The following is a 257,676-nucleotide window of genomic DNA, read 5'->3' as shown; positions in this document are numbered from 1 at the left end:
TTGGATTCCATGGCACCAAAATAACAATACCTATCTACTCCCTAGAAATCTCACTGTCCCGCCTATAAAGCATTTGCGGACCCCTGTGCTATGTCTCTTATGTCCCCTACTGGCTCCTATTCACTTCACGCTGGCCATGAGATTGGGCTGTGGGGACTAATATCTCTAGCAAAATCCCTTCTTTAGAAAGTCAGATGCTAAGCAACTGCATTTGGGCATTTTAATGGTAGTTTTTTCTTCTTTTGCCCTAGCCAAACAAGGAATGAGTTTCGCAGCACCTTTCCCATTCATTCAGCAGACATGTAGTGAGTCCTGCTATACACCAGGCACTAGGAAAACGGGTCACATGTGTCTTCCCCCAGCACCTCTGTGCCCCCACAAAGAGCATACAGTCTTGCAGAGTGGACAGGAGCTGTAGATAGGCTTGTAAGTAAGTGCACCTGGGTGTCAGAAGTGCTGCTGTAACTGTATGCTTTCACATTAGCATGTTTAGGGGAAAACAGCAACTAGCGTCGAATATGAAGTACTGCTAGCCAGCACCTGTCAATATGTCAAACATAACTGCTTTATGCCAATTAATTCATTTAATCCATACATCCACCCTATAATGTACCTTGCATTATCCTCCCCATTTCAAAATAGGCACACTGGTGTTACAGTAGGTTATTTGGCCAAGGTCACAGAACTGCTGAGTAGTAGTCAGGATGTCCATCCAGGGAGCCTGGCTCAAAAGGCCATGGACCTAGCCCCTGCTGCATGAGAAAAAGCAAGTATTTGTGTTTATGTATCACAAATTCTGTAATACCTCTAGCATGACCTAGTACAGGTCAACAGCTACAATTCACAAGAAAGGGGTAGTTACATTTTAAACTGTTGAACCAAAAAGCAGCTCCACTCCTTCCTTTGGATGCAGTAATCTTAGGTGTGAGGCAATGTGAAATAACCCCCAGCTCCTGATGCAGCAGCTTTGATAGAGACAAAATTTTGTCTGGTGTATCCTAGGCACCTTAAACTATTTCACATATGTCTTGGTTGAGAAAGGCTCGCTGAAGAAAGCCCTTGTTTCTAACAAACTGCAGGATTTGAAGAGGTGAGATATAGCAACATGCTCATCAAGCCCAGTTATCATAGTATTAAATATGTGATAAGAATATTGAGACTAAACACTATAAGCTTCTCACTTGCTGTGTGGGAGCCCCTGTGGCAGGGGAGGGGCCACCTGGTCCTGCAGACCCATGTAGACCTAAACGTATTGGTCAACTACTTTGCTCCTCCATGCATGCTCTCGGGAGCTAACTCCATTTTGGGGAGAAACAGAACAGAGAAGTTTTGCACCAAGTAAATGACCTTCAGAAGCAGAAACAATTAAACCTTACACTGCCTTCCCATTTGCCAACCTGTTGTCTTGCCAATGGGTTTCAGCCCCCAGCAAGTTCGCTGTGGATTCGGTGTGACCAAAGAAATGACAGTAGAATGTTTCTTCGGGGTTAAAGGATTTATTACCCGGCTTGTTCTCCCGGCGGCAGGTCGAGCCCTAATGTCTCTGCTTCCACCCAGAGCCCCTCTATATAGCGCAATAATAGCTTCTTGCCTAAAGGTGTGGAAGCAGCAGCCTAGCAACAGGCCAGTTACATCATCCGGTGGTTTAAGTTCAGTGAGGATCCTGGCCATAGGAACCCGAACTTCCCCACACCTTTGCCTGCAAGAACACAACCACAAGCAGCCAAATGCAAATCACAACTCCCTGTATGGGACTCAGTAATCTGAGGGAGGAAAAGCCAGACCACCGGAATCATAGCTCTTACTGAAGTAAAATGAATTCAGGAAACAAGAGAACTTTAAAAAATAAGAATTCTTACAGAAAAAGAAGCCCTAATTACTCCCAAGAATCATGAGGAAAAGAAAGCTGCTATATATTCCATTGTTACATGTATCTGTAATGTGAAAATAAAGAATCAAACCACTAAAACCAGAATTATAGTTGTTCATACGCAGTTTTCACCAGGTGCCTCTGCGTTGCACGATTGTGTAACACCAGGTAAGTGTGAAACACCATCCAGCTGAGCATAATGACCCGTGGACAAGTAATACAAAACACCTCTGGCCATTTTACCCAGGTGCATCTCCTGCTCCACTTTCTTAGTAAATCAGTTTTAAGTGTCCTGCCGATAAGTAGGCAAAGGAAAAAGGAAAAGCCTTAAGTATCCTGAAGTTTCTAAACGAGAGAAAATGTGATGCTGCAACAGCCAGGCAGCCGACAATAATCACGTTGCTGAGCACAGGAAATGACACTGAAAACAAAAGAAACCAGACCTTAATCTTAACCTCCCAGTAATCACCTGCTTTCCGGGGACCTGAAAACCTGCCAGGCACCCGTTTGCCGCAGGTGGGAAGTGCCTGCAGACCTCCTGCAGCAGCAGGAGAGCGCTTTGTCATCTGATCTCATCTGCAGCCCTGTAGACAGCTTCCTCGTGAGAAGGGACACTTAAGAAAACAATAAAAGTTGGATTTCTTTTAAGCCAGTTTAGAGGAATGAAAAACAAGACAGTAAGCCGCAGCCATCCACTCTAGTATCCCATTTCATTTGAAAAACAATAATCTTCCCTCCACCTATTCATAGTTCAAAGCCACAACTCTTCAGTATTAAAACCTCCACCAAGCAAACTTCATGTCCTGTCAAAATAACATTCTATACCACTATAATGATTTTTTAGGAACCTAGGATGTTTAAAGTGTGGTCGTTTTCTTAAAGGCACAATGTTTGAGTTTCTGCCCGAACTCTGTTTTCCCATAAGCCCTGTTATTTTTGGAGTGCAAAATTTCATCACGCAAAGGTTATGTTTTTAGGAATGTATACACCACATTATAGGACAGACAGCTATACTCACTGTAAATGCTGGCTTCTTCCAGGGTCCTAAGAGGTCACACTTCTCCAACCACAGCAGAAGGGGCCACATGGGAGATATTGTACAGAAATCTGGTGCCATCTGCTTGTCATGGCTGGGTCAGAGTAAGGAACACTTCCCTGCTCGGCCTCCTGAACGGGCATAGCAGCAGTGTTCAACAGCCTGCCCTCAGCTCCAGGTGTGGGTGCGCTATCTCTCCGATGCAATCAGGACCTAGCAGGTGGGCCAAGGTAAAGCTAGGTTCTAAAGCAGGTCTTTAAAGCCATCCTTTGCCCAGAATGCAATCCTTTCCTTTCCTGTTCTCTTCCAACTATACATTTATAAAGTGAATAGAGAACTATGATAGTTAAGATTGATAAATAACATCTCTTGGTTTAAGACAAACTGGGCCATGTCTGGCCCAGAGGCTAGGATTGTAATGAATCAATGCTACCATCATTAAACGTGCTTCAAAGAATTTTGTTTTACTTGTAAGGTTTAACCTAGATTAAGGAGGTTAAAAAAAAAATGCATGCAAATTGCGGTTATCAGATTCCTACTATAGTTCCTTTCTGTCTTTTATGGCTAATTCCCTCCTACCCGGATACAGACACTATCACTATGCCTGTGCCGCATCTTTTTTCTATGCTGCATGATTTGTTTTCCAACCTTCTCCTGAAGAAGGGGGTTAGTCCCACATTCAGCCAAGAACAACATTAAATGTCCAGGACTGTCCTGGCTGAAAACTGTCCATGGAACAGGTAGCAAGTTCTGAGTTTGCAAAGCCCAAAAGCCCCAGGGGGAGTTCTGCTACCAATCTCTGCAAGGCTAAGTTTGAATTGGATAGAACCCTATTTAAGAAGGTATAATCCTTCCAAAACAGACATTAAGACTCCATTTCAACTTAAATACAGACTCTTGCAGAGAAATGGCATTTCTCTCTTTCTCTGCCCAAAAAATCTGAAATAGGAGAGTTGAGTAGTTTTGCATCACTACTGTTCGGGGCTTCGCTGTAGAAGAATGGAAATCACAGATCAGCTACTGGTAAAACAGTCACTCCCCCTGAGAGCCAACTTTTGTTAGGCTGGTTGCCAGGAAGGTTTAGGATACATTTTCCACATGAAGACAGTGTAAACAGGACCTCTGAAGGAGACACAAATTTGTATCATTGCCATTTGGTCCATGAGAAACTGTTTGATTTCAAACAAATCTTTATTTCAAGGCTTAACTTTGCTTTTACCACCCTCACTTTTCAATTCCAAAGTTAATACCTATTAAAGCTTGCCAACAGTGGCTGCTAGAAGACGGTACTGTTTCTAGTGGAACACCTGTGCTTTCTAGATGGATGCTGTGAAGTTCCAGCTTGGCAACCGATATTAAATCACTTAGAATCAACAAGTTGAAATTATGATGCCTTCTGGCATCTTCTTTAGCAATCACAAAACTAAAAAGGGTCTTGATATTTAGAGGAATTTGTGAGTATAAAACATCTGTCATTGACTTTTTTACAAAGTCCAAGTAAAACATTTTTATAACTTGCTAGAAAACCATTACCAGTTATTATTATGCACTATTACCAGCATGGTGTATATGCAGTCAGTAAATCATGGAGAAATGTGAATATGTGTATTCTTCAGAAAAAATGATCTGGAAATCTAAACTTGGAAGTGGTGATTCATCTGCCAACTCTCCAGTCTATATTAATGAAGGATCAGCTGCTAGTTTTCATTCAGTTATTCAGCCAGTATTTATGTTCCAGACACTATTGAGGGGTTTGAGATATATATGTGAATAAAAGTTTCCTGCTATTGTAGTGTGATATTGTGATTAGAAAGAAATATTTTATTTGGTCTTCCTTTCTTTTCTGGCACAGAGCTCCTAAAACTCTTGGAATTTTCTAAGTGATGAGACCTGTGCAGTATCTTTTATGTTAATAAAGTTTGCAGGCTGGTTGCCTAGAGAACTGGCCCTGAGATTGGAAAGTTGGAACTTTAAGTACCTACCCACCTGACCTCCAGGGAGGGAAAGGGACTGGAGGTCAAATAGAATCACCAATATTTAAATGATCATGCCTATGCAAATGAAGCCTCCATAAAAACCCCAAATGTTAAGGTTTGGAGAGCTTCCAAGTTGGTGAACCAAAACACATCCATGGGCTGACATGCTGGGCCCCAAACTCCATGGGGACAGAAGCTCCTGCATTTGGGACTTTGTCCTATATATCTCTTCATCTGGCTGTCGATTTATATCCTTTAAAGATCCTTTGTAATAAACTGGTAATCTAGTAAACTGGTTTCCTGAGCTTTGTGAGCCACTCAGTGAATTAATTAAACCCAGAGGGGGTCATGGGAACCTCTAACTTATAGCCAGTCAGAAGCACAACTGACTATGCAGTCTTGTGGGATTGAGCCCTAACCTGTAGAATCTGACACTATGTCCAGGTTAATAGTATCAGAATTGAGTTAAATCTGTGTACACCCAGTCAGTGTCTGCAGAGAAATGAGTTAAGTGTTTGGTGTGTTAAAGAAAAAACACACCCTCTAAAGGATGTCAGCAGCATACAGAGTCTACATTCTAATAAAGGAAAACAAACTTATTGAATATGTTTTATTAGTAGGTGGTGTGAGATCTCTCGGCTATAACACACCCCAAAACAATAATTTTATTTTCTCATACGTGTAAGTGTTCAGCTGGCCTCAGTTGGGCTTGCCCAAGCTTGGGTCCCAGTCTATTCCAAGGACAGCTGGAGATGTGGAATAAAAGCTGTCCTTGGGCAAGTGGCTACCTGAAGCACGTTCTCATGGTGAATGGCAAAAACACAAGAGAGCAAGCTGAAGTATCAAAGCAAATTTCAAACCTCTACTGTGCTATGTGCCGTGAACATCCTATAGGTCAATGTGAGGCGGTCAAGGGCCTGGAAAGTATTCTGCCACCATGGAGGTGATGGAAACAGACAGGGAGGAGTGGATGTTTGTTATATTTGTGTTTTTAACATAACCACCCAAAGTGCAATGGGGCGAAGAGGTTGGAGTCTATGTTTTTAAGGTAGAGCCAGTAGAATTTTTGACAGACTAAATAGAGTAGGAAAGAAGAAATGATCTACTTCCGTTCTTTAACCAACACTTTGGCACTCACCTGGCTTCCCTCACCCCAGTATGCAAAGACAGTAAAATAAGGAAGAAAAGCAAACAAATTTGTTGAGTCTTCCTAAGGAAGTAAAACATCTTTTTCATGACCCCACTTTTCTTACCTTATGTGCCCCCGTTTCTTTGATCCTTTTTGCAGCAAGACTCGTCCAGAGTGGAATATACTTGCTATCTCCTTATTAATTTATTGTTTATGTCATTCCCGCTAGAATACAAACTGAATGAGACAGAGATTTTTGTGTGTCATGCTTGGTTGTGTATTCCAAGTGCCTAAAACATGCCGAGGATATATATAGTCGATGCTCCATAAACACATCTCAGTAGTTCAAATGTACGTAAGCTGGGCCTCTGCAACAGTCTCTTAACATCTCTCCACTCACATTTCTTCCTTCTTGTTCCAGATCCCTTCTGCTTACCTATGAGTTTAGCCAGAATATGGTAGACCATTCTGAGAGTTCAGACTCAACTCTGCTGGCAGTGTGTTCCCAAATGTATGCAAGATACTCCTACTCAAGAGTCCTGTCATGCAAAAACAGCCCCTGAGGTTATAAGTTAACATGGAGAGAAAGGCTCAACCAATGGAAGACAAGAGTCAGAGGAGGAAGCTCCAGCCCCCAACCTCAGGGACAATTCTGAGAAGCATTTTCTCATTTCTCAAAGGTCTTGGATGGATTGAATCCCCAAGGCCTACATCAGTGACCCTAATTATACACCTCTGTGTCGGCTTTTCCTTGTTCCTGGAACTCATTTGCTCTGCTGTTTTCTTGGATCACCTCCCAAATAAACTACCAGCACTGAAATCCTTATTTCACGTTCTACATCGAAAAGAATGCAAGCCAGCACATACTGAAGTCCATCCCCACGCTGAAGCCCAGGAGAGACTTCCACATGGCTAAGCTGCTCAGTGTTAGGTGACTTCGATCACTCCCATCCTTTGAAAACCCTCTTTAGCCACACAGGTATATAACCAGTTCCTTCGGAAAACAGCTGGTAGATACAGACTGGTAGCTATTTCAGAAGAAAAGTAAATTTCCCCAGAGCTGTAGAATGTGCACAGACTTACTGCTCCCTGCACAGCCAGCTTTTAAACTGTGGCCGTTTCTAACTTTTCAAGTCGCTAGAGTTGTGGCTCTCTCCTATTTTGATAAAACATGCTCACACTTGAAAGTGGAACCAGAGATAGAGACCATTGGTGGCACGCCAAGAATGTGAGCAAACAGCTGGTTGGCAACAGATCAGGTAGCTGGGCTTTGGCTTGAGGTGTCCAAATCTGATAAATGGACTGTTGGTAAAAGGAGCTCTATTGTCCCCCCTGTTTTGAGAGAAATCTTCTGCATCCGTGGATGTTTTGTTGCCCTTGTCTAGGTTGGATTAATACTTAGTCTATAAGCACAGACCTGATCATCTACATTTGCCCTCTTACAGCACTAAATTATATTTTCTACCTTTATCTTGCATCTACCTACCACTTCATCATTTTATTAAAAAAAAATAAGGGAGAAATGTGGGATTCACATATAAATCAAGTATAAAAATCAAATGAATAATCATATCTGACTTGTTTATAGTTCATGATGCATGATCAAAACCGAAAGTTTCTGTGATGACTGCCCTTGCACTGTTCATCATGTAAGAACTTATTTACTATGTAAGAACTTGTTCATTATGCTTCAGAAGATTGGAGACTGTTGAGAGTTAGGCTTGGGGTTGATTAATGATTGTGCATTGAGTCCCCTATACAGAATTTTATTGTTGTTAACAACCATTTGATCAATAAATATGAGAGATGCCCTCTCAAAAAAAAAAAAAAGGAGCTCTATTGTGAAGTTCAATCCTTCCAGCCTCCAAATTTGCCAATTCACAGGCATGATACAAGTATATACATGAGAAAGGGCAGATAAAATGAAAACACATGAATTTTCTAATAACCAAATTCTCTTTAAGACATCTATTCAACAACTGAGCACATTAAAATAATAATGATTTCTTAGGGCAAAAACTGAGCTGGTTAATGATTCTGCAACATGATTTTAGAGCACAACAGGGATACAATTTTTACCAGGACTCACTGTATTTGGACCAGATAACAGGACAGTGAGAAATGGAGATAAGGGCTTCAGAAATCACACTTTTTTTTTTGACTTAAACAGTTAGTTTTGTTTTGTTACCATACAACATTCATTCTAGAGCTGAAAAAGCTTTTTTTGGTTTTTACTTCCCTGGATTTCATTAAACTTCTTTTAAGTTAGGTTAATAAAGCTGAATTTCACTGCACTGGTCATAGATAATTTTTTAATCAGTAAGATAAAATGCAATTAAAGAAACACAAAATATGGTTACTCATGCCAGCATGTATTTTTTTATTACCTAGCAAGATACAGAGAAAAATACAAATCATAACTAATCTTTATGCATTTAGAAATGCCACCAGAACGAGCAAATTATTCCACCACTCCTGGTAATGCATTTAGCCTACTGTTTATTCTGCTTCTAAAATTATCTTTGCCTACCACCTTTCTAAACATTAATGACTCTTTTTCTTCACTTATTCCAAGCTATTAATCATGATGATGGTATTAAAAAGGTAACAGATTATTTTGTATATGGTATAGAACTTTATTCCAAAATCTTTTTTGATTTTCCTGTAAAGTGTTAGACTTCTGAAGCACATGCTTGTTGCACATCTTTGAAACAATATAGAAATGCTAAACATTAACTTTTAAGTGAAATTAATACTTTCCTTTAAAAAGTGAAAGTTCCCCACAGGAGGTAACCGAGGCCAAGTGTCTGTAATTTATTCATCTTCATTTTTCAATATGGAAAGGTGAACAGAATAAATATTGTCCATATTGTTCTACAACTTGCTTTTTTCCATTTAACAATAGACTTGAATATCTTATGTCAGCCGCATTTCTAATTATTCAGTCTGATTTTAAAAAGTGTATTGCAAGCATATTCACATATTAATTTTTGCTAATGATAGAGTTTTTCTAAAGAGCACAGAATAACCAGGACTTGGTAACAAAGGACTTTTCTGAATTCTGCGTCTGTCTAGCACAAATGAACCCTTTACATCAGTGTTTCCAGTGTCCCATCAAATCAGAATGAAAAGTTATGATTTTTTTTAGACCAAATATTTTGGTTCATACCTTGGTAACCTCCCTTCTGCAACTGGACAGCCTTTCTTGTTGGGGACAGGCCCCAAGGGATTAAATCCTGCCCAGCTCTTACAGCTTAAATGAGTCATCCAAAATCATTCTACCCTTAAGATCCTATCTGCTATGAGTACTGCATTTACTCTGGGAAAAGCAGGAAAATCTTAAAACCAACATGCCATTGTAAAAACATTCTCTCTCTGTCTTCAAATTCCTACCTCACTTAGTGAAATTACCAATCTCCAAAACTTGAAACCCTGAAGTCACTCGTATCTCCTGCCTGCTCTGCCCCATCCCATCAGTTACCAAATATCATATTCTGCCTGCAGTACTTCGTCCCCAGTTCTCAAAGCTGTCTCCTTCTCTCATATCCCACTGCAGTGCTGCGGGCCAGGCCCTCATCCTCTGGACCATTGCAAAGGGCAGCCTGGTACATACAGGTCAGAAGCCATGAGCTCGGGGAGCAAACCAGAGTAGAATCCCTTCTTTGCCTCTTTGTATGTGTGTGTCTGGCCAGTGGGTCTCAGCCCCAGACAAGTTCACTATGGATTCAACAGACCAAAGAAATGACAGTAGAATGGTCTTGGGGCGAAAGGGTTATATCCAACTTTATTCCCACAGTGGTAGGTCAATCACTAGAATCCCGTCCATTTGGTTGCATGCAGCGAGCTGGTTTCTGCCTCTGGGCCTCTTTACACCGCAGCCGTCTCAGTCTCTGTCCTCCACGCTACCACCACTCCAGCCTCTGCTCTGCTCTCCTGCAGCCTTGCAGCCATGCCACTGTGTCACCCAGAGAACTGGGCAGAGCTCTTATATAGAGTCAATAGCAATGTATTGCCCACAGGTGTGTAGTGAGCTAGCCAACCAGGGCCAGGTAAGAATACTGGCCACAGGAACCTTCATTTTATCCACAGTGTGTAAACTTGGATATGTACTTACCTTATATGTTTGAGCTTTTGTAAAAAGGGAATACTTACCTTAGTTTATGAAAATCCACTTAATATAAAGTATCCAGAACAGTAGGCAGCAAAGCACATGGGAGGTCTTCATGAAGTATCTTCTTACTTCCCTGATCTTTCCCCACAGCAGTCTACCTTGTACACTGTATCAAAATTGTGCTTTTAAATAATAAGTCTAATTGGGTCACTCATTGGCTTAAAGATACCCAGTACTTCTTATTGCCTTTAGGCAGAAATCTGAACAGTTTAGCCTGGGCTAGATGTTTCACAATCTGGTCTAAATCACCTTACTTGCTTCCACTCAGAGCAGGAAGTTAGGAAGCTCCTAGACCATTGCATTTGTCTAATCTTTTCTAGCACAGTATATGGCTGAACCCACAGCAGATACTAATTAAAAATTTGATGGCTAGATACATGCACAGAGACAGGGACAAATCCATAAACACATGAATAAATAAATTTATAGGAAGACAATATTTTTAAATACCTCTTCCTCAGATTCTGAAATTGTTTAAAGATCTGAATTTACAAGCATCCATAGAAGCTGATCATTCTTTCACAGGCATTATTCCCATCTCCAAATGTTCTGGCTTCTATCGAGAGAAAACTCTTTCCTCTGTAGACAGAGTATATGACTTGACTTCAATTGTAAATGAAACTGTGCTAGGATGGAATGAATCTATAAGCATTTACTGAGCAGCTGTCAAGTGCTAAGCTCACTGCAGTCCAAGACCTTTTAGAGAATGCACACAGTAATATGGGACACGGAGGTTAAAGAACTAGCTAGAAAAGGGGACTGTTGTGTCATAGTTGTTAAGGTTATCCAGGTGGTCACATTGGGGTTCAGGTAAATCTTCACACAGGAAGAGGAGCCTGGCTGAGTTCTGAACGTTGAGAATGTGAATGTAAGTAGATCATTTAAACTATGGTCAGGTAGAAAAGAAGGGCCTTCAAGTAAGAAGAAAAAGCATGCCAATGACAGAGAAGTAAGGAAGAGCATGCACCAAGGGTGTTCACTGTGGCTGCGGTAGTCTGGAGAACATTCGGATGAAAGATACATTTCAAAATAAATTAGGAAAAACCAGGTTGCAGAATTTGTGGAAACAAAAATGAAAGAGGGATAAGAGAATGCAGGGAACTCTCCAGGTGATCTTTCTTCCCTGTGGCCTTTAGCTACTACCTATTTGCATATGACTCTTAAATTTATACTTGCAGCCATGATTACTCTCCCAGGTTCCAACTCAACAGCTTCACACCTCACACCCAGTTATCTCCTTACCTGAACTCAACCTCCTTGCCCCAAATCTGTAATTCCCAGAGGGTTATATGTATCTTCATCCACCTGGTAGCTTATGCCAGACACCTGAGCTCTCGTAGATACATTCCTCTCATTTCTATTTCTAGTTAATTGACAGGTCCTGTCAATTCCACCAGCTTAATTCAGTCCTCTACCGTCTTTCATTAGACCATGCCAAGGCATTGCTAATGTTTTCTCATCCACTATGAACCCCTCCAACCCATTCTCCACCTGTGCAACAGAATGATCTCAAAATAGTGTTTCTCAAACTGTAGCCCAATTCCTTGGTTAAAAAAAAAAGAAAGAATTCCCAATCTGGGGGACTGAACAGAATCCTTGGGGGGGTTCCTCAGAGCCCAGGAATCTGTATTTGAATAAGCCCATCTCCACTCTCTTTTTGCCATCAACCTTTAAGAACCACCCGTATGTCAGGCAGAGTAGCCTAGAGGTTAACAGTGGACATACCCTGAGTCTGAATGCACAGGTTTGACTTCTAGCTGTGTATCCTGGGGCAAATAACTTCTCTGTACTCCTGTCTCACACGGGACGACCAAGATAATAGTGAACTAAAACATGAGTCAAAACATAAGTAGTGGCTTTTACTGTTTCTCACCAATGTTTCTGGTTCTCTTTCACTTCCTAGCACATGGGAAGATTGTATTTCACCATTTACATGAAGTTAAAAGTGCTCACACAACTCCCTTAGACCAATAAAATGCAAGTGGAAGTAATGTGTCACTTCTGAAGAAAGCCAGAGGAGATGATTCCCCATGTTCTCTCTTCTCTTCTCATGGCAATGACGGAATTACATGTTAATATGGAAGTATCCGGGGCAGAAGCAGCTGGAAAAATGATCCAAGACTTGGAGGACAGCTACCCATGCTCTCTTGTGTGAACAAGAAATACATGTATATTGGTCTAAGCTCTTGAGATGTTAGGAAGTTTTGTTACCACAGCAGAGCCTAGCCCAACCTAACTGGTACAAATGTAAGGCCCTTCGAGGAGGTCTGGCCAATAGTAACTGCTCAATGGCAGCTTCAGAAGAGACGATCAGCAACATGGCTCAGTAGAAGAGCAGTTCTCCCTCCACTGTCTTAAAACATGTCCTGATCATGTCACTCCTCTGCTGAAACCCCTCAATTGTTTCTCAAGGAATTTACAATTAAATCCAAATCACTAAGCTGGTGCACATAGTCTACATTGCTTTGGGGGCTCCAGCCTTAACTTACTCACTCTTTGATTTAGTCTCTTGTCACACTGGCCTTCTTTTAGTTCCTTGAAAATGACAAGCACCTTCCTGAAAAAGGGCCTTTGTATCTGATAAGATTCTGTACTTCCGTTTTCTTCCCATGCCTTTTCTCATCTTCATGTCTCAACTTAAACGTCAGGACCTCCGAGAGGCCTTCTCTGTCCCCCTGTTGGAAGCAGATCCTCCTTTATACTCTCTTCATATTCCTGTGTCAGCACTTGTCCTGTGTCTTTCATACTATTCATCACAATTTGAAATGAATTTTGCTTATTTGTTCGCCCATTTCCATCTTTCTCCAGCACTAAACAAGTTCTACGAGGACAAGCCCACATCTCTCTTGTTCATGGTTTCATCCTCAGACTAAAACAACTCCTGGCACACAGTGTGATTAGGAATGGAAAGATGGGGTGGGGCCGAGGAGGCAGAAAAGAAGGTGAGAGGGAGAGTTTGTCCTGGAATTAAACTGAGGCCCTTCTGAATAGAAAATACCACCTAAAATTCCCAAAGGAAATTGAGAGTTTCTAACAAAAGTGATGGAAATTCTGAAGACTAATGTCTTTTTTATGAAATGATGTTTATTATTTTCAGAAATGGTGCAAACTATAAGTTATGTGTGTTCCTGCCAAAATAGGTAAGTCAATAAAAATGCAATTCAAAATCAGCTTTTATTACAAGGTAATGTACTGTAAACACAAAAGTCCAGAATCTGAGTTACACCTTTTATTTTCACTCAATAAAAATCTGATATACTGGGTCCAAGTATATCAGATGACACATTCCAAACTAATGGAACTTCCCTGTAGCTTAAATAAACAAATTTAAATCACTGAGTAAAAATAAAAGACAAGTGTATTTGCACATCTCAAGAATGAAATGAATGGATTAGAACCTCCAGTGGTTTATACTTCACCATTTACAACAAACTAAGCATCTTCTGAATGACACAGTGTTGGACTGTGCATTTCCAAGGTCCAAACACTAAAACACACAGAATATCCTTCTCTCTACTCACTGTTGAAAGACTAAGAAATCTGAGATACAAAGGAATGAGGCAACCAATACCTCACCCCAGTCATTTAAGGAGGAGTTCTCTCAGGTGATCCTGGGTCAGGCCAGCCTGGGCAACCTCATGCAAGCTTTCCTCCTCATCAGTCCTGCTTTCTGCACGTGGAATCAAATGCTGTAACTAAAAGGGAACCACTCTTGGTTATTTGCTCACTGTCTTCTTTCATTTACTGAAAAGTCACCAAAAGACTCTCTCTGTCTGGATCCCCAAAGGCTCACAGGTAGACCCTACTTGTTTGAATCCTTTGGCTGGAAAGGTCTTAAACCAGATCTGTGTGCTGAGGGCAACCAAAGAAGGTCAGAAGACCTTCCTGATCCAGGAATAATCTAGCTTCTAGTTACAAATGACCGCATCTCTACTTTTAAATCTTAGTGGTTAGTAAGGAGAAACTACAGGAAAAGGAGCATACATGATTAAGCGGATGATTCTCTTTCATCTCTGTTTTCAATAAGCAAAGAGTAGAACCCAAATCTTTCTCACATATCTAGACTTTTCCTTTGTGAGCAAAAGACAAATCATAGTTTCGGGGCTGTAGTCTATTAGATTCAACCTCATTTTCTCTCTGCCTTCTAGATTTTTTCAGGTTTTCTTAATACCAGAAGATAGATGGGCTCCTCAGTCCACCATTGGTAAACATTTACTTAGCATTGGTCTTACATTTTCACTGCCATTCTTCTCTGGTGGGTTATAAATGTGTGACAAAATTCTACCAGTGTCTTATGCCCAAGTCAAGTGCTTCTTCTGTTAAGCTTCCTACTACACTTCGAATGAATGAATGAATGAAAGTTGAGTGCCTGTCTAAAGGACACCATGTTGTTTTTCTGGTTGAAACACAACTAAGACAACAAAAGTTTAATGTGATACTAAGAAATGCAGTAGAAAGAATGCACATACATTGTTTTAAAATTTTATTTGCTCACAAGAGAGAATGAAAACAGGTTTGCAAAAACTTATCTGCATGTACAAAGTAATCCATGTAGATAAGGAGGGCAAGCCTTGGAATACTTGGACTTCTGGATAAATCATTCATCAAAATTGGATCTCTTTGCATGAGAACTGGTGGAAAGTTGTTCTTTTATAATGAAAAACAACTGAAAAAGTAAGTCTATTTCTAAAATCACCAACCTAAGAAAGGTTATATTCTAACACATATTCTTTGATACCAGTGAAACCAGTTACCAAGTGATCTCAGAGTTGAACAGATTAATTAAGCAAGAGGTAGTTTCTCCATTAATATCCCTTTTTCTTTTCAGCAAGGCTATAAGGAAAAGGGATACATTGCATAATCTTTGAATCTCTGAATTCCTCTTCTGCTAGGATCCCATTTCCCTTGAATACAATCATATCTGTCTTGTTTCCTTTCAGGACTTGAGATCATCTAACAGAAAAGATTACATAGGTCAGATTTTTTTGCCAGTTTTCCTTTGATCACTCTTCTCTGGAAAAACAAATAATCTGGTGGGCCATTAAAATGACAATGAGAAATCAATCCTATGGTGGCACAGATTAAGGGGCTTTTTTAAAAAATATAATTTCTTGTTAATAATAACAATAATAACAATATCCAAGCAAAAGATTTAGGCTGATGAAACAAGCCCCCAAAAGGTAGCATACAAACCACATAGTGACATTCTTCTTGACTGAGCCTCCCTAAGAGTTCTTATAGGTGGTCTCCAAATGTCTTCTGAGGCTATTAGATCCCAGAGCCCCACAGCTCCATGGCTTCTAGCTCGTCTTGCACAGGGGTGAATTCTGGCTGATCAGGATGGGGAGCTAGAGAGGAAGAGTGGGGTGGGGACTTGATGGGACCCAGGAACCATAGGTTGATATTCTTCCTTCATATGGGTCCATAGAGACTTAGATTTGGTCATTAAACTACAGAGATATCCTGCTTGGGTAAAAAGCAGTTAGCAACCTTTACCCACCATGCGGCTTGCACCTTCCCCGTGAGGTTTCAGGGGTTAGTAAAAGAAGGAAGGGACAGATACATTGCAGAAATTGTTAGAAAACTAGAATCACAGCCAATTGCTTATATATTATGTGTTTTATTTACAAAAGGAACCCTGAAAACTCAGCAACATTATTAAAGAAAAATAAATGTTTAAAACTGATCTCATGTTATTAGTCCATCACCAGCAATAGTAGGGAAGTGAAGGGATCAGAGGAAGAATAGAGAGTAGGGTGATCAGGGAGAAAGATGCCATCAATCTTGTGTGGCGACAGGAAAGGAATGATTACTGAGCCTTCACATAGGGAAGATTGGGATGAATTATTGGCACATCATCATATACCTATATCCAGACTGACATGGAGCAGTCAGTTTGTACTACAACTGACATGTGTGATTTGGTTAAGTCCTGGTATTATCCTTGCATGTATCTGGAGCAAGGAGGGTGAGAGATGTGGCAGTGGGTAGGTGGGGAAGCAAGTGAGGCAGGGAAGCAGAGTGCCCGTTGTTAGGGGCAGGGGCTGGGGGAGGGGTGGTAACAGGACAGTTCTGTATCTGCAGCCAATTGCCCAGGCCAATATAAGCAGAGTGGAGGGGCTCCACTTCAGTGCTGGTAATCATTGTAAGGGATCACATCTTAATAAGAGACAGGGAGATTTAGGAGAACAGGGAGGGAAGAGATGAACAGAGAAAAACACATCAGCAAAACTTTGACCAGTTCCTCTGGCAAATAAGGTTAAATTTCCCCTAAGGCAGAAAATTGTAATTCTTTGACTAATAAGTTCACTGCCCCAAAGCAGCCTCTCAACTTCTCTGTTGATGCTTCCAAGACTCACTATGTCAGAAAACGTCCATTGCCCAACACGCCCGCATGCAGACCGCAGATGTTTTTAGGAAGCGTAATCTCTTTAGAATCTCAGTCCAGTGGTTAGTAATGAGGCAAGGATAGCTTGGCCACTTTTGTTCCTTCTTAAAACAATCTTTGGTCACTTAAAATGCATGTGGTGGGCAGGATTACACCCAGAAGAATCTAGGGGGCCCTCCTAATTACCGGGAAGTTCTGAGTCTGAGGTTTCCCAAAGCAAGAGTGCAAATTACAGGGCATCCTGGCCACACCACAGAAGTAACATCGAATGAGGGGCCCAAACGAATGTTCAAATATGTCCCTCAGTGACCAAAGGTCATTGGCCAAAGGTCACCATTTGGAAACAGAGAGACTTAGACATATTGTTATTTTCAATTTCCTCTTACGGTTCTTAAAGGGGTAGCCTCTACAGTAATTTGCACTTCATAGAAGATGTCTCTGGATAATTTAAGCTAGTGAGGTGCTCAAGTTCCACTTCCTTCCCACAATCAGCCACGTTTCACAGCACCCTCACCATTATGGTACTAACCACGGCAGAATATCGCTCAAAACCCAAGAGAGACTGGCACTTACCTCCAACGCCGTAGGCAGAACACGAAGAGGGGTCGCAATATCCAGGCTGGCCAGAAGGACCTTGTGGTCCAGGGACCCCCAGGTGACCTGGTGGACCCCTTGGTCCGGGGGATCCCGGAGGCCCAGGGCTTCCTGGCCGACTCTCCCCTGAAGGTCCTAAGAAGCACCCACAAATGAAAACAGTTGGTTTCCTTCTGCATCAGAGTGAGTTCTGAGACTACTGAGAAGTAAATTAACTTTCAAAAGAAGCCACCTCACACATCTTAGGCAATAGCATCATCTGCCTCTCTCTGTATCCATTGAGTTCTTACTCCTAAACTGGATTCCCCAAGTAGAGAATCACATTGTAATCAGACATACTCCTGGAGGTCAATGCTTTTAATTAGCTCAGGAAACAAGAAAGCAAAAGGTATTCTTTTTTATCACCTCTTAGATATTAAAGGAAAGGCGCATATCACTCTCAACCTTGTTTTCTTTATGGGGCTTCCATTTCCCAGTGCAGTTCCTGATGAATCCAATATATGGACGTGCACATGCACACAAGTACACACTCACACACAAACACACACACAGTCAATCTCAACCTCATGACCTGTACTGGCTTATGGCCCCAGATAGTTGAAATAAATTAGTCTGAGTCTGAAAGAAATGACTCTACAGAAGAAAAAGGAAAAGTCTGAAATTGGACCCAAAATATTAATCCAAACTGTCTTGATGCTAACTTATAGCAACTGAGAGCTTAGATGGAGTGCAAATGGGAGGGGGATTAAAATATTCTTGAATTTAAGAAGTTTGTCAGGCTGGGTTATGTTGGGTTTATGCTCATTTGTTCCACTGTTTCCAACAGGGTTTAAAAGGTATTCTTCAAACAGGAATGAAATTCTTCAAGTAGATCCTAAATGAAAATTAGGAACAAGTATCACTTTCTGTCTGAAAAGTGTTGTGGCTCTCAGATACATTCAGTTCCATTCAGTCAACAGGAGTATTTATACTCAGAGTGAATCTTCTGCATTAGGAATCTCTCCTAGAGAAATTATTTTCCAAAATGACTAGGTTGGAGAGAAAAATCTGTAAACACTTGATTCAATGCAGCTAAGACAGGGATTGTAAATACCCAATAGGATTGCAAATTTATAATTCTGAGAGACCACTCTGAAAGCAGAGCAATATACACAGAACTCAAAACTTACACAAAATTCATTCAGTAAGACTATCATGGTGGCAGAAACTGGGTGCTCATCAAATATCCATGTGTTCCCCTAGATTTGGAGCAGTTCAGTGGGAACTGAGAAACTAGTTCCAGCCAGTGAAACATGAGCTGAATTGACATATGTCATTCTCCATTTAGGAAGATGAAAGCTGATGTGCCTTCCTTATCTTTCTCCTGGAGGCTTTTTCCCAGATGGATGAAAGCAACCTTAATCATATCAAACTTTGGGTGAGTGTGAAATAAACCTTCAATGTGTCAATCCACTAAGCATTTGAGATTGACTTGTTACTGCAGCACAGCCTAGCCTAGCCTAACCTAACTCATGCAACCAATAAAGATCCCAGAATGTGCTATAACTTTTGGGGCTTGTATATTGGGAGGATCATTACAAACAAACTGGCCTTTCAATAAAGTAAATGAGAAATACAGCTATTCTAGTTAGGTACGAATGTAGTATGGCCATTTTCCTCACCTGTGATGTCAGTGATTATTATAAACATTTGGGATTTCTGTCTTGCAATTTCCTGTTAGGTAGGAAGATTTACCTGCTGGCCCTGGGGGGCCTCTTGGGCCTTGGGTTCCAGTGCCTGGATTTCCTTTTTCTCCCTTGATACCAGTTAGACCTGTTTTAAAAAAGAAAAGAAAACAAAAAGTTCTCATTGAAATGAAATCTGGGTAGTTCTATTTTTCTGGGTTTCAAAACCTCTGATGAGGATAATGATGCAGGTAGGTTTGGGGTTATGGTTACCACGGGACTTTTAAATTAGATTCAGACACTGGTGACTTATGGACAATCCCATAGGAGGCTAGTTGTGCATCTGAGCATGTTGTCTGTATTTGCAGTACCACCAGTTATCTCCTCCTTCCTAACGAAGTGGTTCAGCCTACCAGGTACCGGCCTGTGTCTTTGCACACACCAGGCCTTTCGACGTATGCAGTTGGCACTCTACAAGTAACACAATAGAAATCACAAGTGAACATGCCTAATATTTTCCTTTTGGTCCACCCTGTAATGTATCTGCAAAAGGCATGAATTATAATTAGGCAGCAAAGTTCTGAAGAGCGTGAGTTTCCATTAAAAACTTGGAAGCTTCAAGAAAGCCTGTGTTTGATTTGGCTGATTCAGCCCCATAAAAATCTAAACCTATTCATGTTTCTTTTCCACTGAGCAGACATTTTATTCCAAATAATTTACAGTGCTATTAATAAACTATACATACATTTCACAGGCAAAAAACAAAGAAACATATACTCTGACACCTCACTGTCCAAATGGGTTCTATTATAAGGTCCCTGGACAGGTGAGAGCACACTATGTTGAGGTCCAACCAATCCAGGAGAGGGTTGCATCAGACTAGGATCTGGGTTACCCTGGCTCACATCACAGAAGGTCTCTGGTGTCTGTTATTCATGTGCGACAATGCTTTGAAGTAGCAGAATGCGGAACTGCATCTGTTTGTAATTATGTTTACAGAAAAATTATGTGTGAATTGGCAAAGCCTAGAAGGGAACATAAACAAATGACAATAACCAATTTGATAGGTGGCAGGCATGCAAGTGATTTAAAATGCTTAAAATTACAAATAGTTTTTTCCCTTATTTAGATGCAATGTGATGCATACTCATTATGGACAAGTTAGGAGACATGACAAGCAAGGACTCCAGCCCTTGAAAATAATCACTTTGAACATCTTGGTTTATAACTTCCAAAAAGAAAGGTAGGTATTCCTGTAGTATTTGGTTTGGAAATAGCTGGCAAAAAAAAAAGGACTGTTGAAAAACTGACAGTTTTTTCTACATTGCACACACAGTGTTGAAACTTTGGTGTCTGCTGTGCTCCTGTGACCACCTCTTGGGGTCAAGGTATGCCTGGAATCTTTAAAAAGCCCTTCATCCTTGCTAGTGGTGGCTACTCCACCCACTGCTATACTTCCCCAACATCCCTGCCTGTTGTACATGGCCTTGATAGTGGTTTTTGAGCTCACAGAAGTCCAGTATGGTGGTGGAGGGGGAGCCAGAGCACTCATCACTGAGCAAGTGGCCTCCTGTTGCAGGCCTGATTCTTCTCTTAGGAACTGATAAAATGAGAGTGATTTCTCAAAAGTAAAAATACAGTCGAATCCAAGTTGAAATAGCACACGAATTCCTAGATTAATCAATATTTCATGCTTGATGGCTAATCAAGTTGTTCAGACAGAAAACCACCCTGGTACATTTACTGTGTATTACCCAATTAGCTACTAGTTTAGCTAGTTGTTTAGTAGTTAATTGAGTGAGTACTTGTTAGTTGGTAGATGTTCCCTCACTTTCAAATGAGTATGCCCTAATGGGAATTTAGCAGAAACTGCCTATTCTTTTGTTAGAAGTGGAGTTAATTTCCCCATAGGGAACCACTGATTCTTTCAGAATGAGAACACAATAAAATACACTAATGACTAAGGCCAAGCTGTTCATGATTAACTGTGTGATAACTCAGAAGCCTCCCATGTCCTTGTGGTAACTCAGGGTCCAAAGTTAATAACATGGCTTCTCAATGGTTCTCCACAAGAAATCAAAGGAATCAGGCTGAATCGGACATTCAGAGAAGTATTCTCAAGCAGAAGCCCTGGATAAGAGTTTGATGACTTATCCTTTGCTTATTCATAAAGAAAACAAAAAGTGGGGCAGATTGGAGAATAGAAAGTCTGGTTAAGTTTCTAGTTATATAGAGAAAAACAAGTGGCATTTGATATTATCTTTAACACAAGTCAAGGTAAGAGAAGAAAAGCCTCACAGAAATATTCCAGCCCCTCAACATACCTTTAAAAAAAGAAAGACAAATTCTAAAGGTATATTTACATATGTACAGAGAATTTTAGATTATATTATCCTTGAAGTGAAGATATGTTCCAACTACATGTAGGCTAATATATTAATATTCATCCATGTGTTCACTTAGGGGTCTGAGAATGAAGAATATTCACACCCATGACACCTTTTTTGGAGTGAAAATATGCTAAAAATCAATATTTAAGTACCTAAGAGGAGGATTAAAATTAAAAGCTAAGCTTAGAGACCTCAGATCTCTAAAAGTAGATGTGCATATACTCTTGCTAAGCCTGGTAGACTCTGATTAAGAGGAAGGAAATTAAGTTTTGTAAAACGTCAGCCTGTGACTGTCCATGAGATGTCAGAGGGTAGGGGAGTCTGGGCATAGATATTCTTTAAAGATAAAATGCAATCGTCACCCATAATAAACTTTTCTCTTGTAAATCTCTTCTGTGACACATGGTGGGGTCACATGATGCTGAGATCTAGTCATCAGAGCTAGGTGCCAGCATCCTTTCCACAAAGGCATAGGGAGGATATTCCCTCTTTCTGAACACCCTTCTCACACCAGGTGTTTCCATAAATAGTCCTCAAACTTGAAGCCCTAACTCAAAGCTTCTATACAACCACAACAGGCAGAGGCACAATGACTTCAAGAGGGCAAGGATCATCTGTCTTTTTATTGGTGGCTATATCCCAACACTGCTGTGGCACCTTCACATAGTACTTAACTAACAAATATTTTTGGAGTGAACAATGAATGAGTGAATGAATGAATGAAGTCTTTGCCTCCATACTGTCTGGGCCTCCTTTGGCACTTATCCCATTACATTGCTTGGTCTCGTGTTCCTCTAGCCTGGAGCCACAAGCCTGTTGACTGCAGAGATCTTGTCTTATTTATCGCTCTAGTGTCGGAGCCAAGCAGTCTTGCACATAGTAGGTGGCCCAATAATCCTGGAAGACCAACTGAATGACTGAATGTCTACACCAACATGCAGCTGTTAAAAGCAAGCATAACCTTTAAAGGATCAACAAACAAAATTCCCTAGGCTGAAGCTTCGCTTTTACTTTCACATGCCTGGCTTATGTGAACACTGCTTTTTCTAACAAGTTCCTTGTGTGATTATGTCAACTACTAGTGTCTCTTAAGAGATGGATACAACTGACTCCAATTAAGCTTAGTTTTCTGCCATTTTAAAAATATGAGCAGAGCTGATATGAACATCTAACTTACTAAAAATATGATTTAGCTAAAATTAAAATACCCTTAGTTTTCTGAGGAGTTACCAAAAATACTTAGGATAATCAAAGAGATTATTATTATTCATGCTTTCTTTCCTTTTTTTTAGATTAATAGTCTTTTTTTAAAGAGCAGTTTTAGGTTCACAGCTCTATTTTGAATAGAAAGTACAGAGACTTCCTACATGTACATGGCCTCACCATCACTAATATCCCACTCTACAGAGGTACCTCTGTCATATTTATTATTTCTTAAGAATCCCATTATAGAAACCATTTCAGGACTATCCAATTCTTCCTTACCACTAACCTAACATTGACCTTCTAATATTTTCTTTTACTGGTCTACAAAGGCAGAGATCTGTTTTAGTTCATTATATTCCTAGAACCAGGCACATATTAGACATTCAGGAAATATCTATTGAGCAAATGGATGAAAGAGTGAGGTGCTAAGTCTGATTGCAGCCTTTGACAAACCAAAAATGTGGCTAGTTAATCAGCTATGCCTATAAACTGGCTCACTAGGTTTTAAATGCTAAGCACTTTATATGTATAAACTCATTCGGTCTTCACAAGACCTGAGAGGGTGGGCACTGTTATCAACCCTAAAATAAGGTTGTGGTACAGAGATATTAGTCCTTAACTAGTAAGTAACAGAGCCAGGATTTCAGCCCAGACCAGATGCTGGCAAAGCCTATACATTTAACCACTGCACTTCCTGCCTCTCCACCCCGAGCTGGACCTGTAGGCTGCACTTCTTGTCTTGTTCACTTGTAGGTTTCCTGAACTGCCTGCTACATCAGTCTGCACATTTCCTCTGGCCCCACACTCAGGAATTAGCCTGCAGTTATCACATTTCCTCAGCTTACTTCTCTTGGTTTGCACACTCGCCCTCTGCTCTGGGCAAGACCCGGAGTTGAATCTTGGACGATTATCTGCTCACACTGATGACATATCCAGGGTCTGGCACTTGGCTGTCTGGTTCCTATTTCCTTTGGCCTGTTGTCCTCTGAGTAGGGAGATTTTACTCATTTCTATGCCCTCTGCCATACCAAGCTCTCCAGGCTGGAGACTTATGCTGCTCCGTGGAGCACAGTCACTCCTTCCTGCTCCTAGACAGTCTGAGCAACTCCCAGAATTTATGTCCAGGCAGACATGCAAGGCCTGGGAAATGCTTTCATTGTAATTGTACCAAAAAGTCACAGAAATTGTGAGACAAGGCTTCAGCTGTGTTATTATATTGTCTGTTGCCTGGGAAATGCCGGCGATGAATTGCAAGTAGTCTGTTTTTCATTCAGTGTATATTTGGATGCCTATGAGTGCAAGGTACTGGACCAGGCACCTAGCTACAAGTACCTAGAACCTAATCCACAAAGCCCACAAGTACCAAGTACCTGATCTACGACAGCAGATTACCTGGACTCAATTAAACAAGTGTTTTACGCACTTTTCCAGGCTCTGCTAAATATACATGTTTGGCCTACAGGATTACTACCAGCATGAGGAGCTCCATGTTTTGTGCTAAGGTGACCAAGATGGAAAAATACATGGTTGTTTTAAATGTAAGCAAACTTTGCAAACCAATCCTAAGGGTCTGTCTTCCTATTGCCTTTTTCATGAAATACCTGGCCATCTACCAAGCCTCTGTAATTCAGGGCTCAACCAGGGAAAGAAATAATACTCTACATCATTCAGGTAGAGATAATTTAACCTAGGGCTTAGTTCCTTGGGTGACAGAAAGACTGAAGCCAAATAAAGATGATGAGCCCATAAATTAGCAACAGAAGGAAGTCACCCTCACCCCTAAGACTGCAGGGACAGTGGGAAGAAATGGTATGACTGGAGCCCAGAGTCTGGGGCCATCTGGTAGCATCCAGAACCAGTGAGACAGGCCTTTTGACCAGAATCTAAATCAGACACACACAGGGCACTGAATGGGAGGAAGGAAGTGCAGCCGGGAGTGCGGAGGTACAGCAGGCAGGGTGGAAGGTGTAAAGGGAAAAAGGAGAGAGAACAGATGATGAGGCTCACAGCACATCAATACACAGCAACCTGTGTAGGTGTTTGCACGTTGACTATTCACAACTGCAGGAGCATGACAAAAAGGAACAGGGATTAAACTGGGCCCCAGGAATCCTGGCTTTTTGTCCTCCTAGTGTTGCCACAGATACTATGAACTTGCAGGTACATACTAAGATGTCAGACCAAATGCCAATCTATCACATTCAGCTCCACAATCTTGATTGCTCCCCTTTAAGTGTCATTATATTGTTTTCAGCATTGACTGAAAGGCAAATTATAAATAATTAAAAGTTGGCAGAAAAATGAGTCAATTTCTGTGGCTTAAGAAAATGAACATTTCAAGTTAAGCATGAATGTTCAAGAGGTTGATGGTATTTAAATTAGAGCTTGGTCTGGTCCTCATTCCTTGCAGAAACAAAGTGATATGATGCTCTCCACTCTTGGAAAAGCAGAGACTTACATCAGAGTGCTGGGATAAGGCCAGCCTCGGCAGAATTTAAAACAAGTGTGCCCTCATTACAAGCATGAAGAATCGACTATTAAGATAACTACACCTTATATCTATGAGTCCATCATGTTTTTCCAAACTAGCAAAGAAACCCTGGAGAGCCAAATTACTTTGCTATGTTCACATGGTAATTTAATGTCAAAGCTAAATCTAGAACCAATGAAAATGGAAAGGATTAATTAATATATCTTTTTTAGGTATGTTTTCACCCACTATAAAAATACATTTCAGTTTATTTATTTATTACATTTATTAATTAATGCCATGTCAAAAAGAATTAACCAATCATAGCTAATATAAATAACTTTAGTGTTGCCATATAAATTAGTATATGTTATATTTGCATTTGACTTGTTTATGTTCAAGGCCAGAAATTTAGAAAATGGCAAAGTACATTTCTTCATTTAAAAGGAAAAGAATCTTTCTCTCTCCACACACACACACACACCCCACAGGCAATTTAAGCGGAGGGTCCTTTGATTTTTTTTTGATCAGAGACATCTAAATTAGACACACTTAAATTTGGACACTGAAATGTCCAATTCATTTGCTATTTTTTTATGCATTTCCTATCCAATATAAATAAAGCTCCTATTTAAAAATCTTATCCTGCTTTTTTGGCTAAATTTATATGATGACAACTCGAAGAAAATGCTGACAGTGCCAACTTGGCAGTAATTGGCTATTAACAGGATGTCTTGAATTGGAGCCCTAGAACCACATGGGCTTCCGTTTCTATCATGGCCCTGGGGTGAAGGAAGAATAGTAGCCGAAAAGCTAGACAAATGGAAATCAACGCCATAAATTATTTATGATTCATGAAATAACTATTACATTTCAGGTATTATGAGAAATAAAAGGAAAGTGGGCACTAAATTTGGTCTTTGGGGAGTATGTAGCCTCCTTGGTGAGACAGGATCAACAACCAAAGTGAAATCATTAAAAGGAAATTCGAGAAAGTAGAGTCTCCTTGGGTGCTCAATGCTCTATGGCCCACACACTAATGAAGTAGGGATCAGCCAACTATTCCCTTATCAAATATTTGTTCAGGTTCCTTGTGGGCAGATACAGAGATGAAAGGTTCAGCCCAGTTCAAGGAACTCACATCACAGTCCAGGGGGAAGACAAACAAGTACATACATAATGATCAGAATATAATGGGCAGCTGCCGTGATGGATGTATGGTCTAGGGGACAGGCTGCACAAATGAGGAAGATCTTTGTCTATTTGGGTTGGAATAAAGTAGGGAGCAACAACTAATACACTGAAAAAATAAACCACGGTGTGGAGGGGAGGTCTGGCAGACACAGCTCTTGGGTCAAGTTGTGATGTTTGAGTGAGATAAATGAGCCAGAGGAAGAAACAGGGTTCCGGGGAATGGGAAAAGCATGTGAAGCTCCATGAAAGGGTTTAAGAACAAGACACAACAGGGATCAGCACTGAGTATGGTAGGAAAGGAAAACAATTTATATACGTCGATTTAAAAATACTTTATTTTCCAACTTCAAAAACCACTCAGGGCTTTTATCCTCAAAGAATGAACAACGAATCTGGGTTGCAAACAGAGAGGGGTAACTGCCCTAATATCAAGTTCTTAAATAAACATGTGAAATTTTCTCTTGATTGGAGATGACATTCCAACATGATTATTATTTTTTTACCCTCAATACTAATATTGGAATCCCTAGGACTCTTAGCATCCAAAACATCTGATCCCACAGAGTAAATGTAAAGTGCCAATGACATTTAAAGAGACTAGTGAGTTCCAACAGGTAAAGTTTGGAATGATACCCCCCTGTCATCTCCACTTTTTCTTCCCAGGCACTGGCATAGAGAAAGAAACTGCCTGGAAAGGGATAGTCAGTTTTGTAAGGTTTCTCTGGAGAAGGCCCTAGTAGGAAAAATAAATATAATGGAAAACCAAGAGATCTGTTAACCAAGGAACATGTGCCTGAAAAAGTAGAAGGCAATTTACATTTATTTGCACAATGTCAGTGATGTATTTGCTGTGTTAGTAGATATTCATGGTGAACACAATGGAGACAAATTCAGAAAGACATAAGTAATTGATAAAGCTCAACTATATCGGCTTGAATTTATAGCTGCTGTATTCTTAGTAATTCTTAAATATAGGTACATTCTGACTTCATTATGTTTCCAGTGCAGTCATGCTGAGAATTTGCATATTGGAATAAATTATTTAACTATAAATTACTTTCTTTTAACTCTATTACACTGAGGGCACTCTAGTTTTTTTTTCAATTATGTGTAAAGTTAGACTGTATTTATCATCTATGAATTTCATTTTAGAACAGTAAAGATATGTTGTAAGTTATTTGTTATAAAAAGGAGACAATATGTTTACTAAAGTTGAGAATCATGTCTTTAATGGTTTCAAGCCCTTTCCCACCTCAGGACATTTGCACATGCTATTACTGTCTCTTGTCTAAAATGCTCTCCTCTTAATGATATGTGAAACTCTTAAATTTTCAGGTCTCAGCTAAAACATCAGTGACTCAACAGACCAAGTCAGAGTCCCATCTGCTATGCTCACATAGCATCCCACATTTTTTCATTCTGCTTCTAACAACTGAAATTAAACAATTCGTGGGTTTTTTAAATTTAATATCTTGGCACATGAAAGGCAGGAAACATATGCCTTATTTACCACTATGTCACTAATGTCCAACACCATACCTGACATGTAGTAGATGCTCAGTAAGTGCTGGTTAAATGAATTATGAAGGCCCAGAGCAATGAAGCTGTGAGATTAAGCAGCCAGGATTATATAGCTACTAAATTCAAACCTAGGATTGTAAACCATGTGCAACTGATGCCCCAAACCACATTCTTTTCATCCCATCATGTTGCTTCCAGCTAAAGCATCATCACATACACTGAAGTGAAAATGGTTCCTCTTCTAAAATATCAGAAGCAAAACAAGTTTGAATTGCCTTGTTCCAGGTTTTCCCCCTATTTGGCTTCAGGGTGAGATACTATAATAGAAGTATAGTTTCTCTATAGAAATAGAAGTATAATTTCTCTATAGGAATACCTATGCGTACCCAAAATTGCCATATTTGGTAATATCCCCATGTGGACTCTTACATAGCCTGGGCACATTCTAAACTCCTAGAAGAACTGTCAAGGGCCAAAATGAGTAACACGGAAAATGTTTTTATCGCATTTATATTTACCCAACAGATCACCAGCTTCACCTCAAAGCTGGTCGATTGCCGGGTCACGATGCCCAAGGCTGTCCAAACACATCGAACAGAGTGCACAAGAAACTCACGAAGAGTACAGCCACAGCCCGCTAAGACATTCTGGTCAGTCAGCAGTCACATGTTTCGAATTGTGGTTATTAGGCGCCATAATGAAACAGGGCTCACCAGACCCTGCAGTGCTGGCCTCTCCCCTGTGAAACCCTGCTGAGCAATGACTTCAAAGGTGGCAACAGGGCAGAGTGGAGTGAGCACAGGTACTCTGGAATCCCACAGGTCAGAATTTGAATTCTGGTCTTATAATTCAGCTGGGTGACCTTGGACAATTGACAATCCAGCTGAGCCTCAGTCTCCTCACCTAAACATGGGGCTAATACTGATCTCATATAATTTTTATCAGCATTAATAATGTGCTAAGCAACTGAAAGTCTATTAAGTAGTTGCTTAATAAATGCCAGCACCCTTTCTTATCAAAGGCCACTGTGAGTGATGTTTCCTCTAAATTCTGACAGCATTTACCTTCTACATATCTTGCTTAGCATTTACCACCTCCCGACTCATACATTCAGTAATGTCTCCTTCCTTATCCTAACCATGTCTCCTATTTCATCCAAATGAAAGGGTGTGTATATAGGACTGAGCACAATATTGGCAGATGGCTTTGGTGCCCTAATATCTGAAAACCATAAATAATATTATCTCACACACTGCGAAGCCAAAACCCTTACGTAAACTCTTACATTAAATAAATATTTGCTAATTTATTGTACAAAACAACCCAGATATGAATTCCATCTGTTATGGATATAGAATCTAAACATGAAACTCTCTAGTTAGAGGATCCCTGGGAGCCAATATATTTTGGAGAATCATGGAAACTGAAGGAGTTGCACAAATTCTAAAATCAGGAATATTTTCCAGTTTTTTTCAAGTAAATAAAGAAACTTAATTGTGTGAGCTGGATACCACCAAACTTACTGTTTTTTCTTTAAATTTTTTATTAAGGTATTATTGATATACACTTTTATGAAGGTTTCACATGAAAAAACAATGTGGTTACTACATTTACCCATATTATCAAGTCCCCACCCATCCCCCAATGCAGTCACTGTCAACAAACTTACTGTTGAGTGGGTTAATATATGATTCAAGATGTCAGTGTGGATAATAAACATTTAGTCAATGGAATAAGGAAATAGATGAGTCATCTGGGCCTGACACGCAGACATTGGAGTTAGAAATGCAGCTCTTATCAAGGGGACCTTATTAGAATTACATGTGGCTATGACTGGAGAGTAAGTTATGGTCAGAACAGTTAGGACTCAGGGAACAAAAGAGGAGCTTCAAAGCTGATTCATCCCCTTTTCTGAATTTTGGAAGCCAGGATATAGAGCCATTTACCTGAAGACAGGGCAGGACATAATGGGGAGAGGAAACAAATTCCTAGCCCATGAGGGAGCAGCTTTGCTTTGACGTAACAGTGCAGCGTAAGTGACAAAAAAAAAAGCAGGTGAGAAATTGGGCTGCATAATATTTTGCTTCTGTGATGCAAATGGAACCTCTTCAATTCTGGGTGCCAATACTTAGACAAGTCTAAGTTGGAGTTCAAGCTTTAGATGAACAAAGTAAGCTACAGGACCCCTTCGAATCATTAAATTTGAAGAATTTTTTGTATATATTACAACCTATCTGAGGAGATAATTAAAAGACTGCTCCACATTGAGTCCCCTATACAGAATTTTATTGTTGTTAACAACCATTTGATCAATAAATAGGAGAGATGCCCTCACAAAAAAAAAAAAAAAAAAAAAGTACAGACTTCCAATTGTAAAATAAATAAGTAACCGGGATGTAATGTATAGCATAAGGAATATAGTCAAAATATTGTAACAACTTGGTATGGCGATAGCTGGTACCTAGAATTATCATGTATATAAATGTTCAATCACTGTGTTGTACACCTGAAACTAATGTAATACTGTGTGTCAACTACCCTTCAATAAAAAATAATTATCTAAAAAAAAAAAAGACTGCTCCACACAAACTTATAAAAACGACTTCGTGTAAACTAAAGGAGACAAATGAGAGAGAGGTAGTGGTAGAGAGGTAGATTTTCAGATGGAACAAAAATAGTCTTGTTAGGTAATGACAGTCGTGAACAGCCAGCCACACACTTCACATTGCTAACATGGAGGAGAGATGTGAAACTTCCCTTCTGTTCTTTAAAAATACATATTTTGGGGCTATTTCATTGATGATGATAGGGTTAATCAAAGATCCTGTACAAGAACAATTATTTCAAACTGAGGTCATGAAATCTAAGTTTGCTCCTCAGCCTTTAACAAAAGAAGAAAAGAGTTCAAGGTAGTAGGGGTAAGTAGTATTTCTTTTTGCCTCAGTGATATAAGTTTGTATGCATACACATGCGTGTGCACACTGCATCATGATGTAAAATGTATTTCTTACTGTGTATCATGTTTATGAAGGTTTGAAAACCTTTTGAAAAATTATAACAGAGACATCAGATGCAGTGCTTGTGACAAAATTTAGCCAAAGTCAATGGAGTCATGAATTTTTTTATGAAAACTCATGTGAGACTCGCTGGAAACCTCTGCAGAAAATGAAGTTCATTTAAGTGCTAAGCCAGAGAGCTCAACAGCCATATTTCTTTTAATCGTGCTTTTGTAGTTTGTCATTTGTCTAAATACAGTGCCTAGAAGGAACTTATTTTTACTCATTACAATAGGGTGTCCTTTCAAAATTATATTATAGAGCATAGTGATAATCTTATTTTATACAGCAAACTCTCCCACTCCATGATCTCTGCTTTTTACTTCTAGTCCTGATATTAACTGACTGAGCCTCTTTGATCCTCAATATTTTTATGATTCCTTCTGTATAAATGGTCAGGAGAAAAGATGGCTGAGCTTTGTTCAGTTTTAAAATTATGTTGTTTTTTCTTAGTGCAAAGGCAGACATTTTTCTCTCTCAATCTTCTTTGGGTATTTGGACCAAAAGTTCAAAACATCATTCTTTCTTGCAGCAAAAAATCCCAACTACAGCTGGATTGAAATATTTTCCTGGGAATGAAAAGTCTCTGGGTAATTGGCCTACAAACACCACCCTTAACCCAAAACCACACTCCTTAAATGGTGATCAACAAAAGTCATCTTCCATCATGCTCAAGGGCACTTCTTACTTTTTGTCTTACTGTCGTCCTCCAGTATTTGTGAAATATAGGATTTTGCTAGTCTACTATACTCTTTAGGAATATATACATCTCCATGTATGTAAGCAAATTCATATTTCAAGGGTTGTCTGGATCACTGTTTGAAAACTGCATGATTTTCCTCTGGTCTAAGCATTCAAGTGCTCTCACAGCAGGAAAGACTCAATCTGGCAAGAGTAAGGACAGGACTTCCAGAAAGAACAAAGACAACATGTGACTTGCTGAGAGTGACTCAACCACTGGCTCTGAGCTCCCTGAGTCACAGTCAATCCATTGCCAACACCATCAGAGGGTGCCCTGCTGACAGAGGGGGCCACTTCCTGGCTGCCAGGTCTTTTGTGTGCTGTGAGGAAATTTTGCCCTTCCCTCCATCTGTTGATTTAGTTCCCTGGCACAGGATAAACTTCAGAAAGGAAAATCAGAACTGGGTCCCAACCAAAGCAACAACTATCTAGTGAGGACCTATTATGTGCAAAGCAATTCAGCCCCAATTCCTGCTCTAGGCAATCTAGCTGTTCCCTAACATCTGACGGGTGCTAAACTGGGTGGGTAAGAGTCAGTGCACCAGGTGTTCCGTGGGATGGAGACATTTGTGGGCTGAAACAAAAGTTAAGCTGAGCCTTGAACTAAGAGTAAGAAGCACATCAGACAGGGAAAGCGAAGGGCATTTCTGAAGGGGGAAGAACAGTGTGCATGAAAGTGCAGAGGCAGAAATGCACAAGGCCTGTGGGCATGGATCAAGAAGGAACATGAAATACTATCTTGGCAATCTGCATTTTATGTCTCAAATTTTATAAAAGGAGTATATCCTACCCATCTCACAAGTAACATGATTCACAGAGCAGACAGGTAATAGCTTTTCCCCAGATCTACATCCTATGAAATTGCATCTTAGAAAACATTTTTATCAGTTGTCTGTTTTCTCATCACTTTCTTTGTGGTTAATATGTAATTTCTATTTCCCATATCTCTTCGGTCTGCTTCTGGAGTGAGAGATCTTGGTCAATTATAGAACTGGGTGAAATTCAAAGAGTCTTAATATTATATTACACAATACTGCTCAGACCTGTGGAAAGTAAAAATAAAGGCTAAATAGGATCTCTATTTTAAAGAAAATTTACTAAGAAAGACAAAACATTGGCACATGGAATTATTAAATAAAATGCTGCCTCATATTATAGGAAAATGAGCCACAAACAGTATTTGAATTTGAAGTTGATAGCTGACATGGTCTACCTAGGCATATGTGAATCCTATGTTGATATTACTCATGACTCACCTCAGGGCTGCCACTGACTGTTGCCCAGTATGGGCACTGTACAAAGAAAAAAACCAAAGACTGCAATATAAATGAGTTATAAGAAATATATATTTGGTCATTCAAATGATCAAAATTATTTCTCAAATATTATTGGTCTTCATCCACAGTTCCTGAAAATGCTTCAGAGCCATGAAGATTAAATGGGTGTCTTAATGAGAGACTTTTGGACCTACCCAAGTGTGGGGGCTAGAGGTTAAATCCAGCAAATGGCCAATGATTTAATCAGTCATAACTGCACTGAAGCCCTTGCAAAACCCCATGAGATGAGCACTATGCTCTCTGTTTTGCACCCTGCTTCCCTGTTGGAAAAAGCTTCCACAGTTGGGGAACCAAAATGCTTCCAGGTGCCACCAAGCCAGGCCCCAAACTCCATGAGGATAGAAGCTCCTTAATTTGGGACCTTGTCCTATGTAGCTCTTCATCTGGCTATTAGCTTGTATCCTTTATGGTATCTGTATTAAACTGGTAAACATAAATGAATCCTGAGTTCTGTGGGCTGCTCTAGCAAATGAGTCAAACCTAAGGGGGAGGTTATGGGAACCTCCAATCTGTAGCCTATTGGTCAGAGGCACAGGTAACTGCCTAGGGCATGAGACGGGCAGGGCACCTGGAGAGGCGGGATAGAGGGCAATCTTGTAGGATGGAGGCCTTAACTTGGGGGATCTGGTAATGTCTCCAGGCAGATAGTGTTAGAATTCAGTTGAGTTCTCAGACACCCTGCTCATACACTCACTCCCATGTACACACACATTAGAATCAGGTCCAGGAACCCAAACAGGAAAGATGTAGGAAGTGAGCTCTCTGCTTACCATGACATATGTGTGATGGCACATCTGACTAGAGGGGGGCATCATTTTCTAATTCTTCCACTGCGAAGGGGTACCTCTTCTTAATTCATTTTTCTCTCATTAGCTCAAAAGCCTCTTAAAGGTGAGTTGGGGTTTCTGATCCTCCTTTTTCATAAAAGCAGATATGGCTCTTGATAGACACTGTGGAGATTACTCAATTTCCTCAATCTTGATAAATAAACAAGAAGCCGAAGACTATAATTTAGGTCCATTATTCGGGACTTCATCATCATATAAGCACCACTGTTACCATCTGTCTGCATCACTACACTCTTCTCCGAGAGGTTCAAAGAGAGGAGGGGTCTAGCTTACCTCGTTCTCCTGGGGTCCCTGGCACGCCTGCATTTCCTGGGAAGCCCGGGGAGCCTGGGGGTCCTTGTTCACCAGGGGTGCCAGGGGAGCCCGGCCTCCCAGGCTCCCCAGGAGGCCCTTGGATGGTCCGGATTGATGTGGAGTGGCTGGGAATCTGGTTGAGGATGGCTGTGTATCTGGCCATGTGACCTGAGACATGAAGGACAAACAGCATCCAATGAACTGTCACACCCAGAAAGGGAGGGCTGGAAGGTGACTTGTCTAGGCTCTGAACAATTCTGCCAGTCACCCACATGGAGGAAAGCATACCCCGCCGAAATACGATGATTCCCAACAAAAATTTTACGTTTTACTTTAGATGACATTAACAATTGGATTATATTCAAGTCGAGGCTCATGTATTCGGAATTCCACAGCTAACATTAGCATCTTAGAAAACATTATTGAGCAGAAGTCATAAATTTTATCTTCACCCCCAACATTTATCTGACCCCTAATCCCTCACTCAGCTGCCCTTTATCTCCAGCAATTTCCCTTCAAGTCGTTTGTCTTTTTTCCAACCCACAAAGCCTACTCCACCCTCTTGCTCACAAATCCCCAGGCAAGTGTTCTGTTTCAATTCATCTCTTCATTGCCAGGCCTTTTTGCAGGAACCTCTCTTTGGGTCCCAGATGCAGAAACTCCCACTAGCTTTATTTTTTTAAAAAATCTGGCTCTCTCTCACATAATCCCTTAACTCTGTTTTGTCTAGAAGATTGCATTTTAATAAGATGAAGTATAGATTGATGGAGTACTTGATACCATAATGTCTAATTTTCCAACATCATCAGGAATAAGATTTTCCCCCATAAATAAATTTCCAATATGACTGTGATTTATCCCTTTTCAAACATTCAAACTTATATAAGGAATATCAACCATTTTTAAGGGCATTATTTCTAAAATATATTCAATGCATTCTTAGGTATAGGACCATGTCTATAACTAGGACTGGCTTCCCCATGACTCAGGGGCCATCAGCAGGCACATCCATGATGGTCTGGTGGGGGGAGAGGGGGTCACACATTTCCACATCTGCTTTCTCAGCCTCTTCCTCTAACATGGGGACTGTGCTTTCATCACTTTGGCCTCACACTTTTTCACATATAACCTTTCCTAGCATAACTCTTCTGATCAGCTCTGGATTAAAAATGAGATAACTGAGCATTTGAGGAATGATAACACTAACTGAATCAAGTTCTGAAGGGAAGCCTGAGGAATGAAATAGGGGCCCAGAGAAACCTGAAGTTGTGTGCAGGAAGATGGCTGAGGTGCCAGAAATACAGCCCTGGGTAGGTTAGGTCTTGCTCGTAAAGCTGCATGCAATCTCCTCGATTTCTCTCTCTCACAACTGCATTAACAGACAGAGCCTCCTTTCTTTACAGATTTATTTTAGCTTTCTTTATAACCCCTGCTGGCTTCCATTTCCTAGATGTCATTCACAAGAATCTGAGGATTCCTGAGTGGAAAAACTCAATTTGGAATTCTCAATGTTTAGAGTATGTTTTGAATAATCATATATTTACATTGGATTTTTATTCCGGTGGAATAAGATAGCAACTGCTGTGAAATCTTCCACATGTCTGGCCAGTGAGTCACATCAGGATTTAACCTCTAGATTTCCTTGAAACAATTTTATACTTCATACTTGAAATGAGAAAATTACAAAATGATCTAAGGTACAAGTTAGTTTTGAACATATTCTAATTAATTTTCAACTCCCCTCTCCTAGTTTGCTGTTTTTAAAGATCCTCTGTTGGCATTAAACTGGAACAGTTTCACTTAACTCGTAAATTCTCTCTCACACACACACACAAATTTAGTTTGGGCAATAAAATATCAAATTAAATAAAGTTAAAATATAGGGAGCATTACTATTGTATCTGAAGATAGTAGTTTTATACTCAGTTTGCCCTGAGAATTTTGTCTTAATGAAAACTCTACCACGAGACTGTGCAGACCTTGCATCATGCCTTCCCCAGAGTGAGATCTGGGTTTATCTACTACAGATGGAAATTTGGACGTAGCTAATAGGGACTCCTTGGACCTTGGATACTTACAGGACTCCCAAACTCCCCTGGTTAAAAAATATAACACTTCAAAGCTGTTAGGTAGCCACGCAGGGAAGGTGCTATCTGGGTGGGAGGCTTCAGAGCAGAGCTAGGCCAGAGATGACTGGGTGTGGGAAGAATATTTCTTCTATGCATGGCCTTAGATCTTCCTGGAAATGAACAAATTTCTGGCAAAGAGAAAGAGGGTCCACACAAGTAACCTCTGGGAAGATTACTGAGACAAAATACAGAGCCGGTGGGTAGCGGGGTATATACAAAATGGGTGGATATATAAGTGAATAAAGACACAGCAGCAATTTAAATACTATGTTTTGGGAAAGCTTGAGTTTAAATGAAGAAGTGGGACAGGTGTCATATTAAGTGTGTTCTAGTGTAATTTTTGACATGAAGCCTGAATATCATGACAAATGTCACATGAAGCCTGTCCCTGTGTATATGTGTGCTTGTATTCTGGCATAAAGAATAAAGGGAAGGACCTTGGGCTAACCACAATAAAGGATAAAAAAGGAGATATTGATTTAAATTTAGTGAGTTAACAGAAATCAACACTATGAACCAGTTTTTGCCAAGTCGCTTCTGATGCCTTTGTCTGGCAGCTTTCGAGTGCTGAGTAGCCATATCAAGTGCTGAGAGATGAGGAAGGAGTAAAAGGTTTGATCTGGGCAGTCATAACTCTGTAGGAGTAAAAGGAGAGCTCCGGGACAGATGACACAGAGGCCCCTGGTGCCTGTGCCAGCAATGTAGAATTCCAGGGTCATCTGTAACAATCTCTTAGATGGGTTAGTAATGCTTATGTGTCTGCATGGAGACAGAGCTTTAGAGGTGTTTTTCTAAGCCGTTACATTTATGGGAAAGGCAAATTCCAATCTGGACAAGTAATAGAAAACAACCATAATTATAATGCACTTACTCTGGATGAGCTGTTCACACACCTGACGTGCCACTGATCTCACCATGGACTGAGACTGCAGGTCACCCTGGGTGAGAAAAAGGCATACTTCTGACTCTCAGTCACAAGCCCGGCACAGGGCAGGACTTCCAGTTTGCAGATATGACTTGACCCTTTGCTCCCACTTGGGCTCTTGGGCTCCTAACAACAGGTAGGATTGACACCAGGGTGACATAAGAGAAGGAGTAAGCAATTTGACACTCATGGTGCAAGATTCCTGAGAGCTTTTATTAAACTTAGAATGCTCAAGTAAGTATTTCTGGTCCTAGACTGTAAAAAATTTAATAGTTTTGAAACAAACCCATATACATTTAATGCCTCCTTTATAGTTCTTTAGAGCTTATAAAATGTAGCACTTTCTCAGGCAGTGGCTTAGTTGATACTAATAACAACTCAGAGGAAAGATGTTAAACCCATTTAATAGATGAATAGAGTTAAACACATTGCCCAAGTTTTTTACAGAGGTAATAGGATGAGCCCAAAGCCACAGTTGTTTCTATTTACAGCCAACAGCAAATCCTATTAGCAGCTGCACAATTTTTCAAAGGGGAGAAGTTCCCTAGAATAAACTGATTTAAGTTTTGCTGCCAGTTCTTTGATTCTATACTGGCCATTGTCTTCCTGGGTGCAAACATTGGCCCATAAGGAAAATTACAATCCCCATTCTGCTACTTGGCATTTGTATAGAGCTTTGTATTTTCTGAAGCCTTTTCACCTCTATTGCATAATTTTGTCATCAAATTCATTTTGTAAGTTAGATGAGTTTGATCCTCTTCATTTTATCCATAAAGAAATGGGCCTAAAGTCATGTACCTGAATGGTAGCGGATATTCAACTAGAAACCAGCATTCCTGACTTCCTGCCCACAGGGTGTTTTCCACTTGAAAATGTGCTCACAGTCAAATGAGTTGAGGAAAGGGAAGAGAAAAGGAATAGTATAAGAGCAATGAATAATCATAGTAAGTGACCCTCCTTTAGCAGGCTTATGCAATGAAAGATGTGCAACCAGCTAGCTGCCTCTGGTCGCCAGAGCCAGGGGGTACTTACTCGTTCTCCCCGCTCTCCCTTTGCTCCAGGGATACCCTGCAAAAATTTTAAATTGTCAAGTTACTTGGAACACTGCACTCACCTGAGCACCTTACTTTATTAAGACTTCCTTAGCTGTAGTAATTCTTCAGTAAAAATAGATACACAACAACAGGAATAAACAAACAGCAGCATGTAATCCCACCAAACAGAAGTGGTGCCTTTAAACATTTTACTCCTCCAGCCTTTTAATACACAGGCACAGGATGTTTCAATACAAAATTGGGATCATGCAGCGATACTTCTGTACAATATACAGTTTCACTGAATAAGTCATTTACATCTTCCCACACTAAACACCACTCTGAACTGTACTGATGCTTCATAATTTATTTCACAAATCTCTACTCAATAGCTAAATTGCTTCAACTTTTTTAAAGAATATCTTTCAAAGGAAGGAAAAGATTTTCCAAACTAAGAGTTCAAGTAAGAGATGAGACTTGTGAAATCTGCTTTCTGTTCAGCATAATATCATGTGATTCTTTCTCCCTGATAACAGTAGGTCATATTAACATGAATTCTCATCTGAATTATTATTTTGTTTCATGGCTTAGCTACTCTTTGACCCATAAACTTTACTATTACTGCAAAAATTCTTAATGAAAAAACAATGGAATTTTCAGTGTATTTTCAATGAAATTATGTTAGTAACCAAAACGTGTGTCTTCAGAAGGATTTCATCTTTTTATTTCAAATCTGAAGCAATATGAGAGATTTCACGAATAGCACTTTTATAGTCTGTACTAAAAGGAGAGTGAATGGCATTTATAGATGGAATCTGTGGACTGTTCCCCATTTTTATACTACAATCTTAACAGGTCCCAAATCAAACTCAATATCTTCACTAAGATCTCTATGCATTTAACAGCCACCCAAGTTTAAAATTCTGGTTTCATCTCATGGTAGGCAGGTAAACTAACTTTCTGGAAAAATGAAATGCCCTGACTTGTGGTGTTTGCTGCTTCTGGAGGTGTGACTGCTTCTACCATAGCTGATTTCAAGCTACAAATATGCTGTAACTGAAGATTGGTAAAGAGAAGCAAATAACCTACTCTCTAAGCAGGTATAAGCCAGCCTGAGCTCAGCACTGGTTCTACCTTTTCTCTTCCCTTCCCTTGCCTCTCAAATGCCTATTCAACACACACACACACACACACACACACACACACACACACACACACACACACACACTTTTTTGCCTTGCACCAGGACAATTGCAACTTCCTTCTAATTAACTTCCCTAACTAAAGACCTCCCTCCAGTTCAGCCTCCACACAACCAGTAGTCTCACCTTCCTTAGACACCGCCAGCATCCAAATTAGAAAGCTATTGAATGAGGGTTGCTCTTTCTGTTCAAAATCACTCAGCGATTCTTAGACTTCCATGCAACAAAGTCAAAGTCCTTGAATTCAACATCTTGTCATCAAAGTTCAAGCCCCCTGTCTCCTACTCCACAAAATTACAATTTCTCATTCCCACAGATCTGATCTACAGTGTATGAAAACATTTGAAATGTGAGAAGAGTATTAAACATAAATTAGCAACAGTAGGAATATTCTAACACAATAGTGAGTTCAAATATTGGTTATTTAACACTAAATATTGGTTATTTTTTATAATGATTTATTTTTTATTTTTATTTATTTATTTTGTTATCATTAATCTACAATTACATGAAGATTATGTTTACTAGGCTCCCCCCTTCACCAAGTTCCCCCCACAATCCCCATTACAGTCACTGTCCATCAGCGTAGTAAGATGCTATAGAATCACCACTTGTCTTCTCTGTGTTGTACAGCCCTCCCCATGTCCCCCCACACACATTATACATGCTAATCATAAGGCCCCCTTTCTTTTTCCCCACCCTTATCCCTCCCTTCCCACCCATCCTCCCCAGTCCCTTTCCCTTTGGTAACTGTTAGTCCATTCTTGGGTTCTGTGATTCTGCTGCTGTTTTGTTCCTTCAGTTTTTCTTTGTTCTTATACTTCACATATGAATGAAATCATTTGGTACTTGTCTTTCTCCACCTAGCTTATTTCACTGAGCATAATACCCTCTAGCTCCATCCATGTTGTTGCAAATGGTAGGATTTGTTTTCTTCTTATGGCTGAATAATATTCCATTGTGTATATGTACCACATCTTTATCCATAAATTTTTATTGTTTATTTCACTACAAGTTGATTCATGGATTTCTCTTGTCTGTATGGATAGCAAGATATCTAAAACTGGGGACCATAACTTACACTATTTTACATTTCCAAAATCACCCTGTTTCTTGCATAAAAGAGTCACTTAAACATTTAACTAAATCCAATATTTAACTGAAACATTTATTATAAATCTAGGACTGTTGTCTATTTCCTCCACTTTGAGTTCCCTTTTGTTTCATTAATAAAATGAAAAGAAAATATTAACTAACTTTAACTAAAAGTTACTTTTGTTTTTGAAAAGTAAAGGGTGGATTTACCCTTTACTTAAGTAAATCTACCTTTAATATACTGTAAGATTATTTTTCAAAATTACAAATGAGGTCAATAATCAATAAAGCCCAAGAAAACTTGATTTAAAAAAATATATGCACAATCTTACACATAAATGGTAGAATCGTAATGTTGGATATATGGGTGTTCACTCTATATTCTTTCAATTTTGTGTATATTTGAAATGTTTCATACTAATATTTTGGGAAAAGATATATGTCAGGGATCTGCAAGCCACTTAAACCCCCTGAGTTTCTTTGTAAGATGAGGCCATTCAATTAAATGGTCTCTGGGGTACCTTGCAATGCTGACATACTAGCATCTCATAATGTAGTCATTATTTGGAATGAGGTAGCACAAGGGACAGAAATTGATTTTAAAGAAGAAATGCCAAAGCTGAGCTTGCAAAGAAGGAATCTCAACCTCTACAAATAACATAGATCCTCTCTATTTGTGTCTCTCTCTCACCATGTTAGTCCCAGAAGGCAGTCTGAGTCTGGCTTGTGAATTTATGAAGCTCCAGTTCCTAGGAATATGCTTGGGACCTAGCAGGTGCTCAAAAATACACATTAACTGAATGAATGAATGGCTGAATTTCACTTCAAGTTTGGGTGATAAGCCAATATGTGCTTCATTTTAACTGCCTTGATTGAAAAAAAGAAAGAAAAATATTTAAGACTTACTCAGGCACTGGGCTCTGAATCATTAGAAAAATAGTTGATTCTGTTAAAAAGTATCCAACTTAAAAACTTTTTTGCATAAGTTAAGATTTACAAGGCATCCTTCCCCCCTAGTTCTTTTGGGAAATAAATGTACTGGCCATGTTCTCTTCCCTCACATCTTAGAATCCACAGATGGCTAAGTCCTTAAAGAAACAGTAAAGGACTCTGGTAGGTTTAACTGGAGAAAAAAGCTACTTACATTACCATGAAATAAATTTTAATGGAACCAGCTTTTCAAGCATTAGATGCAAAACAAAACCAAAAATCAGCAAACAAAAAGAACTCAATATTCCACATTTTAAATATATTAAGAAACTATTTGTGAATATAAGTAGTTTAATACTTAGACTGTTTTTACCATGTCCCAAGCACTGTTCTCAGTGTACTAATGCATTTAATCCCTATAATAGCCCTAAAAAATTCACTCATTTAATCTTTATAAAATTCCTATGGGAGACTTATTTATCTTTTATAACAATTCTGTGAGATATTATTCCCTTTTTACATGTAAGGAAAGTGATGCATTGAGAAGTTAAATAAGTTGCCCAAGGTCACACAATAAGAAAACAGAAAAGCTAGGACCAGAACCCAGGCAGCTGGTTCTGGAATCCATGCACTTCCCAGGAAAGAAACAGTGCTCAACAGATTTTCTAGCCAATATCTTCTGTTTCAGTGAAATAATTTAAAAAAGCAAACACACATCCCCCAAACCCAACTCTAGTAATTCAGAACTAGGTTTTAACTGGAGTCATTCCCTAAAACCCATTTTATCTCGAATATTTTTACTTCTGAACCAGTATACTATTGGCCATTGTCATCACTAGTATCATGTATTAAAATGGCTTGCTTGGAATATTTGAAGTTTAGAAAATGAAATTACATTGCAAACATGAGTGATAAGGTAAGAGGATAGTATCATCGGCTGACACTTTGTGGTGTACAGGGCTGGATGTGTTAAATTGGGCCTGAAATTCCTCAAACTCAGACTCATGAACTCATGATCCTTGGTCTTACGTAGCTACAGAACACAACGAGGCAGTCTCCATGAAAGATCCACTCATTGAAAGATCTGTCTGGCAAGAGGTTATTTTTTATTCCAACTTCTCTGACATCTTTCCTCTGATTTTTGCAAGATAAAACAAACAAAATAAAAATTCCTGAGCAAGTGAAGGCCCATAACACCACCGAAGTATGCTTTAAGGGAAAACACACATGCACATTTTCCTTTAATTTCAGGAACATCTGAAATGTAAAGAAAAGGAAATACAGTAGCTATATTCATAGATTCATAGAATTTTAGTGCTGACGGGAAGAGGAATGATCTGGTGGTCCGAGTCCCACATACTAGAGATGCCCAGTAAGCAAAATCAGAACATCCTAGCTTGGCTCCAAAGGTCTTCTATGGTGTGACCGCCGATCTATGAGAAGAATTTTCTAATCTAGAGGGTATTATGCTCTGTGAAATAAGCCAGGTGGAGAAAGACAAATGCCAAATGACTTCACTCACTTGTGGGAATGTAACAACAAAGTAAAACTGAAGGAACAGAACAGCAGCAGACTCACAGACTCCAAGAAGGGACTAGGGGTTACCAAAGGGTGGGGAGGGAGGGAGAAGGGGATTAAGGGGCATTATGATTAGCACACACAATATAAGTAGGTCATGGGGAAGGCAGTTCAGCACAGAGAAGACAAGTAGTGACTCTATAGCATCTTACTATGCTGATGGACAGTGACCGAAATAGAGGGGGTGAGGACGTGATAATATGGGTGAATGTTGAAACCACAGTGTTGTTTGTGTGACACTATCATGAGATTGTATATCGATGATACTTTAATAAACAATAAAAGAATTTTCTAATACTCCTCTGAACATGAACCTAACTAAAATGCAAATATACTTTCATTATTTCTTTTAACAAATACTTATTAACTGTCTTGGATAATCCTGAGCTGGGATCTAGGAATAAAACATGAGTATACTAGATCTCCGCCCTTACGGAACTATAATCTTAGTCGAGAGCTGGACAGTAACAGTTGAAATGAACTATCTGAGCCTGAGGAGGTGAGGCTGGTCCCACACAAGAAGTGCAGTTTTAAAGACAGAATAGCCAGGAGCTCACTCGGTGGAGAAAGGAGAAGGTAATCCAGACAAATGGTAGAACATCCCCAAAGGCAAAAAGGGTGAAAAGCATAGCACATATTTGGGGGACTTTAAATAATTTCAGGTGACTCAACTCCAAGCAAACTCTAAACAAGTTGGAGAAGAAATTAAGGGCCCACTGAGAAGAGTCACGTGCGCCTGGCTGAATATCTGGGACTCATCTGGTGACAGAGATCCAGGGAGAAGATTCAGGCCAGGGAATGACACATCCGAGTGGTACTAGAAAGATCTTCTGGCAGCTGGGGAACAGTTCAGAGCAGGGCTAGAGCAGAGGCAAAGGGGTCAATTAGAACCTCTTGTGATAATCCTGTTGAGAAATAGAGCTGGGCAGGGGCAAAGAAGCTAGAGAAAGAGCTGAAAAATATTAAAATCTACAGAAAATAGGGGTGCCCTGCGTTTGCTCTGTTTTACTATAATCCCTATCTAAGCATGCCATCTTCCGGTCTTTACGGGTGGAAAGCTGCCCTCTTCCCAGATCCCAGTGAACTGCTGTCCCCTTCAGGAGCCACTTCCCCCACCTGCTCAGCTCAGGGGGTATTGCCTTCTCTGTCTCTCTCTCTCTTTCTCAATAGAACTTACACTGTGAGTTCCTTCTATTTCCCTTAAGGCATTTCTCACTTTCTGCCTTTTATTATGCCTACTTGAATTAAAAAAAAAAACCATCATTCTCTCAGCTCTCCCATAAATGTGGAGAAATACATTGGTTATCTTTGGTACCCCCTTGGAACCCCTCTCTGCCATGTGTATTGTATATACGGTGGCTACCTAGTGAATATTTTAAACGAATGAAGTAGGAAACTGACATCCTGAGAGGCTAGATAAATTGCTTAAGTGATGTGGCTCACGCCGCTACTTCAGGTAAGGGCCACGGTGAAACCCAGGAACCCTGGCTTCTGACGCAGTGCTCTTGAAATGACGTGGCACTGGTCCTATCTGCCTACGCTGATTTCAAATTAAACTCATGGCCCCTTCTTTCATGTTTTTGGAAGATAGCTTCATCACTATCTGTCCCCCTACAGGGAAGGCACTCTATTTTAGCCTATGGTTAACCCCAGGTAGGAATTATGACCAGAGCAGCAGCCAGGCACCACATTTCGCCCTGAGAAGTCAGCAGCCGAAGGCAGAGTGCATGAAAGCAAGTGTTCCTGGCACCAACTGATAGGAAACATGCTGCTATTTTCAGCGGGGCAGTCTGCCTTTCTTGGTCTCTTTCCCTCCTGCCTTCTTAGACAGATATTCATGGGAAATCAATCAAGGCCGTTCCACAATGACGCGGAGACTGCTTTACTCGCCATGCTAGTCTGGCAGCTGGCAGATACCTGGCTGCTCCCATCCCAGCGCACAAGGAAAAGTCTGCGCAGGGCAGTTCAGAGAACAATAAGCTTTTGGGAGGATACGCAAAGCCTACGGCGTCACTGGCATCTACCCCCCTCCCCACCCCCAGTGCCTCTACACCAAATGGCTTCTGTCTCTGACAAAAATGTCAGTGGCACAGGGGCCCCTCGTGCCACCAGAAAAGACCCTTTTCTGTTGATTTACAACAATGAAAGACAATTTATTTAACAAGTATTTCGTTTCTGGGGGAAAGGTGGTTGGTGTCCCAGTACGCCTGTACTTAGAGTCTCTCCTAGAGCCATGCATGGGGAGGCAGGGTGGGGTTCTGCTCACCAACGCATCCCATGCCTCACTCTACCCTTACACACCCCGTTTTCCTTTTCCATGGCACCCCGTGCCTTCTTTTCATTCCCATCCCATTCTACTTGGACCAGGATCAACTCAGCTGGGGTTAAGGGGAACTAGTTCTAGAAGATGTCAGTAAGAGTGCGAAGAACAAGATCACCTCAAGCACAAATACACTCGTTTATTGTCTAAACAAATAAAGCAGCATTTTAGTTTTTTTCTCATTTCACTTCAGGATGCCTCAAAGCTTTTGATGTCCTAAAATCTCTCATGACTTCCTGAGAAACAGATTTAGCATACACTGTCTCTGGATGCTTCTTTAAACAGAACCCTTTGCTCTCTGAGCCCTGCTGACTTGTTCTGGAACTCTTGTTCCCAGGAGCACATTTTGGGAAGCAGACAGAAGCCTGGTAGCAGAGAGAATGTTCTGGAATCTCTTTTCTGGTGAGGATAGTCTAGAATCAAATGAATAAATAAATTCGCAGTTAAAGGATGGTGGTCACAGGACTATGTATGCATGTGTGTGTTTTCATGCGTTCACACATGAGTGTGTCAGTGTAAGTTTCCACATGCATGACCATACTTGGTAATATCATTTTGGACTAAAAAAAAAAAAGTGAAGATAAAGCAATCAAATATTCTTCTATGACCCCTAATCAGCTTGATTTGAACAATGACAATTTATTTGGAATACATGTACGGCTTTGTAAAGTGACTGATAAGGAGAATATTTATTTGGGTGTGCAAATTAGGAAGTGTTTGCTAAAATCTGGAAGAATTTTAATACGCTGCGTGTGCTTGTGTACCTGCATATGTGTAACATGAATCAAGGCCTAGAAAAGGGCCCAAGAGGATGAAATAATTTTATTGAAGTGATTTTCAAGGATAAAGAGTAACATGGCCATCTGGATAGCTAAAGGGAGAGAGGTGGCTTTCTGCATGAAAACCAAAGGTTCCACTATGTTTTATTTACTGTGGTAGGTGGGAAAGGTCCCCTGAAAAGGTCCATGCCCTTCCCCAGGACCTGGGAATATATTACCTTATGTGGCAAAAGGGACTTTGCAAATATAACTTAATTAAGGGTCTTGCGGTTATGTAGGGAGATTATCTAGGATTATCCAGGTGGCCTGCATGTAACCACATAGATCGTTCCAGGTGAAGAACCTCTCTAGTCTGTGTTCAGAGGGAGATGTGGCCATGGAAGAATGGCCAGCAGGTTGCAGAGTTGCTGGCTCAGCAGAGGGAAGTTGGCCATGAGCCAGGGAATGTGGGATGTCTTTAGAAGCTCGAAAAAACAAGGAAATAAATTCTCCTCTGGACTCTACCCAAAGGAAATGTCAACACTTTGATTTTAATCCAGTTAGATCACGTCAGACTTCTACCCTACAGAGACTGAGATGAAATAGAATTCATTAACTTCTCCTATCCTTCTTCTTCAGAATTTTTCCCATAAATTCTTAGCATGTTTGCAGTAGGATGTACATGTTCACATCTCACACCACAGGCATGGTGTATCACAGATGATGTCAGAATGCTGACTAATACCTGCACCCAGGAGGAACTACTTGCAAGTCACAGAAGACATCAAATGCAGCTTTAGAGGCCATGCAATGCAACCGCCTCATTTTGCAGATGAGGAGACATGCTCATTTGTTTCTCCCTGATCCTGCCTCAACCTGCTCCCATTGATCACATTTAAGCACCAACCAAAAAAATGAGAAGCACAAAAATGGGAGGTAATTAGTTCCATTCATTGTGCTTTCATTTATACCACTGTTGACGTGTGTGTGTGTGTGTGTGTGTGTGTGTGTGTGTGTGTGTGTGTTTTAATGGAAAATTCTTTCTTTCTTGTAGAACTTAGAAAAGAAAAATCTACTCTCATTCTCACTAATCTTTGAATTTCTCAAGGCTTGTATTTTTTGCTCAGGAGACAGGCCTAATTAACACATAGTTATTGTACCCAACCCCTGTAAAGATGGCACTGACTCTTTTTAGAATTACAAACAATGGAAATATATATGAACAGAAGCATAGCTGATTATTTCCTGTCACGTGCATCTGTCTTTAGCCATGACATATACACAGTCTGGTCTTAGTCTTTTATTCCAGGAGCTTCTCCAGTTTCCGTTATAAATTACCAGAGTCCAACACTGAATCAACATTTTGGACCCAGTTTAAACACATAAGTAAGTCAGAGGGATGACGGGGCAACCATCCTGACTGGCTGTTGCCACATACTCACAGGTGGTCCCAGGGCACCTTGGGGCCCCATGCTTCCTGTTATCCCCGGGACTCCAGGGGCTCCGGGAATACCCTGAGAGAGAGAGGCAGGAACATGGAGCAAAGGTGAGTACTCACACATTCTCATTGAAGACAGCCAGCTCTCAAGGAGTGAACACATACAAAGATACTTCCCACCCCCACAAAAAATAAGACTTTAGAATTCATTGCTCATTTGGTTCCCAACTACCAAAAAAGGAGGGAAGATAATTTTTTTGAGAGTCACTACAACATTAGTCACATGTGGTTCTTTCATATGCAGGCCTTACCTGGGTCTAGTAAATACGAAATCAATGCAGGTGATCTTATGAGAAGGTGGCTCAGATAAAATGACCAAGTTACATGGATATGTTATTTTTAGAGCATTTTAGGGAGAGCTCTGTACCAAGAAATGAGCTCTCACCTTATAGCAAAGACAGCTGCTGAGGTGAAAATTCTGGCATAAGAAAATCTCCCAAAAGAAATGAAAGGCTTTAAAACAGAGTATAGCCCAATAGTTTCAGGAAATACTTACAAGTGGCCCAGGTGGTCCTGGAGGGCCAGAGGATCCGTCCTTCCCAGGAAAGCCCTGGGGGAAAGAAACACAGTGTCAGTAGGCAGTTGCTGAACAGGGCTTTCAGAATAGATGCACCTCCCTCCTTGTAATTTTGGGGAGGCAAATCCTGCTGCTAGCTCTGGACTTCCAAGGATCACTGCTCTTAAACCCTTCATGGCAATGGTTCTTGCCAAGGCTTTTGTGTCTGTTGGCTCTAGGAAATTGTCCAGGGCAAGAATTTTAGGTGTAAGAAATGCCACTTACAAACTTAAACAGGAACTTGTTTTCAGAAAGTGTGTTTATTTAACTAAGCAGAACAGTGAGATGGAAGATCAGTTCTTGGTAATTAATCAGACAAAAAGACAAAAAAGATGAATTAGTGTCTTTCATGACTAAGAGAGCTGTGGTAGGGACTCCCTACCATGGGAATCTGTACTATAAATTAGGAGTATTGCATTTGTAACTAACTTTTCAGGAGCAGCCTGGAGGGGAATACGGGGGGAATTCCTGCTGCAATGATACCATTTGACTGCTGGCGGGTGTGCTGAATGCATCATCATGGGCTTCCAAACGGGTACTTGTTTGTTTCCCATTTCCCATTAAAGCAGAAAGCAAATGATGTTCTTTATAAAAATCTTCCTAAATTACTGAATGTGTGTATGAGTGGGTTCTTTTTATGTGAATATTAGAAAATAACAGCTGCAGTGACTTAGTTTTAAATAGTTATAGTTCTTAATTGTGGATGTGATCTTTCCAATGCAGTTAAAAATACAGAAGAGGATCTTCAATCCAAAATTCATAACAGGTTCACAACATTTCATTCAAAACACCTTCTACTACATGGAGAATAGACTTCACCTTGAGATTTGACTCTCATAATCCATTCTCATCTCAAACCGATGCCAACCAACCTCTCCCCACTTCCTTGGTGCCTCTTCCAATTCCCTTTTGGGCATTTGTGCCACTTTTCCAGCTGTGCTGTCGTTTCTTCCCATTTATTTTGCTCAAGAAAGTCCATTGTTGTAGGGGTCCCCATCCACATTTACATTATGTCTCCCTAGCTCGAGGTATCAAATGAAAGAGAGTATAAGGATGAGGCTAGACGAAAGGCAGTGCTGTGTGAGTCGGGACAAAAAGTATGAAGGGCCATGAAAAGGGAGTGGGTAAGTGTGTAGGAAAAGCACTGGTCAGCAAGGGCCTTACAAGCAAGTCTGAACACCAGATAAGGCAGAGGAATCAACTGCTCACCAATGTTCATGGTTTTCCCTTTCTGTTTAGGTGCATTGCAAGGCTACATTTCACAGCCTTCAGTTCCAGCAGTTATGTTGGAGCCACAGGGCTGGGTTCTGGCCAATGGAGAGTGTTCTGGCTCATGAAAATTTCCCTTGGGTAATCCTCCACTTTCTTTTCCTCTTCTCTAGCAATTTTAGTGGCCAAATGTTGAAGATGAATGTGTCTCAGAATGAAATGACCCTGAGATCCTGAATGACTCTATGGAGCAAACACTAGACCTCCACACTTATCTACCTTTCCTGTTGGCAGCATTGGACTGTGAACAAACAATAGATTTTATTGCATTGCATCGCATCGCATTGCATTAAACTGCTGAGATTTTAGGGTGGTTTGTTATAGCAGTTATCCTATACTAATACACAAGCTGATGTTTTGTTTTTGTTTCTTTTCCAAGGTCTGTTCTTTCCCTTCAGTTATTCAAACAAAAAATATTAAGTCAGAAAGCTGCTAGTGATAGGCCCTGAGACAGATTAAGTTACACACACACACACACACACACACACTCACACACACCATTACCTGGATTTACTAACTAAACAATAAAAATTAATACTGATGTAGGTTGAAAGAAATTATTTTACATGGAGTTTATAGCACATCTAGGAAGATGGCATTAAAAAATCAGATTATGTGAGAGAGAACAGGCCTTCAAATCCTCCAACCAAATCCTTCATAAGTGAGAAAATTGAGACCAAGAGAGGTTAGGAAAACTTTTGTTTAAAAAAAAAAAAAGTTAAAGATAATCTATTATTTCCTAGGTGAAATTCCCACTTGGGAAAAATGGACTGGACATGTATTCAATAATTTTAAAAGACATTTTATAAAGGACATTCATTTTCAAAGGCAAAGCATTATTTCCTGGAGTGTCCAGATGGATCCCAGGCATCTTTTTAGCCCAGTGAGAACCATTTCACCATCTGCTCTCTAGAAGTTTAAGATAAAGATATTTTTAAGCAACTAGTGTAATAATTGGTCACAGCAGCAATAGGAATCTGATACAGACATTTCTCCAAATAAGAGATGGTCCATGGGAAAAAAAAATAAAAATAAAAAGGACATTTTTTGCTTCCTGCCTTAAAGCTCTTCCAGCACTGGGTGTGAAGCACACATGCACCCATGTGTAAGCACACACGGAGCACCTGCCATCTAAACTGTAGCTTGGTAGCAGGAAGCCTTCCCTGACTTTTTCCAGGCTTGGGAGGGTGAAGAAAAATCTCAAAAGCAAGCAGGAGCAACTTTATTCATGGTGTGAGGAAGCCATGGCATATTTTCTTAAAAGAAAACCATGCTGTTCTAAGGAAGATTCGCAGGAAATAACACATTTGCACCTCTCTCCTGTCATACAGAAGGAACTTGAAAAGTCACGCTCTGGCAGTGCTGCCCTGCGTGTGGCACAATAAGGACATCCTTGTGGGTAGTTTTGAGTTCACTTGTTTATAGACTCCACATGTGTATCATCTGGGAGGAAAGTCAATGAAATGTTCTAAATTTGGCAGAGGGGCTAGTGCTTCAGCATCTTCAAAAGAGAGCCAGAGGTAAGACGCTTGTCCGCTCTGCTCTCCTGCCTACGGAGCTCCTCAGACGCTGAGATCTCTCCCTTTCTTCTTTGCTTCCTTTCTTTCTTTTTTGGGGGCAGGAATTATTTGTATTCATTGTTTCATTCCCAATACCTTCCTACTACATTGTGGGCACAAAATAGGTACCAATTAAGTGGTTGAAATTGAATAACATTGAGGCTCCTGAAAGAAACGTTCTGACTATCATGTTGAATAAACATTAATCTCAGGTATAATTAGCCTGATAACGTGTAGGGCAGGGGGAAGTGTCAGGGCATCCCTCCTTGCTCTTGAACCCGCCACAAGCAGGAAGGAAAGGCATTAGAGTCATCTCCTCTCAGAAGCTGCAACTTCATTTCAGTGACTATCTCAGGGGTGGTTGCCCAGAAGTAGACCCTCATGTTGCGCCATTGATTTATATAGACAGAGGGAATGTCCTTAGGAGGAGCCTGTCAGGTAGTGAAAAAGGCAGAAGAGGGCAGGGGAAGGGGTTAGATGATAACTGAATTTAGTTGGTGTTTGGCCATGGGGAGCCCTGGAGTGTGAGTTACGGAGAGTTGACCCAAGGTAAGGTTTTATACACTCATACCAGTTAGTTAGTCACTGCTCAGGACCAAGGTGACATTTTCAAGGGCAACTCTCTGTAAAAGGGGCAATTTGGAGTTGTTAGCAGTCAACACCCATAGCAGGTCGGGAGGTGGAGTACTTCTCCCAGGTAGAGGGGATCTGACCACGGCACCCACAGTGTCCACTCCAGTGATTTTACTCTAGCACTTTCCTTCATGGATTGTCATGAACAATTGAGCATTTTTAGGTATAAGAGTTCAAGACTAAAGGCATTCTTATGGCTTCCACGAGTTCCCAGTTTGCCTCATTCCATACTGGCTGTCCACTGTTATAACTAAAAGGATGTACAGCTTAATATCACTTCAGAAACATAATCCAAGACCTTTCACCCCAAATTTCTTCCTAACCCTAGGAAGTTAAAAACCTCATATTTTCATCATTTAATAGCTTTATTTTTTAACTTTTGAATCACACTAATAAATTTATCTTCAAACATTTTTTCCTTGTAAGTCTCACATTTGTCACATTATTGAAAAGTATTTGCAGAACTACCGTGTGCTGGGCATTCTGTTCGGTTCAGGCAGATCATGATGAGCAAGACAGTCTCTTCCGACGAGTTTACAGTGTTAAGAAAAGTCAATAACTGAAAGAAATGGCAATGTGCAATGATGCTGAACGAGGGTGTTCCATGAGACCATGTATGAAGAGCACCTACTCCAGGTGTGGGAAGAGAGGGAGGGCTTCAAAGGAGAGGTGGTGTTTAAAGCAATGGACGCGGCACGGCTGGGCCCGCTGCATCAGTCCTCCTGCTCAGGCGTGCTGCAGCACCCACGTAACGGCCTGTTCTTGCAAGCCAGTTAGCTCCTAGGCGGGGCCCAGGTTCCTTTTCTTACCTCTTCATCTCAGAGTGAGGAGAAATGGCAGCAGCTTTTTACATAAAAGCAATAAACTTAGTGAAAAGAACAATTTTGTAAAATGTCTGCATTTTACAAAGCAAAATAACTGGTGAATTCTAGCTTTGTGATTCAGCTTAACTTCCATCCAGTTCACTGAATGGTCTGCAACCTTCACCAGTTAAAATGTGTTTGCACAATATTTCTGTATCTATAAACTTTCTGTTTCACATCAGGGAGCGGGTCTGAGAAGATGTGTGTTTGTGGGTTATGTACCCTCATAAAAAGCAGCAACCCTTAATTAAGCAATGAAGAATGAATTTAGGGAAGAGAAGATTAAATGATAAACATAACGTGGGAATTCATATAAGCTGACAAACACATGTCTTAAAGTGCATGAAATCAGCCGCCCACAAACACGGATACTTTATGTTGCTACAGGCAGTTTTCTTTTTTTGAGATTTCTACCTCAAAATATTAATATGTCCCCACAACCCACATGAAAAATAATTCTTGCTATAAAAACTTGAAAGAATTTTCATAATTTGTTTTTGAAAACATTTGGCTTTGCTCAACTTACTAAGTTATTGTTGGCTATGATTCATCAGCAAAAGGAAATCTATCCTGAAATTTGCTTTCAAAAATCACTGATACTTGAACAAAGGCTAAATTTAACTATGGCTGAAATTGGCAAAGTATACTGTTTTAGAGAGGTTTAATTAAACATGTATTAATTTCCATTTTGCAGTTTTCTTTTCCATACTCTAGAGAAAATATTAATGCTTTTTGCAGGTGGTAAGCATTTTCTGTAGCTCTTTAAAAGCTCGTAGTTTCTAGGTACTGTGTCTGGCCTCTAAAGGATGAAACCAACATGCCCACAGACTGCTATAATTGAAATGAAAGTCAGAGCTAGAATATTTATGTTTATGTACTTACAAGAAATAGCACCCAAAACTAGTGACTCAATCATGATATTCACCACCCATGCCTTCTCTGAAGCCTGAACGGTGGGCCACAGATCCTGACCTTAAGATTCTGGAACACGGCCAAATGCTATGATCCTTTGACCGACGCTACACTCTGAGGTACAGTGGGAATCTGTAAGCAGGTGGCATCTGAGGAGTTTTGTTGAAAAGGACCAAACTCAAACAGTAAGGCCTAGCGCAAACACCTGAAGAAACTTCTGCTGTACAATTTCAACTCTGTGGCATGGTTCTGGACTGCCATGAGCACCAGCCAACGGACCAGGGTGGCAGGCAGCCATCAGAAATAAGGCTGCTGCCTGCAGGAAAGGATTAAGACCAACCACCAGACTGAGAGGCCAAGCAGCAAAAAACCACAGACTCTGTAAAACAGGCCCAGGCTAGAGATCCCTAAGGTTAATCCTTATGTGTGAGTGAAATCACGTTGAGTCACACTGGGGAGTTTTCTGTCACATACACATCATACAGTATGTATGTGTGTGGATATACATATATATACATAATACACTAATTTAATATGCACATATATGTATATATATTACATATATAATTTAAATGTATATGTGTGTGTGTGTGTGTATTTAGTAACCCACAGTGAGGACTTTAGTGACTGAAACAGCAGCAATATTCTACCCAAGAAATTACTTTGGCATACAACAGGTCTAACACAATATACTGTGATTCCAAAACCTAGCTGATTATCAGAGTCATTAAGCTTTTTAAAACCCAACATTCCTAAGTCATGCCCAAGATCTTTCTGTATCTGAATCTCTGAGATTGAAACCCAAGAATCTCTGTATTTAAAACACAAAGCAAAATGCAAAACAACCAATCACGTCAGTTGTGGAACTGCTGGTTTACAAATACAAACATGTCTGTCCTGACCCTGAAGGACAGCATTAGAACCAGAGCACAAGGCAGATATTATTCGTACCCTGTGCCCCAAGAGAAATACCTGTAAAGCCAGTAATAACATTAAACTAAAACTAAACTAATTCGTTAAATAACTTTCTCTCCTCAGATGTGCCAAGAGGTGCCACAATCCAAGTAAAGGCGAAAAGTAATCAGAGAAACATATTCCTACGTGTGAACTATCAATTTCTATTTCACCAAGAAAGTAACCCAAACTGGGTTCCTATCATGCGAAAATGCTGGGCGAGTTATCTTCAGTGAGGGAATCCTGCTTTTTTAAATATCTTTTGTAGGAGACTTTCCCACATTAACAAAATCCCACAGTGACCTTTCTTAACATAATTGTGTGGCAAGGGAGAGAACAGTGTGGCAGCCACAGACATGGGTGATAACCCTGCCTCACCACTTACTTTAAGGGCTGAGCGGCATTGTTTAAGTACTCCCAATTTCTAAGCTTAGATTCTTTGTCTGTAAAATGCAGTAACAGTGCCCAGCACTCATGGTTGTTCTGAGGATTAGAGAATATAACACTTCTTTAAAGCACCTACGCTTGGCCAATAATTAATGAGAGTGATTGATGCTGTTTTCATTCAAATCAACTGCCAAGTCTCAACCACACATATTATCATCTCTGTGCTTGACTGTGAGAATGTTTTCCTGGCTTTTATAAAAACCCATTTTGACACACAAAAAAGACACTCAAATCATTCTCTCCATTAGCTTTCTGATGGTTTTTATATTTCCTCTTTTGAAGGAGGAAGATTCTCAAGAGAGTAATTATCATGAATCTAAGTATTTAACAAAATACTCCTTAGATGACTCTCTCATCACTACTTAACATTTAGGAATTATATCCAGAAAGTTGACTCAAGTTCAATTTTTCGAGTATATTTTAAGCCCAACTCACTTTCATGAAATGGAACATTCATCAGAAATATGGCCTTTGTATACATCAGATCCACAGAAAAAGACAGCAATTTTCAAGTATCCTTTCAATGTGAAATTCAAGAAAAGTAAACAATAAACCACTTGCTTTTCCTTAGACTTTTTTTTTTTATAGTTCTTTAAAATCTTGTTAGGCATCTTAGTATATCAAGTAGAAGTATTATAAAATATTATGCTGTCCCGACTTTTTAGGTTTTCATTGAAACTAGTAGATACTAATATTGGCTATAAAACTTAATTTTATATAGAAATTCTTTGTATTAATTAATTCCCACAATAATTCTGTGGAGTGAAATATTCTCTTTTTTCCTCTTCATAGATGAGGAAAGTGAAGCTAGGAAATACTAAGTAACTGGCTCCATGTCATATGGTTAGGGTTCAAACTCAGGTCTGGCGAGCAGTTGAAGGCTACCCTGCTTCTCATAACCTCACAAGTTAAGCAGAATTCATATGCAGAAGTTTTGTTTTGTTTGTTAAACAGTATTTCATCTGTTATGGATGAAAACGGAAGGCTGTGGTTATGACAAGGAGACTCAGGGAGCCGTAACCTGGGTGAAGGGAAGCATTCCAAATTAAGTTTACTTGGAATTTAAAAAAGAATACCCTCTACAATTAGCATGTATAGTGCGTGGGGGACACGGGGAGTGCTGCACAACACAGAGAAGACAAGTAGTGATTTTACAGCATCTTACTACACAGATGGACAGTGACTGTGAAGGGGTATGTAGCGGGGGGGGGACTTGGTGAAGGGGGGAACCTAGTAAACATAATGTTCTTTCTGTAATTGTAGATTAATGATACCAAAATAAAAAATAAAATAAAATAAACAAAAAAAACCGAATACCCTCTGTACAATGGAGGAATTACTATCTATTAGATGCCACAAAATGTACATCTCCTTGTTATTTTTATTTCTTGGCTCTCTGACTCTTTATATAACCATATTAAGAATTGGAAAAGAAAAATAATTTTCAAAGTCTCTATTTGGAGTGCTTGACAGACAGCTGGTCGTCTTGGCCATAAGTGAGCCTCAGAACTAGAGAAAAGTTGTTTTTTCTCTTCTTTCTCTTTTCTTTCTTTCTCTCACTTCTTACATTTATCATCCACGTCTTGCCTGTTCTTCCTAAGTTTCTCTAAGGACCACCTGGGTGTCTAGGAAGGGGGTTGAGGGATCCACCCTATATCAGAGGAGCTTAACATCACAGAATGGGCCCTGGGGTCACAGACACCAAGGAAAGAAAAGGAAAGAGGCAAGAGGGAGGTGGCAAGATTTACAGCGGAAAAGAAAGACAAGACCAGGATGCTGTTGGCTGGAAAGACTCAGAATGAAAACTGGATGCTTGAATGCATTCAGCTGCTAAATCTGAACCAGCACTGCTGCTTTTTTTTTTTTTAATTTTCTTCATTTTAATTTTTTGATGATTTTTACCCAGCTTGATGGAGGTATAGCTGACATAACATATAAGTTTAAGGTGTACAAAGTGTTGATTTGACACACATATATTGCAAAATGATTACCACCATAACTTCAGCTAACACCTCCATCCTGTCACATAATTACCATTTCTTTTTTGTGGTAAGGACATTTAAGATCTACTCTGTTAGCCACTGTGGCCTTTTAAAATGTGTTCCTGCATTATGCTCTACCAGCTTCCCGGCAAGAGGCTGAGACTTATCCAGTGAACAAGGCCAACTTCTGCTGGCCTTGCTTATGGCCTCAGGCCCAGGGTTGAACAGAGCTGCGTCTAAGAGTCATAGATTCCCCTTGGGAAAAGCCAGAATAAGCTAGAAATGTTAGGAAACATGTTCCCAGTTTAAAGAGGAGATGTTTAATTACTCCTCTTTATTCTGTACTAAACTCTTCCTCCCTCCAGGCTAAATTAAGGGAACATTGACACCAGCTGCAGGAAAGAGGTGCCAACCTTTCCCTAAGCTAACAGGAAGGTGATGGCGCCAGCTGTGGGCTATGAGCTCTTAAGTGTCAATAAGAGAAGATAAGATGAGCAGTAAGGAAGAGTCCTCACTGCTTCTGTGCACCTCACTCGCTCCCTCCTGAGACTGAAGGGACAGCATCACACAGATTTCTCCCAGCTTTCTCTCCTTTGCCTAGAGCGGGCTTTACTTACTCAGGATCAGGGGCAACGAGGGCCCAGTAACAGAAAGTGATTTAAGTGTGTGGAGGGCAGAAAAGACCAGCAAGTCGGCCCCCCTGGTTCTCGGCACCAGCAAGCCTGACTCGGCAGTTTTCTGGAAGCGCTTCCCAAGCCTTTCAGCAGTAAGTCTCCTCATGCACTGAGCTTGCTGTCTGTCCCATGCCATGGTTGTTTTTGTTGTTAATATTATTTACTTATTTACTTTTTCTGATTGCAGCTTTGCCTTTTAGGAGGGCCCACACCAGACCGGGAATAACTATGAAATATTGATCCTTAATTCTCTTCAGCAGTGCCGATCCCCCTGCCTGACCACGGAGACCGGGATGACCCCGCTGCCCCGGGGAGACCTGGCCCTCAGGGAGGGCGCTCCATGTCCTCGCTCTGTCCCTACCACCACGAATGTGGGCCCGGGACCTCCTCTTCACAATCCTACTAAGTACCAAATTGTTTTAGACCCTTTACTTTCTGTAAGCCCCCGGATATTTGACTAAACAGATCAGAGCCGCCTAAATGTTTTCACCCACCTTTCCTTCCTTCTCCACTGACTCTGAGGAAGATCCTTTTTTTTTTTTCTGGCCCAAGGGAAAAGTTATGCCCTTGTTACCATCCTGTCCTTTCATGTCCTCCAGGTAGACAGCCTATGAATTGCTCCTTTAGCCATTGAAAGGCTCTCCTCTTCTAGATCCTTCCCTCCTCGAGGCAGTAATGGACAATTCTCTCCAGGCTGAGCATACTACACAGCACATAGTATGTGCTCAATTCAGTATGTGCCCAATTAATGTTTTACTAAGTAAGATATTAAGATATTGGAAAAAAAATATGCAGCCTCTCTCTCAAGCAGGGCAGCCATGTTACACAATTACAGGGGGGCACAGCTATGTGTTATTCTATCTGACCAGCACCCCCTAGAGTTGTACACTGGAAGAGTATTGCTGTCAAATACATTTTGCAGAACAACTGTCACAGGATTCACACAGTATTTTTATAACAGGACCCTACAAAGAATGAGTTTCTTCTGAAAACCAGTTTTAAAAAGTAACTCATTCCCATCCAAGAATAAGAATCAGTCACATTCTGAAAGTTTTACCTCCAAACTCAGGGAGAGAGGAAAATAAAACCCATGTACAGATAGATACCTTATCACTTTATTACAACTCTAAGAACTTTTCATCCTATGAAAGAAAACATGTTTGGAGGAATAGCAAAATATTTACAGAAAGTCTGTGCTGGTACATTGCTTTTAGAAGAAAGAATTCCAAAACCAAATGATCCAAACACTAACCCAATATGTTTGATTTGGGAGTTCTTTGCCAAGACTTGACTCCACGCATAGATAAATCAAGTAAATTCACTGGACCAAATCTTTAGAATTGCTGTTTCCAGAGCTTCAGGAATCACGAAGGAATCTAGGTGTGTAACTGAACAGGATCTTAGCCTAAGACTTTTGCCAAAACATATAAATACTTCTAGACACTCCTTTTACATGTACAAGAAACCTACATAAATCTAACTTTCAGAGAATGCCTCCTTTAGATATATTTACCTGGACACGCTTCATAGACTGAGTAATTACATGTGATGGACAGAGACTAAACTGAGATTTTAAGTAAATGAAAGTTGGGTGTACAAAAAAAAGAAAAAAGGAATGTGGGAGGAGTTTAAGTCAGGCCTCAGATCTACATTTGATAGAAAAGACAATTTCCTTATTCTCAACTGGTATAGCTATCCTGAACTACAGGCAGACCTTGTCTGAGTAGAGAACTGAGTCTTTTAGCCAATCATTTGCTAACCTTTGGGGGAAGCTTACCAAAAATAACCAGGGCCTGCCAAATGTGCTGTCCTTCACTGGATTGGCTCTAAGTGGTTAACACTTCCGATGACTCAGTCTTAAGAGAAACTGTGGAGCTGTCCACCTGTCTAAATTCATGACAGTTTAAGGAAGACCAGCCTTTCTCTCCCTTGCTGAAAATTTAATGACTTGCTATTGCCTTCCTGTTAAAGCTCACAATCCTTAGCCTGAAAAAAAGATAGACGATTTACATAAATTTGTGTTTGCCTCTCCAGCTGCATTTTTGGACAATCTTCCCACCTCTGAGTCTCTGTGCACATGTGTGTATAAATATGTGTGCACACACGTCCACGCCCCCCCCACCCCCCACACTCTGTACTCAGATATCCAGCCATACTCAACTACGGTAATAGTTGTCATGGAAATGCGCCCCTTCTCTTCATCCTCATTCCTTTGCATGTGCTGATCTCTCCGCTTGGGATAGCTTCCCTTTTCTCATGCACCTGCCTAACTTCTATCCCTCTTCTGAGACTCCTCTGGCGTAGTTATCTGTTTTTTGTAAATACCCCATCGCAGCATGTATTATAGTTTCCTATTTGGCTATATTTTCTCTCAATATCCTACAACTTTGCGAATGAGAACTTCAAACCTGGCTTAGTAAAGACATGTAAGCAAACACTAGATGTTAACTCAATCCTCTCCTAACCAATCTTATAATTCCTTTCATTGCTACCCACTCGAACAGGGCAGAATAGATAATAGACATATATTAAATAAATGGCGAATACTACAGATAGTCAAATAAAACTTTAGCTCATATGATTCTTGATTCCCTTTAGGTTTATGGCTTGAGAATTTGAAAAAAACTGGTAAATCTGCTGAACCAATCTACACAAGTCAGTGCAAACTACATATTATACAGATTATGGGAACGCTCAGAAAGAAGTGTTGCCAATTTGGGAAGGTTTGATGGAAGTTCCCACATTTTGATGAAACTAATGGACATAAAAGATGTCAGTGATAGGAAATAGACACAGGGTAAGTAGAATGTACATCGGAGGGAAAAGAAAAGGAAAAAAAATGCCCACGTGGTTTGTCTTCCTTGCACAGAAACCTGCTAGAAGCAAAGAGTGACTTGGAAAGGGATCTACTGTGCTACCAACCAACCTCAGGCCAGTCCTTACCCTCTGGCCTGGCGAGCCATCGCGTCCTGGTGAACCAACAGCTCCCGGGATACCCTAGGATGAACAAGGACCCAAATCAGTCAGATCCATTGACACCAGCTGCCCTTTCACCCAGGTTCCCTGAAATAGATCAAGGCCTCCAAACAAACCTACCAGCATAAAGGCGAGGCCTTTGTGACTCAGAATTCAGAACCCAGAACTTATTTATAGGAAAGGACTGTCACCCAGTAGGGCTCACCTGGGGAGCATCACTATGGCCCTCAGAAGAGGCTCACAGCACACAAATACACACTAATAGTCTTTACCATAGAAACCACTTAATGCCAAAATCACAGCTGACTTCAGGCTACAGCCCTTCTCCCTCACTTGGCAAAGCTGTAGAACTGAGAGCAACAGGCTAAAAAAATTTAAGTAATACCTGTGGGCCAGGAAGGCCAGTATCTCCTTTCTCTCCTTTTTCACCTGTCATTCCCTAAATAACCAAAAGTATATTGGGTTAAGTTCACATCAGTAAATTCCTATTCTTTTCTTGCTTTCTACTGACCTAACATTTTCAACATTAAATTGCTTTCACAGTAATATTCAAATACAGTGTATTTCACTCATCATATATGCTACACCACTTACGTAAGCATTCCTATGGAGCTGAAGGTTTATATATCAGAATAGTTTCAACACAGAATATACAGTCTGATATGGTTAAGCCTATACTGTAAATATGTGGAAGGGAGACTTCAATGTTGTTTATAGTTCAGATTTTTAAAGTTTACCTTTATGTAAATTTGTTTGTTTTGACTAGAAATTTTTAAGAATAGAAAAGCAAACAGAACCTGGCAGGTAGCAAGACCTTAACAAAGACTTATTAGTAGTAGTAGTAATTGTACAAATTGTCATGCTAATGTTTTTTAAAATGTGAAAATAACCCTAGAACAGAAAACTTCTAGCTAGGAAGATACAATCAGATATACAGAAAGACTGCTAAAAATGTGCTTGAAGAGATCTGTATCTTTCAAATAATAATTTTACTTAAAAGAGATTTGTTTTATTCTTTAAATCTAGATTCCTACACAAAATTAATAAAGATCAGTGAGTGAATTAAATTTGTTTTCAATGGTACACAGAACTTTTACAAAGAAATATGGATGTATAAGGTACACTGTCTGTAATCTAAAATTCATACTAAGTGCACAGCACTTTAATGCCCATTGAGATAAAATCACAAATAAATGGCTTTCTTGAATCTACATAGACAATTACTACAAACACATAATGAAAAACAAATTTGTATAACATCTGTTACTTTCTAGATTTTATCACATCCACAAATCAAACAAGAAAATAAGAAAAAGGGCAATACATGTCAACCTTTGGTTTTTTTCTATTGACAAACTGCTCATACCTACTGCTTGGGCATGTATCTGCATTGAATGAAAGATTGGCTAATGAATGAACCCCAATCATTACTTTCAATTCATTTCTTAATTCTTATTTTTAGGGTGTGGAAGGGATGGAGGCTCATAATTAAGGCACACAAGATAGAAGTTCATTCTTTGTAACCCATGGAAAAGTGATAACAATAAAATTCATCTGCATGTTTACACACAACTCACAGGCATTCCTTGGATGGACAGACCACTTGGTCCCTGGGGCCCAGGGGGACCCTGAGGTCCTGCAGGGCCTGTTTCACCCCGAGGGCCTTCTGGTCCCTAGAAGGCAAGAGAGGAAAGTCATCCCAGATATAAGTTAGACCCTCTGGTACCCAAAAGATATTTCTGCTTAGGGTACTTTAATTTCCTTGTACAACTTTTCCTAATACATGAAACCTCACAGGATAAGACACCAAGCCTCAGACGATTCACCTCCCAGGCAAAATGTCATCAGTAAATCAAAAGAGTAAACACACAGGGTTGCTTCAACTTTATCTTTGTTTTGCTTCCATAACTAAAAACACTGTGCCAATTATGTGAGTAACTAGACCCCCCACACTCCATAACAAATCCAAAAGAATGAGTGCTTTAAGGCCGCCCTCCTGCTCTGTGAAGGTTCGCAGCATCCAGCTGAACCACCTTCTCTCCACCTTCACACTGTCAAGGCCTATCTCAGGGCCACTCCTCTGCATTCATAGAAAGACATCGCACCTAGCCTCTGCTTTCTTCCTCACCTTGATCCTGCCATCACCCAATGCCTCTTCAATGTCCACTGAGTAACCTGTCCTAGGCTCAATATGATTTGATTTCCTTTTTTTTTCAGGATCAGACATTCCTTCCACTTAAGCAAATCTTACTTCTATAGTTTGGACCCAGTGCTCTAGCTAAAGCTACACTGCCTCTAATCTTAGACCCAGAAAAACTACATATTCTCATGTATTTTTCTTGTTCTGTGACTCCAGTGAAGGCTATTCATTTATCGTTAAGACTTCCAACACCTGGGTATCATCTTAAATGTGAGACTGGTGAATCCATTACTTGGGACAAGCAATACAGAAGGAAAATAGCATAAAGTGGAGGTACATAATGAGTGCAGCCTTTACATGTTAGATGCATGGTCACAATCATGCAGAAATGCCCAGTAGTCAAGGCATCAAGAGGGTCTGAGAAGGGATGGACTTTTGAAGGTGTATTTGTGGGTTAGGTTATTAAGAAGACTGATGATGATAGGGTGAAAGAGGAAAGGGATAAAGATGAGATGAAAATCAGTAGATGCGAGAGGAAGAGAAGCCTGGGAAAGAATCTGAAATGAAAAGGCCTACAAATGAGAGGGAGAGTAATGATAGAGTGGTGAAGTGGTGAAGGAGAGGCCAAAAGAGGAGGGAATGTCAAATAGAGAGGCATCCAACCATGTCAAATGCTGCAGAGAATACAAGATTATAATTAAGCCATAGCCCATGGGTTTGGTAACAAGGAGGTAATTGGTGACTTTAATAATAGCAATTTCACAGGACTCTTGGGGGAATAGAAATCCTATGTGGGTTAAGAATGATTGTTGTGTGTATAAATGGAACTATACACTATGAGCTCCTTTGTTTCTTGCTTCTTTCATGCAGCAGAGCGTTTTCGAGGTTCATCCACTCTGTTGCATGTTTCAGTTCTATGTTCCTTTTGATGGCTCAGTAGTATTCCATTGCATGGGTTTACAGAAAATTGTTCATTTATTTACTGATGGACATTTGGATTGTCCCAGTCTTTTTGCTATGGTGAACAAAGGTGCTGTGAACACTTACGTGCCAAAAAATAAAATAAAAGAATTATTTTGTAGGTGAGGATATAGAAAATGAAAGAAAACTATTCTTACAAGAAACATGGTATAAAAGGAGGGGGGGAGAGAGGTACCTATAATTTTTAAAATACAATGGAAGGGATAAGAAGGTAATTTACAGCTATTATATAATATTTATAATAGTTTATAACATCTATATTTTATTGAGGAATTAAAAATGGAGCAGAAGGGCAGAAAATTGGTGTTCTCATTTTATTCTGCAAAGTATGAGACAAAAATGACTAGAAAAGAGCAGTAACAGGGCTACTTTGAGCTTCTAAATCTTTGTTATCTCTTTGCTGGCACTGAAATTCAGAGTCACAAAATAGAAAACAATACATTTTAGGGTGCTCCATATGAAAGCTATAATTTATCTGTTCCTACACTATCCACATTGGTGGACATGTGAACATACTTTGTCCAATAAGATTTTTGCCTAAAAAAATTTGCATCTGTGATTCATCAAATCAGCATACAGTAGTAACCACATCAGTAGTGGTCCAGTGGGGATGGATTATTAGAGGAAAGGGGTAAATATTGAGATCATCAAACATCTGTGAACTCCTAATACATCTGCATGATCAGAACCATCATCCAGTGAAAACGTTAGACAAACAGTAGGATCATGCTGGGACCCCAGAGGGAGGGGAAGTCGGAGTCTACAGGAGCTCATGGGTCCTGTCCTTGGATGAAACGAAGGAAGACCCAGGGTACCCCTGCCTGAGAAGAGGCTTTCAAACCACCAGTCTTCTCTGTAGCACCATAAGGGACACAACCAAGGAAAACACATCAAGTCTATGCCTAAGGAAATGTGTCACAATCCAAGAAAACACAAAAATAAATTTAAAAAAAAGAGGTCTCTTCTGGTCTGAGTTTTAAGTTGGCTAGTATTTGATTAATTGATTATCTTCAGCCTTCTTTCACTTACTTGTCCCCCACATTCTCTCCTACCTTGCTTCACTTGTTTCCAATTTTATAGTACAAAACCTTGCAATGTTCTTTTTTCCATGAATACATGCTATGCAAATGTAATAAGTAACCATAGTGAAGCAGTAAGTCAAGCAAGTTGGATGGAGAGGAGATCACGTGGAGCAACATGGTGAAATTGAGACAGGGAGTGAAATTATAAAGCGCTTTGAATGCCATGCCAAGGAGGGTGAATTGTATTCTAAAGGCAACAGCATAGGACTACAAATTTTAAGGGTGTGCTATGATCTGGCATATCTTTAAACAAATTAATCTGGGGACAGATGTGAAGTATCACTGAAGCCACTGAAGCCAGGAGACAAGCTACAAGATTTGACAAAAGCCAGACAGAGGATGGTGAGGCCTGCACTCAATTTCTGGTTGGGCTTCTGCCATCCCTTAGGGGTTGTTCTTATAAAGTAGGAAAATGTGTGCCTTGACAGGCTCGGCATGGCTCTGTCCTCTTAGCTGGTGCCTTTGTACAGTGTAGAACCTGAACCACCAGACTTGGTGGCCTTTGGCAGTAAGAATGGAAACTATAGCTGTGTGTTTGATTATCCACAGTGGGAAGGGAGACAGGGAATCTAAAACCTGAGAAATTACCTGGGAGGACCACTGCCTGCTGGTGACTTAGTGACCCCCACCCCCCAGGATACCTCTTTGTTGTAGAGAGAGGGAAAGAAGAATGTACCAGAGAAGAACTAGTACCTTGGAGATTAACTGCTCAGAACATTGATGCTGTATTTCTGACACAGAAACTTTTCTTTTCACTAAGTTATTAAATGAATTTTTGATGAAAAGCACAAATCTTTAAGGGAAAAGGCTTAGATACAACTTCTATAAAAATATAAGGAGCTTTAGATTGCAAAGGGTACAAGGTTCTTAATCCAACATTATGTTATAGCTATTTACAGGCGAGAGAGAGAGAGAACATTACCTTTGGGCCTTGATCCCCTCGTTGGCCCTTCGGTCCTCGGAGTCCGGGACCACCCTGGCAACAGATGTTAAGTATTAGCACAAAGACAAACCTTAAAGCAGTATATTTTATCCATTTGTCTTAATAATATAGATGACATCATTCTTATTTTGTATGAAGGCCGACACACTGTGTAATGGTTTGTGTTCATCATCATCCTTCACTGGAAAATTGCCAGCCAGGCTCACCTCTCCCTGCTGATGTCATACATAGAGAAAACTTCCTATGCCAACTCCTTTCAAATTAAAAAAAGTCACAGGTTTTTGAATTTAGTATGTAAGACTGTTATTAATGGATGCAAATAATAAAATATACCATTAATCTAATATTGTGTAGGTCTTATACTACAACTTTGAGATTGAATTATTTAATTGTAAGAAAACATGAAAGTATCAATTTAACTATTTATTTCTACCATGAACAAGCTAATTAGACTAGTGTTTCTGAAACTTTATTTTCATTTCCCCTCAAGATTTTTGTCATATTAATGCACCACCTGTACTTATTTAATAGCATTTTTCTTTATATAGATCTATATGTACATACATAATAAATATGTATATATGTGTATATGTATTCTTTGCAAACATATTCTTGGCATATATGTATATAAATATATATGTGCATACATTCTGAATATTGTTTAATTGGCTATTTTATAAGCAAATACTATAGCACTACAGTAGATGGAAAAATGTATTACTAAGAATAGAAGGTTAACCTTAAAAATCTACAATAAATAATGTTATCAAATTGAGCTGGATTTTGTTCCTATTGAAGACTGTGAGTCATGGGCTTGCTCTTTGTTAAGAAGGGAGATGAGTGTTAGAGGGGTCATGTGGGTGCCAGACTGAGACTATTGCTTTCACCTGGCTGAAGGATTAAATGATTACTGGAAATAGGATAGCTTTCTCGCCATGTGATTCCAATTTAGTGCCTGCTACATCATGACTACTGAAAATGATTTTCTGTATCAGGGCAGAACCCTTGTCTCATCTGGGAAAGGACAGAATCAGGTGACCTTTAAGGTTTCTTCCAGCTTGATTTAACAGCTTAAATTCACTCCCCTCCCCAGGAGCAGTTGGTTACTTATCTTCCAGACTTTTAAAATGCTATTATAAAACTGCATTTTACATATGTGTATATGCAGCTATAGAAAAGATTACCTATAGTACTTTTGTGGCATTATTTGATGTATTTCTGGGGTTTTTTAACTTAATATGTTTTAGAGATTTTTTCCATGACATAGCATATGGGTCTAACTTATTCTTAATGAATTACATAGTTTTCTGAATGATGGATATATAATAATTTCTTTAACCATTCTCCTATTACTGGAAATACAGGGGATTTTCCCACAATTTCTTTGCTGCTTAAACCATACAACAATTAATATCCTTATACAGCCCTGAAGTACAAATTTTAATACTGAGAACAAAATGTTAATACTTAAGATGTCCACAAGTAGAATTATAACTGAAATTTGATGGATAGGTATACGTATTACCAAACCACACTCCAAAACAGCCGAACCAGTCCAATCCTCTGCCCAGAGTTTAAGGGGGGTCTCTGTTTCTCTACACCTTACCCAATACGTGATACTGAAGGCGAGCAGAATTTGTCACCCCAGGAAGTGCTTCTTTGGCATAAGGATTATTTTAGGCTGATTATTTCTAAGAAACTGCAGACACAGGAGAAGCCCTGAAAACCGAGTAAATGTTACCCTTTTGTAAGAGACATTTACACTCATAAGTGAAATCTATTTCGAAGGTGTCCCCCTCGGTGTACCAGGAAGAGAAGCACGATTTAAAATCCCTAGAAACTCTCACTGATGGAGAAGATGAATCCTCACAGCCACCTTTCCCCTGCACACAGTGCTCTGCTGGGTGCCCGCCCACTAATGACATCATCTTCTTTTGTCTTTAGGTGAAGATGGTATTTGCAGTGATTGTCTTGGCCATTTCTGGGAGTTTCTCAGTTTTCTCTGGTATCTCCCATGTGCATAGAAGTTTATACATGTTATTAAACTTTTGTTTGTTTTTATCCTGTTAATCTATCTTTTTATAAGGGGGGGAGGGGATCTCAGCCAAGAATCTAAAAGGGTAGAAGGGAAATTATATTTCCTCCTCCACAATATTGTAAATCTACATTTTCAACAAACCAATTGGTAAAAATATAACCTTACTCTTATTTTAATTTTCATTTCCTTTAAAACTACTATGATTGAGCATCTTCTCATAATGTTTGTCCATTTGGATTTTATCTCAGTACAACTACCTATTTATATATATACTTTTTTTCAGTTTTCTGTTGTGTTGTGTGTCTTTTTCTCTTTAATGTGAAGAAACTCTTCATGTATTTGGACAGCACTCCTTTAACTGTTATTTATATATATAATGCAACTATTTCCCCCATGTGACAGACACCATTGTTTAGCTACCAAAGATTCTTTCCTGACTTCCTTCTCCATTTTATTTCTCCTACTATAAAGGTTAACAGAGCCAGAAATTTCCTTGCCCAGATTCTTTTGCAACCAGGAATGGGCATGTTAAACCAGTTTGGGCCAATTTGATCAAGATGCCACAAGACTAAGGAAAGCAAATTGGAAAGCTGACACAGGCTTGGGTCCTCAAAGTCGTAGAGCAGCCACATACACCTTGGAACCACTGACCTTTCAATTTTCCATTGAGCAAACAGTGAACCTCCGAATGTCCCAGTGGTTTACACCAGCTTTTCTGTTCCTTGCAGCAAAATCCAATGCAACCCACTTAACATACCCATTCTGATGCAACTCTTTGTTTCTGCATCTTAAATGGTTGGTTTTTAATGGAAGATTTTGTTCAAATGTGACTAATTGGCTCACACATATTCATGCACCATGTCTAGAAACCAGGAACCTTTTTAACATTCAAATTTATTTTCCACCTATCCCCAGTCCTCATTACTGAGCACATGACAAGAACTCAACAATTTCTCTAGATGCAAACTTCCATCCTTGCCATAAGAAAGGGTTAGTCTAGACCAAGGGAATGTGGCTTTTACACCCATGTCTTCCTACAGCTCCTTTAAGGCTTTATTGACACATAACACCACTGTGTGTATTCTTGATTGAGAAAATAATCGTAATTATGCTAAATCATCAGACAGGGTTTATTACATATTACTGAGGATACTATATCTGAAATAGTTTATTATACTTTAAATATTTGAAAATTTCCATAGCTCTTCTCCTATTTTATGCCTTCTTTTTCTTCAAGTCAGAGCTTAGCCCTTCTCTTTCACTTCTCTGCTACTTTTTTCTCCTTACAGTTTGACTCTTAGGTCATATGTAAATATTTTATAACCTGTTCCAACAGTATTGCAAATGAAAAATCTTACCAACCCTCCAGCTAAAAAAGCTTATTAATGCTGTTTAAAATAAAATAAACATTACCATAATTAAGAACTGAATCCTTAAGTACCAGGAATGAAGAAGAAACAAAACTAGAGCAGCAGGCACGTACCCTGAGACTGCCCTGGGGGACGACAGGGGAGATGGTTGAGGTTTGCTGCAAAGCTTCTATTTCATAGCCCACACAGACAATGAAATGTGAACTTGGACTTATGCTAGGTGGGGGAAAGACGGAATAAAACATTCCTTAAAACGGAGGAACTTGAAAGGCCATACTCTGAATGAACTAGAAAAGAAAAAAAGGATCCACTAGCAGGTGGCAGACCAGGATGCTCTTTCCCCTTTAGCTATGGGGAGAAAAGGAAATGCCTCTGCTAAGAAATACCACCCAGAAGCTGATCCTCATACAGTCTAGAGACCAGAATTCACACTGTCTGTGAGGATCAAACAAACTCCATAATCAAACTTTTGAAGGTGGTTTTCAATTGGCTGTATACCCAGGAATTTAGCAGAAGCAGGCACAGATATTCTCTGGAGGAATACAGCTCAACACAGGCTCAAAATATACCCTGAGATAAAGTTCCTATTAATACAAATTCAAATATACACCAAAAAAAAAAAATCATAAAATCACAAAAAAGATCACATGATTAAAATCAGCAGAAAAACACATGGCAAAATTGAACGAACACGCTGCAGATATTAAAATCATCAGAAAAAGAATAAAGTATAATTAATGTATTTAAATAAAAAAGTTTGGATAGGGCAGAGCCAGGATGGCGGCATGAGTAGAGCAGTGGAAATCTCCTCCCAAAAACACATAGAGCTATGAAAATATACCAAAGAAAAATCTTCCTAAAATAGAGACCACAGGACACAGGACAACATCCAGACCACATCCACACGTGCAAGAACCCAGCGCCTTGCGAAGGGGGTAAGATACAAGCCCCCGCCCGGCGGGACCCGAGCGCCCCTCCGCCCGGCTCCCGGCGGGTGGAAAGAAACCGGTGCGGTTTTTTTTTGGCGAGTGCTTTTTGGAAGCCTTAAAGGGACGGGCCCCCGTTGCTACAGAGGCAGGGTGGCGGAACCGGTGAGCAGGTGCCTGGGACCGGCGCCTGAGGACAAAGAATATCCCGCGTTTCTCCCTGCGGGACCGGCGGGCGGGTGCCTGAGACCGGCGCCTGAGGACGGAGGAAATCGCGCGTTTTTCCCCTCTTTTTTTCTCTTTTTGGCGAGCGCTTTTTGGAAGCCTTAAAGGGACAGGGACCCTGGTGCTAGGGAGGCAGGGTGGCGGGACTGGTGAGCGGGTGCGTGGGACCGGCACCTGAGGACAAAGAATATCCCACGTTTTTTCCTGCGGGACCGGGGGGCGGGTGCCTGAGACCGGCACTTGAGGACAGAGGAAATCGCGCGTTTTTCCCCTTTTTTTTTCTCTTTTTGGCGAGTGCTTTTTGGAAGCCTAAAAGGGACAGGGACCCCGGTGCTAGGGAGGCAGGGCGGCGGGACTGGTGAGCGGGTGCCTGGGACCGGCGCATGAGGACAAAGAATATCGTGCGTTTTTCCCTGTGGGACCGGTGGGTGGGTGCCTGAGACCGGCACCTGAGGACGGAGGAAATCGCGCATTTTTCCCCTTTTTTTCTCTCTTTTTGGCGAGTGCTTTTTGGAAGCCTTAAAGGGACAGGGACCCCGGTACTAGGGAGGCAGGGCAGCGGGACTGGTGAGCGGGTGACTGGGACCAGTGCCTGAGGACAAAGAATATCAAGCGTTCCTTCCCTGCGGGACCGGTGGGTGGGTGCTTTTTGGAAGCCTTGAAAGGACAGGGACCCTGGTGCTAGGGAGACAGGGCAGCAGGACCAGTGAGCGGGTGCCTGGGACCGGCACTTGAGGAAAAAAAAAAAAAAATCGCGTGTTTTTTCCTTTTTTTTTTTTCCTTTCTGTTCCCTCTCTCATTGTTGCTGTTGTTGTTTTGGTTTGGAGAGTGCTTTTTGGAAGTCTTAAAGGGGCAGGACAGGTCACTTAGACCAGAGGCAGGGAATCTGGGGATCTCTGGGCACTCTAACCCCCTGGGCAGCAGGGAGCACAGAGGCCCCTTACAGAGATAAATAGCCTCCTGGCCGCTCCCCCTCCAACGGGGCTCCACCATTTTGGAGGAACAGCCACAGCCAGGCCAAGCCCACAGCAACAGCGGAGATAAACCCCAAAGCAACTGGGCAGGAAGCAGAAGCCCTGTCTGTGCACAGCTGCCCAGCACAAGCCACTAGAGGTCGCTATTCTCCCAGGAAAAGGCCACAAACCAACAAGAAGGGAAGCTCTTCCAGCGGTCACTTGTACCAGCTCTGCAAACTATCTCTATCACCATGAAAAGGCAAAACTACAGGCAGACAAAGATCACAGAGACAACACCTGAGAGGGAGACAGACCTAACTAGTCCTCCTGAAAAAGAATTCAAAATAAAAATCATGAACATGCTGACAGAGATGCAGAGAAAAATGCAAGAGCAATGGGATGAGATGCAGAGAAAAATGCAAGAGCAGTGGGATGAGATGCAGAGAAAAATGCAAGAGCAGTGGGATGAAGTCCGGAAGGAGATCACAGATGTCAGGAAGGAGATCACAGAAGTGAAACAATCCCTGGAAGGATTTATAAGCAGAATGGATAAGATGCAAGAGGCCATTGAAGGAATAGAAGCCAGAGAACAGGAACGTATAGAAGCTGACATAGAGAGAGATAAAAGGATCTCCAGGAATGAAACAACACTAAGAGAAATATGTGACCAATACAAAAGGAATAATATTCGTATTATAGGGATACCAGAAGAGGAAGAAAGAGGAAAAGGGATAGAAAGTCTCTTTGAAGAAATAATTGCTGAAAACTTCCCCAAACTGGGGGAGGAAATAATCGAACAGACCATGGAATTACACAGAACTCCCAACAGAAAGGATCCAAGGAGGACAACACCAAGACACATAGTAATTAAAATGGCAAGGATCAAGGACAAGGAAAGAGTTTTAAAGGCAGCTAGAGAGAAAAAGGTCACCTATAAAGGAAAACCCATCAGGCTAACATCAGACTTCTCGACAGAAACCCTACAGGCCAGAAGAGAATGGCATGATATACTTAATGCAATGAAACAGAAGGGCCTTGAACCAAGGATACTGTATCCAGCACGACTATCATTTAAATATGATGGCGGGATTAAACAATTCCCAGACAAGCAAAAGCTGAGGGAATTTGCTTCCCACAAACCACCTCTACAGGGCATCCTACAGGGACTGCTCTAGATGGGAGCACCCCTAAAAAGAGCACAGAACAAAACACACAACATATGAAGAATGGAGGAGGAGGAATAATAAGGGAGAGAAGAAAAGAATCTCCAGACAGTGTATATAACAGCTCAATAAGCGAGCTAAGTTAGGCAGTAAGATACTAAAGAAGCTAACCTTGAACCTTTGGTAACCACGAATCTAAAGCCTGCAATGGCAATAAGTACATATCTCTCAATAGTCACCCTAAATGTAAATGGACTTAATGCACCAATCAAAAGGCATAGAGTAATAGAATGGATAAAAAAGCAAGACCCATCTATATGCTGCTTACAAGAAACTCACCTTAAACCCAAAGATAAGCATAGACTAAAAGTCAAGGGATGGAAAAACATATTTCAGGCAAACAACAGTGAGAAGAAAGCAGGGGTTGCAGTACTAATATCAGACAAAATAGACTTCAAAACAAAGAAAGTAACAAGAGATAAAGAAGGATACTACATAATGATAAAGGGCTCAGTCCAACAAGAGGATATAACCATTCTAAATATATATATGCACCCAATACAGGAACACCAGCATATGTGAAGCAAATACTAACAGAACTAAAGAGGGAAATAGACTGCAATGCATTCATTGTAGGAGACTTCAACACACCACTCACCCCAAAGGATAGATCCACCGGGCAGAAAATAAGTAAAGACACACAGGCACTGAACAACACACTAGAACAGATGGACCTAATAGACATCTATAGAACTCTACATCCAAAAGCAACAGGATATACATTCTTCTCAAGTGCACATGGAACATTCTCCAGAATAGACCACATACTAGCTCACAAAAAGAGCCTCAGTAAATTCCAAAATATTGAAATTCTACCAACCAATTTTTCAGACCACAAAGGTATGAAAGTAGAAATAAATTCTACAAAGAAAACAAAAAGGCTCACAAACACATGGAGGCTTAACAACATGCTACTAAATAATCAATGGATCAATGAACAAATCAAAATAGAGATCAAGGAATATATAGAAACAAATGACAACAACAACACTAAGCCCCAACTTCTGTGGGATGCAGCGAAAGCAGTCTTAAGAGGAAAGTATATAGCAATCCAGGCACACTTGAAGAAGGAAGAACAATCCCAAATGAATAGTCTAACATCACAATTATTAAAACTGGAAAAAGAAGAACAAATGAGGCCTAAAGTCAGCAGAAGGAGGGACATAATAAAGATCAGAGAAGAAATAAACAAAATTGAGAAGAATAAAACAATAGCAAAAATCAACAAAACCAAGAGCTGGTTCTTTGAGAAAATAAACAAAATAGATAAGCCTCTAGCCCAACTTATTAAGAGAAAAAGAGAGTCAACACCAATCAACATAATCAGAAATGAGAATGGAAAAATCACGACAGTCTCCACAGAAATACAAAGAATTATTAAAGACTACTATGAAATCCTATATGCCAACAAGCTGGAAAACCTAGAAGAAATGGACAACTTCCTAGAAAAATACAACCTCCCAAGACTGACCAAGAAAGAAACACAAAAGTTAAACAAACCAATTACAAGCAAAGAAATTGAAACAGTAATCAAAAAACTACCCAAGAACAAAACCCCGGGGCCGGACGGATTTACCTCAGAATTTTATCAGACACACAGAGAAGACATAATACCCATTCTCCTTAAAGTGTTCCACAAAATAGAAGAAGAGGGAATACTCCCAAACTCATTCTATGAGGCCAACATCACCCTAATACCAAAACCAGGAAAAGACCCCACCAAAAAAGAAAATTACAGACCAATATCCCTGATGAATGTAGATGCAAAAATACTCAATAAAATATTAGCAAACAGAATTCAACAGTATATCAAAAGGATCATACACCATGACCAAGTGGGGTTCATCCCAGGGATGCAAGGATGGTACAACATTCGAAAATCCATCAACATCATCCACCACATCAACAAAAAGAAAGACAAAAACCACATGATCATCTCCATAGATGCTGAAAAAGCATTTGACAAAATTCAACATCCATTCATGATAAAAACTCTCAGCAAAATGGGAATAGAGGGCAAGTACCTCAACATAATAAAGGCCATATATTATAAACCCACAGCCAGCATTATACTGAACAGCGAGAAGCTGAAAGCATTTCCTCTGAGATTGGGAACCAGACAGGGATGCCCACACTCCCCACTATTATTTAACATAGTACTGGAGGTCCTAGCCACGGCAATCAGACAAAACAAAGAAATACAAGGAATCCAGATTGGTAAAGAAGAAGTTAAACTGTCACTATTTGCAGATGATATGATACTGTACATAAAAAACCCTAAAGACTCCACTCCAAAACTACTAGAACTGATATCGGAATACAGCAAAGTTGCAGGATACAAAATCAACACACAGAAATCTGTAGCTTTCCTATACACTAACAACGAATCAATAGAAAGAGAAATCAGGAAAACAATTCCATTCACCATTGCATCAAAAAGAATAAAATACCTAGGAATAAACCTAACCAAAGAAGTGAAAGACTTATACTCTGAAAACTACAAGTCACTCTTAAGAGAAATTAAAGGGGACACTAATAAATGGAAACTCATCCCATGCTCATGGCTAGGAAGAATTAATATCGTCAAAATGGCCATCCTGCCCAAAGCAATATACAGATTTGATGCAATCCCTCTCAAATTACCAGCAACATTCTTCAATGAATTGGAACAAATAATTCAAAAATTCATATGGAAACACCAAAGACCCCGAATAGCCAAAGCAATCCTGAAAAGGAAGAATAAAGTAGGGGGGATCTCACTCCCCAACTTCAAGCTCTACTACAAAGCCATAGTAATCAAGACAATTTGGTACTGGCACAAGAACAGAGCCACAGACCAGTGGAACAGATTAGAGACCCCAGAAATTAACCCAAACATATATGGTCAATTAATATTTGATAAAGGAGCCATGGACATACAATGGCAAAATGACAGTCTCTTCAACAGATGGTGCTGGCAAAACTGGACAGCTACATGTAGGAGAATGAAACTGGACCATTGTCTAACCCCATATACAAAGGTAAACTCAAAATGGATCAAAGACCTGAATGTAAGTCATGAAACCATTAAACTCTTGGAAAAAAACATAGGCAAAAACCTCTTAGACATAAACATGAGTGATCTCTTCTTCAACATATCTCCCCGGGCAAGGAAAACAACAGCAAAAATGAGCAAGTGGGACTACATTAAGCTGAAAAGCTTCTGTACAGCGAAAGACACCATCAATAGAACAAAAAGGAACCCTACAGTATGGGAGAATATATTTGAAAATGACAGATCCGATAAAGGCTTGACGTCCAGAATATATAAAGAGCTCACATGCCTCAACAAACAAAAAACAAATAACCCAATTAAAAAATGGGCAGAGGAACTGAACAGACAGTTCTCCAAAAAAGAAATACAGATGGCCAAGAGACACATGAAAAGATGCTCCACATCGCTAATTATCAGAGAAATGCAAATTAAAACTACAATGAGGTATCACCTCACACCAGTAAGGATAGCTGCCATCCAAAAGACAAAAAACAGCAAATGTTGGCGAGGCTGTGGAGAAAGGGGAACCCTCCTACACTGCTGGTGGGAATGTAAGTTAGTTCAACCATTGTGGAAAGCAGTATGGAGGTGCATCAAAATGCTCAAAACAGACCTACCATTTGACCCAGGAATTCCACTCCTACGAATTTACCCTAAGAATGCAGCAATCAAGTTTGAGAAAGACAGATGCACTCCTATGTTTATCGCAGCACTATTTACAATAGCCAAGAATTGGAAGCAACCTAAATGTCCATCGGTAGATGAATGGATAAAGAAGATGTGGTACATATACACAATGGAATACTACTCAGCCATAAGAAGTGGAAAAATCCAACCATTTGGAGCAACATGGATGGAGCTGGAGAGTATTATGCTCAGTGAAATAAGCCAAGCGGAGAAAGAGAAATACCAAATGATTTCAATCATCTGAGGAGTATAGGAACAAAGGAAAAACTGAAGCAACAAAACAGCAGTTGAAATACAGAACCCAAAAATGGACTAACAGGTACCAAAGGGAAAGGAACTGGGGAGGATGGGTGGGCAGGGAGGGATAAGGAGGGGGAAGAACAAGGGGGTATTAAGATTAGCATGCATGGGGGGGAGGGAGAAAGGGGAGGGTGGGCTGCACAACACAGAGAGGACAAGTAGTGACTCTACAACATTTTGCTAAGCTGATGGACAGTAACCGTAATGTGGTTGTTAGGGGGGACCTGATAGAGGGGAGAGCATAGTAAACATAGTATTCTTCATGTAAGTGTAGATTAAAAATTAAAAAAAAAAAAAAAAAAGAAAGAAAGAAAGAAAGAAAAGGGGGATTACTCCTTAACAGGATAAAACTATTGGTAAATCAAAGACCAATGCATGCTTTAAATATCCTTAATGTTGATCACTTAAAGGGTGTCAGATGATCAGCTATGGAGGTACTCTTTTCTGATAATATTCCTTTCTCTTAATTAAAAAAAAAAAAGCAGTTACTGTGTGCTGACCTCCAATGAGTTCTACACAGTGGTATAGAGGGCATGTCAAAGTGTGGGCAAAGGGTCTGTTTGTTTCTATGCAGAAGATCAAGGCCTAGCTTGGCTACCCAGAAAATGAACTAAGATACGATATGAGGAGGAGCTTCCGGCATCAGCACTCTCTGGAGGACTCGTGCTGGGGGATGATCATCAAAAAGCCTCCACATGGATCCGGACGATGCTGCGGTTGTGGCTGCATCCAGCCCACCGTCTCCTGGACTTGCCATAGGAATAAGGAGGGAGATGTCTAGGCTGGCATGTGCATACAGTGAGACAACGAATTTGACCGGATCTGTACTGTTGGAACTCAACCAGGAGTTGGGAGGGGTGCAAGTTGTAGCACTCCAAAATCTCATGACTATAGACTATCTATGGTTAAAAGAACATATGAGATGTGAACAGATCCCAGAAATGAGCTGCTTTAATTTGTCTGATGGTTCAAGTACAGTTGGACAATATCCATCATATCATAGATAAATTTTCACAAATGCCTAGGGTGCCTAAATGGTTTTCTTGGCTTCACTGGAGATGGATGGTAATTATAGATTTGCTTTGTTTATGTCACCGTATTCCTATTATGTTAATATGTGTGTGCAAATTAGTTAGTTTAAAACCTATACATACTTAAGGTACTATACAAGAAGATATGTCAAAGAAATAATCAATCCTCCCATGTTTCCTTCATATGCTACATCTATAGCTTTTCTTCTTCCTTCCTAATTACAACCCTTAAATAGAATTCGTGCCTCATATCGAATTTACCAAGTATCATAATTCCTCCAGGTGGTAAAGATACCTCGAGACAAGTGCTGGGCATAGAAGCCACAGGGCATAAATCTGCAAAGAAGTAAAAAGCTAACCTTTGCAAACAATATGGCTTCTCTCTCACTTACCAACTTTACATTTCCCTGTATGGCCCCGGAAGATGACTGGTTAGCCAGAGACGGTCAAGATTCCTCAAGGGAGGAACAACCTAAGACAGGCACAGTCGCAGGGGGGCCATCAGGTGAGAATTTGGGGATCAACAGAGGTGAGGCTCAGAACCTCACCCCCCCTGCTTTGAGAGAAATCTTCTGCATCCGTGGATGTCTTGCTGCCCTTGTCTAGCCTGGATTAATACTTAGTCCATAGGCACACACCTGATCATCTGATCGTCTACATTTGCCCTCTTACAGCACTAAACTATGTTTTCTACCTTTATCTTGCATCTACCTACCACTTCAGCATTTTATTAAAAATAAAAATAATAATAATAATAATAGGAGAAATGTGGGATCAACATATAAATCAAGTACAAAAATCAAACGAATATTCATATTTGACCTGATTGTTTATAGGTCATATTGCATGATCAAAACCGAAAATTTCTGTGATGACTGCCCTTGTACTGTTCACCATGTAAGAATTTATTCACTCTGTAAGAATTCGTTCACCATGTAAGAACTTGTTCGTTATGCTTCAGAAGATTGGAGACTGACGAGAATTAGGCTTGGGATGGATTAATGATTGTACATTGAGCATTGACTCCCCTATACTGAATTTTATTGTTGTTAACAACCATTTGATCAATAAATATGAGAGATGCCCTCTCAAAAAAAAAAAAAAAAAGTTTGGAAGTGTTACAAAAGGAGAAAGACTATACAGATGACTAAAAGTTTAAAAAGGAAGCAGACATAACTTCCAGATATGCCGAACATAGTAATCAAAATCAGAAACATGTTGGATAGGTTAAATAACATATTAAACATAGCTAAACACAGAGTACACCAGAATACATTATTTGAAGAAATTACACAGAAGGAAGCCTAGAGATGAAAGTAGAAAAAAAGAGAGGTTAAGAGATATGAAAGTAAAATGAAGTTACAATGGACATTTAGTTGAAGTTTCTGAAAAACATAATAAAGATGATAGGAGAGAAGCAATATTCAAAGAGAATCACTAAGAAAACTCCAAATTTAATAAGAACCATTGGCATTCAGACTCATGAAGTCCCAAATTCTCTAAAAAGCCAAACACCAAAACAGATTGTACTGAAATTTCAGATCACTAAAAACAAAGGGATCTTGAAAGCAACCAAGGAGAAAAGATTTCTCACAGAAGAATTACAAGTAATTGGTTGGACACCTGACTTTTCAATCACAACAGTGGGAGCTATAAAACTATGTAATAGCATCTACCAAGTGCTCAGAGAAAATAACTGTTAATGTACAATTGTACTTTTATTGTAACAGTTTATTAGTTAAGAAAATTGACTGCATTATTGAAGTCAATATTAAAATTTTTACGCAAGCTACGAGGTTTATCATTCTCTTATATTAAAATCTCTGCTGATAACCAGCTTTACCATGTAAGGCAGTGAGAAGCCTCAGGTGCTTCCATCCTACTGCTCTGCAATTTCCCAGGATATTGACATTACTTATCAGAGTGAACCCAGTATCACAAGCTCTCATTCTAGTCTGTTGAGAAGAGCAACAATGATTAAGGAGGGCATTTGGTTTTCATATAAACAATGCCCACAGTGACTGCATATACCATCTCTCTCACTGGCCAGAACTTAGTCATAAGGTCTTACCTTGACTATATGCTTGCATAGATGCAAAGAAATAAGTCCCTAGCCGAATGGCCATATGCTTAGCTAAAACTCAGGGGATTCTACCATTAAAAAGAAGCAGGGCAATGAAAAGGGGGAGGGGGGCAATTAGCAATCTCTGTGGCAACCATCAAAACTATCTTTTGATAACATGGGAAATAAAAGTATTTTCAGATGAACAAAAACTGAAAATTTGCTACCACACACAGGATGTATTTCAGAAAAAATAAAAATGATACCAGAAGATACTGTGAGCAAAGAAATAGCAGATATGTAGGCAAATCTTAACACATATTAATTTATAACAAGTAATAACAATAAAATGTCTAATTTGTGATGTTAACAAAAGTACCAAACTACTGGAGAGCAACAGCACATAAATTATAAAATGGAGGATGCAAGAGAAAAGAATTCCAAGAATAACATGTTGGTTGAAAGAACAGTAGAAATCTTGATTCTTTTAAGACTTGGTCAAGCTAAATATGTCTGTTAAAATTTCTAGGTTAACTATTAAAAGAACTGATATAAAGAGTATAATTTCCAAAGTAATGGAAGAGAAAAGAAAAGAATGAGGATAAAAGCAAACAGCCAAAAAGTACAAATAAAAAAATAAAACTTCAATCAACCAAGAAAGCCACATGTATCCAATGTGGGACAAATTGAGATGATGGGTATAGAAAAAATTGAGTAGAAAAAATTGAGGTGATGGGTATAGAAATATAAACCCAAATAGTTTAATTATCACAAACAATAGAATGGATCAAACTCTAAGAAGAAAGATTGAAAAGTCAAATTAGAAACAAAAACCAAGGATATGCTATTTAAAGAGACATATCTAAAATATAAAAGTATGGGAAGTTTGAAACTAAAAGGATGAAGAAAATGCATATATGAGGAAAATAATCTGAAAGAGAAATACTGACATAGCAAATCAGTAGGAAGTAAATTTTTCTAAATTTTTTGCATATTATAACACAATGTCAAGATACATAATTCACAATTATACAATCTGACAGATTGACAACTGGAGTAGAAGATTTTAAACATCTATCTCGGTCATCGAAAGATAAAGAATTAATGCAAATAAGGAAGAGTCTAACAAAAGACTTTATAATTGATTGATCAGATATTTGTATTTAGAATTGTGAACTCCACAATCAGAGAACACACATTCTTGTAATACTTGTAATTACAACACCTGTAATACTTGACAAAAGGTCACCAAGCTAATGCCAAAGATTCAATAAATGTCAAAGGACTGGTCTTATACAGATGATTTTCCATAATAAAGTACAATAAAATTAATTGATCAATAAGAACAAGGTAAAAAAATTGCACATATGATTAGAGATTTTAAAAGACACTTGTAAGTAAACCATGTCTGAAAGAAGGGATCAAAGACGATAGCTCACAGAAATATTAAATTTGACTACATTACAACTAATGTTGCCAGGTAATATGACTTTCCACAAGGAACAACAAACAAGCCACATACAAGGAAAAAATGATGAATGAAAGATAACTGTCCAGAATACATAAAACTCTTACAAATCAATGGGAAAAAAACCTGTACAACAAAACCCAGTAATGTTGGTAAACGGGTATTTGCAAAGGAAGAAATCCTTTGTAGGAATAAGTTCTGTTTAAAATAACAATGACATGGGTTTTACAGTGGACAGGGAAGCCAAGGCCATTGTGTATGGCAACATCACACAATGTTGGTAAGATGCAGGGAAACTAGACTTCTTACGCAGAGTTTGTGGACAAGGATATTGGGACAACACCTTGAAGAGCAATTTGGAGTTACTCCATGAAGTTGAAGATGCACCATCCTTATTCTCCAAGAAATCTGATTCTGATTCTAAATGTTATTACAAGAGCACTCATTCATGTTTGCAAATAGACTTACAATGGATATTCATTGTAATAATATTGCAGTAGGGAAATATTCTACAGTATAAACTCCAATAAACTGTAGTTTATATAACGGAATACCTAACATCGGGTCCAATGAATAAACTAGGCGATGTGCATTAACCTTGATACAGTTCAAAGACATGCTTTGGGTGGAAAAAAGCAAGCGGCACACAGTTGAAAATAAGTCTTTGTTCTCAATTCCCAGATTAAACTAAAGACAACTCCTTACATTTGATCTTGCATTCAATTGAAGTTTTATAATGCACAGACTACTTATACACATATGACCTGTGTTCCTCACAATACCAGTTCAAGAGGTAGGTGCTATTTGATACATGAGGAAGTGGAGCTTCTGTGGTTCAGTGACTTGCCTGGTCTTATGATTTAAATACCATCACACACATTTGCTTCTTTGGGATAAAGAGTCTTTTGTTTAAAAAAAGTCTTTGGGTTCTACATCCTGAGCTTGAAAAAATGTTCTGTATGCCAAAGATAAAGGAGAAACCACTGGGAATATTTCAGATACCTTCAGCAGTTTCTCTTCCTTTTTGTTCAGTTCAGTGGTACACAATGAACGAAAATTGTTAGTGGGGCCCACCTGGAGCGAGTTTGCACCAAGCAAGCCAACTGTCAGCATGGGCTGTGTACCACATGCAAGCTGATGGGGCCCGGCTGCCTCTGACAGCTCAATGGGCACGACTGGTCAGGCATCAGAATACTCTTCCTGCAAGATCTGAATTTCTTGACTTGCCAAGCATCATCTCCCTGTTTTTTGTTTTAGTCTCTTCTTTTTTGTCTTCTGCCTTGGTATATTTTCCATTTCCTAGCCACAGACAAGCTATATCATACTTATTTTAAAGAAACACTAATAACTCCAGTTTAGCAGGTTAGAATTAAAACAGATGACAAATGACCGATGGTGGTAAATTCAAAGACCCAGATGGTACAATTATATACATTTTATATTTTACAAAAATGTTTCCTTTCTCTCTTTCCTCCCCCACCCTCTCCCTCTCTTCTCTCCTCCCTGGCTTGCCCTCTCCTTTCTTCTTGTTCCCCCCTCTCTCTATCTCTCACTCCTTTTCTGCAGGAAGTTCCAGTCAGTAGTAGAGACCTTCATACTCAGAGGGGGTGTTTTTCCTGGTGAACTTGACGTCCTTCCTTCACATACCAATTTTGTCACAGAATGGGCAAAGGGAAGGTTTGCCAATATTACCAGTACAAGCAGAGGGCCAATGTCTAAAACAGTCACACTGAAAATAAAGCACAGGAGTTTAAAGGGAGGATACACAACAGTTTGAGAGAGAACATGGCATAGTGGTTTAGAGCATCATGTATGAGCCACGAACACCTGAAGAGCAGCTTCTCCAAACTCTGTTGTTTACACAAGTTACTGAACATCTGTGTGGTTCAGTTTGCTCACGGGATTAAGTGCGCATTTAGCACAGCGGCAAGCACATATTAGACACACAATAAGTGATAGGTATAAATATTAAAAGAACTAGAAATTATAGAATATTCAAGCCCAAACTAGACATACTTACTGGTGGGCCTGCTGGTCCCAGAGCCCCTTTATTGATTTCAGAACAGGAGCAGGAATGTGGCAGTTCTGGGCAGGTCTCCTCATCCCTCTGAGAAAAAAATTTTTTAAAAAGGCATGACTTTAACAAGACAGTCTATACCAATAGCCAAAGTGTTTCCTTTAAGTCCATCACAGCCACAGCATCACTCTAAAGCTTTGGGACAGGAGATGATTTTTTTTCCCTTGGAGAATTTTGTTGCCAGGTGACATTACGAGATAGATTATGAATATATCTGAATGAGTTACTGGAGTGTAGAGGAAGACAGAGCACCTGCTGAGAGCCAGTGAACAATTTGTGAATATCCCCTTTGGACCAGCTGCCAACATAGAAGTCTGCCTTGGAATCAGAAATTATGGAACTTCATAGGGTTCATCAGTCCCTTTGGACAGAAAGAAAAGGGGCTTCATTATTTAAGACTTTGGGGAAAAGTAAAGTTAGAGCTGGACAGAGCACAAATGATAATTAAATCATCACACTGACAATAATCTCAGTCTATGATATATTCACAACAGAAAGCCAAAAATGGTTGAGCAAAGAGCCTGTATATGCTGTTCTTTAAATGCTGGACAAAGTCAAAGCTTTCAGCCCATTACAGGAAAAACCCCTGCTAACATGTCTGGTCTGATACCTGGGAAGCCAGAGTGAAATGCAAACTCAACCTGAAAAATCCCCAGGAAGGCTGACAGCAGTCCCCTGTGACCAGACAGTCAGTAATGGTCTTGCCATTGCTGTTGACTGGGTCTCCATCCACATCTTCCTATGATGGGATTTATACAACCTCAGTGACAGAAATGCAAAGAAAAGCCTCCTGGTCCTCGGAGAAGGACTGATCACATTTTGCTTGATACAACCAGGGATTCTGAGCATTTCCCCTTGAAATTTCCAATCTGCCTTCACCTAAGCATAACATAACAGGGTCTCTGATGTAACTTCTCACCAGAGTTTACTTAGAAATTTACTTTAGTGAGAAAGAGTAAGCTATTTCCTTCTCAAATGTCCCCATGAATTTACTGCCTGCAGTAAATGATGTAATCTGGTACAAACACTTAAAAAGGCAAATCTCTTACACTTCATGAAGCCCACTCTCCAGGTTTAATTATTAAGACATGACTACTCTCCAACCAAAACAGGGTCATCCATTTCAGCTCACTGTCCCTAAAAAGTCTAAGATACAAATCTATTTTTATACGTACAGGTTAACCCTCATGAATTATATTCAGAATAATGAAAAACAGTTGGTTGTCTAGTAACATCATATGGTTATATAGATTATGACCACAATTCCAAAACTGTGTGCCAAGGTAGCCTGGTGCACCACAGCAAACTCACAGGAGCACTGTGAATGCTCTAAAAACGAAAGCACAACATCAATTATTACAGTATTCAGCACCCACTGGACTTCATAAGAACAACTAGTTAAGGTGGTTCTCAGTTTCAGCATTAGATTTTGAAACATTTTTTATGATGATGTCATGTATTTGCAAATCTGTTTATTGGCAGTTGCTACAATGGAAAGCAAGCACCATGGGGAAAATCAATGTGAAAAAAGAAGAAAGGGTGGCGATGTCCGATCAGATTCCAGTATGAGAAATTGTGCATTTCTGATAGGCATGCACATCCCATTAAGTAAGTAATTGCAGTTATTGAAGAATAAAATTAAAATATATTTTCCTTTCAATTTATGTGTATTATTTTCATAATGCTACTGAGTTGTTCGGACATAAACACTTAAGATGTCTGGAGTTCATTACTTCATAAATGGAATTGTTAAATATTGCTTTTGGCTTAGGGGTGCCATGAAAAAAATCATTGCAACACTAAAGGATTCGTGAACCAGGAACTATGGGGACATTGGGAGTCTGTGTCAAGGGCAAGCCGTGGAGTGGTGCCCTTCCTACCATGTATGTTGGGGTGTCCCGCAGATTTCAGACACGCTTTCATTTTAACTTCTTTCTACTTTGCATGATCATCACAATGACTTATCTTTGATGGGGTTTTGCAAAATAGCATTTCATTTTCAGAGACCCTTAAATAGAACTTTAGAAAATTTCAATAAAAAACAGACCAAATAATGAAAGAAGAATTCTTACCAGGCCTGGAAGCTCACAGCATTTGTCACTATCAGCCCATGACGTGGAACAAACAATATCAAACATCTGTAACTGGAACTGCAAGTTAAAAAGAAAATTGTCATTCAGTACAAGATATATAGATTCATTAGTTCATAATTATAATGATGTCACATGATATGTCATATACTAGAACACTAATACATTTATAACATAACATTATAGCAAAGGTATATAAAAAAGTCATTCCAACAATATCAAACTAGTTTTGTTCCTCACACAGTGATTTAAGATTTTTGTCCATAGTTCATCCATCCACCATTCAAACTCCATCATTTTCCCGACTTCCCCCTCCTATCTCTACCTACAGAAGCTTAGCACCTCTGTTGAAACCTTCCCTGTACACTACCCATCACAGTTACTCCCAGTGCCTCTGTAATCCTTCCACACTCCATGTCTCTTTTATAGCACATCCCCCACCACACAAGTATTTATAGTATCTCCTCCTTACAATATTAGCTCTTCAAGGGCTGGAGAACCACATACTCATTTTTATGTTCCCTATCATAATATGTACTATGGAATAGGTTTTCATGAAGGCTTACTGAATTAATTCTGACTGCACTCATTTATACATCCATTCAGCAAACATTTTCAGTGAAAAATGCAAGCCAGATATTACGTAGACCTTTAGGTTGCAAAAATGAAGAAAACCAGAATCTTGCCTTCAAAGATCTTACAGAGGGTGAAAGGCAGACACATGCATACTGTTTACAACATGATAAGCATCATGACAAATTCACATACAGTAGTATAAGGCTTCGTGCTAAGTGTATTCTTATTTAAGCCACTGATCATGCCATAAATATTTAGACACTCTTGTTCTACTCATGTATGTTGCCAATAACTCAGTGTACATTTTGAAATATACAGAAACATCATTATAGTATTCTTGAGGGCTAACACTAGCTTCATGACTCAATGATTTGTCATTATATTTCTTGCTGTATTATTTTCAAATATTAAAAGTGTCATCAATCACCGAGCCGAGAGAAGGATGAAGTTCTTTTTGTTTTAAATCTGCAACCTTACTTCAGGATGTGGTGTTTTCAGCAAGAGCTAGAAACTCTTGACACCTTATTTTCTCCTAGAGAATACTACTCATCCCTGTGAAGGGTCCCGTGGATGAAAGTGGGCATGTCCACGCAGATGGTACTACTGACATCAGTTATAAACAGCGCGGGCAGTATCAAAAAAAGAGCCTGACCTTTCTGACAGCAACGAGAAATCAGGCTTTCTCTGTCATCCTCAAGAAGAACCGGTCCTTGCTGCGAACATCATTCCCCAAGTGAATTTTGCAAAATTAATAAAATAACCCTTAAATTTTGAAAATGGACCCATGAACCGAGGCAACATAGTTTCTTGTTTCTATACACAGCTACTGTGTTATCTGAATATGTGTATGGCTCACTGCTCTTATTTTTTTCCAGATTAAAAAAAAAATTCCCAAAGAGTGTGATAGCTATGTCTATGCAGGGCAACCATACCACAAATTTATGATCATTAAAATATTGGGTTTTGGTAAGTAAAATATTTTCAAAGAATATGGCTGCTAATTTTTCACAAACAACAGTAACAAAAATATTTCAAGAAGCACAGGGGTTTGGAGGCTAAGGAGCTAGACTGCCTGCATGTAATCCTTGAATCCTTCACTCACAAGTTAAGGCATTTTGAACAAATTATTTAATGTGTTGGAGCTTTAAGTTTTCTCATCTGTAAAACTAGTACAATAGCTATTCCAACATAGCTACTCAATAGTGTGATAATAGTAGCTATAACAATAAAATGAGTTAATATAGGATAGTATTTAGAACAGTGCCTGGAATACAATTATTAAAACTACTAAATACTCATAGACAGCCCTTTCATAAGTGAATTCTTTAAGGTGCAGGAGTATATAATACAAAGGCCAAAACAGTAGACTCAAAATGAAAGTGATACAGTATTGAGAGCAGAAATATGAGAGTAGTTTGTTTCCACAATAATCATATCTGTTTAACGTTTTGGTTGAGAAAAATCTTAGCAAAAAAAAAAAAACCAAGAGCAGCGGACATTTGTTGAAAACCTCCTATGTGCCAGGCACTATCCTGAGGCCTTTCCCTCTATCATTTAATCAGATCTCCACTGGGAGGCATAATGATAGTAATGTCAACCCCATTCTGTAGATTAAGAGCAGGAACAAAAGACCCTAAGTAATTTCAGCATGTGTTGAAAGCTGAGTTTGGTGGGGATTTCAAGCACACTTCATTTTCTTGTGGCTCAGTTTGCAGTGAATGGATCTTTGGTCTAATGTTTAAAATGCAGATTTCCCCAGCCTAACTTTACAATGCCATTTGTCTGGGGGCGTTTAATGAGTCCCATTATGACAGCACTAGATAGTCAGTTAAATCTGTTAGTCATTCATCCATTAAGACATTTTCCATTTCTGAACAGAGCCCTCAGCAAAATAGCACTCCAGTGAAAGGAAAGATTTATTTCAAGCAAAGCACTTTTGCTAGACTCCGTATGTTCCAGGCTTTCTTGTAGTTTTACAAATAAACATTCAGCACTGATCACCTATAACAGTATAATGTCTACATATAAACCTTTGGCTAAACTTATCCTGCCGTATTGTGTTATTGGGATTCTTATGAGTTCATTTTATTTATTCAAGGGATTAAATGCCTACTAAGTGCCGGATGAAGCCAATACTGTCCTTTTAGGATGCCTGTAGGCTGTCTTTTCGTTTTCAAGTTAGATGAAGTCAGCAGCCTTTTTTTGTGTGTGAGTACAACAAATTTATTCATAATTGTTTTCCATTTGTAATAGTTTAGATTCCTCAGCTTTTATTTAGAGACTTCTTTTCCAAGGCCCATTTCTGAGGATTAATTAAAAAAACAAAAAACACAAAAAAAACCCTCTAACTTTTATTCCCAAAGCAATGACACACATATTTGTACAAATTATGTAGGAAAAAGCACAGAGATGGTATGTCAAAAGATCTGATATTTGAGTGCCTAAAAATGCAAGACAAGATGGTTCAAAATAAACCATACTTGAAGCAACTAATGTAAGAGACAATCCCTTTTCACTTGTTACATTTTTTCCTTTGTAAGAAACTGAACATTATTTTTAAAAAAGATCTGTGCAAAAAAAAAGAAAGCTAGAGGGAGATTCATTCCCTCCTGCTTTCACTTTTTATAAGCTCTTTTGAGGGCATACTTGGCCAATTACAAATGCTCCTTTCTCATTATTAGACATTTTGGTCTGGGTGTAGCACAAAAGGCAAGTCACTTGGGGTCAAATGTTAGCATGAAAATAAGATTAAAATATTTCTAGGCATTTGAGTCACTGTGATCTGTGAATGGGAATTAAAATGTACCCCTGGCTCAATTTTCCATTTTAAAAGTACCAGATTTTATCCTCTGATTTTTTTCCTACCATAACATAACTAAACTTACAATTTAAAGTCAAGCTGTATCTGAACTTATAAAATACTTAGAGAAGCTTCACATTGCACTAGGACACTGTAGACAGAATCACTGGGGGCCTAGGCCACCTTCTGCTTTTCATTTGGTGTTGAACTGCTATTGACTCCATCTGAAAACTAACATTTATTAAGCATTTAGCACTTGTCAGCTACTGAATGTAGTGTTTTACATGCTCACAATCAATTCATTATATTTAAGGGAAGCCATGTTGGTACTAATTAAATTAGGAGGTGACAATTAACAGTGGTTGTACTTACTGGTAGTAATTAGAATGTTTAAGAGTAGATACACTTGGCGAGGGAACATTTTGATCATATTTACATTCAAGGTCATAATTCAAATAATGGTGAGTCTTTGATCCTGTCAGTGAACAGAGAGGGCATATGCAGAGGTCAGGGGTACAGACCAGGACCCTTCTCTGCATTATGTTCCATAATAATCAATCTGACTCAGAGGAAGTGAGTTTAGAAGGAAGGCAGGTAACCTTATGCAAGACAGTCACAGTCTCATATCTCATTTTCTTCACCTTTTGAAAAGGGATCTCTCCCTAACTTCTTCAAATCTCACTTTCTGTATCTATAAAGTGGGGATAACATAAGTATCTCTTTCTAGAGTCACTGGAAGATGAGGTGAGATAATCTTGGAAAGTACACACTGCCTAGTCCATAGTAGGCATGCAACTACTTTCATTTTAAGGATTAAAAGATATATTAGTGTGAAACACATTTTCTTGTAATCTAAAACACATGTTTCTATAGGATCATTGACTAGTCTAATGTTGATTCCTATATAAAAGCTTTAACTAAGTAAATAAAATTATAAACAACTCCATAACATAACTTGTATTTGTCTTTATCATTCAAAAGAGAGCTAAAGAAATGCCAACTAGATAATCATATAAATGTGAGATTTGAAAAGGTGGAAGAAGGACATTAAGAAACATCTTATTCCAGAAGCTCAAAAATTTCTAGAATCATCCCTGACTGGCAGCATTATAATTTCATTACGTAGCAGAAGAGGTAAAAGAAATTTATTAAGAAAAAGAGGATTGTAAAGAAGAAGAGAGTTGTTAAGCTTCTTGCCACATGTCTTTTGACAGCCTGCTTATTAGTTGAGGCCCACTAGGGACTGTTGCTGCCTATAATACCTTGCATTGCTGAACAAGTTATTTTTATTACAAATGTGAGTAATTTCAATACAGTAGTTACTATATCTCTAAATTCATTAATCTCTCCTCTACTTAAGTTTGGTTTAAAAACAATATATTTTCTTTAAAGACTGAATATGTAGAGTTTTTCTGTCATCTGGCTTTTTTTGTTTTGTTTTTCTGAATAATTGCTGAATTTGCCAGGGAATGCTGACCTATAAACAACTCATTACTCTTATATGATAATCTGTCTTCCTGGAACAATCCAAAACGTGCATATTACACACTCCCTCTTGCTGGGTATGAGAGTACAGATGTATATCAAGATTATGCTAGCAATCAGTGATTTCTAAATTTAAAACCAAAAACAAAGCTTCTCTCTTGCCTTGCACTGCAACAATTAAGTAATAACCCCAAAAAGCAAATGAATTTTCAATCACATTCTTGAGGTCTAATCTAATAGTATCTATTTTGGCATAATCAAATTTTTCAATAAGTGGGCAGACTGAAAAATCTATTTAATAATCCTTTGGAGATGTGTAGATTCTAACAAAAACCACAACTTTTTCCTACCAGTCTGACAAAGAACTCTTTAATTATTGACTTCTATAAATTCCCCTTTGTCTATTACTTGTTGGACATACCACAGAGGGTGCTCTGTTTAATTGCTTTCCTTCCATGGCCAAAAGTAAAGATTTATCACCAGTAGGACTGAAACCTAGAGGCACTTTTGCTTTCAGAAATAAATTCTCTGATATTTACTTGGTCATATATTTGGAGTACAATTATTACATACAGTGTAATTTGAAATACAATTATTATAATTGTAATTATAAAACTAATTATAAAATACAGGTTATAATTGGGAGAGGGTACACCATGTATTACTGAACTTATTAATATCACACATAGAATATAACAGATGCACAACAACATTTTAAGACAAGATGTACTACAATTCAAATAGATGACATTCTATTTAATTTCTATCCAGTGTTTCTTGAGAAATTATTCTGTTCATATGAATTTATTAGGAACTGTGATGTGGAATAGAAGGGGGTGATTGTAAACATGACTATGATGGTTTCTACTTTAAATGATTTTTACTCTGGCTAGAAAGGTAGAATGTAGACATAGGAAAGAGCAAGAAAATAAGGTATGACTGCAAAGACTCAAGTCTTAATAAAGTACTAGAGGTTTAGAAAATGTAAGATGGGGAAAGTATTATTGACATTCTTCACTAACAATAGCTGCTTTTTATTGACTGCCTAAATGTCAGGGATTTTATGTGCATTATTTCTAAAAAAAATAATAAAAATAATAGTACTAATCTGTTCACCATGTAAGAATTTATTCACTATGTAAGAATTCGTTCACCATGTAAGAACTTGTTCGTTATGCTTCAGAAGATTGGAGACTGACGAGAATTAGGCTTGAGATGGATTAATGATTGTGCATTGAGCATTGACCCCCCTATACAGAATTTTATTGTTGTTAACAACCATTTGATCAATAAATATGAGATGCCCTCTCAAAAAAAAATAATAAAAATAAATAAATAAAAATAATAGTACTAAGTAATTTGTGCCCAGAATCTCATATACCTAGAATTGTTCCTCTTTCTCAGAGTCCATTCATTCATCCTTCTAAGCATGGATGCATTCATGGATCCAAGCATTTATCCATTCATTTTTATATATCCATTGATCCATACAAGATATCCATAGTTCACTAATTCTGGAGCCTTATAAATCCTGGAGTATGCTATCACAAAAGTATCTATCGTGAAACAGAAGATGGGTATTTCTCAATCAGCATGAAATACCATACCTTAAGAGGGGATAACTACTCAATATCATGTCAATATTGTTAAATGTCTCTTACCATAACTAAAAGTAAGAGAACCTTCCAGAGATTTTATATTTTCTCTTTCTAATTCATAGTTCTTCAAAGCAAAGGAGAAACAAAAGTACTTTTAAAGATACCTCAATTGAAGTGTTAAACTAATTAGCATACATTTATCAAGGTCTGAAAGCATCAGTGTCATCATATGTACACAAGATTTCATTTTTATTGTTACCCCAAAGAGAAATGCCAAGAAATAGCAAAGTGTCCCAAAGAAAATCCCTTTACCATGCTGGGACTGTTGGCCATAGTGGGTTCTACTAGAGTGGGTTCTACTAGAGTAATGAAATTAGAACTATGTTCTTTGGAGCTTCCTGAGGACCATTAGTGGGATATCTGCTACCCCATGTGCCCTCTCCTATTCAATAAGCATGGGTCTGTCTAATTTCATTGACTTGTTTGATATACTCAAAATTTTCATTTGTACAAAGTGATCTTCAGCTTAAAAACACTTTGAGAACCACCAAACTTTCTAAAGTTCCATATAGCTGGCTAGTTCTATAGTTCTTTGAAAGCACAAGATAATAAGAGTGATTCATAATTAACTTGATTATTCTGTTACACAGAAGAAAAATGTCAATTAGAATAGTTGGAATTGTTTACTAAAATGCCCTCCAGGCTAATTGGTTCTAATTATAGAATGATTCCAATTAGAGAATGTTGTTAATTAGCTGTAAATGCATAGTGTTAAAACAAAAATTTACGTCACTATCCTTTTTTGTGGGAAGTGAATGAAGGGAATGTGATTTCTTTGGCAGTAGGAAGTGTCCCAGTCTTAAATTCCATCTTGATGATGAAAAATTATCTTAGAATGATTTATTACTTAAATAACTACTAATGATTAATGGGTAAATTTCACGTTAGCAGTAACAAAAATCTAGTTTTAAAACGCTCAAATCTAACCCAAATGAGAGGCTTGTTTCAATTTCCTGTGTATACTAATCATACATATTGTATGAATTTGCTTACATAAATAAGGCTTAGAGTTTTGATTCTCATTAAAAAACCATTTATGCCACAAAGTATATGATGAATATTTGACCATCTGAATTTTAAAATGTCTTAGGCAAATAAACTAGCCTAATTCCTGGAGCATTTTCCCTATTATAATATAGCAGAAGCATACAACAAGAACTTTGAATGTATGTGTTCATTGATTTAATGAGGCTGTTATCTATTTATCCATCCATCCATCCATCCATCCATCCATCCATCCATCCATCCATCCATCCTTCCATCCATCTGTCCATCCTTTTATCAAAACTTTCCCTTGGAAAACAATTATATTTAAAAGATTTCTTTTTCTATAATAATAACAGAGCTTCCCTTCTTTATCCACTTACTGGTGCGGAGTTTCCCTTTGATCCTTTTGATCTAACCATTCTCCCTAAGACTTCTACGCCATCCGATGTGACATTAGCCGAAGCATTTATCGCCTTCTCACCCACTTGCTTGCAGTCAACCACCACTCTGGCCAAAGTCTTGCTGACAACAATGTGTAGCTGGGTAAAAATAAAGATAAGAAGTGGGAAGAACTATCAACCAAATTTAAAGAATTGTATGGACTCATGCAAAAAATTAAAATACGAAGAGAAGGAATTCTGTTACAACGCTTTTTGAGAGAGGTTCTACTTTTACCACCACCTCCATGATTCTCTCACATTCAGATACAATCTCATTTTTATTAATTGTTTTCTTTAAAATGACTTTGAAAGGATTCACTTAAAAATCTAGTCTACCTCTCAAGCAGCAGCATCTTGAAACCACAGGATTGTCGCTCCAATTATGCTTTTTCCGAATGCACATTAAAATAAACATGAAAATACAAAAATCTTAAAAATTCTGGTTGATTTACCAGCAAAAGTTATCTACAAGACTACCAGTGATTAACAACACCCTTTGATAATATTTATTTAGTTTCAGCTGAGTTAGGAGATCTAGAGTCTGAAGGGGAAGGAGGAGGATGTCTGGGGACTCCAGGCCCAGATGAAATAAAGCCTTTTGGTTTGACCTATGGCGCGGTTTTCTCAAAGTGGAATCCCTAGAATCTGGAGGTCTGTGGTAATATATTCAGGAGTCCACACATTCTTTGTGAGGATTTGTACAAATTTCTGTTATCAGGTAGGTGAGAGTCAAAAGGAAGTATATTCTAAAATGAACCACACTGTCAGCAAGTTCTGCCAAGAGAAGTCGGTGCTTATAAATGCATTTCGATTTATGATGGTGTTTGCATCATGAGTTCTTGTTTGTGGAAGATTGCTTGCTTTTGTTTAGTGAGCTACAAAAGTGGCATTAATAGGCAAATACTGATTCCGCATCAAGTGAAAGCTAAAAGATGTTACAAATAGCTACATAAAGGAAGGTATCATGGTGGTTCAAAGTGGAAAAGGGAATCCCAGTTACCGGAGTTGTGACAAAGTATCATTTCTCACGGTTTTCATCTCCCCTATAATTTTTCTTGACTACTCTGCAATAGATTCTGCCTAACCAAGAAAAGAGTCATGTCAAGGGGAACTCCACAGAGTTCCACAGAGATGCTAATGGGATGATTTTGAACCACACACTAGAAAGTCTCTACCTGTGTCTAATGTTTTTAAGATAACTTGGACTTCTGGTTGCTAATAAATCAGAAAAAAAAACATTTTGTGTAACCTTTCTTGTGCAAAAGAGTATGAATTTTGTTTTGCAATTGTTCTTATGCAGTGCTGGTATTCAAAATCCCAGAGTAGCAAAATAGCAAAATCCATCAAATGAGATGGATTTGACCACGTTCTGGGTTAGGAGACAAGCCAGCTTGAAGACTGCCATGTTACAACCCTTCCCCCAGTCTAACAGGGCAAGAGGGGCGTGGTTAGGGGGCAAGGCTTTTGCAGCACTGCCGAGTGGACTCTCAGCTGCCCTTGGGGTCCTGGTGTTGCATTCCATAACAGCCCAGAGATTCAGTCGGAGCATTCACTAAGTACAAAGAAACAGTCAGTGTTGGAAGGAGAAGCATGTCTATGCCAGTGATCACCAAGAAGAAGTGCTTCAGAGATGTGAAATCTAAGGAACAGAGTTCTGTTACAAGTGCCAGGTTAAAATAAGAACAACTAAAGTCAAGTTTTACAAACTTCTTCCTCATGGTAACATTTATGATGGCAGTGATGGGTTTATATATATATATATATATGTGTGTGTGTGTGTGTGTGTGTGTAAATATTAGTGCAATCTCTCTGCTCATTGTAACATGATGGCTGTGTTTTCATGTGCATTGGTGGCCAGGTAGACCAGCAATCCTTTCTAAATCACATATAATATAGCAAATTAACTATCATCCATTTAATAATATAGTGCCCTCTACTACATTGTTCCTTAAAGTGGGAACCTGGACCACATCTATGAATATCTCCTGGAGTACCTGCTAAAAATGCACATTTTAGGGTTCCATTCCAGAACTACCAAATCAGAATCTCTGGGCATTGTTAATAAGCCCTGCAGGTAATTCTTACTCCAGCTGAAATACAAGATCCCAACCTTTATGGCTTTTTTTTTTTTTTTTTTACGTTTCTCTGTTCCTTTGCCCATAGCAAAGAGAATAAAGAATATATGTAAACAAGACATTACTCACCTTGTGAAAGCTCCCATAGAAAATTTTCCTAATTTCAGGTCCGTCAAAAGTAGCCGTTTGAAAATCCCCACTATAGTCATAGTTGAAATATGTTAGGGTTTTTCCACCATCTAATTAAACAAAGAAAATTAAGACATTTGAGAAGGTATTACAACGGGTAAATAATTTTTCTAAAATTCAAGTCAAGGCAGAAAAGAAGGCATCCTTTGTTTTGAGCCTGTGTTAAGAACAAAGTGATGAGTAGTAGGGAAATGATCTACACTTCCTGGGTTGCCCCAGGTGTTCAGTTGGCCAGGTTAACTGACTAAACCATGTGATAATGATGAGGACTATGCATACATTCTTCCTCTGCTTCCTTGCCTTAGGTACTCTCATCCCCATCACTCTCCTGGGAGATGGGTATCTGAAGCTGGGAATAAAGGGAGAATGAAGTTATTCAAATTTTAAGAAACCAGACCTTTTGCCTTATTAACCCTCCAGTTGGAGCAACCAATTTTCCCAGGACATGCAATTTACACCACTCCAAAATAGGGACAATCCCATACGTCTTTTACAATGAACAACAATAACAAAAGACCTTCCTAATATTGAGTACTTCTTATTATAAGGACTATTTTATTACAAAAAAATTGGAATATATTTGTCAATGATTCATTCGAGGTTACAATTTAATTCTTCACTCTGTTTTCAAAAGGAAGAAGCTAGTCTGGTTTTGACAGACCAGCTTAATTGTTTTGAGAGACTTCTTTATTTTCAAGTCCTGGGTCTATATGGAGTTAGTTACTTAGACCCTTCTAATCTACAGCTTTCCTTTAGTTTATCAATGCAAAATGCTTTCACAATATCATACTTAGTTGTTGATTCCACGTACAAAAAGTTCTGTCACAAATACTAGTTCAAAATAAGCTTAAACCACTTTCCTTAGACAAATGTTTGAATTAGCACCTAACAATAGCCACCCAGCTTGACTGAAGCTCTAAACTAAAACTCAGTCACATTAACTAAAAACTTGACAATCCTCTTAAGTGATCACGTGTGGCACCTATATATGCTGCTGCCGATCTGACATTTTTTCTGGGATATGATATAGGCATTGTGATATTTTCATATATAAGAAATATATATTTGATCATTTAGATACACCAATATATATTTTTCATATATATTTGGTCTTCGTCCAGAGTTCCAAGCTCACAGCTTCTAAGACCCTTGGAACTTCCTATGATAAGAGCGAAAAAGTATGTTTTGTTATATTAATGAGTTTTGGGAAGCCCTTAGGAAACCTAAGGATGGAGAGACTCAATCATGTGATCTGAGAGCTGGAGCTGTCAGTTTCACCCCCAACCCCACCTCCCAGGAGGGGAGAGGGGCTGGAGATTGAGTCCAGTTGCCAATGGCCAGTGATTTACTCAATCATGCCTATGTAATGAAGCCTCCATAAAAATCCAAAAGGAAGGGGTCCAGACAGCTTCCAGGTTGGTGAGCTCATGGGGACTGGGGAGAGCACTGTGCCTGGCGAGGGCATGGAAGTTCTGCCACCTACCCACATGTCTTGCCCTATGCATCTTGTCCATCTAACTGTTCCTAGTTCTATCCTTTTATAATAAATCTCTAAACCAGTAAATAAAATGTTTCTCTGACTTCTGTGAGATACTCTAGCAAGTTAATCAAACCCAAGGAGGAGGTCTGGGAACCTCTGATTTACAGCCAGTCGATCAGAAACACACGTAACAGCCCAGCTTGCAACTGACACTTGAAGCAGGAAGTGGGGTGCAGTCTTGTAGGACTGAACCCTTAACCTGTGGAATCTAATGCTATCTCTGGGTAGATGGTGTCATAATTCAGCTGAAGTCTTGGACACCCTGCTGGTGTCTGAGAACTGCTTAGTGTTGTATGGGGAGCTCCCTCCCACCCCAACACACATGTTGGAACTGGGTTCCAAAAGAGCAACTTTACACCCATCATATCCATGTGCAAAAAATGACTTCTGGTCCCACCCCTCCCACTGACCCCCTACCTCCATCCCTTCCACCCCCTCCCACCTCCTTCAACCTTGCTTTTCCTATAGTCTTCACTATTTTAGTAATTTCTCTCTCTACCTTGCCCACTACTGAATCCTAGAGTTTAGTGCTGGCACATAGTAGGAACTCAATGAATTTGTTGAAAGAATGAATGGATAATTGAATGTATCAACTGTTAGATAATTCATCATTAGTATATACACATGGCTTAAGATAAATGAGTTACTCTACAATATATACAAAACAGGGAAGAAGGCATGCCACATACATTACTCACATGTATGTATAAATATTACATAAATAAATATACTTACTATCTAAAATGACTCCAACCAATGGGTCAGAATTCTTATTCAAAATCTCCCAAAAAGCAAATGGCTCCTCTGGTGTGTCTGGGAGAATCCGGAATAGAAAACTGATTGTGTAGTCTGAGGGCAATCCTTCTGGATGCAAATACCTGAAAATGGAAGGAAGGTAACATTGTATTGTATCTCTCCTCAAAAAGTTGCTTCTCTGATTATAAAAGCAAATACACTTTCATTATGTAAAATCTGGGAAAAAAAGAAGGAAATAACATTACCACTAATCCCATTCAGAGACAATCACTATTTTGGTCTGGTGCATTTCCCTCCGGTTTTTAAAGAATGTCTGTATTTGTCCAATTTACACAATTTTGCCCCTTTCTTTTCTTAGCACCATTGACTACATATTTCATATTTCCTTAAATATTTTTAAAAGTATTATATTTCATGTCTGCACAAGCTTTTTGTTTGGCTGTTCCATAATTTGTCTAAACAGTCACTTCTTGGTGAACATAAGGTCGTTTCAAAGGTTTTAGGATGATAATGTTTCTCTATAGTCCTGTTGTCAAACTTAAGATATTGTCACTTTCTACCACATGTGGTAGTTACTTTCATTCCTGTCTGTGTTCGTGCTGTGATATACATCCAGATGTGCCCTCAAGAATTAAGAGTACGTAACTCCTACGGCTGGGAGTGCTGTCTGTAGACAGCTCTCAGATACCCACTCCCTTCAGGAGCTGCCTCAGCTGAAGAAAGAGGCCTCTCCTAAGGTCATGCCAACTTTTTTTATGGCACCACTTTTCACTGGTCTTTCAGAGGATATAAGGACCAGAGTCTCTCATTCCAATAGAACATTTTTAGGACATCCTCATCAACTTCCCCACACTCTAATCTCTACACAGATCTGCTTCCTGGGGAACCCAACCTTGTACACCATCAAGCAGATCACTCACATATGTTAAAATTTTTCCCTCAAGCAACAAATATAGCCCTATACACATACAGGAACCCCAGAATAGTTACGAATTGGGTAAATTTGTGAAAATGTGGGAACTTAGCATGCATTTGAAAATGAAAGCTTGATTTGCATAGATAAAAATATTTCATTCATTCATTCACTTATATACTAATTCATTCATTCATTCACTCATTCAACAAGTATTTATTGAGTGCTAGATATTACAATAAGCATTTATGATACATCAGTGAATAAAACTGACACGGATCCTACCTTGACTTAAGTGTACAAGCACTTGAATTCTAACAGAGTGAATTATACAGCATATTAGAAGGTAGGAAGTGACATAGAAAAAAAAATTTAACCCCATAATGGGGATTGGGAATGCTAGAATGTCTTTGTCATTTTAATTAAAGTCATCAGCACTGGCTTCACTTAAAAGGCTTATTGCAAGGTTACGTTTGAGCAGGGTTCACTGAGGTTACATTTGCAGAAGAACTCAAAGGAGATAAAGACATCCAGCCAGTACAAAGACACCAAAGTGGGGTGTGCCTGGTGTCTTTGGAAAACAGACTAAAGGAGACAGGAGGTGACTCAAAGAGGTGATAAGTACACAGATAATGTGGGCCATTCAAGAGCTTTGAGTTTTACTCTGAGGGAAATGTGGAATCACTGGCAGATTTTGGAATGACTTGATGTGATCCACATTTTAAAGGAATCACTCTGACTGCTACTTGGAGAATAGACTCTAAGAAGGCAAGGGTCAGGTCACTAAGATCAGTGCTGGGACCAATTGCTGGGCTTTAGCAAGGTGGAGGGAATTGCTGCCTAGATGAGCAATTTTGGTGGAGTATGAGAGAATTTTCCCTTTGGCAATTCACATTTTTGGCTAGGCCTCCAGGAATGATTTTTCAAATACCCATTTTAATATTTATTGTTAAGATTATGTAAAAAAAACCTGCCAATAGATAGTATAGATAGTATCAGATGTTGGCTTTATCTAAAACCACATATATTCTGTAGGGCAGATATTAAAGTTCAACCAGCATTATGTGTGAATCTGATGTTTTTAAAGAGAAATCTAACATCATCAAAAATACTACTGGGAACTATTACAGCATATTTCAAGTTGACACCATTGTCACAATGAGACAATAAACAAATGACTGGCTTTAATATCTTGCAATGGAAACATACTTGGTTGGCTGGGAAACCAGGGCATCTTTATGAAGTTGGTAACAGGGGTACACATTGAAGGTACCAGGCTCCATAGAAACCCCTTCCACAGAGGAGAAATCCTTTTCAACCAAACCAAACATTTCCATCATCTTAAATCCTAAAACAAAAGCCAAAGAGATAGATAAAAAGAATAAACAGGCACTTAGGGTTTTAAGTGTCAAAATTAGTCTATTAAAGATTTATAAACAAAATCTTGACCCCAAATGGGAGTTCTTTAATAAATTTGTATTTGGAAAAATTATGGCAATGCATACCTGCAAGATCAATGCCGTCCTTGTGCACCAGTGGGCAGGCTGGAGAACAAAACAAAAACAAGCAATATAAAACCCTAATTTTGGCATTTCCCAAACATATTCTTTCCCTGTCCTGAGAACAGGAAGCTAATATAATCTTTCTGGCCGTCAGTCGTTGTGGGAATCCAAACCAGATGTGGCTACGCTTTTCTGTGGATTCCTAAAGACTGCACTGCTCTCACTTCTATTACAACCAAAGGGCCGCAGCTTCCTTCTCCTGTCAGGGGCCCATTAAAATCTAGTGGTCGCTTGAGAGCATGTATTGGGAGAAGTCTCATTTCTAATGTGTTGGCCTGCTGAGAGTCTTAATACAGTTTTGACAACTATTTGCTACAGCTGTTGAAGCAGAGTTGATTTTAAACACAGACTCTCTTCTCATTAGGAGAAGTCTTTATCATCCTACAGTCTAAACCAGTGAGCGGCAAAGTTAAACTTCCATATGCTCAAAACCACAAAGCCTCATGTCTGCATAACAAGGACCTCTGCGAGTCCGTTTGCTTTCCTTAGATCAAGACAGGACTCTTTATTTATCGGGTATTAAATATTTCGGCCTTTAAGCAACATGAGTGAGTACAAATTCCAGAGAACGAACTTGCTGATGCAGTTTCACAGACGAAAGTAATCAGCTCATCTTCAATTTTCTTAAAGGCGTCAAAGTCATCCACGAAGAAGACGTGCCGAGCGCTGGGCTTGCTGCCAATGCTAACCAGCTCCGAGTAATCCGCATCTGCCACACCGACTGCGAAAATGCTGTATCCTGTGGCAGAAGGGAAACAGACTTCTGATGGCTTTCAATTGCACAAAATATAAATAATGCAACGTGAGACACATCCAAACGTTTAAAATGTGTTTATTCAGGGAGGGCTCATGGGGAGGGAGGGGGGATAATTCATTCTTCACAGTTAATCAGAATTCTGCATGCACGTATTTCACTATATGATAATTATTCCATCATCGCCTCAAGAAAGTTTCCATTTTAAAGAAACTCAAGAAGGTCAAGGCCCCAGTTATTGCTTGAGGCCAAAGAGTTGCCATTTAGGTAACATTGTTATGTCTGTGTGTTTTTAATAATTATTTTAAGATTTATGGGATGAAGTGTAGTTGCAGCAGAAATTTTATATCACTTTTCTTTCAGATGTAGACACTGAGATAGTAGTAGTCTTGGCAGTCTGTAGTGGATCACGGTTCAGTGCTTGGCAAATAAATATTGAACTACTATTCGCCTGGAATGTCTTAAATAATATAATCTTCACAGCAGTCCTGTGAGAATCTCCGTGTACCGATGAGGAGGCTGAGGAGTTTCTGTGATCAGGTCCCCTGGCCCTTTATTGTGGCCTGTCTCATAGTATTGCACTTAACGTCTAGAATTTCTGATATAGAGCATCTGTATGTAACAGACGTATTAGAGACAATACAGCAAAATAACAGATTTGTAACCTAGAAAGTATTTTAAAATCCCACTGTCCCTCTCGTATTAAGAGGTATGTGAAAACAAACATTTAAGTCATGCTAACATAGCCTTTAAATTTGTATTCAGAAAGCAACAAGGCGAACATTATCATCGGTATCCACTGTTGTTTATCTATGTAAAACTTACCATTTGACTGCATATCCCTGGAAATTTTGTTCACATCATCTTGTGATCTTCCATCAGTTATAACCACAATGACCTTTGGGATGCCTCTCCTGTTCCCGGACTCTGCAGTAAACAAACTATCTTGGACATGCTTAATTGCTTTTCCTGAAAAAAAGGAAGACAACAGTTCCATTCCATTCCCTGGCACTTTTGTTTTGCTGAGGAGGGTAGAGTGTGAACAAAAATCTTAGATCAATGAAAAATCTTAAAAAAAAAAAATCTATATTCTTAGGCCCCCTAAAAAAGCCATTTCAGTAATTGCTAATAATGAATGACTTTGGGGCTCAGCTGGGCTTTTTTTGGTCTTACCTGTTTTTGTATTTCCTCCTTTGTATGAAATGTGTTTGATCGCATCAAGAAGAGTCTCTTTGGTTTTGTAAGCATTTAGCTTAAATTCTGTCCTGGGATCATCAGTGAACTGAACCATCGCAACCTGGAGAGAGAAGGTTTATGTGTTTTGATGTATATGGAGACTTTCTCTAGGCCAGAGAGCATGCACAGTAGCACAATTACACCTATTCTTTTAGTCTTTCAGCACAGTCCATAATTTCCAAATCTGACAACACCTTAAATAGCACTTTTTCTTTAAGTCCTTTTCAAAAAGTAGTTTATTCTCAAAATCTCTCTCTAAAGTAAGTAAGCCTTTTGCCATCTCATCTGACAGCTGGAAGGATGGCAGCTTGTACCCTGACAAAAGTCAGAGACTTGGAGCTGGATTCATTACAAGGACTTCCTTAAGAAGCAGACCTATGAATTACTGTCAGTCTTCCATTTTACAGATGAGGAAACTGAGGCACCTAAAAGCCAAGTAACTTGTACAGGATCACTGGAGTAGTCACTGGCAGAACCAAGAGGTGGAGCCAGGGATGCTCTACTCCACAATCTGCGTTCTTAACCACCGCATTTGCAAACCTTCCTGGCTTCATTGCCTATGATTTGCTTTCAGCCCTGTGGAAATTTGGGTACATTTTCAATTTATTGCTTTTGTGTGTGTTTCCGAACTATGATGGAGGCAGTAAGTACAGCATCTTCAGAGGGCTTTCTTTGATTTTGTGAGCTTTCAGCTGCTACCAGTTTATCCAGGTCTACGACAGCAGACATCGTCATTTTTAGGAAGCCTCCTCTGATTCCTCTATTCAAAACAAATTTCTCCCACCCTGAAGTCCCTCAGCACTTTATTCTTCTCTTGTGGGGCCCCTTACATTCAGATGTTCTCAGCAGTTCCTCCAATATGCGTCAAATCTGCTCATTTCAGGACATCTCATTGCCACCACCCTAGCCCAGGCCCCCATCATCTCTGTGCTGGATCATCTGAGCAGAGTCCTAACTAGTCTCTGCTTTCACTCTTCCCTTTTTAGTATTTATGCTCCACAAAGTAATCAGAATTTTTTTTTTCAAAATGTACATCTTTCCTCTTTAAAACCTTCCAGTGGATTCCCATTGCATTTATGCTGATACCCAACTCCTTCGGTGATTCATAAGACTCAAGATGATCTGGTCTTGTCCACTTCTTCCACCTCTTCTCCTACCCCCCAGATGCTCATCCTCTGTCTTCTAGTCACAAAGATCAACATCTGAAGCCTCAAAACTCTTTCTCATCTTAGGCCTTTTGCACTTGTTATTTCTGGAAATTCTACTCTCAGATCTCCTCTGCATCATTCACATCTCCGTTCAAAAGTAACTTCCTCAAAAAGGCGTCTGTTGACACATAATTTAAAATAACCTTCAGTGAATTTAAATCATATTCTGTTTCACAGCTCCATTTCTTACCTCATGAATTTGTTTGTTGCCTTTTTATATCTGTCACCCTCCTCTCCCTGCCTTTAAGAATATGAGCACTATGAAATTAGGGACATTATCTGTCATATCCACTATGACAGTAGTGCACCTGACCATAATAAATCCTTGAAAATATTTTTTGAATGAATTAATTCATTTTATGTTCATATTGATTTACAGTAATTTGTGACCATACCTCTCTCAAGATTATAATGCCCTTGAAGACAGGGAAAATATTGGGTGTATCCCTAAAGGAGATACTCTATCCTGGTATACAAAGGAAACATCTGCTGACATAGTCGTTCCAACCTCAGTTTGCTGAATTCAAGAGCTTGTAGGGACTAACTAGCATCTTCTCCAGCTCTACAGGCATCAGTAAGCTGCTTCCAAACCCTGTCTTGTTTGTCTTGTAATTTAGGGTTGGAGCCAATCATTATAGTTCTTTACCCATATCCCCTGCCAAGTAGTCATAATAATAGCTTGGAATAATGTTTAAATGCATACAGAGAATTAATGATTGATCTATTAGCCTTACTTGAGTTCCATCTGCACCGATCTTGTTCAGGGCTCCAACAGTGCTATACAGAAAGTTAATGATCTTATTGAAATTTTCATCTCCAATACTCCAGGATCCATCCACCATAAACACCAGGTCTGCCTTGGCAGTTTTACATACTGAAGACCAAGAATAAATTTTGAATCAGAGGCAAGGGGAAAACTTAGTAGTTATTAAATCAATAAAGCAGATGGTGATTTCCCTCTGGTAACTAGAGCTCTTTCCCCAAAGGACAGGTGTAAACTGTATTCCAAGCTCTTGCTTCTTGTGCTTCCTGAACATCATTCCTCTCCTATACTCAAGGTTCTTTTTCATGATTAAGAAGCTCCTATCAAACACAGAGACAGGAAAAAATCCACCAATCTCAGTCCTACAGAACAGAAATGAGAGAATAGAAAAATATGCAACTAAAGTGATTTAGAGAGAGAAGCATCAGTAAACACTCTCTAGAGCCTACTGATTAGAAGGAAGTCTATGTTATCACTCTGTGTATCCTGTCTCTGCTTACTGACTTAGTAACTTCAGAGATCCAACTTCAGAAGGAAGGCATGTGACACAATGCAAGCAGATAATCTCTACAACTTGAAATGCATTTGGGCTGAGGCCATAACAAACTTTAATTCCAGCCTTGCTCAAAAATTCTATGTCCTTCTGCCGCCCATCAACATATGTCAAGAAATGTACACTGGTGCTAACCCAGGAAACCGTTTTCAGTAGGTATTACTGAGATTAGCACTAACAAACAAGCAAAAAGCACTCCAACAGAAACCTACTTCACTGAAAGCACTTTTAATAATCCTTTTTTTGGTGTCATGTGCTCTTTCAGATGCTCTGTGCCTCTCTTCCCCTTCAAAACGTGTATCACTGTGACTGACTCTGTTTTATGATGAAACAAGCAATTTACTCTTCAATAATCTGAATATTTTCATCTTAGGCCATTTGCACACAAATACTCATGAGAAAATGTGCCCTTTTTCCTCATATATTCAAAATGACACGTTCACTTACTATTAAAGAAAAAATACATGGAAATGTATGAAGGAATTACCTCTGGGATACGAAATTGTGTTTTTACTTTTCTTCTTTGTACTCTTTTCTAGTTAACATTTGTTAAATAAATATTCAGAATTGCTTTAATAATAAAAATTTACAGGGTTCTTTGTTACATACACTCAGAACAAAGAGAGTCTAAAATGAATAATTATTCAAGTTAAGAATGCCCCACCATATGAAACCATCCTCATGAAAACTTCAGAACCAGTGTTTCTACTCTGTCGATCTTTACTCTCACAGAGCCTTCCACATCACTTAAGTCTTCCATAAGCTTTAAAAAATGTTTACGGAATAATATCATGCTCGGCTATAAAAAAAAATATTCTAACTCAGAGAGTTCTATAGTAACTGCATCAGAAATGTCAGATTAGTGAATTCATGAAGTAGGATTCTCTTTTCAGTTCCAACAGTAATAATAATCATAGCTACTGAGACCAAAAAAGGCTAGACAGGAAGATGGAAAAAGAAAGAGACTGGCATTCCAGGTAGAGTAACTAGAATTAAAAGATGCAGGACAGCAGAAGGCGTGTATGAGAAACCCTGAGTTGTACAATTTTGCTGTTAACATAACATTGTTCTGGAGCTGCCGCTACAAAGTAAGTTGATCATGGAAGAGTTTGCATGGTATGCTCAGAAGAATGGCCGCTTTCTTAGAGTTCCTCAGTGCCTCTTTGCTTCCCTGACCCTTATACTCCTCAGCCTCTGACCCCACAGAAACTTTAACCTCCTAAAAGGCAGGAACAACTGATTTTTTACTGCATCACTGCCATGTAACAGGTACTTTAAAATGCATGATGAACGGAAGAACTCTTCTAAAATAAGCTCCCCGCTATGTGTTCCATCTTTATCCTCTCCTCCCCTAAGCCAGCCTTCCCATTCCACTGATCTCATTATCAAGCATAGACTTCTGCAGGTCACCTCCCTTCATAATATTTCTTGTGGCACACTATTTCCGTAGGATAACCCCAACTTCTTATTCTGGCCTCCAAACCACTTCATAACTATCTTCACCCTTTCCTCTGTGCCATGCTCAAGCTTTCCAAACACCTTATGCCCTTAGATCACACCACGACTTGGAGCGCCATTCTTCCTCTTACCTATTTGTAAAAGACATTCTTTACCATGTAGTTCAAATTTCTCCTCCTCCTTCACAAGTGATTAACCTGCAGCAGCATTAACTCTTCTAATTTCTGGACTGCCGTATGAATCTCAATTTCCTGAGTCATATCCTTGACAGGTAATTAACTAGGCAAACACGTAGCTCTCTTGCAATACTGAGAACAGGCAGAAAACAGCTATCCTACATTATTATTGTATTCCAAGTGCCTGGCATTTGAGCTTTGTGAATGAATAGGGGAATTAATAAATATTCATTAGTGGAATGAAAAAAATTAAAGGCCACTGCTGTGTTTGGAAGTTTTTTTTAGCAAGTTACCTGACCAGCTCAGGTAAGAGGTGATGAGGAACTCTTGTGATGAAGATAGAAAGAAACAGCTGGGAGGAGGCACTTCAGAGGTAAGCTGGAAACGATTGCCCTTGTCTACAGAATTATAAACTAGATCCTCACTCACTAATTATGCAACTATTCTTCCTTGGTGAAATATTTACTACTCTGAAATTTTTTTAATGGAGTAAATATGAAGCAATTCTGTTAGAAAATCTACTTTACGTGCACAGAATCTATCATTACATGAGTATTTTTTCCTTTTTTTATTGAATATATTTGACATATAACATTGTGCAAATTTAAAGTGTACAACACGTTAACTTGATACATTTATATATTGTAATATGGTTGCTATTATAGTAATATTTAGCACCTCTTTCACATCACATGATTATACTACAATACTTTGTTATTTATATTCATTATACCATACATTAGATCTCTGTGTCTCATTTACTACTCATTACAAGTTTACATCTTATCAGGATTTGATAAGCACTTGTGTTAAAGAGAAAATATCTTTTATTAATATCTTGGGTTTTTAGTGAACAAACAAATAAAACCAATAGAAATCCTTAACCTAAAATCATGTCATGACTGAATTATTCTTTTACCTTCTTTGGCCGGTGGAATGGTTGGAGGAAAAGTAGGTGGTTGAGTAGGAGGTGATTCTGTAAAGGAGAGGTAAAAAGAGCATCAGTCAGCCACCTCGTCTGGGGTGGAGAAAGGGAGGCCATGGCATCAGGATCCTTCAGAGGCATCAACAATTTTAACAACTGTCTTCTTTGAGGATACAACGAATTCAATGACTATTATAAAACATCCACAGCCTGTGAAAACCAGCTCCATCCAACCCCTCAACTTCAGACTGAAGGCTTCAAATGCTATTTTGCCACAGTTCAGCTGACCCAGCAGAGTCAATGCAATCAAATTGTCAACTACAAAGTGGTTCTAATGGTGATTTAAGGTAGGAATCTTGCCAACCTATTTCAGATTCCTCTCTGGCTACTCTCATGCATACAGTAAACTTTGTTTCCATTCTGCCTAACTAAGAACTGACCATGAATCCTCGCTTACCAGCACGCTCCTCCTTCTGACCCAGCATCCCCAGCATGGAGGCCCCAGTGGATCTAATTCCCTCCCTATTCTGCTCAGACTGTCTCTAAAAACTTTCAGTTCTGAGGACCAAAGGGTGGGACACTGGGAGGCTACAGTGTGCCCGGGTCAGTTCAAAGTGGATGATGTAGGGTGAGAGTCCATGTGCTCTGCGGAAGTGTGGTTTGGTTAAAGGACCCAGGGATAGTTAGTTCCATCAGTGGTGGCAAAGGAAGAGCAAGTTAGGGCTCATCAGGTAAACGTCCTAAATGCCATGTTTTTACATATTCTTTCTTACATGACCCTAAAAATTTAAGAAATACTGAGAAAATTATTTCTATCATCCCAGTTGAATATGAGGGAAAATCGTTGACTCATCATAGACATTCACAGAAGGGGATGTTCAGCCTCTGCAGGCAGTAAGCTCCAAATAGCTGGAAGGATTTGAGGTCAGGCAAACTGATTCTTTGCCGGGAATGTTGTAAAAGGAATTCCTTCACTGGCAGGAAGGTTGGAAGAGATGAATTTTAAGGGCTCTTCCAATTCTAAGAGCCAATAAAATAAAACAGAGTAAAATGATTCAACATTTAAAAGAATGAGGTTAACTATATATTACTGATATGCAAAAATGTTTGATATTAATTATAACATAAAATGAAGCAAGTCACAAAATAGCATGGCATGATGCTATTTGTAAAACATAAAAATATTTCTATTATATATTACATACATAATATTAGTATGTGTATGTATATACATATATATGTGTGTGTGTATAATAAATATAGATGAACACATATGGGTATTTCTGGGAAGGAAGAATGGGAGAAGAGAGGGATTAGCGTTGTACTTTATTGTTATGGACACATATTCCTTTTATCTTTTAAGGGCAATTGTTTGAAGCTAAAACGTTTCAATAGTAAAAAAAAAAAATGAGAAATCTTAATACTAAAACTAGCATTGCAATCCTTTCTTGAAAGCACCACAAAATGCTTCTAAAGCCAGATTTCTTTCTCTTAAATTCTGTGGAAATCATCGGTCATCTTTATGCATGTTCTTTAACGTGAAAAATTGAGGCATGTCCCAAGTTCGGTCAATAAATCAGGAACCAAATCAGTGACAGCCTATGGCAGACAGAGCAATATGTTTGGGTAGAACATCTGGCCAGAGAATCCCATGAGTAAGAAGAAGAACCACAATGAGCTGGCAACACATGTTTTTATTCTTTATGTGGCAGACAGATGGTCCTTGTCCTCAAGTATGTGAGGGACTGTTACACAGAAGAGGGAGCAGTTTTGGTGCACATTGCTACAGAAGTTTGAACTAGAGCCCGGTGGGTGGAAGCTGCAGGGCAGATATCCTCAACCTAAGGAAAACATCTATATCAAACAGACCTATCCAAATTAAGTCTGGGTTGGTAGTTAACAGATGTGGGATTAAGGTTAGGGGGAATAGAGGTAGACCAGGGGCCCCAAACTCAAAAATTTTTAGAGGTCAGGCAAATAGTGGATATGAGCAAAGGACTAGCCTAAATATTAAGGAGCAGCAAACTTGAGAGCACATACATACATTGTCTAAAAGAGACAGTGGTCACATGGTTTCAGCAGATTGGCACCATGAGGACGTGTGTGTCCTGTGTTGCCATATCTTTTGAACTTTCGAAAGATACTTTAAAACATAAAAACACATGTCTGATGGTGGAATCTAAAGCCATGGCCATCAGTTTGTGACTTCCAACAAGACAGTCATGGTGATGACAAATACTTGTTCAGTAAGATACAGGTTGAAAACTTCAACAGGTTCACTCGGATCTTTACCACCACCGCAGAGGGCAAGAGAGTAGGTGTTTAACACTGATGAGCAAAAAGATGCTCAGATATGTTGAACTGCCCAAGTTCACAATGCAAACTGAGCCTGTTTGACTCGATAACTTCAGAATTACATGTTCCTCTACCCACAAAACAGAATTCTAATCAGCATTAAAGTGAAACAAATTACTGATGCCTATGAACATGATGTCAACAACATCAATGAACCTCAAAAACACATGCTAAGTGAAAGAGTCCAGGAGCAAAAGACTACATTTTCCATATTTCCCTTTGTATATGAAATGTCCAAAAAAGGCAAATGTATAAGAAAAGAAGGTAAATTGCCTGGGGCTGAGGATGGGGCAGGAGATTGACTGGGAATGGGCATGAAAGATCTTTTTGGCTGATGGAAATGTTCTAAAATTAGATTGTGGAGATGGCTGCACAACACTTTAAATGTACTAAAATTCACTGAATCATATACTTAAAATGAGTGAATTTTTTATAATATGTAAATCATACCTCAAAAATACATGTGTAATATAAAATGTTGACTATTTCAGTGTTATGAAATAAAGTCTTTGCCTTAGAAAAACATCAGATGCATCAATATATTATACTTTCACTTTCTGTTTTTGAGGGCCACACATTGATGATGGTTTCCTTTTGCATGTGTCAAATCAACTGGAAGACTCTATGTAGATAGAACTCTCTACACGGCAGATACATGACAGAGGGGCTACCAAAAAAGCCTTTCACCACCACCTTTTCACATTCCAACCCTCTAAGATTTCAAGTTTAAGTTCAAAGCCCTGAATTAGACACACAAATGTCTAGCAGAATTCACTACAATTCAAACCATTTTATCTGTGGCCATTACGTCAGGAATCCTTGATTAAAAGCCATTCCAAGAAGCTGACACCCTCCTTGCTCTTTAGAACATGTAAAAAGTGCTTTGTTTTAATTTTACACTTTGCCTTTCCCTTCAGTGCATCAGACCCGCAGCTCACATGGAAAAGGCGCCAGAGCTCTTCAGTAGGCAGTAACTCTAGGGTCAGCCAGTTGGGACACCTTGGCCCCATTCCCATCCTCACAGCTGTGGTAATATGCCATTGTCTTAATGTCAGGACCCAGGCCTTAAACTTCATTTCACACTCCACATAGCACAAATGTTCCTTATGGATACAGATCACAATATAGGTCATTGTTTCAAGCACTTTCCTATCATAGGGCCTGATAGTCCCTTGTGAAACATACAAAGGATGGAAAAAAACCATACAGATGACATCAGTGTGCCACGTGCAATGGATTTTGAGACCGGAGAAGAGGCGCAAAACTTGTACTACAGATATTCCTGGGCACCGATAACTAATGTTTTTTAAATAGAATAAGGTTTTTGAACCAAAACAGGATGCCTAAAGTACTGTTTGTCTGCAGAGAAAGAAATCAGGAGAGAACACATTTGACTTACGTGTTTTTTCCATTATGCTCACACTGGGTCCCTCAATCTCCTGATGCTTCGTGTAAACACTGATTTTATATTCTGAATCAGGCTCAAGTCCATAAAAGCAATGCCTGGTTGTCCCTCCACCCACAATGGATTCTTGCTTTTTTTTATCTATAAAAAAAAAGAAGAACATACACATACGAATTTTTTAAAACAGCCATTATTAGATGATTTGCTTCTAACACGCTTAATATGCATGGCCTAATCAGATAACTCCAGAATGACTTATACTTATTTGAGGCATTCTATTTCTAAAGAGTTAATATAGCCACCAATATTTTTATAATTAAAAATCACATTTTATATGTTCAAAAAATGAGATTTGCTACTAAAAGTCTCCTGAGATTAACCCTCAAATGAATGGACAATTATTCATGTATGTAATCATATGTATACATCTTAATAGAGGTGGGTGTATTTATTTTTTAAAAATTAGAATCCCCTTTCATTCAACATAATTCTCCAGAACACAACCTATTACAAATTGACAAAAAATACATCCTTTTAGCCCCATACAGCTTATTACCATGCAACAGGATTCTTGGAAGTGGCCTAAAGATACAGGTATAGAGTTAGAAACTGTAGGGTTCTAGGCAAGCTTTATGTTTATGGATAAAGAGGTGGGCTTCCAGGGTCCCAAAGTTTCATCCATGGCTCCAGTTGTTTTCAAAGCTTCCATAAGCATAGGCAAGAACTTGCAGGGGTACTGGGACAGCCAGGGAGTCCCCACACAGCCCAATTTCCCTCCTCTCAATCTTGATTTTTAACTGACACCCAGGATTTCTTTCAAATGCAAAGCAGACTCCAAGAAAGTTCAGAGGAAGCTCTCCAAACTCCTTGGATCCACTCTGAAGACCCTGTTTTATTCTTTTAAAATCAAAATTGAGGAAACAGGACATGATACTTAAGAGGCTTAGGGCCATACATACAACAGGACTCCGTCTCCCCACTCCTGGTTCCAGAGTTCTTTCTGTTCTATCAAGGACACATGCCATATACAGCCATTTCACCTAGCACCTTCTCTGTCATGTCTCCACCCTGGCAGAGGCACAAAGAATTTAGCAACCTGATTAACTGTTGGCTACTTTCTGCATTCCCATATCCAGGATTGCTTTGCTTTCCTGGAGGAGTTAGTGCTGGTCCTTGGGTCTGGACTCTGGGGAAGTTATATGAATGACATTTATCATTGCCTGAGGGCTTACTACAAGCTAGGTTCTGTGCTTGGAATTTCATAACAACAACAATGATAATAATAGCCAACATTTTATGAGACCTGATCTTGTGCCAGACACTATTCTAAGGATTTTATGTGTATCAACTCATTTGATCCTTACAACATTTATAATTATCCTCAATCTAAAGACAAAAAACTGAAGACCAGAAAAGTTAGTAGCTTAACAAAGTCCATAGAATTCCATAAGTAGAATTGAAATTTAAATTTTCAGAACTCTAAAAGCCAGTCTCAGAGGATGTTGCTTTAATCTCCACTAATACATCATGAAGTAAGTTAAGCATAAGGTTTTCCAAAATAAAACAATCTGAAAGCTGCTGCGTGCATATGAAATAAGCAAACATGACAGCATGCAGAGTTCAGAGGAGGACCCCTTATGGCTCAGTGCTTAGCACTCCATGGGGAATGGCTGCCTACCTTAGTGGGTTTCATTACTAAAAATTTCAAATGGGTTTCCTTTACAGGAAGAGTGCGTATTTTTTTACCACACAGATAATTGGTTAAAAGGAAGATTTACTGCTACCATGAAAAGAACAATCTTCTAGATTGATCTTTATCTGATTCCTAAGTTGCATCCATGTAGTCAAAACCTTACATAGCTTTACTTCTAGAATTTAAAAACCAGTATTTAAAACTGCATTAATTAAATACATTACACATATTATTGAGTGATTTTAACAAACTACTTCAAATGCTATTTGCAATTTATCAAATATAAACAAAATATAGAAAACATAAAAACAGACCAGTTACATTTTTAAGCACAAAATACAAGAACTAGTAAACAGTTACTTTTACCTATTTTGAAAGCATGCCACCAATTAAACTTCAATCTATATTTTAATGTATATATTGGAACAAAACATATATATACAATGTACATATATCAGGACAAATATGACATATACCATTTAAAATTTTGCCTATGGACAAATCTTGATTTTTAAAAATATAAATAAATTAAGGCCATTTGTTAAATGGAATTTGAAATTTATTTTTATAATTCTGAATATTACAGAGTTTCAAAAGTGAGCCTTATAATATAATCTTAGTAATACATTTATTCAGAATAAATTAAGGTCTACCTCAGTAATTTATTGTATATTTTGCAAAATGATGAAATAAAAAGATTGTTAAGGTGTTTGTGAGATTATATATTGCTATTCAAGGAGTTTGCTTGTAAGAAAATAAAAATGAACACTGCACTCTGCTTTGCTTATGTCCAAATTCAGTGTTTGATTCCCAGGCTCAGAAACCCATAGTAGCTCTTTCTTTTTAATACTTAACCACAACTATGGAGCCTCTTACAAGCTCTGTTGACCTGTTAACTACCTGTAATACAAACATATCCTAAATCCTTTGCATGGATCATATTTATCCATCTCCATAAAAGCTTCCTGGGACGCCCCATGAATCAAACCTTGAAATGTGCTTTTCTACTGTCTCTTCTATTTCCCGTGGACATCTGTGAACTTTACAGACCATTGATAATGCAATGTAAATGCATTTTACTGCTAAAAAAAAAATCTACAAACCATTGGAAAACTGGAACAGACATAATAAAATTAATCAATCTATATCCCAATACTAACAAAGAGTTACGTGAAAGGGCATGTATCCATGTTGCTTTTGGCACGTGATTCTGGTCTAAAGGTTTGCCTTAAAGAAATCATCTAAACCGATCAAATGATGACCAATTTCCTCAAACCCTTGTGCCAAAAGTTAATGTATTTTTTTAGGACAGGGGAAAAAATTGTGTGCATTCATTCTTATGAAGCCATACTAAATATATTCTGTAGGTTATTATCATGCTGATAATGAGGCCACCAACTTGAATCATCACAATGTCCTAGGTAGAGTAACGGAGATCCACAAGTAAAAAATATCCAGGATCCAAGACAGTCTGCTGGAATTTTAAGATACAAATGCTTCCGTTCCCAACGTCTGACAAATATCTTGACCCCCAAACATAATGTCACTACTTCAAAAAGTTTAATCTTGAGAACAGGTTTTGTTTTATATGAGTTTTTGTTTTGGATCTGGTGTCTGGTTGAGGTAGATTCTCCACTGTGCTGTGATTCTCTACTTAGGATACTGCAAAACTGACATTTCAACAACAAGATAGAAGATAAGGTGAGTATTCCTGGAAACTTTTTTTAAAGCAGGAATGAAGAAATTCACCAAGTTATGGAGATTACAGAATGACTACAGAACTTGGGCTCATGTAGTGTATAAATACATGAACTTGCCAAGTCAACTCAAAAATAGCTGGAGAGAGCAATACAACTCCAGAACTTCCACAGAACTACTGCAGGCTCCCACGGGGTTCTGAGTTAACCAAGACCAACCAAAAGTCTCTGACTTTGGTCTGTCCTACAGTTAACCAGTAAAATTGTAAGTTAAGAGCTTACAATTTAATTTGGCAAGTGGATGACTGACACAAACACGGATGTATTTCAGTCTTTCCTGAGAAAACCTTATCCTTTTGGTAATCTTTCTTTTATTTCTTCTTGGCTATAAAAAATGTCATAATATTTACATGGGTAGAGGACATCTGTTGTTTTTGCCTATCTTGCATCTATTCCCTCTTTCTTTGAATACGTTCTGCCTCACTCTCAGTCTTTATGATTTGGAAAGGGCTGAATAACTCCCCACTCCCCCCAGATACAGGGGCGGGAGGCAACCAGTTCTGACCAGTCAGTTTATTTCATGCCCTTGCACTCAATGACAGATTTAGGAGTATATGACCTAAACCAGGCCAATATGACTCAAGTTGCTGGACTTTTGTTGGAATTACTGAGAAAGAGAAGCTTTCCCTTCACTAAGACTGTCGGGTTGGAGGACATAATTCTGGATCTGATCGAGGCCAACTCCAAGAATCTGGCTGGGAACGAAGGCAGAGGAGAGCAGAGCAGAAAGATGGAGCAAGACTTATTTTTGATGACACTGTCTGAACACTTAAATCCAGATGTGCCTGAAGTCAGATACTACTGAACTTCTCAGTATATTAGCCAATAAATTGACTCTTTTGCTTAAGTCATTTTTGCCTGCATTTCTGCCATTTACAAACAAACAAATCTGAATGAGACAGCCTGACTGTTTTATTCACAAAAACCTTAGAAATTTGTAGGTATTACCTCAGGAAAAGGCCTCAAAAGAAGTAATTTAAGAGAAACTAAATCTCAGAGAAGTTGACCAGTAGTTATGGTTAGAACTGAGGTGCCTTCACTGACTTCGTCCCAGAATACAAGTTCACATACCAGACCATGGAGAGAGAATATATTTAAAAAAAAAAAAAAAAGGAAAAAATTACCCATCAAATAATCGGGATTTGTCAGAGGCATTCTGTAATAGGTCACTCTAGGATAAAACTTATCTCCTTCATATGGAGGAATTAGGTCCCATTTCTCTTTAGTATCTCTTCCTGGGTGGAAAGACTGAATGAAATGTCTTCAGTGGTAGCACATGAAGTCAATGGGAACTGGGACCAAGTTAAAGCAGTGGGGGCTCTGGGACTCATCTGCCTGTGGAAAAATGGGCATCTGACCACAAGCCCTTGCCAGGCAGTGACAGCATGAGGATCACATTTCTCTGCAAGATAAACCCAGCCTGAAACCAAGCTCATAGACACAGAGAACAGATTAGTGGCTGTCAGAGGCAGAGGGAGGGAGAAATGGGTGAAGAAGGTTGATAATGAAAAAAACAAAGGAAAGAAACTCAGTCTAATTCTTCCCCACTCTGAAGTAGAAAAAATATTCCTTTACCTAAACTGTACAAGTTAAAATATTTAAATACATTCTCTACTGCTATCCCTATACTCAATCCCTACCTCCAACCACTTCTTTTTGAGTCTGTCAGTTAGGATCTATTGCTGTCCTGTTAGTTAACAATATTCAGTCAGTCAACTGGTTGAATAAAATGTAGGCTAATTGGGCTCATAAATCTCTCAACTAAAAATGTTGATGAAAAATACACTGAGCAACACGTTGTTCATTCTTGTTTAATAGAGACTATTGAGGCTCAGTTCAAGAGGTTTTTGGCAGCTGGAAAACAATACTGAGAGGTACAAATTAACTTCAAGATAAGAAGGAAACGTGGACTCACGTTTTTCTCTAGCAAAGACCTTGGCTTCAGAAAAGAGATTTTTTGAGGTTTTGGATTACCAGATCAATGTTATCAGACACATCAATCATATCCTTTGATAAGAATCCCAGTGCTATTTTCCAAGTACGCTAAACCAAATGCACTTAATAAAACAATACTTATGGGTCTCATTAATTCCATTGATAAAGCCAGTTTCAACACATCTTCATGTCATTCTATATACTTACATTTTTTTGAAAGTCTATAAATATTCATAGGAGCCTTCATGGCAACTTCATAAATGATATAAAAGGATAAAATATTGTGGGGTACTTTGGCAGTGTGACTTTTTTACACTTAGTATTTTTTTCAAACCTTAACAAATTCCAGTAAATGTCAACCCCCTAAATTTACAATGTGACTTAGCTGTTCTTATAAAGATACAGGAAATGTAACTCTTTAAGGTTTTATAGTCTTTTCTCTATGGCAGTTGCATATTTTTCATATACTTTTGCTTAAGCATCCAATAAATCATGTTTAAAACAACCACAAAATCCAAGTGACTTATCCTGATTTTCCCTTACTGTATATTTATTTCAGACTAAAGCCACTCTCCTATGTTTAGCCAGTGTCAGGCTAAATGGATCCTTATAGGATTACACACAGGAAGTTAAGGAATTAGTGGCTCAGTATCTCTATTCAGATAATGTCTTGGCTGGGATTGTCAGGGGTTGCTTCTTGTGTTGCTCATATTCTATTCTCATATTCTCAGCATATTTCCAAATGTTAGCAAGACTCTACTAAACTGTGCTTTCTACTTTTTTGGATCATCTGCATTTTTAATGTAGTCACAGTCAGCAATATGGGTGAATAAATTAATTTTATCTAGACCCAAAAAATTAGTTCCTTCTGCTTTTTAAATGAGGAAAGCATGATCATTTTCCAGAAAGAAAATTTTTAACAATTTCATTAGCATGTTTGAAAAATTTTTAAAAATTATTTGGGTTTCTCTAGTGTCTCTTATAGCTCCCCCAGAATAACAAGATATATCTTTCCTACTGATAATACAAATTTGATTAGTTTTCATTATTTAATCTCACCTTCTGAATATTATCCATGCTGATAATATGAAAAGAGGATTGAGGCTCTCTAGAAACTCGCTTTTCAGGAATCAACCTTTTGTTGTTCTTGATATTTTTAATGAAATCATTTTTAGTGTTCCAACTATGAAACAAAGTCTCAAATTGTAGTTGTAATTAAGAATAAATACTGAAAAATCTGTTCATGATAGCATAGATACATTATACCATCTTCTGAATGAGAGTTTCTTGTTCACCAATTATCCCCAAAAGTAAGAATAATTACTAAGTAAAACATTAAAGTAAAATCTAGATCCCATGGAGTAAATACTAAAATATTAGTGCCATATAATTGTAATGCATGTTAGTCCTGGCTATTCAGTTCCTATTACCAATAGCAGCTAACATTTTTCAGGCATCTCATTTGTGCAAAGCAGTTTGCAAATGCTTTATACAAATTTATCTCAGGTTAATCCCCACAGAATGCCAAGAAATGAGAACTATGGTTAATGCCCATTAACAGATGAGAAAATGGGGGTTTGGAGATATTAAATAACTAGCTTAGTCAGTCATTCTGACTTTATATCCTGCATGATCCATAACACAATACTGCCTCCTCAAGAAGAGGGAGGAGTTACAACTAACACCAAAGAAATGCAAAGAAGTATAAGCAAATTTTATGAAAAATTATATGCCAATAAATTGGACAACCTAGAATAGACAGCTTAATTCTACCAAATATTTGAAATGAGATAATATCCATCCTTCTCAAAGTATTAAAAAAAAAATAAAAGAGGAGGGAATACTTCCAAACTCATTCTATGAGGCCAGCATCACTCTAATACTAAAACCATACATCAAAAGGATCATCCATCACAAGCAAGGGGGATTTATTCCAGGGATGCAAAGATGGTACAATATTTATAAATCAATCAACATCATACACATATTAACAAAAAGGATAAATACCACATGATCATCTCAACAGATGTTGAAAAAGCACTTGACAAAGTTCAACACCCATTAATGATAAAAACTCTCAACAAAATGGGTATAAAGGGTACATACCTCAATATAATAAAGGTCATATATGACAAACCCACAGCTAACATCACACGCAATGGCAAAAAGCTGAAAGCTGTTCCTCTAAGATCAGGAACAAGACAAAGATGTCCACTCTCACCACTTTTATTCAACATAGTACTGGAAGTCCTAGCTATGGCAATCAGACAAAAAGGCAAACAGGCAAAGAGATAAAAGGCATCCAAAATGGTAAGGAAGAAGTAAAAAGCTGTCACTATTTGCAGATGAGATGATATACACAGAGGAAACCCAAAAATCTAATAGAATTAATGACTGGATTCAGCAAGTGGCAAGGATACAAAATCAATATACAGAAATCTGTTGCATTCCTATATTCTAGCAACAATGTAGCAGAAAGGGAAATTGAGAAAACAATTACAATTACAATTCCATTAGCAAGAATAAAATACCTAGGAATAAACCTAACCAAGGAAGTGAAAGACCTGTACTTTGAAAACTGTAAGACATGATGAAAGAATTTAAGAAGACACAAATAAATGGAAATCTAACCCATGCTTATGGATAGGAAGAATTAATATTGTCAAGATGCCCATCCTGCCCAAGGCAATTTATAGATTCAGTGCAATCCCTATCAAAATACAAATGGCATTTTTCAATGAACAAGAACAAAGAAACCTATATGTTATATGGAACCAAAAAAGACCCCGAATAGCCAAAGCTATCTTGAGAAAGAAAAACAAAGCTGGAGGGGATTATGCTTCCTGACTTTAAAATTTAAGCTATACTACAAAGAAGCTATAGTAACCCAAACAGTATGGTACTGGCATAAGAACAGGCCCATATATCAGTGGAACAGAATACAGAGCCCAGATATAAACCCATGTATATATGATCAATTAACATATGACAAAGGAGCCACAAATAAAAAATGAGGAAAAGATAGTCTCTTCAATGAATGGTGTTGGGAAAACTGGATAGCCACATGCAAGAGAATGCAATTAGATTATTGTCTACCACCGTATACAAAGTAAACTGACAATGGATTAAAGACCAAAATATAAGACATGAAACCATAAAACTCTCAGAAGAAAAATAGGCAAAAATCTCTTGAAGATAAGCATGAGCAATTCCTGGACACATCTCCTGAGCAAGGGAAACAAAATCAAAACTGAGAAAGTTGTACTACATCAAACTAAAAAGCTGCTGTATAGCAAAGAATACCATTAGCAGAACAAAAAAGCATCCTACAATATGGGAGAATATATTCATAAATAATTTATCTGATAAGGGGTTATCATCTAAAATATATAAAGAATTCATAAGCCTCAACACCAGAAACTCAAATAACCCAATTAAAAAATGTGCGAAGGACCTGAATAGACATTTTCTCCAAGGAAGAAATACAGATGGCCAACAGGCACATAAAAAATGCTCCACATCGCTAATCACCAGAGAAATGCAAATCAAAACCACAGTGAGATATTTCCTCATACTAATTAGAATGGCCACTATCCAAAAAGACAAGAAATAACAAGTGCTGGCAAAGATGTGGAGAAAAGGGAACCCTCCTACAATGTTTATGGGAGGGTAAATTGGTGTAGCCTCTGTGGAAAGCAGTATGGAAGTTCCTCAAAAAACTAAAAACAGAAATATCAAACAACCCAGTAACTCCACTCCTAGAAATTTACCTGAAGAAAACAAAATCCCTGATTCAAAAAGATATATGCACCCTTATATTTACTGCCACATTATTTACAATGGCCAAGATATGGAAGCAACCAAAGTGTCCATCAGTAGATGAACAGATAAAGAAGATTTGGTACATATAAACAATGGAATATTATTCAGCCATAAAGAAAAGAAAGAAATCTTGCCATTTGCAACACTGTGGGCAGATCTAAAGGGTATTATGCTAAGTGAAATAGGCCAGGCAGAAAAAGACAAATACCATATGTTTTCACTTACATGTGGAAAACAAAACAAAATATAACAAGCAAAACAGCAATAATCTCATAGACATTGAGAAGTAACTGGTGCTTACCAGAGGGAGGGGTTGGGATGGGTGGTTGAAATAGATGAAGGGGATAAAGAGGCACAAAATCTAAATCACAACATGAATTAGTCATGGGGATGAATGCACAGCATAGAGAAATAGTCAAGAGTTCTATAACATCTTTCTCTGTTGATAGATAGCAACTACAATAGCTGGAGTGTGCATTTTTTTTTTTTAAAAAAGAAGGCTCTTGTCTAATGTCACTTGTGTGTTATCCACAGTGATATGCACAGAACCAAGTACACAAGTGCTTGACAAAATATATGTGATGGATTGCACTTACCCTGGAGAGATTCTAGAACTATCCTGTAGGCAGTAGCATGACGGTGGATCTGCCACTTAGGACACAAGCTGGTCATTTGAATCTGGTCTGCTTGAAGATTGGTCACACCCAAAAACACTATAATGAAATAGAAACGTAACTGTCACACTGCAGACAATGCCACAAATGTCCCCAAATCTGAAATTAACCTTAACACAACAGTATTCTAATTAAAGCTCCATAACCAGGGGAGGGAAATTCATCAACTCACAGTAAATTAGTGAACAAAAGATAACTACTTTATGACTTGAAAGAGCAGTTGTAGAACAGTATGCATGATATGGCCTGGCTGATATTTGTAAACAAAAAAGGAAATACATATTCACAAGAAAAAGATCACATGCAATGGATGGTGAAATTATGGGTGATTTTTAATCTTCCCTCTTTATTTATTTGTGTTTACTATATTTTCCACAATTAATATCTAAGACTTTTTTGAAAAAAAATTTAGTATAGTATGTACTTGTGAACCACTGGGAGAGAGTCATGGTTTAAATAAACGCAAAGTTGACAAAAGGGAAACAGGAGCAGTTTCAGGAAGACTGGCCTTCAAAACATAACTGAATGAGAATAAGCTAATTTTTGAAAATTTCAAAATGAAAGATTAACACAAATAAAAAATTATTAAAAAACAAATACGCTGATTCCTATTAACCTTACAACACTGTGATGTACAACAATTATTCACAGAAAGATTATTTGGGAAGCAGTAAAAATAGTGTTTCTCTAACACAATAGAGAAATAAGCATCCGTGTTTATCATTTAAATCTAAGCAGGAAAAGCAGAAATTTAATATTTACTTTCTCTAATGACCTGACTTCTTCTATCCACATAAATTTCTCCTACTTCTCCCTCTCTCTTAGCTACCTCATAAAATAAAAATAGCTTAAAATTACTTTTCAAGACAGTAAAAATAAACTTGCCTAATTACAGTTTACATCTTTTCATTGTTCCTTTTGGTTAGATAACAGAGAGAAGACCTTTTTACTAAAGCTAATTAAGCAATCCCTGTCCTCCCACAAAAAAAGGAAATTGATAGTTTTACATAACTACACTAAATTTTTTTTTTAAACTTAAATTAATACATTTGCCATTGTATGGGGTTTTATTTTGCTTGGGAGAAAGAAAACCAATAATAAGCTCACCTAATTTTTACTTTAAGGAGAAAATATAAAATAATTCAATACTCTCTCTTTTAAATATATTTGGAATACTCAACATAATTATTAAAGAAGAGAAGAGGGATGGAAAGAAGAAAGAGGAAACTGAGAAAGGAGGATAGAAAGAGACAAGAAAGAGTAAAAAGAGAGATCAACAAAGAAATCACAGACACAGAAAATGTGGCACATATAGAAAGAACAATCTAGAGAGGAAAATAAAGATAAACTAGATAAAGAGAGAAGAGATAGAGAGTAGGAAAATGCACATGGGATTCTGGTGTTCCCAAGGAAGAACTGAGGAATTGCTGTACTAGCACCACCTCAGAAACTACTTGGAGATTATGGTAGCCACCAGAACTGTATCATGGTCAAAAGCCAAGTATGAGATCAGAACCATAGGGCAATGGCTTCCTAGATCTACTGCAGACAGAAACTGTTTCTTTTGGAATTAACTTGTTTCTGTATCTAGCCTTTAAGGTCTCAAGATGAATATTCCCTACAAGAGAGTTTAGAAAGCCTCTTCTATTGAAAGGGCAGGCCCTACATAAAACACAAGTAACCAAATGTAAATGGCTTGCAGTCTGGGTTAACACATGACCCACTCCTGCTTAATTCCATCTATCAGATTATTTGATGAGGGATGAGACTGAGATGTTGGCCAAGTACATAAAGCACAATTATTACAATAATCACAGTGGTTATTCATTGAATGCTTGCCATATGGTTAACACTTTTTATACAGTATCTCTTTAATCCTCATAACTAGCCAATAAATGGTTATTATTATCTTTATTTTAGAGTTGAGACAACTTGGGCTCGGAGAAGTGGTTTACTCAAGGCCATAGCTAATAAGTAGCAGATTTAAGGCTTATACTTTTGATTATACCTCAACTCTCATTCTCAATAAGGTTGTATATCCATTGTACTTCAATTTTAAAAAAATACTGTTCTGTTTAGAGTAATTACATGGGTTTTGAAAAGTATTTAAGTAAAAAACAAAAAACTTGCAAGTCGATTTAAAGAAATACATTAAACAGATGGTGTGGAAATATAACAAATATCAGGAATATGGAACATTCATGCTGGAGTCTGGAAAAAACAGCATTGTGCCATGGGGGTCTGGGAGGGGTATATGCCAACGAGAAGTCCCGAGGGTGCATAGACAGCATGAAAACCCTTAACAGGTAGAGAAGACGTCCTTAGAGTGGTGCATTTATCTTCTACGGATGGCGTGTGTGTATGCATATGTGTGTGCGCACGCATGTTTCAGGGACAACAGGCAGAGGCTTTGAGAAAAGGCAAACTTCCCCATGGCCCAAATCTGACTGGTGTTGGCTGTGTCAGCCTACAGGCTGGTTGGAAGTTTTCACCTAATTTGAAAAACGCCAACAAAAACTTTCCAGAGGGAAATCCTATCCGCCACCACGTGTATTTGAATGCCAGGCTCTGACGTTCGCCTGCCAACCAGGACTCTGAACTCCAGTCCTGAGTAAGGAGCACCAGGGCTTTTCTTTCCATGAAACACCATCCAGAAAAGGCAATGCTGAGAAAAAGAGAGCCAACTGCCAAGCCAAGCAAAAGCAGGGCTTGAATTACAGTGAAAACAAAGCGGCAAAAGCACATGGGGGCGCCGAGACGACGGGACGTTAGCCTTACGGGTTTTCACCGCGCCGGTCAGCGCGTCGCTGAAGCCCGAGACCTGGGAGGCAAATACTTTCACGCTGTAGTCCATGCCACTGAGCAGGTTGGTGATGAGAATGGTGTTGATGTCAGCTCCCACGAAGGTCTCCAGTGTGGGGCCGGCAACTAAAGGAGAAAGAGTGTATCTCAGTTAGAGCGGAACATGGAAACACAGAAACCGTCCTGAAGTGGATTGCACTTGTTCAGCTGTTGTGCAGTTGCCCGGGATTGTACAGAAGGCCGGCGGCAGAGCTGCGCGTTGAACCTAGCTGCACCTAACTCTAAGCCTTATGCACCTCACTACATGCTGAAGCTCTTTTTAGGGATCTAGTCCTTTTCTCAAAAGCAGTTCTTCCCTGGTGCTTATTTGAAGAAGCTGGTCCACCATCCATCCATTAGTGGAGTTACTCTGTTGCCATAGGCTTTGGGGCATTTGCCAAACCGAAGAAGTCATTCTCAGTCTCCCTTTCTCACACACCCAGCTTTGTCCCTAGCAGGCATGCAAATGACGGTAGGGGCAAGTTTTATCACGGACGTTATGCCATACCTTGCTGTCTGGGGGGCCCACCCACGTTACCACATTAGTTCTGCCTACTCCTTTTAAGATTTTTAAGACCAGACTGATGACGCACTTAATCCAAGACTCTTCATCAGTAGGCTTCTTTGGGCCTTTATATTTTCACCTCTGTTTCAACCCAGTGAGTCTTATTTAACATTAAAAACATTCCTTGCCAAGTTCTTTTTATTTACCTCATGCCTCTTCCCAGATGTGCTCATTCTCTGAGAGCTTTGAGTTAGAAATAAGCTCCTAAAATACTTGTTACTTTACTCCAGAACACCCCCTTCCAATAAAATATTTGTGTATATTTCTGTATGTATGTGTTATCTCAGTAGCAGTTTTCCCAGGCCCTAAATCCTCAAGGCAAGTGACCACGCATGATTCTTTCACTTCGGCATCACTGACATTGTGGGCTGGATAGTTCTTTACTCTGGGGCAGGATGGTGGAGGCACTGTCACATGTCTGATGCTTAACAGTACCTGCCAGATGCCAATGGCAATGCTCTACCCTCTGAGCTATATAATATACATGATTTATGTAATCTATATAATCTACAGTAGAAAATATCTCTGCTAGAACTGAAACTGAAGGGATTGAAAAGATATGCCATGCAAATAGGAACGAAAAAAAGCTGGAGTTGCAATACTTACATCAGAGACAATAGGCTTCAAAACAAAGTAACCAGAAACAAAGGACATTACATGATGATAAAAGGATCAGTCCAACAAGAAGACAGAACAATTATAAATTTCTATGCACCCAACACAGGAGCACCTAAACATATAAACCAAATACAGACCTAAAAGGAGGAACTGACAGCAATACAGTACTAGTAGGTAACTTTAACACCCCACTTACATCAATGGATAGATAGGTCATCCAGACAGAAAATAAATAAGGAAACAGAAGAAAAGTAAAGAATATACCTCTTTTGGGCAGCAAAACTGCACCAATCAAGAACCACTGGCTTAAGACAAAGCTATTTCCCTCAGAAAATACTTAAAAAATGATCCAAAGAACAAATCCAGCAAGGCTGTACTACGAATTAACACATGGCTTAGGTCTAAACAAAACAAACAACAACAAAACTGGTGATGGATCCCAAGGCATCAACCTTGATCAGGCTAGTCTGTCCCCTATATATCCCAACCGCATCTTGCTATTTCATTTGCATGGTTTACCTGGAGAATTTGGAGGTGGGGTATTTTAGTTGTATGGGCCTTAATAGTGGGACAGAACAGAAAAAGCTCTACAGTGTTAGAGGCAAGAGAATCTCACAGGACAAATTGAGACTAACAAAGTTTTTGAGGGCAGAAAGTTTTTTAATGATCTGAAGAATGCTTTTTTAAATATCCCTGCCAAATCAAGAAAAAAATTGGAGAACCCCTTTCTGCTAAACAATGAAAGTACTGAAGGCCCAGATTCAGAAAACCAAGAAGACTCTCATCATATCTAGTGTTAAGTCTCCTGTTTAAACTTCATAAAAGTGCTAAGCGTCAGGAGATGACGCGCTAACAGATGGAGGCACATGGTCTCACCTCCACAGACACAGGGACCAAGGGAACCTGTTTGGGTCGTGCTCTTGTCTTCAGGATATAATGATGTGGGCAATAAGGAGAGAGGGCCTTTCTATCGGGTGGCTAAGAGGCTGATGGAAAAGCCTTTTACTATTGTAATCTTAGTTCTTTGATAAATTATATACCCCAAAATAGTTTCCAAAATGATAAGACTGAGAAGTTGATAAGTGGACTTTTTCCAACTAAACCAAGAATTAAGAAGTAGAAGAGGAATTAGAAATTAGAGATTCTGAAGGTTGAACACTTACATATGCATCAAGTCATAGCAGCCTCCTGTCCCCAGGGAGTCAGGGTTTCCTTGGGCTGGGTCCTCGTCTGGGGTGTGCACAGGTCAGGTGGACTCATAGCTTCATCATTCTGATAATATTACCCAACACTGACCATATTCGAAAAGCTTTTCCCCCACTACCCCCAAAAAGGAAAGAGACTCTTCACACTTCTTAAAACCAAAAATAAATAAAAATTTAAAAAAAAAAGAAAAAAAATTTTAAAAGGCCTTTTGATGCCTAATCATGGGTAACAATATATCTTAACAAGCATTACTTACCACTAACAGGTTTGTAGACAATCCTATAGCCCTTTACAGGGGAAGATGGGGGATCCCATGTAATGCGCACCCTGTTATACCATTCTTCTGAGGCCCGGAAGTTTTGGGGACCGGAGGGTGGCACTGAGCAGGAAAGAAAAGGAAAAGCAGGGGTTTAGTGTGGTTTCCATCTTTACAACCTACACTGCTGTTAACAAAAAACTAAGATATCTTCCCACAATGCTATATAAAGTATATACAAGTGAAAAGGCACTGTAATATGTGGTGAGAAGCCTTTGAGAGTCTGATTGTTTTAAATATAAATGCATAGAAAATTGTTCTTGAGTTGAAACACTTTATTGGAAGACCACCAGTTCATTCAATGTCACTTTGGTTCTTTTCTGTTCAGTTAATTTTAAGTGAAACTGAATTGAATAGTTTTATTAAAAATTTCTGTCTATATGCCACTCTGTTACACTATCAAAGTATGTTTGTATGGCAATATCAAATCAAGGGTGATCACGCAGTGGTATTGATGGTGATTCTAAGAGGTAAGATTCTGATCTTTTCTTTTGGCTTTCATCTTATATTGCCTATATTGTTTGAAATTTTATATTATCATTTATCAATTATTAATCAAAACATTAAAGACATTTATACGGAGGACCTTTATAAACTATAGTGCATATTCACATATTATCATTACCATTTTGTTGATAGAATTTAGTTGTGTTGACTACTGCTTAAAATAAGTAGACCATCCACTAACATTTTGAAATAATTTTACTATATGGACAAAGTTACATGTGATGGTATATCTGTAATGAGATTTAAACTCAAACTTTGTAGTAATGGTCTTTAAATAGTTTTCATTCGTGTATGTGCATCTGTGTGCTCATCATGGAACCCTTTTATAAATGATACTAATTTTTAACCTACGAAAGGTAAAAGCAGATCTTTGAGCTCAGGTCATCCTAAGTTAGATGGAACCCCTTTGCTTTCCAACCATTTTCCTTCCCTTCCTCCCCTGGCCCCACAATGGTGGAGTTACAGTAACTTTATGGAACATCAGAGTATTAAATGATCCAAAACCAACTCAGAACAGCAGAATTTACCATGTTTATTTTAAACCATTCTTGCCTGCTTCTGCTCTTTTTTAAAACAACCTGAATTTAAGGCAAATAAGGATGTATTTAAAAGCATATAAATTTTAGGTGAATACTACCTGATTTTCTTCTTTAATTGTTGTTTAAGTCTGTGGTTCTCAAAAATGTATTTAGCAGCAAAATTTCAAAATACATTCAAAATTCTTAGGCATAGATCAAAGCAAGAGCAAATCAAGATGCAAATGCACCAGTAAAGTGAAGTGAAGAGCTCAGAGCTCTACCATGGCTCTGCTCCTCGGCTTTTCTTCTCTCCTTCCATGACCCCTGAGGAAATAACTGTAGCAACTCTTAGCGTCCCCAGTACTCTGGGTGACCTTCGGCAAAACATGCAGGTTTGGTGGGAGTCTGGTAGGGGCACTCAACATGGGCACAGAGAGGAGGGAGAGATGCCAGCACTGTTACCTAAGGAGATAATACCCATTTGCTCCATGGAGCCATCAGAACTCGCAGCTGCAGCTACAGAATTTTAACAACTTGCACCCTTACTTGAAAAATCCATGCTTAGGTGCCCAGGTACAGAAATCAGCCCCTGCCACCATTCTGTACCTAGTCACACATAGCCGATTATCTTTTGTTTGTTTCACCACACTACACTGCAGCTCTTGGGGTGCATTACAGGAGATGAGTATTTTTAATTAGTCAGTCAGCTAGTATCCACAGGGAGAAAGCGTCACTCACAGGTTTTTCCAGGGGCAGAGACACTGACACCATCTCCATCGTCATAGATGGGAGTCACTGAGACTTTGTATTCTGTATTGGAAAGCAGAGACTTCAGAAGGAGATTGTTTTGATTACCAGGCACCATAACCTGAAAAGCAAAGGACCACAGTCTTAGTAAGACCTCTGAGCCTGTTCTTCTATTGAGCCTGGTGCAGGACGGTAGGCACTCAGAAATAGTCAGAAGCAAAGAGATGTGCTTGAAGCATAATAGGAAAAATAAAAGGGCATCCATGCAAAAGCATTTCTCCCTGAAATTCCCTCCTAGCAACCCTTAGTGTATAACCATATAACCACTAATCCAGAAGGTTTAAATTTCCATCTACTAGGCCGTGAGGAATAGGCTTCTCTCAACATCTTTTCAACATTTGTTAAATATCCGGAAGAGAGAATAATCATCAATTTGGAAAGCAGGTGTTTATATCTTACAAGTGTTCATTCTATAATCTAGCCTGCTTATCATTTTTTATTCGACTTAAGTATCCTCTTGAAAATTCAGCCTTCCACTCTTTACCCTTTCAGAGATAATCTCATCCCAGCATTTCAGAAGAGAATGGATGATAGCCAAAAACAAGAGAGCCACAAATTAAATCCAAGTTTTCCAGATCAAAACCCATTTCTAGTAACACTAAAAAGGTTGCATCTTTTTTATTTCTGAAAGAGGATCAAGTCTTTCTCAATCTGAAATCACCATCATTCTGTGTTTAAAGGCTGCAAAAGTTTGAAATGCAGCAGTGGCACTGACACCATATAAACATCAGTGTGACGCACCATGTGGCCCAGCAGCGCAAATTCTGGCATCCCCAGAAGAATATGTGGTCCAGAAAAGCCACATGTTCTCAATGCTAAAACCACAAAACTTTCTGCCTGTGCTTGAGTAGCTAAGATGCTGGCATATCTCTGGCCCATTTAAGGAACTCAATCATGGCTGGAAAAATGCTGGGATGTAAGAACTGACCCAAATGCTTTTTTGGGAGTCACAAGACTGGAACAGCTGGAGATGCTTTTCGATTCAAGGGCTGGATAAAATGCCAGCAGGCAAAGGGTTGTGCCTTCTACTTCTGGATGAGGAAAGGAACCAATAAATCATGGAATAAGCTCTAGGAAGCCTCGAGTTGAACCCAGAAGAAGCTGTTGCCAAGGAATTGCTAACTCTAATAGCAAATGTGTGTGTGTATGTGTGTGTGTGTAGGCATCTAAATTGGTGATTTTATATTGGATTAATATGATTTTGCTCCTCATATGAAAGGAACATTGAAATATACTACAGGGTTGTTCTGATGTGGTCCTGGAAGGGATATTTTTTTAAAAGCTCGGCTCTGTTCTCAAATGAGTTAGATAATCCTGGCCTCAGGGACATGTAAAAGAAGAGCTGTGGCTGTCCTAACTTGTGTTACCCTATCTATGTAGCTTCCTTGAGGGTGTTTCATTTAAATATAACTTCTCTGGAGCACAGACTCTGGGCATTCGTTCCAAGCTGTCTGCTTCAAAAGCCACCCAAGTTGATGTTCTTTAATTAAGGTCATCTCTCAAAATAAGAAACCCATGGCCTTGGATCCAATCAAATTTAGACTGTGCAATGCCGAGAAGTAGTGGAGATGTTTCTAGCTTGCCAGGAAGTAGTTGCTGTGGTTTATAATAACAGCCTCACTTATCTAGCAATTATTATGAGCCAGGTGTTCTTCTAAGTATTCTGATACAGTGATGCACGTAATCTTTACCACAACTCTGAGGTAAGGAGTAACATTTGCACTCATTTTACAGATGGGGAAACTGAGGCCCACACAGCTTTTGAGTAAAGGAGCCTTGTGGAAATATCTGGCCTGAGCTTTGCTTTAACCACTGCCCTCTCCTCCACATGACTGAACCGCTTGAACATTTTTATCCTAATGATATGCTTTCCCAAGAATACAATGTAAATCTCCTCTTGGGTATTCAAAGTTCCTTCTGCTTAGCCTCTGCATGTTTGCACAAAGCATGGTAAAGATGGGCTTCTTCTAAAAACAGATGCTGCAGGTCATAAAAGATGGTAGTTTTGTTTATAAAACAATTCTATAAAAGATGCTTATGGCTAAATGAGATGTAAATTCAACCAATGAACTTCATTTTTCTTTTTTCACATATGCAAGTTCATGCCTGGCTCCATTATTGCCCAAAGCTCTTCAGAGCAGCCTGGATCCCATCCAGCAAGCTGCTCCCTGAGCAGAAAGAGGATTCCCTGCATCTCACTGTGTTCCCATCTTACAAAGTTCTGTGCTAGACAGTGATTCTCATGCCATCCATGGTGAAGGATTAGGTGGTGTTGGTGACTTTTAACTTCAACCCATTGAAGATCGATACTTTTATAAAATACAATGAAACAAAATTGCCAGGGAAAAAAATGACCAATTTGACATGTTGCAGCAATGTCAAATTGTTCTAAATGTAACTGGAAGTGCAGTCTTAATATCTGAAATGATCTTGAGGGAGACTGAGCCACACCCTAAGAATCCCCACTCTAGAACATTTCTTGCAAGTCAGAATCAGGTAATGGTTATGGATTTTCACGGCTAGTCTCCAGAAAGCCTAGAATCCCGATCAGCCTTTCACAAATACAGAAGTATGAGACCTTCCTACCCTAACAACAAAATTCGGGACAATGTCATTGCCATACCCCTGTATTTCACGGCAGAATTGGATGTCAGTCTTTATGAAATACCTGACAAATAGTTTTACTTTCTATAAGTTCCAAGCTTTTTATTGGAAATATTTCATAGATTTGATTTTACTTAGAAAATATCAAATTCTTCAGTTACCTCAATTGGAAAAGTAAATTTAATTCTCCTTGTTTCACATATAATAAAGCTTGACTTTGGTGTACAATGTTATACACATATACTATACTTCAGCTTCGACAGTCTGTCATTATTTCCTCAAGTAAATTTAATCAGTTTTCATAGTTGAGAAAAATACAGAAAGATAGGAAGAAGTATTTCTCTTATCTGGACACATTTCCTGTCTCACATCTGTAATACATTTCAGCCATTTGTTTTTCCCTGACATGCATTATTTTAAGATGTTCGGTTGGTGTTGGGATTTCAAGGCCTTTGTATTTTGATACAGATCTGAGACTGCCTGTCCTACCCTGGTCTCATGATCTAAATTGAGATGCACCCACTTTCTGTCTCTAATAATAAGTAATACATTATATTTTTATAGCATGAACACTTCATAAAACACCGAGATATAAATTCTCAATCTTCAGTCGAGTCCCTGAAAACATGCCTGTAAATTAAGTGCAAATCCAATTTCTTTGGAATTCAGTAAAGGAGCTTCATACTTAAAGAACTCTATAGTACTTTCTTCTGAGGGCAACCATTCTGCACATAAACAATTGCCACCAAATTCATCAACATTTTTCATTTTGATTAAGAGTTTGTTTAACTGGGGCACATGTGTGTTTAAGACTTTTGATTCTTTTTTGTCCTACATCTAGGTGTCCAAGTGTTTCAAAATAAACAGTGTGAAATGAAAGAAAATAGTAAAGGGAAAATTACCTAGAGACAACCCAAAGTAAATATTATTATTATTTTACCTTGCATAGCTTACAAGTGCATGCATGAGATTAAATTGTTCCTCTTTCCAAATTAGTAGGCATAATTTAGCAAGAAGCTTCATGTGTTTCTTGGAAAGAGTAGAAACAAAACCAAAAAAACTCTCACTCTGGGAAGTTTTTTATGGGTCTCATTTTTAGGAACTAAATTAAATAAATATAAGGAAAATAAAATAGCCAAATTATATCTTTAGTTACCATAGTCTTTTTAATTTTAATTTTCTTTGGATTTTCCAATCATGGATCATTTGAAATGTTTAGTCTGAGTGAATTTATAATTCAACCTATTTTGTTTAAGTGTCCATTACTTTCTAAATGTATTACCAGACAAATTTCATGGAACTTCTGGCTATTCACAGTGGACATGGCTACTCTTAGTTATCACTGTGCTCTATAATGATTCCTCTATCAACCTGAAAGTACTTTCCCAAGAGAATTTGGGGATCAAGTAATTGTTTATATAAGCACATAGATAAAAATAATTTTCCATCAAAGACTTTATAAGTTACAAAGAGGAAGAAAGAATATTAATGTTATTCTTGAGCAATAATGAATTGGGGACTTTTTTCCTAGAATGTCTCAAAAATAATGCAGCAGAGGTCAAGAAAGGAGTGATGCAAGTAATGAGCTAAATAAAATATATTTCATAACTAAAAAGAAAATTTTCTTTTGGATGCAAACTGGAGTTGCCTGGTTTGATGGGAAGCATCTAGGAAATAATTTTTACATTCTTGAATACGGGACCATTAATAAAGAGGGACTATATGGTGTCAATTAAGAAAACAGGGAGAGGTGGTGATTAAGACTGTACCTAGATTTCCAATCTAGAACAAACATAGATGAAAGAGAACTCAACAGATAAAAATCTAAATCTCCTAAGGGAGACCCTCATATTGATAAAAAAAAAAATTAGAAATTACTATAAATCTTCTTAAAATGAGCTGATGTCAGCGAAAAACTATTTGTTAATAGATGGCATTTTGTTAGGAAGACTGCAACCAGATCAAAAAGACCTTTCATATGAGTATGCTTTGCTTACTTTTAATCAGATTCCCCAGGACAAAAGTTATATAGTATACACACACACACACACACACTAAATATGCACACACACAAAGTGTATAATGGACTATTTATGACCCAATTTTGGTTCTCTTACAAGTTGTTAAGGCAATGGAGGCAATATGGGAAACAAGGTTCAGAAGCTTTATCAGTTTGAAGCAGGTTGTATGTGGTGTGAGTTTTGGAGATAAAAAGGTTGTCAAGAACCTGGTAGTTCAGTTTGGATTAGAAAACATTAGTTCCTGGAGATGGTAGAGCCACCAAGAAATGAACAGTAAAGCTTGCACTGATCTCTGGAGACAGCCTCGTTAGCGCTGTTAGTCAGGAAAGTCCCCGGTTTCCGGTCAGCTCTACTTATACAGACCGTTCCTACCACTTCTTCCGCAGGGTCGCCTTGAGCAGTCAGGTAGGTCACCCTGAACTCCCGCACACTGCTGTCTGAAATGTCCCATTTTACCCGCAGGCTAGAAGGGGTTTCATCATTTACAACCAGGTTTCTGATTCCTGTCCGGAAAACTGGAATAAACACAACCAAGGAGTAAAGAATTTTTAACCCATTGTGCTCTGAAATGAATCACAGAGACCATTTATGGACATGGCAATGAGTATCACTTAATGTTTTTCTCTAATGTTGACCCACATGAAGCAAGAACAACTCAGCCATGATACCTACTGGTAGCAAACAAAAATGGTTCAAGAAATGCTTACTGGAGAATATGGCCAATAATTCTGTAACATCTTCCTAGGTTGACAGATAGTAGCTGTACTAGTAGGGGTGAGGATTTAAAATATGGGTAACTTGAACCACTGTGATGTATACTTGAAACCAATATAAGAGTCTATATCAATGATACTTGGATTTAAAAAAAGAGATACATACAAGGTGAGACCATGGATCTCTCAAAACTCTCACTCTGTGTATATATATATATATATATATAGTAAGGGGAAACAGAGGAGCTGCCTTTAGACTAGGAATCCTAAGGGGGACCCCAAAGGGGAGGGTACACATGAAAACCTCACACCAGAGCTCCACTGGAGAAACAGACATGAGGACCCAGATGTGGTCAGCCTCGGGGTGCAATCCAGCATCCAACACACATCCCATTCCTCCGTTCCCCCATTTCTGTTTTAACACTTGTCACTCAAAGCACAAATGTCCCAACCATGCCTGCCTTTATCCACTCAGCCCACATGGGTATTATTCTTTCTCTGTTATCTGCCCAAACTCCTTTCCCAAGGTGCTTGCTCCCTCACTTGCCCCATTTTTCCTTTTCCCTTCTATGCTGACTTCCTTTTATTCTGTCCATCTTCACTGACTCCCTTCTCTTCATTCATTCATTCAGCACACATTCATTGAGCTTTTCCTGCATCAGACTGTGTTAGGCCTTTGAGATATACAGTGATTAATTCTTGACAAAATAGTAAAAGTGACACAGAGGAGGCAGGAGAGTGACATCTACCAGGCAGAATTGGGGAAGGGTACCAGGCCGTGGGAACAGGAAGTGATGTCTCACCTTCAGGACCAGGAGTTCTAAGTGACAGGAGGAAATGGAGAAAGCATAAAAAATAATGGTGGAGAGCAGGAAAGGAAGCAGAATCCATTCAGGAAGGGTCTTGGATGTTATGATAAAGAGATTTAGGGAGCACAAAAAAGGTCTCAATAAAGATTAAAGAATGAATCAACTGGTGAATCAATGAATGAATGGGTAACAGAGAGCCACTGAAGGGTTTTAGTTAGGGAAATTAACAGTGACATCAAACTTGCATTTTACCTAGTTGACTCTGACAGCCAGCTGGGAGGTGTAATTATAATGGAGGGGAAAGCTAAGCCGAGAGAGAAAATAGCTGATTCAGGAAGACCAATAGTCCAGCCAGTCTCTCCAAGTTACCCACAGAAATGCAAGGAAACTGTGATATGACTAATCCTCATCAGAGAGCAATAGAAGTCACTGAGATTAAGAGGAGGGAAGAGACTCCTGGGACTTGCTATGCTAACATCTGAAAGATTAAATGAGAATCCAAAACAAAGATGGAAGAGATAAAGAGATGTAACAGTGAGGTGAGCAGGTTAGAAGACCAAGTGGCATTTAGGGGTAAGAAGAGGTTGAGAGGTTCTAAGAGGAGTGAAATTTGAACAGGCATGCCCTATTCTGAATTAATAATGTAAACTAAGTAAAACTGGGATAATAACACCTCTGTTTAAATCAAACTTTTATTATGAGTAAAGGGGCTTCTACTTGTCTTACCTGAGGTCACAGGTGTGGTAGGTGCTATGGTTGTGGCTGGTTCTGTCCAAACACCATCAACTAAAGAAGAAAATTCATCATTTCAAACTTCTGTAATGATAATCACTCTATACATTTTGTGTATAGCATTGTATAGCCTTCAGTGAGAATCTCACCTATATTACCTCACTTGCTTCTCACGACACCTTGACTATGTTTGCAAGAGCAAAGAAGTGAGTCATATGTAAGGCAAATGTTTTATCTATTCCACAGATAAGGAAACTGAAACCCAAGAAAGTTAGTTTTAAACACAAACACTAGCCTTCACATAAACATTTGAATTACTATAAATTGTGAAACCTCCCAGTTACTGTGTCATGGGGCACAAGCATGGTAATTAAAGCAAATTAAACAGTGCTGTAAGTCAAGTTGTGAAAGAGGTGCACCAAGGAGGACAATAAGGGGTGCATTTTTTTTTTTGCATCCACCCTGGGCAGTCAGGAGCATGGAGTGACTGTGTGGTGCTCCTCCCAGATCCCCTCTTCAGAGCTGACATACTCATCCACAAGCTTCTGGAATACTCACTGCCAATAGCTCAAAGCTCTGGGAACTGACTCATCTGAGGTCACAAACTGTCAGGGGATGGCCTACATCCAATGACTGAGATGCAGGCATACAAAGGCCCAGCCCCTTGGACTCCATTTGAGACAACTTGGAAGGGTCATCCCAGGTCTAGAACTCTTAATTGAATTAGCTGAGGGCTCAGTTTTAGCTTCCCCCTATGGCCTGTCCTGCCATCCTTACTTCCTTACAGATGTATCTCCCAACTAAACTCTTCAGTGAACTTTCTGGATGCACTTTTCTGTTTCAGAACCTGATTCCAGGGAACCCAATCAAAGAAACTTAATATGTGGTTAATACTTCATATTTAAAGAATGAAGGGATGAATGAATCAGTGAGTGAATTTTGTACAAGATTCTTGGAACCAAGATCAACTTGGAAAATTCCAGAAACTCTTGGACACTTTTGCCCTAGGTTTGCTTATTTATTCACTTATGAATTATCTCAGCCATCCATCCATTCATCTACAAATCCATCCATCCATCCATCCACCCATTTATAGATCCATCCATTCAACAAGTATTTATTGCACAGTTAAACTATGCCAAATACTGTACTAAGTGCTGAGGATATAATGGTGACTGAGACAGGCAGATATGATTCTCATCCTTATAGTGATAATAGCCTAGGATTGTAAGATGCTCCACATACTGGTTTCATTAAAGGAGAAGATATATGTAGAACTCTGGGGGACAAAGAGAAATTGAAGTCTCTGTAGCCCAGATGGGCAGGGAACGTGGAGCAGGGAAGAGGGTGTCAGAAGGGACAGTGGGAGCTGGTAAAGTCCATCTTGGCCAGGCCAAGACTTACGGGTGGTCCCAACAGCAGTCACCACCTCACTCTCGCTTCCATCGTCCAGCACAGCCAACAGTGAAACTTCATACTCAGTGCCGGGCTCCAGGTCTTCAATAACATATGAGTCTTGGTCTTCTCTTAGGACAACCTGAAAAGTTTTTGGTGCTTAGTAACTGGATTTAACTTGAATAACAGAGGAGAAAATTAAGAAAAAATAATACAACAGAAAAATGTTATCCCTGTGCGTAACCAAGGAACAACTAAGCATGAACTCCAAGGCTATTGAATTCAATTTTAATGTCAAATCAGAGATGTATTCAATTCCCTCAGTGAATAGACTATTAACATTACAAAAGTGGCATTTCGAAGTTTTATTAAAAGTCATTTATGAAAGTCAAAGAATCTGAAAATAGATAAAATATATAACTAAACCCTAGCAAAAATCTATTTTAATCTTAGGAAAGTCATATGGTTTGACATCTACAAAACTCTATGCCACGCAAAATATTAATTCCTACTGGGATTCTCAACCTATGTTAAAGAGAAGACCAAGTCAAATACAACAGCGGGTACTCCCTTCCTGATAAAATGCTCCAGAGTAATTTTCAGTATGTTTCAGACGACTCACTTCTTCGGTCTTCCCACCATAGACTGGAATCCACATCAACTTGTGCTGCCCTTCGTCAGCTGAAAGGGGGTGCCAGGTCACTCTAAAACTATCTGTCGTCACCTCATCAATTTCCAAGTATTGTTGGGCTGGAACTTCCTCTGTAAGCCAAGGAAGGAGATTTTGTTACGGAATTGAGAAGGCAAGAAAAGGCAAACTCAGGCAGCTCCCAGGGGGCCACAGGAAGGTTCTCTGAGGAATCTCTTGCTTCAGGAAAGCACATGGAATCAGAGAAGGCAGCATCCATCAGTCCAGAGTGGTTTTACATTTCTGCTTCTAGCATTTACCCACAGTATATATTAGGAACACCATGGATGCAGCAGATTTTCCAAGTTTCCAGTAATTTCCAGAACTCTTAGATTCTCTATTTGGCTCTTTTCATAAAGTATGAAAAATGAGTGTCATATTCATTATTTTGCAAGTATGTTGAGGAAATTAACAAAATGGTGCCCTAGAGGCCTCAGAAATGTCTCTTTTAGCTTTATTTGATTTCATGCCTAAAGTACTCCCTAGTAATAAGTTAACTCTTAGAGAAGAACTTCATCCTTTTAATCTTGTACATATGGCTATTATCAGAAGTGAAATGTAATTAATCAGGCCTTCTACTATTTCACTGCTCACACACTTCTGGCACGTACAACAGAGAGCATAACATCCAACTATACCCAAAGTGAATTGTCAGTTATTGATTTTTACTATTTGAAATCAGAGATTTTAAAACTGTTTCCCAGGACACCAGGAGAATCCCAACCTGGGACTTTGGGGGAAGACCTTGGGAGAGTTTGTGAAATTACTGAACTTCTTTCTGTGAACATTATTTCTCAGTCCAGTTTGTTTCTCATCTCTCTCCAAATTACCTTCTCATGGCCTCAGTATAGCACTTAGTTCATTTCCAAATGCAATCAATCAATGGTAGGTTCAGAAAGGTAACAACAGAATTGTTGCCACCAAGAGGCAAAAACTGCGGTAGTTATTGAGTGACTCTAGGGTTATAAAAAAAAAGGAAAATACTACATTCATGATTTATTGTTTATTTTAGAATTCAAAATGTCCCATATTGTATTAATATTTCAGGCTGCATGAAAATTCATTATTGAATCTATAGATTGATGTACTGGTTAAATAATATGAAACAGCCATTTTTATAGGTCAAAATTGTTGGGCAGCAGCAGTTAGGGAAGCTAAACTTAATATACACACATATGAATGGAAGAAAGTTCTGAAAATTTTGTATCGATAGAACAGAAGGAAGTATGAAATTAGGAAGAGAACAATGTATACTTTTATTTAACTGAGACTTTTTGAATGCAGATGGTTTTTTTCTTACTTTCCCTTGCCTTGATAGAAAATAATTATCCAGTATGCATTCTAGTCACCTTACCTTTCATTTGATAATAATATACCAAATAAACAAAAACGAAAGTGCAATTGAAGAAGCTGCTTCAGCTTCTGGTTTCTATGGAATTACTCTTGGAAACTTTTCAAACTATAATAAGGCTTACCTGTGGTAAAAATTCCAGTCAGAGGCTCTGACTGCCCTTCATCATAAATGGAGAAAATGGCAACAGTATACTCCGTGAGGGATGTCAAGCCCTTCAGAGGGAATGTGGTAACAGGATCGACTTCAACCTGCAAAACAGAGAAGTCATAATAGCTATATCAGATACTCCCTAAATACAGGAAACAGAAATCATTGTATTATTGTCTATAATTTACTTGGATGACAGCAGAGCTATAAATAGTGCAAAAAAATTATTGAATTATAAAACCAGTTGTTTATATATATATACATTTCTAATCCTACAACCTTAAATAGATTACCTATCAGTTAATTTTCAGGGCAACTTTACAACCAGTATTATCTCCATTCATTCAAGATTTAGAAAGTAAAAAAAAAGATCACAATTTACAATGCTAATATAAATAAATATGTTTCCAACCTGATCTGCCAGGAGTGGCCAGTTTTCAGCTTCACTACCTGGGCTCTGCTGACTCTGTGGCTAAGTAAAACACAATCACTCCTATAAGGGTTGCATAGGTAAGAAACCATGCAGGGAAGAATTGGAGACTATTCACACTAAAGATAATAGCAAATAACTGAAATATTCCTTTATCTTCTACAGAGAGACATATTTGGGAAAAATATGTACCAACCTCTTTAGGGCACATAAGGGATAAGGATCAAGGGCATAAAGTAAGGGAAGGATTAGAAAACGAAACAAAGAAAGGACTTTGAGGAAAGAAGATATAAAGTAAGAGATGATGAGTGCACAATCTAGAAGACAAAGCCCTAAGCAAAGTCGTCTTCAGACTAAGAGAAAGGATAGACATAGCTTTATCATTGAGAAGTTAGATCTTGGGCCACTGAAGTGCTTTTAGCACAGGGAACATTGTTGATTGTAGACCATATGTAGAACATATTGGTGACCAAGCCTCTGGGCTTCAGCCACACTGACCTTCTATCAGGTCCATGTCTTTCCCACCTCAGGGCCTTTATACATGCAATTCATTCTGTCTGGGACCCCATTTCCCTAGCTCTTTTCAAAACTAGACCTTCATCATTCATCAGGACTGTGCTTAAGTTTTATCTCCTCTTTCTCTTTCCACCTATCTCAGTAGGGTTACCTCTCAACACTGTCCCTGTTTGTTTTTCCCTACCACCAGTCATAGACTGAAACCATTTTATTTGGTATGCACTTGCTTCTTATCTCTTGCATAGAGTACAAGCTCTTTGAGGGCAGGACCTTGCTTAGCTTCTTCACCACTGTATGTTGAATTAAATATACACATTCTTTTTGCAAGAAGAGAATATATAAGTGAAAATTAAGATGTGGCACCAAAGATCATCTTTTAAATAGTTAATAAAGGTCTCATCTGAATTAAGATCCAACCCAGAAACCATATACATCTCTAAAGAATCAACTGAAGGTCAAAAATAGAGTGCCAACCCTTCAGGGAAAAGCTTCCATTTTCACACTTCTGGAACCCTGAACCACTGTGCTAGAGAGGGCCAGCCAACCACAGCCTCTGCAGCCACTCCTGATGAGGTACTAGACATGGGATGAGGTCATTCTGGAAGTTTTTGCACAGACAAGCTCCCAGATGAATGCAAGAGTCACCCCGGCTGACACGGCCTGGACCATTCACTAGCTGAATCATCCTGGGTTATTTTAAGGGTACTGGTTACATAGCTATAGTTAACTGAAAATATGTATTATCTTCTTTCAAATCTGGGCCTGGTGATATTACAGGTCATCCTTAGCATTTAATGTTTACTCTGCTCTGGGTATTTTCTGCGTGCTTTATATGCATTAGTTTACTTAATCCTGACCACAACCTTGCCGGGTAGCTAATTATTACCCCTAATTTGAAGATGAGAAAACTGAGACTCTGACAAGTAAGGAAGCTACCCAAGGGAAAATTAGCTAGTCCCTAGGACTTAAAACAAGTCTTTCAGACCTTAAATCCTATACTCGTTAAACACTATTTACAGTATGCCTTCATTATTTAAATTCACAGAAAAGACAAATCCATATTTAAAATATGAGTTCAAAACATGTTCTTCTAAACTGTATTTACATATGGCTGCCAGTTGTTCTGAATTGTATTTTGAATTGTAATAGCTAAAATTACTGAGCACTTAATACAATACGTCAGGGACTTCATATTCATTTTCTTACTTAGCTTTCTCCTCCCCAAACCCATCTGTAGGTATTTATAATAACTATTTTATAAACACATAACCTGAGACCCAAAGACCTTAACCAACTTTCCTGGAACCATAAAGCTATTAACCAGAATGTATAGGTCTTGACATCTAAGTCTAAAATCTGTTTCAAATAGGAATTTTGTGAAGATATCAAACATGGCCAAAAGCAGCTAAAATAAAATTTTCTTAGGTACATCAAGAGTCAAAAAGGGAAAACTGTGTATATACACACCCAGTTTTTCCCCCTTAATACATATGCATATATAAAGTATACATGTGTCTATATATCTTTTCAACAGATAACACATGTATGTATCTGTTATAAAATCTGTTGGATTTAGTTTATTAAAGCATTTTATTTGATACTGAACAGAACATATTTCATGCATTAATTATTGATCCTTTTATTCCATCAAATGAAAACTTTTAGGTATCATTTATTTTATTAGTTATCATTTTATGCTTTAAACTAAGCTCTGGAACTGATTTTGCTGGTGGTACCTTTGAGACGTCAGAGAAGAATTTGGGAAAATGATAACATATGGCCATGATCTCACTACATGCAACAATTTCTTAGAATAATTTTTCACATAGTCTAGCTAAAAGCTTAACTTCAGCCTAACTCTGGGGGCGCTGAAGACAAAGTCCTTGATGAGAAACAAGGGACATAGGCTTCCCTCTGGGCTCTTTTGTTGAGTCACTGCTCGTGGGAACTGGACTTGCCTCTCAGAGTTAAAAACGGTGGCCTTTCATTTATAATACCAAATAGCAGCACTTTAGTTCTCCAACATGTTTATACATTTCACAGTACATGCTATCTGAAATGGCTTCTTTCCTTAGTTTGACAAGTGAAGTTGTGGCTGCATTTCTCCTACGAGGATCACATGCGGTGCTCTCTGCAAAGCTCTCAGAGCAGTGGTTGGTTCAAGGTAAGCACTCAACATGTGTTACCTGCCATCGCCAGCAGCAGGGTCCGCATTTAAGTGCTGTTTTATTTTTCTTCGATGGTCTCCAAAAAGTTGGGGAGAGGAGTAATGCAGGAGACACACAGAGGGAGAAAGAGGAAGTGAATGAAGGAAGGAAGATGGGAGGAAGAGGAAGTACAGCAAGGAAATATAAAAGTGAGTCAGCACTTTTACATCAATATATGTTATAAAGCAGATTTCTGTTAGGACGTTTTTAAGTTCATTCCAGAAGGTGTTGGGAATTTCCTAAAAACCCAACTGTAGTATTATTTATAAATAAAAGCTTTAATTAACAGAAGTTAAAGCAAAATATGGTAGGAATATTCACCCTTAAAATCATATATTCCAATTTTAGGCTAGGTAATTTCACTGAACTAAGTAATAAGTGAACAACTGTTACTTACTCAGCAACTTCTAGTCTCAGTTGCATAGGTAAGAATTAAGAAATAAGCATGCACACACTCACACACACACACAAAACCAGTCAAAATGGAAGTGTTACAAAATATACACATTGTTTATGCATTTTACTCAAATAAAATTTCTCAGATTTTCATTCATAGTCCATTTACTCATGCTTCAAATTCAGTTTTTACTGATCACTGTTTTCTAATTTTCTAGCACCATACATATTAGAAATAGCAAATGCCAAAGGCATCCCCAAATTAAATAACATTACAAAAAAGCACATGTATATCAATGAATATATCAAAGAATTTACTCATTCTTTATAAAGGCAAGTAACATAAGATACCATTAGATACCATTTCTTATAAAATGGAGTTCATGAGACCTTTTGTGGCAATGATCTCACAATGCATACAAATATCAAATCACTACATTATATACCTGAAATTAATATATCATAAGTCAACTGTAACTCAATAAAAATTTTATTGTACAGTTGTATTTATAAATAAAACTCATATATATATATGACTATTTATTTTTGTTTTATGAAAAATTATTACCAAAGTTGGATGCTCGGCAGTGAACAGATATTTATTGCTCTATACAGTTGTGTTACTTCGGTCATTCAATAGTCAACAGTTTTAAATTGGTAAGTTTCACATAAAAATAGAAATTCCTGGTCACAGGATCCAGGGTCACAAGATGTGGCAGCCCCCACCTAGATTTCTTTGCAGCAGCCATCTGCAGAAGTGGATCCTGGCTGCATTTCAGTTGAACATGTCTGTACTCCCCAGCACCTTAGTCCCCACCATGCCCTAGAATCCCTGTCACTGTAGCACATTGTCCACTGTCGATAATCGTTGGTCTAGAATTGTTGTCTCTCTTTCAGTAGAGAATTTTTTTCTACATCAATGTCCCAAAAATGGGAATATGAAATATACAAAATATATTCTAAGTTAGCCTCCTGTTTCAAGAAAAAACAGGTGAGTGTGTTTCTTTGCAGGTGTGACTATTTCTGCACATTTAATAGCAAGCTTCACTCCTTACATTATCTGTCTAATTTTCCTGCACAGCTGAATTTGTGACTCTTTATTTTTTTATTGAAGTATAGTTGAAATACAGTATCATATTAGTTTCAAGTCTACAACACAGTGATTCAACAGTTAATACACATTCTTAAATCCTCACCCCCACCTAGTGTGGTTACTATCTGTCAACATAGGACTATGTTACAGAACTACTGATTATATTCTCTATGCTGTACTTTCAGCCCCATGACAAATTTATATTATGATTGAGACTTTGTCCCTCTTTATCCCCTTCACCTACTTCACCCCCACAACCCTTACCCCATGGTAACCACTAGTCACTTCTCGGTGTCTATGAATCTACTGCTGTTTTTTTCACTTTGTTTTGTTTTGATTTTAGATTCCATAAATAAGTGAAAGCATATGGTGTTTGTCTTTCTCTGCCTGGCTTATTTCACTTAGTATAATACCCTCAAGGTCCTTTAAAATAAAGTAGTTTATTTGTCACTGGAAAAAAAAGACACTGATTGCTCAGTTTTTAGTTTCAATCTTTTTACTAGTCTAGACTCCTGTCTCCAAAAGCAAAGCAAAAATTAGTCCAAATGACTCCAGCTTCATCAGAATTATTTGCCCTCAGGATTCATGAAGATTTAATGGAAGATATTGAACATTATTTCTGTATTGTTAGTATATGTGCAGTTATTGTTCATTCATTACCCAATGTCCTGTGCAAGGGTACATTCTGCAAAATACTGCTTAAATTTAACTGAAGGAAAATGTCTGCCTCATTTTATGAAAATACTTTCTTTATTTGGTGAGAAACTAGAAGTGATGTAATCTAACATATTTCCCTCTTTTTCTTAGCTCATTGGACCAAGATAAGGAAAAATAAATAAAAATAACTTTGCTATTTATCCTGCTAAAAAATATTGCCAAGGAAAGAATTTCTGAAGAGCATTAATCCCTGGGTGCAAGGTACTGGTCTTCCTGGGTTTCCATAAGTTCCATCATTGGAAAGTATTTTCCTACAAAAGACTTGAATTAATTCAGTTTTTAATTTAAGCTCATCTAAGATTTTTCAGATGCCGGTTTACTCAGAAGCAGAGGGGTAAACTGGATAATACTGACACTATTTCTAGTTTACTGCTTCTATTATGATACATACTTCCCCATCCCTCCCCATGGGGCAGATTATATTTTCCGAAGATGGCTACATCAACATAAATCCCCCATCCCATATACTTCCCACCAGCAGTGGGACTGCCATTCCTCCCTATCTTGAACTGATGCAGGGACTTGTAGTATCTCCTACCAATGGAGTGTGGTAGAGGTGATGCTCTATGACTTCCTAAGGGTGACACAGCTGCCACTTAGCTCTCTATTTCTTTGGACACACGTCTGGGGACTCCTGAACCAACATGAAAAAAGCCTACCTCCTCTTAAGCTGCTATGCTGGAGGGCTCATGTGAAGAGTCTGCTTAGAGTTAGAGCCACTCCAGCTCTCAACCAATCCTGCCTTCCCAGACTAGGCACCCGACCCCTACATAAAGAAACTGTTGTGATGGCTCCAAAACCAGCCACTATGTGGCTACAATCTCACATATGACCCTAAACCAGAACTACACATCCAAGGCCCAATGCCTGATCCACAAAAGCTGTGTAAGAAAATAAATAATTAGTATTGTTTTAAGGCACTGTGTTTTGGATGATTGGTTATGCAGCTATACAAAACTAATACACAATCAACATACACAACTAATACAAAATCAACATTATGTTTCACAGCTTACCTCATTGATTTCAGTCCCATCTGCGTTGTTATATACAATTCGATAACCACTGATCTTTCTTGAAGTTGGGTCCCAGGCTAACCGAGCACTGTTAGAGCCAACATTAGAGATTCTCAGGTTTCTGGGTGGACTTAAGGGTACTTTGCAGTAAATGGAATAGAAAATAATTAAAAATTTAAACAACATACATGTAAGAAAAGCAAACAAAAAGAACAAACCAGCATCTTTGATTCCTGAGCTATTTACATTCGAGAAATTTCCCCCAGATGACTTATAACAAAGAACATTAACAAATGAAGAAGAAAAATAACATACAAGTTTTCTTATAGAGCATGAATAGTAGAAATAACCTACACATGCTTAAAAATAAATAAGATTTAGGTGAATTTTTTGTGCCTTTCTTCTCTAGTCAATGCTATTATTAAAAACTAATGTAAATAAGAAACCCAATGGATCAAAAAACCAAGACACCTGAAATGAAATCTTAGCTATTCCATTGAACTATCACATGGAACCAGCAAAGTCACTCTATTTCTCCGCTCCACAACATGAGGGTAATGTCCATCTGCCTCCTCCACTTGGGTATCTAATAGGCATTTCCAACTTTACATGTCCAAACCTGAACTACCAACTGCTGCCACCTCTCCCAGTCTTGTCTCTCAGCCTCTCCCTCCAAGCAAATGGAAAGCCCACTCTGCCCATTGCCCAGGCCAACAACCTTGGAGTCATCCAAGATACAGGTTTCTGAACATATGCGACCTTCATAGTAAGGCTCTCCATGATCACCTTCTGTAAAATAATCCTTCCATCCAATTCCACCTAGCTTTGTCCGATTTATTTATTTTTACTGCAGATTTATTGGCCTACTTTCTTACCCCATATACTATAATCTCACAGGATTAGGGGTTAATTTTGTCCCTGGTTTTATCCCCAATATAGCAAGTTCTCAATAAACATTTGTTAAATCAATGAGCAGGAGTCCTCTGGGTAAATTCCAGTGGCTTTGTGAGATGAAATAAACATTGTGCTGTAGCTTTATAAGTATTTAAAGAGATGTTGGTATTTCTGCAATTCCTCTTAATTCCATAGTTTTTGGCACTTTCTCGAAGACCCCCCTTCTGATTCAACAGACCAGAATTTGTAAATAATCCTTAAGCATTTCATGAGATTTTACAGGTGACTGTAAAAACTATTGTAAAGATGTACTATTGTTTCCTATGAGTCTGAGATGTAACACATGTTCTCTCATTAAATCCTTACACTAGATTGTAAGGACAGAGTTACAATTCTCCCCATCAAATTGACATTGAGATAACTTGGCCACGGCCACAGTAGGAGCAGAAAAGCAGTTAGAGTTTAATTAGTCAATTGGTCAATTGATTTAAAAACTTATGATATGGTGCTGATAGAGATTGAAAAGATAGATAAATAGTATCTTAGAAGATAAGTTAGTAACAACTCAGCCATAACCACAACATAAGATGCTCTTTCACCCCAAGGCCAATTCTTTTCATTAATCCAATATATATTGATTATTTGGCAATAAAGAGCCTAAAAGACTTCGTGACTCTTTTAATACTTAAGGGGCTGGAGATAAAGTGTAGGAAAGAGAAAAGCAATATAATTTAGTGTTGTGTACTCATTGTTCCAAATTTTTCTGGAGTTCAGTTAAATTTGGCAAGATGATGGAACCATGTCTAGTTTCCTTAGTGCATAAAAATTCTGGTCTCAGGAATAGGTACCCAGGACATCACTTTCTAGGACCTTTTTTATTTTAAGCCAACTACAAATGATAGGAAAGGGTCTTGCACATATATTTTAAATGTAAAGAAATGAGCACTCCGAGTGAATGACAGGTGATCCTATACCAACCACACGTTGTGAGATTATTGTTCCTTCCACAAACTAAAAAATGTTATGTAACTTGCCCATTGTCACTCAGCTAAAATCTGACTTCGACTGAGGTAACATCTTGGGTGATCTGATCCCAAAGCCCATGTTCTTGCACCTATATTCTGATCTAGCATTTGGATTGAGTCAAAGACACTGGTGGCACCATCTAAAGGATGCTGAAGTTCAATTCTAGTAGCCATGGATGACTCATAATAACAAGACTGTTGATCTCAGCAACGGTTTACATGAGTTCCATACACTCAAAATTCATCAAGCTGTACACTAAGATTTGTGCATTTTGATTGTATGTACCCTGATACAAAATTTAAAAAATAATCCAGAGGTACTAGGGGAAGAAATCAATACATTTGATTAGATATGCAAATTCTACATTTAAAAAATACCATGAGAAATATAAATGACTAAATAAATGACACATAAAACATTTTCTCTAAAAAATAATAGTAACAAGACCAGAATAAATACATTTTCTTCTCCTAAATAAAATGGACATTTTCTTAAGTTCCTTAAGCTCTTAAGAGGTGTCAACTTAAACCAGTTTTAACAATTCAGAATCCCAACATTCATTTGAGCCTTTATTACAATATTTCATCTGAATGAGTGAATGTCTCACATGTTGTTTCTTGTCCTGTAACAGGATCACTGGCCTCTTCTCCAAACATAGCATAAACTGTAACTGTGTATTCCGTATTGGGCAACAGACCACGCAGTTCAATATCTGTGTGGGTCTCTCCAATTTTCATCTGAAAAGAACATACATTATCAGATCATTGGCCAGTGTGTATTATTCATGCCGATCACAGTGGAACTGAATAAAGGTGAAAGTTCATGGAGTAAGATTTTGTCTCCTTCACAACCCCTCCGCCAAACAGGCTTCAACCATAATTTTTTCATTGTTTTATATTATGAACAGACGTTAGGGAACCATATAAAATGGAACGTACCCATGTGTGCTGCTTGAGGATAACTCTTCACATCTGGACAAGTGGCAACTGCAGCCAGAATAACAGTGTCAAATATTTGGTCCCCAGAAGAGTGTGGATGGAATTGAGTCAGAAATGCTCTCTAGAAAGAGTGCAAGCTCCAGGCCAGCTTGCTGGGGGCAGGGCCAAGTGGGCATCTTTCACCGCTTGGCTAATTCTAACCAGCCCTCTGGCTGAATGCCCACTTCAAGCCAAACTGAGCCAGACCAGTTTCGTTGCCCCATTCAACCAAGGGGCCTGGCTCACCTGGAATGCAAGTCCCTTCCATGATTCAGAAGAGATCAACCCACCTTGACACCTCATGTGACAATTTGCTTTTTGATTCTGGTCTGATTTTTTTCCTGACCTTTGGAGTCAGTCAGACTAGCCAACATTCTCAGTTGTATGACAATTGCATGACAACATGGTTTGATTTTTGCTTTGGAAGGAAAAAAAGTATCTCTATAAACAGTTTTAAGTCACACAACTGCCAGTATTATTGTCAAATTACAATTTTTAATTTTGAAATAGCTCAACATATATAATATTAATGTAGAGAAAATAATAGAATACTCCCAGATGTACCCACTACTCAAATTTTGACAAACATCACCATTTTATCATATTGGCTTCAGACCTTATTTTATAAAATACCTAAAATATTCAGATAAAACAGAAGTTCTTTCTCATTCTTTCTGTTTACCACCTTTACCCTAATGTTGATGAGAATATTACGATCCATGTTTTTATTTCTACAGACACATATAATATACACATCTGTAAATGATATACAGTGCTGTATGTTTAACAATGGACATAAATGGGGACATAACAATGTTTTTACAATTCTTTTCTCTGTAAACACTATGTTTCAAAATTCATCCATGTTGATACACAGGGACACAGCTGACATTATTTAATTCCTTTATGGTATTTTTTTGTATAAATATGTCACTCTGCAATGTTTCATTCTAATCAAGTGCTTGCATTGGAAAATTCTTGCAGGATGTTTCCCTATATTTCCAAAAAAGTGTATATATCTACAATGTGATGAAATATGTCAAATTATTCTCTAAGGCAGCTGTACCCATTTACATGTGAGTGGTTCTATTTCCCCACAGGTTCATTAATATGTCCTATTATTACACTGTAAAAACTGTTTGCTAATCTATTGTATGTGAAGTGGTATTCCTTTCTTTTTTATTTTTTATTTTCCTAGTGAAGCTGAGTATCTTTCTAGCATCATTTTTAAGTCTCCCTTCTGCTAAAATAGTTCAGATCAACATTAAATGCAAATGGGAAAAAGCTGTCTAAACCTTGAAATGAAAAGACCCCATGTTACCGATGCCCTGGTCTTGACACTGAGATTCACCATCTTTTTGGCCCTAAAGATTTCTGTCACCACAGGCAGGTTTTAGACAATTGTTAAAGAATCAAGTTCTGAACTTTCTCCTATCCACTCCGCTGCCTTACCAAGTGTCATAAGCATTTCCTCTTTATTCCCTGGGTATTTATATTACAGTCATTGTTCCCTGTAATTTAAAAATGAGGACTAAAATATATCATTGGAAAGTAAAAATTGCACCATTTAAAACAGGATAAATACAAAAAAGTCCACATCAATGGGATACATATGTCTACTTCTCAAATCAGTAAGAAAAAACATGCCTAAGTCAGTGCACATAGGGCAAGTCAGTCATTTGTGAACTACATACAGTAATTAAGTTACATCAGATTTCTCTAAAGTCATTTGGTAATACCTAGAATAAGCCTTAATAATTTGCATACCCTTCAAAAAAAGAAACTACATTTTTTGGAATTCACCCTAAGGAAATCGTCAGACAACCATGCAAAGTTGTATGTTAAGAATGGTCACAAAAGCATATTTATACAGCAAGTAAATTTAAATGCCCAATAACATGAAGTTAATTAAACATGACCTGGTATAAACCAACAATGGGATAACTATAAAGCTGTTTCAAATGAATATAATAAACAAAACGAACACAGAAGAGTACAAAACCATTCCCATTTGTTGTGTTAAAAATGCATTGAAAAGACTGCTAACTAAATGTTAACAATGGCTATCTTTAGGTGGTGAGATTATGTGATGTTTTTTCCTTTTGCTAATGTGCATTTTTAAGATTTTATCCATTAAATTTTTATGGCAGAAAAATCTATTTTAAGCAAGTCAAAGATTCTAGGCCTCTAGGAGAAGTAGGTAGTTACCTCTTTTTCATCCCCAGCCAGACCTTCTGTGAGAGGGGCATAGAGGATCAGGTATCCTGATGCTCCAGCCACTGCGTTCCATTTTGCCCTTAGACTGTTCTCAGTCACATCGTACAGTTCAAGGTCAGAAGCCATGGGTAAAGCAACTGCAAGAGATTACTATTTTACTGTTCAGCCATCTATCAGTATGCTTGCTTATTTCAAAGTATCTATGTGTTAGTGTCTCTTAAGTACATAGAGTTTACTTTTTAGATAATAGTCATCCTTAAATCTGTTCACATAGCCATGGAAGCCGCTTCTGGAAGGGTAAACATAGTGAATGTTTAAAACAGGAATGACATTTTTAAGTTTCTTATATCCCACTACAACAATGGGCACATTTCTCTGGAAGCCAGTCAAGAGCAGGGAAACTATTCTGACCATTGTTTAATGCCCATCAGAATGCAGCAGCCACTAAAATAGTCATTGGGTCACTTAATAAATGACAGCATGGATGGCTGGATGAACAAATACATGAATGAATGAATACCCATTGAAACATTCAATCAGACAAGTGATGGGACATGACTAAGTTAGTAGCAATAGAGTTGGAGAAAATGGAATAATCAAGAATTAAGACTGGCCGTATTTGAGATGTAGAAGGAAATAGATGAAGAATAAATTGCAAGTTGCTGGCTTAAATAATGCCAGTGAAAACTATGAAATGTTGTTTTCAAATATAATTCTAGGCCCTCTGTAATCTGGCCTTGTCTGCTTTTCCAACGACAATGTCAAGTTCACGGCTTTGCTTATACTCTCCCTGTCACACATACTGGCACACCTGTAACATGCCGCTGCACTATGTGTTTGCATTACCTTCTTTTCTAGACTAAAATTTCCTTAAGGGTGACGATTGTTGCTAAAATATTTCTGCAAAGCATTAGTGTTAGAACTTACCTTGCAAATTGTTGTCAGAGATAAATCCAAGTTACTATAGTGCCTGGCACACTGTTATTGGTGTTGTTTGCATTGCTATTATTCTGTCAGGGGCAGAGGTTTTAGACCAACTCTCCATAGTGCCTAGCGTGTAATAGGAACTCAATTAATGTTTGAAATAACAAAATGAGTTTGAAATAACAAAATGAGCGGGATTCTCTGAGTGTCTGGGAATATGTGTGTGTGTGTGTGTGTGTGTGTGTGTGTGTGTGTGTGTGTGTGTGTATGCTATGATCATGCTCTGGTAAGAAATTACTAGTATTTAGAAGCTTGTTTTAATTACAATGATACGAATGATGAAAATAGATGTCATATTATTTCCTTGGTATTCTACTGGGCAGGAGAACTTGATTCTATGGAGTTCCTTCTCTACATCTACCAACAAATTCAAGCCCAGTGCTTCATTCATAATAGGCATTCACTAAATATTTGTTTATTAAATGAACAAATGCATTTTGTGCCCTTCACCACCAAGGTTCCTTTCTTTAAAACATACCAGAGTTTTATAATATTTCTCCCAATATGTAGTACCTGCAAACTGCAAATATAGCATGGATCAGTACTGCACGAAGCCTGGCAACTATCTCCTATGAATTTGATTCAGGAGTCCCATCAATAGAACCTGAGCAGAATTCCATTTTCGGAAAGGCTACCCAAGCAGTGCTGTGCAAAGTGAGAAGTGGGGTATGACTCAATACATACGTGTTGTTTCAGTTCCCCGTAGGCCTTCACTGGCAGTGTGAGCATATATTGCAAAGACTGTTATCTGATATTCAGTCAAAGACATCAAGTTTTTCAACACTGTAGAAGATACACGTCCATTCACCACCACCTTTTTTTAAAGAACAATTCAAGGAATGAGAGTATGGAATATCTCACATGTAAAGTTGAAATCAAAAAGCAAAAATAACCCTAGCAAGAAAATTTCACTAGGTATTTTCTTATTTGTGCCACATCCACTTTTCCACTGTGTCAGTCAATTCTCCTTGAATTTCTACATGCTTTTATGGACTATATCCATAAGTCCCTTATTAATTCATATCTAATGGTAAGTGTGTCATTCCCAGGTTATAGCTACCTTAATGACATCCACTGAATAACTGTTGACATGTAATATTTTTCCATGGAGATTTGGGAAGCATTTAAAAGTTTCATTAGTCATGAAAGAGATAGAACTGTTGGAATAACTCTGATTTTTTTTTTAAGGCCAGATGATTTGAACCTCTATGATCTACTTCTCTAACACTTTAAAAAAATTCCACAAATCCTGTCATTATACAGACAAAAATTATGAAACATGTTGTGATCAGTCAGAGGTCAGAACAACAAAAGTTGAGCACTTCAAAATAAAGAGAGATTTCATCACATTTTAAAGTCTTCCCTGTGGGTTGCTGTATTAAAGGTACGAAATGGGAAGGATCCCATCATTTGGCAATAGGTGTTCTCTCCTCTCATGGCCAACACTTGCAAAAGGCCAGCCACAGATGCTTTACTATGGCTTGTCCATTGCAGTAATCTCCACAAATGTCCAGAAAATCCCAAACTCTGGAGTACTCCATGACCACATAATTTGGAACACAGTCTTCATTAAGGCAGAAAATTCAGACCACTCACAAAGTAGAAAGGACACTTGAATAGCAAAATGGGGCTAGAGCCAGCTAATTGACTACTGATTCCTTTTGCTTTGGAACTAATTAATTTCAAAATGAAAAAAAGTTAAAAGTTGTGTTAGAAATGGACACATGGCCAGTTCTGGAGGTTATTTGATGGAGGTTGGAGGAGAAGATGTAAACACCATAATCCAGAGAGATGGGAGAACAACATGGACATGTGGAAATGTATTAAGTCAAATAATTTTAAATGTTTGTGACAGAATTATCTCATTATATATGCATTTCTGTCTTGTTCTCACTGCTGTGGAAGACTTGAAAGAGTGAAAATAATGGTTTGAATATATCGTCTCCATATTACCTCCTCTGGTTTTCCACCCCTGGCAGGATAATACACAACTCTGTATTTTTCCACTTTTCCTGGGGCATGAGTCCAGTTAACCATAAAGCTTCTGGCAGTGACTTCAGAAGTAATCAACTCCGTAGGTGGCCCAATGGTGGTGAGGGCTAAGGCTAAATAAAAAACACATAAAATGAACTTCTTTCCAAAGTTATTTCTAATATACCTGGGAAACTCCATTAGTCAGAAATGACTACTTACTTTATGCTACCTTTAAGATTTTCCTCTCTAGGTAAATTGATTCAGTTATTCATTCCTACATGAGTTCATTGAAACATTTAATGTCTGTTAGGTACCATTCATTGTGCTAGGTTCTGAGGATACAAACTTAAATAAGACATAGTCCTTGACTGTAAGGAATTTTCTTAAATACAATGTTATAGAATAGTAAAAAGCAGAAATAAAATACAAAATTAATTGAGCACGTGTGTATGTAAGGTACTCTTCTGAGCTCTTTATAAGTATTAGTTCATTTAATTCTCAGTAGTTACTATTATTGTTCTCACTTCATAGGTGAGAAAACCAAGGCACAGTGAAGTTAAATAGCCTGCCCAAGTATCACAATTACTGCGTATCAGAGCTGAGATTGATACTTGATCTTCTTGACATAAGAGCTTGTGTTCTTAAGCATCAGAGGGAACAGCCTCTATATTAAAGACTTCAATTCAACAAATGGCTACTATCTAAAAGTAGAAAGTGAAGAAAAAGCAACTGAATGCTTAATATGGGCTAGATTATTTGTAAGTATTTTGTGTGTGTTACATGTTAAAGCAAATTTTCCTATAAAAGATTAGGGACATGTAAATCTCAAAGCCTTCAAACTTTAGGAATTCTTATTCTCTAGGGACACTTACCCAGAGGGACTTTAGTAACCACAATAATGGCGAAAAAAACATAGTTACTGAACACGAACTATGAACAGGAACAACATTACATGCTTTATCAGCAACCCCACATAGAGTCTTTGTGTGGGAAAAGCTGGGCTTTAAAGTAGTCTCATTAAGAAGCTCACAGAAATTTGTTCATGAAACTGGGCTTAGCAGCTAAAGTTCAACCCAAGAGATCTGGTCCAGAGAAAGAGGAATGATAGACAAGAGGAGGACATATATCCAAATAAAAACTTCCACTGTCTGAATATAATGAAGGCAGAAAATAAAACCAAACTCTTAAAGGAGGATCTGGTTATTACTCTCTTCTTAGATCATATCCTTTCAAGCAAGGTTATAAGCAGATGAATGGTATCATGAGGGAGAAAGGATAAAAATCCATGATGGCTGTGCTTACAGGAAGATGGAGTAGATGACCTTTTCCCTATGCTTCCTTCTTTGTACAGATAAAATTTCTGGAAGTTGTATATAGACCAGCATTAGAAGACACTGAAAGGTAGAGAGAAGTTGGTGGACAACGGACTGTGGGACTCAAGGACACAGTGGTGAGTTCCCTGAGTTTTCCTTTTGCCTCGTATATCCAGACATGGAGCCAAAAGAATCCAGAAACATACAAATACCAAGAGATACAAACAAAATAGTCCCAACAAAGCCTGCCCTCTCTAGCCAAAGGAAAGGAAAAGGCCAGCCTCAAAGATAGAAAGCATATGCAACAATTGCTCTACTCTAGATAAATACCACAGAAAAAAACTGTGGCTCCACTTCCACTTATGTCAGCAAAGGCCAAGTGGGCAGCCAAGCTGTCCACCTTTCTTAGATGTAGCAGTGTGCCCCAATGCTCACCCCACCCCATCACAAGCCAGGGTTCTGTGAGAAAAAGCCAAGTAGGAAAGAGAGATAATCATTTCTAACAGGTGGTAATGAATCCTTCCCCCTCTGTGATATCAGTGGAGAACACAAGAAAAGCCTGGACTTCCTACCCCACCTGATAGTATGGAGGCACCACTCTCATCTCTCTCTGGGGTGGTGTCAGAGGAGATCTAGTGGTGAGTCAGTACTTGAAGAAATGATGCTCAAAAATTTCCCAAATTTGATGAAAGCTGTGAACTATAGATTCAAGAAAATGAGTGTACCTGGGGTGGTGTCAGAGGAGATCTAGTGGTGAGTCAGTACTTGAAGAAATGATGCTCAAAAATTTCCCAAATTTGATGAAAGCTGTGAACTATAGATTCAAGAAAATGAGTGTACCCCAAAGAATTTTAAGCCCACAGAAATTCACATGAAGAGATACCATAGTCAAACTTTAGAAAACTCACCTCAAAGGAAAAATTTTAAAAGCAGTGGGAGAGAAATGAAACTTTACCTATAGAGAGAAAATTCTAATGACAGTTTATTTCTAATCAGAGACCATGGAGGCCAGAAGAAAATGGCACAACCTTTTTCTGGTTTGAAAGAAAAGAACTGTCAACCCAAAACTTTATACCTAGCACAAATATCTTTCAGGAATGAAGAGAAAATCAAGACATTCTCAGATATGGTAAAATTAAAAGAGAATTTCCCACCAACAGACTTATTCTAAAAGAATGACTAAAGGAATTTCTTTAAACAGAAATAAAATGATGAAAAGAAGGAATCCTGGAACTTCAGGAAGGAAGAAAAACTGGTGGAAAGCATAAAAATGTGGATAAATATAATATATTTTACTTCTCCACTTGAGTTTTCTAAATTATGCTTGATGGATGAAGAATTATAACAATTTCTGGTGTAGTTCTAAATATACAGAGAGGAAATATTTAAGACAAATATACACAGATGTGGTAAAGTTACTTGAAAAAAGACAAGGTTTCTACACTTCACGTGAGCTGGTAAAAGGTCAATACCAGCAGACTGGGATAAGTTATGTATATATAATATAATACCTAGAATAACCATTGAAAAAGTGATACAAAGATCCATCAAAAAACTATGAATAAATAAAAATGGAGTTTGAAAAATGCCTATGTAACCCACAGGAAGTTAAAGTGAAAAAAAAAATCAGAGAAAGGAGAAAAAAACAGAAAAGAAACAAATAAGTAAATATGTAAAATAGTAGACTTAAGCCCCAAAATATCAAAACTTACATTAAATGGAAATGGCATAAACATACCAATTAAAATAAAGATATTAATGGAGTGGATTAAAAAATATGACCAACTATATGGGGCCTACATAAAATCCACTTCAAATATGATATAGGTAAGTTGAAAGTACATAAATTTAAAAATTTATATCATATAAACATTAATTAAAAGGGAGTAGAAATGGCTCTGTTAATATCAGATAATGGAGACTCCAGAACAAAGAAAATTACCAGAAACAGAGAGGGACATTACATAATCATAAACGGTTAATCGACTAAGAAAACATAGCACCTTAAATGTGTAAGTACCATACAAAGAGCTGAAAAATATATGAAGTAAAAACTGATAGAACAGACAAATCCACAATTACAGATGGATTTTAATATCCCTCTTTCAAATATTGATAAAACAATTAGACAAAAAAATGAACAAGGACACAGAACTCAACAAGACCTCAACCAACAGGATCCAGCCAAAACTCACAGAGCACTGCATATGAAAACAGCAGACTACAAATCCTTTTTAAGCCCCCACAGAGCATATTCCAATATAAACCATATCCTGAGCCATGAAACAAACCTTAGCAAATTTAAAGCAATTGGAATCATACAAAGTGTGTTCTCTGATGACAATGAAGTCAAACTAGAAAGCAATAACAGAAAACTAACAGGAAAATGTCCAAATACTTGGAAACTATAAATGACACACTTCTAAATAATCATTGGGTCAAAAAGGACATGCCAAAGAAAATTAAAAAAATATTCTGAATTGAATGAAAATACAGCATACCAAAATTTGTGGGGCACTACTGAAGCAGTTCCAAGAAGGAAATTTATAGCATATACATACTTTAGAAAAGAGGAAACATCTCAGATCAATAATTTAAGTTTCCACTCAAGAATCTGGAAAACACCCCAAAACCAGCACAAGTAAAGAAAATAAGAACAGAAATCAATTAAATTAAAGGTACAAGAAAAACAGAGAAAATCATCCTATAGCCAGTTCATTGCAAAGAACTTTTTTTTTTTAAGGCAAACCTCTAGCAAGGCTGAGTAAGAAAAATAAAGGAGAAAAGAAAGAGAGAGACAAAAATGACCAATAACAGCAAGGAGACAGGGGCTGTCACTATAGACCCTGCAGATATCAAAAGAATAGTAAGGAAATACGATGAACAACTCTACACACATAAATTCTATGAACTCTATGAAATGGACTAGTTCCTTGAAAAGAAGAAGCTCTCTCCCTAATATGAGGAATAAGTCAAGGATATTCATTCTCATCACTCTTATTCAACATAGTATTAGTTTTAGCCTGTGAAATAAGGCAAGAAAAGGAAATTTAAAAGATCAAAAATAAATAAATAAAACTATACCTACTTGCAAATGATGTGATTTCCTACATAGAAAGTCCCTAAAAATCTAGAGCAAAGATCCTAAAATTAATCAGTAATTTCAAATAAGATCATAGGATACAAGATAAACAAATAAAAATATAATTGTATCAGAAATGAACATGTGGACACCAAAATTAAAAATACAACAAAATCAAAATCTCTCAAAATAAAATTAAATATTACAATGTAAATAGAAGAAAACCTGTATAAGACTTGCATCCTGAAAACTACAAAATGCTGATGAAGAAAGCAAAGAATATCATAACAAATGTAGGGCTTTCCCACATTTATGGATAAGATGAATCAACAGAGTAAAGATATCAATTCTTCCCAATTGATTTGCTCATTAGGAATTTAATACAATTTCCATCAAAATCCCAAGATTTTCTGTAGAATAAAGAATATTTTAATATTTATACTTAAGGGTGAAGGAAATAGAATAGCAAAAACAATTTTGTAAAAGAGTAAGTGAGAGAACTCAGTCTATCCAATCTTAAGACTTATTACCTAGCTACAATGAATCAAGACTTGATAATACTGGAAGAGGGTTAGACAAATAGACCAAAAGGAACAAAACAGAGAACCCAGATATAAACCTACACAGATCTGCCCATGTGATATTTGACAAAGGTGCAAAGCAATTCAATGGGAGAAATTCCTTTTCAGAAAGTAGTGCTGGGGTAATTGTACACCAATAGGCAAAAAAAAAAAAAATACCTTTGAACTAAACTTCAAATATTTTACAAATAATTAACTCAGATCACAGATATAAATGTAGAATATAAAACTTTTAGAAAAAAATGTGAAGGAATAATACCTTTGGGATCTAAGGCTAGGCAGAGTTCTTATACTTGATACTAACCATAAAATGAAAAACTGATAAATTAGATCTCATCAAAATCAAAAACTTTGGCTCTGCTGAGAAACCTTACTAAAAGAAAAACAAGCTACAAATTGAGAGAAAACATTAACAAACCACATATTCAACAAAGCATTAGAATATAAATAAAGAATTCTCAAAGCTAAACAGTTAAAACTAAACACAAAGAACAAAACCAAAAAAAAAAAAGCCATTAGAAAGTGGGCAAAAAGCATGTACATGTCACCAAAATGGATATAAAGATGCAAAATAAGCATGTATAAAGACATTCAACTTCATTGGTCATCAGGGAAATGCAAATTAAAACCACAATGAGCTATCATGACACATGTACTAGAATGGCTAAAATAAAACAACAACAACAACAAATGGTTGTGAAAATGCACTGAAACTAAATCCCTCATATGTTGTTGGTAGTAATAGAGAATGCTACAGCCACCCTCGAAAATAGTTTGGCACTTTCTTAAGTAGAACTAAACGAAACATGCAACTACAATACAATGTAGCAATTGCATTCCTGGGTATTATTTCAAGAAATGAAATGAAAACATATTCACATAAGAACCTATATAGACTGTTTACAGCAGCTTTATTTGTACCAAAAGAATGGAATCAATTCAGTTGTCTTTCAGTGTGTGAACGGTTAAACTGTACTATATCTAAACCATGGAATGTAACATAGCAATAAAAAGGAAAAAACTATTGACACATGCAAAAACTTGGATAAATCTCCAGGGAATTACCCTAAGTAAAAAAAGGACAGTCTCCAGAGGTTACACACAGCATAATTCCATTTACATAATGTTTTTAGAAGAAAAAATATTTAGAGGAGGAGGACACATTAGTAGTTGTCAGGGCATATGGGGGGAGGTTGGGGGAGGGATCTAAATGAATATGGCTATAAAAGGACAACAGCAACTATCCTAGTGGTGATGGGACATTCCATGTCTTGATTATCAATGCCAATATTCTGCCTGTGATATTGTACTGTGCTTTTATGACATGTGACCATTGAGGGAAACAGGCAAAGGGTACACTACCTCTCTCTACATTATTTTTTTACAACTTTGGGTGAATGTACAGTTATCTCAAAATCCAAAGTTTTAAACAAACAAACTTGACGGTCCACGTGCAACACCATGGAAAAAATTATTCAGTGTTAAAGTATCTCTCCCTCAAAGGGATGCCAATCCAGTCCCTTTCCTATGTGGGTAATTCATGTCTTAGGAGAATAAAGGACTCCACTGACGAAGTCAACCTGAAAAGTGTAAGAATATTCATAACTCACGACAGGCTTTTTTGCAGGGTAATGTCCCCATCCACAGAACGACCGCCCTCACCCCTTGTACCTTTGATCTCCCTGTGCTGTTCCTCCACCCTGGAGCACACCGTCCTCGTTAGGCTTTCCACAACGGTGTGCATCAGGTCAAACTCAGCGACGTTGTACGCATGGGTGCTGTCCGGTTCAGAGGCGATCTCCTGCAGTTCGTTCTCATCCGCGTTTTTCACCCCTTTCATGGAAGACAACAGGGTGGGGCGTGACTTTCATGCCAAGTTTCATAAGGCCACTACAGCGATCCTGACCTGGGTCTGTGCCGCTGCTATCTACTTAAGACTGTGCCGCTGCATCCACTACTTTAAAGAGGCCCATCTAGTATCAGATTTTGTAAACTTCAGCATCATTTTTAAATGATTCGATCTTAATTTTGTTCAGTATATCTTAACAGGAAGATGTATTGATGAAACTAACTTCCATCTGGCTTGACTATTGCAAAACAATAGTAATTAAACCAGTTTTCTGAACTACCAAAACTTCAGGTTTATATTTCTATAAAGTAAGTTACTTAAACTGAGAGTTACTGCTATAATAAAACACATATATATTATGCTTTATTATTCATTATTCTTTTATTATATTTAACAATAATATTATCATACAGCATTAAGAGAAAGCTTGGGAAAAATTTTTCACATACTCAAGTACAATTGCCTGGTCACAATAGTGACCACTGCAATTTTGCTATGCAAATAGGAAAACTGGTTCTCCCACAATATTTACTGAATTCCTTTACATCAAGTCAAACACAGGGCTGGGTGTTTGGAATACAGCAGGGAATGGAGGGGGACAAAAAATCCTTGGCCTCATGCAACTTTCTAGTCTCTGAGCAAAGGATGCTAGCAAAGCGTGCTTATTATGCCCCCGGTAACTACAGTGTTTTACTTAATACGTTAAACCAACCTTTTTGAATTTGCCACTATTGTTTCTCCCATTTTATGGACACATAAAGAGACGCACAAAGAGGTTAATTAACCTACTCAAAGAAGCACACCCAGTAAGTGCACAGCTGGGATGCCACCCAGGCAGTCCAGATCCAAAGTCAGATGCTTTCTTTGTTTAATGGAAGTATAGTTGACTAAAGTCATATGCTCTTAACCATTATGTCATACAGCCCCTAAGAAGATGGTACATTAAAATGAGTAAATATTTACCAGTGAAATTAGAAATAGAAACAGGGAGGCACAGGGTTGGGTTTTATGGCTGTGAAGGGAGATTTCTCTTCCCTAAGTTTCAGCAAATGAACATTTCTTTATAAATCCCTGTCATTGCAACCATCTGAAGGCATTCGAAGAGGTTCTATGGAAGCAAGGAAGAGAGATTACCTAGGGCAACATGAATGACTCCTTAGGTGCCATTTAATTTCTCTTCCAACCTCAACATGTGAAGTTATAAAGCATTGGTTCTCTCTGAACTATTTGCTTTAGGGGGTTTATAAGATAATACATACTACTGATTTCCAAAGAAAAAGTCCACATCACATCTGAATAAGTTCACGTAGTTTTGTTTCAAAACTCTTCTACTTGTTTTTAACAAAAACACAGAATGGGGAGTAACACATTAATTAATCCCCATTAGTTTAAGTATTCCTTCTGCAGGGATTTCCTTTGTTGGACAAAAGGATAGTGAAATAAGAAATAAGAAATAGAAATGTTTCTTGCCTGAGAACTCTACAATAGCTTCCTAAAAGCACAGCTGGGTCTGTGTCCACAACAACAAACTAAGATTGAGTTCATGCTGAAGCACTGGGCTTAATGTCAATGATGTGTTCGACGGTAATTAGTTAAAACTAACAAGCTTGGATTCACATAAGAATATTCTAGGGAAGACAGGCCCAAATCTCTCTCACCTTTCCAAACAAAATAGCTTGAGTGTTAAAAAGAGCATGGAAAAGCAAGAAAATGATCATGGTGATTTGGAAGAAATTTGTTCTGTAAGGATTTTACCTTGCTCATCTTTGTGTCCCAGCAACCACTACAGTGCCTGGCAGACAGCAAATAAGCAAGTACTTCTTCAATGAAACAACCTATAAGCCACATTTTGAATAGCAAATCTAGGAATGGGACAAAGGAATTGTTTTTGTTATGTTTTGTTTTGGGTCTATCTCTACTAAATAGAAGACCTTCCTACTGCCAAAGGAAAGGTAATCGTTTCAATCAAGAGCAAAACTGCATCATCTACATATTTTGCAGTTATTCTAAATGTGTGCCATATGTATTCTTCTCTGCAAGACTGATACCTTATAAAGGATTAGTTTCAAAGAAATAATATGCATATCTATAACTGTGTGCTTTCTTTATACAGCTGCAGGACCTTAATTCCTTGAAAATGACAAACTGGTTTCTCCCTCTACTACCAGAGAAAACAGAGCTATAAAGGGATACTAAAAAGAAAGTCCTCCCTAATGAAAGCTACCATGTAGCTAACCTTCGCATGCCACTTCATGCTTTTCACAAAACTTATGTATGGCCAGTCACCTAGAGGGTCTCACACTGTAGGATACATGAGAGTTACCATCACTTCCATTTAAATGTAAGGAAGTTAGGCTCAGATCACATGACTGGCTATGAGAGTCAGGACCAGAAAGCATTCTGGTCTCCTGGATCTTTACAAAGTGCACGTTGCATTACATATTGCATATTACATACTACATTTAAGTGGTTGTGTGTCTATGTCCTCTGTTGAAACAAGATCACTGAAAACACACACCTATGGCAAACAGTTCTACACCAGATTCACGAAGGCGTCTGGATGGTGGAATAATATCATCTTGGGACTTTCCATCTGTGATCAAAATGCCAATTTTGGATACTCCAGTCCTTGCTCCAGCTTCTGGTTTAAAGCTGTTTTCAAAAATGTAGTTCAAAGCAAGACCTGGAAAAAAGACAAGGAAAAGTAAACACAAACCAACCATCTCTAATAAAATGCCTTCCAATTCTGTAAAATATAACCACAAGAGAGTAGTTTATTGAGTTAAAAGAGTTTTTATTAGATGTGAATTTTCATCTTCATTTTTACAATGACCTTTTCCTTGACAGATCTGACAAAAAATTAAAATCCATCAAAACAGAAGTAATAAAAATAAACCAAGCACTGCATTATTTCAGAAACTAGCATTTAGAAAGAACATTGAATTCATTAGCCAATGGATGTTGACAATAGGTGTACAAGTAGATCTCAACCTTTATATTTAGGATAAAGCAAGTGACTGTCCCAAATATTATGACCATGCTTTCAATTTTGCTCATGATGGTCTAAAGAACCAAAAATTTTCTGTCTCTCTTCTTTAGGAATAGTGGAGGCAAATCCAAAATAATAATTGAACCCCTGCCTTTTGGGTCTGACGCTTTTCACCCAGAAAAAATAAGAAATGCTGCCACAGTGTTAAAAGATGTGTGTTTATTAAAATTTTGGTTGTATTGAGACCCATGAGATTATGCCTCAAATTGACAAAGTAATGATCAAGATTTCAGTGGTTTACTTAAAAGTCAATGACAGCATCTACATTGCTTAAACTGAGCTTAAACTGTGTGCCTGGGGAAGGTAAGAAAGAGCATGCACTAAGATGAAAACCTGCAATCACACTTTGTGGCTGGGAAAATTTAATCTAAATACTCCTGCATTCTTTGTTGATCGAAAATAAGCACCAGTGAGCCAAAGAGCCACAGATATTTTCCTAATAATGACTTATTGCAGAATAAGGGCAAAAGAAAATACCTTCCTTGAAAATAAGGTAGAAGTTTGTTTTCACTTAAGTGAAATGAAATGTAGCCAGAGAAGAAAACAGGTCAAAAGAGGAAGGAAAATGAAATGACAAAAGTCAAGGCAGTCACTGAAGACTGTCAGCCTCAGGGACGGTTGCATCTCCTTCTAGCCCAGCCAAGGCCTTCTGGGGACCTCATCTTCATAGAGCCAAAGGAATGAGCTGTATTTTAATTCTCAGTGCTGAATTTGAGAAAAGAACTGCCTAAGAATTTTAAATGCTACGTTGGTTAAAAAATACTACCCTAAGTTTTACAAGTGGCAGAATGAAGTAATAAATGAAGAAATAAATAAATAGCAGAATGAAGCTATTCTTCAGCAAGTTGTGTTGCTAAAAACATGGACTGAACAAATCATACCTGTTAGTGTATTTCCACCCTTGTATGGCAGATTTCGGACAGCTTCGATCACCTCATCTTTTGTGTTAAAGGCATTCAAGTGCCATTCTATTCTGGGGTCACCGCTGTACTGTGCAAGACCTGGAAAAAAGATGAGAAAGCCCACCCAGAAATGGTGGTTACTCAAAAACCTAGTAGACTGTTCAAGACACTAGAATGATGAAAGGCCTAATCTTTACCTTTTTTTTTTCTGCCTCACTATGTGCTTTCAAAGAATTCCTGACATCAATTTAAGGAATTCATTTGGACATATCTGGGTATAGGAAGAATGCATGTTTTTTCCAGCCATTTATAAGTAAGCACCCTACTAGGTACTTGGGATTTTTTTTTAAGTCTGATCATGTAGATAAAAGACCTAGATTTATTTGTTTTTATTCTCAAAGATTTTCCTTAATGATTTTCCCTACAGGCTATTTAAAAGTTAAACAATGAGACTTTATTTTTGTGGATATATTACTCAAAGATTTACAATTTTTTTTTACCTTCTCTAGAATTGGCAAAAGTATCTTGTACTATGTAATGATTTCCAATTTCTAATTTTCATAGTTCAAAATTTCACTAGATGCAGGTTTCTTTTAAATAAAAAGAAAACTTCTACCCAATAGTCTTAAAACAGCTGTAATTTTAAACCTTTTTGTTATTTGTATTGTTATTGTTATTAGGCAGGGAAGATTCTGACCTTTTAGAAAATTAAAATGTGTTCAGTAATTATTGGAATGACAGTCATAGTATAAATTAGTAGGAATAAATATTTATTGATCCAAACATGTGCTTTTGGGAATATCATTATAGTTGATTCTGTAATCCTGAAAGTCTCTTTTTAAAGAATTTTTGAAATTTCTTAAAAAGCCTCCTGGCATTTTTACATTGACAGTCGACTGCTGTCAATAACAGAAGATGTACCAATTCGTGTCTTCTGTGCGCCCACATTGAATGCTGTAACCAGGTTTTCCAAGAAAAGTCGAATCAGTCTGAAGTTGAATCTTCCAATACTCCAAGAACCATCCACCAGGATTACAATATCAGCAATAGCTGGAGTTTCACAGAAAAATTTCACTTCTGCAAAGTATAAACCAGAGAAGAGCCCATGTTACTGTTGGAATATTTAAAAGAAGGAGCCTATTTGATGCTTTTCAGATAACTTAGTGTTAAGAATACAACGAAGTTCCCATTCAAGCAACTGTTTTTGCAACCTAGTAAAAAAAATGCATTTTTACTAGGAAAAAATTGTGGTAATGGATGGCAGCAGAGCCAGTGTTCTGGAAATAGTTAGGAGAACACTGGCAGGTTCGCACCATCCTGGCAACTCAATCCTTCTGTGTATTTCAGAAAGTAGTGTCTGTGCACACTCATCCAGCTTTGGGTTTCAGCCTGCAGATTCTTTCCAGGAAAGGTCTTAGCAACACCAGTGAGGGAGAGTCAGCAGTGATGGAAGATTGCCAGGAAGCAGAGCAGCAGCTCTCCTGTCCTGATAAGTCTATGCTGGAGGAATTGATAGGAGAAGAGAAATATGGGCTTCCTGAATTCAAGGAAAAGTCAGGGCCATGAATTTAATCTAAGAAAAGTACAAAGACCTCTGCTAACGTAGAGAGGGTTTGTGGAGGAAGAAAATTGGAAAAGGGCCCAACAGTATCCCCAAATTCAAAGTCTTCTGTACACTGTGTCAACGTGACAAAAAGATTTTGTCCCTAAATATCATTTAAATAATTAATTTTTTAAATGGCTCAATTGGGCCTCAGAATAAGAATCTAAAAAAGGATGCCCAGTGGCTGGAGTGGCACCACATTCAGCTTTACCCTCAGGGAAAGTTCCAGCCCACGGTGATAGTGGGCAAGATGCAGAGGGCAAACGGCTATCTTTGCAACAAAGGAGAAGCTGATAGAGTGTAGTCTGTGCTTGACTAGGTGAAAACCACCACTTACATTCACACAGACCCAAGACTGTAAAATATTCTCAAGGTGTTTACGAACCCTTAAAAATTTCATGGTATTAGTACCTATAGAAGCATTGCTTCCTAGTGTAGTTTGTGCTTCGGAAAGGACAGCTCAGCTTTGCTGAATTGTCCTATTAGGAATGGAGATCATGAATACTACGTATGTGTGTTTCTTTGTATCCACATTAACATCTTGAAATTGCCCAGGAAATCCCTATTTCGTTTTTCAAACATTAAAATGACAAGAAAACATAGTTGAAATATAATTTATGCAATGAAAACTGAAATACAGAAGTGTCCATAAATAAACTGAATTATTTTATTTTCCTGGGAAGGAAAAATATTGAACTATCATGGTTGGGGTAGGCAGTTTAATACATGTCTCTGCATCTACCAGGCCACATTTTGCTGAAAGGATTTTGTTTTTTTCCCCAGACATAAATATGCATGGAACACCTACATCCTTTTCCCAGATTGAGGAAAAATGTATTTGCCAATAAAATACTCAGATATTTATTGTGGAAGCTAAACAGTACAGCTCAGTTCAAAGTTTGTATACTATATTTTTGAACACCAAACATCCCTTGTTTCATCAATCAGGATTACACTATCAACAATAGCTGGAGTTAATAGCCAAATACAAAGCCAGTGCCAACATGGGAGTCAGTCCTACTGTAGCACACTGATAATATTCTAAAACAGGATATCGCGAGAAGTCATGAGATAGAAATTAATTTGTTTTTTGGAAATAATCAGAGAAAACTGAAGTCTCAAGAAACTTCAGGAATCTATTTCTGTCAGCTTTTATGGGAAAACTTACTTTAAATGGAGAATAGTTTTCTTTCTCTTTCAAAACTATTGGGGATATTATTTCACTTTATTTGAAATAGTCAATTAACTTTTTTCACCTTAAACAATTAATTGTTGGGGTACATTGTAGATGGGGGTCTTAGAAAGGGAGCAATTTCTGTCTGCTTATTTAGAAGAGGACTATGAAAACTGACATTTTCTACTTTAAAATTGTTTCCAACAAAAATGTTCTGTTTAGTCAGCTCACTCAGTCATTTTGACCTAGAGATATGAATTCTATATAGCTCCAAAGTAAGGTATTAGAAGATTGATAATATTAGTGATATTAAATTTTTTAAAAGTTCTTCATCAAAAACACCTTAAGGAAAATAAAAAGACAAGTTACAACTGGGAGATACATTCAATATAAAAAACTAAAAAAGTAGAAGTATCAAGAATACATAAAAAAACCATGAATAGACACTTCAGAGAATAAGAAATACACATGGCCAATAAATAAATGAAGAGAATGTTTAACTACATTGGTGATGATAGTAAAAAAAAAATCAAGCTCATAATGCAATATAATTTGTGCTCATTCAACTGGATACAATTAATAACTTTAATAACATGTATAATTGCCCCAAAGATAATGAAATATTTAGGTATGTACTTAAAACCTGTGCAGGATCTGTGTGCTGAAAACTACACTATTGAGAGAAGAAATCAAAGAAGATATTTATAAATGGAGAGGTTTATCACGCTCATGGATTGGACTGAACATAGTAGAGATGTCAATTATCCCCACACTGACCTATAGGTTCAATATGATTTCTATTAAAATCCCAGAAAAGTTTTTTTAGGTATAGACAAGCTTATTCCAAAATTTCTATAGGAAGGCATAGACCCTAAAACAGTTAAAACGATTATGACAAAGGAAGGATGAAGTGGAAGGAATAATTTTGCATTTTTAAGACTACTATTACACAGCTACAGAAATCAGTGCAGGATATTATTTCAGAGAGAGACACAACATCAATAGAAAAGAAAAGAAAAGCCAAAAATAGACCCATACAAATACACTCAACTGTATGATTTTAAGTCACAGAATGGCTTTAGACAAGTGCACAGAATTACTTCAACAGGTGGTGCTGGAGCAATTGGACATTCATGAAAGATATAACACAAATAAATAAATAAATAAATAAATAAAACTTCACCTGAACCCCATACTTTATACCAAAATTAATTCAAAGTGGATCATCAATTTAAATGCAAAAACCACGAAACTTTTAGGGAAAAAATAGTAGTAAATTTTTGGAATGTAGGGTCAAAGAGCTCCTAAGAGTGAACATCAAAAGTGCAAACCTATAAAAAGAAAAGTTGACAAATCAAACTTAATCAAAACAAAATACTTTTGCTTTGTGAAAGATCATATGAAGAAGATGAAAAAACAAGCTATGTACTGGGAGAAAATACTTGTAAACCACATGCTCAATGAAAGATTCATATATGGAATCTATAAAGAATTCTCAAAATGCACTAGTGAGACCAAACAATTCTATTAGAAAATGGGTAAAAGACTTGAACAGATGTATCACCAAAGAGTATATACAGATGGTAAATACACACATGAAAAGATGTTCAACATCATTAGGCATCAGGAAAATGCAAATTAAAACTACAATGAGATTTTGCTGTACATATCTATCAAAATGACTGAAATGAAACAGTGATAACAAATGCTGGCAAAGGTGTGGAGAAAATGGATCACTCACACTGTGTCGTGGGAATATAAAATGGTATAAATGCTCTGAAAACAGTTTGGCAGTTTCTTTAAAAAGTATACATAAATCACCACACAACCTAGCACTTGTACTTTTGGACATGTATTCCAGAGAAATGAGAACTTGTATTCACACAAAAAATAACTGTACACAAATGTTCACAGCAGTTTTGTTCATAATAGCCAAAAACTGAAAGTAGTCCAGATGTCCTTCAACAGGCTAATGGTTAAACAAACTGTGGTATGTCCACACCATGTAATACTACTCAACAATAAAAGGGAAAAACTACTGATACACACAACTTGGATGAATCTTCAGGAAATTGTCCCAAGTGAAAAAAGTCATTCCCAGAAGGCTACCTCCTTCATGATTCCATTTATATACCATTTTATTTTAATGAAAAAAATTTAGAACTTGAGGACTGTTTGCAATTGCCAGGGGCTAAGGACCGGGGATAGGCAGGAGGTGGATAAAGTTATAAAAGGGCCACATGGGCACCTTTATGGTGACGGAACTGTTCAGCATCTTGATTATAGTTGTGGATACACAAACATTCACAGGTGATAAAACTGTACAGAACTAAATAATATTACATACACACATTAATACAAGTAAAACTGGGGATATCCAAATAAGTGGTTATACTTGATCAATATTATTATATTGGTTGTAATGTGCTATAATTTTGCAAAATGTTACTACTGAGGGCATCTTAGGGAAAGGGTACACTGATCTTTATTATTCCTTATAGCTTCTCATAAATACAATTATCTCAATAAAAATCTATTTAAAAAGCATACATAATAAAAATAATGTCTAATAAGAAGAGATGTGGACCCTTGGATCTCTTGTACATTGTTGGTAGAAGTGTAAATTGTTGTAAATTCTTTGAAGCAATGTAAATTGTAAATTCTTTGAAGCACATTTTTGGTATTTCCCTCTAAAACTGAATAAATATTCACCTATCTTGCTGCTGAGCAACTCTATTCCCAAGGAAATTTTACACATATACAATAGGAAGCAATTAGACAAGTTTCATAGTCACACTGTTAATAATAATAAGCTAGAAACAATTCAAAGAGCATCTGTGGGAGAGTGTATAGATAACCTTGGCTTACAATGAAATATTGCAGAAGAGGGAAATTAAATGAGGTATGCTGAGATGTAACTATCTAGATGAATCTTAGTAACATATTGCTAAATCACAAACATAATGTCACAGATCGAATCAGAAGGAACAATGCCCATTACATTCTACACCTTCCTAAGGTGTAAGCCTGGGAGAAACTAACAACTCTGTATCTGAAAGTTATTTACATTACATAGTAAACGTTAGGCCCTCTACACTTATCTATTGATTAGTCCTTGCAACAGCTCTCTGAGACAGGTACCACTGTTATCAGTCCCATTTGTGGCCAAAAAGTATGACATATGTGATTTGCCCAGGGTGTCACACAGCAAAGAAGTAGCAAAGTGGGATTTGAACATGGGTAATACGTCCCCAAACCTATGATGTTAACCACAGGACTATACAGACTTCAGTGAGGTACCTATGTTGTATAAAATTAGAAAGCAGGAAAAAAGTGTCTAATGTAAAGTAGCATCCCCACAGGATGTGCCCCTGCTGTGTGCACAGCTAATATGTGCCATTTGTAAGCATCTCCATTCCGTCTAGAATTTTTTCATTCCCATGCACCTACTACTTAAGTAGCCCATGTGAAAAGTGTCTCTTTAATAATATTACTGTATTACTGTTATCATGAGAAAATTTTATACTGAAAATACAAGTTCATTCAAGTAATCTGAATTAGTATAAAACAGTCTACTCTAAACCTATGTTATTAATTTGATATTATATAACCAACTTGGGTGAAATTTGCTTATTTATTTAGAACGTATTTATTTACTATATACTACATATTAAGCACTGTTCTGGGCAACCAGGAACACAATAAAGTTCCTGCCCTCTGGCTGCTTAAATTCACAGTGAGAAGAAACTAGCAAAACAACATAAGTTCAGATTTGTGAAAGTGTTCTACAAAAAAACCCAGAAGGATATAAAGAGTAGTTGTGTGTGGGGGAGGAGAATGCTACTTTACTTAGAATGATATAAAATTACCAAATTAAGTCTTCCTTTCATACCATATTATTCTTTGCATTCTAATGTCATGCAAATCAAACACCTAACTGTGGTTGTTATAGAAACATTCATAATGTATTTAGGGAGAATGGTATTTACCAATGTAGTTAATGAAAATAGAAAAGGAAGAATTGATGGCATAGGATTTTTCTGCCAGGTAAACTCCTATTCATCCTTTAAAACCCAGGTTACACTTCACCAATTCCATGATGTTTTCCAACAGTTCTCAGATGGGACTCAGTATCTGTCCTTTATTGCCTCTGCATTTGTACATGCTTTGTTGTATTTATAACACTGGATTATTATGATTTGTTTCCATTCTATCTCCCTGACTACACTTAACTCCTTTAGAGGTAAGGGATTTATGTCTTATCTTTTTACACCCTTTGTCTGGCTCAGCTCTTAGCACATAGTACATCAGTGAATGTGAACTGCATGGAATCGTACTGTTAAAGAATTCCTTTTTCCACATAATTCATATCTCTAGCAGGGCACTAGAAAAAAATGAACCATGAGGGCTCAATTAAAAGTGGTCTCTCTTCCCACACTGCTACACTACCCCCAACGGGAAAGTGGATTACAGTTATTTAGGGATCAGAGAGCTTGTAACAGGTTTGCCTGTCTTCCTTGATATTTTCCAAGTGCTAGAGGCAAAGCTGAATGAAAGGGGAGCACATAGTATTTTTACTCACATTTTCCTAATAGGCACTAAGAAATCTCATGATGATTTTGACTACAAGTGGTCTGATTCATTTAGTGGCTTTGAATTATTTTTTCTATTCCCTTAGCAAAATTTCTAGCTAGACCATTCATTAACCAAGACATCTGAAGGAAAACAGTGGTTATAGAACAATTTTTCACTTAAGTATCCCGTGAGGTTAAGTTCAGATTTCCAAACCAAGAACTGGATTCCAAGATTAGCCTCAGCCACATCTCTGAAGTTACTTTTTTTATTTTTTAAGAGTTAGAACGATTTTACATTTGCCAAGAGCTCAATGGTTCTAAAAGGGTTTTTCAATACATTGGCACATTCTTCTGCTCACAACATTCTTGTGGGGAGCCATTATTGTCCTCTTTTTTCAGAAAACGAAACTGAGGTTCGGAGAGACAAGTGAATGGCCCAGCGGTTAGTGGCAGAGCCAGGACTGGATGTCAGGTCTTCAAACCGTTTGGTCCAACATGCCTTTTCCATCACACCTTGCTACCATTACCGTGGGAGATGTCCTCACATAATTCATCATGGGTGATCACTAGCTATCGTTCTATTACCATTAACAAGTTGCCCAACGAGCAGATAGGGAGCCAGGGGCTCATTTCAGTTATGTTTGGAGTTTGCATCAGTCAGAGTAAGCACGATATTCATTTAGCCTAGTCTTGGTGGACTTCCCTGTCACAGCATCCCTGCCAGATGACTGCCCTACCGAAAACAGCACTCCCTTCTTTTGTTTTATTTTTCTTTCCAGAACTTCTGACTTCCTAGAAAGATACTATGGAGTGTGATGGTTAATTTTATGTGTCAACTTGGCAGGGCCACAGGGTGCCAGACATTTGGTCAATCATCCTGAGTGCGTGTGTGAGGGTGTTTCTGGATGAGATTAACATTTGAAGCTGTGGACTGACTAAAGCAGATTACTAATTACTAATGAAGGTGGCCTTCATCCAATTGATCAAAGACCTGAATAGAACAAAAGATGCAGTAAAAGGGAACTGCGCCTGCCTGCCTGCCTTCAGGTGAAACACTGGACTCAAACTCGAGCCGTGGCTCTTCTTGGATCTTGAGCCTGCCAGCTTTCCGACTGGAACCCACACCATTGGCTCTCTTGGGTCTCCAGCTGGGCGACTGCAGATCTTGGGACTTTTCAGCCTCCATATCAGGTGAACCAATTCCTTATAATAAATCTCTTTCTGTATATATACATCCTATTGGTTCTGTTTCTTTGGAGAACACTATTACATTTAGTTATTTACTTGTTGACTGCAGCAGTTCACATTGCTTCTTTTTTTTTACAATAATAAAAGATCTATCATTTAGTGATGGCTTTCATTAGCTGCATTGCATATGCTTTTTGCATTTAAGCCTAATATCAACCCTATAAAGTAGGCATTCTCACTCCATTGAAAAAGAGTTTACATAACTAGAAAGGTTAAATAACTTGCCCATCATCACACAGTGAGCAGGTGGAAAAGCAGAATTCAAATCCAGAACTGAATCCAAAACCTGTATCACTTAGTATTGTGCAACTCAACTCCTATCACAGAAGAGGAAAGGTGTTTGAAAGGGAGGGGGGCTAAGGAGAGAGGGAAAGAGAGGAAGGAAAGGAAGGAGGAAAGAAGGATTTGCCAAGCCTTGCCATTAAAGATAACATGAAATCCAACTCATATTCATCCCATATCCAGCCCGGGATGAATAACACCATGACAATTTGCAGGCATGTGAAGCCCAATACCTGAACCACAGCCAAAAGAACGTTTCAGCTGTCACTCAGAGCCCTGCATCGTAACAGTAACTGACAATCCTGTCAACATCCTATTCATCTCATTTCTCTTCTGCTCATGAACCGTAAGGGCCTAGGAGAAGACATGACAGCTGTCTTCAAATATTTAAGGGGCTGTCACACAGAATGGGAATTAGGAGTGTTCTGTATGCCCACAAGTGGACAGATTTTAACTCAATTCAAGAAAGAACTTTGTAACAGTCCCGCTTTCCATGGCCCACTGCCTTGGGAAATAGTGAGATCTCTACCAATGAAACAGACGCTGGTCAGCCCTCCACGGCTGGGCTGAAGAGCCTCAACCATTCTCTCAGTTGGGTGACTTGCAGAGCACCCAAACCACCTCCCAACGCTAAATTGTGTGATTCTTTCTTTCTCCTCCACCCCAGCAAATTAAACCTGAGCTGTTCATTCTGCTCTTCAAAGTTCTCCATAATTCAACTACACTTGACCTGCCCATATTTATTTCTCCATCAACCCAATACAGTCACTCTTTTTTTCCCCAATAACATTCCCATCTCTGAGAGTTTTGACACAATTTTTTTTATCCCCACCCACACCATCCCTTCTCTTCTACCTTCTCCTATCTACCACAGTGCAAGATACGAAAAACATATTTTACTTCCTTTGAATATACAAGGTCTTTTAAAAATATTTTTATACAAAGTTTCCCCTAAAATTTATTTGTACATACCTGGTTATTTCCTGATTTTCGTAAGTTAATCTTGACCCAAGAGAGGCTCTTTCGTCTGACCACCTCTATTTAAAAATCAAACTTGCTCAACTTCAGTGCCCAGTGTATTACATTCACATTTCCCTTCAGCTCTGTATACAGAGCTACATGATTGGCTGTATGTTTACTTTGGTTGTTCAAGGTGATTTTTCTGTAAAGTGCAACAACTCACCCATCCCTGTTACTCCAACTCATCAATAATAAACAGATCCTGACATTTGGCAATTTCTAAGGCTGAAACACCTGCTCAATTTGTCACCCCCAGTCAGTCCTGCAGGTATAAAATCAAGATGTTAAAAAATTCTTAGATGAGAAGGAAGGTGTCAATCAGACAAGCCCAAGCATTCCTATGGGGGACAGACTGCCCAAATCTATAGCTGTGCTCATAGTGGAAAAGTATTTGATTTAAAAAAAAATGATATGCTACAAGTTATTTTATAAACAAGGACTTACTTAAGGCAGGGAGCTATAATTTCTTACCATTGGAAAATTCACAGGTTAAGAATGATAAAATTTGCTGCAGGCCAGGAGAAAAGGTTTCAAAATCCTTTAAAAACCAATTGTCAAGTGTGTTAGGGGTTGGGGGGTCAGGAGCCCTAAGAGAAAACTGGAGTTCTCTTGCTAACAGAATCCCATCCCCTGGCTGTCAGGGAAACCTTACAATTTTATGCACAGGGATAGTGTAGTCTGCAGGTGTTTGGTTGCTATTTCCTGAATGGCTCATTCTGGCTCATCTTTTTTTTTTACTTCCTGAAAAAATGAATTATAATGCTTCATTCAAGGTAAAGACAGAAATCTACTTTCTGCTTTTTTATACAATCAGTCTTTTGGTAAAAAGTCTTTCTTAATCATCTCCAAGGAATCCTGAATCTCTCACCTTGAATCTAAAAAGAGCCAAATCCAAATATTTAACATAGTTATGATAATGAAAGACACCTGCTGCATTCTTTATGCTAATAATTTCTCTTTGAAATGAAGACATTAAAAAACAAAAGAAATGGAAAAGGCAGGGAAACTAACATTCCTTAAGCGCCTGCTCTGTCCCAGGTGTGTCATATCTGTAATAGCATTCAGTCCTCACAACCCTGAATGCTCATTTTAACTAATATGTTCATTTTTCCAGTGAGGAAACTGGGATTTAGAGAGGTTATTGTAATAGCCCCCCCTGACCTGTGGCTTCAGGTACCTGTGGTCAACCACAGTCTAGAAGCCGATGACCCTCCTTCTGACCTACCACCAGAAGGTCAATAGTAGCTTGACGCGATGTTACAGTGCCCACGTCACGCATCTCACTTCATCTTATCACACAGGCATCTCATCATGTCACATCATTACACGAAGGCTGAGTTCAGGACAGTACTGAGAGGGAGGGACCACATTCACATAACTTTTACTACAGTATACTGTTATAATTGTTCCATTTTAGTATTGTTATTAATCTATTACTGTGTCTAACTTATAAATTAAACTTTATCATAGGTATATATGTATATGACAAAACATACTATATATAGGGCATGGTTCTATCTGCAGTTTCTGGCATCCACTGAGGGTCTTGGAACATATCTTCTGCAGATAAAGGGGTCTACTGTATGCCTAAGGCTGGGTAGCTAGGCAGGAAGCATGGGAAGAGTCACTCCAAGAGGTGTTTGACCACAAAACTTGTGTGCTGTATGCTAACTTACTCAGACTCCAGGGTCCTACAAGGCGTCTAATGCCTGATGTTTGATAGACTCTGCAGTTGCTATGCTCCTATGAAATGTTATGGAATCTTGGAGGGCACAAGTGAGGAGAATTAGGGTTTCTCAACTTTTTTTTCATTATTAAATTGCTATTTTCTTCCTGAACACATGGTACTAGTTTATTGAGTACCAAACTGAACTCACTGAACTTACCAGTCTTTTCACAAATTAATTTAATTGATTAACATAATTTTTTAAAACATTGGTTTTATTTAATATGCCAGGGCACTGAAGAACAGACAGCTGTGTTAGCTAAATCTCCATCATTTACAAATGGCATTAACAGTCCAAAAATTGACTCTTATTCCTCCTTATTCCCAGTTTGTCCTTTAAGATCTTATCTTCGGCTTTGGTGCTCCGTGCTCTCACCAACATGAACCTGGGTGCAGCTAGCTTTATACTCTTCGTGTTCTATCTGGTCCCTTTTCAAGTCTCTCGTTTCTTCTCATTTTGAATATTTCTATGAGTTTAATGATGCTGTTTATTTCAGGGTCCTTATGTAATCATTCCATAATTGAAATTCATGGTTCTGAGAGCAACATGTGGCTTCTGACTCTTACTCACGGTACCTGGTTTCCAACTGTGTTTCAAAAGTTTGGATTATGAACCCTTCCTTGGCATCGCTTTATCTGTGGCACTCTTCAGAAACTGAGCTGTGCGTATGTACCTCAGTTTTCTCCTACTGCCTACAGCGACCCACATATCAAATGTGATTTTCTGTTTGCTTCCGCCAGGTGCCCTACTTTGACTAACTCTGAGCAATTTTTATAGTAATTTCTTGAATAGGAGAATCCCAGAGCACCTGAGGAGTATAAATTTGAATGCCTAATCCGAATGTGGTAGAGTCCCATGTGAATTCTCAAGGACACTTTTCCCACTGAGGGAACAAACTTAAGGAGAAGGGCCACCTTCAGTCCCTCTGTGCTTATGAGCAGAGGTGTTCCAGTCACCCCAGTGTCATCACTGGTACACCCCATCAGCTGCCTAGATAATAGTCACTATAACAGCAAAGAGAATAAGGAGAAAGAAGAAGAGAGTGAAGGAGAAGAAGAAAGAGGCGGAAATGAAGATGAAAAATGAGAAAAAGGAAGAGGAGAAACACATACAGAGCGCTCTGTGGGCCAGGCATCCCTCTAGCCCCTTCAATGAATGAGCCCAAGCCCACGACCTAACCCCAATGCTCAGTTTATGGCTGGACCCAGGCCCTTCCCTCTCACCTCTAAGAGCAGGAGCTAGCCATCAGGAACTTCCAAAACCGACCCATTCCTCCGTGCTTTAGCTGATCTTCTGACTCCAACCTTGTCAAAATTAAAATCCCTACTAATCCTACTCATGTTGAACTGAACTCACAGTCTTGAGTTCAGCAGATCTAAGACCCAGAATAACTAATGGAAAAGGTGGTAAAATTTCAAATAGATCTCTTAACTGTGAACCAAGAACCATAAAAGTATTAATACAAAGTGAAAAATCCCAGTATATGAAAAATATGCCTTGAGAATAATCAGGTGTCTTGGCTATGCTCAACCATAATGACTATTTGTAAGTCAGAACTGACTCTTTTCCAAGAGAAGGTACTGAACACAGGTGTTGAGTCCGGCTAGGCAACGTTAATTTCATGAGGGTGGACCTGCCTGCTATGACCACTAGTTAATTCCCAGTGCCTAACTCAGTGCTCAGCACTAGGGGGAAATCACCAAACCTCTATGTATTTGTTATTAAATCAATAATATAAAAGATTTCTCTATGATTCTATCAGTTCATGCAAACTATACATTGTACTATTAATAGTAAAACTTACATAGCACTATATTCTAGGTACTTTATACATATTAACTCACTTAATCCTCACAACTCATTTTTGAGAGTTGTCATGATTCAGGTAAGAAAAAAATCAAACGCGGGTACATGAGACATAGGAGCCTTGAAGGTTTATATTATGAGAATATATCCTTTGCAATTCTTACTAGAAATACCAAAATCAACCAGCAGTTCTCAGAAAAGCAATGAATTAGTCTATCAAGTGATTCTGTTTCAACACATTCAAAAGCAAGGGCCAGCAAACTTTTTCTGAAAAGCGCAAGACAGGAAATATTTCATTCTTTGTAGGCCATAGGATAGCCGTTGCATCTGCTCAAATCTGATATTATGGGAAAGCAGCTAGGAAAATATGTAAAGGAATGAGCATGCCTGTGTCCCAGTAGAACCTTATTTAAGAAAACAGAGGAGTGGACTTGGCTGGTGAGCTATAGTTTGCCAAGCCCTGGAAAGAACTTAAGTTCATCTCATTTTTCCCCCCAGAAAATGAGAGTACTGGGACCCTCCCCTTATCTTACTATTGTAGAAAACTTTTTAAAGATTTCATTAATAAAACAAAGAGGATCAGAGTTCTTAGTTAAGTGGGGAAGAAAGGGAAACCTATGCTACTTTTCCTATCCATCTCATCTTCTTCAATCAGGTTCTGCATTCTTGTGCAAAATACCAAAAATAACTGAAGAAGGCTGTTAAACAACAAAGCAAAGGAGAAATAGCCACTGATGCAAATGTGCCAATATTATGCTCAAAGGCAAATACCACTTTTGCTCAGGAGGGTTTTTTTGGATTATCGAAGAAACATGTACAGTAGATTGAAAACAAGTAACTATTTAACTGCCCAGCAACTTCTGTTGAAGATCCTAGTTCTTCACATTTAAACTAAAATTCTACAACATGTGAACCATGTCTGTCTGTGTCTGCATCACTATCAATGTAGATTCTTGTACCAAAAATTGCAGATTGTAGGGAAAACAAAGAGCAGCCCAGTTCAAGGGGAATCATGAGACACCTGCATCTTGGAAATAAGGGCTATGGAAGTGATGACCAAGGCTTAGGTGGGGAAGGCCTCTGGTCACCAGTGAGCCACATTAACACTCCTCCCAGCCTCCTGGAAGCCCTAACTCTGGCTTGGATTGCCACCATTGTTACAACTTACTTCCTAAGACAATATTCCCGCTCAGACACTGCCCCTGCACACACCTCATGGGAGTCCTCACCTAAAAGAGGAAGTCACTTTTTTCCTTGAAAGTTTTACTCTAGCCCAGGTCCTGATCACTGCATTAATGATAGCAAGAGATTACAGTCCAGCACATAAAATAAGATTCCATGAGTCCATACTGATATAAACAAATATATGTGGGACAAGGGACAGATCTCCCTTACAGTAGAATGCCACCTAAGAAATACAGAATGAACAACAGAGTTAGGAAAATTACCATTTGAGAAATGTTATAGTAGTAATTGACTCAAGCAACAATCATCAATGGATGTTAAAAAAAGTGGGTAAAATTTTAATGTGAAAAAAGTACATAGTCTCAAAACATCTTCTCACAAAGTACTTACATATTATAAAGGGAAATATACATCTGGTAGACTTTACATGTTTACAAGTCAAGAAGTTAAATTTTAATGGTCATACAAAAATAGGAGACAAGACCTTGGATGCATTCAGCGTGGGAAGTAGGAAGTGATACTTCTCATGTAAAGGAGGCACTCACCAAAGGCTACAACCTTAGTAAAATGATGGACTAGGGAAATACCTGCTTTCCAACAAGGGAGATGACAAAGTAAATGTTTGTATTGGCCTAAATTTTATGTGGGAGAGAAAACTGTCTCTGAATTTGTAACCATGGACAAATTCTTGAGTATCCAAGTATCCAAGACAAGAAATTAACATAAAATATTTCCAATTGGAGCAACCAAAGAGCACCTCTCTGAAGGGGCACACTCCTACTAAACCAAGCTATGAAGAATTCCCACAAATGAGCTTGCAAACCAAAGTGACATATCAAACAAGAAAACAAGTGCCAGGAACAAAAACCAGTACAAAAAAGAAAAGAATTAACCCTGAAGTGCTTTAGTTCATATAATTATTCAGTTCAGAATATAAAATAAATGTGACTGAAATATTTTTTTTAATATTAAAATAAAAAATTTCAAAGTAAAATTCCTAGCAAACTGTTAAAAGAAGCAAATGTAATTCTAGAAATAGAAGATTTGCTCACTGAAAAATAAAGACTAGAAAGCAGATTAGAAGAGGAAAAGAGATAATTACTGTATAAGTAGAAAGACAAAGGAAATTACCCAGCATGTCAATAAACAAAACAGGAAGACAATACGAAAATTAAGAGACATAAGTCATCAATCATTGAAATAAATTAACTGTGGAGAATCTAATTTGAATATAGAGAAAGCGAGGAAAGATACAGTAATAGATAATTGAGAAAAAGTGTATTTGAAGAGCTAAAGGTTGAGAATTATCCAGATTTGGCAAAAGATACAAATCTTAATTCTGGGAGCTCAAAGAAATCTATAACTAGACTCATTGTATTGACACAATAGGACACCAAAGACAAAGGACAGAAAGACAAAAAGCATTTGGAGAGAAAAGAGAAATTATAGTGAAAAAGAATAACATTTTGCCTGACAACAGACTTGTCAAAAACAGGAGCCAGAATATAGTGAAATATCTTTTAAATTATTAGAGACAACTCTCAACCTGGTACCCAGCTAATCTTTCAACATTGAGAGTGGGACAAAGATTTTTCATATGAAAAATATTGAGTTTACTGCCAAAGATTTTCTCTAAAGGAGATCAAACATATAGAGAAGGCCTGAGATACAAGAGGGAATGATGAGCAAATTTATAAACATGGGAGAATCTGGACAAATAACTGTAAAAATAATAATTTATAAATATGATGTTCAGGATGCAAAAAAGATAAGGTAAAATTAAGGTATTTGTCATGAGCTATATAAAATAAAGGTGGTAGATTACCAAAGATAAAATATTATAAAATTTTATATTGGTTGGGAAATGGTAAAGATACTGATATAGTTTTAGACTTTGGTTCTATATGCATGTTAAAATTTTAACTATAATCACACAAAAAAATGCAAAAGGAACAAATACATTCTAGTTGAGTAGAGGAGGAAAATGTATTGTTTTAAATGCAATCAATTCTAAATAAATAAGGTGAATGAGGTGGAAGGAGGAGCATAGGGAAAATGTAGAACAGTAGAAAGCACAAAATAAATGGCAAATTCCAACCTATTATAAATTTCAATGAATCTCAGTGGACTAAAGTCACCAATTAAAATACAGAGATTGTAAGAGATAATTTTAAAAATCCAAACAAAATTCTCTTTAAAAGATTAGTAACTTTGAACCTGTGGACACAAACAGGGTGAGAATTTAAGGATAAAGAATCAATATATTATGTGACTGTAAATAAAATTAAGCTGGTATTGCTACATTAAAATTAAAATAGTCTCTGAGTCAAATATTGAATTACTAAAAATAAAGAGAATCATTACAAAGTAAAAATTCACAAGGAAAATACAACAACTTTTATTTTACATGTACCCAGCCTCGAGTTTAAAGCAAAATTGTCAGATTTAACAGAGAGAACAGGACAAATCATACTTCAGAGGGAGAGACTAAAATGTTTCTCACTGACTCCATTTAAACAAGTTTCAAATTAAACAAGAAAAAAAATCCTACCACAATGCAATTGTTAGATACTAATAACAAATAAATATCTTTTTTAAAATCACCATGTTTAGAAATGAAATAATACGTATTGACAGCTCATGGCTTTCTAGTCCCACTGGCTTTCTTTTAGATCCTTTAAAGACCATGGACTCTTCCACACAGTCAGAGCACCTGCTATCCTCTCTGCATGAAATGCTCTCCCCCTTCTCCATGACCACTCTGTTTAGATACCTCCTTTTTTTCCTTCAAAGCTCAGTTCAATTACTACTTTCTCAGAAACCTTCCCTAGCCATTCTATTATAGGCCCTTATACAACTAACTCCTTGGCAGCACTTGTCATACTTGTAATTATTAGATGACATCTTATTAGATGACAAAGGAGAGGAAGGTCAATAGGTGATGATACTATGAAGGGCCTTGGTCTTGTTGAAGATTCTGGCCTCTCTCCTAAGAGCAGTGGGAAGCTGTTGAAGGGGTTTCAAGGTATGTGTAGGAGAGCATTGGGTCAGATTTGTTTTGAAAAGATTGTTCTAACTTCTGGGTAGAGAACAAATTGAGATTTTGGTAAATAATACTGAATACCAAGAAAGAAGTGGGACTTTAGCTGAGTACTGGCCACAGACATGGAAAGAAATGAACACATTCTGTCAGTATTTCAATTGAAAATAAATTCACTGGAATTGGGGGATGTGTTGAAGATGAGAGAATAAGGAGGAAGGAGGGTGGACAGCTCTTACATGTAAGGAAAAAAAGGAGTGAAGTGGGGCCGAAGGAGATTTTTATCTTTGATCCATGCTCTTTTGATGGGGCCAACAGCCAAGTGTGTGTGTGTTGCCTGTGTTATGAAAACAACTCTATCCCCAAAATAAGCAGATTAAAACAAAACAAAACAAAACAAAACAAAACAAAACAAAAAGTCTGACCTTCTGGTGGGGATGGTTTATTCCCATTTCCTTTGTCCACAATCTTGACTCTGGGTTTTGGTTCCTTTCTTTTTTCCAAATCTTTAACTGGAAGAAAAGCCGAACAACAGCAACATGTATGGTAAGCATGGTAAAAGAAAATATCCAGTGAGTTTTACTAAAACCTTCATAAGTATAGAGAGCATTAAGTAGAAATTAGCTCCATGGTAGTATCTCATTCCAAAGACTGGAATGGCTATTTTTTTTAGCCTTGTCATTGCAAAGTAACAAAACATGTAAAAATTTACTTTGGTCAAGTGCTCACATGGGCAGATGTAAATAAATAAATTTAATCCTTCATAACTGCTATAAAATCAGTAGAATTATCTCCATTCATACATGACGGGGTGAGGGGCAAGGAAACTAAGTAACTAAAACATAAACCATGAAGTGTTGGCACAGGATTCGAACTTTATCTTCAGGTCTCTGGACAAGGACTATGAGTTGGCCCCTGCTCTAGAAAGATCTTAGCCAGGAATATTCTCTTTTGGACTTGGTCTCCCTGCAATAGAAAGTGAAGAGCTCTGTAATAATTTCCTTTCAAAGTAAAAAAGAAGTTTCCCTACTAATAAATAGTAGTATTTCTTTGTCACTTTCATTATGAAATATTCAGGGACCCAGAATGCCCTTTGGTCCTTAATACATTCATACCAATCTATTCCATTAGTTTCACTTCCCACTGCTTAAAATTCTATGGCAACATCCCTGCTATTGCTTGGCACCTTAAGTTGTTTGAGTCAGTCGAGACCACTGCCAAATGGCAACGGTTTCTGCACAAATAAAATACCCCGTGAAAAGGCAGAAGTGATCCTATTGGCAAGAAAACTCACTTAGCTGTTGCATTCACTTCACAGAAATCAGCAAAATTATCAGAGGGTGGGCGAAGTAGGGGAAGCAATGATTTCCTCTGACTCATCCTTTCTGCCTTCTTATTCCATTAATTCTGCCTTTATCATCTCCTCCTCCTCCTCTTCTTTCTACTGGCTTCCATCCCTTTGCTAAAAGGGTCTGAGACGTGCCATCTGCCAAGTTGTACTGCTCTAGTTCTATGATTTCTTTCCTTAGAAACCTTCCTTGGCTTTCTTCTACCAAGCGATTAAATTCCAAGATTAAAAATCACAATAATAAATATAAGATGCCTTGATATTACTTTTCCCACTGACCTTCTAATTATCTAAATCCATTTGTAGACCTCATTCTCCGATTTTTTTATAAGCCTTGGCCACGTTAGAATGCCCACTTCTTTAAATTCTTTGTCAGTTTTTATAAAGGCCTTGTGTGGGGTTTGCTTATACTCCTCTGACCCCTCCTTTACAATCTCATTTTTTGGATTCTTTTTCTGCTTCCATTCTTGAAATGTGATCAGATATCAAACTTGCCTTGTACCTCTGTACACACCACCTATGATTTCATCACCCACAATTTCAACTCTCACCCTTCTGTGGATAATTTCCAAGTCTACATCTTCAACCCCACCCACACACAGGCCATGGCCTCAAATCGCTTCCCTGTGTATCAGAAGATGGCCTTATGAAGAATTCAAGACGCTACACTAATTGCAAATCTATATGCTCAAGATTTGTCTGGATCACCATTTTCCTGGATCCAATCATGGGAGTTTTCCAGGGAGGAGACCAAGCTTTAGCTCCATCTCACAGGGGGCAAAAATGTAACTTAAATGCAAAATGGAAGAAGAAACTATCCAAAGTCATTTTCATTTCATTCTTACAAACTGTTATTTGGGAGGAACTAATCCCTTTATCCTTACATTAAAAATAGCAGAGCTAAAAAATTATGAACCTACATGTAATTTATCCAACTAACGAGTTAGACTGTCTCACTAAGATTATTTCAGCAGAGCTAAGCAAGTTGAAAACAACAGCATTTCCTTCTAAGTGTTTTGAGTATTATACTAATAATAGGTTGGGTTTTTAAAAAAAGAGTATATCTTAACAATAAAGTAACACAGAAAGTTAACCAGGACAGGCCTCTTCCGTTTGCATTTACAATACACAAAACTTTGCCCTCCACATTTGAAGAGCCACCTCTCCAGGTCATGAGAATATAAGGTCCGTAGGAGCAGGCATTTCTCATGTTTACAGTGTCTAGAATAGGGTCTGACCATTAGGAGCCAAAAAATATACATTTGTTAAATGAAAAAAAATAATGAATGAATGAATGAACATTTCCTGAAAGGCAGATGAATCAGGACCTGTGTGAACAACTTTTAAATTTGATATAAGGAAAAGCTTTCTAATGGAATGGAGCAGATATGGATTAGGCTGCCTCAGAGCTTTCTCACCCTCCCCTGCTTTAAATGTCTCTACATGTCCCAGCTCTGTCTGTCTGCCCAATCTACTATCTGAGAACTGGCTCAAATATGAAGCCATCTCCCACCCATTCTTTTCTTAGCCTATTATTGGGACAGAGAGAGCACCTCCCTTCACAGAGTCCTGAATGTAGCTCTCTCTTTCTAATATTTACAATGCTGTATGTGTTCACAAATATGTCTGTCATGGGGCCTGGCACATAGTAGGCCAACAATAAGTGTCAACTGATTGATTATTGGAAGAGTTACATTACTCATTGTATAGGTTATGCAGAGGCTGAGTTGGCACTTCCTAGGGAAACTACAGAGGAAGTGCAGACGTCATCCATTCAGTCAGTAGGTGAGTTTTGATTGAACACCAGTTACACAATGGGTAGACAAGATGTCTGCGAAGGGTTCAGGGGACAGGGTCAGGGAAAGCCTTTGAAAACTAAACCTTAAAGTATAAATGAGAGTGTGGTGAAATAGGTGAAAAGAGGTGCAGAAGATAAGTGATAGAAGGAACTCATGAAAGATTCTACTAAATGTCTTTTAAGAGCTAAATAATCTAGGATTTAAACCTATGTACAATAAACTCAAAACTCAGAGCTGGGATAGAGTCCCTTGGCAGCACGTTAAAGCCTGTAAATACGTACTTCTGAATTGACCTTGGGCCGGCTTGCTTTCTTTGTCTTTGTTGTATGCAATAATTTGAACTGTGTAATTCTGGTCTGGCATAAGGCCTTGAATAATTGCTTTAGTTGCAGTGTTCTGGAGATTCAATTGATTGGTTTTTCCACCTATAACAAAACAGAAAGACAAACTGTTTCTAAGAAATAGATTAACTTTGTACATTAAGAAATTTTATTAAATAGCAATGAAGATTTGAAAAGATAAAGATGTTTATATATGATAGTAGCTATGTACATAACTTTATTTTAATATATTTTTCATTTATAATATACATTCATTCATATTTTCAGCTGTATCCTTTGCATTAGAAAACTTAAAAAGTTTAAATTAGGTAAAAACACATTCACAAAAATCTTTCTTCATAACATACTATTGCTTGTATATATGAGGGAAAGCCATACTACAGGATTAAAAGACAGTAATAAGCACTCAACATCAGATATATTCTTCAAGGAAAGAATTCCACTTAGAAGTAAAGGGAAAGATGTGGGCAAACTGAATATAATTATCTACAGTGGAATTTTTCCTATGGCCTCTCTAAAATGAATCAAGACATCCTTGAAGTATTAGCAATCTAATTATCTTAAACCTGAGCATAACTGGCTCAGGATGTTGAAGGAACCAATCATTCATTGCTTGGTTACTTAAAAGTTAGTTTGGTTCATGAAAAGATTTCAAACCCCTATTATCTCTCCATAAAATTAGATTGACATCTGAGGCTTTCTGGAAAATGCTGTTGATTAAATACTCAACTTTTATGCAAAATTCCAAATATACCTTTCTTCTCTAATTTCTGGCAGTGATTATTATGTTTGAGTAAGGGGAAATTAATCTAAAACATCTGCCCCTCCAGCAGTAACAGCAAAAAGGGGCTGAAATTTGCTGAATTAAACCAAACACAGATTACAATATATTTCATTCATATTCTAATACAATTAATGACATTAAGCCTGAAATTTGATGCTGCTATCATCCATGCTGCTTGCTACTAGAAGGCAGAACTAGGCCTTCATCTTGCCAAAATCCATTTATTTCAATGCATTGTGTCCAAGATGTTATATCTGGTTTCATAAATGTCTATCATTTAAAACTTATCTACTACAAAGTGCACCAAATAAATCTTTCACAATGCGTGTTTCACTAAAAGAAAATTCCATAGAAAACTCTGTATGCTAGAGCCTCTCTTTGAGAGTCATAGGGTGTACTATTTTATTAAAGGCTTTGACAATCATGCAATTAAAAAAGCTTTAAGCTCTGTTTAAAACAGCACTTCTCAAATTTATTTGACCATTAAACCATTTGGTTATGTAATAGCTATTAGCATCCCAGAGTACCATAGCACTCTTTGAGAAAGACTTGGAACATGTCTCAAAATGCTAAAATGTCTACAAACATTTTGTGTTTAGATGCACTTATTACTCTTTTTATTTACTCTATTAATTTAATGCTTGATCAAGTAGATACCAGTGTTAAGACTATCTTATTGGCTTAGGCCACTGTAGTGTAAGGACATTCAGTTACTGGGGAAACTAAACCTAGTACTTCATGAAGAAATAATTTGCCTTTATCCTCAATTTTTATTTTGTCACTGGAGGTGTTTGAGCAAGAACTTGAGGTCTATTTTTTAAGTATGCTGTAGAAAGGGGATTGAAGGATCAGACTGATATTAGATTCAGAGGCCTCTCAACTCACATCTAAGATTCTGTGGTTCCTCAATGACACCTGGTTGGGGTATTTCACAGTTTGATATTATCAGCAATTAACCAAGAAAAATTAAAATACTGATTACCTGCAGAGAAAAAAAACTTTCAAGATCAGATATGGTGAACTCTCAGAGGTGTCATGAATTGCTAACTTGTATTTTGATCATTTGAGTCATAATGATGTTCAAGAATCTCTTAAACTTGAATTTCCCATGATGGCTTATTTTAGAAAACAAACTGTATTTTAAAAAGTCAAAATTGAGCCATACTCCAAAATGAAGACTTGAGAATACAATATTACTTTCCACAAATGAGTCACTTCTGTAGGACAACAGGGGAAGAGTTGGCATCTGGTACCACTGAACCAGATGTCATTCTAAGAAACTTATGTATTTGATAATAAAAGAAGGTTCCTCCTTAGTACCCAAGCAAGAAGCCAGGTGTTTCATCTGTTTTGTTTGAGATTTTAAATCCACAACTAGTAAGATGCCCACATTTATGAACAACAGAGCATCTGTCTGCCTCATTACATGAACTGGGGAAAGATCTCTAACAGAAAGGAGTCCTTATAGCTATTTTTATTACCAATAAAGAGAAAAAAATTATAATACTGACATAAATGTGTATTATACACATGTTATTGTTAAGTATTTATTATGTACTATGCGAAAATGCATCATACATGAACAAATGAGATCTAAGAGATACACTAAAGAGCATTTTTACAACCTTCATGGGTAAGAGTTCTTGAGCACTTCCTATCTTAATGTTCTAAGTACTTCACATTTATTGATTCACTTTGTCCTCACAGCCAGTGCTTCCCGAATGTAGTATGCATAGGAATCATCTGGACATCTTTCAAGATTCAGGTGCAGATTCAGTAGGTGATGGGTGAGGCCCAATACCTGCCCTTGTTCTCATGTTGATGCTGATGCTGTGGATTCCCAGACTATTTTCAGTTCCAAGTCTCACAGCAACCCCATGAGATGAGTACTAATATTGTTTGTACACTTTACAGAAGAAGAATCAGAGCACTCAAAGACTAAATAACTTGCCTGAGTAACATAACTTATAAATCACAGAACCAGGTTTTAAACTCAGGCAATTTAGTTCAAATGATCTCTGTCTCCATGACACCCATGAGCAAGGCAATTCCTCAACATGTTCTGTTTTGTTACAGAGCTTTTATTGACTTTATTTTTATAATTGAAATATAAAATATAAGAATAAGATTCAACCAAAATTTAATTAAAAAAATATTTTACATAACAAGCATTATCTTCATGATCAATAATTTTAATTTATATTTTTCATGCTTTGTCATTTATTTCTTACAATACTTACTTAGCTCTTATAATTTTAATCTATAACTGCTGAATATTATTCAAGGTAGTTAATCATAATTTCCTTGGCTGGTTACAACTGCTGGCCAACAGATGTACCATATTTTTTAGGTATCAATAGGAGAAAACTATTCACCTTATATGAAACTGAGCTTTTTTGATAGTCTGGATACATTCTCTAAAGAGAATTATTTTGAGTCCAATAGTCACTGTTTCAACATTCAGAACATTATTTCCTAGCTTAGAGATTAAGATTTCAAGCACAAATATTAAATTAAAAAACATTTTTCAAGTGATTTTAAAGCAACAGTACTACACATTTTTAGGTACTTATGTATAAAAAGTTGCTAATACTCTAGAAAATACAGTTGATCATTTTTACCTGCAGTTGGAGTTACAAGAAGTTTGTATCCACCAAATTTCCCTCTTGGAGCCTTCCATGAAATCTGTATACTATCATGAGATAATACACTATATCTTAACCTTGTGGGTGGAGCGACTGAAAAGAAAAAACAAAAATTATTTAAAAGTTGTAATACTTAACCTTCTATTTGTTAAATTGAAAATTTAAGGTAATATAATCAAAATACACAAGCTTGTGTCATCCTCAAAATATGACCTTTATTCACCCCATTAATGAATTGAATACTTTGCAAAATAATACAAACCCAAGAGCATCTGTTTCTTGCTTGAAAGATAAGCATTTGTCAAATAGTACTGACCAGATGATAAAAATCTAAGGCTTATATTTAGAATTTAATATACTGTAGTTTAAAAATTGAAGCTAGTCTTATAAAATACTTTCATTATGTTAAAAGGATGAGTTTTTCTACTTGGAACATGTGAGCTTTTATAATCTAATTTTATGGGAGCTATTTTATGTCTCTACGTTTTTCACTTCAGTAATCCAAAAATTTTTTTGAGTAAGATCACTTTAAAAGGCTATTACGGACATGCTATAATAATAAGATCTTTATTTAAAAATAGTTGATAGCTGCCGATTAAAGATGGCAGCATGAAAGGAGAGACAAGAGGCTTCCTCCTAAAACTGAATACAATTAGAAAATATAGTTGGCGCAACTAATCCTGAGAGAGCAACAAGAAAGAGGATAGCGCTGGACTGCATACACATGGAGAAAAGAGCAGACCTCACGGAACAGGGTAACTTACCAGAGCCATGGCCCGGCAGGACCCAAGCCCTGACCTGTGACTGCTGAATACTTAGCTCTGGAGATCTGCTCTGGGAGCAAAAACCTATATTTCATGGTACTTTCATGATACTCACATGATTACTGGATTGGAAATTTAATACAGGCAGAATTCCTGGAGAGACTGAGATTCCAGCCGCTTGTGGAAAGCCGGGATCCATATCCGGCTGCTATGGGACAAAAGCTTATACCTGTGTGCCCGGCTCACTGGTTAAGGCTGTGGAGAGAGGCACAGCAGCCAGAAAGTGGGGAACAGCTCTTTCCTCCCCCTAGGCACCAATACAGCTCCCCTGCAACCCCCGACATTGCTTCAGGGGCTGAGCAGCTCCAGAATAGAGATTCTGGACACTAGAGGGCACCATATACAAATATGAAATGCCAAAGGAACCTGGTCCAGAGTAAAACTAATATAACCCTGGAGAAAGATTTAAATGACATGGACCTTACAACTCTCCCTGAAAGGGAAATAAAAATAAAAATCATCAACATGCTAATGAAGGTATAGAAAGATATCCAAGAACTCAGGAATGAATTCAGGTTGGATATCCAATTGCTGAAGAGCATGATGGAGGGTATTAAAAGCAGGTTGGATACAGTGGAGGAGACGATAAATGAAATAGAAACTAGAGAAGAGGAATACAAAAAAGCTGAGGCACAGAGAGAAAAAAGGATCTCTAAGAATGAAAGAATATTGAGAGAAATGTGTGACCAACCCAAACGGAACAATATTTGCATTATAGGGATACCAGAAGAAGAAGAGAAAGAGAAAGGGATAGAAAGTGTATTTGAGGAGGTAGTTGTGAAAACTTCCCCAGTCTGGGGAAGGAGATAGTCTCTGAGGCCATGGAGATCCACAGATCTCCCAACAAAACGGACCCAAGGAAGACAACACCAAGACATATAGTAAAAGCTGGCAAAGATCAAGGATAAGGAGAGACTATTAAAAGCAGCCAGAGAAAGAAAAAAGATCACATACAAAGGAAAGCCCATTAGCCTAACATCAGACTTCTCAGCAGAAACCTTACAGGCCAGAAGGGAGTGTCATGATGTATTTAATTCAATGAAGCAGAAGGGCCTGGAACCAAGATTACTTTATCCAGCAAGATTATCATTGAAATTTGAAGGACAGATTAAACAATTTACAGATAAGCAAAAGCTGAGAGAATTTAGCTCCCACAAACCATCTCTACAGTCTATTTTAGAGGGACTGCTATAGATGGAAGTGTTCCTAAGGTTTAATAGCTGTCACCAGAGGAAATAAAACCACAGTAAAGAAAGTAGAACAGCTAATTACTAAGCAAATGCAAAATTAAATCAAATATCCCCAAAGTCAGTTAAGGAATAGACAAAGAATACAGAATATGATACCTAATATATAAAGAAAGGAGGAGGAAGAAAAAGTAGAAAAAGAAAAGAACATTTAGATTGTGTATGTAACAGCATCTTAAGTGAGTTAACTTAGACCCTTACATTGTAAGGAAATTAACCTTGAATCTTTGGTAACCACGAATCTAAAGACTGCAAAGGCAATAAGTGCATATCTACTGATAATCACCCTAAATGTAAATGGAATGAATGTACCAATCAAAAGACATAGAGTCACTGAATGGATAAAAAAACAAGACCCATCTATATGCTGCCTGCAAGAGACTCACTTTAAAGCCAAAGACATAAACAGAATAAAAGGAAGGGATGGAAAAAGATATTTCATGCAACTAACAGAGAGAAATAAAGCAGGAGTTACAGTACTTGTATCAGACAAAATAGACTTCAAAACACAGAAAGTAACAAGAGACAAAGAAGGACATTACATAATGATAAAGGGGTCAATCCAGCAAGAAGATATAACCATTATAAATATCTATGCTCTCAATAGAGGAGCACCCACATATGTGAAACAAATACTAACAGAATTAAAAGGGGAAATAGAATGCAATGCATTCATTCTAGGAGACTTGAACACTCCACTCACTCTGAAGGACAGATCAACCAGACAGAAGATAAGTAAGGACACAGAGGCACTGAACAACACAATAGAACAGTTGGACCTAACAGACATCTACAGAAATCTACACCCAAAAGCAACAGAATACAAATTCTTCTCAAGTGCACATGGAACATTTTCAAGAATAGATCATATACTAGGCCACAAAAAGAGCCTCAGTAAATTCAAAAAGATTGAAATAGTACCAACCAGTTTCTTGGATCACAAAGGCATGAAACTGGAAATAAATTACACAAAGAAAATGAAAAATCCCACAAACACATGGAGGCTTAACAACATGCTCCTAAATAATCAATAGATCAATGACAAAATAAAAACAGAGATCAAGCAATATATGGAGACAAATGACAACAATAATTCAACACCACAAAATCTGTGGGATGCAGCCAAGGCTGTGCTAAGAGGAAAGTATATTGCAATACAGGACTACCTCAAGAAAGAAGAACAATCACATATAAGCAGTCTAAACTCACAACTAATGAAACTAGAAAAAGAACAACAAATGAGGCCCAAAGTCAGTAGAAGGAGGGACATAATAAAGATTAGAGCAGAAATAAATAAAATCGAGAATAAAACACTCTCGAGAAAAACAATTGAGAAAAAAACATTCAAGAAAGAATCAACGAAAGCAAGACCTGGTTCTTCAAGAAAATAAACAAAATAGATAAACCCCTAGCCAGACTTCTCAAAAAAAAAAGAGAGAGTCTACACACATAAACAGAATCAGAAATGAGAAAGGAAAAATCACTACGGACACCACAGAAATACAAAGAATTATTAGAGAATACAATAAAAAACTATATGCTAACAAACTGGATAACCTAGAAGAAATGGACAACTTTCTAGAAAATGCAACACTCCAAGGCTGACAGGAAGAAACAGAAAATCTGAACAGACCAATTACCAGCAACAAAATTGAACTGGTAATCAAAAACCTACCTAAGAACAAAACTCCTGGACCAGATGGCTTCACCGTTGAATTTTATCAAACATTTAGTGAAGACCTAATAACCATTCTCCTTAAAGTTTTCCAAAAAATAGAAGACGAGGGAATACTTCCAAACTCATTCTATTAGGACAGCATTAATCTAATACCAAAACCAGGCAAAGACACGACATAAAAAGAAAATTACAAACCAATATCCCTGATGAACGTAGATGCAAAAATACTCAACAAAATATTAGCAAACTGAATTAAAAAATTCATCAAAAAGATCATCCATCATAATCAAGTTGAATTTATGCCAGGGATGCAAGGATGGTACAACATTTGAAATTCTATCAACATCATCCACCACATCAACAAAAAGGACATAAACCACATGATCATCTCCATAGACGCTGAAAAAGCATTTGACAAAATTCAACATCCATTCATGATAAAAATTCTCAACAAAATGGGTATAGAGGGCAAGTACCTCACCATAATAAAGGCCATATATGACAAACCTACAGCCAACATTACACTTACCAGTGAGAAGCTGAAAGCTTTTCCTTTAAGATTGGTAACAAGACAAGGATGCCCACTCCCCCCACTTCTATTCAACATAGTACTAGAGGTCCTAGCCACAGCAATCAGACAACACAAAGAAATAAAAGGCATCCAGATTGGCAAAGAAGAAGTTAAACTGTCCCTGTTTGCAGATGACATGATATTGTATATAAAAAACCCTAAAGAATCCACTACAAAACTACTAGATCTCATATCTGAATTCAGCAAAGTTGCAGGATACAAATTTAACACAAAGAAATCTGTGGCATTCCTATACACTAACAATGAACTAGCAGAGAGAGAAATCAGGAAAACAATTCCATTCACAATTGCATCAAAAAGAATAAAATACCTAGGAATAAACCTAACCAAGGAAGTGAAAGACCTATACCCTGAAAACTATAGGACAGTCTTAAAAGAAATTAAAGAGGACACTAATAAATGGAAATTCATCCCATGCTCTTGGCTAGGAAGAATTAATATTGTCAAAATAGCCATCCTGCCTAAAGCAATCTACAGATTCAATGCAACCCCTATCAAAATACCTATAGCATTCTTCAATGAACTAGAGCAAATAGTTCTAAAATTCATATGGAACCACAAAAGACCCCGAATAGCCTAAGCAATCCTGAGAAGGAAGAGTAAACAGGGGGAATTATGCTCCCTTAATTCAAGCTCTACTACAAAGCCACAGTAATCAAGACAATTTGGTACTGGCACAAGAACAGACCCATAGACCAATGGAACAGACTAGAAAGCCCTGATATAAACCCAACCATATATGGTCAATTAATATATGATAAAGGAGCCATGGACATACAATGGGGAAATAACAGCCTCTTCAATAGCTAGTGTTGGCAAAACAGGACAGCTACATGCAAGAGAATGAAACTGAATTATTGTTTAACCCCATACACAAACGTAAACTCAAAATGGATTAAAGACTTGACTGTAAGTCAGGAAACCATAAAACTCTTAGAAGACAACATAGGCAAACATCTCCTGAATATAGCATGAGCAACTTTTTCCTGAACCCATCTCCTCGAGAAAAGGAAACAAAAGCAAAAATGAACTCATGGGACTACATCAAACTAAAAAGTGTTTGTACAGCAATGGTCATCACCTACAAAACAAAAAGGCATCCTACAGTATGGGAGAATATATTTGTAAGTGACATATCCGACAAGGGGTTAACATCCAAAATATATAAAGAATTTACACACCTCAACACCCAAAAGGCAAATAACCTGATAAACAAATAGGCAGAGGATATGAAGTGACGGTTCTCCAAAGAAGAAATTCAGATGGCCAACAGACACATGAAAAGATGCTCCACATCACTAATCATCAGGGAAATGCATATTAAAACCACAATGAGATATCACCTTACACTAGGTAAGGGTCACCACCATCCAAAAGACAAACAACAAATGTTGATGAGGATGCAGAGAAAGGGGAACCCTCCTACACTGCTGGTGGGAATGTAAGCTAATTCAACCATTGTGGAAAGCAATATGGAGGTTACTCAAAAAAACTAAAAATAGAAATATCATTTGACCCCGGAATCCCACTCCTTGGAGTATACCAAAAGAATACAACCTCTCAGATTCAAAAAGACATATCCACCACTATGTTCATCACAGCACTTTTTACAATAGCCAAGATATGGAAGCAACCTAAGTGTCCATCAGTAGATAAATGGATAAAGAAGAGGTGGTACATACTCACAATGGAATACTATTCAGCCATAAGAAAGAAAGAAATCCTACCACTTGTAACAACATGGATGGAGCTGGAGGACATTATGCTCAGTGAAATAAGCCAGGCAGAGAAAGACAAATGCCAAATGATTTCCCTCATTTGTGGAGTATAACAATGAAGCAAAACTGAAGGAACAAAATGGCGGCAGACTCAGAGACTCCAAGAATGAACTAGTGGTTACCAAAAGGAAGGAATGTGGGAGGGTGGGTGGGGAGGGAGGGAGAAGAGGATTGAGGGGTATTATGTTTAATACACATGGTGTTGGGGATCACGGGGAGAACAGTGTATCACAGAGAAGGGACATAGTGGATCTCTGGCAACTTGCTATACTGATGGACAGTGACTGCACTGGGGTATGGGTGGGGACTTGATAATATGAGTGAATGTAGTAACCACATTGTTTTTTCATGTGAAACCTTCATAAGAGTGTATATCAATCATGCCTTAATAAAAAAATTTTAAAAAATGAAGTCAGGGCTGCCTGAGATGTGTCAGCTGAACCGCACCTCTGGGGATGGTGCATGGCCTCATCACACATCTGCCCTGGGGCGATGAGTTTACCATTCCCCAGGCAGACATATTTATGGCTGGTGAGAGTACTAACTGGGAAGAAGGTAGCTCTGGCTGGATAGCAACCTTTTTAAGGCTGGGCAAATCCATTTCTATTGAGGTTACTGATACACATACTATGAAACATGGAAATCAGAGGCCATGTAAATACTTAGAATGAAGTTATTTAAAACCAATAAAAACATGTGTACTGAAAAAAAAAAAAACAGTTGATAGACTCCAGAAAAAGATGGCAGCATGAGAAGTGAGGCAGAAACTTCCTCCCAAAACCACATATAACACAAAAATATAGCAAATACAACTAATCTTCAAAGAGTGACCTGAAGACTAAAGAACAGATTGCCTACATCTGGGGAAAAGAGAAGACCTCACAGAAAAGGATGAAGTAGCAAAGCTGCAATTCAACAGGACACAAATCCTCCCCCCACCCAGCCCATAGGCAGGAGAAAGAGAAATGGAGCAGGGAGGGAGAAGTCCAGGACTGCTAAACATCCAGCCCTGGTAATCTGCTCCTGGAGCAAGAACCCACATTACATGGTGCTCTAGAGATTAGTGGGGTTGGAAAGTAAAGACAGGTGGAAAACTCAGGGAGACTGAAATTCTAGCTACTTGTAGAGAACAGGTGCCCACAACTGGCCAACTTGGGACAAAAGACAGGCAGGCACTTTGAAAGACTTCCCAACAGCAAGAGGGGCACTAAAAGGTCAAAGATTACACAGAGCTTGCTGGTCAGGAGAAAGAGAAGTTGAAAAAAAATGTCCCAGCACACTCAGCCCTGCAGCTTGGGAACTCTGAGGAGCTTCAGACACTCCATGGCCCTGGCTTGCACCACAGCCCCAAGGCCCCCCACTGCGATATGCAGCCTGCTGGTCCTTACTCCCAGCAGAAACCAATCCCACACACCTTCTGCCTCGCTGTAGTGCCAGGCAAGCCAGAGATAGCCCTGTGTATGGAAGCTGCAAGAGCATAGCACAGAGGCTTCTCCCCATGTTCTTGGCCCACTGGACCTGGCAGCGGAGGAAGGTGCTACAGCCGAGCAGGCAGAAAAGAGCTCTTTCCTCTGGGCAGGTGTAAGTTCCACTCATCTGCAACTCCCACCATCGCTACAGGTGTTCAGCAGTTCCAGAGAGTAGTGCTTCTGGGCATGACAGGGCACCACCTACACAAAGTTATTATTCTATAGGAATCATTAAAAAAATGAAATGGCAAAATAAAAATCATAAACATGCTCACAGAGCTACAGAAAAATATTCAAGACCTCATGGAGGACTTCAAGAAAGAGATAGAAATGTTAAAAAATAAACTATCTGAAATGAAACATACAATGGAGGGATTTAAAAGCAGATTGGATAAGGTAGAGGAGATGATAAATGAAAAAGAAGTTAGACAACAGGAATACAAAGAAGCTGAGGCACAGAGAGAAAAAAGGATCTCTAGGAATGAAAAAATAATAAGGGAACTATGTGACCAATCCAAATGTAACAATATTCACCTTATGGGGTGTCAGAAGAAGAGAGAGAAAAAAAGATAGAAAGTGTCTTTAATTGCTGAAAACTTCCCCAAGTTGGGGAAGGGGATAGTCTCTCAGGTCATGAAAGTGCAAAGATCTCCCAATACAAGGGAACCTATGAAGACAACACCAAGACATATACTAATTAAAATGGCAAAGATCAGAGACAAGGAGAGATTATTAAAAGCAGCCAGAGAGAGAAAAAGATCACATACAAAGCAAAGTCTATCAGGATATCAGCAAATTTCTCAGTAGAAACCATACAGGCCAAAAAAGAAGGTGACATGATATATATAATGCAATGAAACAGAAGGACTGCAACCAAGAATAGTTTACCTGGCAAGATTATCATTTAAATTTGAAGCAGGGAATAAACAATCTTCATAATAGCAAAAGTTGAGGGAATTTACCTCCACAAAATCATCACTACAGTTTATTTTAAAGGGACTGCTAGAGATGGAAGTGCTCCTAAAACTAAATAGCTGTCACAAGAGAAAATAAAACAACAATAAAGGAAGCAGACCAATTAATTACTAAGCAAATGCAAAATTAAATCAACTACCCAAAAGTCAGCGAAGGGATACACAAAGAGTACAGAATATGAGACCTTATATAGAAAGAGTGGAGGAAGACAAGTAACAAATGATTTTACTCATCTGTGGAGTATAAGAACAAAGAAAAAACTGAAGGAACAAAACAGCAGCAGACTCACAGAACCCAAGAATGGACTAGCAGTTAGCAAAGGGAAAGGGACTGGGGAGGATGGTTGGGAAGGAAGGGATAAGGGGAAAAAGGGGATATTACTATCAGCAGACATGATGTGTGGGGGGTGGCCATGGGGAAGGTGCTACAACACAGAGAACACAAATACTGATTATATAGCATCACACTATGCTGATAAACAGTGACTCTAATGGGATATGTGGTGAGGACTTGATAATGGGGGGAGTCTAGTAACCATAATGTTGCTCATGTAATTGTACATTAATGATACCAAAAGAGAAAAAATTAAAAAAAAAGAAATAGTGGAAGAGGAAGAAGAACAAGGGAGAAAGAAACGAACATTTATACTGTGTTTGACATAGTGTAATAAGAAAGTTAAGTTAGACTGTTAGATAGTAAGGAAGATGCCCATGAACCTTTGGTAACTACAAATCTAAAGCCTGCAATGGCAATAAGTACATATCTATTGATAATAATCCGAAATGTAAATAGACTGAATGCACCAATCAAATGAGTTACACAATGCATAAAACAAGACCCATGTATATGCTGTCTACAAGAGACTCATTTAAAACCAAAGACATACACAGTTAAAAAGTGAAGGGATGGATCATGGGAAGATGACAGCGTGACTAGCTCAGTGGAAATCTCCTCCCCAAAACATATACATTTATGAAAACACAATAAATACAACTATTCCTAAGGGAGACACCAGTGGATGTAGTACAACAGCCAGGATACATCTACATCTGTGAGAATTCAACATCACACAAAGAGGGTAAGATACAAGCCGTGGCCAGGCGGCACCCAAGTGCTCCCCCATCCAAGAATCCAGAAGGAAGAAAGGAGTCAAATGGGGAGGGAGTGAAAACCCAGGACTACAAAACAACGAGTTCTAGAAATCCACACCCAGAGCACACACACACAAGGTGCACAGGATGCTGGATATTAGAGAAAAGGAAAAGAAAAACCTGTGGGAAGGTCCCCACAACTGGTGACCCTGAGAAAAAATAAAAGCGAGAGCTTTCTGCAAGTCTTAAAGGGACAGGGACCCAACAGCTGCACGAAGTCGTCCCGGCACACTTAGGCAGCAGCTGGAAATCCAGGAGAACGTTAGACATCCTAAACCACGGGGCAGCAGCACAGCTCTGAAGACCCTCACGGCACTAAGCAGCCTGCCAGTCATTCTTTCAAATGGTGCGGACCCTGACATGCAGGCCCAGCAGTGGGAGAGAGGCAGCGTGCGCCAGGGATGGCAGCCCCAGAGGGGAACGGGAGCGGATGGCATGTGCGGGTGACGCCAGAGGGAACCAGGAGTGGCTCATGCGAGCCCACCGCAGGGGCAACTGAACTGCCAGGGTGCGGCCTGCGGGCGCTGGCGGCAGTGGCGCCAGAGGAGCACGATAGAGGTCCATGCACGGGAGGCCCGCGTGCACCTGCAGCAGTGCCAGAGGGAGCAGCCATGCTCCCAGCAGACACCCAAAATCCCAGCCCAACGCACAGCCGCCTGGGCCAGATCCAAAGGCTGCTGCTGGCACATGGCTGCCCAGCAGGGGCGCCACTATTGCAGTGCAGTGCACCTGGCATGCCTGCCACTCCCCACAGGACTCTGCGCTGCTCGGACAGAGACCAGGCCAAAGCAGCTTAGGGGAATAACCCGGTAGATGCTCCAGGAGTGCGGGTAACTGACACAGGCAGTGGAGAAGGGCAAGGCATACAGCAAGCAGGAAAGGACTTTCTTTTCCCAGCTGACACACCTGCAACCTGCCAACAGCCACCTCTATCATCATGAAAAGGCAAAAAAGTTTAGTCCAATCCAAAATAGTTCAGACAACACCTGAGAGAGGATCTGCAGAGACAGACCTAACCTGTCTCTCTGAAAAAGAATTCAAAATAAAAATCATAAACATGCTGACAGAGCTGAACAGGAATATACAAGACCTAAGGGATGACGACATGAGGGAGATTACAGAAGTGAAACAATCTCTGGAAGGACTTATAAGCAGAATTCATAAGATGCAAGAGACCATTGATGGAATAGAAACCAGAGAACAGGAATGCATAGAAGCTGATGCAGAGAGAGATAAAAGTATGTCCAGAAATGAAACAATATAAAGAGAACTGTGTGACCAATCTAAAAGGAACAATATCCACACTATAGAGGTACCAGAGGAAGAAGAGAAAAAGGGATAGAAAGAGCCTTTGAAGAAATAATTGCTGAGAACTTCCCCAAACTGGGGGAGGAAATAGTTGCTCAGACTACAGAGGCACACAGAACTTCCGAAAAAAGGACCCAAAAATGACAACATCAAGACACATAATAATTAAAAAGGCAAAGATCAAGGACAAGGACAGAGTATTAAAGGCAGCCAGAGAAAGAAAAAAGGTCACCTAGAAAGGAAAACCCATCAGGATATCATCAGACTTCTCAACAGAAACCTTACAGGCCAGAAGAGGATGGCATGATATATTTAATGCAATGTAACAGAAGTGCCTTGAACCAAGGATACTGTATCCAGCACGATTATCATTTAAATATGAAGGAGGGATTAAACAGTTCCCAGACAAGCAAAAGTTGAGGGAATTTGCCTCCCACAAACCACCTCTACAGGGTGTTTAAGAGGGACTGCTCTAGATGGGAACATTCCTAAAAAGAGCACAGAACAAAAGACCCAACATACAAAGCATGGAGGAGGAGGAATAAGAAGGGAGAGAAATAATCATCAGACTGTGTTTACAATAGCTCAATAAGTGAGTTAAGTTAGACAGTAAGGTAGTAAAGAAGCTAACCTTGAACCTTTGGTAACCATGACTCTAAAGCCCACAATGGCAGTAAGTACATATCTTTCAATAATCACCCTAAATGTAAATGGACTGAATGCACCAATCAAAAGACACAGAGTAATAGAATGGATAAAAAAGCAAGACCCATCTATATGCTGCTTACAAGAGACTCACCTCAAACCCAAAGACATGCACAGATTAAAAGTCAAGGGATGGAAAAAGATATTTCATGCAAACAAAAGGGAGAGAAAAGTAGGTGTTCCAAAACAAGTATCAGACAAAATAGACTTCAAAATAAAGTAAGAAGAGATAAAGAAGGACATTACATAATGACAAACAGCTCAGTCCAACAAGAGGATATAACCATTCTAAATATATATGCACCCAATACAGAAGCACAAATATATGTGAAACAAATACTAACAGAATTAAAGGAGGAAGTAGAATACAGTGCATTCATTCATGTTGGGAGACTTTAAGACACCACTCAATCCAAAAGACAGATCCACCAGACAGAAAATAAGTAAGGACACAGAGGAACTGAACAACACACTAGAACAGATGGACCTAATAGACATCTATAGAACTCTATACCCAAAAGCAACAGGATACACATTCTTCTCAAGTGCACATGGAACATTCTCCAGAATAGACCACATACTAGGCCACAAAAAGAGCCTCAGTAAATTCAAAAACATTGAAATTCTACCAACCAACTTTTCAGAGTACAAAGGTATAAAACTAGAAATAAATTATACAAAGAAAGCAAAAAGGCTCAGAAACACATGAAGGCTTAACAACATGCTCCTAAATAGTCAATGGATCAATGACCTAATTAAAATGGGGTTCCAGCAATATATGGAAACAAATGACAACAACAAAACAAAGGCCCACCTTCTGTGGGACGCAGCAAAATCAGTCTTAAGAGGAAGGTATATAGCAATCCAGGCATATGTAAAGAAGGAAGAAAAATCCGAAATGAATAGTCTAATGTCACAATTATCGAAATTGGAAAAAGAAGAACAAATGAGGCCTAAAGTCAGCAGAAGGGGGAACATAATAAAGATCAGAGGAGAAATAAATAAAATTGAGAAGAATAAAACAATAGAAAAAAAATCAAGGAAACCAAGAGCTAGTTCTTTGAGAAAATAAACAAAATAGGTAAGCCTTTAGCCAGACTTATTTAGAGAAAAAGAGAGCCAACACACATCAACAGAATCAGAAACAAGAAAGGAAAAATCACGAGCAACCCCACAGAAATACAAAGAAAACCTGTATGCTAACAAGCTGAAAAACATAGAAGAAATGGACAACTTCCTAGAAAAATACAACCTTCCAAGACTGACCCAGAAAGAAACAGAAAATCTAAACAGACCAATTACCAGCAACTTGAAGTGGTAATCAAAAAACTACCCAAGAACAAAACCCCAGGCCAGATGGATTCACCTCAGAATTTTATCAGACATACACAGAAGACATAATACCCATTCTTCTTAAAGTTTTCCAAAAAAATAGAAGAGGAGGGAATACTTCCAAACTCATTCTATGAAGCCAACATCACCCTAATACCAAAACCAGGAAAAGACCCCACCAAAAAAGAAAACTACAGACCAATATCCCTGATGAACATAGATGCAAAAATACTAAACAAAATATTAGCAAATCAAATTAAAAAATACATTAAAAGGATCATACAACATGACCAAGTGGAATTCATCCCAGGGATGCAAGGATGGTACAACATTTAAAAATCCATCAACATCATCCACCACATCAACAAAAAGGACAAAAACCACATGATCATCCCCATAGATGCTGAAAAAGCATTTGACAAAATTCAACATCCATACATGATAAAAACTCTCAACAAAATGGGCATAGAGGGGAAGTACCTCAACATAATACAGGCTATATATGATAAACCCACAGCTAACATTATACTGAATAGCGAGAGGCTGAAAGCTTTTCCTCTGAGATCAGGAACAAGACAGGGATGCCCACTCTCCCCATTGTTATTCAATATAATACAGGAGCTCCTAGCCATGGCAATTAGAGAAAACATAGAAACACAAGGAATCCAGATTGGTAAAGACGAAGTCAAACTGTCACTATTTGCAGATGACATGATATTGTACATAAAAACTTTAAATACTCCACTTCAAAACTACTAGAATATCGAATTCAGCAAAGCTGCAGGATACAAAATTAACACACAGAAATCTGTGGCTTTCCTATACACTAACAATGAACTAATAGAAAGAGAAATCAGGAAAACAATTCCATTCACAATATCATCAAAAAGAATAAAATACCTAGGAATAAACCTAACCAAGGAAGTGAAAGACCTATACCCTGAAAACTACAAGACACTCTTAAGAGAAATTAAAGAGGACACTAACAAATGGAAACTCATCCCATGCTCCTGGCTAGAAAGAATTAATATTGTCAAAATGGCCATCCTGCCCAAAGCAATATACAGATTTGATGCAATCCCTATCAAATTACCAACAGCATTCTTCAATGAACTGGAACAAATATTTCAAAAATTCATATGGAAACCCCAAAGACCCCGAATAGCCAAAGCAATCATGAGAAGGAAGAATAAAGGGGGGGGGGGAGATCTTGCTCCCCAACTTCAAGCTCTACTACAAAGCCATACTAATCAAGACAATTTGGTACTGGCACAAGAACAGAGCCACAGAACAGTGGAACAGAATAGACTCCAGATATTAACCCAAACATATATGGCCAATTAATATTTGATAAAGGAGCCATGGACATACAATGGGGAAATGAGTCTCTTCAACAGATGGTGCTGGTAAAACTAGACAGCTACACGTAAGACCATGAAACTGGATCACTGTCTAACCCCATACACAAAAGTAAATTCGAAATGGATCAAAGACCTGAATTTAAGTCACAAAACCATAAAACTCTTAGAAAAAAACATAAGCAAAAATCTCATGGACATAAACAGGAGTGACTTCTTCATGAATATATCTCCCAGGGCAAGGGAAACAAAAGCAAAAAAGAAAAAGAGGGACTATATCAAGCTAAAAAGCTTCTCAACAGCAAAGGACACCATCAATAGAACAAAAACGTATCCTACAGTATGGGAGAATATATTCATAAATAACAGATCCGATAAAGGGTTGACATCCAAAATATATAAAGAGCTCACACACCTCAACAAACAAAAAGCAAATAATCAAATTAAATAATGGGCAGAGGAGCTGAATAGACAGTTCTCTAAAGAAAAAATTCAGGTGGCCAACAGACACATGAAAAGATGCTCCACATTGCTTGTCGTCAGAGAAATGGAAATTAAAACCACAATGAGATATCACCTCACACCAGTAAGGATGGCTACCATCCGAAAGACAAACAACAACAAATGTTGGTGAGGTTGTGGAGAAAGGGGAACCCTCCTACACTGCTGGTGGGAATCTAAATTAGTTCAACCATTGTGGAAAGCAGTATGGAGGTTCCTCAGAATGCTCAAAATAGAAATACCATTTGACCCAGGAATTCCACTTCTAGGAATTTACCCTAAGAATGGAGCACTCCAGCTTGAAAAAGACAGATGCACCCCTATGTTTATTGCTGTACTATTTACAATAGCCAAGATATGGAAGCAACCTAAATGTCCATCAGTAGATGAATGGATACAGAAGATGTGGTAAATATATACAATGGAATATTACTCAGCCATAAGAAGAAAACAAATCCTGCCATTTGCAACATGGATGGAGCTAGAGGGTATTATGCTCAGTGAAATAAGCCAGGTGGAGAAAGACAAGTACCAAATGATTTCACTCATATGTGGAGTACAAGAACAAAGGAAAACTGAAGGAACTAAACAGCAGTAGAATCACAGAACCCAAGAATGGACTAATACTTACCAAAGGGAAAGGGACTGGGGAGGATGGGTGGGAAGGGAGGGATTAGGGTGGGGAAAAAGAAAGAGGGCATTACAATTAGCATGTATAGTGCATGGGGGGCACAGGGAGGGCTGTGCAACACAGAGAAGACAAGTAGTGATTTTACAGCATCTTACTACGCAGATGGACAGTGACTGTGAAGGGGTAGGTGGGGGGGACTTGGTGAAGGGGGGAGCCTATTAAACATAATGTTCTTCATGTAATTGTAGATTAATGATACCAAAATTTTAAAAAAAGTGAAGGGATGGAAAAAGATATATCATGCAAAAAGTAGGGTGAAAAAAGCAGGAGTAGCAGTACTTATACCAGGAAAAATAGATTTCAAAACAACGAAAGTAACAAGACACAAACAAGGACATTACATAATGATAAAGGGGTCAGTCCAACATGAGGATATAACCATTGTAAATATCTATTCACCCAACACAGCAGCACCTAAATACATGAAACCAATACTAACAGAATTAAAGAAGAGGAAAACAGAATGCAATGCAATCAATTTAGGAAACCAACACACCACTTACTCCACAGGACAGATCAACAAGACAGAAAATAAGTAAGGAGACAGAGGCATTGAACAGCACATTAGAACAGACAGACATCTACAGAACTCTACACGCAAAAGCAGCAGCATACAAATATTCTCAATTGCACATGGAACATTTTCCAGAATAGATCATATACTAGGCCACAAAAAAATCCTCAGTAAATTCATAAGTATTGAAATTGTGCAAACCAGCTTTTCAAACCACAAAGGTATGAAGCTAGAAGTAAATTATGCAATGAAAATAAGAAAGCCTACAAACACATGGAGGTTTAACAATATGCTCCAAAATAATCAATGGATCAATGACCAAATCAAAACAGAGATCAAGTCATATATGGAGACAAATGAAAAGAACACCTCAACACTCCAAAATCTGTGGGATGCAGTGAAGACCATTCTAAGAGGTAAGTATACTGCAATACAGGCCTACCTCAGGAAAGAACAATCCCATATGAACAATCTAAACACACAATTAATGAAATTAGAAAAAGAAGACCAAATGAGGTCCAAAGTCACTAGAAGGAGGAACATAATAAAGATAAGAGCTGAAATAAATAAATTGAGAAGAACGAAAAGTTGAAAGAGTCAATGAACAGAAGCTGGTTCTTTGAGAAAATAAACAAAATAGATAAACCCCTAGACAGACTTATAAAGAGAAAAAAGACTCCGTACACATTAACAGAATCAGAATTTACAAAGGAAAACTCACTATGGACACCACAGAAATACAACGAATTATTAGAGAATACTATGAAAATTATACACTGTCAAAATGGACAAGAAGAAATGTACAACTTTCCAGAAAAATAAAACCTTCCAAGACTAACCCAGAAAAAAAAATCTGAACACACCAACTACCAGCAATGAAATTGAATTGGTAATCAAAAAAACTACGTAAAAACAAAACTCTTGGACCAGATGGCTTCACTCCTGAATTTTATCAAACATTTAGAGAAGACCTAATAACTATTCTCCTTAAAGTTTTCTAATAGAAGAGGAGGGAATATTTCCAAACTCATTCTCTGATGCCAGTATCACTCTAATACCAAAAACAGGCAAAAACACTATGAATAAAGAAAATTAGAGACTAATATCCCTGATGAACATGGATGTAAAAATCCTCAAGAAAATATTAGCAAACCAAATTAAAAGATACATCACAAAGATCATCCATCATAATAAAGGTGGATTTATTTCAGGGATGCAAGGATGGTGCAATAATCGAAAACCCATCAACATCATCCACCACATCAACAAAAAGGACAAAAATTACACAAAAAAGCATTCATCAAAATTCAACCTTCATGATAAAAAAGTTCAGCAAAATGAGTAGAGAGGGCAAGTACCTCAACATAATAAAGGCCATATATGACAAACCCACAGCCAACATCATACTTAACAGTGAGAAGCTGAAAGTCTTTCCTTTAAGATCAGTAACAACACAAGCATGCCCACTCTCTACACTTTTATTCAACATATTTCTGGAGGTACTTGCCACGGTAATCAGAAAACACAAAGAAATAAAAGGCACCCAGATTGGTAAAGAAGAAATTAAACTGTCACTGTTTGCAGATGACATTATATTGTACATATAAAACCCTAAAGAATCCACTCCAAAACTCCTAGATCTAATATCTGAATTCAGCAAAGTTGCAGGATACAAAATTAATACACAAAAATCTGTTGCATTCCTATGTACTAATGATGAACTAGCAGAAAGAAAATGCAGGAAAACAATTCCAGTCACAACTGCATCAAAAAGAATAAAATACCTAGGAATACACCTAACAAAGAAAGAGAAAGACCTATACTCTTAAAACTACAAGACACTTAATAGAGAAATTAAAGAAAATACCAATGAATGGAAACACATCCTGTGCTCATGGATAGGAAAAATGGTAAAAATGGCCACTGTGCCTAAAGCAATCTACAGATTCAATGCAATCAATCCCTATCAGAATACCAACAGCATTCTTCAATGAACTAGAGAAAATAGTTCTGAACTTCATATGGAACCAAAAAAGACCACAAATAGCCAAAGCAACCTGAGAACAAAGATAGGGGTATTATGTTCCCTAACTTCAAGCTCTACTACAAAGCCACAGTAATCAAGACAATTTGGTAGTGGCATGAGAATAGATCCATAGACCAATGCAACAGAATAGAGAGCCCAGATATAAACCCAAGCATATATAGTCAATTAATATATAATAAAGGAGCTATGGACATTCAGTGGGGAAATGATAGCCTCTTCAACAATTAGTGTTGGCAAAACTGGGCAGCTACATGCAAGATAATGAAACTGGATTATTGTCTATCCTCATACACAGAAGTAAACTTGAAATGGATCAAAGATCTGAATGTAAGTCATGAAACCACAAAACTCTTAGAAGACAACATAGGCAAAAATCTCCTGAATAAAAACATGAGCAACTTTTTCCTGAATACATCTCCTCGAGCAAGGGAAACAAAAGCAAAAATGAACAAATGGGACTACATCAAAGTGAAAAGTTTCTGTAGAGCAAAGGACACCATCAACAGAACAAAAAGGCATCCTACAGTATGGGAGAATATATTTATAAGTGACATATCTGACCAGGGGTTAACATCTAAAATATATAAAGAACTCACATGCCTCAACACCCAAAAAAACCAATAACCCAATTAAAAAATGGGCAGAGGATATGAACAGACACTTCTCCAAAGAAGAAATTCAGATGATCAACAGGCAAATGAAAAGATGGTCCACATCACTAATCATCAGGGAAATGCAAACAAAAACTACAATGAGATATCACCTCACACCAGTTAGGATGGCCAGTATCAAAAAGACTAAGAACAACAAATGCTGGCAAGGATGTGAAGTAAGAGGAACCCTCCTACACTGCTGGTGGGAATGAAAGCTAGTTCAACCATTGTGGAAAGCAATATGGAGGTTACTCAAAAAGCTCAAAATAGAAATACTATTTGACCCAGGAATCCTACTCCTAGAAATTTATCCAAAGAATACAAGTTCTCAGATTCAAAAAGACATATATGCACCCCTGTGTTTATTGCAGCACTATTTACAATAGCCAAGATATGGAAGCAACCTAAGTGTCCATCAGTAGATGAATGGATAAAGAAGAGGTGGTACATACTCACAATGGAATACTATTCAGCCATAAGAAAGAAAGAAATCCTACCATTTGCAATAACATGGATGGAGCTGGAGGACATTATGCTCAGTGAAATAAGCCAGGCAGAGAAAGACAAATGCCAAATGATTTCCCTCATTTGTGGAGTATAACAATGAAGCAAAACTGAAGGAACAAAATGGCAGCAGACTCAGAGACTCCAAGAATGAACTAGTGGTTACCAAAGGGGAGGGGGGAGGGAGGGAGGGGGGGGGAGGGAGAAAGGGATTGAGAGGTATTACGATTGGCACACATGGTGTGGGGTGTATCATGGGGAAGACGGTGTAGCAGAGAAAAGGCAAATAGTGACCCTGTGGCATCTTATTGTACCATTGGCCAGTGACTGCAATGGGGTACGTGGGGACACGATAATGTGGGTGAATGTAGTAAGCACATTGTTTTTTGTTTGTTTTTATTTTGTTGTCATTAATCCACAATTACATGAAGAACATTATGTTTACTAGGGTCCCCCTTCACCAAGTCCCCCCCACAAACCCCATTACAGTACTGTCCATCAGCATAGTAAGATGCTGTAGAATCACTACTTGTCTTCTCTGTGTTGCACAGCCCTCTCTATGTCCCCCCCACATTATACATGCTAATCATAATACCCCCTTCTTTTTCCCCATCCTTATCCCTCACTTCCCTCCCATTCTCCCCAGTCCCTTTCCCTTTGGTAACTGTTAGTCCATTCTTAGGTTCTGTGATTCTGCTGCTGTTTTGTTCCTTCAGTCCTTCTTTGTTCCTATACTCCACATATGAATGAAATCATTTGGTGTTTGTCTTTCTCCGCCTGGCTTATTTCTCCCCTCTAGCTCATCCATGTTGTTGCAAATGGTAGGATTTGTTTTCTTCTTATGGCTGAATAATATTCCATTGTGTATATGTACCACATCTTCTTTATTCATTCATCTACTGATGGACACTTAGGTTGCTTCCATTTCTTGGCTATTGCAAATAGTGGCTTTTGGATGTAGAGTTCTATAGATGTCTATTAGGTCCATCTGTTCTGGTGTGTTGTTCAGTGCCTCTGTGTCCTTACTTATTTTCTGTCCAGTGGATCTATCCTTTGGAATGAGTGGCGTGTTGAAGTCTCCTAAAATGAATGCTTTGCATTCTCTTTCCTCCTTTAGTTCTGTTAGTATTTGTTTCACATATGTTGCTGCTCCTGTATTGGGTGCATATATATTTATAATGGTTATATCCTCTGTTGGACTGAGCCCTTTATCATTATGTAATGTCCTTCTTTATCTTTTGTTATTTTCTTTGTTTTGAGGTCTATTTTGTCTGATACTACTGCAACACTTGCTTTTTTTCTCCCTGTTGTTTGCATGAAATACCTTTTTCCATCCCTTGGCTTTTAGTCTGTGCATGTCTTTGGGTTTGAGGTGAGTCTCCTGTAAGCAGCACAGGGATGGGTCTTGCTTTTTTATCCATTCTATTACTCTGTGTCTTTTGATTGGTGCATTCAGTCCATTTATGTTTAGGGTGATTATTGAAATATATGTACTTATTGCCATTGCAAGCTTTAGATTCATGGTTACCAAAGGTTCAAGGTTAGCTTCTTTAGTATCCTACTGTCTAACTTAACTCACTTATTTAGCTATTTTAAACACTGTCTGGTGATTCTTTATTTTTCTCCCTTCTTATTCCTCCTCCTCCGTTCTTTATATGTTGGTTGTTTTATTCTGTGCTCTTTTGTGTTTCCTTTAACTGCTTTTGTGGGTAGTTGATTTTATCTTTTGCCTTTAGTTTGTATTTGATTGGTCTGCTTTCTTTGCTGTGATTTTATTTTCTCTGGTGACATCTATTTAGTCTTAGGATAGCTCCCATCTAGAGCAGTCCCTCTAAAATACCCTGTAGAGGTGGTTTGTGGGAGGCAAATTCCCTCAACTTTTGCTTGTCTGGGAATTGTTTAATCCCTCCTTCATATTTAAATGATAATCATGCTGGATACAGTATCCTTGGTTCAAGGCACTTCTGTTACATTGCATTAAATATATCATGCCATCCTCTTCTGGCCTGTAAGGTTTCTTTTGAGAAGTCTGATGATAGCCTGATGGGTTTTCCTTTGTAGGTGACCTTTTTCCTCTCTCTAGCTGCCTTTAAAACTCTGTCCTTGTCCTTGATTTTTGTCATTTTAATTATTATGTGTCTTGGTGTTGTCCTCCTTGGGTCCCTTCTGTTGGGGGTTCTGTGCACTTCCATGGTCTGATCGATTATTTCCTTCCCCACTTTGGGGAAGTTTTCAGCTATTACTTCTTCAATTACACTTTCTATCTCTTTTTCTCTCTCTTCTTCTTCTGGTACCCCTCTAATGCAGATATTGTTCCTTTTAGATTGGTCACACAGTTCTCTTAATATTGTTTCCTTCCTGGAGATCCTTTTATCTCTCTCTGCATCAGCTTCTATGCATTCCTGTTCTCTGGTTTCTATTCCGTCAATGGCCTCTTGCATCTTATCCATTCTGCTTATAAATCCTTCCAGAGATTATGTCACTTCTGTAATCTCCTTCCGGACATCATCCCTTAGCTCTTGCATATTTCTCTGCAGCTCCATCAGCATAGTTATGAGCTTTATTTTTAATTATTTTTCAGGAAGATTGGTTAGGTCTATCTCCTTCTCAGGGTTTTCCTCTGTGATCTTGGTCTGTATCAAATTCTTCTGCCTTTCCATGGCAATAGAGGTATCTGTGGGGAGCTGGAGTGTGTGTTGGCTTAGAGAAAGTCCCTTCTTGCTGGTTTGTGGCCTTCCATTCCTGGGAGAACAGCGACCCCTAGCGGCTTGTGCTGAGTAGCTGCGTGCCGAAGGGGTTTCCAGTTCTTGCCCTGCCACTGTGGAGCTCAGCGGTTGCTGTGGGCATGGCCTGCCTCAGGCTGCTGCTCCAATATGGCGGAGCCGCATCAGAGGGGGAACAGGTGGGAGGCTGTTTATCCCTGTGAGAAGCCTCCGAGCTGCGCTGCTGCCCAGGCCATTAGGGCACCCGGAGTTCCCTGGGATTCCCAGTTGCTGGGCTAAGTGTCCTGAGACGCTTCCATCCGGCGATGGGGTCCCTGTCCCTTTAAGACTTTCAAAAGGCACTTGCTTTTCTTTGTCCCAGGTGCACCAGCTGCGGGGACCCGCTCACAGGTCTTACTGACCTGTTTCCCTAGTATCCAGCACCTCACACACTGTGTGTCTGTGCTCTGGTCCGGATGGCTGGGGCTGGGTGTTCAGCAGTCCTGGGCTCTCTCTCCCTCCCGCTCCAACTCTTCTCCTCCCGCTGGGAGCTGGGAGGAGGGGCCCTCGGGACCCGCCTGGCTGGGGTTTGTATGTTACCCCCTTCACAAGGCACTGGGTTCTCACAGGTGTGGATGTGGTCTGGCTGTTGTCCTGTGTCTTCTGGTCTCTCTTTTAGGAATGGTTGTGTTTGTTGTATTTTCAAATATATATATGGTTTTGGGAGGAGATTTCTGCTGCTCTACTCATGCTGCCATCTTGGTTCTCTCTCAGCACATTGTTTTTTCATGTGCAACCTTCATAAGAGTATATATCAATAATACCTTAATAAAAAAATATTCTGTAAAATAAAAGGGATCCTGACATTTGCAGCAAGGATAGATCTAGAGGGTATTATGTTAAGTGGAGAAAGACAAATACCACATGATTTCACTTATTTGTAGAATACAAAGAGAAAGCAAAACAAAATGAACAAAACAGCAGTAGACCCATATATACTGAGAGTTTGACTACTGGTTACCATGAGGGTGGGTATGCAGTGGGTTGAGAGGGATAAAAGGGCACACAAATTCTCATTCATAATATAAATTAGTCATGGGGATGGTAGTATAGCATGGAGAATGATTCTGTAACATCTCCCTACATTGACAGACAGTAACAGCACTAGAGGGGGTAAGAATTTAATAATATGGGTAACTGTTGAACTTCTGTGTTGTATATTTGAAATCAACATAAGATTGTATATCAATGATACTTCAATAAAAAACATTTGTCCCCCAAAAAATCTGAGAAAGCAATTATAAAGGACAAAACAAAAGATAATTATATTTTCTAAACTTTGGTCTGTTCTTCATATGTAGCTGATTTATGCCTTTCAGAAAAATACACATGGTCATGAAGCATTTCAGTGTATTTAATCTTTTCTGATAGTTCACAAAATGGATAGATTTATATTACTTCTTGTGTGAGTCATTCAGACTTCAAAACATATTTCTGAAATCCTACATCAGTGTTCCAGAGTCTCAGAAGAAATACTTTAGTAAGAAGAATTTAATGATATAATATCTAATTTAGTATGCCAAAATAGAAGAGTCAATATATAACAGAGAAGTTAGCACTGATCACCCACTTTTGTACCCTGCCTTTCTTTCTCACTGTAGGAAACAGGATGTGGGGGAAACAGACATTCATCTTATTAGGTATATAACATAATATTGGGTTTAGATATTAATTTGATTCCCAGTTCTGTCATTTATTAGATAAATAACCTTGAACAAGTGATTGTTTCTTCCAAAGCTTTATGTTTAGAAAAGGTGACAGGAAATTCTTTCTACACAGGACAGATGACAATGTTAAATTGAAAAATGGATATAATGCATTATAATAGATGGTCAATAAATGTTCCCCTTCTTCCTTACTTCTTCTAATGGGTGATCTCAAAAGCTCATTTAATCCTCACAAAAATACATTGTTATCCCAGTGTTAAATATAAGGGAACCAAGAAACTAAGAGACTTGCCCCCAAGCTCACCTACCAGTGAATGACAATAGCTGACCCCAAATAAAATGCTCTGTTTCTTTAGGAAAAGATCAGTATTAAGAGGTCACCCTTCATTGTGTTAGATGGATGCATAATTTACTCCTCTACGCACAGATCCACTAGTCTGAATTCAGTAAGCTGAAGGACACGATCTTAAAAGTAGTATTCTCTTCCTAATTGCCTGTTACTAGAGAAAGCTAACCATACAAAATAAAACATTAGCTTCCCATTCTCAATTTGACATGAATGGAAGAAAGAGTTTATGTCTCCGGTTTATGGGAAAATATGGATTTATCATAAGAACAACTGTTTTGAGATAAAAGAGGAACATGGCTAAACCTAACATTTGGGTGAACAGAGAAACTATTATTATTTTGCTTAGTCTGGAACTGGGGGAGAAAATCTATTTATAGATTGGATCTTACTACTTATGGAAGAAAATTTTAAATAATTTTAAAAAGTTTAAACAGTATGTCCAACTTCTGAGCCAGATCTTGCCAGTGGGCTGGCGGACATCAGTGGCCAAGCTTATTGCAAAGTTTTGCATGAAAGCGTTCCTGGGAACCATCAAGTGGAAAAGCACAACAAGCAGGACTGAGGCTCCATTCTAGGCTGTTCCAAGAAGGTCAACCAATTCTGTGAGCACCCCAGGTAGGTTGATTTCTCAAGGAGGGCAAAGAAGTTAAGGATTCCTAGGTTAATGATTAGAAATCTTTAGAGCATTTTTCAACCCGGGCTACTGTTCTTTAGTGATCTGAATTTATAGCCTGCAACATTTTTTAAATCAATAGCTGACCCTCTGAACCTCCAGGATGAAATAAGGATAACACTGACCGTGCCCTGACACCAGGCCTCATCACACAACACAGATGATGCTCCACAACCCAAAGTGGCATTAGCTTCCACTGAACTACTCAAGGAAATACAGTGTGAAGCAAATGCAGCAATCAAATCCATCAATATTCAACTTTTTAAACAATTTACAAATGATTCGTTTGACTCCAGTCCTACTACAACTGCCAGCAAAAAGCAAGACCACCATTTTTCTTTATCAATAGGTCACATCTATTGCCTACAGAAGCATAAATACCCTCACAGTCATTAAAAGAAAACCTTGGTTAGACACAAAGCTCACATTTCCTTTAGGTTTTTGCCTTTAAGGGGAAAGTACTGAAAAGAAGAAATGCTAGTTGAGAAAGAAAGGGGCATGAGGTCACAGTTTTGAACTTCAAAGTTAATTCCTCTTTCCCAGTATGGAAGGCACTAGGACTTGTGCCAGAGCAAAGGCAGCAAGATTGAGAGAAGCACTGTAAGTGCAGCAGAGAAGTAATTGTTCTTATTTCATGGAACAAAAATTCATATATACTTAATACCAGACCCATGACTATTTTTTTCCTGCAAGGGCAAAGGAAGAGCTTCTACACATACATGTAACTTCCAATAATATTTATAAAGGCCTGAATGAACTTGACTCAACAGGTTCATTTGTGTCAGTTAAAAGCCTGAGGTTTTTAAAAAGACAAAAATCAAATTTAAAGTTCAATTTCTGGCCCACACCAAGAATCCCAGGCAAGCCAACAAACCTGTCTTTTGCATAGTGAAGTCAGGTGTCCTCAGTGGGACTGGGCCAAATATAACATTTGTGAATATATGAACTTCAGTCCCAAGGGGGATTGAGGAGGGAGACTGTGAAAGGCCCATTTATATTTTTTTAAGAGGGATGATTTTCTTTAAACGCAAAGAATTTCACTGCCATCATTCTTGTAGAAATCAAATCTCATAGGCAGAAAAGGAATGTTTATGTGATTCAATTGAACACATTTATCAGGTACCAGGGAAACTGTATTCCATAATACGACTATTTATTAAAGGGCTAATTTTCTGCCTACCCCTCCCTTCTTCCCTTCTGTCTTTCTTCCTTTCTTTCCCTCATTCTTTCTTTCACTTCACGTCAACTCAACTGAAATCTTGCTGTTTTGTCAAGTGACAAACTATGCAAATTTTACTTCTAGTGGAATATTCTCATTAATTTCTTAAAACAGACTTTCCCCTCAGGAACACTGAACTAAAGACCTTCTATTCTTCACTACCCATAATCACTTCACCTCTGCCTTTTCTATCACCCTCTGGTGTTCTTCCAAGGAACAACACTCCCTTCTCACGGCATGGGGCTAGCAGCCACTGTCAATCAGCCATCCTCCCTGGCTAAGCGGCGAGAAAATGACTCAAACCAGGTCAGGCAGACGCACCCAAGCATCTGAAACTTATGTCCAGTGATGGGAGGACGGAAAATCATTTCATGACAATGATGTGCCCTTACAAAAAAAGTTACTAGTTTCTAGAAACTATATCCAGGCTGTTCCCATGTTCCCCTCCATTTCACAGCTTAATTATTTCACTTTCACTATATAAGCTGCTTCATTACCTACCAGTAAATACACTTTTTGCTTCAACTATCTGGAGGAAGTTTCTTTGACTTGTAACCAAAAATCTGTGGCAGAGATAGAGCACTATGGGCACCAAGAGTGTTTTTCCCTTCAAAACATACTTTAGGATGCTGCATCAATGGAACAATCTATTATATTTATTAAGCAAAGGACCTTTAAACAACAGAGAAGTATTTGGCTTACTTTTCCAAGTGACCTAAAAAAACCTAAACAACAAAAAACCTTAGCTTTTTATCCTAGTTATTTTTCAGTTAAATGCACTGCCCAAATTTTTTTTAAATAGAAGAAATTAAAATTTGAGAGAAATTTACTGTGGGTTCTGCTCAAGGGGTTTAGAACCTAATAAGTTATAACTTCATGATCCATTAAAAAGATGCTGAGAACAGCAGGAAGGAAAATATTCTCAACTTCCAAACATGTTTGACTACTAATAACAGCAAATAAATATGTGTAAATGGTTTAACACAGAGGCCTTTACAAAATTTAATCTAGCCCTAATACAAACTCTCCAATTTTATATGCTTCGAGGTTCTTAAATGACAGTTACTTTACTTTTAGTGGTTCCTTCTTATAAATATCCAAGACAAACATTGCTAGAACCAAATACAGATTTGCTGTAACATTCTGGGAAAGTATTAGTGCCACCATTCTCTCAATATGCACTTTCCCCCCCACTATGGTCAACACAACATTAGGTTTTCTGTTCCAGTTCATTTAGCAACTTGTCTTGAGATGTTGGAATATAACCCAGGTATAAAAAGTTGTTTGAGCTAATGTGGGTTCACATTCTCCGGAAAGGGAAAGTTCTTCATAAAGAATTACATGGAGAGACTAAGTGGTAAAGTGTATTCTGTTGATTAGCAATTTAAGAGGGGAGAGTTAATTTCCCATGCATCTTTCAACACTGACAGTATTAGGTCTCTATTGCTGCTATAACAAATTATCACCAAGTTTATGGCTTAAAACAACAGAAATGTATTATCCTATAGTTCTGGAGGACAGAAGTCTGAAATGGGTCTCAATGGGCTAAAACTGAGGTGCTAGTAGGATTGCATTTCTATCAGGAGGCTCTAGGGTGGAATACATTGTCTTGCCTTCTTGGGATTCTAGAGGCTTCCCGATGTGGGGCCCCCTGCCATCTTCAAAGCCCCTAATAGCTGGTAAAGTCCTTCTCATATGCAGCACTCTGACATTAGTTCTTTTACTACCCTCTTCCATATTTAAGGATCCCTGTAATCAGCTCCAAATAGGACCCACTTAGATAATCCAGGATAATCTCCCTATTTTATGGTCTGCTGATCAGCCACTTTAACCCCATCAGATATCTTAATTCCCTTTTGCCATATTATATATTATATTGGTAATTTGTGGGGATTAGGATGTGAACATCTTTGCAGGCACATTATTTTGCCTACCATACTGACCATTGTTTTTATTTTGTGCATAAACATGACTCCAAAAATGTCTACCAGAATATAAGGTTTGAGAGTAATTAGTGTCAGCTAGCAAGCCAGTACACCTGTTATTAGCAAAATACTTTATTGAATATTAAACACATTCACATATTACTTCACAAACTACTGTCAAGATTGGCCAACCCACAGGAACTCACTATATGTCTGTGTTAAAAGTAAAAATATCAATCAAACAAGGCAATTCTTATTCTTTACTCTCTGTTTAAAATTAATCATGCATATAACTGGTTCCTTAAATGTCTCACATCCTTTCCTAAAAACCAAAGCCAATTGAAATCTGATGCAATTCTTACTGGATTCCCTCCAGTGTGTGCCCTCCATCTTCCTTCTTGAAAGTTTCTCCCACCTTCACTTCCAGGTCACTATACACCTCTGACCCTCTTTACAAATGCAGTTTTGACACTTTCCATCACTCCTTTTTCTCCCTCTTAACTATGACTGTCCACCAGATTTCATCCTCACTTCTCTCCATTGGACATCTCTTTTTAATTTTTAATTATTTCTAATTATTTATCTTTCTTTAAAACCTGAGCACAAAGTCTAAAGGTTACTAAGAATCTAAGCATTTCTAATGATTTCTAGCTTTGTTTTAAATGAACTGAGTTTTTGAAATCTATTTGTATTGCTGGGATCTGAACTTTTATCTTTGATTTCCACTCCTTTTCATAAAGGGACTGCAAAGATCCCTATAAGCCAACTCCCAAGACCAGTACAACTCAGACGTAATTCCCTATCCTGATCTCTCTCACCCAAGCTCTAGACCACCAACTACCTACCAGACATCTGGGAGTTCCAGAGGCACGTTAAGGTCCACATGTTTTTCTAAGTCTGAGCTCATCTTCAGCTTTAAATACTTCACCCTTTATTCTCTTACTAATCTCTTCAAAAAATCTCTTCAGCTATGACTGAGGCATTGTTCTGTATCGGAAACACAGACACTAAAGAGAGAATCACTGTCTTTAATGAACTTGGGTAAACGAACAGTTACGACACAAAGATATAAAAGCAGAAATAACACGGAAATTGGAATTAAAGGCTCCATCTACTCAGTTCTCCAACAAAAAGCTTTAGAATCATCCTGGGTATCTCCCTCTCTTTAACTCCCTCCACACTGAATCAGTAAACAAGTTCTTTCTCCTCAACTTCTGAAATGCTTTTTGGATTCATTCGCTTCTTTTTATTCCCCTACCTACTTTCCCTCAACACCTGTTTTCTGGACAACTTACTATCACCTTCTAAGGGTCTGTCTGATTTTTGTTATTTCTAGTCTATAAACACCTATGAGTCACAAATATGAGTACCAGCAATATTGCTATCAGAGAGCCTCTCTAGAAAACTGAACTGCTTAAAGTCCTCCATAATCTGGCTCCAATCTATCTTTCCATCTTTGTCTTTTGCTATACCTCCCACAGAACTTGCAGTGTGATTTATCTTCTTATACTTCTGTCTCCCTAGTGAATAACTGCTGAAGGCAAAGAGTAAAGTTTTATTCAGCTTTGTATCCTGAACCTCACACACAGTATATGCCCCACAAATGTTCATTTAAAATGGAATTTGGCTATCAATGTATATCTAGTAGACAACATACCTGAGTATATCCCAGAACAGCTAAATATGAGCAGTTACTCCATGAATGACCACCTCTGAATTGAGCTAGATTGAGGTGGCAACTCTGAAGGGCTTCATGACTTGCTTACCCTTTGTTCCTTAGGGCCTGTGTCTTGCATCCCATAGTTTAGAGGGTGAGTTATGTATGATTTCTGTTATGGCTTCTCTCTTTCATTAGTATAAAGAAGGTAAGCAGAATTGGCTATCCAACAGATCTCTGTGTGTTGCATGAAGTAGTTGGAAATAGGGTCATTAACTCCAAGCATCTTAACACTCCTTGAGCGTGCAAAGACTCAAGTTCCATCCCTTTCCAAACAAGTATATCTCACTTTAAAGAAGCAGGGTGTGGTGGTTCTTGCATTTGACTTTTCTGCAGCCTTAAATTCCAAATATTAGACATTAACATTCCTAAAACAACTTTATCACTTGTAGACTTCCTTGCTCAGCTGATGAATGACTATTTCAGCACCAACAATTAGGTTTTTCCAAGATTACAATGTTTATCTAGTAATGTAGCTTTGCACACTTACACATATTATGCATTTACTTCAGAGGTTGGCACATGTTTTTCTTAAAAGGCCAGATAATAACTATTTTAGGCTTTGTGGGCTGTAGGGTCTCTGTCACAACTATTCAGTTTCACTGTTGCAGTGTGAAAGCAGTCACAGATACATGTAATCAAATGAGCATGGGTGGATTTTCATAAAACTTTATTTACAAAAGTAAGCTAGAAATCAATAGAAATGCTTAAAATGGCATATCAGACCCATAGCAACCTTTAGACTATGTGCTCAGTTTTTAAAGAAAGGCACAAAATTAAGGACCAAGTATGAAGTGGTAGAAATATTTTGTAGGCATTCTATTTAAGCGACAAGGTATGACTGGGGTGTGTATATTTACACACACACACACACACACATACAAACATTGTAGTTCCTTATTAATCTGGTTTTCTAATATGTAAATTTGACTTTTACTGATTAAATTTGCACAGCCTTTTCAGAAGTACATCAAGAATGAGCTATTTAACACATTGCCACAAAATTACTATGCTCAGTCACTGGTGAGGTCGTAACCCTCATCCAAGTGGTGACACATTTCTACAATGCAAACAGTTGGTAAAACTGCGTAGAAGCAAACATATGACCCTACCTAGAAGCAGTTGAACCAGTGAAGCACCACTAGGTAAATAAAATAAAAAATCATTATCAGAACCAAGATGGCTAGAGTCCCAGACCCTAATGATCGTCTTAAAGTTTTCCATTACCTTGACCCTGGACAATGGTGCAAAAATAAGCAATTGCCAAAAAAACTGGAAACAGCCAGAACTGCATCTTGCACTGAAAAATCTTCATTTTATTTCCTGCTTTTCACATGGAATGCAGCAGCAGTCCTGGAAACAGAGAGTACAGGGATATATAATTAAGAAGACTGAAAATAAAGTATATGTAGTCATCTAAGAGGTGAACAAGCCAAACTAGACTAGTATTGTCAGGAAGGAATTCATCCCCTAGGGCATTAATGTGTTCCTCCAGTATTTTTCACATAAAGTTAAAAGTCCTACTATTGTCTTATAGTGTCTACAAAGTAAAGAAAGATATATAAGACCTTTCTTCTAGTAATCAGAGAATTTGAAAAGCCACTTTGTGCTAATATTAAACCACTATTCAGTTTTTACACTTCACTGGACTGATTATTCCCTAATCTTTTCACCCTTTTTACAACCTTTTTTGTCTCATATTTGTGAATCTAAAACTCTTCCAAGGTTTTCTTTTTCATTAAATGTCAGTGAAAGAAGAGCTACAAGAAAAAAGAGAGAAAAATGAAAAAGGGGAGAAGGAAAGAAGGGAAGAGAGAGGGGAGGAGGGAGAGAGGAAGCAGGATAGAAGAAGAAAGAGGGAATGTTTGGTATCATTAATACAAGAGAGGCCAACCTACACACTGTTGACCACAATCCTATTACAAAACATTACGGAGGAGAAATTCTGAGTCCTTTCCTCAGAGATAAAAGAAAGTATGCACTTTTTGCTATCTATTCCCTTACTGAAATGTGAATATTTTCTAATCACAGTAAAAGTCCTCTTACAATATATTCATTATATATTATAATGCAACATCACAATGTATTTATTATCTATCTAATACAGGTAACACTGCCGTGCACACCCTTATTCACATCTCCTTGAATACATGACTATTGATTTCCTTTGGCTACATTTCCAGTTGTGGAGCTGCTAGGTTAAAAAACAAGATGCATATTTTTTAGTACATATGTACCTAAGTCTCTACAGAAAATGATACTGACTTGCACTTCCTCCAGCATCTTATATGCATCTCATATGAGTACCAAGTAAATCACTTACATCATCACAGAAGTTGTTTTCAACATATGCTGATTTGATAGGCAAAATGTGATCCCAATATCATCTTAATTTGACTTTTTTCATAACCAGTAAAATGTAACATTTCTTGTTTGTGGGCTATTTATACTTTTTAAAAAATGTCTGTTCATATCTTTTACCTATTTTGTCATTGATGTATGAGAACTCTTTATATATTATTAATTTTACCATATATATTTTTTTCAGTTTATTTCTTGCCTTTCAATTTCATTTACTGGGTCAAGAAATTTTTTAAGTTAAGGTGTCTGACTTGAACTTTTTCTTTAGGGTTTCTGATTCAATGTCATGAGCAAAATGATCTTTTTCACCCCAAAGTATATTTCTGGTTACATTAATTTTTAGTTTCATTTGTGAAAGGAATTTTGGATTATTTTTTAATATAGAAAGGATGCTGATTTGTTTTATAATAGGCAACCATTCTAAACTCTTTTTAGCTCTATATTTTTTCAACTTAATTTGTTGAAATTTCCAGGTTGACAACTACATCATCTGCAACCAATGTGTTTTTTGTTTGTTTTTATTGTATAGGCCAGTTTTAAAACCATTGTTTTACTAGGAATGCCTCAAATATTTCGCTAATCCACTAGTAGTTGGGTTCAGGTATACTTTCTCCTTCTGTTAAAAAAAATTCTTCATGGCAAGTGGGGAGGGAGGGAGAAGGGGATTGAGGGGTATTCTGTTTAGTACACATGGTGTGGGGGATCACAGGGAGAACAGTGTAGCACAGAGAAGGCACATAGTGGATCTCTGGCATCTTGCTGCACTGATGGACAGTGACTGCATTGGGGTATGGGTGGGGACTTGATAATATGGGTAAATGTAGTAACCACATTGTTTTTTCATGTGAAACCTTCATAAGAGTGTATATCGATCATATCTTAATAAAAAATTTAAGAAAATATTCTTCACTTTTTTTCATTCCAGTATTGTTAATATACGACCTTACATTGGTTTCTAATGTTCAACACAGTGGTTCAACATTTATCTATATTATTAAAACCTCATCCCCACTAGTGTGGTTGCTACTATCAGCATAGAAAGATGTTACAGAATCACTATATTCTTCATGGTGTACTGCCATCCCTATGACCAGTTTACATTGTAACTGTGAATTATTGTGCCCCTTTACCCCCTCTCCCTTTCCCTTAATCCATCCCAACTGCTCTCCCTCAGTAACCACTGGTCACTTTTCAGTATCTGTGTTTACTGCTTTTTTGTTCCTTCAGTTTTGCTTTGTTGTTATACTCCACAAATAAGTGAAATCATATGGTATTTGTCTTTCTCCACCTGGCTTATTTCACTGAGCATAATATCCTCTAACTCCATCCATGTTGGTGCAAATGGAAATATTTCCTTTCTTTTTATGGCCGAATAATATTCTATCATGTATATGCACCACATCTTTTTTATCCATTCATCTACTGATGGACACTTAGGTTACTTCCATATCTTGGCTATTGCAAATAGTGCAGCAATAAATATAGGGATGCATATATCTTTTTGAATCAGGGATTTTTTTTTCTTTGGGTAAATTCCTGGAAGTGGGATTACTGGATCAAATGGTATTTCTAATTTAGTTTTTAGAGGAACCTCCATACTGCTTTCCACAGCAGCTGCACCAATTTACATTCCCACCAACAGTGTTGGATGGTTCCCATTTCTCCTGCCATTAGCATTCTAGTCAACATTTGTTATTTCTTGTCTTTTGAATAATGGCCATTCTGACTGGTGTGAAGTGATATCCCATTGTGGTTTTAATTTGCATTTCCCTGATGATGAGTGATGCAGAGCATCTTTTCATGTGCCTGTTGGCCATTTGTATTTCTTCTTTAGGAAATATCTGTTCAGGTTCTCAGCCCATTTTTTGGTTGGGTTATTTGTTTTTTAAGTGTTGAAGGATATGACTTCTTTATATATTTTGAATGTTAACCCCTTATCAGATGAGTCATTTATGACTATATCCTCCAGTACTGTAGGATGCCTCTTCACTTTTCACTGAGAGTATTTTTTTCACTCCAGAATAGATGGTGAATTGCATTTTTGACATTTCACCTATTGAGATGTTCATATTTTTCACCTTTGTGTCTTAGTTTAGTTAATTATTTTGATAATGTCTAATATTAATCTATCTTTGCAACACAGAAATAAATCCTACCTGTCCATGGAAATTATTGCATGTTTTAGCTTTAATATAATTATTATGGTTTTGGCTCTCAACCAAGGTATTTTTAAAAGATGACAAAGTTGTATTGTTTCTTTAAAGAAGATTCTAGTAACTTAAACTTAATAATGACACTACATTTAAGCTACTGGTTGTTTACGTTCTTGCACAACAACAAAGACAACCAAGGTTTCCTTCTCTCTAATTCCTAAGGACCTAATCAAATGCAAGCACTCTTTGTTACATGCTATTGATTTTTTAAAGTGTTTTAAACTTTAAAAGGCCTATAATTTTCTCTATTATAGATACATGTCTATGATAGCACAAAATAAAAACAAATCAACTCAAGTTACCTGTTTGCAAGATAAAAGTGAGAATGATTGATTTCAGGACTCATAAAAATTGGATATTAATTCTTCTTGAGGAACAAGTGAATACTATCTTAGTTTATGTTTATCTCCAAATGGAGGAGGGTGGGTTTAAAAATCATTAGTAGAGAGATATTTTAAGCCACATTAAATTTATCTAGTATTTTCATACTATTACCATTTCAAGAACTTTGATAGATCCAGTTAAAATCCCTATTTGTAGCTTTGAATTATAGCTATTGGAATGTAAGCTATCTCTTAGTTTACAAAGTTTGGGAAGAAACTCTAACCCTTGCATGTTTTTAAAAAACAATATTGTTTATTACATCCCAGGTATTTTTTAAAAAGTCTATCATATTACTTCTCTCAGTCCTGGCTACTGCTCTTTTGAGGGAATCTACACTGGCCCCATTCTCTGAAACAAAATATATAATCTAGTGAGGCACATATCAGCCAGGCTTTAGGTGGGAGCCAGTCCTGAGAATATTTTTCAAACAATCCTGTGTATTGAGTTCAGGAAAATCTTCAGGAGTTTGAAGAATGTAATGAGAAAATTGCATTGAGTGGGTATTGGGTCCTGTGAAAGTCCTGCTACTTTCAGATTCTGTGGATAGAAAGGGTAGGAGGATTAGTACAGGCGTCAGGTAGTAACTATAGATGCTAAAGCCTCTGGTGACCCCCTTCAAAAAGCTTCCTAATGTTAGAGTCTAGCCTCTTCCATCCTTGGGGATACCTGGGACCCAGCTTTGCCAGTGCTAAGCACACAGGGCCACGTGATTCAGCAGATCACCACTGGGTGAGGAAGTGACAAGGCCCCAGTAAAGCTGAGTCAAGGCTAAGCTCATGATTTCTTTCTTTTCTATGTAAACCCACAGTTATCCTGCATTGCTTCCTCTTACTCCCTCAAGGCCATTCATTGCTCTTGAGAGAGCATTCCTGGTGCCTCCTACTCCTTTAAGATCCAGTCCAGGACCATGTGGCTGCTCATTTTTTCATCTAGACATTGGAAATAGCAGGAGATGACTTCCTGTTGGGAATGCTGTGTTTCACAAAGGGCTTTTAGGCTTCTCTTCTACTGCAACAGTTGGAAAATGGTCATCAGCTCCTGGAATTCCAAACATGATCTTACCCATGTTTGACTAACATGGAGTGATGGACTTGGGTGCTGATGCTGGAGCCAAGAGCTCATCTAGAGTGCCACTGATGTAGACAATGGCTTCCTGCACACTTGCCATAATGAATTCCTTGATGCTCCTGCAAGAGCGCAGTCCACTGAAGAAGGCGTTGACCAGGACAGGACCACTTCAGTGGCATCCTGTCAGGCTTCAGCTCTTCTTAAGCAGCTCTGAAAGCAGTGGCCCCCTGAGAGGATCATACAACTCGCAAAGGGTGGTCCAGGAGATAGCATGGACTTGTACACCACCACAGCTTCACTTGGGGAAGCAGCCCTTTGCTACTGCTTGCTTTCCCAAAGTTCCTGTTGCATTGATACAATATTCAAGTTTGGAGATGAGAGCCTGGTCTCTGTGAGGCAAGATTTGGCCAGTGTAGTGTCTAAGGGAATCCAAGGATTTGTCCATCTTGAGTCTGCCTATACAAGCCTTCTGCACATGTTCTCATGCCTGAATTCTTACATCCTGGATGGCATTTGTGCAGCTCATTGATGCACTGGGTTACCAAAGAATCCCTTTAATATCCGCCATTCAGACATTTCCCAGAGTCTAAAGACTCCTCATGGGACCCTCTTCCCAGACTAACTTATTCTTTGTTGTATGCATTTGTTCTTGTTTTTATATAATGTCAACATTGATGAATACATAATGCCAGTTTTTTTGGGTCTATATTAATTTGGATCTCTATTAATAGCCAATATGATAGTTTTCTTTTCTTTTTTTGGCATCAAGATTATTCTAGCTTCATAAAGAAAGATTTTCATATTTTCATTGTTTTATAATAGCTCAAATATATGAGAATAACCTATTCTCTAAAGGCCTATGAATAATTTGAGTGAGAAAATCATATGGGCATATATCCCTTTTTGTATCTAATTCCTGCACAACTTATTAAATTTTTCTTGCTTTTATAGATCTACTTATGTCTTCTACTTTTTTGTTCTAGCTTAGTTATTTTCACATAAAATTATTCTTACTTTTATTTTCAAATTTATTAGCATAGAGTTGCATGATCTCAACTTAAAACATATCTTTCCTGGTTATATCTCCACTGTATTATATTAAAGTGGTATGTTCGTGACTTCTCTCTCCAGAATAGAAAAGCTTTATATATTTGTCCACTTTGCAGTATTTTTGAGGACACATTTTTTTACTTGTCACTGTTATCTTTTTGCTTTCTGATTCGTTTATTTCTGCATTTACCACTAGTCACTGCTTCCTTTGGCTTTTCTGATTTTTAAAAACATTTTGTTGTTCTTTGTGATGTGTTTTTTGACTCCTTCATCAAAGTAATATTATTCTTTATTTGATGCCATCGATTTTCCTCTGAATATGCTTTAGTAGCATCACATAAGCTTAAATTTTTTTTAAACCAAGAGTTAATTCAGTGAATGTAGCAAAGCAGAATTCTATAAATCCTCAAAGCAATATGACACAGCACTTGAACCTCTGATATTCCGGTTCTATTTCAGAGTAATATAGTATATCCATAGAAATAAATAGTTTATTTCACTCAAAAAATATTTTCTGGCAAGTACTTTTTCAATAATATCTAACAGTAATCTAGCAGGCAACTCTTTCGTGTTGCCAGTTAAAGGAAGATCAGTATGTTAAAGAATGTACTCCACTGTGCTTAGGGATCCAAAAAGCACCTTCCCCTACTAGCCTACCATATTTCCAAAATGCTAATGACTAAAGAATATTTCCTTGGATTAAGACACATACTGGAAGCTCCTTAAAACTCCTAATGGAATAGGCAATATGTTACGTGACTAATATATTAGCCTAGATTTTTTTTTTTTTAGCCTGGATTACTTTACTATAGATTAGTAAACCAACCATTTGTCAGGGGACAGAGGAAATGGAACAAATGCTGAGTAAATTTTGATGAAATAAAGGAGTTAAAGCCCTCGGGCCTATATAGAACCCTAATTATACAAAGGCAAGCAGAACAAGATGGGGTGAATTATTCAAAAGGATGTAACACTCATGCGGACAGAAGGCATGAATACAGGGGATTTGAAAAGATATGGGAGCAGGATTAAGTCCTATTAGAACAGAGACACCGATAAATCTGCCTGCCGGTCACCCAGACAGCTGTCCATGACACCCCAAAACACATCAGAATTGCTCTAAACTCAGACAAAATATTCTGAGGTTCTGTCCCCCAACATTATAACCATAGGTTTCAACCAGAACAAAGCAAAGAGAGGGAGAGGAAGGAAAGAGGCCACATCTGCCTTTCTGGCATGCACTTTAAGATCAGGGGACTTTTATCAGATATCACCTGACCATATTTTAACTTAGGAGAAAAAGGTCCTTATCCAAGCCACAATGCAATCAATAGCTTTTCTCTGTTCTTGTCAAAGCATGGCAGTATCTGTGGCTAGGTGTTTTGAAACAATAATTAACATGCCACATTGGAAGTTAATCTGCATTCCACATAATTTAAATAAATACATCAATTAATTAATTAGTGCTACCCTAGTTGGTGAACTTTTATTTTTAAACTGAGCATTATTTATATGGAAAAAAAATTGTGACCATGGCTTATCTTTAAATTCTTCTTTTTTTGTTGTTTATTTTTAAATTAGGATGAGTAATACCATATTGGGAGAAATGGAATTTTAGTTTTCCCAAGGTTTTCTGCCAAGTCTACAAATTTTGGACAGTAAAATAGGGACAAGAGAACTCCCAATTCCTATGAAAGTGCCACGAGATATTTCAACATTTACCAAAATGTCAAAGCCTAATTTGTTGAAACTCTGCCCAAAAGCCTGCCCAAAACAAATAACTCTGGTTTAGGGTTTTTTTTTTTTTTTTGGTTTAAAAACATCATGTTAGAAATGGCTACTTAGCTCTAAGTTCAGAAGGTATAAACACAATTTGGGAAAAGTTGATAATGTTTGGAACAAGTTTTCTCAAAACATCGACAATTTTGTAATCAGTAACCTAAAACTATCCCCACTGGGTCTAACTCACCCTTCTTCTACTTCATGTGTTTGTTTTATTTAATCTTATTTGTACAGTTAAGTTTAACAAGGAGCAAAGTCCCTGAGTACATCTAGTTTTATCAAAATTCCTTAAAATATTTATTCTAAAGTTTTTGTAAACCACTCCTACACACACACACTCACACATACACATTTGCATGGACTTACACACATTTATACACTCAAACCTTGGCTAATGTCCTATTCAATCAGTGTTACTTACAAAAAAGCATTAAACTTAAAGAAAAGTGTTACAAGCCAATTAGCATGCCAGGTTCTGGGAGAGTTTGTTATTTATAATATTGGAATTTTCATTCCAACAATCCCTTATGAGAAGTTCTTTCATATAACCAAAGCTCTCTACTTGGTCCTAAGGAAGATACAACACCTCATACTATATAATCCCTGCCCTCAGTGATCTCACCAATTGTTTTTAAGAAAGATCACAAGAAAATATAATGCAAAGCTAAGAGAAATAAGTATGAACTAGAATAAAGAGTTAGCACAATGAGGTGGTACAAATAGTTAGGAAAATAGTTTGACAATAACCTGCGAGGGGTCCTTGACTAACTGGTTTAACCAATCTATGACTTGGTTTCTTTATCAATAAAATTTGCAAATTAACAACTACTTTATAGGATGATTGTGCTAATTTCGATAATGTACTTAAAACATATAGCTCTTAGAAAGTTCTAACTAGTAGTATTGTTAGCAACAGGCTGAGAGAATACAAAGGAAAAGGGAGTGATAACAATCAATGAAATTGCTGCTTAGGTAGATACCAAAGGAGGAGGGAGAATCACAAAATCTTCATCTCCCCACATTAAGGCTGAGAGAATCACTTGGCAAAAAGATTTCAGCAAAAATTGAAGAGCCAGATAATGACAGAATTGCAATTATTTGCATTGGTGAACTGCTTTAAACATTTCAAAATACATTCCTATCTATTTCTATCATTTTCCAGATGACAGCTCTATATGAGTTCAAAATAATTAACCATATGAAGACATGGAAGATTTGATCTAAGGAAAAGACTTTGCAGTTCTAGTTGACAAGTTCATGCAAAGAAGGTTTGAAAGAAATGTTTAAGCATGTTTTAAGCCTGGGAATAATAAGAATCAGAGACAACTAAAGAATATCTTCAAGTATTTGAAAAGCTTTCATATGGAAGATAAAACGAAATTATTTTGTGAGCTTCTGCAAATAAATAGAACAGAATCAATGGACTGGTCCCCAGAAATGTGGATTTGGATATAAAAATTCTTTAACTATTAGAACAGTTTCTTCTCTTTTACTAGAATTCTGACACAGAAACTGGCTAGCTTTTACCCATAAGAGATGTAACAGAAGGTATTACTGAATTTGTGGTTCAGAGAACTGGACAAAATGAGCTCTAAGATGCCTTCCCCAATTCTACATTGTTTATTTTAAATGTCCACTCAAAAGAAGGAGAATTTGTCAATTGATGACCTATGTCATACAGATTTGTAGAAAAAAATGTAAAATCTAAAACAGGTGTAGTTTACAGGCACACCTTGTTTTATTCACTTTGGTTTTTTGTGTGTGTGCTTTATAGCTATATAGCTTTTTTTTGATATTGCTAATGTACAATTACTTGAACAAGATTATGGTTACTAGACTCCCCCTATTATCAAGCCCCCCACACATACCCCATTACAGTCACTGTCCATCAGTGTAGTAAGATGCTGTAGAATCATTACTTGTCTTCTCTGTAGATATATAGCATTTTTTTAACAAACTGATGGTTTGTAGCGACTCTGCATGCAAGTCTATCCAGTACCATTTTTCCAAGAGCATTTGATCACTTCACATCTCTGTGTCACATTTTGGTAATTCTCGTAATATTTCAAAGTTTTCATTATTCTTATATTTGTTATAGTGATCCATGATCAGTGATGTCACTACTGTAATTATTTGGGAGCTCCATGAACACTCAGATAAGCCAGCAAACTTGATCAATAAATGGTGTATGTGTTCTCAATGCTCCATCCACCAACTATTCCCCTCTCCTGCCCTCTCCTCAGACCTTCCTATTTCCTGAGATTCACAATATTGGAATTAGGCCAATTAATAGCCTTACACTGGCCACTAGGTGCTCAAGGAAAAGGAAGAGTCACATGTCTCTCACTTTAAATTAAAAGCTAGAAATGATTAAGCTTAGTGTGGAAGGCATGTCAAAAGCCAAGACAGGCCAAAAGCTGGGCTTCTTGCACCGAACAGTCAGCCAAGTTGACAATGTAAAATAAAAGTTCTTCAAGGAAATTAAAAATACTACTCCAGTGAACACATGAATGATAAGAAAGTAAAACAGCCTTATTGTCAATATGGAGAAAGTCTGAGTGCATAGAGGATCAAACCAGCCACAACATTGCTTAAACCAAAGCTTAAACCAGAACAAACCCTAGCTCTCTTCAATTTTATGAAGGCTGAGAGAAATAAGGAATCTGCAGAGGAAAAGTCTAAAACTAGCAGAGGTTGGTTCACAAGGTTTAAGGAAAGAAGTTGTCTCCATAGCACCAAAGTGCAGATGAAGCACAAGTGCTGATGTAGAAGCTGCAGCAAGTTACCTAGAAGATCTAGCTAAGATAATTAATGAAGGTGACAATACTAAACAAGACTTTCAATGCAGACAAAACAACCTTCTATTGTAAGTAGGTGTTACTTAAGACTTTCATAGCTAGAAAGTTCAATGCCTAGCTTCAAAGGACAACCTGACTCTCTTGTTAGAGGTGAGTGGCTAATACATCTAGTGATATTAAGCTGAAGTCAATGATCACTTACCATTATGAAAACCCTAGAACCCTTAAGAATTATGCTAAATCTACTCTGCCTGCACTCTGTAAACAGATGACAACACATCTGTTTACAACATGGCTTACTGAATATTTTAAGGCCATTGTTGAGAACTATTGCTCAGAAAAAAAGAGTCCTTGCAAATTCTCACAGACAATGTACCTGGGCAACCCCAAGAGCTCTGATGGACATGGACAACAGGATTCATGTTGTTTTCATGCCTGCTAACACAATATCCATTCAGCAGCCCAAAGGGTCATTTCAACTTTCAAGTTTTATTATGTAAGAAATACATTTCCTAAGGCTGCAGCTACCATAGTGATTCCTCTGATGAATAAGGGCAAAGTAAATTGAAAACCTTTTGGAAAGAATTCACCACTCTAGATGCCATTAAGAATATCTGTGATTTCATAGAGGCTGAACAACATGCTTCTGAATGATCAATGGATCAATGAACAAATCAAAACAGAAATCAAGCAATAAATGGGGACAAATGAAAACAAAAATTCAACAGTTCAAAATATGTGGGATGCAACAAAAGTAGTTCTAAGAGGGAAGCACATAACAACATAGGCCTACCTCAAGAAACAATAACAATCCCAAATAAACAGTCTAAACTCACAATTAAAGAAACTAGAAGCAAAGAATAAATGAAATCCAAAGTTAGTAGAAGAAGAGACATAATAAAGATCAGAGCAGAAATACACAAGACAGAGGAGAATAAAACACTAGAAAAAAATTAATGAGACCAAGAGCTGGTTCTTTGAGACAATAAACAAAATAGACAAACCCATAGCCAGACTTGTCAAGAAAAAAAAGTGCATGAATAAGCAAAATTAGAAATGAAAAAAGCAGTCACAATGGATAACACAGAAATACAAAGAATTATTAGAGACCTCTATGAAAAATTATATGCCGATAAATGGACAGCCTAGAAGAAAAGGAAAAATTCCTAGAAAAATACAGCCTTCCAAGACTGACTCAGGAAGAAACAGAAAATCTGACAGATCAATTACCAGCAATTAAATTGAATTGGTAACCAAAAAACTCCAAAAGAACAAAATTCCAGGACCAGATGGCTTCACAGCTGAATTCTACCAAACAATTAAAGAAGAGCTAATAATCATCCTCCTTAAAGTATCACAAATAGTAAGAGAGAAGGGAAAACTTCCAAACACATTCTATGAGGCCAGCATCACTCTAATACCAAAACCGGACAAAGATAACACAAAAAAAAGAGGAAATTACAGACCAATATCCCTGATGAACATAGATGCAAAAATCCTCAACAAAATATGAGAAAACCAAATTCAAAAATACATCAAAAAGATAATCCATCATGACCAAGTGGAATTTATTCCAGGGATTCAAGGATAGTATAATATTTGTAAATCAACCACATTAACAAAAAGAGGGATAAAAACCACATGATCATTTCAATAGATGCTGAAAAAGCATTTAAAATTTAACATCCATTCATGATAAATCTCTCAACAAAATGGGCATAGAGGGTACATACCTCAACATAAAAAAGGCCATATATACAACAAACCCATAACCAACATCATACTAAATGGCAAAAAGCTGAAAACTTTTCCTCTAAGATCATAAATAAGAAAATAATGTCCACTGTCACCAATTTTATTCAACAAAGTACTGGAGGTCCTAGCCATGGCAATCAGGCAACAGGCATCCAATTTGGTAAGGAAGAAGTTAAGTTGTCAATATTTTCAATGACATGTCATAAATAGAAAACCCTAAAGACTTCACCAAAAAACTATTAAAGCTAATAACTGTCCTCAGCAAAGTTGCAGGAAACAAATTAATACACAGAATCTGCTGCATTCCTGTATACTAACAACGAAAGGCAAACGGGGAAATCAGGAAAACAACTTCATTTACAATTTCATCAAAAAGAATAAAATACCTAAGAATAAACCTAACCAAGGAGGTGAAAGACCTATACACTGAAAACTATAAGACACTCATGAGAGAAATTAGAGAAGAAACAAATAAGTGGAAATCTACCCCATGCTCATGGATAGGAAGAATTAATATTGTCAAAATGACCATCCTGCCCAAAGCCATTTAAAGATTCAGTGCAATCCCTATCAAAATTCCATTTTGATATGAACTAGAACCTATCAAAAAACTGCATTTTTCAATGAACTAGAACAAATAGTTCTTCAATTCATGTGGAACCACAAAAGACCCCAAATAGTCAAAGCAATCCTAGGAAAGAAGAACAAAGCTGAGGGGATTACTCTCCTGACTTCAAACTCTACTACAAAGCCACAGTAATCAAAACAATATGTTACTGTCACAAGAACAGACCCACAGATCACAGAATCTGTGGGACAGATTCAGAGCCAGCAATTGGTTGTGGGTTTGTTGTATATATGTGACAGAATACAGAGCCCATATATGGTCAATTAATATATGATAAAGGAGCCATGAATATACAATGGGGAAAAGATAACCTCTTAACAACAGGTGCTGGGAAAAGTTGACAGCTACATGTAAGAGAAACTGGATTACTGCCTAACTTCATACACAACAGGGAAACGAAATAAAAACTGAACAAGTGGGACTACATCAAACTAAAAAGCTTCTATACAGCAAAAGACACCATCAGCAGAACAAAAAACTATCCTACAGTATGGGAGAATATATTCATAAGTGATTTACCTGATGAGGGGTTAACATCCAAAATATATAAAGAGCTCATATGCCTCAATACCACAAAAAATAAATAATCCAATCAAAAAATGGGCAGAGGACCTGAACAGACATTTCTCCAAAGAAGAAATACAAATGGCCAATAGGCACATGAAAAGATGCTCCACATCGCTAAATTATCTAGTAAATGCAGATCAAAATCACAAGGAGATTATCACCTCACACTAGTTAGAATGGTCACTATCCAAAAGACAGGAAACAACAAGTGTTGGAGTGGATGTAGAGAAATGGGAACCATCCTACACTGTTGGTGGGAATGTAAATTGGTCAGCCACTATGGAAAGCAGTATGGAGGTTCCTCAAAAAACTACAACAGAAATACAATTCAACCCAGTAATTCTACTTCTAGCAATTCACTTCAAGAAACAAAATCCCTGATTTGAAAAGATAAATGCACCCATGTTTATCTTCACATTGTTTACAATAGCCAAGATATGGAAGCAACCTATGTGTCCATCAATAGATGAATGGATAAGGGAGATGTGGTACATATACACAATGAAATACTATTCGGCCATAAAGAAAGAAATCCTGCCATTTCCAACAACATGGATGGATCTAGAGGGTATTATGCTCAATGAAATAAACCAGATGGAGAAAGATAATTACCATATGATCTCACTTATTTGTAGAATATAAAAACAAAGCAAAACAATGAAAAAAACTGCAGTAGACTCATGGACAACTGAGAAGTGACTAGTGGTTACCATGGGGGAGGTGCTGGGGTGGTTGGATGAGAAGGGTGAGGGGGATAAAGCAGTGCAAATATTCTCAATCATAATATAAATTGGTGACCAGGAGAGTACTCCAGCAGGGAGAATATAGTCAGTGACTCTGTAACATCTTCTTATGTTGACAGTTAGTAGCTGTACTAGTGGGGGGTAAGAATTAAATAATATGGGTAACTGTTGGACCACAGTGTTATATATTTGAAATAAATATAAGATTGTATATCAATGATACTTAAATAAAAAAAAGAATAAGTTGGTCACAGTGATGGTAGTACAGCATGGGGAATATAGCCAATGATTCTGTAACATCTTCCTATGTTGACAGTAACGACACTAGTTGCGGTGAGGATTTAATAACATGGGTAACTGTTGAACTACTGTGTTGTAGACTTGAAATGAATATAAGATTGCATATCAATAATACTTCAATTTGAAAAATTAACAAAAAGAAAAAGAACATGCGTAATTCATGGGAAGGGGTCAAAAAATGAACATTAACAAGAATTTGGAAACTGTTGATTCCAACCCTCATGGATGACTTTGAGGGGTTCAAGACTTCCATGGAGGAGGTCATTGCAGTTGGGGCGGAAAGAGCAAGAGAACTAGTATTAGAAGTGAGGCCTGAAGATGTGTGTGAGGAACTGCTGCCACCTCATGATAAAACATGAATGGATGAGGGTTGCTTCTTATGAATGAGCAAAGAAAGTGGTTTCTTGAGATGGAATCTATTCCTGGTGAAGATGCTGTGGAGATTTTTTAAATGACAACAAAGAATTTAGTATTAATATTATGTCAATGTAGTTGATAAAGCAGCAGCATGGTTGGAGGGGACTGACTCCAATTTTGAAAGAAGTTCTGTGGGTTAAATGCTGTCAAACAGCACCATGTGCTACAGGAAAATCACTCATGAAAGGGAGAGTTAACTGATGGGGCAAGCTTCGTGTTTTCTTTGAAGAAACTGCAACAGCCACTCCAGCCTTCAGCAACCTCCTCTCACCCCCCATCAGCAGACAGGCATTGGCAGAAGGTGAGACCGTCCACCAGCAAAAAGTTTATGACTCACTGAAAGCTCAAATGATGGTCAGCCTCTTTTTTAGTATTCTTTAACTATGATACATACATTTTTTTTTTACATAATGCTACTGCACTCTTAATTAACTACAGTGTAGTGTAAACATAACTTTTATATGCTTGGGAAACCAAAAAAGTGCATTTGACTCACTTTATTCTTACATTTGTTTTACTGTGGTGGTCTGGAATCAAACCCACAGTATCTGTGGAGTATGCCTGTATTAACCCAGTGTGCTGACATTGTTTAATATTCCTTATTTCTTCTCTTTAATGAAAATACAACCCTCTTCACATCCAGAATAATCAGAAGGGTTTTCAGGACTAGCAATGAGGTCTACTTAAAAATAAGTCCTGGAGAAAGTTGGTGGTTATTAATCTGTTAGCATCAAGACTAGTAGAAAACAACTTGAATTTAGGAATAACGCTTAGTTTTGTTACTATTAGCTTGGGGATTAGCCTTTCTGCCTCTGAGCAAATGCTCCAGTGTGCATGGCCTTATGAGTACAAATCAAGTGGAAAGCCACAATAACTAGCATAAAGCAGCAAAAGGTGGAAGAGTTCAGGAATGTCAGAGACTGGAAATTGATAAGGGGCAGGTCAGAAAAGAGTGAGCCACAATGAGGGGGAATAAAATCTGCATAAAAATTCACCTCAAATCCTGGGTATTTCAGAATGACAAAGGGTCAATTAATCAAGAGAATTTAACAATCACAAATGTGTATGCACTTTCTAATGGAGCTTCAAAATACACGAAGCAAAAACTGACAGAACTAAAGAAAGAAAGAAAGAATAAGCAAGAGATGTTAACATTTCTCTCAGGAATAACTGACTGAACAACTATACAAACTATCAGTAAGGATATAGAAAAGTGAAACACTCTTATCAACTGATATTTATTAACCATCCAACAACTAGGGAATGCCATTAATTTTTGAGTATACATGCAAAGTTTTACAAAATCAGCCACATTCTGGACCATAAAATGAGACTCAAAGATGGATTAATGATTGTACATTGAGCGTTGACCCCCCCTATACTGAATTTTATTGTTGTTAACAACCATTTGATCAATAAATATGAGAGATGCCCTCTCAAAAAAAAAAAAAAAAAAAAAAAATGAGACTCAAAGTCCAAAGCTTGAAAACTCACAGAGTATGTTTCCTGATAATAACAGAATTAAATTAGAAATCAATAATAATAAAATATCTTTACAAATTCAAGTTATTTGGAAATTAAACAACATGCCTCTAATCTATAGGCCAAAGGAGAGATCATAATGGCATGATCCATCACTTGGCTTGGTTTTTTTTCTTGATTTTTTTTTTCTTTTATGGACTGACGTAGCTCTTTGGTCAAAGAAATGGGAGGTTGTTTTTAACTAAACTGTCTATCTATTAAGCACTATAAAGGTAGCTGCTCATCTCAGCCCAGACACTCCATCCTTTATGAAGACTTGCCTGATCTTCCAACTCTGGGTCAGATGCTCCTTCTGCGGTTCCTATAGTAGTAATCTTAATATTCCATTCCCTAGCACTTAACACTGCATTGTAATTGGCTATTTGTATTTCCACCTACCAGAATGTATTATTCACCACTGTATTTTGAATGTTTAGCACAGTTTCAGTAATAGCAGGAGGCAGGACTGGGAAGTAGAGGAAGAACAGAAGCACGAAACCTGCAGTAGAATATCATTTTTAGATGTCAAGTCTAGTGTGCTCCTCTTTATAATACCAGACAGAAAGCAAACCAGTGGCCTTTGTCCAATGAAATCTCACCCGACAGACCCTAGTTACAGACACCTCCTAAGACACTTGCATGAGCTCCGCAAAGCTCAGCCTCCCTCTGGATCAATTTTCATAAGCAACCCAGGTATTTATGGGAGGAAAGAGGCTAAGCGCCTCTCCCTAAAAGTCAAAGTTAGGGACAGATGTCAGGGTCGAGCACTGATAAAAAATTACCTTGAAGAAATGGGGAGTCTAGGCTCTAAGCCCTCACTTGACTTAAATAGTCACTCAGCTCTCAAAACTTCCTATAGATTTTCCAGTCACAATCCTCTCAAAAAATAGAGAGAAAGAGAGAAGAGTGGGAAGAAGAAAGAAAAAGGGAAGGAGAAGCAGGAGACCACAGTAACCATCTTTCTCTCCTAGGTTCTGCATTAGATCCTCCTATACCTTAATACAACTCTATAGGGTGGCTGCTGTTATCCCTGTTTTCTAGATGTGAAAACTGAAGCCCAGAAAGGCCAAGAAACATGGACAGGGGCACAGACAAGCCAGTTTAGATTTCTCCCATATCTGCATGCCTTCCACCCCCTGTTTGAGCAACTAGATTATATGGCCTCAGTTAACATCTTCCATGTCCGGTCACACACACCTACCCCCTACTCCATCAAAGAACCTGTCCAGTGAGATCTGGGTTCAAATTTCATACAGACTTTTCTTAATCATGTAGCTGTCACTTGCTGGTTTTGTAACCCCAGGCAAGGTAATTTAGATCCCTGAAGCCCAGGGATCTCATCTCTAAAAGAAGAATAATATTTACTTCCGCAATTATTTGAGAGGTTTAAATGCCTTTCTGAAAGAGAGAAGGGCAGGTACCCTATAGGTACTAAAAGAAAAAAAAGAAAAATGCCAACACTTCTAACACAAACACACACGTCACCCCCACCGGGGCAGGATGAAGTTGGGTCTCACTCAGGGCTTACTGTGTATTAAAGAGTAACTGGACCCCTGCCACTTTCTAGTTACAGAAGAAGCAAGAGGAGATGGTTTTGCTGATATCCAGCCTAAGGGGCAAATCTGCCAAGGAGGAAGTTTGTTTTTGTCATTTTTTCATTTAAACTTTCCTCTTCTCCCCTCCCCTTATCTCCCTCCTCTGTGTTCCCTCAAGGACCATTTAGTGTCTTATTTACCAATGACCTTGTTCTCTACAAACTGTCATAAATCCAGATACTTTGTTAGCTCTGTGGGGCTCAAACACCTCAGCCTGCGGCAATTCAGGAAGGCCCTTGCTCTTTAAAGGAATCTTGGGTTACACCCAACAGGCCAGGAAAACAGCAGTCACTTGGCTGAGTTTGGATAATAATGACAGCAAATGTGGCTTCAGAGTCACACAATCACAAAGACTTGTCAGCTTAAAACAGGCAACAGATCTTTGCTTTACCATGGGGCACCAGGATGTACTGAAGCACCAAAGGGAACCTTTGGGGGGCTGCAGCTTGTCCAGTGCTCCTCAGATCACACCAGTTCGCTCAGCCCATTCTCAGGGCCGGCCCTGGCTCATTCTGAGAACAAGGACTGCGTGAAAGGCTCCACGAGTTCTCTGAACTCCTCAGCTGGACCGTTAGCAGCAGAATAGGAGCCAAAGGGCTCCTCCCATCAATCCTACAGCCTGGGACCCACCCAAAACTGCTCCAGGAATTCTGATGGGTTCCAACCAATTCTACCCAGGGAATTACTGAGAGGCCTCACCAGTGTGGCTCTTGTCCCTTCAAAAGGACCCCCAGGAGGTCAGGGCTTCAGTGGAGGTTCAGGTCTACCCTGGCTCAGGGCTCCCCAAGCAGCAGGAGGAGATGTCGGTGCTTAGGGAGAGAGTATCCTGTACATCATGCATAAACCTGGAAAACATTTTGCTATGTGAAGGAAGTCAGTCATGAAGGACCACACACATATTGTATGCTTCCATTTATATGAAATGTCAACAGAAAGTAGATTAGTGCTTGCCAGGGTGCGGGAGGGATGGTGGAAGGGAGGTCAGGAAGACTGGGGAATTACTGCTAATAGGCATGGAATTTCTTTGGGGAGTGAAAACAAATGTTCAAAAATTGATTGTGGTTGCACAGCTCTGCAACTACACTAAAAGCCATTGAAATGTACACTTCTGAGGTATATGAATTATATATATCTCAATAAAGCTGTTTAAAAAAAAGCTATCCAGAAGTCTTCTTAGAGTAACCAAGCCACTGGGCCCAGTTCAGAGGAAATTCATCCAAATTGTTCTTTTGGAACAACCAAAAACCCAAATGCTATTCATTCACTTATTCACTCACTCATTCTAAATTTACTAGTGAGCTCCCTGTATGCAGAACTGGGCCACCTTGTCAGAAACAGAACACCAGTTCTCACCGCGACCACACTGAGCACATTTGCTGGGTTTGAGTTGGGCCTCTCTATCGCATGCGGGGACTAGCAAGTGGCCCCCTTGGCCCTTTGTGGATGAGGAGCCCCAGATCCTTTAACAGGGGAGTTTTAGGAAAACTCATTTTCACTTCTGCTCCCCACAGAGCCACCAAAGTTTCTTCCCTATATTTCTTTGTTCCTGCCCCCTACCGCCCCCTTCAGCTACGGCCAGCATCAGCCTCTGCAAAACTTGCAGAGGGAATGGGACTCTCAGCAGCAGCTCCAGAAGCAATTTTCAGGGGGAAATCCAGGCCCCTGTGAGCGCTTTACACACGCTCCATTTGGGCACTTTTCCTAAGGATAAATCCAACGTCTGTACCTAAGAGAAAGGGTCGACTCCCGGTCAACGCTGAAGCTCACTGCCACAGGACATGCATCTTACAGCGGACCCGAGAACCCAGCTGCAAAACCGAGTGCCTGTAGACCTGGACTTGCAGGTGGCGTCCACTTCTTCGCCTAGCACTGAGGACATTCCAGTGGCCCCAGCCGGCTCCTCTTGGCCCGGCCCTAACCCTGTCTTGCCTATGAGCACTGCCCCCCAGAGCCCAGCTCGGCTGAATGCATCTCCGCCCAGGCGCTGCAGACTAAATAGCCTTGACGCCGGGAAGGGTCCAGAGGAATAAATGGGAGCAGTTGAGGGACAGAGGAGCCTCCAACTCCACAGCTTGGTGGTGCACCTCAAAGCCACAACCTCCTGGGCGCAAACCAAAGAAAAACGCACCAAGCATCAGGGTTTCTTGACGCTGAGACCTGGAAAAGTGGCTACCGCCAACACCCTCCGTCAATGCGCTGTCTGGTTCTCCTCTTTGGGACTAGCGCCTGGACCCCAGCGGTAATTTGTGGCGGTACCAAGGGGTGGCTGCGTGAGTTTTGTCCCCCATGATCTCCATGGAGTGCTCTCCTAAGTGACATTATAGTCTAAATAAAAACGGCGTGCTTTCTATTTACATACAGCCCTCCAAGACAAATCCCCAAGCCCCTTTCTAACCAGACTGTCTCCTTGACTAAGCCCCTTCTGGGAAATGCTGGAGTCGCCCGTGCCTCAAGCCAAACCCGCTTCCTCCCTCCGCGCGCTCACAGCACCCAAGCACAGGGAAAAACTCCCGGGAACAGCACAAGGCGTCCTCACTGGCTTTGCATTCCTTTCCGCAGAGCCTCCAATCTCCCTGCCAGCGACTCCCGCGAGGAGGCATCCGGGTGCACGTTCCTTTCCCATCCCAAAGGTCCAGGACCATCCTGGGCGCGCGCGTGGAGAAAGTTTATGGAATTGTATTGTATCTGCAGGTGGCTCGTCTTCTCCACGTTTCTTTTTTCATTAAGAGACTTTTCAAACCGGCCCGGAGAAGAGCAGAGAAAGATGGGAACTGACCTGTGCAGAGCAAAGTTCAGCCTAGTTTGGAGACCTCTCAGTGCCTAGGGAGGATCCGAGTTCCGCAGTGAGTTGGTTCTGGGCGGCGCGGTGGTCTCGCTCGCTTCCCGCCGTCTAATTGGCCTCTCCCTCTCCCTCTTCCTCCCCAACGCGTGCTCCTTCTACTGTTCCCTCTCCGGCTCCCACTCCCGGCCGCCCGGAGCTGCCTCCTCCTCTCCAGCGCTCTCCGCTGCTAGGCGCCCAGGATCAGATAAGAGGACTGGGAGGCCAGCCGGCGGCCAATTACAGAGCGGAAGGTGGCTGCGGGGGCGGAGGTTGGTGAGGTGGGAGGCAAGCCTAAGTCCCAAACGCCCCCCACTTTATCTCCTCCCCCTCTCCCCATCCCCGCCCCACAGGGATGCTCGCTGGAGTCCGCGCCGCAACGCCCACGGCGCCCCCGCCTCCCAACCCCAGACCTGGCCGCCGCCGCAGGTGCGCTCCAGAGCTGGATGTCGGGCGCCGGGAAAGAGCTGCTTTTGCCCCTGCACCCCTACCGAGGCTAGTATGGGGCTTAGGCACCCGGCCCCCCGGTCTCTGCGCTGTCGAGAGCTCTCCCGTACTCAAATACTCTTTGCCCACTTCTCCATTCCCAAGACCAGCCTTGCCTTCCTGCGTCAAGGAACCTACGCTGGGCGACCTGTATCCCCCAGTAAGGGGTACCCTCTTTCCATTTCTCTCCCTTCCTTTTGCGAACAATTCCGAACAAGGGCTATAAAACAACAAAGTAGCGAAGCTCAAACTTTAATGGGCAGGAGAATCATCTGGAGGTGTAGAAACGGACATGCTTGTAGGTTTCAAAGGTCAGTAGTGGCCTGTGCTGGGACTTCATAAGCAGCAGGTTCCCTTCCAATAGGTGTGGCAGAGGCCAGGGACTCTGTGTTTATCACTCTGGTGATTCTGATGCATGCAGGCCACCCTCCAAAAGGTAGTCTACCCTGAGACTTTGAAGCATACGGGGCGCTCCAGAGCCCGCGCCCCGTCTTTAGGGACAGCCCTGCGATGTCACCCTCTGGGCCCTTAGAAAGTCAACATCTTTACCCACTTCTGAACAGTGCAAACAACCCTCCCTCCCCCGGCGTTCTTTACAGTCCAGCCTGCCGTGTGTGCACAAATGTTGGGGAGGGTGGTATAGAAACTGAGAAGTTAGCAAAAACTCATTTTTATGAGAAAATACTTTCTCGTCTTGAAGGACTGAAGTGAGTATTTCACCACCAATAAAGGCTGGTGATGGGAGAGAAGAGCAAGCACAAGCGGTACTCTTACAAGCGCCAGAACGATTCTCGTGCCCAGCTGAGAACACAGCAAGAGGGGCTGTGACGTTTGAAACCTTTCAAGGGGGTCTTTCCACCCTAACCATCCCAACCTAACCATCCCAACCGCTGTTAGCCACTTCCTCTGCTTTCCCCGAACATGCGTGGTGTGTGCATCCTGAACTTCCTCACCCGCTGTGCTATTGGAGTGGAAAGGGCTCGCTCCGGCGCCCACCGCAGCCCTGAGTCCAGCGATCCCTTTCCAAACCGTCCTCACTGAACTCAATTCTCTGGGGTCAGGCAGCCCTCGCAACTATTTAGGAAACAGGCGTTTAGTACAAACGCTCCAGATGCAAATAAGGCAAGTGTGCGAGCGCCACCTGGTGTCTGCACCTGGGGTTTGGGAAAGGGCGGGAACTGGAAAGCTACTCTCCACCCTAGACTGACAGGCAGGGACAAGAACGCCTGAAATGCAGTATTTATTCCTGGAAACAACTCTCAACTTTAGATGGATCTCCTTTCTTCTTCGCCCCACTACCCGCAATGCAAGTACCTACTCCCTTCATACTGTTCCCCTTTTCACTAATAAAATCTACTTAACATCTTTCATTTTGACCAAGATGTAGATGACTAGTATAAACTTAGCTTTTCTTATAATTCCCTTAGGGCAGGAGTGGTATGTTAGCACAGTTTTAAGCAAAAGGGGAGGAAAAGTATTTATTATGAAAGTATAGAAAATTGAAAATGAAGAATTTCCTGATTTTTAAGTGCTTAATGTGTGCATATGAAATATAAAAAACCCATATACAGCAGAGAAGCATATTTGTTCAATAAAAATCTTATACAATAATGTCCATTGATTTTGTAATGGCATCAAATGTTACTTTTGAAATTTCTAACTCACCCTTCCTTCGTCTCTAACTTTTGATTTCTTGCATTTCACTTTCAATGTAAGTAAACTTCCCTTAATGTTAAATCAGAATAGCTGGTTGCAATCAGTTTTCTATTAAGTTGCAGTTGTATGTGAATTTCCAGCCCTATCAAGGGGGTGTTTATTCAACATTTATCTTAAGGTCAGCCCTCAGAGTCTGGCACAGTACTACGGACTGAATCATAGAAACAAGAGAAGACCCCATTAATGATTTACCCTCTTAATCTAAGAAAAATTGTATCTGAATGGACATGTGAATATCTGGGGCCTTTTCAAAGATAGCCAGTAATTTGAGCTTCCCACATTAACTGCCTCCATCCTGAGTTTGTGACATGACTGTGATCTTGTTTCTCTCAAAGGACTCTCGAAGGACAAACATACCCTGTCACCCCTCTCCTCTCAATCCCCTGAAATCTTGCAGGTAGACTTTGAACTAAAACTTAAATAGAAGGGACTCTGCCCCTTGCTTGTGTCACATTGGTGCCTCTCTGAGCCTAACTCCTTGTGTACAAGGGGGCCATTAATTGTATATCAGGGGACAGTCATGAGAATTGAATGACAGATGTACTTACGGACCTAATCCATAATACATAATAAATAATAAGAATAAATCCAATAATAATAAATCCAAACCAGAACTGTCCCTCTTCTGCCTATTGCATATGGCTGTACTCCCCTAAGCAGCCCCTTCCAGAAAATTCTCAGCAATGTGTCTTAACAGATGCACTATTGGCATTTGAGTAGGGCAGCACGACTGCCCCAGATGTTGTAGAACATTATTATGCCTGACTCCATTACCAAATTCCAGTAGCACCTTCCCCATCTCCACATCATTGTGAGAACCAAAAATACCATAACACGTTTCTTCATCACACTCTGTAGCAAGCCATAGTTCCAGCTTCATGAGTTATTTGCAATTCTACTCCAACCCTTCTCTAACAGCCAGCTATCATTCTCCTCAGCCCAACATCCACTCCTCCTCCTTTTGGTAACAGAGGGTACATACTCAGCCAGTAGGCAGGCACCAGCTGATAATAATGCTGGTGGGGAAAATATTGAAAAACTGCCACGCCAACTGGTAAATAGCTCCTTCCCCACAACCCCGACTGTCCTCTCCACCATCCCCTTCTGAGACCACTAGCCCAGATCTCCCTTTGATCCAGCAATGGATGAATTAAACCTTGTGCTACGGTCTCCCCCAAATTCATAGGTTAAAATCCTAACCCCAGAAGTGATGGTATTAGGAACTGGGGCCTTTGAGAGGTGCTCAACTCATGAGGATGGAACCTTCACAAATGGAATCAGTGCTCTCATAAAAGATGCCCTAAGGAGATACCTGAACCCTCCCCCCATCACAATGAGAAGTTCTGGGATGCAGAAGAGGACGCTACCAGCCCGTGCTGGCACCCTGAGCTCTGACTTTCAGCGTCCAGAAATGTGAGAAATAAACATCTGTTTTTTGTAAGCCACCCAGTCTATGGTATTTTGTTACAGCAACACAAGTGGAATGGACTAAGAACCCTACATTAGCTGAGGCCTCGTGGTCCTGCTCGAGAGTGGCTACTGATATCCCTTCCACTAGGCTCTACCTATGCCATCTTGTTCAATCATTTGAACCTCAGCCCAGAGCCCCGGAACATCTTGGGTTCCTGTCCTTCGTGAAGTTTTTGTCTCAGTTCTGCAAGTTATCCTATTTTTGCCAAACCTGATTTCTGCTACCTGAAGAACCGCAGCTGTGTCAGTCTTTATTTTACCAATCCTAAAGCTGAGATAAAGGAAATGAGAGAGCTCGTCCAGTCTTACCAAGAAGATTAATAGCAAATCAACACTAGAATCCAAATATCTCAACTCCCAGGCCAGATCTTCTCCCAGCAGAGGGCACTGACCCCTTTCAGAACAATACTAGAGATACCTCCTAGTACAGGATTTTCACTTACAAAGTCCATTCAAGGACATCACCTATTTTAATAGATCAGTTCTGCAAGGTAAGAATTTTTCCAGAGGTTAAAATCAGATTGTCTTATTCTGTCCTTTGTCCAGCTTGATCCATCCATTCCCCCACCCCAAACCCCCTTCTCCCACTCACCTTTCCTGTTCTTGAATCAGTGATTAAGACATTCCTCATCTCCTCAGCTCCATGGCCCAGATCAAAGTCAGTCCTTTAAAAGCAGCCAAGTTTTTCATGTGTGACAGCAGCCTGTCAGTGTATGCCAGCTGCATAAAAGGCTCTATTCACAGCATAATAGGGCTGGAGCAAGCCTAAGAGTTTATATATATATATATATGTGCTAACCCCTTCACTTTACAAACAAACAAAAAAACATTAAGGTCCAGTGAATTAAATCTCCTGTCCAAAACCCCCAAAAGAGTCATTGGCAGATATTACCAGATTCAGTAGCATCTGAAAATTAGCCAAGACTCTTTTCAATATTAATAATACCACAAGAAGAACCTTTTTTGAGAGTCTTTTGTATACCAAACGTTTTGGGAAACTCATACAGTCAATTTAAATTTATTAATTATAATTTTATTGAAGAAATTCAAACATGTAATTTAATATTTCAAATAATACTAAAAGCTTGTTTAAACAATATTGCCTTCCTCACAAGTAACCACTTTTAACTCTTAGCAGTTTCTGACATTGTTCAAATCTCCATATTTCTCAATAAAATGCATGTAGTGCTATGTATTCATAAATCAATTTTAAGCATCATTTATATATTTTCCATATGGTAGAAGAGGATATAGTTCTTTTAGGCTACCATCCCCTTCTTCTTCCATTTTTCCAATATGATTAGATCATACTTTTTGGATAAATCTACAATCACTGTTCCCATTCATATGCTCGGCAAATATTATTCATATAGAGGCATCATAATGTATGATTATTTTCTTTTCTACTTTTAGTATTTCTTGAGGTTAATAATTACCTTACTTTTTCATTTGCTTCATTTTCTTTTTGTTTTTTGCTAATCTTTCCAACTACTTCCAATAACATCTCAGTACAGTCTTCCATGAGGTCACTTACATCAGGAGAAGAAAAATTTTAAACATTCCTCCTCCTCCAGCTCTCAGTGGCTTGTCTCCTGAATGATGCTACTTCAGTCTAAATGGCTGCCCGTTATACCTGAAGCACAGTTAGAACGCTGGGGGTTCTATTTCTCTCCTGTGCTGGGTATCTTATTTTCAATTTAATTCCTTGTTTTGAAGGATACCCTTTAGTTGTATCCTAAGATAGGCGCAGGAAGGAGCAGGAGATACATTTTCTAGATTTTGTATGTATTTGCCTTCAAATTTCATTACTGATTGGCTATGCATAGAATTCTAGCTTAGAAATTACTTTCCTTCAAAATTTTTGAAACAATAGCTCCCTTATTTCTTGCTTCTAGCCTTGTGTTGTGATGAGGGAGCCATTCTGACTTTTGGCAAACCCAGGCAAAATTTGCCCTTCACTCCTTTGAACACTTACTGTAATTACTGTCTATTTTTGAGAAAAAATTATTACTTTGAGAGAGCTCTTCTATTGCTGTCAACTCTCGTTGATATTTAATGTTTCTTTCTTACCTGCCCAGGTAAATGTGTGCTTCCTGGGAGGCAATATAATAGAGTGACATAAAAGAACAGGGATTCTGGCAGAGGGTTCTGTCACCACTGCTAACCTTGGAAATTTACTGAACTTCTTTGTTCCTGTTTCCTAATTTATAAAATGGGGACAGTAAAAGTACCACATGGGTATATTGTGACTATTAGATGAATTAATTGATCCCATCTAATTAATCCATTACAGCTCTTAAAAGAGGGTCAGGCACTCAGTAAGTTCTCACTGTTAGCCAGTATTAACAGTGCCAGATACTACTTTGTCACCTCCACCCTTTTTATTTCATCCTTTGTGTAATGAAGTCTTAATATGTGTATGTGCACTTACAATGTACTGTTATGAAATTACACAGATAAAATATGCCAGAAATAAGCTCTGTAAATACTTGCACAAAAATGATTCCTAAATGTTCAGACATAGTGAGGAAAACATACTTTTTTGAGTAACTGGATAATATGTACTTTTTTCTTGTCTCAATCAAAGGTGCACATGGATGAGCAGTGTGAATATACAACTCTAACAAAATTTTAATAGCTTTAATATTTGCACTTCCAGAAGCACTCGGGTTAGTACAGCTCTGCAAAAGTCTATATACTCTTATGTTGTCTGGCTGCACACATCCTTTCTCCTGAGTATTATATTTGCCATTATTTAAACCTGACAGATCAATGCCATTATGAAATGCACCAGTGGGATCAGCAGCAGCCTAGTGCCTGGCTTGGAATAGGGATTCAACAAAGGCTTGTCAACTTAAATTATTTCAGCAGGAATCAGAAGAGTGATCCCAGCTGTCTGAGGAAGTCTCTCTACTTTGGTTCTTCCCATGTAGAAACTATCAATTACAAGGCTTCTTCAGAGAAGCAGATGTGGTCATATCAACTCCAAAATAGGGCCTTTCTCATAAGTGGGGTGTAGTTAAGTGTTTACTACATTGACTTGAATGAAATCAATCAGTTATGCCTCCTCTGTTCTTCTCACATGGCTACCATCATTTTTAAGTCATTCACCTAAATGCATATGTGTAGCATCTGCTGGCTAGAAAGGCAGGGGACAGAAGCCTCAGGAGACATCCACTTATTTACACAGTCATTCAATCAGTAAATACTTACTCATCACCTATGTACTTCCAGGTGATATTCTAGGTATTGGGGACACACAGTAAAGAAAAGAAGATCCTACTTCTTGGAACTGACTCATGGTGGGGGGGAGGGGAGAAGACAGAAAACACATAAACTAATAAATGTATAACAATGTCATTGGTAAGTGGTAGAAAGTCATTGGTAAGACAAGACCGTGGAAATGGACAATGTTTGCTCTTTCAGATGGCGAGGTAGAGAGGAGCCCAGGAGAGGGCATGTGAGAAGAGATGGAGGGAAGGCAGGGAGCCAGCCACAGAAGTAAATGAAGGAAGGGCAGAAAGAACCAAAAACGCAAAGTCTCTGACGGTGTAGGAGCTGCAAGGAGGCCTGTGAGACAGGAGAGAGGTGAACAAGATGGGGCAGTTGAGGGATGAGATCAGAGCAGTAGCAGGGTCCAGATCGTGAAAAACCTGTAGGCAAAGACTCATTTTACCCTATGTGAGAAGGGAAGTTCTAAACACAGAATGATATGGTTGAATTTAATCCTAGGGAGGATCACCCAAGCGTCCAGATCTGTCTTTCTCATTTGCTTCCCTGATCTGAAAACCAGAGGGTGACAAGAAGAAAAAGAGTTTTATGGCATAGCCATTTTCCTTTCAAAGCTTCCCGAAATAAACTGTCATACTTGATCCTCACCACAAACCTGTGGTTATAGAAAGTGCTCACAGTGTCATCCATTTACAAACCTAAATGGAGGTATGATGAAATTAAATAAGAAAAAGGTATCTTGGTATGCCACGGCAGATTCCTAGAAAGCACTACCTCTTCTGAATGGGTTCAACTTGCAGCATAATCAATTTGCTTCATTCTCAAACACCACAAAACACTTCCATTCAGAAACCCAGAGAAGGATCCAGGACTATCAAGGGTTACATATATTCCTTGCCTAGAGGAGGTGTCCAGCACAGGGACTCAGCCTTATACTGGGGGAGAAATGCTAACAAACCTTCAGTTCATTCCAAACCTCCTGTGAAGTGAACTTGCCAAGTCTGATCTGTCAGCACTTGTGATAATAAAGTAATTTGTGATGGCCTGTGATGAGAGAATGGAACAAGATTTCAAAATATTTTCTCACTACCCAGGAAAAAAATGCATTTTCATTTAAGAGGTTTCCAATCAATGATCAAAATAAATGTACCCATCTGATCTCTCAAATAAGTACATGTAGCATGGTTCGTTTATTCCTGAGATGCAATTTATATTCATTTGTAACAACCTAAGAACTTTTAGTAGTTTTGTTTAGTACTTAACCACATCTAGCTGAGGCACAAATTCGGTTGGCGAGGGTGTGAAATTCTGATAAACCTGAAATATGTCTCAGAAAGTAGTTCCCTTTACAATTGTGAATATAGTTTATACATTTGAACTTCACAACTAAAATAACTGTTGGTCATCACCAAGTTTGTGGGGCTATCTGAAGGAAAACAATTGACTTAGATGGCCTTACACAGTCTTCCCTTCTTTTCCAATTTTTATGATGCATGCAAGTGGAATTTTCCTGGAGTCTCAAGTGTATTCTTTTTGTTTTCCCAAATTTTTTCATTGTTTTACAGCAGCTGCTTTTACACACAGTTGGTCTTGTTGGAGTGGCATTTTCTTGCATATCTGCCCAGAAAAGGGTCTGTTATACTGTCCTCAAAGCTCATGGTCTACTGATTTTTATACTGAACTTCTGCCTATATACTTTTCTAATCAATTCTAGAAGGACCCATTAACAACATAGACTCTAAATAAATTGAAAGCTGCAAGATTCTTCATCTGGAGTTAGTTAAATGAGGTAGTGGGGGAAAAAATGAGAAATCATTCCAACCATGGACACTCATACAAAATAATAGAATCAACTGCTGGAAAGCATTTGGGAGATTACCTCCTTTATTTTCTGCTTTCAGAGAAGACATCATCTCAAACTTTTGAAAGACTCCAGTGAAAGAAGAACCACCCTTATCTGAGCAATTCCTACTGACAGACTCATTTGAGGGAAAACTAGAAGCCACAGTAGTACTGTGGAAGGTAGAAATCTACATCCAAGTGATTTTGCCCAGAAAACAGTGTGTGTGTGTGTGTGTGTGTGTGAGAGAGAGAGAGAGAGAGAGACTCTAAGTCAAAGTTGACAGGTGGTAAAATATACTCAAATGGTTTTGAAAAAAACTAACACTATTCCTGCTTAGTATTGAAATAATTCAGTTCAGATTTATATGACTTCTAAAATATTTTTTTAAATATATTTAGCCAAATAATTCATGTTCCTCATGGTATGGGTAAAATTGCAGTATTTCCAGGATCTCTCGCCTGGCTTTAGTGCATCTCTGTATCAATCGGTGTTTCCCAAGAGGTGGAGAGAAGTGGTTCATCTTCACATCAGTAGGTAAATACAAGGGTGAGCCAGGGCTTATCTGGACCAGAGAGGTGGGGTGGAGTCTCTCTTATTCTGCAGTCATGTCTGGAGAGACGCAGGATGACTGCTTATAAGAAATAAACGGGTTTCTCCCACTTCATTTCTCCCTTTGACTTATTTCGGTTTTAGAGGTATTTTGCCCTGAGATTTTCCCCCAAGAGTTACACATGGAAAACTATAGAAGAAGAAATAAAAGAAAAAAAGAATCACCTAAAGTTCAACCTCCTTGAGAAAGCCACTGTTAATAGGTATAGTGTTTAAAACTATTTTCTCTGTACATAAGGATCTCTCAGTATTTTATGATGGATGCATACCTTTTACAATTTTGTAACTGTGTCTTCCCACTGACCATCACACCAACATCTTTCCATGTTTATAAATTGGTATCTATATCATCATTTTAATGAATTTAAAATGTATTTGATGTTTTAAAAATCACCTTAGACCTCTGAGTCTCATGGGAATGGGACAGCCTCCCTGGGTACTCTTAACAACTTTTCCATTGAAAAGAACCAAAAAACTATATAACACATTTAAAATAAAAGTTTTAAAAATATCCTTTAAGCTAGTAAGAAAGTAAAAAAAAAAAAAAAATCCCTAGAAGCCAAAAATTAATAAAAGGCAGGAATCTAAAGGTGAGCAAGCACTTAAGCATGCTTTTGTCCTGGGGCATCTGCCAAGGCCTGGAGACTGATCTTCTGTTTTGTCAGCCTCTCAAGCTTAAGGATAGAGGCCCCCAAGGGCAAATTCTTTTAGGAGACACCAACCTACAGCCAGGAACCTAAATGGCTACACCATCAATGAAAGGGAGATTCAGAAGTAAACCCACTCGCAGAAACAGACAATAAAGTTTTTTTTTTTACCTTAGAAATGGTAAAATCTTTCCCTGAGAAACTGCAGCATTAAAATAGCCCTAATCCAGGTTTGTGGCCTCAATTCACACTATCAATATGAATTAAAAAGCCTCAAGGCTAAGGATTATTTTGAATTGGTTGCATCTTGATATTTTCTCCAGCAAAAGCAAACTGGGTCCACTCTGGGGAAACTCACTTTATTCATAGGCTTCAAATAATTCCACAGACAGAGTGCTAAGGAAAACATGGTCCAAAAAATAATCACAAAGCACATAAGGAAATAAAAGACCATGAGCAACAGCCAGCAGAAATTAAAAAATGTATAATAGAATTAGATCTGCAAGGATTTTAGATAGTGAAGTTAATAAGCACACAGTGTGGGTAAAGTTGTAATATTTCCAGAATATCTCGCCTGGCTTTAGTGCAACAGGCATTCCTCAGGGGTGGAGAAAAGTATGGTTTTAGTGCATCTGCATATCAATAGGCGTTCCTCAGGGGTGGAGAAAGGTTCATCTCCGTATCAATGGGTAATTACCTGGGCAACTGGAGGGCTTATCTGAACCTGAGAAGTGAGGGGAGGGCTGGTTGGCTTCTGCTGGAGCAGGAAAGATACAGGCCTGGACTGCAGTTTATAACCAATAAACGGGTTTTAAACTTTATCTCTCCCTTTGAATGATTTTGGTTTTAGAGGCATTTTGCTCCGGTATTCCCTTTCCCTGGACTTACAGTAAGTTATGCTTAAAATGCTTAAAACTATGAAAGATGGAATTGATAATATGAATAAGAGAGAGAGATTATAAAAAGAGCTAAGCAGATTTGGAAGAAAAGGGGAACTTTTAGAAAAGAAAAGTCTAATACTTAAAAAACTGAAAACTGGATCTAGCGAATCAATATTAAAATACATATACTTTTAAAGGTAGAAAGGTAGCAAAATATAAAATTAGTATAAAAAAGCAGTACATTCACATACACAAAAATGGAAGAGTGAATCCTATTTATAATAGCAAAAAAAAACATAAAATACTCAGAAATAAACTCAACATAAAATTTGGAAAATTTATGAGGAAGATGAATGTTAAGAGACCCCTGAGAGACTCATGAACTTAAACAAACGAACAGACCCCTCTTGTTTTTGAATAAAATGACTCAACATCATAAAGATTTTAGTTTTCCATAAGTTAATTTTAAAAATATTTAATAAAGCCTCTGCAAAAAATACCAAAAAGTGTTTATCTTAAAAATGAGATCAGTTAATATTAAAAGTCACATGAAAAAATAAACATGCCAGACTAGCCAGGGAAACAGTGAACAAGAAGAGCCACTAAGGGGCAGGGGAGGCAGAAATCTGTATCGGAAATAGTCCAATATATAAGAAAGCTGTTAAAAGTGCAAGAGTGCTGTGCTAGTTCATGAACAGACACCTAGATCAGTGGAATAGAATCGAAGCAAACTACAAATGTGTATGGAAATGTAATGTACAATAAAGTTGGCATATCCAATTACTGGGGCCAAAATTGTGTTGGGACTATTGGAAAGCTATTTAATAAAAAATTCTTCAAAAGAAGCTGTGCATGGCACAAGACTCTATAAGCAAAGTCAAAAGACAAATTATAATATGGAAGAAGGTATTTGCAGCATATATTGCAGATAAAGAACTAATATTACTAATATATAAAGAACTCTTAAACAGCAAATAAAAAAGGACCAAAACCCTATTCATAAATGGGCAAAACACATAAAGCAGAACACAAACCGTTAAAAAGATATAAAATATTCCTCATGATTATAAAAAGATATTCAACCTCACTAATAATTAAATTCAAGTGAAAAGGGGAAACACCATTTCTTACTTATCAGGGTGGCAAAAGTAATAATTTTGGTGTGCAATATTCTATTGGCAAAACTGTAGGGAAACAAGTGCTCTTATACACTTATAATGGGTGTGCAGATTGGTGCACTCTGTCCAGACAACAGTGTTACAAAACTTTTTAACTAGCTGTAGGTAAAATTGCAGTATTTCCAGAATCTCTTGCCTGCAGTATTTCCAGAATCTCTTGCCTGGCTTTAGTACATCTCCATATCAACAGGTGTTTCCAAGGGGTGGAGAGAAGTAGTTCATCTCTGTATCGATGGGTAATTAAATGGGCAAATGAGGGCTTATCTGGACTGAAGAGGTTGTGGGAGTATTTGCTAGCTTCTGCAGCAGCAGGAGAGAGAGAGAGATGGGACGACTGCTTGTAAGCAATAAACAGGTTTTAAACTTTATTTCTCCCTTTGACTGATTTTGGTTTCAAAGGCATTTTGCTCCGGGATTTCCCCTCCCCAGATTTACACTAGCTCTTACAGTTGTGTACATCTCCTAATGGTTCTGCTCCTCTGCACCCTGACAGCTACAGAAGACTCCACTAAGGAAGTAAAATCTGAGTTACACCTCAAGGTTCTAAGGTGTTGGATATCTCATGAGAAATTTGGTGAGTACGAATATGCAAACCAATCACCTCTCCTGTCTCGTAACTTTTTTTTGCTGCAATGTTATCTTTTAGAGATATCTTCTGGAAGATAAGCCGCCTGTTTCCCTCTACCCATTGGTCCTATTTCAGCCCACAAAAAGCTAACGCCTCTGTACTTCCTGGTTATACTTCTAAGCACTTGCACCCATGAACGTCAGTTAACAATATTTATATTTAAGATTTATCAAAATAGTCCCTTGAGTTCATTTTAATCATATAGCAGGTGGATAGAAATGTTTGTATTTGAAGGCCTGTGGGAAGAAAGAATCTTTTTCCTCTACCTATCTTGGTTCTCCAGCTGCGGCTCTGTAAGTGAAACTAACAAAAATGCAGATTAAGAGAAACACATGAGAAATTTATTAACATGTGCATTGTGCATACACATGGGAGTGCAAGTGCCCAGTGATGAGTAGCTCAAAGGGGTGGTTAGCACTTGGGCTTATATAGCATCTGAACAAATGAACAATAAATTTTTAGAGAAATGGCAAGACAAAGGAAAAGGACTTTGAGCTTTTAGTGGCAGCAAATTGTGGGAAGGCAAATACATGGGGAAACTAATGGTAGAAAAGAGCTAGTTTCAGTGAGGTTTTTTATGTAGATTCCCACAGTGCCATCTTTAGGTTGATAAGGGTCTAGAGTTGTCTCTGGTGATTAACTTCTGTCCTTCCTGGAAAAGAGGGTTGGGGATAAGGAGGAACCTTTATAAATTTTTGTTCTGCTTTTAAAATGGGAGAAGGCAGAGAGTTTTTCTTGTTTCTTCTTCTCAATTGCCTTCAGCTTAAAATAATCTTCATATCAAAGTGGCATATTTTGGCATGGCATATTCTGCTGTTCTTCAGAGGAACAACTGGGCAACATCTTTTAGCAAATAATTCCTCAGTGAAAGGATATTATCAATTAAATTCGAACAACAGTGTGTGAGTCCCAAAATACACCCGGGTTACATGTGAACGTTACAGAGAAGACTCAAGACTGGGAATATGTATGAAAACTGGTTCTGAATGAGAGGCCTTTCAAAACATGTGACTCAGGAAATACAGTACTTATACTTGCAGGAATTATCCTAATGAATGATCATGACTATATGTGAAGTTTAAGTGACAAGGATAATCACAACAGCAAAACAAATTGTGTCTTACATACAAAAAGAAGGTCTGCAAGAATATTACCAAGGTATAAAGCAAAGTTTTCTGTGAGTGGTGAGAAACAGATAATACAAAATTCCCTCTTTTCCATTTCTCTCTACTGTTAATATTCTCTATCATTATTTTGACTTGATTTTATAATTTTTGCAAAGCTCTTTAATTTTTATTTTATTTGTGTATGAGTCTTTTCTGACTTTGAAAGCATTTAAACATGTTCTCTGCTCCAGGAGTAGAAATTAAAATTCCAGGGAAGAGGAATTAGTTGCAAAGGGGAGAGTTGAGGAAACATGAAGAGTGAGTGTCCTCCCCAACCTCAAACTATCTATTCTGAGAGCAAGCCAGGTCTTCTGCAGCCCACACTTCTACCATGAAATGACTCCTGCCGCGTCATGTAGACACCTGCAAGGGGCAGAGTGAATCTATGTTTGGGCAGCAAGCCTGGAAAAATGTAGGTTACTTGCCAAAAGGAGGTTCAAAATTCCTTCAGAGTTGAATCGTTTTCCTTTTCTCCCTGACTAGATAACCTCCAGGTCTTCTCCTTCCCAAGAATCTCCATAAAGCTGGGTCAGTTAGTGGGGTCTCAAGTGTGAACCATCTGGAAAGAAATGATTCTGAGAACAAACACTGTCTATACCAAAGATGTGTCAAACTTTTGAATCAAGTGTCAACCCCAGTCCCTCAACAACCTTACGATTCTCCTGGGTACGGATAGAGTTCGAAAGATGCTGTGAATGACGTGAAATCAGGTGCAAAGGCCTATGGGGCCCAGTCCCTCGTGAGCAGTAGCATGTTTGGAGCAGACCCTCCAAGAGATGCATTTCAGTGATGTTTTGTAAGCATTGAGACAGGCTTCCTTGTAAAAACAAACTATAGGAGACTCCAAACTGTTTCCACAAGATTCTCCCACTGGAGAGCAGCAAGTGAGCCAGCCGACTAGACAGGCTCTTACAAAAACTATAGTTGGGCAAATATTTGAGCCTAGAGGTCTCTGACTCCAAAACATGTTTTGTAAACCATGTAATACTATCACCAAATGTATCAGTACTTTTTTTTCTGAAATTAGCTCTCAAATATTCATGGGTTTATTTTCCACACAAAATTATCCTTTGCCCAATACTTCCAACAACTAAATCATCACTACAAAAAGTCAAGAGAATTTGTACTATGTTCACCATGTTTTTAATAAGCTCATTCAGATAAAACCTTCTCAACTTCTGCAATTAAATATTCTGTCCTTACTTGTTAAAGCAGAGGACTTGCCCCTCTGATGCTACCCCTTGGCACATACATTATGGTGGCTCCAAGCTGGGCACTGCCCTGGCAGTGGGAGTAATGCGTATGGGCTCATCCATCAGGTGACCCATTTTGAATTCCTGCTCTACTACTTAATAACTGCATGTGACCTTGGGAAAATAATGTTATGCCTTGAGCTCCAGTCCCATTTTCTAATACATAGGCATAATGGTGTTCTTCAATTTATAGTGTTATGAGAACTAGGATAACATAATATAAATTGGGTAAGTGTTCAAAGGAAAATTGGATCTTTTTCTTCTTCTAATTTATGTCCACGTCAAATGTCATATCATAGTGTATTATAACTCTTATTATATTCAAAGCAGCCCTGAGGTGCAACAGAAAGAGCAATACATATTAGGAAATCTGTACACAGTTGTCTTTGATCCCTTCTACTCCTTGATAAAGCAATGAGACCTGAAATAGAACATTTCCTCAGTGACAGTGGGTTATGTTATGGGGACAAAGCAGAGCTTAAGGAGAAGACCTTAGTGAAATAATAGAAACCTAGGGCCCAATCTCCACAGAAGCTGTTAAACATGAAATTCCAGATTTGATTGGAAAGAAAAGGGGTGGAAAGTTCTGCTTTCACTGATGCAGAATGGATTCTGATACAGAACTAATAGACTGGAGTGTATGAAGGAGAAATAACAACAAATAGTGGGGGATCATGGATAGGATCCTAGGACAGAAAAAGGACATAGTTGAAAAGTGGAGAAATTAGAATAAGGCCTGAGTTTTAGTTAATGGTATGGTACCAATTCTTAATTTCTAGTTTTGATCATCGTACTATAGTTACATAAGGTGTTAACATAAAAGGAAGGTTATTTTGGGCTGGCTCTAGCATTGAGAACAACTAGAAAAGCTGGAATAAATTATTGAGGTGTAATTTGCATGCAGCAAAATGCACTGCTCTTAAATAGAGAGGTGCATACATTTTTAGGTAAGTACTATATGGACTTTGGGGCCCTGGTAATGCTCCTTTTCCTGACTCAAGTGTTGGTTATAGAGTCGGTTTCATTTTTCGGTAATTAACTGATATGGACAATCAAAGTTTGTGCATTATTCTCTGTATGTGTTATATTTCTATTAAAGCATTTATTTTAAAAATACGATTCACACTGAGGGAACTGAACCATGGATAACATTGTAGAGTCCTTAAATGCTGCCAGACACTAGAATTTGTGTTTGGACCATGTTTTCCACAATTCCCCTAGGACAAGGGGTCCCCAAGTGACATACGGGCTCTAACAGGATAGTTCCACTGAGTGGCTTCAACATTCCAAATGAAAGGACAACCACGTAATGAAATGGGATTGGCATTTTGAAGGGGCATTTTTTTTAAACCAAGTATCAGGACTATTTGGCCCAATGGGAGTTGATAACAGATCAATTGTAAAATTGAGAATTTTTCATCAATGTTAATCAATTTAAAATGAAGAGTTAAAAAAAATTTGTAAGATAGATGAACCTGAGAAAACACAAGAGGGCGGCATTTCATAACTTTATAAATGAGGGACGCTGACCAAGCATTTTTTAGTGACCATGCACGCACTAAGAATGCATATCTAAGAGAGAGCATTTATTGAATGAGGAAAGTAAAGCCAAAGAGGTCATTAAGCGAGTCCCTTTAAGTTTCCTTGAATCACAGAGGTCAAGCATGGTAAAACGAGGACCACTGCTTCTGTTTCCCAATTGTCCAGTGAATGTTCTTCCAAACCTATATTGGCTCCAGGTCACTTGATAAATGCTGAAAATGGCTGATTTCTCACCAAAAGACTCACGGATAAAGTCCCCATTTACTGTGGACACAGATCAGGGCACAGGTGCCTATGTAACACCTGTTACTGAAGGTGAATAATAAGTAGTTCAATTTGTGTAAGCCATGAATTTACCTCCAGAGTGGGAATACGCTCCCAATTTAATTATGTGCTAATCTTCAACATAAAGGAGGCCTTGAGGGAGTAGTTAGACTGTTATTGGTTTAAAAATACGGCTTGCAAATGTTAAGGCTGTGCATTTTAATTTCACCCTTGAATCATGTTTTATTACATTCTCCCCTTTCTGAGGAGGAGTTTTATTAAGCCTCAAGGTGGTAGATAGAGTATACTTGTCCTCTTTAGAAAGGTAATAAAATCAGGCTTTGTCGGGGGGTGGGGTGGGGAGGCGCAGAAAATGAGAGTTTGATGCAGCTTTTCACTATAAACCCCATTACTATAGCCAGGGTAGGCCCAGGGGACTAATTCACAGAGTTCTCAGAAATACAGACAAGTCATCCTTTCTGCCCATGACAGCCAGGACACGAGGCATGCTGCTCCATGTTCAAAGGTGGCTACCACGTCAGGGAAATAAGACAAAGCTCTCCTCTTCTAATGGAAGGGATTCTGGGAGGAAGAAGGTGAACAGAAAGAGAGAAGGATGAAGTGTTCAGAGTGTGTATCCTGATACCCCTCTTCAGAATAAAACCCAAAACCAGGAGAAGAGAGTAAGAAGAAAGGTTTCTACCTTCCTTCCCAGTTAAGGACGGCCACTTCTCTGGCTGCTCAACTTGGCAATGGCCACGTCAAAGTAGGCCTGGAAGTCTGCTGCAGCTAAGAGAGAGAGGCTTTGCCTTTGAGCTTCTCCAGGCAGTTCTCTGTCCAAGGGTCCGGGAATTTCTGAACCTCCAGGAGACCTTGGGAGGCAGCAGAGTGGATGGTCTACAGACCTACTGTGCCCACTGTGCCAAAGGAAGAGGTTGCCCTGAAGCAGAGCCTGAGAGTGGATGGGCAGAGCCAG

General features: G+C 38.4%; 1 protein-coding gene and 1 pseudogene across 4 annotated transcripts; both read right to left on the bottom strand.

Moving 5' to 3' along the window:
• Nucleotides 1-14,650: 14,650 nt before the first annotated feature.
• COL14A1 (collagen type XIV alpha 1 chain) lies at nt 14,651-239,934 on the bottom strand. Of its 4 annotated transcripts, none has more exons than XM_073230025.1 (48): nt 239,745-239,931; nt 219,014-219,139; nt 188,124-188,240; nt 184,659-184,802; nt 181,656-181,742; nt 164,493-164,648; nt 163,551-163,670; nt 162,139-162,303; nt 159,443-159,604; nt 152,775-152,926; nt 151,506-151,635; nt 149,829-149,974; nt 147,251-147,380; nt 144,724-144,863; nt 138,323-138,449; nt 136,782-136,921; nt 136,169-136,301; nt 134,759-134,818; nt 132,874-133,025; nt 127,817-127,946; nt 125,994-126,116; nt 123,286-123,435; nt 120,430-120,546; nt 110,621-110,767; nt 106,861-106,917; nt 103,726-103,865; nt 101,721-101,844; nt 101,373-101,516; nt 100,368-100,532; nt 99,737-99,775; nt 99,441-99,579; nt 97,298-97,440; nt 94,963-95,072; nt 92,699-92,857; nt 84,795-84,872; nt 82,666-82,752; nt 65,305-65,358; nt 61,757-61,852; nt 60,565-60,618; nt 60,147-60,200; nt 47,851-47,904; nt 47,299-47,370; nt 37,972-38,007; nt 36,886-36,952; nt 33,865-34,053; nt 18,899-18,976; nt 17,144-17,299; nt 14,651-16,341 (listed from the first exon to the last, which is right to left on the bottom strand). In XM_073230025.1, exons 2-48 carry the CDS (start codon nt 219,099-219,101, stop codon nt 16,310-16,312), a joined length of 5,343 nt encoding a protein of 1,780 aa, XP_073086126.1. In that variant the 5' UTR covers nt 219,102-219,139; nt 239,745-239,931; the 3' UTR covers nt 14,651-16,309. The 4 variants fall into 4 exon arrangements, with proteins under 4 accessions (XP_073086126.1, XP_073086123.1, XP_073086125.1 ...); XM_073230022.1 differs by having other exon boundaries at nt 14,651-15,530; XM_073230024.1 differs by having other exon boundaries at nt 14,651-15,530; nt 132,883-133,025.
• Nucleotides 222,973-224,406, bottom strand: LOC108400275 (protein limb expression 1 homolog pseudogene; annotated as a pseudogene).
• Nucleotides 239,935-257,676: the final 17,742 nt, after the last annotated feature.

Source organism: Manis javanica, chromosome 2 (genome assembly GCF_040802235.1).
Source record: "Manis javanica isolate MJ-LG chromosome 2, MJ_LKY, whole genome shotgun sequence".
Lineage (NCBI taxonomy): Eukaryota > Metazoa > Chordata > Mammalia > Pholidota > Manidae > Manis > Manis javanica.
The sequence above is the reverse complement of the archived record's forward strand: the minus strand, read 5'-3'. Positions and strand labels throughout refer to the sequence as shown.

What these genes read in the sequence shown, in the direction of transcription:
- COL14A1 (XM_073230022.1), bottom strand. Translation starts at nt 219,101, where the DNA reads ATGAAGATTTTTCAGTGCAAGATGCAGTTCTGGCTGTTTCCAGTTTTT. An exon ending in CATTCCACCGGCCAAAGAAG is followed by an intron (nt 103,866 to 106,860) that starts GTAAAAGAATAA and finishes CTTGGTCTTCAG; the next exon opens with TATGTAAAACTGCCAAGGCA. An exon ending in GGTTGGAGTCATTTTAGATA is followed by an intron (nt 95,073 to 97,297) that starts GTAAGTATATTT and finishes TTGTTTAATTAG; the next exon opens with ATGGTGGAAAAACCCTAACA.